The sequence below is a fragment of the Schistocerca serialis genome, chromosome 4 (assembly GCF_023864345.2).
Source record: "Schistocerca serialis cubense isolate TAMUIC-IGC-003099 chromosome 4, iqSchSeri2.2, whole genome shotgun sequence".
Classification (NCBI taxonomy): domain Eukaryota; kingdom Metazoa; phylum Arthropoda; class Insecta; order Orthoptera; family Acrididae; genus Schistocerca; species Schistocerca serialis.
The window spans coordinates 107,914,380-108,152,208 of NC_064641.1; the positions used below are offsets into that span (position 1 = coordinate 107,914,380).

The 237,829-nt window shown below is 41.7% G+C and overlaps 1 protein-coding gene across 1 annotated transcript; it reads right to left on the reverse strand.

The window, feature by feature from the left end:
* Nucleotides 1-26,010: 26,010 nt before the first annotated feature.
* On the reverse strand, nucleotides 26,011-180,748 carry LOC126473217 (uncharacterized). Its single transcript, XM_050100128.1, has 13 exons — nucleotides 180,718-180,748; nucleotides 178,819-178,986; nucleotides 178,605-178,745; nucleotides 142,615-142,763; nucleotides 121,101-121,333; nucleotides 117,672-117,839; nucleotides 113,836-114,031; nucleotides 100,286-100,514; nucleotides 96,161-96,300; nucleotides 78,201-78,413; nucleotides 41,798-41,910; nucleotides 30,020-30,246; nucleotides 26,011-27,273 (listed from the first exon to the last, which is right to left on the reverse strand). Exons 2-13 carry the CDS (start codon nucleotides 178,913-178,915, stop codon nucleotides 26,171-26,173), a joined length of 3,009 nt encoding a protein of 1,002 aa, XP_049956085.1. The 5' UTR covers nucleotides 178,916-178,986; nucleotides 180,718-180,748; the 3' UTR covers nucleotides 26,011-26,170.
* Nucleotides 180,749-237,829: the final 57,081 nt, after the last annotated feature.

The window sequence follows — 237,829 nt, forward strand, 5'->3', positions numbered from 1 at the left end:
GAGTCAAACATCACTTTTCTGCTTTAGTGATCATCCAGGTAAGTACCCTAGTAATGTGCTCCACCTAAGAAGGTATGTCTAATATAGCTCATATCACTATGTACCAGTTCTAGAACATTTGCGGTAGTAGTTTGGCTTGGCTTGAAAGGCAGTTATTTTTTTTTTTTGTGCACACAAATCTCACATTTTTCTTTATACTTAGTGATTCCACATATTTTTGGTAAAGCTTCTCTGTGTCCAAGTCTTTGGTACCACAAAATTTCTGCCCATCTGGCTGTTGCGATATTTTCCACTGTTTGATGTGTTTCGTCATTGTGGGGCATCACTATATTGTTATTCACAGTGAACTAAATAGCTATCACTGTCAGATGATATTCCTATCAACACTTCCTTCTCACCAATACACACATTAATATCACTGTTTTTCAGTCTAATGGAGATTCCTTTCTTGTCCCATATAGTTATTTCACCAGAAGCACTTCCATTAGTTGCATTGAATTACCCCCACATGACTTTTCTGCTTTCATGACAACATTTCCCTTACCAGTCATTTTAGTAACTTTCCCATCAGCCAGTTACACTTCACGAAAGTTGCCCATCTCTAAATCCTGTAGTGTCTCCTGATGACTAGTCATATGATGTGAATGCTCATGAATCCAGAACCCATACTTTTCCATCAGCACCTCCTCCACTTCTGATCACTGTCATAGCCACTATTTCATCATCTTCCTTCGCACTTGCACTTGTCTTCACTGTTTGGATAATTCTTGTAAGAGAAACCCACCATCACACACACCTCAGATTTATTGGTAAGATGGCTCAGCGGATAGCCCATCAAAAGCTGAACAGATCAAGCATGAAAATAGGAAGAAGATATACTGAACAGTGAAAAAAAGCAAAATAGAAACAGTGATCAGTTGAAGGACAAGAAGTGTGAGACAGAGCAGTCTAAAACAGCAGTGGTGTCCTGGTTAATTGGTCACGGTGTTGGACTGCCATGCGGGTGACCCGTGTTCAAATCTCTCTCGTATCCTTCATATTTTTATTTTTCCACAACATTGAGTAGTCTGTCCAGCCACTGAAATGTTTGTTATCTTTCTGTAGTCTTGAATTGTCATACTGTACACTGGTTATAGAGTATAAGTCATGTGGTAAGAATACGTTACCATCACAAGTAAATGAGATGAAGAGTGATAGCAGGCGAGCTACAACATAGAAGGCTCACAAAAATGAAAACAACAAATAGATGGGTATGAACAATGTTACAACAAAGGAATTTAAGAGTCAAAACTTCCAAAATGGAACGCAACTTCAAAAACATTAAAAACACGTGTTTTCACAGAGAAACTGTGTGATTGTGAAGCTGTTAGGTTCATCTGTTGCAGCTTATGTGACAAACTATTATGTTTTCATCGCTTCTTTGAGACTGATCATATTCACATGAACACCTAAATCAGACAAGGAGGCATATCTCACTCATTTACCAGGCATACGAATTAGGTGTGTTGTAAGGGATTCCTGTAATATGACACACGTACTGTCACTAATGCCATGTATGACGTATCAGATGTCCAGAATGATATTTTCACTTTGCAGCAGAGTGTGTGCTGATATGACATTTCCAGGCAGATTAAAACCGTGTGCCGGACTGAGACTCAAACTCGAGACCCTTGCCTTTCGCGGGCAAGTGCTCTACTGTCGGTAGAGGTCCCGAGTTCGAGTCTCAGTCCGGCACACAGTTTTAATCTGCCAGGAAGTTTCATGTCAGACGTGTTTTCCAGAGGAGGATTCGGTTGTCATCAACCGTTTGCAGTTTCCATTCGAAAGCCACTTTCTTTCAGCTGCTAATAGTGTAGTTGTGCAGAATCAACTGTCATTATAGGCTCCCTTCCCTACACCTAACTGTTGCAAATGGACGTTACACCACGATGCAGGCACAAAGTTGAATACAGTGGACAGAAGAAAAAAATCAGCGTGAGGGATGTGCATGTGGCAGTCCAACACCGTGATGTCACTGCTCTCTTGGGCTGCTCTATATTGCACTTCTTGTCCTTTGACCATTCACTGCTTTTTTTTTTTTCTTTCTCTTTCTTCACAGTCCAGTATACCTTCTTCGTGTTTTCATGCTTGATGTATGTCCAGGTATTGACAGGCTGTCCTCTTACCACTAAATGTGAGTGGGGAGTTTCCCTTGTTAGTACATCCACTTGCCCTGTAAGCTGATTTCTTGGGAGCATTCCGTGTGTTTGGTGCACCCACTCCCTGTCTTCCATGGAAAGGGCGGCACTCTTGGTAATGGAATCTGCTTCACTACAGGAGAAACAGTCTGGCTGCATTCTTATCATCTTGGTTTTGTTTATAATTTTTATAGTCGCCCAGGCCAAACTTGAGTTGTTTATGACCTCCACCTTGTGCAGCATATGTTTTGACTTGTTTTCGGCTCTTAGTGGACTTCGAATCTGATTCCAAGCGCTTCTCTTCTAATTCTAGTCCATTGATGACAAGGGTTGTGGTAAGTCTGTCCGTCTTTGTCTCTCTCTAATCTTCTAATGAGGCCTTCATACTTCTCCAGAGAGAGTCCTAGAAGCATGAAGCCTGCAACTATTTTGCCATCAAAGGTAAAGCCCTCTTGCTTCACTAATCTATTGGCAGCCAGTATCTTCGTTAAAGTCCCTCATCTTGGATATAGTGTTAATTAGCCCATTGTTGCATTGTATTTTTTCCAGTTTTTCCCCCAGTTCCTTCACTAATTTTAAAGTGCCAATCTTCTATAGTTAGCGGTCTTCAACCAGTATTAGAATCATGGACAAGGCCCTCTCATTTTCCTTCTTTTTTTTCCACATCCAGCTGATAGTAACGTGTTCCAAATCCATGCCTCAAAATGTTGTTTAAGTGAACAAACAAGGCATCTTCACACACGATTCAATCATTCTGAATTGTTTCCTTCATTGTCAGCTAAGGTAGAACGTCAGATACATTGTCATCGTAAAGTGAGAAGAGAAAGGGAGAGGGAGGAGGGGGTAGGGGAGGGGAAACGGCATTGGACTCAAATGATAGTCACAGCATTAAGTAAAACTAATTACAACAAAAACTAAATTAGATTAAATCATACATGTACATTTCAGTGATGGCTGCTGACCAATATGTGTATTTTAAGAATTTGTGTCTTCATTTTCGAACTTGAGCACAGTGGATTATTACTGAGAGTAGCCATGGAAAATTTCCTTCTGATGACTTCTGGCTGCTACAGCAAGTTTGGAGCATTCAAAAGATACCCAAATTCTTCTACAATTTGGGCTTTACAGATTCTGTGGTGCTAATCTGAGAAATATAAAATTTGTATTTGTTGAAAAATCAGACAAGCTTGAGGAGAACGGTTTGTATCGGCTTCCACGGTCTCTGGAACAATGGCCAATGTTCTGTTCATTCACACACAGTATTCAATGTAGCAGAGTTTAAGGGCCAGTTTTGAGAGTGCACCACAAGAAATGGCTTTGCATGTACAGCTAGGGCAGTATATTAATTGCATTATGCTGACAAATAGTGGGTTGGAAATGTGTGGATTGGCAGTCATATTCTACCTGCTGATCACTGAGATTCTGTTGGGTTTAAGAGCAACAGCTCTGGTAACTCTTCATGCCTCTGCCGCTGCCACCCCTACAAGAGTCGGCAGGCTTTCAGATGCTGTTGCCCAGAATATGGACAGCTAGTTTGTCGTAACAATAGATACATTTTTGCATTGTTGTCAGGCAAGCAATAAAATACCCACCAGATGCTTGAGATTCTCAGTTGAGACACCTTCTTCTGGCATGGGAATCTGACCAAAGCGTACCACCTGTGGCTGGACTTCCCTTACTATCAGGCATGGGATGCAAAGTTTAAAAACACAATGGTGCCAAAAGTCACCAGGACCACTCAAAGTTTATTTCCCATCCACAGGATGAAGAACGCATTTTGGTAGGCATTACGGACTATTCAACCTAGAATCCTGCAATTTGTAAACTGGTTAATACACTTGGCAGTTAGTGAAGCAGCAAGTTTTACAAGGAGACCATTTAACTATTATGTAATGTTTTGTCAAAATCGACAATATTATGAACGTTAAGCAATATTTTCGACAGCCCTCACATGAATGAAAGGAACACCTCAAGCACTGCATACCAAGAGCTAAAATTTTGTGGAATTTCATTTGGTGCTGTTGGAATCTATATATTTCAACTAAATCTGATATGCTAAGCTGGGAAAAGCAAGAACAGTGGGCAATTTATGACCCTATGGTTAGTTGGAGGAAGTGTTCCTCAAAGCTGGCAGTGTTTTAGGTGCTTAAAAGAACACTCTCACCAACAATATGTGTTTTTTAAATGTTGCAGGAAACATATTGCTTATATGAGAATAATCTGCGCATTTTTTTTTTCTCCTGATTTAAGGACAAAAAACTGGGGTGCGCAGATTAATTGCAATATGGTTGGTGTTGGTACTGCTCTGCCTCCAATAACAGAACCCGTTATACTAAAGCATTGTTGTGCCCTCAGTCTGTAACACGCCAGCAGTATGTTTTTAACCACACGTTAATTATAGCTACAAGTCCTTGTTATCACTCATATACAGTTAAAAACACTTAAAATTACTGAAGAAGCAGAAGACATTGGAAACTATGCAGTGGGAAGAAAATACCATATGAGCGAGGGCTGTATTAGGGAGGCAAAAAAACAAAACGTGGCTTCAAGAAATGACTGATAATCACCGGGCATTTCATGGCCAAAAAGTGAAGCAAGGCTCTGTGATTATGTAGATGAGAAGCAACAATATGGATGTATGGTGACTAATGAAACATGCCAACTCAAAGCTTTGGCTTTACCCAAAGAACTAGACAATACCGGTTTCAGAGTACCAGGTCTGGCTGCCAAGACATTTTCAATCGAAATGAATTGGGCTTCCAGAGAAAAACTACCATCTCTCAACTGCTTTCAGGTGATTACGAGCAAAAAGTAGCGAATTTTCATCAGTACAGCATAAATTTGTGTCACAAACATCCCTGTACATTATCGCAAACTGGTAAGGGGAATCCAGTGTCATGAACTTGTGGCAATGACAAGTAAAAAGGTGTACAGTGGTGTGTAATTGGCAATGGACAAAAACTACCACCTTTGATAGAGAAAAAACAGTCTTTGTTGCAACCAAAACTCTTTTCTGGATCTAAAGATCTATTACAGTTGCTGTACCAGTGCCACTGCTGTAGTTAAGGAGTGCAGTGATTTTAACTAGCACCTTATGTGATATTTAACAGGAAAACTATTCCAAAAATATCAGTGAAAGGCATATTAGTGAGGGTGAATCCAAATGGGTGGATGAACAATGGTTGACTGGGTTACATGTCTGGCAATGTCGCCCTGGTGTGTTACTGAATTTACGTAACATGTCAGACCTCGACAGCTTTCACGGACATTCAACTGAGGAAGTGCAAGACAAGTTACAAAAAGGGAAAACTGACGTGCTGATATCCCTGGAGACCTAACATCCTTCCCACAACCTCTACCTGTGTGTATAAATCAGCCATTCAGAGCTGCTCTTGAACAACGATAAATGCAATGGATGGTGTACACATACAAATACAAATTAAAGCCAATATTTCTTTTTTCCCCCCTCACTTAAAATAACAGTATGCAGATTATTCAATGGTGCAGACTATTTGTGCATATGTATGGTAATAGGACCTCAAATGTTCTCAATATAAATAAGCAATTTACCAGATAGTGTTAACAGCAACATTAGATTGTCACTGGTGATGCTGTTGGCTACAGTTGTCTACAGTTGGCGATTATAGCAAAATCTATAAAGACTTGAACTAAACTTATACTGGGAGTAATGAATTGCACTCTGTAAATGTGGATGTATTCAACATAGTGCAATTTCAATGGAAGGAATGGGGGGAAAAGGGGGGGGAGTCAGGGCAGTATTAATAGCCGACATCTGAAGCAAGTCACTGTTTAAATATTTAGGGATAATGTGAAGAGGCAATACTGACCCTATGAATTATCTTAGAAGATAGATTAAGGAACACATACATACATTTCTAGCATTTGTAGACTTAGAGAAAGCCTTTGACAATGTTGACTGGAATACTCTTTCAAATTCTGAATGGCAGGGGTAAAATACAGGGAGCAAAAGGCTTTTACAATTTGTACGGGAACCAGATGGCAGTTATAAGAGCCAGTGGGCATGAAAGGGAAGCAGTGGTTGGGAAGGGAGTGAAACAGGGTTGTAGCCTATCCCCGATGTTATTCAGTCTGTATATTGAGCAAGCAGTAAAGAAAACAAAAGAAAAATTTGGAGTATGAATTAAAATCCATGGAGAAGAAACAAAAAGCTTGAGGTCTGCCAATGACATTGTCATTCTGTCGGAGATAGCAAACGGCCTGGAAGAGCAGTTGAATGGAATGGACTGTGTCTTGAAAGGAGGATATAAGATGAACGTCAACAAAAGCAAAATGAGGATAATGGAAAGTAGTCTAATTAAATCACGTGATGATGAGGGAATTAAATTAGGAAATGACACACTTGAAGTTGTAGATGAGTATTGCTAATTGGGGAGCAAAATAATTGATGATGGACGAAGTAGAGATGATATAAAATGTTGGCTGGCTATGGCAAGGAAAGGGTTTCAGAGGATGAGAAATTTAACATTGAGTATAGATTTAAGTGTCAGGAAGTCTTTTTCTGATAGTATTTGTATGGAGTGTAGCCATGTATGGAAGTGAAACGATGATAAATAGTTTATACAAGAAGAGAATAGAAGCTTTCAAAATATGGTGCTACAGAAGAATGCTGAATATTAGATGGGTGGATCACGTAACTAATGAGGAGATACTGAACAGAATTGGGAATAAGAGGAAATTGTGGCCCAACTTGACTAGAAGAAGGGATTGGTTGGTAGGACATGTTCTGAGGCATCAAGGGATCACTTATTTAGTACTGGAGGGTAGTGTGGAGGGGAAAAATTGTAGAGGGAGACCAACAGCAGTGCTTCTGCAAAGGAAATTGCATCCAAGACACTAGTGCGACCAATCCTTTATTATTTCTTTAGTTTTTGGAGTCCTTACAAAGTAGGCAGGACAGCAGAAATTTAACTACTTCCTCCGAGCTGCTAGGACTACAAAAGATTGGTATGGCCCGTACAAAAATATTGGAGATGCTCAGGGAATTGAAATGGGGATCCTTATAAACCTGTTACGTAAATTTACAGATATGGTGTTATTGGTGGAAGAGTAACAATTTTGCTATCACCATAATATATCTTGTGCAGGATCACAAAAAAAGAAATTGGGGCAATTAAAAGTGGTATACAGACATTTTTCGCTCACTCAGTGGGACCATTTTCTGTGTGCTTTTTCTCAGCCCGCTACTGGTTTGGTGTGGCCCACCGTGTTTTCGTCTCCAGTGGGAATCTCCTCCACTCAGAATAGCACCCACAACAATGTCCTCAGTTACTTGCCATACATATTTAAGTCTCTGTCTTCCCTTACAATATTTGCCCACTACTGGTACCTTTAAAGCAGTGGAAGCAATTCCAGGTTGTGTTAGAATATGTCACAGCATCCTGCCCCTTGTTCCACAAAATGTTTTCCTCGACTATTCTGCAGAGAACCACATTTTTCATCTTATTGGTCCCTTATTGTTTGGCATCATCCTTGTCACACCGTGAATGTCCGTGGGACGTCCACCAGCCCGTATTACCCTCTGCCTCACAGTATTATGTGGATGCTGTATGGTCATCACTCTGCTCTCAGCAGTACCTGGAATCAAACCCTGGTCTCGGCTATGGAGGCCTTCCATAAATAGCACATCTGAAATACTTCAGTTCTCTTGTCTTCTGAATTTCCCAATGTCTATGATTTGCCATCATAGAATTATGACCATTTAAAACCAATGTTTGATACCAGAAGGCTTCTTTTGTGAAGACTGCTCTATATCCCTGCCCTAGTCTGATTCTTACACTTTTGTAGATAAGTATTGTTAATACTTCTGTAATAGCAGAATTCATTTACTTTGTGGAGTATTTTGTTATGTCACCCTATCAGTTTCTGCAACATCCTTTTCGGACCCTATGTCCCTCAAATTATATCTTTAATAAAGTACATACATACATACAATATGGTACACACATGAAGTACATACATACACCTTACCCCAATCTACGAGGGCATTCCATGTGGCAAACTATGGATATTGTTACAAAAACTCATCTACAATAAGCAGAAACATTGCTTTTTAATGTATTTATACAAATTACTGGAACTAAAAGTAGTCAAAAAGAAAATATGTAATTCAAATGAATCATTGTTGCGAACTTTAAATCTGCTTCGCTAAATGTCAATTTGGATTCTTTCAATGCCTGTGAACTTTGTAGTTGCCACATTCCTTCAAAGCATGTGCCTGGTTTACATCATATCACGCAGAAGTAGTTTAAAATAATATTGATCATGCACTGGATAAATATATACTGTAATGGGATAAACTATAAAATTAATGGGAGCAGTAGACAGAGTGCCATGACACCAGGCATTGGCCACTGCCTGTTGTCAATCTGCACGATTGGCCCCCAGTAGCAGCAAGACAATTCTGTGACAACATTATGTGTGACAGTACTCTGGGGCAGCCTTCGAGAAGGCAATTGCCACGTCCCGACATGGTTGTTGTGTTTCAGAACAATTTTGCGGTGACACAAACACACTGCACTTCCATAGAGTCAGCCTGCCTTTATCAAACAGCTGAACAGCAATGTGACATACTAGCGAATGACCTATCAATGACATGACTGTCTCTACTGTCACTGGGCTCCGAACTCTTGTGCAGGCACCTGCCACCTGGGGATCAGACAGTCCCCATCTGTACCCTTGTGCCCTGAGCCACGATGCAGTCTTCCGAATTGACAGTGGAGCAGCCACATTGGGTTGTGTATACTGTGGGCAGGAAACGCAAGCCTCCCGTTGACACAGCAGCCACAACAGAGGCACTCACTCAGCACTATCAGCTACTGACACTGGACAGGAGATGCCATGATGCATATTAACCTTGCTCACCATCAACTTTAGCAGCTTGAAAGTCCAAAGTTTGTAAATAAACAGTAATTACATCCTTGTACAAATGTAACTCAAATACAAACGGTTTTTTTCCCCTACATGGTTTCATCCTTTAGAAACACATTTTTTCTGGGTGAGAAGGAAGATTTTTTTTAATCCAGCCTCACAGAATGAAGCTGGTTCTATCTGGAAGATAGATGTTGTCATATAGGTTATGTGAATGGTAATTGCAGGGAACAACAGTGTTGGGCTTGTAAATGTTTTTGACATTCTGAACAGAATTGTACAAACAAAAGTTTGTAAAGTTAGTGAAGGTGGTCACAAGGTGAATCTCATACAATGCTATTAAATGGAGCAGATTGTGGTGTGTCCACTGCACAATGCTCCCAATGAGAATTAGCACAGGTCACCTCTGCGTGGAATCAATGGCAGATTTTTTTCCCTAACCTTTTATGTGAAAGGACAGATGGACAAATTTTTATTAGATACTGGTTCTCAAGTATCTTTAGGAAGTAGGAATATTCTTGGTGAAATATAACTGAATCCACCATACTGGAGAGTAAGAGGTGTAGTTGGGGATCATGCTAATTCACTCTGTTAGATAATGCTAGGTTTCCGAGTGGGGGAGGAAGTAACTTATGGGGTAATGTAGAAGTTCAACCTATGGTTGGCAATGGTTATGAAGTTATACTTTGTTTAGATTTCCTGGTTCAACATCACACCAAAGTTGACTTGGAATGGTGTATTGTAGAACTGGATGGCTAATCATTATGTGTTGTTTCAGATTCATTACAGTGCTTTACATATTTTCCTGACAGCGTTGGTTTAAGATTGCTACTAGAAAATATTGTGCTTTTTTAGTTTTCATTCACTTCATATCTTCTGCTATGTAAAACTTACATTCAGCAGATCCTGTGTGTTTTTTTTTTCATCCTCATGTTTTTCGTCAGCCTGCTACCCAGAAGTTAGGAGCACCACTCACCAAAAGATAAGTTTTTACTAATAATAGCAAAATTGTAATAATCAGTTGTGTCATGGTGCTTTTTACTTTACTATAATAGCGGTGTCATGCATCACAAATGTGGATGTTATCGTAGGTTAATTAGTATGGAAGAATCATGTCAGGACTGTAGGATGGTATTTTACTACTGTGAATGTAGCAGGAAAGCCAATAAAGTGCAAGATGATGTTCTTCCATGGAGTTGTAGATTATGTAGTCGAGACAAGAAAATCATGAAACAGGGAGAAAGATTTGTGCCCTTCAAGCGGAATTAGAAATGGCATATTTTGAATTAGATAGGTTGAAGAGGAAAGGAGACATTGGAGCTGGAAGGTGACAAGTAATGGAGAAAAAAACTAAGAAATCACATTTCAAATTCTGGTTAACAATCAGTTTGGTTGTTACCTGAAACAGGACATGAGCCTCAACCAGTTTTTGAGCTAATGTGGTAAACTCCTAGGAATAACTTTATGGTTAGGACACTAAAAAAGTCGTGTAGAAACAAGTGTCTTGCTACTAGGTAGCAGTTATGGAAGGGGTGCAGAGCAAATGCTATAGAAATCCTTGTGTAGAATATCAGGTTACAAGAATCATGATACCCAGTGCCACACTTAGCAAGGTGACAGAAAATGCCTTGTGCAGCAATGCTGATGTAGAGAATCAAGTACTTATACAGCAGTACGAAGCGCAGGAAACAGCCCAGCTAGCAACTTAGAATACAGCATTAAATGTGACCTGGAGGAAATAGAAGTGCACACTCATGTGGAGTATGTGGAGCATTTACAGTGCCATGACCAGCTCTGGGTCAACATGGTTGTTAGCCATGTTAACGAGCTGAGCATATTGCTTTTTATTAAAACAATGTCTCATATCTGTGCCACACATGTTGCTGAGATGGGGATACACAAATCACGGCGCACACACACCTGAATAGGAGGGGGAGGAAAGTTTACCTTAACATCTAGCAGAAAGTGTATTGGGGGGGGGGGGGGGGGGGGGGTACAAGCAGAAAAGACAAAAGTCCTGTGATTACTAGAGTCAAAAGGGGCACATTTTTAGGTTTAACTAGGAGTATACTATGGCATTAGCTCCTTGCCTATCCTGCATTTATTGTGAATCTCTTGCTGAGCACCAAGTCCCAAGCAACTGAAAAAAAACCACAGGTAACTAAAGTATATAAGAAGGGTAGAAGAACTGGCCTTGGACCAATATTCCTAAAGTCAGTTTGCTGCAGAACCCTTGAACATATTTTCAGTCCAAATGTAATAAATTTTCTTAACCCTGAGAAGCTTACGTCCACAAGACAGCATGGTTTTAGAAAGCACTGATTGTGTAAAACTCAGCTTGCACTTTTCTCACATGATATACTGTGAACCATGGATAAATGGCAACATGCAGATGCCACATTTCTAAATTTTCGAAGTCATTTGATGCAGTGTCCTACTGCAGGCTGTATGAGCATATGGAATGGGTGGGCAGCAGTCTGCAGTTGTTTGCTGATGATGCTGTGGTGTACAGTACACTGTCGAAGTTAAATGACTGTAGGGATACACAAGATGACTTGGACAGAATTTCTAGTTGGTGTGATAAATGGCAGATAGCTTTAAATATAGCTTAATGAGGATGAGTAGAAAGGACAAACTTGTAATATTCAGATACAGAATTACTGTTTCTGCTATTTAGTTGATATGTCATTGCCAGGAGATCCTATGGATAGTCTGGTGGCCTGTAATCACTGTTGCTCAATTAGCACCACCCAGGAGGCACGTGTAGGGTATTTTAAGGTTAAACCTATGGACGTGAGCAACGCTACGTGGGAAGCAGTGACAGATGTGCACCTGCATAACATCTTCTCAGGTGCTAAACTTCCAAGTGGATTCGACTTACCACGCGAGACGGGGTCTACTCTCAACAGAATCCGCACCAGCCATGGGCGATGCAGGGATGCTCTCTTTAAGTGGAAGAAGCTGCCTGATCCAGCTTGTGACTGCGGGGCTCCATACCAGACTGTTCACCACATTGTCAGTGAATGCAGGATTCGAGCCTATCACGGCGCCAAAGAGGACTTCCTGCTAGCAACTCCAGATGCAGTACGCTGGATATTCAGTTGTAAAGACAAACTTAAGTTTCTTGTGTGTCAATATGTATATGTAATTTCATGATATGTCTGTATTAGCCATACACTAAATAAATAAATAAATAACAGAATTACTAGTGTCCTGCTCAGTGCTGTTTTTCTCGGGGATGAGTACCTCTAAACTTTTTCGTCAACAAAGTAATTTTTTTACGATTTTGAGAACTTGGAAGAGTGCCAAAGATTTATTTCATGGACATAAATATTTTATATTTCATTTTTTCGTATTGGTAATTGCAATACGAACGATACCAGTACAGTTTTTGGTTGGAAAAGTGATGTAATTGACTGGAGGATTGATTGGACTCGCCTGTTTCATCTGAGGTGTATTATAGGGCAATTGAAGTGTAAGATACCATTTTCTTTTATTGTTCAGGAGTTGATGGGGATTGCATGCTTCATTTGAGGTGATGTAAACTGAAGTGTTCGATACCAGATTCTCTTGTATGTTTCTCAGTATCGCCTGCTTCATTTGAGCTGGAGTCAACTGAAAAGTCCGTTTTTTTGGCATGTTGATGTCATGGCTAAAAGCAGACAGGTGATACCCCATGCTTCAGTAATGAGTAATTTTTGCTGCATTATATCCAATGTCGGAGTACCCTCAAATTCCTTTGAGAGTTTATTGTAGTGCCTCTTTCCAGGAAATCCACAAAAATCACACCTTTTCTGTCCCAAAAGACAGTTGCCACATGGTTGAAGGCACAGGCGGCCAAATTTTATGACGAAGGAATTTCCAAGCTCGTCCATCGCTACGATAAGTGCCTTAATTTAATTGGCAACTATGTAGAAGAGTAGTATTTAAGTGTGGCTTTCATCTGTATATAATAAAAAAAATTTCCAATACTTTATTTTTAATTCCGAAACGTAATGTACTTTGTGGATAGCCCTCGTATCATTGTTATGCTCCATCCTGGATTTTCCATTGTTTAAGCACAAACAATTTACATATTGTTCTACCACAATTAACAATAATGCAAAAAAATTTCACCCAAAAATTCTTTCAACCTATCATCAAAAGTATGATTGTATGGTATATCAAGCAAATTTTGTAATGGAAACAATCATTTTTTGAAAATATAATGTAATTGGATAGATAAAAATCTACTCACCAAGTGGCAGCAAGAAAAAACACACATAAAAGGTATTACATATGCACACATTCGGAGCCAGTGTGCTCCTTCAGGCAGGACGGCTGAAGGAAATGGGTTGGTGATGTTTAGGGAACGGGGTAGAGTTCAGATTGGGAGGGCGACGAAAAGGTGTTCTAGGCATAATCTCAGACAGAATGGACCTCATTTCATGGCATGATTTTGGGACGTTATGGCCTTGTTGAAGTAGATTCCAGATCATGATAATACTAAGTGACAGGATGTTTCAGTGTGGGAAATCTGCTTTTGAACTAGGCCGGTAATTATGTCCAGTGAATGCAAAGGTGAGAATGGTGGTGCATTGCTGTAGAGGTCTGCATCACAACAGATACATTTGTCTTGAATGCCAAGACTGTATGGGAGGGAATGTTTGACTTGGAAAGAACACCAACTTTCAAAATGCAAGTATTGTTTTTTGTTAGAGGGTTTAATGTGAACAAAGTGTGTAGCTGGCCTTCGATGAGGATGAGATCAACATCAAGGAAAGTGGGAATTCAGCATACGGCCATGTGAAATTTAATTGGGAGAAGGTATTTAGAGATTACAGGAATTTTAATAAGTCAGCTTCACTGTGAGTCCATATGGCAAAGATGTCAACAACCTATCTAAACCAAACCTGGGGCTGAGGGCTTACAGAGCCCAAGAAAGCTCCCCCCCAAGCAACCCATGCAAAGGCTGGCATAGGAGGGAGCCATCCTGGTTCCCATGGTTGTAACCCTGATCTGTTTGCATGTCTGCCCACCACTGGCAAAGTAGCTTTTCAGGTTGGTGTTGATGCGTAGGATGTCGTTGGTAGGCGCTGACTGAGGAAATGTTCATAGAGAATGTTGGTATAGAGGGAGGTGGCATCAGTGGTGATAAGCATGGAGTGTGGCGGAAGTAAGATTGGCATGGATTTTGGACGATCTAGGAAACAGTTGGTGTTTTAATATAGGATGGAAATCTTTGTTTTAGTTTTCTACATCTTTCTTTTTCTGACATTGTATTTTTCACCATCTCATTCCCACCTCTATCACATAAAATGCACTTAGCTTTTGTTCTTATTTCTTGAACGAAGTTTTAGCAGTAATCTGTGTCATTTATATTACCCTAACTTCCACCTTTAAGCTCTCAGGTTTTCAATCTCATCCAGTGCAGTCTCCAACGATCAGTCTTTCCTTCTCATCCCATCCAAGTCTCCCCTGACCCGCAGTTCTGGCTGACTTTTCCGAAATCTACCCCTTCCATTGAACCTCACCAATCCTTTTTCTTCAGCCCTCTTCCTTCCCCTTCTATCTGGCAGGAGGAGGAGACACTGGCTCTGAAAGCTCATATATGTGATACCTTTTATAGGTGCATTCTCCTGCCACCACTTAGTAGATTTTTTTATCTGCTTAGTTACATTATATTTTCAAGGTTTGTAATTGGATTGAGGATTTGTGGCAGGGAGGATGCAATATGTTATCTTAGATGGAGTGTCATTGACAGATGTAAAAGTAGCTTCAGGTGTATGCTAGAACTCTTGTTGTTCATGTTGTGTATTAATTATCTTTCTGACAACCTCAGACTTTTCACATATGTGCGTTTATTATAATGTTCTATATAAATGCTCTGCTTTGATTATACTAACTTTTTGATGTACTGATTTGCAGCTGAGCTATAACAACTTCTTGACTGAATGTGTAAATCTTTATTTCTGCAGCAGCCTTTAACATAGTTGGAAGCAAATATTAAATCCTTATATTGTTTTAAGTTCATGAGCATTATCTGTTGTCAAGGTAGATGTAGGATTACACATCAGTCTACTGGAATGATATGACAGCACATTATCTATACTGAAACACTGTCTAAAAAAACTGCACAAATATTCAGTTGGATATTGATAAGATTTTGAAGTGGTTCAAACATTACCAATCTGTTTTAAATATTCAGGTGACAACATTCACAAGCCTATTTATGAAGTTTCAAGGAACCAGTATCAGTTGTGAATGGATCACAAAGATAATATTACACTAATTACAGCATATACAAAGCGTAAGCAACACAGTATCCTATGACTACAATATCAACAAGTCAAAACAGGAATCGATCAATTCATACGATTGAGTCTAACAATTTATATACAGGTACAAAATGACTTGGGATCAGTCATGGGTAAAGCAGGCAGCAGACTGGCTCACTGATGGAATACTAGGTAAATGCATACAAAACACTGATGCAGCTCATCTTTGAATTCTGCTGAAGTGTGTGGGAACCATACCAAATAGGACTAACAGGAGATTTGAACATTTACAGACATATTGCGTGTAAAACACTCACATGAGCAGTTCTCGAATTTTGTGTTGGATGCGCACTAAACAGGACTAGACTATCAGTGCATATTGAATGAATACAAAGAATGGCAACACAAATGGTCAGATTTATTTGGCCTAAGGAGGAGAGTCACAGAAATGGTGAAAAATCTAAAATGGCAGATTTATGAACATGGGTGCCAACACACACAAGCCTACTTACGAAGTTTCAGGAACAAGTATCAGTTGCAAATGGATCACGAAGATAATATTACACTAATTACAGCGCACGCACGCGCGCGCGCGCGCGCGCGCGCGCGCGCGCGCGCGCGCGCACACACACACACACACACACACACACACAGGCATTTAAGCACTCTTTCCTTCCCTCACTCCATGCACATGGAACCGGAAATTATATAATGGTAAGACAGATATTCTGAAACCTGGTTTAAAACATTTCCAGGAACTGATGTAAACTGATTTAAATATGCTACATCTCATGTTAGTAAATTGTCGAAGTGTCTGTAGCAAGATCCCCGAGTTACTCTCCAAAATAAACAGTAGCAATGCCAATATTGTATTAGGTGTTGAAACCAGACATAAATAGCAGTGAAATTTTGAACTCTGATTGGACAATGTTTAGGAAGGATAGGGCTGATGCCATGGGAGGTGGTGTGTTCATTGCAGTTAAAAGCTGTTTAAAAGCAGTTGAGATCGATACTGGGTTGGACTGTGAAATAGTCTGGATAAAGCTGTCAATCAGACAAGGATTGACCATTGTATTATGATGTTTTTATAGACCACCAGCATCAGCAACAAACATCACAGAACGTTTCAGGGAAAGTCTTGAGCACACAGGAAATAAATATCCAAATTATCCATTAGTTATAGGTGGAGACTTTAATCTAGCATCCATTGACTGGGAAAATTACACATTTATCACAGGGGGCAGAAACAAAAGACTTGAGTGAAGCTATTCTAGCAGCCCTCTCAACATACAACCTTGAGCAATTGGTTAGAAAACCAACTCGAGATGGGAACATATTAGATATCTTGGCGACAAACAGACCTAATCTTTTTGAGGAATTTAATCTAGAAGAAGGTATTAGCGATCATAATGTCGTCGTGGTTTCTATGTCAGTGGAACATGTAGGAAAAAAAACACAGCATAGAGTTCTCTTGTTTTGGGAAAGCAAATAAAAGTGTCATTAATGAATATCCTCATAGTCATGTCCAAGCATTCACCGTGGGACCCAAAGATATTGAGCATCTTTGGTCGGAATTTAAAGGTATTGTCCACCACGTGTTAGAAAAGTATGAGCCTAACAAAAATATAGGAGAGGGAACAGATCCACCTTGGTAAACAAACATATTAGGAAGTTGCTGAGAAAGCAGAGAATTTTGCACAGGCGTTTTAAATGTAGTCATTGTCCCGCTGACAAACAGAAATTATGTGAAATGAAAGCAGCTGTCAAAAGGTCAATGAGAGATTCTTTTAACGAATTTGAAAGCAATATTTTATCTGCCGATTCTAAAAACAACCCCCAAAAATTTTGGTCGTACGTATAATCTATGAACGCTACAAATAATTCAATACCTCCTCTTGCTGCCAGTATGGGTAATGTAACGGATGATGATAAACAGAAGGCCAAAATTCTAAACCTAGCTTTCAAAAAATCTTTTACGGTAGAGGACTGCAGCAACATTCCCCCTTTCATTTATTGAATAAACACAAAGATGGCAGACATAGTGTTTAGTGTATCTGGGATTGTAAAACAGTTAAGATCCTTAGACGCCAGGAAGGCATCTGGCCCAGACATTATACCCACAAGATTATATGTTGACTATGCTACAAATATAGCACCAATCTTATCTATCAGAGATCATTGGAACACTTTTTTTTCCACTTGCTGCTTTTGTTTACAGACCCACCCTCTAATTGCTTATGGTGGGTTGTATTATGCCACTTGGCCGCAGTAGCTGGGTTCAGGGCCCGGAGTGGCTAATATGTCACCTCCCGATCCCACTCACACCGTTTCCCGTGTCCCGCCACGTGGAGGCGGGCTTTTTGTGGTATATGCACATTTTTGTCTTTCGTTGTGCAGCTTTTATTTGAAAAATAATCTTATTTAGTATTTAAGAAGAGGTAAAAAGGAAGATTAGGAAAGTATATAGGTTGAGAATTTCCCACTACCTAATATGTGGGTGGCGGCCAGGGTCTTGGAATGACCTTCAAGACGCCGGCCACCACACACATTTCCTTGTCTATGCTAACACGCTTAAACTAATGTAGTACTAGTTGTTAAGTCTATCGCATAGGTTCGGGTCGCGTAAGACAGCAAACAGTTCATTTTGAGTGTTCTGATGGTGTAGTGTGCGTCTTGTGTATGTGCGTTGCTTGCAGAAAAGGACAGTCTGTTCTGAGGAACCTTCTTCCTCACATGTGCATCTAGTAGTCTGTTGCAGACTCACGCGGCTCAGGTGCGAGGGACAAGGGCCGTGGCCTGTCAGAAAGTGTACCATACCACAGCTAGGATCGATATGCTTTAATTTTAGTCGTTCTCTGATATCAGGGAAGAAGTTGTAGACTCGTCGGCCCTTATCGCTGTTGTCCACTCGCTCTGCCAGGTATCCACTGCCGAACCTGGTCTAGTCTCCCCATCTTAAGATAGTACATTGCCGCATGGTATCTTATGTCTATTTGGGAATATTCCATCACGATACACAGTGCATCGACTGATTTTGTGTTGAAGGCCCCCCGTTAGTCGAAGCAGGACACTTCTTTACCCACGACATACGGCTGTTCTGTTGGTGGAGAGACTTAGTCTATGGGCCTACGTGCTGCTGGCGAAGCATAGTACTGACTCGAAGAAAGCTTAATGATATGTCCATATGTCCGTGTAACTGACAGTGGTAGTCTGTACTGTTCAGAGTTTAGCCTTGCCAGTTTGTGTAGTATTTTTCTGCTTTGTCTGTACATATTCGTATGTGTGACTTTTGATCTTTGTGTCCCCGATTTTGACTATTGGGTTCCTGTGGAGGATACTCTTTAACAATGTGTATATTGTTTTGTTTTCAGCTACCTTGAGCTTGTTGTCTGTACACCATTGTGTTATTGTTCTAAGTGTTTCATTGGCTGTCTTCTAGCTGGGCACGGTTGTTCGCCGACACTGCCACAAGCAGGTCGTCAGCGTAAGCGACAACTCCATCTGTCATATTGTGCACCTTAAGTAATTGTAGGAGCAGTTTTATCATTATGTCCCAGAAGAAAGGGCCACAGATCAACCCTTGTGGGCAACCTTTTGTAATACGTTTGATTACTTTCCAGTCATCCACGTGCCAAGCGACCGTTCTGTCCCTGCAGTAGTCTACGAGACTGTTGTACAGAGATTCAGGCACCTGCAGGTGTCAGCCTCTTAAAAAGAGCCGGCCACCATAGATTATCAAATGCGCCTGAAATGTCTATCATGATGGCTAGTATATATTTTGCAGGTGTCTTGTGTACAAGTTGTAGTGCTCTATTAATTGTGTCATCAATTGACTTTCCTTCCTGAAAGCCGTATTGGTGTGGTGTGTCAGTCCCCGTAGTGTAGTTTTTCCTGTGTTTTGGCAGGTGTGTCAATGAGACGTAGGTCTGTATGATTTCGGTTCTGAGGGGTCTTTGTCTGGTGCTTTTTTGATGATGACCACCTTTGAGGCTTTCCACACTGCAGGCACTCGGCCCAGTCTTAATGCGTCGTTCAGCAGTGTTGTAAGGTAACGGGGTGATCTGCAGTGCAATTTGTTTTAGTACCTCAGTGGATGCCGTCTGGTCCAGGCGCTTTCTTATTTTTGAGTTCTGAGATCGCTATTGCCACCTCTTCCTGCGCAAACGGACAGGTGACGGTTGGTGTAGTGCAAACTGTGTTGAGTTCTCATTTCAGTGCAGCTTGTTCTGGTGTGTCTGTAGTGGTGATGTCTTCAGGAAGGAATTTGCCAAGCAGGTACTCTGCTGTGCTTCTCCAGCCTTTGGTCATCACACCATCCATCCTGTCGTAGCGGTCCCAGAACTAGTGGGCTCTTAATTTTTTCGTCACAATCTTGTATGGTGGCACTTTGGACTGCTCAGGGGTGGTCATATTGGTTTGCTGATTACGTATGCTACATTCATTGGCATAAGGGCAGCAGTATATGTCGTCATCGTCTTCTGAGGGTGTGTCAGTGTGACACATTTTCCTTTCGTTGCACAGTGTGTTGGATGTTGACAGTATCTTGGTCCTTCTTCTGTGTGCCAGTCTTGTTGCTTTGGGTGATTGGTATGTCCGTTGCTGTAGGGTTTAAGGTCTCTCCTTGTATGAATTTGATAGGCTTTATGCGCCCTTCGCATTTTTTGATGTCATAAGTGCGGCGTCGAGCTGGAGTAGATGTGTAATTTTCGCTCCTCGGCATTGCACTTATGTGCTGTTGCTGTGATTGGTCATGTTTGTCATGGTCGCCTTGGTTGTCGTTGCCGTGGTCTAAGGATGTAGTGTTTGTTGTCATTAATTAGTCTTCAAGTTCGTCAATTCTGTTCATGAGTGTCATGTGGAATGTTATCCAGTACAAGATTTGTCTCTTAATTTGGCTGCTTCTGGTGGCATTTGTCCTGTTAATGTAAGGTCGTCTAAAATTCGATAGTTGCGTAATGACTGTCTTCCAGGTTTGTATTGTGTGCCAAACCTGGGATGTGGCCGTCATTGGGGTAGTGGTCAGGTAGTAGCTTTTGCCTCTTACGCCAAGTTATAGCATGATGGTGGTTGCAGTTTATGGTCGAAGGTGACTTGTATGAGTGAGTCTGCAATGGAATTGGTGCCTGTATCTCGTCGATCGACCCTAAGAGATGATTAGTTGCCATAATCAGTGCTGTCAATTAGGTGGTCTAGAAATTGTTTGTACGTTTGGCAGGCACCACCCTTGCTTTTGTTAGACCTAGAGTTTCTGTTATGACAGGGGATGCAGTCAATGGGCTCTTTTGCTCAGCACTCAGCACGCTTATGGCCCTTTTTACCACACCTTGAGCATGTCATGCCTTGTTCAGTGCACCCTTTTGTTGTGTGCCCAATATCATAACAGTTGTAGCACTGGCTTCCAGCGGTGTAGTCCCTAACGGTTAGTGACTGATAAGTCTATGTAGACTTTGCCCTTTTTGGTCAGGTACAAGTATAGTTTAGGCGTGACTTCGAGGACCTGGTGATTGTAGCCCCTGCCCTTTGGACCTGTGCGAAATCGAATTTTGACCTCTGTGTCAAAATCGTCCTTCTAAAAGTCGTCACTTAGGTTTTGCTCGTACAGGCACTCCAGGAATTCTTTGTCCGAGATCGTGTCGGACACCCGGTAGACCGCGACTAAGGGCTTTAGCTTTCTAGGTCCTTCACAAGCAATGTTGTCTATGTCTTTCAATTATTTTGTGGCAGTCTTCTTGTGTAGCTGCCTCGACTATGACTGCTGTTTTCATGCTCCGGATTGATTTTATGCGCAGGTTGTCACACCTAGGATTGATGTGTTGCATCAATGTTTGTTTTACCGCTTTGGTATCTTTGTTACTTGTAAACTTGATGAATAGGGTGGTTGCCTGTTTTTCCTTGGCTACCTCTATTCGTCTGTGTTCTTTTGGGTCGGTGGATAAGGCCGCAGCGTAGGTTAGGGTTTTGGCTTGTTGTTGAGCCTGTTCTGTAACTGTGTCAGTTCCCTATCCTGACCTCTGAGCTCCTGATTTATGTCGGCAAGTCTAGAGTTTCCTCCTGAAGTTTACTAATTTGTTCACCGAGTGCCTCGATGTGTAAATCCTTGACCGGATTTGCTGAGCACTGTAATTCAAGCAGGTCTTTGTTTTGTTCCTTTAGCAGATCTACTTTTGCCTGAGCGTACGTTAATTGAAACGCGAGGGGAAATATTTTGTTTCTAACAGTTTGTAGTACACTTGCCGACATATGTTTAGCTTTAGTTCTGCACCGATCTCGTTCAGGATCTCATCAATCGCGGCGATTTTTTGGCTGGGGGACATGACCGCGTACTCATGGGCTCCAGACGCCATGCCTACCGGCGACACTTTGCAGCTGGTGTTTGCCCTTCCAGATGGCCCTCTTGTTGATGTCGGTGTGGTGCATGCACCACTAAGTTGCCACACTCAATCCAGGGTTGCTGTGTTTTGGTGGAGACTGCTCAGTTGCCGTTAGGGCATTGCGCCGTCACATGGCCAGTAGGGGAAACAAATGTCCTCAAAGCAATACGCGAGTGCGATGTGTGAGGAGTGATACGCCGCTAGTGCGCGGCTGATCGCGGGATAGGTGGTCATGCCCGCGAGGGCCGGTTGGTACTGCGCAATGCGGCCCGGCTTCGCACTGCAGTCGACCACACAGTATGCTTGCGCGCACACAGATGACGGCCGTGTTGTTCCCGTGTGCTGCTGCCTCCCGCAGTTGGGCGCGGAACTACGTGTTGTGCTTAGCAACACCGGTACGCGACGGACAACGCAATCTAGCCTACTTACGGCACGGCCAACGCAATCTAGCCTACTTACGGCACTTGCACACGACGCGCCCCGACCAGCGCCTGGCATCATCATTGGAACAGTGGAAAGTTCCACGGGACTGGAAGAAGGCCTACGTCATAGCAATCTATAAAAAGGGGATCAAATCGGATGCACATAATTATTGGCCAATTTCACTGATATAGATTTGTTGTAGAATAATGGAATATATTTTGTGTTCAGACATGACCTTTGTAGACTGAAAAGCTCATCTGCAGAAACCAGCACGGTTTCAGGAAACGGCGGTCATGTGAGACACAGCTGGGCTTCTTTGTGCATGATATACAATAGGTTCTAGATACCAGCTCCCAGGTTGATGCCATATTTCTCAGCTTGCGAAATGCATTCAACTCAGTTCCGCACTATTGCCTGCTACAAAAAGTGTGTGCTTTGGGTCTATCCGATGACATATATGGTTGGATAGAAAGTTTTCTAACAGACAGAGAGCAGTATCTCGTCCTGAATGGGGTGACTTCAACAGAAACAAGTGTAACTTCAGGTGTGCCCCAGGACAGCGTAATACTTTTTATGATTTACATAAACGATCTGGTTGATGGTATTGACAGCAGCATTAGACTATTTGCTGATGATGCAGTAGTCAACAGGAAAGTAGTATCACATGAAAGTTGTGAACAAATCTACAAGGATTTGCAGAAAATAAATGCTTGGTGTAATGACTGGCAGTTGTCTCTCAATATTAGTAAGTGTAACCTACTGCGTATAACAAGGAGAAAACCCCCATTAATGTATGAGTACAAAATGAATGCCCAGTCTTTGGGAGCGGTAATATCCGTTAAGTATCTGGGTGTGACTATTCAAAATGATCTCAAATGGAATGATCAGGCAAGGCGAACTCTAGATTGCAGTTCATTGGTAGAACCCTTAAGTGATACAGTCCTTCAACAAATGAAATTGCTTACAATATGTTAGTTCATCTGGTCTTAAGAGTATTGTTCATTTGTATGGGATCCTTATCAGTTGGGTCTGATTCAAGAGACTGAGGAGGTCCAAAGAAGAGCAGCAAGAATCGTGAGTGGTACATTTAACCATCGCAAGAGCACTACAAATCTCATGGAAAGTTTGACGTGGGACACACTTGCAGACAGACGATGCGCCAAATGGAAGGGGCTGCTCACTAAATTCCGAAACTCGATCTTCGCAGAGGATGTAGAGCATATATTATTACCACCAACTTTCATATCACGCAATGATCACCAGTCAAAGATAAGGGAAATTAGAGCTCATACTGAGGCGTTCAGACAGTCGTTTTTCCCTCGCACAATCCACGAGTGGAACAGAGGGGGGGATATTACTGGCGCGAATTGTGCCCTCCGCCACACACCGCTCAGTGGCTGGCGGAGTATATATGTAGATGTACCACCATAATTTATAATTTAAACAAGAAATTTTAAGGCTGTGGGAATTTAAGATGGGTCCTGGATAAACTGGAACGAACCAAGAATGCTGGGCTGGGTTTCAGAGTGAACATTAGGCGATGTGTAACTGAAACAGGGGAAAGAAATACAATAGAAGACTAACGAGTAGTTTTGGGGAGATGAAATAGTAAAGACAGCTGGAGATCACAGAGGTAAAAAGACAATGCATATGAAAAATCATTGGATAATACAACAGATACTGAATTTCATTCATAAAAGACAATAAACAAAGTCAGCATATGAGGCAGGTGAAAGAGCATATAGACTTCTAAAAAGTGAAGTTGATAGGAAATGCAAACTTGCTAAGCAGGAACGGCTAGAAGTCAATTGCAAGACTAAAAACATACATGACTAGGGGTAATACAGAAGCTACTATAAGTAAATTAAAGAGGCCTTTTGAGATAAGAAAAGCAGCTGTATCAATATCACGAGCGAGCTTAGTTGGTAAACCACTACAAAGCAAAGAATGGAAAGTGGATATGCAGAAGGAATATAAATATACAAACAAACAAAGATGATGTGACTTACCAAACGAAAGCGCTGGCATGTCTATAGACATAAAAACAAACACAAACACACACAAAATTCAAGCTTTCGCAACAAACGGTTGCTTCATCAGGAAAGAGGGAAGGAGAGGGAAAGACGAAAGGATGTGGGTTTTAAGGGAGAGGGTAAGGAGTCATTCCATTTTCATGTCTGCTTGTGCCTGTGTATGTGCGGATGGGTGTGTGTGTGTGTGTGTGTGTGTGTGTGTGTGTGTGTGTGTGTGTGTGTGGGCGCGCGCGCTCGAGCGCGAGTGTATACCTGTCCTTTTTCCCCCTAAGGTAAGTCTTTCCGCTCCCGGGATTGGAATGACTCCTTACCCTCTCCCTTAAAACCCACATCCTTTCGCCTTTCCCTCTCCTTCCCTCTTTCCTGATGAAGCAACCGTTTGTTGCGAAAGCTTGAATTTTGTGTGTATGTTCGTGTTTGTGTGTCTATCGACCTGCCAGTGCTTTTGTTTGGTAAGTCTCATGATCTTTGTTTATACACACACTGAAAAGGCGGAAAAACTTCAGGACAATATCAGAGAAACAGCAGAAACAGTAGGCAAAGATGTGAGAGAAGTTATGGTACTACAAGAAGAATTTGACAAAGCACTGAAAGACATAAGCTGAGGAGAGGCCTCTGGACTAGAACATATTCCCTTGTTATTACTGAGATTCTTGGGAGAGCCAGTCATGACAAAATTATTCCGCCCGGTGTGCAAGATGTATGACAGGGAAATACCTGACTTCAAGAAGAATGTAATGACTACAATACCAAATAAGGCTGGTGCTTACAGGTGTGAACAGTATCGTAAGTTTAATAAGGCATTGTTACAAAACACTGCCATAAATTATTTATGTAAGAATGGAAAAACTGGTAGAAGTTTACCTCAGGGAAGATCAGTTTGGGTTCCGGAGAAATATAGTTCATGTGGGGGCTATACTGACACTAAGTCTTATTTCACAGGGTGGGCTGAAGAAAAGCAAACCTACAATTGTACTAAGTCGTAAGTTCAGAGAAAGCTTTTGATAATGCCGATTGGTCTACACACACTAAAATTTTGAAGGCAGCATATATGTAATACAGAGAGTGAAAAGTTATTTCCAACTTTTACAGAAACCAGATTGCAGTTGTAAAAGTCAAAGGACATGAAAGGGAAGCAGCAGCTCGAAAGGGAGTTAGACAGGGGTTTGCCTAAGCTACGCGTTATACAATCTGTAGACTGAGCAACTAGCAAGGGAAATCTGGAGAAATTTGGAAATGGAATTATAGTTCAGGCAGAAGAAATAAAACATTCAGGTGTTCTGATGACAATGTAAATCCATCAGAGACAGGAAAAGACTTGCAAGATTAGTTGAACAGGATGGACTGTGTCTTGAAAAGAGATTATATGACAAACATTAACAAAACTGGAAATTGGTAACAGTGGAAAATTATGGGAGTAAAAATGTAAAGGAAGGCCTAGCAGCTAGTTATTCGAAGATGATGAGACATTAACAAGGTAGAATAGTGTGAAAAGCTGCTTCAAACCAGTCTTTGGACTGAAGACAACAACAAACAAAAGTGTTTACCTCTGTTTCCTGCTCCCATAACTGTTACAACAATTAATGTCAAATCAATCGTCAATTCTACGACAGCAACAGTATTTAACACAGCATATGTTAAGACACAGTAAATTTTTTTGATATATTAAGGTATTTGGTTCAGCATCATGAATACATATTTTTCCGTAGATAAACACACACTACCACTGCCATTCTATGCTTCAACTCTTCTGGATACAGATACAAATAAATAAACAAGCATGCACACCTTACTTTGGGGAAAGGGAAGAAGATGGAACATTAAGATTCAAACATCAGAATAAAAAAACAAGACAGTTTAATAGCCACTCTTATCTTCTTTTCCAAAGAAGTGATAACAAAAGCCACCCTGTCAGCAGGTGCAGCACTCCACAGTCTTCTCTACACACAAATAGCACCTTCTGTTCATCAGCAATAAAGGAGTCTATTCTTGTACACTGGTCACAGGCCAACTGAGGATTTTACCTTTTTCTTCTGCTTTTTTAATCTCTTGTTGGCAACTGACATCTTGAACGAGACATGTTTACCCACAAGTTTCTCCTTTATCTTCGAAGCTTTCACCTGTGGCTTATTTGCTTTGGAAAACTGCAATTCTTCACTTGTCACTAACTGACCTACGTCACCACTTTCCCATACTCTCTGTGGTACAGCATGCCCTGTCGATTCAGTTGGGCTGCCACTGGATAGTTTCTTCTTCTTCTTCTTCTTCTTTTTCTTCTTTTCTCCATGAACAGCTACTGGCCCTACAGAAGTATCTACTGGCTGTACTGAAGTATCACCACCAGGTTTCTCACCAACCATTTCTGCTTTTTTCTTTTGACGCCGTCTTGCCTTTTTTGACAACTGCATATCTGAAAATGTTGATATGTTTAGGTCCTTAGATAGCGAAACATTTTTCTCGTTGCTGTCTCGGTGATTTTCTTTCATCGTAAGGCTCTGTGGTTGTTTCTCCTGTGTCCCACCTGATGCCTTCCCATTAGCAGTTACTGTTACTTCCTGGCCACCAGATGCTAATTTCTGTTTCATTAGTTTCTTTCTGTGCCTTTTCTTCTGATTTTTACTCAGACCAGAGGGAATTCCATTCTTAGCAGCATCTGAACGTTTCTCTTTAGGGGTTGACGCTTCGTCCCCTGTGTGCGCCTGCTCTAGTTTTCTCTTGCTCGCTTTGCCTTTTGCCTGTGCTGAATTTGTATCTGAAGTACTTACACTATTTGGTGATGTCAAAACATGAGATGTTTCACTATTTTCAACCACCATAGCTTTTTTCTTTTTCTTGTGTCTTTTCTTCCTCTTTGTTGGACTTTTAACATCTTCTGTTACACTTTTCTCTGGACTTGTTTCCACTTGTGAACTTCCACTTCCTTCCTCTGTCACCTTCCTCTTCTTCGCTGGACTTTTAACATCTTCAGTTACACTTTTCTCTGGACTGGTTTCTGTTTGCGAACTTTCACTTTTCCTCTTTTTCTTCTTCCTCTTATTTGCTGGACTTTTAACATCCGGAGTTACACTTTCCTCTGGGCCTGTTTCCACTTGTAAACTTTTACCTGTAACAAAGCAATGTGGAATTATTCTGTTTGTTCTTATACCACTCCTGATGTAATTTTTTCCTCCGACCCCTTTTCATTAGTAGTACATATACAACTATTATATGAAATAACTTAATTCTTATTCAAGGAGTATTTCATCAAACTTTATTACTCACACTATAACAATTGCTGATGGCAATAGCACATTTAATTTGCACAAAAACATTTTATTCAAAGAAATGTTGTGATTTGCTATAACTGCAAACTACATGAATCTCAAAATTCAATACTGCTAAAAATGGTTTGTTGATTGACGTAGGTCATTTAAAAGCCCTTATTCTCTTCTCTTCACCCAACATTTTATTTTTCCAAAAAAACTTTATACTTCACAATTTGTGTTAAAAATTCTCATAGTCCAATGTTAATTATTCCAACTAGAAGAATTAACTTTCTAGAAACTTCTAGGCAGACTGATAATCCTCATGCACATTAAAACTGCTCTCCCATAAAACAGTGCCAATGCCTACTTACGAGGTGTGGCAATAAAGAAACCACTCATGCTGTAACTCTATTTAAAAACCTTACACAACAACTGTTTTCACCTACAATGTAGTCTCCTTCCCGATCCGTGTACCGCTCCATGTGAATTTTCTATGGTTGGAATCTGTTCTACAAGAATTTTTCTGTTATGCTGTTGAGGAGGCTTGTCACTTTCTCATCACGGCATCCACAGACTTGAACCTGGTTCCTTTCAGTCTTGGGATGAGAAAGAAGTCACACAATGCCAGGTCAAATGAATATGATGAATGTTCCTTCACTGGAATGTTGTTTTTGTGCCAAAAGAAGCTCTTCATAAACATCACATCCTAATGAAGAATGCATGAGAAATTCTTCCACGGATCTGATCTTCCCCGTTACGCACCTTCATGGAGGGTTCCAAGAACCATTACATAATATGCTTGATTGGCAGTATGACCTTAGGCACCCAATCAATGTAGATAACCCCTCAGACATCGAAAAAAACAATTGTCATTGCTCTGAATTTTGATTTGCTCACAAGTGCTTTCTTCTTCTTCTTCTTCTTCTTCTTCTTCTTCTTCTTAAGGGATTAAGGACTCTTCCAATGCACGGACTGTCAGTCTCTGGATTGTATTGGAATATTTATGTTTCATCACAAGTAATTACTTTGCTGAGGTAGTCATTTGCAATGTTTTCAAGAGTGTCAGTACAGCAGTCTACTCAATGTTGCTTTCGCTTGTTTGTGAGGATTCTTGGCACCACTTTAGCACAAACCTTTGTCATGCCCAGATCATCCAAAATCAGCTAAATGGTTTCCTTACTGATTGCGGGCTAGTTCTGAAATTGCTCAAATGCTCAGGCAGCTGTCTACTCTAACAATTCTGCTCACTTCCACCAATTCTCTACAGTTTCCAAGGTGGAAGGACTTCCCGATTTCAGATCATCTTCGACGTCTTCCCTACCATCCTTGAACCTCTTAACCCACTCGAAAACTTGCTTATGAGATAGACACTGATCACCATGAAATCAAATCACATGTTTCTGTGGTGGATTTTCCAAGTTTTGTAAGGAATTTGACATTAACACCTTGTTCCACTGTAGAGCATAGCATAATTCCGACGGAGCCCAGACACATGACCCGTTTCTAAGACGACTCACAGCCAGATTAAACCCCACAGCACTGTGAAATTCTGTACGCATGTCAGTGAGAGTTCCAAGGTTACTCCTACACTCTTCTCTTTGTCATTGACAAAGCTGGCAATGCGCACAGCAACCATTCGGGTTTCTTTATCAGCACACCTCGTATACAGCTGCTAGTGCCACTTACTTCAATGGCTATTGAATCTTCATCCTTTTTAATTTTACATTGGGAAATCCAGGATGGAACAATGACAATATTTTATGAAGGATAGACTGTTACTCACCATATAGTGGAGATATTAATTCACAGACAGGCACCACAAAAAGATTATTAACCATGTAAACTTATGGCCTGAAAGCCTTCTTCTGAAATAGACAACATACACACAAACATTCGTGCAAACTCAGCTCACACTGTGGTCTGGCATTGGCAGCCAGAGGCTACTCATGAGTGTGTGAGCTGTGTTTGCACAAATGTTTGTGTATATGCTGTCTATTTCAGACAAAGGCTTTCTAGCAGAAAGCTGAAGCGATTAGTAGTCTTTTGTTGTGCCAATCGGCAACTCAACATCTCCGCTCCTTGGCAAGTCGCAATCTATCTTTTCATAATACCGTCCTTTTTAATTTTTCTGTTTTTTATGTTAAAATCTAAAATGGAGTAGCTTAGTATTTACCAATTTGTAATTTTTATAATATGGGTGTCTATAAACAGGCATCACACACAAAGACTTAGTCAGCTGTGGCCACTACTCAAACGAAGAACAGCTGGGTAAAGTTTGTACTTAACATGTGTAGTTAATATGTCTCAGTCTGGTAGAGTTCGCAACGAGTCTCACAACACGTAGCAGTTATTCTGTTGAATAACATTAATTGTAATAATATTACTTGTCAACTGATCAAACATTCTCTGCATTTGTGTTGTTAACTGATTGACAAAACTGTTTGTTGATAAATGAGAAGAGGAATGAAAACCAAATTCTACAGTGTGAGTATGTCTTTTAGTAGCAGTTCATCATAGTTAATAACCTTAGGGAGAACATAAAATCAGAAATTCTACAGGACCTATGAGGCAGAGGCAATTGAATCAAGTCGGTAAGTTACACACCTTTCCTCTCTTTCCCTTGAATGTTCTCTACAGCAACTTTGTCGCTTTCTTCTACTGATTCCTCATTTGCAGGTTCATCATTCACTTGGTCACCATTAACACCTTCATCTTCATCCTTTGGTTTTGGAATTACATTAGAAAACTTCTTTAACTTTGCAACAAAAAAGCCATCCATATTGTGTGTGTGTGGATAAAACCTGCGTGTTAGCTTCAGTGATGGATGAAACCTGTAGGAAACTTTCCATGTTAACATCCTAAATAAAATATACAAATTTTTATATTTTATACTTGAGAAACTACACTTTTCTGCCAAAGCCATGCAACAAAAAAGATGTAATGTCATTGTAATTTCAGATGGTTCCTTTCTTTTAAAAACAAAATTTCACATAGAAATTAAGCAAAACAATCACTTACACTACTGTTGCTCCATATGTAATAAATTTTATTAACAGACAACTGGATTTAACAAATATACTCAGGATAGCATACATTCATACACTAATAATGTTTTTGTGTGTGTGCGCTGAGTACAGGTGTACTGTTGTGGAAGCAGGAATATTTTCACATACAAAGTGAATAGTTTCTTCAGGAGCTGGAAGAAATTCAGTGTCTTAAACCCTGTAGTGCATGAATTTCACTGCAGTGGTCAACTTTTAATGGTCAATTCTCTGGTGTTATCAATCAGTCATGAGGCTGCAAATGCATGAAGGACACAACACTGGTAGGGAGTACACACTGCAGTGAACTGGGTGCATTTGCATCCTCAGGACTGACTGAAAATGCCAAAGAAGTGTCCATTAACAGCTGTCCACTGTAGTGGACACTATAAGCCACAGGGTTAATTTTGCACTTCCCTGAATTTTGGTTAGTGTTTCACAAATATCTTGTGACATGGAAAACAGTTGGTATACAGATAGTGGTAATGACATTTAATCTGTACAAAGCAATAGCAACAGTGATGGTGACAAGGAACTGTTAAAAATACAATGCCTGAACTCAAATTGGAAGAGGGTAGAAATATATTTCAGGTGAAAGTAAAATCTTAGATACAATAGGGGTTAATTCTTAAAATTTCCTCTTTCGTTCACAGTTCCTGGAAGAGCAAACAAGATAAATCATGGACATGAATTACCAGCACACGTTAAGGCTTCTGAGGCAATATACAGCTTTAAGAGCTAACACGTGGCTGTGGTTGGCCTGTGGAGTGTGACAGTATTTCACTGTATGTAAATCACTGACAGAACTTAAAACTTACCTTTAGCTTTTCTACCATTTTTCACAATGTCAACATTTGTCATAAAATTATTATTTCGTTTGATGATGCTTGTTTGGAGTAGGAATTTCCGAGGCAACTAATATCCTCAAATTACATACATCTGAATATTTTAGGTTAAGCTTAACTAGAACTGATATCAAATGAAAATACACATTATTTTATTACTATTAGCCTATCTGTATTTTATACTAGAAACAGAGCATAATGCAAATATGTCTCGAAAAGCAGCCTCAGGCCAATAAATGGCAGTGCTATAGGTTGCCCACAAAGCTGAATATTCAAATCACCTATTACTAACTGGAATAAATCCACCTGATGGAGTAATGGTAATCAAAAACTCTTAAAAGAACCATGCATGTGACTAGTTACAGTAATTTGCATTTTCCATTCGTAGTTATAAGTATTTTAAAAGCGCAATAGGTAATTTAAAATCAACAACACTATTATTCTACTACTTCACAAGTATTTAACATGATGACATAATTATAAAAAAAATGGAATTAATATTATTTGAGTCACCCAAAACCCACCAAAGTCTATGCTTGACACTCATCGTATATTACTGTGGAACATATTCCTATTCGAACATAACAAAACCACAATTTTGCTGACACAAATTTTCTTTTTGGCCTTCAACACCTATTAACATGTGGAACTGATGTGGATTTTTTGGGCGGTATATCCTCATAACTTTGTCAAAATTACTATTCATTACAAATCAAATATTAACTTACTAAACTCATGACTGACTCAATAATACACATATGCTCAATACTGGAGACTTTTGTACATATGGTGAAGCTCAACTTACTAGGTTTATGGATATAAATATATGCTTCCACAGTCATTGTCACAATCAATAAAATTCTTCTGGGTTTGTAACCGCATTGTCAGTATGTAAAAACTACCAAAGTTTGGATCATAATGACAATACAGTCACAAACCCAGAGGAATTTTATTGACTAGTTTTGCTGTTGATGTGGTCTTCAGTCCAGAGACTGGTTTGATGCAGCTTTCCATAATACTCTATTCTGTGCAAGCTGCTTCATCTCCCAGTACCTACTGCAACCTAGTCCTTCCGAATCTGCTTAGCGTATTCATCTCTTGGTCTCCCTCTACGATTTTTACCCTCTGCACTGCCCTCCAAAGCTAAATTGGTGATCCCCTGACGCCCCAGAACATGTCCTAACAACTGATCCCTCCTTCTAGTCAAGTTGTGTCACAAATTTCCCTTCTCTCAATAGCATTTCAGTACCTCCTCATTAGTTACGTGATCTACCAATCTAATCGTCAGGATTCTTCTGTAGCACCACATTTCGAAAGCTTCTATTCTCCTCTTGTCTAAGCTATTTATCGTCCATGTTTCACTTCCATACATGGCTACACTCCACACAAATACTGTAAGAGAAGACTTCCTGACAAATCTATACTCAGCATTAACAAATTTCTCTTCTTCAGAAACGCTTTCCTTGCCATTGCCAGTCTGGGTCATTCGACATCAAATCAACAAATGAAACCATCGTTTTCAACCTTACCCTCTTGGATTTAAATGAAATTAAGTATGCCTATAGTACTCATAAATAGTGCCACAAATTAATTTTTTCACATTTTTCTAATGAAATGGACTTTCAAAAATTGAAAAACTGACAAATTTTTGACCCGCTGAACAATGTTGTTTTCTTTATAACTCATGTTCTAATTAAGCTAGAACAATAAAATTTACTTCACTGGAAAGCTCTTTAAAAGAGCTTTTATATGATACCAAACATCATTAGTTTAATATATATAAAAAACAAAGATGAAGTGACTTACCAAACGAAAGCGCTGGCATGTCAATAGACACACAAACAAATACAAACATACACACAAAATTCAAGCTTTCGCAACCAACGATTGCGTCGTCAGGAAAGAGGGAAGGAGAAGGAAAGACGAAAGGATGTGGGTTTTAAGAGAGAGGGTAAGGAGTCATTCCAATCCTGGGAGCGGAAAGACTTACCTTAGGGGGAAAAAAGGACAGGTATACACACACACACACACACACACACACACACACACACACACACACACACACATCCGCACATACACAGACAACACACACACACATCGTTTATAAAAACAACATTGTTGAATTTATCGAATTTTGAAAAACTGTATTTTTAAAATTCTCAAAAAAATATATGTGAAAGATAAACTTTACATCTACATATTCTCAAAGTTTCAACTTGGGATGAGCATGGGATCACTATCAAAAGCAATTTTACGTTTACCACGATTAACCAAAATCACAGTCAGATAGGTGAATTTCTCCAGAATGAGATTTTCACTCTGCAGCGGAGTGTGCGCTGATATGAAACTTCCTGGCAGATTAAAACTGTGTGCCCGACCGAGACTCGAACTCGGGACCTTTGCCTTTCGCGGGCAAGTGCTCTACCAACTGAGCTACCGAAGCACGACTCACGCCCGGTACTCACAGCTTTACTTCTGCCAGTACCTCGTCTCCTACCTTCCAAACTTTACAGAAGCTCTCCTGCGAACCTTGCAGAACTAGCACTCCTGAAAGAAAGGATATTGCGGAGACATGGCTTAGCCACAGCCTGGGGGATGTTTCCAGAATGAGATTTTCACTCTGCAGCGGAGTGTGCGCTGATATGAAACTTCCTGGCAGATTAAAACTGTGTGCCCGACCGAGACTCGAACTCGGGACCTTTGCCTTTCGCGGGCAAGTGCTCTACCAACTGAGCTACCGAAGCACGACTCACGCCCGGTACTCACAGCTTTACTTCTGCCAGTACCTCGTCTCCTACCTTCCAAACTTTACAGAAGCTCTCCTGCGAACCTTGCAGAACTAGCACTCCTGAAAGAAAGGATATTGCGGAGACATGGCTTAGCCACAGCCTGGGGGATGTTTCCAGAATGAGATTTTCACTCTGCAGCGGAGTGTGCGCTGATATGAAACTTCCTGGCAGATTAAAACTGTGTGCCCGACCGAGACTCGAACTCGGGACCTTTGCCTTTCGCGGGCAAGTGCTCTACCAACTGAGCTACCGAAGCACGACTCACGCCCGGTACTCACAGCTTTACTTCTGCCAGTACCTCGTCTCCTACCTTCCAAACTTTACAGAAGCTCTCCTGCGAACCTTGCAGAACTAGCACTCCTGAAAGAAAGGATATTGCGGAAGTTTCATATCAGCGCACACTCCGCTGCAGAGTGAAAATCTCATTCTGGAAACATCCCCCAGGCTGTGGCTAAGCCATGTCTCCGCAATATCCTTTCTTTCAGGAGTGCTAGTTCTGCAAGGTTCGCAGGAGAGCTTCTGTAAAGTTTGGAAGGTAGGAGACGAGGTACTGGCAGAAGTAAAGCTGTGAGTACCGGGCGTGAGTCGTGCTTCGGTAGCTCAGTTGGTAGAGCACTTGCCCGCGAAAGGCAAAGGTCCCGAGTTCGAGTCTCGGTCGGGCACACAGTTTTAATCTGCCAGGAAGTTTCATATCAGCGCACACTCCGCTGCAGAGTGAAAATCTCATTCTGGAAACATCCCCCAGGCTGTGGCTAAGCCATGTCTCCGCAATATCCTTTCTTTCAGGAGTGCTAGTTCTGCAAGGTTCGCAGGAGAGCTTCTGTAAAGTTTGGAAGGTAGGAGACGAGGTACTGGCAGAAGTAAAGCTGTGAGTACCGGGCGTGAGTCGTGCTTCGGTAGCTCAGTTGGTAGAGCACTTGCCCGCGAAAGGCAAAGGTCCCGAGTTCGAGTCTCGGTCGGGCACACAGTTTTAATCTGCCAGGAAGTTTCATATCAGCGCACACTCCGCTGCAGAGTGAAAATCTCATTCTGGAAACATCCCCCAGGCTGTGGCTAAGCCATGTCTCCGCAATATCCTTTCTTTCAGGAGTGCTAGTTCTGCAAGGTTCGCAGGAGAGCTTCTGTAAAGTTTGGAAGGTAGGAGACGAGGTACTGGCAGAAGTAAAGCTGTGAGTACCGGGCGTGAGTCGTGCTTCGGTAGCTCAGTTGGTAGAGCACTTGCCCGCGAAAGGCAAAGGTCCCGAGTTCGAGTCTCGGTCGGGCACACAGTTTTAATCTGCCAGGAAGTTTCAGGTGAATTTCTATTATTTTGCTAAACATGAAAATATTACAGTGTTAGATTTTGTTACATGGTCCACCAATTGTACTTTTGAAATGAATAACTGCTTATTAAACTTTGGTGCTAACTATTTATTAATAGCTGTAAAACCACGGGAAAAAAGAAGGAAAAAAAAGGAACTATCTCTCATTTTAAGGATTATATATAAAATGATTCTTTGGTGTTACTATCTGCATTCTATTCAGTATTTTATCTCTGGTTAATATTGTCTGCAATTTTCACCTATTGTTGAAAGTGACCCACACATTCTTTTGTTGCGAGGCAACTGTAGTGAAATTATGTGATTAACTCTGAAATATGTTTTGAATCCAGCTTAAAGGTACTTTTGTACAAACCTCACAAGAGTCTGTAAATTTGTATGCCTACAACCAGTTAATGTTTGCATACTATTAACATAACGAATTTTTTTTTTCAGGAAGTGAAAGAATAGAGAAGTAATATTGTGTAGTACTGAATATAGAAAGCTGGGGCAGTCAACTTCAAAAACTTTTTTTTTTAATTAGTTTGTTCACTTGAGAAATACAAAATGCCTAAAATTTCAGCTTTGTGCTGTAATCCATTTAATGAAAAGGGCCACAATAACCACAAGAAAAACTTATGGCCTGTTTCACAATGGATGATAGCAAGATAACCTTTCTTAACTTTAATTCAAAAAGTGTGTGACAACTGCTGTAAAAATATTGCACGAGTAGAAATTTGTGATACGTCTAGCACAGAAAATGATGATGATCTACTGCAGGGCTTCCCAACTTGTGGTCCGTGGACCCCTTAGGGGTGCGCTGGCTCTTTCTAGGGGGTCCGCGGCCACCTTTCACCAAATCGTGTGAAATAATGACAAATTATTGAATAAAAAATGTGAAAATCAAATTCATCACTATTTTCTTTTACGTGTGAAAAACGTGTACTTTTGCTTAAGGTCGTATCCCCAAGCATCCTTTGCAGTTCCCAAGTGAGAAAGTATACACAGTTTAGTGCCGGAGAATGCGGCTTCTCTGATCAACTGTATAGCAACAATACGGGGGTTGTTTGTGCGCCGGCTCACGGCGCTAGATGCGCTGAAACCATTTACGCTTGCGCGGAGTGAACTTTGTCAACCAGTCACAGCGCTCGCTGGCATGTATGTGGCCCCAGGCATCATTAAATGTTTAACTTGCTTTGGCAGTGCACTGCCTACTTCATAAGTCGATTTTTGACCAGTTTATTACTTCTAACATGGATTGGTGGCTGAAGTCAGGAACATTGAAGAAGGCTGCAGTTTCTCCATCGCCTTCACAACATTTTTCTTCGGATTTCACCCCCCCCCCCCCCCCACACACACGACTGTTACGAAATATGCATGCTCCTTACATAACAGTAGCCAAATAGTGGAAGTGAACAGACCATAAGCGACAGCTTGTCAACAGCGAACAGTTTGGACGTGACATTGATTGCTCTTAGCGGAAGACAGGTCCATCGTGTGAAATTTCAATTACCAAGTAATTTTAATCAGGCTATAGTGTGTTAGGGAGTAAATCCACTAGTAAGCGTCTGGATACAGTGAGAATTCCAATGGGATCGTTAATTTCAAGTTGTGTTCATTCATTTCTAAACCAAAGACTATTGATACTTCCGAGGGGGGGAATCATAGGGAACATGGCACCTGGACTGACTAGGGGTCCGCCATGGATTTTCAACTGAAGAAGGGGTCCGCCAGGTGAAAAGGTTGGGAAGCCCTGATATACTGTATTCTGTGGTGAAACAAGAAAGTGAAAAGGTTTTATGTGATAGTGACGTACAAGACATTGCAGCAAGTGAGGCCTTAGAAAGGTTGAATGCTTCTTTGCAGTCCGTTGGTGAATCGCCAATTAAGAAGAAATGACTCTGTGAAGCAAATTATCCTAAGGAAAAACTAATTAAATTAACTTCAACAATTCAAACAAAGGTATTACTGCTTCCTTCTGAAAAAGAAGCGGTGGTACATGATCATGCAGAATCTGAGATGATCAGTCAGCTATAAGATAAATTTCGTACATGTACATCTCGAAGTAAACAGATGGAAATTCTTACCATTTTACCTAAAAGCTGGAGTGTTAAGAAGCTTCAAGATGAATTTAACATAACACATTACATGGCTTGAAGAGTGAAAGATCTGGTGAAGGCCAAGGGAATTTTGTCTTCCCCAAACCCAAAACCTGACAAGACTCTTGATCAAACTGCTGATTTTGTTAGAAACTTTTATTGTTCTGATGAGATAAGCAGGGCAATGCCTGGGAAAAAAGATTTTGTGCTTGTGAGAGATAACGGAGAAAAACTGCAAGTACAAAAACAGCTAATTTTAAGTAATTTGAAAGAAATTTACGCGAACTTTAAAGACTACCATCCACAACTCGACATTGGATCTTCGAAGTTTGCAGACCTACATCCCAAAAATTGTGTTTTAGCTGGAAGCAGTGGTACACATTGTGTCTGTGTGTGTACTACCAATCAAAACTTCAAACTCATGCTGACCGGATGAAACATTCCTCAGCTGACAAAGGATGAAGATAATCCAATAAAAACTTACAAAGACTGCATTGCAAGAGTTGTATGTAATCAGTGAATGTAAATTCTGCCCTGGCCCAGAAACATTTAAGACATATTTACTAGATTTGTTGAATACTAATGATATTGATAATATAACTTATCAGCAATGGGTTTCCGTTGATCACACATCTCTAGAAGCAATCATAAAATCATCTGACAACTTTATTGATTGTTTTTTGGTAAATTTAAATCGCTTACACGACATTCATTTGTTGCTAATCAACAATCAACCTTCCAAAAGAGACTGAGAAATGAACTTAAAGAAGGCAAGGTCTTAGCGATCTGTGACTTTTCTGAGAATTACTCCTTTGTCATCCAGGACGAAGTTCAAGGCTGTCACCGGACAAACATGCAAGCAACGATTCATCCCATTGTCGCTTATTATAAGGATGGGAACAATCTCGAGCACACAAGTCTTGTAATCATATCAGAATGCCTAACACTTGACACTGTTGCTGTGCATTTGTTCCAATCGTACTTGATGGACTTCCTGACTGTTAAATTCGGTAGAAAACCAAGAAAAATGTAGTATTTCTCTGATGGAGCAGCAGCTCATTATAAAAATAGGAAGAACCTTATCAACCTGTGTCATCATGAAGATGATTTCCAAACTGAAGCTGGATGGCATTTTTCAGCCACCTCGCCTGAGAAGGGAGCTAGTGATGGTGTTGGTGGAACGTTTAAATGACTTGCAGCTCGAGCAAGTCTGCAACAGCCATACAGTGATCAAATAATGATACCAACACAACTTCATATGTTTGCCAAGGGTAGCATAGAAGGAAAGAACTTCAAGTACACTACTGAAGAAATGAAACTTATGGAGAGATTTGAGAAATGCTGCAAAATTTTAGGGACACAAAAACTTCACACTTTTATTCCTTTTAGCAAGGACAAAATAATAAGAAAAGTGTATTCAAACTCTGATGATAGTAAAACTGAACTAGTGACAGTTTCTGACAGTGATAAAATACCATTCAAAGACATAAAAAGGATATGTTGCTTATAATGGACACTGGTGGTTAACCTGTGTACTTGAAAAAAATCAGGAGAAGGATGAAATCACAGTTAGTTTCTTACATCCAGATGGACTGTCACCATCTTTTACATTTCCGAGTCATCCAGACATTCTTTCCATAAGCAGTAGGGGAGTAGTGACAATCGTGAGCCCTCAAACTGCTACAGGGCGAACATATAAGTTATCCAGTGCAGAAATGTTGATGTACAACAGACTGATTAGTTCTAAGTATGAAGAAGTGCACTAATAGGACACCTATTTGTAAATAATAGTCATTACTAACTGAATTTAGGTCTGATCTCAGGTATTCATCTTTCTGTGTTTTTTATTTATTTCTTGAAGTTTTCATTTTGTATTTATTAATTACAGAAGCATAAAACATATGTTCTTTTGTCAATTATACGTTATTTTTAATTTCTGCATTTTATAACAACATACAGCTGGTGAGAAGTAGGCGTAATATTTAAAATAAATTAGTTTTTACAAATTTTTAAAGCACCACCCTTAACATAAAATTGCTTTTAATAGTGAACCCTTGCTCATCCCAAGATGAAACTTTCAGAATATGTAGATGTAAAGTGTATCTTTCACATATATTTTTTTGAGAATTTTAAAAATACAGTTTTTCAAAATTCGGTACATTCAACAATTAACTCTTTAAAAGAGCTTTCCAATGAAGTAAATTTTATTGTTCTAGCTTAATTAGAACACGTGTTGTAAAGAAAACAACATTGTTCCACGAGTCAAAAATTTGTCATCTTTTCAATTTTTGAAGGTCCATTACACGGTAACTTTTCGTCAGAAAAATGTGAAAAAATTAATTTGTGTCATGATTTATGAGTAATATATGCATACTTAATTTCAAAAAAATCTGAGAGGGTCAGGTTGTAGCACTTGTTGATTTGACATGGAATTGCCCGTCTACAATTTATGTCCTCTCTACTACGACCATGATCAGTTATTTTGTTCCCCAATTAGCAAAACACATTTGCTACTTTAAGCGTCTCATTTCCTAATCTAATTCCCTCAGCATCACACAATTTTATTCGATTACATTCCATTATCTTCATTTTGCCTTAGTTGATGTTCATCTTACATCCTCCTTTCAAGAGGCAGTCCATTCCATTCAACTGCTCTTCCAGGTCCTTTGCTGTCTGACGGAATTACAATGTCATCAGCGAACTCCAATGTTTTAATTTTTTCTCTATGGATTTTATTTCCTACACCAAATTTTTCTTTTGTTTCCTTTGGTGCTAGCTCAATATAAAGACTGAATAACATTGGGGTTAGGCTAAAGCGGTCTCACTCCCTTCCCAATCACTGCTTCCCTTTCATGCCCTCGACTCTTTATAACTGACATCTGGTTCCTGTAAAAATTGTAAATAGCCTTTTGCTCCCTGTATTTGACCCAACACCTTCACAATTTGAAAGAGTATTCCAGTCAACATTGTCAAAGGCTTTCTCTAAGTCTACAAATGCTAGAAATATAGGTTTGCCTTTCTTAATCTATCTTCTAAGATAAGTCATAGGGTCAGTATTGTCTCATGTGTTCCAACATTTTTACATAATCCAAACTGATCTTCCCCGAAGTAGGCTTCTACTAGTTTTTCCATTTGTCTGTAGAGAATTCGTGTTACTATTTTGCAGCTGTGATTTATTAGACTGAGAATTATGTTATTTTAACACCTGTCAACATCTGCTTTCTTTGGGATTGGAATTATTATATTCTTCTTGAAGTCTGAGACTGTTTCGCCTGTCTCATACATCTTGCTCATCAGATGGTACAGTTTTGTTAGGACTGGCTCTCCTTAGGCTATCAGTAGTTCTAATGGAATGTTGTTTACTCCCGGGGCCTTGTTTCGACTTAGGTCTTTCAGTGCTCTGTCAAATTCTTCACGCAGTATCATATTTCCCATTTCATCTTCATCTACGTCCTCTTCCATTTCCATAATACTGTCCTTACCCTTGTATAGACCCTCTACATACTCCCTCCACCTTTCTGCTTAGAACTCATTTTCCATCTGAGCTCTTGATATTCATACAAGTTGTTCTCTTTTCTCCAAAGGTCTCTAATTTTCCTATAGGCAATATCTATGTTACCCCTGGTGATATATGCCTCTACATCCTTGCATTTGTCTCTTGCCATCCCAGCTTAGCCATTTCACACTTCCTGTCAATCTCATTTTTGAGACTTTGTATTCCTTTTGCCTGCTTGATTTTTATATTTTCTCCTTTCATCAATTAAATTCAATATTTCTTCTATTACCCAAGGATTTATGGAGTTTAATTTTGTGAAATATCTCCCAACACACCACTGAAAATTTGACGTGCCCTGTAGATATTGTTAATTAAGTCCTCCAGCTAGTGGTGGCAGGAACAGCTATGTGATGGCATGGAATGGTAGCCCCACACCCACACTGTAACGATTTTTTTTGGGGGGGGGGGGGGGGTGGGGGGGGGGGGGTGTAAACCTTGCCTGCCTCTCGCCGTGCAGGCAACGTAACCAAGCGAAAGCAGACATCACACAAGGAGTTAAAAGTCAAAAGTCGGATCAATGTTATAACATTTTTACTAAAGTTCCTAAATGAAAAAATTACGTCACCAGGAAAGGAAACAGTACAAAACAAAGTGAAGTACAATAGAAAACAATGGCTCTCACACAGCATTACCAATTCAGGAACATGGAACTGATCGGGAAACTTCAAAGTTACCATAATATACGTGTTCGCAAACTCACTGGTTTCGTCACAACACTTTTACTCCAGGTGATAAATAACAGTACGATACATACCTATGATGCCTGTATTTTGTGAATCCTTCACTTCCGAAGTCCAATCCTGTAGGTACAACCTTCACGTCACGTTTCTTAAGCGCATAGTCAATTATACATTCGTTTTCTTCAGGCTACAAAAGAGCAGAGATAGTTATAAGAGCATGTGGAAACATAATGCTTCTAAAGTACACGACAATACAACTGAAAATGGTTATACACAAGCATTCTCGACGAAATGTTGCGGGCCATACGGGATGCCAAAGTATGAGAAATTACCTCCCACATGCTACAATAACTTTTTGGTCATAAACACTTTCTCTGCATAGTAACATTACGGAAATACGTCTCCCACCTCAGGAGCAGGTAAATAAGTAAATGTGAACTACTGTATTTAATATAAATATTATACTGCGAGAAATCAAACAATTATTACATTTCCAAATTTTTCAAAAATCACAGCTTAACACAGTCGGCACTTATCGGGGAGAGGATATGAGTGTATATACGATAGGGAAACGGCATGAGGCATGAAGTGTTGGGTTATTGGAACTGTATCCATAAATTTACTTCCTTTCAAATAAAAAATAACTAGTTTTTCCTGATCAAAATGGTGTATATTTTCGAGTGTTCAGTCGTGTTAATGACATGTCTCAAAAAATAGCATCGTCAAACCCAGCTTGCCAAGCAAAACTCGCCATATATTTATAAGTTCACAATGACCACCAATACGGCGCAAAATATTTTGTATCAATCCTCAATTCCCGCGAAACTCTGCTACTTCCCAAATTACGACAGCTCTGTCCAACCACGATACTCACAGCATCGTCTCCCCAACAAGATCAAAAACCTACTTGGAGCGAGGCACTTGGAAGCCTTGCTGCTTGTCGCACGTTGACCACAGGCGTCTAGTGCCAACAACTCGCAATGGATCATGGTAGCGTGACCATAGCGACATCTATCGGTTTGGTCGGTAGTTGAAGATTCCTTCAACGACGTTAGCTCCCGACGCCTGAATCAGTTCTCCATAGAGATGGGCAAACTGAAACACGTAACTGTTTCGAAACAAATGAAACAGTACAATGTAATGTTTCGATGCACTGTTTCGAAACAGTTTGTGTTTTGTAATCTAATAAACCTAGACATTTTGTCATCTTGAATGTCTACTGTATAGGTATGTCCATATAAACACAAATGAGGTGCGAGAGCGCTAATCATATCGCAGGAAGTATGAAACTATCACTTATGCGTCTTGGCAGTTTCGTATTTCATGCAGCAAATGCGCTGCTTTCGTGTCGTGCGACTTTCATACTTTTCAATTGGCTGAGGACAGCCATAGCTGAAGACAGAAGAACCAACACGAACGGAACTGGAGGTGGGAGCGAACAGCAGAAACAACGGATATGGTACTGGGATTCCCACATTCCGTTAGTATGGGAATATACCCATCCTGCTAATTCCCATGCACACAAAGGGAATCATTGTGGATAATAGGCACAGTGACTATAGACTCACAAATAATGCCAAATAATTCGAATAAATAACAAAATATAACAGAAAAAATTTTGTCTTTCAAGGTGTTTCGAACCGTTACTGTAAATTCACCATGCTTCCCAGCCCTTCCCGTTCACCATTACACTATCAATGATATGTCAAACAGATTGCTTGCAATTATACCTACATTAAATTTATGCATATGTATAATAACTGTCACTCTACGCCTTTTTTTTATTCAAAATGTTCTAGGCTTAACGCGTTTCTTAATATGATTACTGTACTTGAACAGAGAAACGTATGTTATAAAAAAAAAAGTGTAATTTAACTGAATGATTTTCACATATTTATTATTTTGAATGTGAATAGTATGCGTTGTTTTATTGTTTGGTTAATGTTTATAAAGCAAATGTTACGCCATTTCGGAATAGGACAGTCATCTAGAAACGAAGCTTTATTTTCGGATATCTTAAGCTTCATGCTATTGCTTGTCAAAACGATTTGGCATTATTTGTGAGTCTATAGTCACTGTGCCTATTATCCACAATAATTCCCTTTGTGTGCATGGGAATTAGCAGGATGGGTATATTCCCATACTAGCGGAATGTGGGAATCCCAGTACCATATCTGTTGTTTCTGTAGTTCGCTCCCAACCTCCAGTTCCGTTCGTGGTGGTTCTTCTGTCTTCAGCTACGGCTGTCCTCAGCCAATTGAAAAGTATGAAAGTCACACGACACGAAAGCAGCGTATTTGCTGCATGAAATACGAAACTGCCAAGACGCCTAAGTGATAGTTTCATACTTCCTGCGATATGATTAGCGCTCTCGCACCTCATTTGTGTTTATATGGACATACCTATACAGTAGACATTCAAGATGATAAAATGTCTAGGTTTATTAGATTACAAAACACAAACTGTTTCACTGTTTCGAAACATTACATTGTAATGTTTAATTTGTTTCGAAACAGTTACGTGTTTCAGTTTGCCCATCTCTACTGTTTCGATGCAATCAGTCCGTTCCAAGCACAGGTGGACTGAAACAGCCTTATTTTGAAACAACGATACAGTTTCTGTGTCTGGCTCGAGATCGAATCTGGTCCGGATATCCGAGACAGGGGCAGAATGAAACACCACTGTTTCGAAACAGTGAACCACAGCCGTTCCGAAACACTGAAACAGTTCCACGTATCGATACACTGTATCGAAACATAGAAACAGTGGCCAAGTCTAGTTCTCCAGCTTGCCTCTTGAAAAACAAACACCGCGACAATGTTTCTCGTACATATTCTATTTATATTCACGGCAATCCAGAGTGGAATACTTCGACACGTTGTCTTACAATGTACATCATTCTACTCGACCCTGACTACGTCATTCCCACACGTCTGTTTAGATTGCCCCATAACGTTTTTTTCCCCCTCTGCGTAGCATATAACGCCATAAACAGTTTCATTTTTCTCCTTTAATAGAGCTGAGTTTTGCAGTTAATAAAATGTTACCGACTGAAAATTGCATTTTCGATTTACTTACTTATTTATAGACAGTATAGGGCGCCAGATCTGTCGTTATTGGAAAATCTGAACCATTTGTTGCTTTCAGATAGCTGGCCTCGCTCAAAGAAGGAACACTCAATGGAAAAAATATTCAAGTCGTCATTGAACATTTGCTATTTTCCACTAAAACAAAGCAAAATGATGAAATTAAGAATAAGAGGACCGAAACGCATCAAAACACTAATATAATAGCAGTGGGCTTGGGGAAAATATAAGGTTAGCTCCGGATGTTTGCAGACAACAACAAAATTCTCACCACCAACACGACCTCACAACATTCTTACTCAGGAACCTCGACGTCATGTGACGACCTATGTAAATACCGCTTAAGTCGCAAGAGGTGATTTTCCTGCAGTTTAGCAGCCTTTCGACGGAGAGATCATTTATTTCGGATACTAAAATTTTTACAAACAGCAGATTTATACAAAGTTATATCACTAGCGGAGTAACAGATTTCACACGCAAATATAACTAAAAAACCGCAAAGGGCACTTACAGTGCCTCTGGCTCTTCTGCGGATGATATGAAGTGATTACTTTCATATTACTACTTCAATTACAGTAATACCTTTTTAGGTAAATTTGTTGATAGTGACACTCATGATTTTTTCCAAATACAGTATGTTGCGATTATTGAGGTTGTGGTTCGGTTGGGACCAAATTTTTTCTGGAAATAATTTGTTCATAGGTAACTACATCATCTGTGAAAAGTATGAGATTGCCATTTATGTATCACAGAAACACCATTGCCCGAGGGTATACTAGATATCATTTCAGTGACTGTAGACAGCTCTCCATCCAGGATTGACAGCTCTCCATCCAGGATTACAAACTGTATCCTGTCAGTCAATAAATTTTTGATCCTGTTTTTTAGAAGATGTCAACTTGGCAATGAATCAGAAGCCTTTTGAAAGACTAGAAATACCCAATCAACCCATTTCATTTATCCATGGCATTCAGGATATTGTGTGTAAAAAGCACTAGTTGAGCACTGTGTAGTTGACTTTTATGAACTAATGCAGACTTCCATGGAGAAGGTCATTTTCTTCTAGGTAGGTCCTAACATTTGAGCACAATGTACACTCAAAATTGGTGTGGTTTTTGTCATTTGTTGACAAATTGCCTGTTTGGCTTTTGTGTTGCAATCTTCATTCAACATTGAACAACTTTCCTGATGTTTCGCCAGCACAAGTGGCTGGTATTGTCAAAGATTAAACCTCCACTATTGGTGGTAGACCAGAGACAACCATGTGGTCGGAGTTGTCTGTACCTTTTACGCCAACATGTGAGGGCTTTAACCCTAGTCATTACCACTGTCGATCTCCCCTTGATCCATTGCTACCTGCAATGATTTGTTTGCTGCAATTTGTTGAAACTACTGTCACATTCGTGAATTTCTATGGCTTCCTTGAACAAGCAGGCATGGTAGCTCTTCTGCGCAATAAGAACCTCTGTACTGGTGAATTTTTTTATGTGGTCAGTCTCATACAGCATTGCTCTGCCATGGCTGATTTCTCCACCTGTCTTAATCTGCAATGCTGTTTACATGTGGTGATCCTGGTAATGATGGACTGTACTTTTCCAAATATACAAAATAAATAGTATATTTACAATATCGTGGGTGGTCTTCTTTTGTTCTGTGCGGATCTGAGCAGAAGATACATGACCTACTAAATCTGATCTCTCTCAGCAGGCAAACTGAGGAATCCACAAAACACAAAAGCCCTACCAACTCGGCTGTATGGGTTACCAAAAATCTATACAGACGATGTCCCATTAAGACCGAATGAGAGTACTCCTGGATCACTGATGTATAAACTGTGAAATACTTGGTGTCTCTGCTTCAGCTGCACATGGGAAAGACCGACACAATCAATCGAGAAGCTGAAGATTGGTTGGATTAAAAGAGGGGAAAGGGACCAAACTACGAGGTCATCAGTCCCTTGTTCCAAATACAAAAGTATCAAAAGTGTAAGAATAAAACAAACAAGACTGACAACTCAAAACAGAATGAAAGGAAAAATCATAAGAACGATGAAGGGCAACAAACATTTAAATATTTAAATGGACAAAAGAGGACAAGAAAACCACAGAAACACAAGAAACGGGATGAAGAGATTAAAACAACAAAGCAGATTACCTTGGCAGGCTGACCATGAGAATAAAAAAGGAGAAGCCACCCACCCTGCAACACATTAAAACCTCCACCCTAGAAGCACTGGGGGGAGGACACAGAGGGACAAAGGACATGCACTAAAACTTAGATCAATTGATAAAACCCACCCTCAGAAATAAAATGTAAAACTAAATCAGCCAATGAGACATTGTCAGATAAAATTAGTGGCAACAAGTCCAGTAACCCAAGATTTCGTCGCTGGGCAGTGAAAGTGGGACAGTGCACCAGAATATGGGTCACTGTCAACTGGGTGCCACACCGACACTCAGGCGGGTCTTCACAGCGCAGGAGGTAACCGTGGGTCGCCCAAGCGTGGTCAATGCGGAGCTGGCAGAGGACAACCGATTCCCTGCGAGAGGCCCGCATGTAACACTTCCACACATTCGTAGTCTCCTTATGACACACAGTTGGTTGTTATGCCACTCCGTCTTTCAAAGCCGAAAAACCCTACAGCCTAAGTCAGAATGCAGGTCAGATTCAGAGATGCCCATCTCCAGAAGCAGTTTCCGTGTAGCCTGTTGGCAAGTTTGTTGCCTGGGATGCCGACGTGTCCTGGGATCCACACAAACACCACTGAATGATGGAACGGTCCAGGGCAGAGATGGACTCCAGGATGGATGCTACCAAGGGATGGTGAAGGTAGCACTGGTTGATAGCTTGTATGATGCTCAAGTACACAGAAGAAACGATTCCCCGGGGCATGAACGGATATACTGAAATGCACGAGAGATGGCCACCAGCTCTGTAGTGAATACACTGCAGCCATCGGGCAAGGAATGCTGTTCAAAATGGCCTCTGTGGACGTAGGCGAAGCCAACATGACCATCAGCCATTGAGCCATCAGTGTAAACCGCTTCAGAGCCCCAGAACGTCAAGAATAGAGAGTGAGTGACAGTGGAGAGCGGCAGGAGTAACTGAGTCCTTAAGGCCAATTGAAAGGTCCAGATGAATCTGCAGCCTAGGTGTACACCATGGAGGTGTATGCGGACGGACCTGGATGGGAGGTGGTAAAGGGAAGGACTCCAGTTCAGACAGGAGGGAAACCACGTGAACTGCAATCGTTAGCTCTGACCTGGGCTGCCGATGCAGGAGATGAACTGCCACGGGTGGAAAAAGGAGATGGTAATTTGGATGCTCAGGAGAACTATCAATGTGTGCAACATAACTGGCGAGCAGTTGGGCACCTCGGATCTGCAATGGAGGGACTCTGGCCTCCACCAGGACTCTGGTCACGGCACTGTTCTAATAGCTCCCATCGCTCGACAAACGCCACAGTGGTGCACTGGGTCGAGTGCACACAACGCTGAGGGTGCCGCCAAACCATAAATCAGACTCCCATAGTCAAGGCGGGATTGAACAAGGGCTTTGTAGAGCTGCAGCAGAGTAGAGCGATCTGCACCCCAGTTGGTGTTGCTCAGGCAGCGGAGGGCACTGAGGTGCTGCCAGCACTTCCACTTAAGCTGACGAAGGTGAGGTAGCCCAGTCAACTGGGTGTCGAAAACCAGTCCTAAGAATTGATATGTCTCCACTACAGTGAGTGGATCGTCATGAAGGTAAAGTTTTGGTTCCTGATGAACGGTACAATGCCGACAAAAGTGCATGACACATGACTTAGCGGCCAAAAACTGGAAGCCGTGGGTGAGAGCCCATGACTGCGCCTTATGGATGGCTCCCTGCAGGCACCACTAAGCAACACCAGTGCTGGATGAGCAGTATGAAATGCAGAAGTCGTCTGGATACAGAGAGGGTGAAACAGACGGCCCTAAAGCTGCTGCTAGACCTTTAACAGCCACTAAAAATAGTGATACACTCAATACAGAGCCCTGCAGGACCCAATTCTCCTGGATATGGGGGGAACTAAGGGAGGCACCAACTTGGACGTGGAAAGCATGGAGCGACAGGAAATTCTGGATAAAAATTGGGAGACCCCACCCGTATAATGTGGCAAGGATATGATGTCACCAGGTGGTGTCATACATTTTGCTTGGATAAAAAAAAAGACTGCAAAAAGGGGTTGGTGTCTACAAAAGGCTGTTCCGATGGCAGATTTGAGAGAGAGAAGATTATCATTGGTAGAGTGACCCTGGCAGAAGCCGCACTGACATGGAGCCAGTAGGCCACTTGACTCCAGAACCCAACCCAACCGCCGACACACCATACGTTCCAGCAGCTTGCAAACAATGTTGGTGAGGCTAATGGGCCGATAGTTATCCACATCAAGCGGATTTTTGCCGGGTCTGAGCACTAGAAAAATGATGCTCTCCCGCCACTGCAATGGAAAGACGCCATCGCACCAGATCCGGTTGAAGATGACAAGGAGAAGGCACTTGTAGTTAGACGAAAGATGTCTGTGGATCCGATCCGGCCCAGCAGCTGTGCTGGGGCAATGTGCAAGTGCGCTGACGAGCTTCCACTTTGTAAATGGGGCATTATGGGGTTCACTGTGGCGTGTAGTGAACGAGAGGACTTTCCTTTCCATCCGCCATTTGTAGGTGTGAAAGGCTGGGGGGTAGTTCTCCGATGCAGAGGCTCGAGCATAGTGCTCAGCACAGTGCTTGGCAATCGCATTTGCATCGGTACATAGCATGCCATTGATTGTAGCGCTAGGGACACCTGTTGGGGTCTGGTACCCAAAAAGATGTCTGATCTTCGTCCAGACTTGGGAAGGTGACGTATGGCACTCAATGTCGACACATGCCTCTCCCAACATTCTTGTGTCTGTCATTTTAGAAGCTGGCGCATACGGGCACGGAGCTGCTTAAGGGCTATCAGATGCTTTAGGGAAGGGTGTCGTTTATGTAGCTGTAGAGCTCGCCAACGCTCTGTAATTGCTTCATCAACTTACGGCGACCACCAAGGGACTGCCTTTCGCCACAGACACCCTAAAAAGTGGGGGATTGCGTTTTCTGCTGCAGAAACGATTGTGATAGTCACCTGCACAACCATTACATTGATATTACCATGCGGGGCCAGAGTCAATAATGACATCAGAGGTGAAAGTTTCCCCAGTCTGCCTCGTTTAAAGCCCATCTGGGAAAGTGTCCATGGCCTGAAGCCAGGGCAGTGACAGGAAGATGGGGAAGTGGTCACTACCACACAGGTCGTCATGTGCTCTCCAGTGGATACATGGGAGAAGTCCTGGGCTGCAAATTGATAAATCAATGGCCGAGAAACTACCTCAAGCCACAATGAAATGTGTGGCAGCCCCAGTATTTAAGAGGCAGAGGCGGACTGAGACAGTACAGTTTCGACATCTTTGGCTCAGCCAGTAAGCACGGTGTCACCCCACAAGGGGTTATGGGCGTTAAAATCTCCCTAAAGTAGGAAAGGTTTAGGGAGTTGATCAATCAGTGCAGCTAATACATTCAGGGGTACTGCACCATCTGGATGAAGATATACATTGTAGACAGTTATTTCCTGTGTCGTCCTTATTCTGACAACCATAGCTTCAAGAGGGGTTTGAAGGGGCACATGTTCACTACAGACTGAGTTTAGGACAAACGCAAACTCCACCTGACACTCCATTGTAGTCTCTATGGTTCCTGTTTTATCCCTCATAGCCACGGAGGGCAGGGGTCCGCATTGCCGGGAACCAGGTTTCCTGAAGGGCACTGCAAAAAGCAGGTGTAAAGCTTAACAGTTGCCATAGCTCAGCCAGGCGGTGGAAAAAACTGCCACAATTCCACTGGAGGATGATGTGATTGTGAGACTGGGAAGGCATGAAACACTCAATGAAGTAGCCTATGTCTCAGGTCACCTGTGGCCACCGACTTTTTGCCTGAGCAGTCTATATCGAATGTGTCTCAGAGTCCGGCCAGATCCAGGTCCTCAGCAGACGCCAGAATCTCCACCATATCCTCAGACACAGAGATTGTAGGCAGTGGTGGTGTGGGTGCCACTGCAAGTTCCTTGTTCTTAAGGGTTCTTCTTTTTCGATTTCTTGTGCTGTTCTTTGGGTTTCCCTCGCTGGGAGGACTTCACTATCAGTCTCCAGGACTGAGGATGAGTGTGAAGCCCTATGACCAGCTGCATTTGGGCTCCTCAGCCGTTGGCGGGTGTCATCTTTCCCACTAGCAGAAATCCTGAAGTAGGTGGTGCAGGAGCAACAGGGAGGGAAGTGCCCCCCCACCATCAATGTGGCAGGGTGTAGTCTCCCGGTTCTGAGAGGCGACACGAATTTGAGGAACTGATGGGGTGAGAACTGTTCTCGTGGCAGTGGCGTATGAGATCATAGCCACAGGATGTAGGCACTCAAATTTCCTCTTAGCCTAGGTGTAGGTCAGTCGGTCATACCATGATTTTCCTCCCTTTCTGTAAAATCCTGCAGTCTGGCGAGCAAGGTGAATGATGCCCTCCGCAGTTGACACAGATGGGAGGTGGGGCGCATGGAGTATTGGGATGCAATGGACACCCACAATCTCGACAGGTGGGGCTGGAAGTACAGCGGGAAGACATATGGCCGAACATCCAGCACTTAAAGCATCACATCGGGGGACGTCACAGTGGTAGACCATCACCTTGATCTTCTTGGGCAAGGTGTCACCCTTGAAGACCAAGATTAAGGCACTAGTTGCAACCTGGTTATCCCTCAGAGCCCAATGGATGCACCAGATGAAATGAACACCTTGCTGCTCTAAATTGGCATGCAGCTCGTCGTCACACTGCAAAAGAAGATTCCTGTGGAATATAATACACTGGTCCATATTTAAGTTCTTATGATGGTAACAGAAACATCCCCCAATTTGCCACAAGCGAGTAATGCCCATGACTGGGCAGAGGATGCTGTTTGTATCAAAACTAACACAGAGCGCATTTTGGCCAAGCCCTCCACCTCCCCAAACTTGTCCTCTAAATGCTCCACAAAAAACTGTGGCTTCATGGACATGAAAGATTCCCCCTCAACTATCATACATATGAGGTACCGGGGCGAATAAACTTCACTGCCATCCTTAGTGTGGCCATTAAGGTGAACGACTTGGGGTCATATTTCTTAGAATTAAAGCTAGACTTTGCCCGCTTAGGGACTGCTGGCAGCGGACCACCAGCAAGAGATGGCGTACTACACTTCATGGCATGTCATCCGCCCTGATACCACCCACTCCGACCAGGGGCCCTCCACATGGGCCCCACCCAGCCACAGCAAAGGCCACCTGGCAGGATGGCCATTGCCGGGAGTCCTGATGCCCCAGGGTGACGGGCATCTACTCCTTGGCATACATGGGGAGTTAGCAGTGCAGGCATCAGCAGAGCAATCCCTGTGTTGTCAGGGGGCTACAACCAACTGGGTACATGGCGATCCCACCACAACGTACTGGCTACTGTGCTGGATATGAGGTACAAAGAAGTCCATGGACATCGTCGGCACAGAAAGTGACACTACATAGTGCATGGTGGAAAACGCACCCAGGAAGGTGTCCTCACCCAAGAGATGGAGAATGGGCAACAGTGCAACACAACGACGAGAAAGTGGGCTAAAGATCTCAATGCACAATGGACACGATACACCATGTAAGGCGCCCTTCCCCAATTGGCTCGCTCTTTGTGAAAATTTTGAAAAATGGAGGTCAAACCCCATAGCGGACCATCACGTAAAGGCTGAAACGTGTGAGACTCCTTTTAGTCACCTCTTACGACAGGCAGGAAAACCTCTGTCCTATTATTACCCCTGGACCCGCAGGATGAGAGAAGCTGGAGAGCCTAAACTTGGATCAAATGACATTCTCGTCAGCTTTAAATTTTTTTTATTTTTATTTTTTTTTATCACTCAATGACTCTCTGAAGCACATCAGTTTCATTTTCCTGCAGGATATCACCAAGCTCTTTCTTGGCGACTCTTACCCCACAAGCTACTTTACATGGAATGGCAATTCTAAAAACAGCTGACAGGTGTTGCCCTGGGTGGTCCACTTAGTCCAGTGGTTGATAATTTTGAGAGACAGGGATTGGACTTGGCACCTTGGAAACCGGAAGTGTGGTACAGGTACGTCAATGGCACCTTCGTCATGTGGAGCCAAGGTGACGAACAGTTTGGCGACTCCCCCAGACATCTGAACAGCCTCCATGTCAACATGGAATTTACTATGGAAATAGACAAGGACCAACAATTACCCTTTCTATATGTGCTGGTCACAAGGAACGATGAGAACCTGGGCCACAGTGTGTATAAAAATACTGACACTCGTGGACTGATACCTGCATAAACTGTCAAATCGACTCCTAAGCAAGAAAAAAGGAATGAACAACAGTCTTGTAACACATGCAAGACGGATATGTGAGCTGCAGGGCCTCGGACACGAGATGTAACACTTGGAATCTGTTCTAAGGAGTACTGGGTACTCCATCAGCTGCATAAGAAGTGTCATGAAACCTAACACTTGACTAAGTGATACATCGGAACATGAAATGTTGGGTACTGCCTTTCTGCCATACATCCTCAGGATGACAGAAACAAATGCAATGTAAATACTATTTACAAACTGATCACGAAAATCAGAGAATCTTAGATTGGCAAATGACAAAAGGAACCAACCCTGATGTCAGGAATATACAATGTATCAAGGGGCTTGTTATAATTTTTTGAAAAACATACTGCCTATCTTTCTGGAGGATGTGCCATGTCAGGACAGACTACAGATGTGGTTCACACATGATGGAACACCAGCACATTTTCTCTGCATTGTGCGTTGGCACCTGATGAAGGCATTTAAAAACCAATGGACTGCTCCAGAAAGTCCCATACCTTGGCCTGCTCATTGCCTGGACCTAAATCCACTAGACTTCTGGTTATGGGGACACATGAAGCAATTGGTCTATGCCACTCCATTAAATGATGTGTAGGCACTAAACAATCAAGTCTTCCATATAATATAGGAAGGATATCAACAGGAATTATAAAGACAGCCACAAAAAGCAAAAGAAGAAAAGCACAAAAATAGTTTGACCATGTATGCTACAAGGAAAGGAGCTACAGGCATTACACATAGCACAAACATAGAGAGGACAGTCAGATATAACTGACTATGCAGGAAAAAGATGGAAATACAAACCTACAATTAAAAGGGAATGAGCAGAATATACTAAGAAGGAAGCAGGAAAATTAACAAAGGATGCAGAACCAGACCAATTCACAAGTATAGGGGAGAAAGTCTCACTCCCAACAGCAGAAATATACGTGGAAGAATGAGAAACACGTTTCTCAGAAATAGTGAATAAACATAAAAAAGACAAACATTGGTAAGTCCAGATAGTCTACTAGCTGAATAACATCTAGCAGTGGAAACTCCAGGTTGGAATATCAACAATTACAGATAGGATACCTTGCTACTCAACGTAAAGATGACACACTGAGTTACAGACAAGTACAATGAAAAGACTGTTACACACTTTGTTTTTGACTAGATCCTTCTTCAGAAAACAACCCCCCCCCCCCCTTCACACACACACACAAAAGCAGGCACACCTCAGGCACACACGACTGCTTTCTCTGGCTGCTTTGGAAATGGAAATGAAGTCCCATGGTTCTTGACAGAACATATAGGAGAATGATGCAGGAGACCTGCACCGCTGTACTAGGCAAGGTCCTAATGGTGGTGGTTTGCCATTGCCTTCCTCCAACCGTAATGGGGATGAATAATGATGATGAAGGCGACACAACAACACCCAGTCATCTCGGGGCAGCTGAAAATCCCTGACCCTACCGGGAATCGAACCCGAGACACTGCGCTCGGGAAGCGAGAATGCTACCGCGAGACCATGAGCTGCAGACCAGGCCACTTTAGCTGAACTTAAAAAAAGGCATATGAAATTGGGAAGCAACGGACACTGCACACAGCTTCGAATTAATAACAACTACTGAACTCAGACAAGCAATCCGTGGAGGAAGAAACAAAAAAGCAGCACATCCAGACAACATGTACATAGAACATCTCAAAGACATTGACAGCAAGGAGTAACTATGGAAGGATCTGATGAACAAGTGCCTACAGCCAGGAAAAATCCCTGAACTCGGAAATGGTGACAATAAAAATTCTGTACAGAGGGAAGGAAGACAGAGCATTCCTGGATTCATTCCAATGAGTCATGCTGGAAAACACTTCCTTCAAAATATTTATGTAAGTGCTCAATGCAGCTGAGGGAAAAATCCTGGAATGCCAATGTGGCTTTATGATCTAGGGTGGGGAGTGTTTGGTACAGGCAGTGAAATACTTTTCAGACCCAATAAAAAGACACATTGAGACACCAAAGGGGAAAGTACTATGTTGTCTGTGTGGATCTCAAGAAAGTGATCGACTCAGTAAATAGAGGAAAACTAATGGAGCAATTGAAAGGCATGACTGCAGAGAAAGATATGCTAGTGAGAACAACTGAGGCATGCCTTTAATGAAATCTGACCCACATATAGAACAACGTTGAAATTTCAGAAAATCTCAGTTCTAAGCAGACCCTATGACTAAAGCCTGGTTCAACATCCTTATAGCAGATGTGAAAAACACAATACGGGAAACTCAAAAGCAGAAATGATTGTGTACACAGATGACATGGTGATAGTATTGGCGATAAGAAAGGTCATACATAAGGCACTAAATCGACTAGAAACTCTGGCAAAAGTAAATGATCTAAAAGTAATTCAACAGAAGACAATTCAATTGACATTCAGGAAGAGGGGGAGGGGGGGGGGGGATCACCCAAGACTACAACTTTACACAATGAACACTAGAAATAGTAGAGAAATATGAATAAATATCTTGGAACTATATTATGGACAACAGCAACAACTTTTGGTTTTCCTACTTACAACAGAGCAACAGCAGCCATCAAAGCCTCATACAATATCCCGAACATATCTAATCTATTGACAAGCACAGCAATGACACTATTCAAAGCAGCAGTGGCACCAGTCATAATATATGAACTAGAGATTATAAGGGACAAACTTAAGATTGGTGATATGAAAAGAATGGAAAAAGTCAAGATGATGTTCATGAAATGCTTGCTGACGGGAGGGAAAACACTGCCCTCCCAATTAAAATAGGAACTCTCAATGAGACTTATTTCGAGAGGCCATCAGATTATATCACGGCCTACCATCCGCGCGACCATATCAGGAACTTATTAACAATATGGACCAGAAGAATGAGATAGATCCAAAGTTCTAAAACACACCAGCCGACTAAATGACAGCCGGACCACAGAAATATAACAACAATGCTCGCAATACACGAATTTCATCATAAAATATGTACCAACAATAAATCACATGAACCAACTGAAAAGTGTAAATGTGTGCCAGGCAAACAAGGACGTAAAAAACACATCATAACATGTAGAAAGTGAAATAAAAAAGTAATGGACTACAACTTGCATAAATCTGTACATTAATGACCACTCTGAGCACACTTTTCTTGTTAATAATGAGTAAGCAGTCATCTAGAATTATTGCTTATAACTTGCTGGAGACTTGATGAGAAGTTAGTTATGCCTTGTCAAGTATTTAAACCCATAATGATGATGATGATGATGATGATGATGATGATGAGGTCCCATAGTCCAAGGAGCGTAGGGAACAATGTGGGAGACCCGTACCGCTGACTAGGCGAAGTCCTAGCAGAGGTGGTATGCCATTGCCTTCCTCCGACTTTAATGGGGATGAATAATGATGATGATGATGATGATGATGATGAAGACAACACAAAAACACCCAGTCATCTCGAGGCAGGGAAACTCCCTGACCCCGCCAGGAATCGAACCTGGGAGCCCATGCGCGGGAAGCGAGAATGCTACCACAAGACCATGAGCTGTGGACTAAACCCATAAAGAATGGTATAAGTGAATAGGGGCCTTTACAGAAGCTACCAAAAAATGTAGAGCGACTTATCAGAGCACTGCAGTGAACTTTCGGTGATAAATGCAGAATGCAAATATTTCATTCATAACTTGTAGAAAGTTTTCAAGCAATAAAGTATGATGAAATCGTCATTTACAAATGATATGTCAGGGTTATGTAATCATAAATGTGTCACAGTCACATTTGTGAACATCTGTCACAGATGCTAGTACTAGTCTGGTAAACATTTTGTAATTAAGAATTCTGAGTAAGTTTCTGATCACGTGCTGTTAAGAGTCACCGAAAATAAATTCTGAAATTAAAATGAAAGATTTTACTTCCAAAAATAGACAAAAGTGAATATTTATTTCATCATCTCATTAAAAATTCCTTTTTTTAAAATTTAAAATCCATTGTAAAATTGCAGAATAGCACATGTAAGTTATGTTTGGTAATGTCATTATTAATTACTGATATGTCTTTGATTCCGTTCAGCTTACTTACTAAACTCATCAAACAATGGAAAATCCAGGATGGAACGTAACAATATCCACCCCCACTGCCCCCTAACACCCCCTGTAAACTTTCCACAATTTCTTAACCTAGAACCTTGCCTCACCATCATTCCCCAAATCCCTCAACATGCAAACTAACCTTACATCCACAGAAAGAACCATTTTCCACCATCTAAAAACTGATCCTGACCTTATAATCCTACCTGCAGACAAAGGCTCCACCACTGTTGTTTTGAACCACAAGGATTACCTCACCGAAGGACTCTGTCAGCTGTCAGATACTTCCACCTACAAACCTTGCCACAGTGACCCCATTCCAGTAATCCAGCAGGATCTCCAGTCACTACTCAAATCCTTAGGCCCATCCCAGAACCTCTCCCCAGACTCCATCTCTCTACTTACCCCTACCACTCCCCACACTCCTACCTTCTACATGCTTCCTAAAGTCCATAAGCCCAACCACCCAAGACATCCCATAGGGGGCAGTTACTGAGCCCCCACTGAGAGAATCTTTGCTCTTGTACACCAACACGTTCAACCTTTTACCCAGAATCTATTACCTTCCTATATAAAAGGTACCAACCATTTCCTCCATCGACTCTCCACTGTTTCTGTCTCTTTACCACACGGTGTCCTGTTCGTCACTATTGATGCCACCTCCCTGTACACTAGCATTCCTAATGCTTATGGTCTTACTGCTATTGAACACTACCTTCCCAAATGCCCTATGGATTCCAAACCAACAACCTCCTTCCTAGTAGCCATTACTAACTATATCCTCACCCACAATTATGTCTCCTTTGAAGGCTTTACCTACAAACAAATCTGGGGTATGGCTATGGGCACCCACATGGCACCATCCTATGCCAACCTATTCATTGGCCATCTAGAGGAATCCTTCCTAAAACCCAGAATCCTAAATCCCTCACCAGGTTCAGATTCAGTGATGACATCTTTACTATGTGGATCGAAGGTGAGGACACCATATCCATATTCCTCCAGAACCTCAACAACTTCTCCCCCATTTGCTTCACCTGGTCCTACTCAACCCAACAAGCCACCTTCCTAGATGTTGATCTCCGCCTCAGAGACAGCTACATCAGTACCTCCGCCCATATCAAACCTACTAACCACCAGCAATACCTCCCCTTCGGCAGCTGCCACCCGTGGTCTTCGCATCTGCAGTGATGAGCAGTCCCTTTTGGAATATACTGAGGGTCTCACTGAAGCCTTCACTGACCGTAATTATCCTCCCAACCTCGTACAAAAACAAATCTACCATGCCTTATCTTTCCAGTCTCCCACCACCTCCCAAAGTCATACTGTCCAGCCACATAACTCAGTACCATCCAGGACTGGAGCAACTGAATTACATTCTCCTCCAGGGTTTCGATTACCTCTCGTTGTGCCCTGAAATGAGGAATGTCCTGCCCACTATCCTTCCCTGTTTTCTGCCATCTACTGAACATACACAATATACTCATCCATCCTTACACAACTCCTGCTCCCAATCCCTTACCTCATGTCTCATGCCCCTGTAATATACACTCCTGGAAATTGAAATAAGAACACCGTGAATTCATTGTCCCAGGAAGGGGAAACTTTATTGACACATTCCTGGGGTCAGATACATCACATGATCACACTGACAGAACCACAGGCACATAGACACAGGCAACAGAGCATGCACAATGTCGGCACTAGTACAGTGTATATCCACCTTTCGCAGCAATGCAGGCTGCTATTCTCCCATGGAGACGATCGTAGAGATGCTGGATGTAGTCCTGTGGAACGGCTTGCCATGCCATTTCCACCTGGCGCCTCAGTTGGACCAGCGTTCGTGCTGGACGTGCAGACCGCGTGAGACGACGCTTCATCCAGTCCCAAACATGCTCAATGGGGGACAGATCCGGAGATCTTGCTGGCCAGGGTAGTTGACTTACACCTTCTAGAGCACGTTGGGTGGCACGGGATACATGCGGACGTGCATTGTCCTGTTGGAACAGCAAGTTCCCTTGCCGGTCTAGGAATGGTAGAATGATGGGTTCAATGACGGTTTGGATGTACCGTGCACTATTCAGTGTCCCCTCGACGATCACCAGTGGTGTACGGCCAGTGTAGGAGATCGCTCCCCACACCATGATGCCGGGTGTTGGCCCTGTGTGCCTCAGTCGTATGCAGTCCTGATTGTGGCGCTCACCTGCACGGCGCCAAACACGCATACGACCATCATTGGCACCAAGGCAGAAGTGACTCTCATCGCTGAAGACGACACGTCTCCATTCGTCCCTCCATTCACGCCTGTCGCGACACCACTGGGGGCGGGCTGCACGATGTTGGGGCGTGAGCGGAAGACGGCCTAACGGTGTGCGGGACCGTAGCCCAGCTTCATGGAGACGGTCGCGAATGGTCCTCGCCGATACCCCAGGAGCAACAGTGTCCCTAATTTGCTGGGAAGTGGCGGTGCGGTCCCCTACGGCACTGCGTAGGATCCTACGGTCTTGGCGTGCATCCGTGCGTCGCTGCGGTCCGGTCCCAGGTCGACGGGCACGTGCACCTTCCGCCGACCACTGGCGACAACATCGATGTACTGTGGAGACCTCACGCCCCACGTGTTGAGCAATTCGGCGATACGTCCACCCGGCCTCCCGCATGCCTACTATACGCCCTCGCTCAAAGTCCGTCAACTGCACATACGGTTCACGTCCACGCTGTCGCGGCATGCTACCAGTGTTAAAGACTGCGATGGAGCTCCGTACGCCACGGCAAACTGGCTGACACTGACGGCGGCGGTGCACAAATGCTGCGCAGCTAGCGCCATTCGACGGCCAACACCGCGGTTCCTGGTGTGTCCGCTGTGCAGTGCGTGTAATCATTGCTTGTACAGCCCTCTCGCAGTGTCTGGAGCAAGTATGGTGGGTCTGACACACCGGTGTCAATGTGTTCTTTTTTCCATTTCCAGGAGTGTACCTAGATGCAAGACCTGTCCCATACATCCTCCTACCACTACCTACTCCAGTCCGGTCAATAACATCACCTATCCCATCAAAGGCAGGGCTACCTGTGAAACCAGTCACGTGATTTACAAGCTAAGCTGCAACCACTGAGCTGCGTTCTATGTGGGCATGACACCCAACAAGTTGTCTGTCCACATGAATGGTCACCGACAAACTGTGGCCAAGAAACAAGTGGACTACCCTGTTGCTGAACATGCTGCCAAACATGATATCCCTCATTTCAATGACTGCGTCACAGCCTGTGCCTTATGGATGCTTCCCACCAACACCGGCTTTTCTGAATAGCGCAGGTGGGAACTTTCCCTGCAATACATCCTACGTTCCTGTAACCCTCCTGGCCTCAACCTTCGTTAGTCACTGTCCTCACCCATCCAGCCCCCTCCCTGTTCCCATTCCAGCACTAAACAGTCTTCAATTTCACCCCCATACCCAGTCTTTTAATTTCTTTTTATTTCTCTCCTTTCCACTACTCCCCCCTCCCCCTCCCCACCTTCTCTCCTGCCCTCCATCTAAACTGCAGCACTTCACTGTCTGCCACCCCCACCATACTATTCCTCCCCCTCCCCACCCCAGCCTCCTCTCACCCCCCCCCCCCCCCCCCACCGCAGTTGCCACTCCCATCATGCACTGGTGCTGCTGCTCGCAGTGTGGTTTCAGCTGCCTGAGACTGCAGACGTGTGTGCGAGTTGCATTTGCGAGTTGCGCGCGTGTGTGTGTGCCTGTTGTTGACAAAGGCCTTAATGGCCGAAAGCTGTAATTGTGTGAATCTTTTTGTTGTGCCTATCGCGACTCAGCATCTCCACTGTAAGGTGAGTAGCAACTTTCCTCTCTAATGTTGTTACTTAACTCATCTGTTGGTAAAATTAAGATTGTGTTAGGAGATAATTTTGGGGGAGGGGTCAGGTGATAGGCACACCTACTGCCAAAGGGCCTTCACAATGGCCACATCCAATGCAGTTTCTACCAGGAGAGCAGAACTAGCACACTGTATCAAGCAGCACTGTACAGGCTCCTGGCATCCGTGGCCTGCAGGGACCTCACACCTTTGGTGGTCGTCGAGGGAACACTGAGCAGAGTGGCCCACTCTGCTGCCATTCTACACTGCCGGCATTACGCGCTCCCCAGCAGGACAATGGCCACACACACAGTTTCCGGGTTACCTAATTTGCTTTCCAAGTAGTTTGTCAGCTCCTGTAGCCTGCAAGATGTGTGCATGTGGGAGTCTATGTGACTGTGTGTGTACTTTCTACTACAGAAAGAGCCAGAGATCAAAAGCTAGTAAATTCTGTATTCTGTTATGTGTGTGTATGTGCCACAGGTCAGTCTACGACAGGTGAGTGGTTATCTTTCCCTTATTTTACATATTGTTCCATTCAGGAATTTCCATTACTGCTATTAACGGTACATTATTTTTGTTAGTGTCGAAAATGCTCTAGGTATAATGGGAATGAGTGACACGCCTCTTGTTCATGAACCAAATGGTTCATAAATGTACATCATCATGTGACAATTTACTCATGCAGAAGAACCAGTCAAGTTACATCCACATGAAAACTGCATGAACAGAGACAAAGGATTGCAGGAAACATGTCAAAGTTGTTTAAACACACACAACAAACCCAATTGTAATATAGTGTTCACATGCTGCATCAGTGTCCTTGCAATCAAATGTCACTCCATGATTTTGATATTCTGGTGGGAAAATCAATAATGTATATTTCTAGGCAAGGTAAGATTGTATGAAGCAATTTATACAGAGTTAACGGTAACCAGTTATTCATATCCAAGGTTTGAGCAACTAATTACATAAGTAAATAAACAAAGCATTTCTTCCATTATTCCTGAAACTGTAAAATGCACGAATGAAGTTGTTAGTTACTATTACGGCTATTTCAATTTTATTGCACTTCTTGTCCACTGCAACTGCTTTGCGGCACTATTTTCCAAATTAGAATAATACAACTTTATCACTTATTAGCTTACATGTTGTTGTTAGAAGTTCTGCAGTAGTAGAAATTAAATGCCAGTAAACAATAAGGAGGCTCTCCACAGAATCATTAAGGAGAAAATATGGTAAACATTGACCAGAAGAAGGGATAGGATACTAGGACATGTGATAAGGCCTCAGGGAATATCTTTCCAAGGTACTAGAGGGAGCTGTAGAGGGTAAAAATTGTAAAGAAAGACAGTGATTGGAATATGCCCAACAAATACTTTAAGTTACTTTTCTATTTTGTTTCAAATTTTAATTAATGAAATTTTTTCAGTATATTAAGCTTCAAATTTATTAGCCTTTGTCAGGCTGAGAAAAGAGCCGAGTGTCAGAGCACATGTTTTCTGTAACTAGGGGAAAATCCACTTGTGAGCCAGATCTGGTGAGCAGTGTAGGTGTAAACTTGTTGTCAACTGAGAAAATTGTAAAACTGCAAGGAAACAGTGTGGTTAGCCAGTAGTTAGCTTCAGGCAGCTAAGTAGTAGTGACACAGATACACACATCTAAAAGTACAGAAGAGCTATTCTAATTTTCAAAACTGTTAGTTCCTTTGTCAGGGAGGAAAAAGAAATAGTTTGGGACCAAGCCACTATGAGCCCTGGTGCAGAAACAAAGCACAGGCACCATTTGTCTTCGTTAATTAGCACAAACACAGTGCCCAGATGCATGACTGGATATTTTTTGAAAATAGAGAATGGTGCTTTGGAAACCAAATAGTTCAATTAACCCCATTTCTTTAATATTTGAGAGGTGGTTTCTTTCTGCAGAAGTGACCCCACTATCTAATGCTGTCATACTTGCACCCTTTTCTTAATATTCTTATTGAACTCTGTTCTTAGTTTCTTTATCTTTGCCTATATTCTCCCCTCTCACTTTCTTTGTGATCATGGCAACTTTCATTATCAATTAAAAACAAAACAGTCCCCTTCTTTTCTCTTGATGCACCCAAACAGATTTTACTTCACTTTACACACTCCAATACTGAGATTTTTCCAGTCACCAGATAATAGTAGTAGTAGTAGTAGCAGTCGTTGTTGTTGTTGTTGTCTTTAGTCCACAGACTGGTTTGATACAGCTCTCCATGCTACTCTAACCTGTGCAAGCTTCTTCAACTCCAAGTAACTACTGCAACCTACATCCCTCTGAATCTGCTTAGTGTATTCATCTCTTCGTCTCCCTCTTCAATTTTTACCCTCCACGCTGCCCTCCAATACTAAATTGGTGATCCCTTGATGCCTAAGAATGTGTCCTACCAACCAATCTCTTCTTCTAATCAAGTTATGCCACAAATTCCTCTTCTCCCCAATCCTGTTCAGTACCTCCTCGTTAGTTACGTGATCTATCCATCTAATCTTCAGCATTTTTCTGTAGCACCACATCTTGAAAACTTCTATTCTCTTCTTGTCTTAACTATTTATTGTCCATGTTTTACTTCCATACATATCAGAAAGTAATAGCACTATTTTACAACTTTTTGCATGCAGATCATTACTCTGGTGAGAAACAAACAACCACCAGGAAAAATTACGATTATCTTAATTTTGACACATTTGAAGCTTGTTTTGGAAAACAGGGAATAGGAAGGCAGGTTAGAGTTTAACAATGCATGGACTTTTCATTGGAATTCATGAATGTATTGAATTAACATTTCCCCTTTTATGACATACAGAGTGCATGTCATAAAAAAAGATTGTGTAACAAAAGGAATTAGAGTGTTTATCACTAACAAGAGAAAACAATATATGGAAGCCAAAGTTAATTGAAACCCAGAATTTACTAACAAGGAAACCTCCCCATCGCACCCCCCTCAGATTTAGTTATAAGTTGGCACAGTGGATAGGCCTTGAAACACTGTGTGCTCCCTGCCGCCGTTGGATAAGCAGCTGCAGCAGCAAGTCGTATACTCCTAGCTCACTCATTTGTTACATAGTTTAATTCTTAATTTCTTTGCGTGTTTTTGGTACTTGCATTGTTTAATTCATAAATTTCGGGCGTATTATAGTATTTGAGAGTTGTAGCATCGCGTTTTAGTACCTGAATAGTGTAAAATCGCGTAGTCGTTTGTCTACTATTTTGTTTTGAACGGCCAGTGTCGGTTGGTCGCAGTCAGTGTGCTCCCTGCCGCCGTTGGATAAGCAGCTGAGCAGCAAGTCGTATACTCCTAGCTCACTCATTTGTTACATAGTTTAATTCTTAATTTCTTTGCGTGTTTTTGGTTCTTGCATTGTTTCCCTAATTCATAAATTTCGGGCGTATTATAGTATTTGAGAGTGTAGCATCGTGTTTTAGTACCTGAATAGTGTAATTTCGCTTAGTCTCCTTCCGCCGCCAAGCAGTGTCAGCAGTGCGCAAGTAGCAGCATTACTGCATTTACTAGGCAATCTTGTATTTTAATAACCGTTTAAATTTTGTCGATTTGTTTGCGCTCTCTGTAGATTAGTTCAGACGTTCTTTGCAAAACAGTTTTTAGCATGGATAGGGACTGCAACTGCTGTGTTCGGATGCAGGCTGAGTTGGCATCCCTTCGCTCCCAGCTTCAGGCAGTGTTGGCTTCGGTCACACAGCTTGAGGCTGTTGCCAATGGGCATCACTGTGGGGGTCGGGATGGGGGTTTGTCGGGGACGGCTAGCTCGTCCCACGCATCCCCTGATCGGACTACGACTGTGGTTGCCCGGGATACTGCCCGCATTGAGGCTGATCCCTCACCTGTGGTAGAGTGGGAGGTCGTTTCAAGGTGTGGCAGGGGGCGAAAGACATTCCGGAGGGCTGAACGGAAAGCCTCTCCAGTTTGTCTGACGAACCGGTTTCAGGCTCTGTCTCAGGCTAATACTGATCTTCGGCCTGACATGGCTGCTTGTCCTGTTCCAGAGGTTGCCCCTCAGTCTGCAAGATCCGGGCAGTCGCAGAGGGTGGGCTTACTGGTAGTTGGGAGCTCCAACGTCAGGCGCGTAATGGGGCCCCTTAGGGAAATGGCAGCGAGAGAGGGGAAGAAAACCAATGTGCACTCCGTGTGCATACCGGGGGGAGTCATTCCAGATGTGGAAAGGGTCCTTCCGGATGCCATGAAGGGTACAGGCCGCACCCATCTGCAGGTGGTCGCTCATGTCGGCACCAATGATGTGTGTCACTATGGATCGGAGGAAATCCTCTCTGGCTCCCGGCGGCTATCTGATTTGGTGAAGACTGCCAGTCTTGCTAGCGGGATGAAAGCAGAGCTCACCATCTGCAGCATCGTCGACAGGACTGACTGCGGACCTTTGGTACAGAGCCGAGTGGAGGGTCTGAATCAGAGGCTGAGACGGTTCTGCGACCGTGTGGGCTGCAGATTCCTCGATTTGCGCCATAGGGTGGTGGGGTTTCGGGTTCCGCTGGATAGGTCAGGAGTCCACTACACGCAACGAGCGGCTACACGGGTAGCAGGGGTTGTGTGGCGTGGGCTGGGCGGTTTTTTAGGTTAGATGGCCTTGGGCAAGTACAGAAAGGGCAACAGCCTCAACGGGTGCGGGGCAAAGTCAGGACATGCGGGGACCAAGCAGCAATCGGTATTGTAATTGTCAACTGTCGAAGCTGCGTTGGTAAAGTACCGGAACTTCAAGCACTGATAGAAAGCACCGAAGCTGAAATCGTTATAGGTACAGAAAGCTGGCTTAAGCCAGAGATAAATTCTGCCGAAATTTTTACAAAGGTACAGACGGTGTTTAGAAAGGATAGATTGCATGCAACCGGTGGTGGAGTGTTCATCGCTGTTAGTAGTAGTTTATCCTGTAGTGAAGTAGAAGTGGATAGTTCCTGTGAATTATTATGGGTGGAGGTTACACTAAACAACCGAACTAGGTTAATAATTGGCTCCTTTTACCGACCTCCCGACTCAGCAGCATTAGTGGCAGAACAACTGAGAGAAAATTTGGAATACATTTCACATAAATTTTCTCAGCATGTTATAGTCTTAGGTGGAGATTTCAATTTACCAGATATAGACTGGGACACTCAGATGTTTAGGACGGGTGGTAGGGACAGAGCATCGAGTGACATTATACTGAGTGCACTATCCGAAAATTACCTCGAGCAATTAAACAGAGAACCGACTCGTGGAGATAACATATTGGACCTACTGATAACAAACAGACCCGAACTTTTCGAATCTGTATGTACAGAACAGGGAATCAGTGATCATAAGGCCGTTGCAGCATCCCTGAATATGGAAGTTAATAGGAATATAAAAAAAGGGAGGAAGGTTTATCTGTTTAGCAAGAGTAATAGAAGGCAGATTTCAGACTACCTAACAGATCAAAACGAAAATTTCTGTTCCGACACTGACAATGTTGAGTGTTTATGGAAAAAGTTCAAGGCAATCGTAAAATGCGTTTTAGACAGGTACGTGCCGAGTAAAACTGTGAGGGACGGGAAAAACCCACCGTGGTACAACAACAAAGTTAGGAAACTACTGCGAAAGCAAAGAGAGCTCCACTCCAAGTTTAAACGCAGCCAAAACCTCTCAGACAAACAGAAGCTAAACGATGTCAAAGTTAGCGTAAGGAGGGCTATGCGTGAAGCGTTCATTGAATTCGAAAGTAAAATTCTATGTACCGACTTGACAGAAAATCCTAGGAAGTTCTGGTCTTACGTTAAATCAGTAAGTGGCTCGAAACAGCATATCCAGACACTACGGGATGATGATGGCATTGAAACAGAGGATGACACGCGTAAAGCTGAAATACTAAACACCTTTTTCCAAGGCTGTTTCACAGAGGAAGACCGCACTGCAGTTCCTTCTCTAAATCCTCGCACAAACGAAAAAATGGCTGACATCGAAATAAGTGTCCAAGGGATAGAAAAGCAACTGGAATCACTCAATAGAGGAAAGTCCACTGGACCTGACGGGATACCAATTCGATTCTACACAGAGTACGCGAAAGAACTTGCCCCCCTTCTAACAGCCGTGTACCGCAAGTCTCTAGAGGAACGGAGGGTTCCAAATGATTGGAAAAGAGCACAGATAGTCCCAGTCTTCAAGAAGGGTCGTCGAGCAGATGCGCAAAACTATAGACCTATATCTCTTACGTCGATCTCTTGTAGAATTTTAGAACATGTTTTTTGCTCGCGTATCATGTCATTTCTGGAAACCCAGAATCTACTATGTAGGAATCAACATGGATTCCGGAAACAGCGATCGTGTGAGACCCAACTCGCCTTATTTGTTCATGAGACCCAGAAAATATTAGATACAGGCTCCCAGGTAGATGCTATTTTTCTTGACTTCCGGAAGGCGTTCGATACAGTTCCGCACTGTCGCCTGATAAACAAAGTAAGAGCCTACGGAATATCAGACCAGCTGTGTGGCTGGATTGAAGAGTTTTTAGCAAACAGAACACAGCATGTTGTTATCAATGGAGAGACGTCTACAGACGTTAAAGTAACCTCTGGCGTGCCACAGGGGAGTGTTATGGGACCATTGCTTTTCACAATATATATAAATGACTTAGTAGATAGTGTCGGAAGTTCCATGCGGCTTTTCGCGGATGATGCTGTAGCATACAGAGAAGTTGCTGCATTAGAAAATTGTAGCGAAATACAGGAAGATCTGCAGCGGATAGGCACTTGGTGCAGGGAGTGGCAATTGACCCTTAACATAGACAAATGTAATGTATTGCGAATACATAGAAAGAAGGATCCTTTATTGTATGATTATATGATAGCGGAACAAACACTGGTAGCAGTTACTTCTGTAAAATATCTGGGAGTATGCGTACGGAACGATTTGAAGTGGAATGATCATATAAAATTAATTGTTGGTAAGGCGGGTACCAGGTTGAGATTCATTGGGAGAGTGCTTAGAAAATGTAGTCCATCAACAAAGGAGGTGGCTTACAAAACACTCGTTCGACCTATACTTGAGTATTGTTCATCAGTGTGGGATCCGTACCAGGTCGGGTTGACGGAGGAGATAGAGAAGATCCAAAGAAGAGCGGCGCGTTTCGTCACTGGGTTATTTGGTAACCGTGATAGCGTTACGGAGATGTTTAATAAACTCAAGTGGCAGACTCTGCAAGAGAGGCGCTCTGCATCGCGGTGTAGCTTGCTCGCCAGGTTTCGAGAGGGTGCGTTTCTGGATGAGGTATCGAATATATTGCTTCCCCCTACTTATACTTCCCGAGGAGATCACGAATGTAAAATTAGAGAGATTAGAGCGCGCACGGAGGCTTTCAGACAGTCGTTCTTCCCGCGAACCATACGCGACTGGAACAGGAAAGGGAGGTAATGACAGTGGCACGTAAAGTGCCCTCCGCCACACACCGTTGGGTGGCTTGCGGAGTATCAATGTAGATGTAGATGTAGATGAACACAGATCAATCGAGAAAACAGGAAGAAGTTGTGTGGAACTATGAAAAAAATAAGCAAAACATACAAATTGAGTAATCCATGTGTAGCATATGCAACATCAAGGAGAACGTGAGCTCAGGAGCGCAGTGGTCCTGTGGTTAGCGTGAGCAGCTGCGGAATGAAAGGTCCTTGGTTCAAGTCTTCCCTCGGGTAAAAATTTAATTTTTTATTTTCGCAAAGTTGTGATCTGTCCGTTCGTTCATTGACATCTCTGTTCACTGAAACAAGTTTAGTGTCTGTGGTTTGCGACCGCATCGCAAAACCGTGCAATTAGTAGATGAAAGGACGGGCCTCTCCAATGGGAACCGAAAACATTTAATCGCAAGGTCTTACGATTCCTCCACAGGAAAACTCGTCTGATATATTCTATAAGACACTGGTGACGGCATGTGCGTCACATGACGGGAATATGTTGTCGACCCACCTAACTTGTACACTTGGTGAATGGGTAAAAAGATTCTTCTACCTTGCCCGATTTAGGTTTTCTTGTGGATGTGATAATCACTCCAAAAAAAGTGATGAAAACATAAGAGTTTGTCACATAAACTGCAACAAATGACTGCAACAGTTTCACAGTCACACAGTTTTCACTGTGCTCTGTCAAAACATTTGTTTTTAACGTTTTCAAATTTTTCCGGGTGTAGACCGTCAAATCCTGTCTATGTCCAAGCAAATCGTTGTCGACCCACCTAACTTGGACACTTGGCGAATGGGTAATAAGATTCTTCTACATTGCCCGATTTAGGTTTTCTTGTGGATGTGATAATCACTCCCAAAAAGTGATGAAAACATAAGAGTTTGTCACATAAACTGCAACAGTTTCACAGTCACACAGTTTTCACTGTGCTCTGTCAAAACATATGTTTTTAACGTTTTCAAATTTTTCCGTGTGTAGACCACCAAATCCTGCATATGTCCAAGCAAATCTGAACATGTCCTGGAATTTTGGAGAGCGAAGTTGATTATGTGTAAGTGCCTGAACTTTCATAATTGTCTGAAAACAAAAAATTAAAATTTTCACTCGAGGAAAGACTTGAACCAAGGACCTTTCGTTCCGCAACTGCTCACGCTAACCACGGGACCACTGCACTCCTGAGCTCGCGTTGTCCTTGATGTTGCATATCCTACGCCTGGATTACTCAGTTTGTATATTTTGCTTATTTTTTTCATAGTTCCACACAACTTCTTCCTGGTTTCTCGATTTATCTGTGTTCAGTGTTTCAAGGCCTGTCCACTGTGCCAACTTATAACTAAATCTGAGGGGGGTGCGATGGGGAGGTTCCCTTGTAAGTATGTAAATACTTACAAAAAAATTTGACAAAGTGTAACACATAATTTCCTGGCCACACCCGTGTGCTCGTTCTGTTCATTATTCTGATTACTGGGGCCAGTTTCTGGTGGGTGGACTGGAGATTTGTTCGCTAATCCTCCGAAACGGGTATTGGTCTGGGCCAAGAAGGATGATTTCAAGGGCAACGAGTAATTTTCCAAGGATGGACGTGTTTCCCAACACTCAAAGGAGATAAACCTTTGAAAATCCAGGCACAAGTCAGAACCTTACAAGAAGCAGTACGGTGGTTGTTGTTGTTGTTGTTGTTGTGGTCTTCAGTCCTGAGACTGGTTTGATGCAGCTCTCCATGCTACTCTATCCTGTGCAAGCTTCTTCATCTCCCAGTACTTACTGCAACCTACATCCTTCTGAATCTGCTTAGTGTATTCATCTCTTGGTCTCCCTCTATGATTTTTACCCTCCACACTGCCCTCCAATGCTAAATTTGTGATCCCTTGATGCCTCAAAACATGTCCTACCAACCGATCCCTTCTTCTAGTCAAGTTGTGCCACAAACTTCTCTTCTCCCCAATCCTATTCAATACCTCCTCATTAGTTACGTGATCTACCCACCTTATCTTCGGCATTCTTCTGTAGCACCACATTTCGAAAGCTTCTATTCTCTTCTTGTCCAAACTAGTTATCGTCCATGTTTCACTTCCATACATGGCTACACTCCATACAAATACTTTCAGAAACGACTTCCTGACACTTAAATCGATACTCGATGTTAACAAATTTCTCTTCTTCAGAAACGATTTCCTTGCCATTGCCAGTCTACATTTTATATCCTCTCTACTTCGACCATCATCAGTTATTTTACTCCCTAAATAGCAAAACTCCTTTACTACTTTAAGTGTCTCATTTCCTAATCTAATTCCCTCAGGATCACCCGATTTAATTTGACTACATTCCATTATCCTCGTTTTGCTTTTGTTGATGTTCATCTTATATCCTCCTTTCAAGACACTGTCCATTCCGTTCAACTGCTCTTCCAAGTCCTTTGCTGTCTCTGACAGAATTACAATGTCATCGGCGAACCTCAAAGTTTTTACTTCTTCTCCATGAATTTTAATACCTACTCCGAATTTTTCTTTTGTTTCCTTTACTGCTTGCTCAATATACAGATTGAATAACATCGGGGAGAGGCTACAACCCTGTCTCACTCCTTTCCCAATCACTGCTTCCCTTTCATGCCCCTCAACTCTTATAACTGCCATCTGGTTTCTGTACAAATTGTAAATAGCCTTTCGCTCCCTGTATTTCACCCCTGCCACCTTCAGAATTTGAAAGAGAGTATTCCAGTTAACATTGTCAAAAGCTTTCTCTAAGTCTACAAATGCTAGAAACGTAGGTTTGCCTTTTCTTAATCTTTCTTCTAAGATAAGTCGTAAGGTTAGTATTGCCTCACGTGTTCCAACATTTCTACGGAATCCAAACTGATCTTCCCCCGAGGCCAGCTTCTACCAGTTTTTCTATTCGTCTGTAAAGAATTTGTGTTAGTATTTTGCAGCTGTGACTTATTAAACTGATAGTTTGGTAATTTTCACATCTGTCAACACCTGCTTTCTTTGGGATTGGAATTATTATATTCTTCTTGAAGTCTGAGGGTATTTCGCCTGTCTCATACATCTTGCTCACCAGATGGTAGAGTTTTGTCATGACTGGCTCTCCCAAGGCCATCAGTAGTTCTAATGGAATGTTGTCTACTCCCGGGGCCTTGTTTCGACTCAGGTCTTTCAGTGCTCTGTCAAACTCTTCACGCAGTATCTTATCTCCCATTTCATCTTCATCTACATCCTCTTCCATTTCCATAATATTGTCCTCAAGTACATCGCCCTTGTATAAACCCTCTATATACTCCTTCCACCTTTCTGCCTTCCCTTCTTTGCTTAGAACTGGGTTGCCATCTGAGCTCTTGATATTCATACAAGTGGTTCTCTTTTCTCCAAAGGTCTCTCTAAGTTTCCTGTAGGCAGTATCTATCTTACCCCTAGCGAGACAAGCCTCTACATCCTTACATTTGTCCTCCAGCCATCCCTGCTTAGCCATTTTGCACTTCCTGTCGATCTCATTTTTGAGACGTTTGTATTCCTTTTTGCCTGCTTCATTTACTGCATTTTTATATTTTCTCCTTTCATCAACTAAATTCAATATTTCTTCTGTTACCCAAGGATTTCTATTAGCCCTTGTCTTTTTACCTACTTGATCGTCTGCTGCCTTCACTACTTCATCCCTCAGAGCTACCCATTCTTCTTCTACTGTATTTCCTTCCCCCATTCCTGTCACTTGTTCCCTTATGCTCTCCCTGAAACTCTCTACAATCTCTGGTTCTGTCAGTTTATCCAGGTCCCATCTCCTTTAATTCCCACCTTTTTGCAGTTTCTTCAGTTTCAATCTGCAGTTCATAACGAATAGATTGTGGTCAGAATCCACATCTGCCCCTGGAAATGTCTTACAATTTAAAACCTGGTTCCTAAATCTCTGTCTTACCATTATATAATATATCTGATACCTTTTAGTATCTCCAGAATTCTTCCAGGTATACAACCTTCTTTTATGATTCTTGAACCAAGTGTTAGCTATGATTAAGTTATGCTCTGTGCAAAATTCTACAAGGCGGCTTCCTCTTTCATTTCTTCCCCCCAATCCATATTCACCTACTATGTTTCCTTCTCTCCCTTTTCCTACTGACGAATTCCAGTCACCCATGACTATTAAATTTTCGTCTCCCTTCACTACCTGAATAATTTCTTTTATCTCGTCATACATTTCATCAATTTCTTCATCATCTGCAGAGCTAGTTGGCATATAAACTTGTACTACAGTAGTAGGCATGGGCTTTGTGTCTATCTTCACCACAATAATGCGTTCACTATGCTGTTTGTAGTAGCTAACCCGCACTCCTATTTTTTTATTCATTATTAAACCTACTCCTGTATTACCCCTATTTGATTTTGTATTTATAACCCTGTAATCACCTGACCAAAAGTCTTGTTCCTCCTGCCACCGAACTTCACTAATTCCCACTATATCTAACTTTAACCTATCCATTTCCCTTTTTAAATTTTCTGACCTACCTGCCCGATTAAGGGATCTGACATTCCACACTCTGATCCGTAGAATGCCAGTTTTCTTTCTCCTGATAACGACGTCCTCTTGAGTAGTCCCCGTCCGGAGATCCGAATGGGGGACTATTTTACCTCCGGAATATTTTACCCAAGAGGACGCTATCATCATTTAATCATACAGTAAAGCAGCATGTCCTCGGGAAAAATTACGGCTGTAGTTTCCCCTTGCTTTCAGCCGTTCGCAGTACCAGCACAGCAAGGCCGTTTTGGTTAATGTTACAAGGCCAGATCAGTCAATCATCCAGACTGTTGCCCCTGCAACTACTGAAAAGGCTGCTGCCCCTCTTCAGGAACCACATGTTTGTGTGGCCTCTCAACAGATACCCCTCCGTTGTGGTTGCACCTACGGTACGGCTATCTGTATCGCTGAGGCACGCAAGCCTCCCCACCAACGGCAAGGTCCATGGTTCATGGGGGGGTAGGAGCAGGAAATCGTCAACCAAATGGGCTACATTCCACTGTCAATTCTGACAGGCTGAAAGCGTCTTGTCAAATTGTTCCGTACAGTGGGCCGAGTTCATCAAATTGGAGAGTCATCTGATGACCCTCAGGATAGGGGGTGTTTCCAGGTGGCAAGTCGTGAGCCTTGTAGGGTGAAGCTGGTGTTCCTGTGGTTCAACTGGAGTCAGGAGTTAGTGATCTATCACAAAGTTACTTTGTAAGTACAGAAAGACTCCAGATTCTGAAGTGTGTTCCCGTGAGCTGACACAGAATTCTCTTTGATGCATTTCTGGTTTTTCCAGGCCACTGCTGACTTTTGGTGGGTGCTGAGGCCACCTTCGGCTTCTTTCAGCAGATGACTGATATGGTAAGCACATAGAGAATCAACTTGTGACGGTAACGTTTTAGACCCTCTAGCAACAAACAGATCTAAACTTATTGACTCAATTCACATAGAGGAAGGTATCGGTGATCAGTGATAGCAACTATGACCATTGGTTTTACAAGGATTTTGAGATAGGTAGGAATATACTTTTGCTTAACAAGTGTGATAGGATACAAATTTCAGAATATCTGAGTAGTTGGGTGACTGAAATTCGACAGTAGGAAAAGGAAGAGAAGGAAACGTAGTAGGTGAATATGGATTGGGGCTAAGAAATGACAGAGGAATCCGCCTGGTAGAATTTTGCACAGAGCATAACTTAATCATAGCTAACATTTGGTTCAAGAATTATGAATGAAGGTTGTATACCTGGAAGAACCCTGGAGATTCTAAAAGGTTTCAGATAGATTATATAATGGTAAGACAGAGATTTAGGAACCAGATTTTAAATTGTAAGACATTTCCAGGGGCAGATGTGGACTCTGACCACAATCTATTGGTTATGAACTGTAGATTAAAACTGAAGAAACTGCAAAAAGGTGGGAATTAAAGGAGATGGGACCTGGATAAACTGACAGAACCAGATTGTAGAGAGTTTCAGGGAGAGCATAAGGGAACAATTGACAGGAATGGGGGAAAGAAATACAGTAAAAGAAGAATGGGTAGCTTTGAGGAATGAAATAGTGAAGGCAGCAGAGGATCAAGTAGGTAAAAAGACGAGGGCTAGTAGAAATCCTTGGGTAACAGGAGAGATACTGAATTTACTTGATGAAAGGAGAAAATACAAAAATGCAGTAAGTGAAGCAGGCAAAAAGGAATACAAACGTCTCAAAAATGAGATCGACAGGAAGTGCAAAATGGCTAAGCACGGATGGCTAGAAGACAAATGTAAGGATGTAGAGGCTTATCTCAAGAGGGGTAAGATAGATAATGCCTACAAGAAAATTAAAGAGACCTTTGGAGAAAAGAGAACCACTTGCATGAATATCAAGAGCTCAGATGGAAACCCAGTTCTAAGCAAAGAAGGGAAAGCAGAAAGGTGGAAGGAGTATATAGAGGGTCTATACAGGGACGATGTTCTTGAAGACAATATTATGGAAATGGAAGAGGAGGTAGATGAAGATGAAATGGGAGATATGATACTGCGTGAAGAGTTTGACAGAGCACTGAAAGACCAAAGTGGAAACAAGGCCCTGGGAGTAGACAACATTCCATTAGAACTACTGACAGCCTTGGGGGAGCCAGGCCTAACAAAACTCTACCATCTGGTGAGTAAGATGTATGAGACAGGCGAAATTCCCTCAGACTTCAGGAAGAATGTAGTAATTCCAATCCCAAAGAAAGCAGGTGTTGACAGATGTGAAAATTACCAAACTATCAATTTAATAAGTCACAGCTGCAAAATACTAACACAAATTCTTTACAGACAAATGGAAAAACTGGTAGAAGCTGGCCTCGGGGAAGATCAGTTTGGATTCCGTAGAAATGTTGGAACACGTGACGCAATACTGACCCTACGGCGTATCTTAGAAGCTAGATTAAGGAAAGGCAAACCTACATTTCTAGCATTTGTAGACTTAGAGAAAGAATTTGATAATGTTGACTGGAATACTCTCTTTCAGATTCTGAAGGTGGCAGGGGTAAAAATACAGGGAGCGAAAGGCTATTTACAATTTGTACAGAAACCAGATGGCAGTTATAAGAGTCGAGGGGCATGAAAGGGAAGCAGTGGTTGGGAAGGGAGTGAGACAGGGTTGTAGCCTCTCCCCGATGTTATTCAATCTGTATATTGAGCAAGCAGTATAGGAAACAAAAGAAAAGTTCGGAGTAGGTATTAAAATCCATGGAGAAGAAATAAAAACTTTGAGGTTTGCCGATGACATTGTAATTCTGTCAGAGACAGCAAAGAACTTGGAAGAGCAGTTGAACGGGGAATGAACAGTATCTTGAAAGGAGGGTATGAGATGAACATCAACAAAAGCAAAACGAGGATAATGGAATGTAGTCGAATTAAGTCGGGTGATCCTGAGGGAATTAGATTAGGAAATGAGACACTTAAAGTAGTAAAGGAGTTTTGCTATTTAGGGAGTAAAATAACTGATGATGGTCGAAGTAGAGAGGATATAAAATGTAGACTGGCAATGGCAAGGAAATCGTTTCTGAAGAAGAGAAATTTATTAACATCGAGTATAGATTTAAGTGTCAGGAAGTCGTTTCTGAAAGTATTTGTATGGAGTGTAGCCATGTATGGAAGTGAAGCATGGACGATAAATAGTTGAGACAAGAAGAGAATAGAAGCTTTTGAAATGTGGTGCTACAGAAGAATGCTGAAGATTAGATGGGTAGATCACATAACTAATGTGGAGGTATTGAACAGAATTGGGGAGAAGAGGAGTTTGTGACACAACTTGACTAGAAGAAGTGATCGGTTGGTAGGACATGTTCTGAGGTATCAAGGGATCACCAATTTGATACTGGAGGGCAGCGTGGAGGGTAAAAATCGTAGAGGGAGACCAAGAGATGAATACACTAAGCAGATTGAGAAGGATGTACACTGCAGTAGGTACTGGGAGATGAAGAAACTTGCACAGGATAGAGTAGCATGGAGAGCTGCATCAAACCAGTCTCAGGACTGAAGACCACAACAACAACAACTGAGTAGTTGGTACCAAAAATTGAGCAATGAGGATAAAGATGTGGAACACAAATGGAAAAAACTCAAAAGCATCGTTCAATATGCCTCACACAATTACGTTCCGAGCAAGGTCTTAAGGGATAGGAAAGACCCATTGGGCTTTAATAGCCGTGTTAGAAAACTGCTCCATAAACAGAGACAGCTTAGATTCAAGTCAAAACCAAGCTGGGGAAAAAGAAAAAGGCTGAACAGAGTGTAAATGAGTCTAAGGTGAGGAAGCACTCAATGATACTGACAGTAAAATTTTACAAACCAATCCTTCTACCAGCAGTTTATTGTGGAACACTTGAATAATGAAGGATACCTAGTGACTGGAAAAGAAAGTGCAGGACATTACCATTTCCAAGTCGGGTCACAAGACAGATGCACTCAATCATAGACCTACATTGTTGATGTCAGCCTGTTGTAGAACTATAGAACATATTTTATGCTCATGAATTATGGCTTTTTGGAGAACAAAAATCTCCTGTATAAAAATCAACATGAGTCCACAAGCAGAGATCCTGCAAAGCTCACCTCGCTCTCTTCTTCCACAAGATCCACAGCACTGTAGACAATGGCACTCAGGTCGATGTGGTGTTCCTTGAATCCAGGAAGGCATTTGACACCATCCTGCATTGCTGTTTAGTCGAAAAAATATGAGCTTACCAAGTATCAAACCAGATTTGTGACTGGATTCAAGATTTCCATGCAGACAGAACTCAACATGTCACTCTTTACAGAACAAAATCGACAGACGTAAAGGTAATTTCCAGAGTACCCCAAGGAAGAGTGACAGGACCATTACTTTTTACAATGTATGTAAATGATCCAGCAGAAAGCTTGGGATGCTCCTTAAGACAGTTTGTAGATGTTGCAGTTGTCTATAATAAAGTAGCAATGTCAGTAGACAGTATCGATTTGCAGAATGACCTGCAGAGGATTGTTGACTGGTACAGGCTCTGCCAGTTGATCCTGAATGCAAATAAATGTAGCACAATGCTTGTATACATGGGAACAGAAAACCACCACTGTACAACTACACAATTGGTGAGATTCTACTGGAAACAGTATCAACCATACAACATCTAGGAGTAACTTTTCAAAGCTACCTTAAGTGGAATGACCATATAAAACAAATAGCAGGAAAAGCTGATGCCACACATAGACTCACAGGAAGGAGGAGGATATTAGGTCATTAGAGACAGAGCAAAATCAGATGTTTTTAAGAGAGGGAAAGAGAGAGACATCAAACATAATTACGTACAAAACACTGTACTCATGAAAAAAAAAAAAAAACATTAATAAATCATTTAAATCATCAACATAGTGCCGTATTTCCACTTAGAATGATGTACTAGAATTGTAAAACTGCCTTGTTCCATATCATAGTGAAAAAGTGAAATTGTGATCCGGAGAACACGAAATTACCCAACTAACTAACGATAAAAATAATGTAACCTTGAGGCTATGTGCTGCAGCGCAGACACAAACACACAGCTGTACTAACTTACCAAGACAGAGCAAGTCGAGTACACAATGTAGCCACCAGTGGGGGAGCGAGCGTTGAGGCAGTCAATGGCAGCCAGTAGCAACTCCCTCTGCAGTGTGAAGCACCGTGTCAAATCCTGCTGGTCTTTGCTGGTCTTCACACTGGGGTCTTTCGCAACTACTCCTGTACCGGTGCAGGGAGCGTCAAGAAGAACCCTGTCAAAACCTGTCAGCACCTGCAATGGATAATGACAGGAATGCTGAGACTTCAATATATACTTGTCAAGTCTTCCAAGTTTCCTATACTACTTAAGTGTTTACTCTATGTTCTTTACAGGTATAATTTAACTCCAGATCATCCAATTCTGTACATTTCATGTTTCAAAAATCAACACGTCCATGATAAATATGATAGAAATTCTACTTAGAGACAAACATTGCTTTTATGGATTGCAAAAAAGCATTTGATGGTGCTGAAAGGGAGAAGTCATGCCAGATAATACATAAGAAATGTTAGGAATGACAATTTGACCCAAGTGATTCAGAGGTTTTATACCAACCCCTGGATAATCACAGACACTGGAAAGCATTATCATCAACAGGGAGTTTCGCAGGTATGCAGTATATTACTATCGGTATTTTAATATTTATGTACATGAGGGAGTTGGAAAATAAGTTTCCCCTGTCGACTGTGGTCAGAGTTGTGTGTGAAAGGAAAAAAAAGAGAATGACACATTAAAGATAAGACATATCTTTATTTTTCTACATATTTTCCAAGTACATTGAGTCATTTGTCATACTGCTTCATAAGTTTCAAAAAGCTTTCCAGGAAAAAACCAGGGCGCTGCATACGGAAGAAGCGTTGAACAGCTTGTTTGATGTCAGTATTGCTGTCAAAGCGCCTTCCGCCGAGAGTCTTATTCAAAGCAGGAAACAGATGGAAGTCACTTGGTGCGAGATCCGAACTGTAAGGCGGATGGTGTAGGCGCTCCCAACCAGGAGTTGCAACATGGTTTTGCGTTGCCGTCGCGTTGTGTGGTCTCGCATTGTCATCCAACAGCAGAACGCCAGAACTGAGAAGGCCAGGCCGCTTTTTCTGAATCACCTCTTTCAGTTTCGACAGAGTGGCACAGTACCGTGCAGCATTGATGGTTGCATCCTCCAGGAAGTCCAGCAGCAAAACTCCTTTGGCCTCCCAGAAAATGGTGAGTAGCACTTTACCTGCAGACGGGGTGGTTCTGAACTACTTTTGGACAGGTGATGACAGATGTTTCCGCTCCATGGATGGGGCCTTCGATTCAGGCATGTAATGGTGGACCCATGTTTCATCCCTTGTCACAATCCGAAACAGGTCATTGCCAGACTCATGGTAACGCACAAGCTGTTCCAGGTTGAATGCCATGCACTTTTCCATGTGTGTCGGGATCAGTTGGCGGGGCACCCATCGTGCTGACACCTTTCTGTATTGAAGAATGTCGTGGATGATCATGTGAGCTCTCTCATGTCTGATTCCAAGTTCTGCCTCTACTCCATCGATGGTGATACGCCGGTTTGCTTTAATCATGTCATCCACCTTCCTGACATTTGCATCTAGTGTCCATGAGCGCCCGTCCAGGTCTCGGTATGTCCTACACGAGCTGATGTCCATCACCGAATTGCTGGCACCATCTCCACACCATTTGTCTCGACATCACACCCGACTCATACACCCCAACAAGGCGATTATGAATTTCTGTGCCTGATACTCCACGTGCCCATTCATAGCGGATAACAGCTCTCACTTCCGCCTTCGACCACAACTCCAAAACGCACCTTCTCTCCAAGGCTCCAGGAAAAGACTAAGAAGCTGGCCTCCACTTTGCGCAGGCACTGCAACAGTGCCATCTGCTTGATTGCGGTCGACCTCTACCCAAGAGTGTATCAGTGTCTTGCACATGCACGTTCATCTGCCATGTCGTCTTTCGCCCGTATCACACACCTCTGCTTACAGTCGACAGGAAAACTTATTTTCCAACACCCCCTCATAGATGATTAAATTAGAACAGGAAACAACAACAATGCTCCTTTGGGAATCAAATTATGAAGCCAACCAGAGGAGGAGAAAAAGAAGAACTGTCACAAAATACATGGGACAACTGCAAGAATCCTCTATGGGGAAGAGCGGAAGGATACACAAATGAAATTTTATAAAGCAGTGAGATATACTAATCTTTTTGCGTGGTATACAATGTTGCAGTCCAAGAAAGGAATATCTTGGGGTACTGAAATAAACAGAAATTACATTCCTCAGCTATGTAAAATGTTGCAGCAGAGAAGATAAAATCAGAAACAGCTACATAAGGGCACAATTAGGTGCGAAATATCTAATACAGAAAGCTGTGGAGAGGAACAGAAGAAACATGTTCTGCGCTTGTCAGACAACGAAAGCCCGAAGTGATCATTAAGCTTGTGAGTTAACGAGCATTTTGCTCTCATTTAAGTATGAGGCCGGAAAAGAGCCTTCCAAGAATTGTGACATGAATCCTGTCGTCCAGGACTGTGCGCCACAAACAGCACAGATTCACCAGGAAATGGGGAAATTCACAGGCGTCTATTGTGCTGAATGAGGCCAGGCTGATCAGGCCTAAGCGCTGTAGTGTGCGAGTGAGACACACGAGAACCTACGTCATAGGGAAACCCCGTAAGAGCTGTTTGTGCCCAGGGAAGCGTAGCAGTGTTAAATATGGCGGACCTAAGATGGACCATAAAGGGAAACATTTATGAAAACTATTTAATTCTGTAGTAATTCTGGGAATTAAGCCACAGTAATTTTAATCTACCGTCTTTCTTAAATTTTCATGGTGACCCCAATAAAACTTGAATATCAACCATACCTATAAAATTTTAGGATTCACTGTTAAAGTGAAATTAACAAGTTTTGTAAAAAAGACCTGAATGCTAAATCTGAACACTTTGGTCGATCTTAACGACAGGCATTTCATACAAAAGCGCATCATTAAAATGACAAATGCTGTAAATATCAACTCTGTAACTTTATTTGTTTAAAAGATATAGTAAATTTAAATTATCAGTATTTTCAGTTAAGCATCAGATCATCATTTCCTCCACACAAAACACATTGAATGATGACAGAATGAGACCTTATTGAATCATTATGTAATAGAATATTTGTTGTAAAGTTTAGTGCGTAATAGTTACTTTTGTTCTTTATTTATTTATCAGAAAGCACACTGGTGTACGGCTACTGGCCATGACATTCAAAATTAAGAAGGAAATTGTATTCGTTTTATGTAAAAGAATTTAACGTTTATTATCTTTATTACTGTTACTTTATTTAGAATGTGAAACAGGTCAAGCTTTGATTATTTAAATATGTTAAAATGTAAAATAATGTAGAATAAGCTGTAGCCAATCACACGGACGGCTACAGGGAAGGGAGCTGCACTAGTCAGTTGAGCGACAATGTTCGGCACCCGGGAGACGTGGACGGAGACGGGCAAAGTGGACAGTTTGGCTGGAGACACCAAAGTGGACAATGCTGCTGTAGATGCGAAAGCGGACAGTCAGTCTTTAGGTAGCTAGGAAGTGAAACGACTTAGAAAATTTCACGTTGTGTGGCGTCACGGGACCTAGTCTCTGAGCGGTGAGCAGCCGCACACCTGGTGTGAACTCTAAGTTAACGTGTAGATAACAAGGTGGAGTACTGGACTTATATTTCGCAATGAATTTGTGAATGATCGAACTGTGTCAAATGGATATACGCTTGAGTGTAACAGTAACTCTAAATACGACCACTTTCATTATTAGTTTGCTTTCTGAATAAACATTATTCTAACCAAATCGCAACTGTATGGCCTACATCATTTATGGGTCATTAATTTAGTTACCAATATTATTATTACTGTTATTATATGTTATATTAACTTTATATGTTTCATACAATTTCGCAAACTTGCCATTAGCCAGACAATTTAACCAAAGCGTCACAAGTGTCTAATTTAGGGCATGTAATGTGACATATGCAGTTCAACCCCTAGACGAGTTTGAGCCAAGACATTTCAACAAAGAGGAGCCGCATGTGAGCCCGAACATCTTTGGGATGTTAGCTCGCAATTGGGGGCTCGTCCAGGATGGGAAGTGTTATTTGAGGGATAAGAAACTTGCAAAGCGTTGGAACAGTATTGGATTTTGGAAAGTGATAGTTGCGGAATATGAACTCTTGAAAGTTTTAGAATTGGATTTTAAGTCTGCAAAGTGTTTCCAAAAGTATTATCTGAAATTTGATAGGCAGGAACTCTCAGTTCAGGACTGAATATTAGATTTCTTTAATAGTTGTGAAATTACAATTGTAATTCTCACAGTTAACAACATTCGGTGAGCTAGGTCCCAAGTCTGTGGCAGTTAGGCAGTTTTTGTGGGGGCTCTGAGCTATGAATTTTGCAGCAGTTGTATGCGCCGAGTTCTAGCAACGGTTAGGATGATAAAAAAGTAGCGCAGACGAAGAGGCAACATTGAAAGCACATGGTTCCAACCAGTAGCGGCATCTTCAACGGCAATTCATCGCGCAGCAGTGGTTGCAGTATCACAGCAGAGGCTACGAGATCTTCAGCGTCGGCTTCAACTGCAACATCGACAGCAATACCATGGGAGAAGGATCCAGCACAACAAAGCTAAGTACCTGCACTGATTGCGAGATTATGTATGATTCTGTAGTTCAATCCCCAATAATAGACGTTGCTAATATTACGCAGTCTGCCAGTTTGTGTGGGTCCGAAAATACTAGTGAGCCGCTTATCCCGAAGTCAGAGAGGGAGCGCGTGATTGGCAGTGAATTTAGTAGGGTAAATAGTCTGAAATCAGGCAAGGGAGATGAATTTGGGGGAGACACAATGTCGCAATTAATGCAAATGACAAAGAGGATTGGGATCCGAATAAGGGAAATGTCCGATGAGGCGAAGATAAAATTCGTGAAAAGACATTTGGAAGGTGAGCCGCAATCATGGGCAAATATACACAGTGATATGTTCACTACATACGAAATATTTGAAAGTTTCCTGAACAAGTTCTGGAGTGAAGCGAAGCAAATGTGACTCCAAAATGAGTTCCTGAATGGGCCAACATTTAAATACGGGAATGGGTTGATGCGAGAATTTTGTAAACGTGAACTTGTGAGATTAATGCATGTGAAACGTTCAATGGGAATGCTGACTGAAATTATGATGTTGAAAAGGCGGTTACTGGAAAATTTGCAGTGGAATCTAGCGCACAGTCCTAGCAACTCAACAGACAAATTTTTGGACTTTGTAGAAAAATTAGAACGGGTATTGAAATTTAAACGCAAAGTAAGCAGACAAATAGTTTTCAGAGTGGAAATCATAACTACAGTCTTAGTAACTACAATGAAAGACATCCGGGAAGTAACCAAAGGAACACAAACAGCAATTTTGATAAGGAAAACAGTAACAGGAACACATCCAATGATAAATTTCAAAGGGGTAATGGGAACGGATATTTTTGCGACAGGGACCGACACCAAGAACGTAGATTTGTGGGACCAGCACCTGGTGAAATGAACCAGCGTAATGGGAGATCGGGAAACTAAGTTTCGCCGCATCTCAGGTCCGGAGATGGCAAAATAAACTGGCGATGAATAGGACGCAAGTAGATGGAAATGTGATAGGTGCATCAGAATTATGAAATGAAATTAGTGAGAGACGAGAATCAAATACGTAAATTTTGAAATCAGATCTTATGTAAAAGGTGTAATCCTAACATAATGAAGGATAACAATAAAGGTGATGACGATTTAGGGCTAAATGATTTGTTACGTAAAAGTGAGAGGAAAGAGTGCATGAATGTTAATACAATGAAAGATTCTATGTGCCAAAAGGAGGCTGAGGTGGAGCTGAATTTGGTGGAGATAGATGGTATAGAAAATTCTAATGAGGTAAGACCCAGCAGTAATGATTATAGTGATGAAGGTGATGATGTTTCAGATAATACTGTGATGGCGAAAGTTGTTAAGGAGGTTAATAAAGGTGGCATAGCATTAGTCTCATCAGTTGTTGATTAATTTGTGTGTGTATCATCGGATATTGGTGAATTATTTTTGAAGGAAGATAGTAATGATGTTTTATGTGCTGAAGTTACAAAAGTTGAAGCTTCTGGTACTGATACTTCAGAGGAAGAAATCTATGCGTATCTTTCTATTAATGGAGGTGAACCCAAAATTCTGGATGGATCTGTGGATTTTGAATGTTTGTTTGAGAATGAATGTGGATCTGAATTTGATTTACTGTATTATCTGGTAAATACTGTTGCATTTTGAAATGCTACTGGTTAAACAATTTGTGCGCTTATTTACTGTAATATATGGCAAATGCCTTCAGCATACCCTTGAACCAATTTTTGGTAAAGTGGAACAGTTGACAAATTACATCAATGACTTCTTCTGTTTGTACCACATGTACATCTTTCTCCATATCCTAGCATCTTGTACAGACCCATGCCACCAAGCACCAACACTGGTAAATATTTCACCGTAATCACATGTCACCTCTATGTTTATAGAAGGAAAGTACTTCCGATTTATGGTTACGTCTCCATGTGCAGAAGGTTTCTTTTTCAGTATGCACATGCAATCGAGGGACTCCACCGCACATGGAAACCGATATCTAGATTGCCACTCAACTTTTGATGTTTCATGTTTCTAGTTCATTTACATTTCTCGGAAATCGGATCCACAATGGTGCTTTTCTGTTAACCTGCCGCAAGACAAATGAAAATGTCAATGATACCACTGTCTACAGTCTTCTCCCATACCAGTCTGAAAGCCTGGCTCTGCTAAATAGCCCAAAAATGCTTTTATTCTACATTTGTTGGAAAGCGTGCTTCCTCTTCTTTCGTGATTTTCAGGAAGAAAGTGATTCGCCACCAAGTAATGTTTTCACTGTTAAATCTACATAAACTTCTACAACAACAATATTATGAAAAGGATAGTTACTACTCAGCATACAGCGGAGGCGCTGAGTTGCAGACAGGCACAACAAAAAGACTGTCACAAATAAGCTTTTGGCCAGTAACGCCACCAAAATTAGACAACTGACAGACAGACAGACAGACAGACACACACACACACACACACACACACACACACACACACACACACACACATACACAAAATGCATCTCACACACACAACTGTAATCTCTGAAAACTGAAGCCACACGCTGCTCTATGGTGAGTAGCAACTTTCCTTTTCATGATACTGTTACATTCCATCCCGGATTTTCCATTTTTTAAATTTCTACAGTTTCTTTTCTCTTGTCGTCCTTCATGCTACTTGTATCTTTTTTTGCCTTTCAAGAACTATAAATTCTCTCATTTTCACTAAACGTACTTGTTAACACTTAACCACAAGACAACTTACTCAGCCTGAAGTATGCTGCAGAGCTCACTTCAAAAAACAGAGAATGTTCACTGCTTGTGTGAAAATGATCTGGTTTCATTTGTATAAAATTGGAGAATTTTTTTGTTTTGAGCAATTTCCCCCACCCTTTTACTCACACTGAGAACTTTCGTGGGTGAAGTATATTCTAAGACTCGCTTTATTCATGTGAAACTGAGAATGTTCTCTGAAATTCTGAGTATAAAGTACACTACTGGCCATTAAAATTGCTACACCAAGAAAAAGTGCCAATGATAAACGGATATTCATTGGACAAATATATTATACTAGAACTGACATGTGATTACATTTTCACGCAATTTGGGTGCATAGAACCTGAGAAATCAGTACCCAGAACAACCACCTCTGACTGTAATAACGGGCTTGATGTTGTTGTTGTTGTGGTCTTCAGTCCTGAGACTGGTTTGATGCAGCTCTCCATGCTACTCTATCCTGTGCAAGCTTTTTCATCTCCCAGTACCTACTGCAACCTACATCCTTCTGAATCTGCTTAGTGTATTCATCTCTTGGTCTCCCTCTACGATTTTTACCCTCCACGCTGCCCTCCAATACTAAATTGGTGATCCCTTGATGCCTCAGAACATGTCCTACCAACCGATCCCTTCTTCTGGTCAAGTTGTGCCACAAACTTCTCTTCTCCCCAATCCTATTCAATACTTCCTCATTAGTTATGTGATCTACCCATCTAATCTTCAGCATTCTTCTGTAGCACCACATTTCGAAAGCTTCTATTCTCTTCTTGTCCAAACTATTTATCGTCCATGTTTCACTTCCATACATGGCTACACTCCATACGAATACTTTCAGAAATGACTTCCTGACACTTAAATCAATACTGGATGTTAACAAATTTCTCTTCTTCAGAAACGCTTTCCTTGCCATTGCCAGCCTACATTTTATATCCTCTCTACTTCGACCATCATCAGTTATTTTGCCCCCCAAATAGCAAAACTCCTTTACTGCTTTAAGTGCCTCATTTCCTAATCTAATTCCCTCAGCATCACCCGACTTAATTAAACTACATTCCATTATCCTTGTTTTGCTTTTGTTGATGTTCATCTTATATCCTCCTTTCAAGACACTGTCCATTCCATTCAACTGCTCTTCCAAGTCCTTTGCTGTCTCTGACAGAATTACAATGTCATCGGCGAACCTCAAAGTTTTTATTTCTTCTCCATGAATTTTAATACCTACTCCGAATTTTTCTTTTGTTTCCTTTACTGCTTGCTCAATATACAGATTGAATAACATCGGGGAGAGGCTACAACCCTGTCTTACTCCCTTCCCAACCACTGCTTCCCTTTCATGTCCCTCGACTCTTATAACTGCCATCTGGTTTCTGTACAAATTGTAAATAGCCTTTCGCTCCCTGTATTTTACCCCTGCCACCTTTAGAATTTGAAAGAGAGTATTCCAGTCAACATTGTCAAAAGCTTTCTCTAAGTCTACAAATGCTAGAAACGTAGGTTTGCCTTTCCTTAATCTTTCTTCTAAGATAAGTCGTAAGGTCAGTATTGCCTCACGTGTTCCAGTGTTTCTACGGAATCCAAACTGATCTTCCCCGAGGTTGGCTTCTACTAGTTTTTCCATTCGCCTGTAAAGAATTCGTGTTAGTATTTTGCAGCTGTGGCTTATTAAGCTGATAGTTCGGTAATTTTCACATCTGTCAACACCTGCTTTCTTTGGGATTGGAATTATTATATTCTTCTTGAAGTCTGAGGGTATTTCGCCTGTTTCATACATCTTGCTCACCAGATGGTAGAGTTTTGTCAGGACTGGCTCTCCCACGGCCGTCAGTAGTTCCAATGGAATATTGTCTACTCCGGGGGCCTTGTTTCGACTCAGGTCTTTCAGTGCTCTGTCAAACTCTTCACGCAGTATCATATCTCCCATTTCATCTTCATCTACATCCTCTTCCATTTCCATAATATTGTCCTCAAGTACATCGCCCTTGTATAGACCCTCTATATACTCCTTCCACCTTTCTGCTTTCCCTTCTTTGCTTAGAACTGGGTTTCCATCTGAGCTCTTGATATTCATACAAGTCGTTCTCTTATCTCCAAAGGTCTCTTTAATTTTCCTGTAGGCGGTATCTATCTTACCCCTAGTGAGATAGGCCTCTACATCCTTACATTTGTCCTCTAGCCATCCCTGCTTAGCCATTTTGCACTTCCTGTCGATCTCATTTTTGAGACGTTTGTATTCCTTTTTGCCTGTTTCACTTACTGCATTTTTATATTTTCTCCTTTCATCAATTAAATTCAATATTTCTTCTGTTACCCAAGGATTTCTACTAGCCCTAGTCTTTTTACCTACTTGATCCTCTGCTGCCTTCACTACTTCATCCCTCAAAGCTACCCATTCTTCTTCTACTGTATTTCTTTCCCCCATTCCTGTCAATTGCTCCCTTATGCTCTCCCTGAATCTCTGTACAACCTCTGGTTCTTTTAGTTTATCCAGGTCCCATCTCCTTAAATTCCCACCTTTTTGCAGTTTCTTCAGTTTTAATCTACAAGTCATAACCAATAGATTGTGGTCAGAGTCCACATCTGCCCCTGGAAATGTCTTACAATTTAAAACCTGGTTCCTAAATCTCTGTCTTACCATTATATAATCTATCTGATACCTTTTAGTATCTCCAGGGTTCTTCCATGTATACAATCTTCTTTCATGATTCTTAAACCAAGTGTTAGTTATGATTATGTTGTGCTCTGTGCAAAATTCGACCAGGCGGCTTCCTCTTTCATTTCTGTCCCCCAATCCATATTCACCTACTACGTTTCCTTCTCTCCCTTTTCCTACACTCGAATTCCAGTCACCCATGACTATTAAATTTTCGTCTCCCTTCACAATCTGAATAATTTCTTTTATTTCATCATACATTTCTTCAATTTCTTCGTCATCTGCAGAGCTAGTTGGCATATAAACTTGTACTGCTGTAGTAGGCGTGGGCTTCGTATCTATCTTGGCCACAATAATGCGTTCACTATGCTGTTTGTAGTAGCTTACCCGCATTCCTATTTTCCTATTCATTATTAAACCTACTCCTGCATTACCCCTATTTGATTTTGTGTTTATAACCCTGTAGTCACCTGACCAGAAGTCTTGTTCCTCCTGCCACCGAACTTCACTAATTCCCACTATATCTAACTTCAACCTATCCATTTCCCTTTTTAAATTTTCTAACCTACCTGCCCGATTAAGGGATCTGACATTCCACGCTCCGATCCGTAGAACGCCGTAGAACGGGCTTGATACGCTTGGGCATTGAGTCAAACAGAGCTTGGATGGCGTGTACAGGTGCAGCTGCCCATGCGGCTTCAACACGATACCACAGTTCATCAAGAGTAGTAACTGGCGTATAGTGAAGAGCCAGTTGCTCGGCCACCATTGGCCAGACGTTTTTCAATTGGTGAGAGATCTGGAGAATGTGCTGGCCAGGGCAGCAGTCGAACATTTTCTGTATCCAGAAAGGCCCGCACAGGACCTGCAACATGCGGTTGTGCATTATCCTGCTGAAATGTAGGGTTTCGCAGGCATCGAATGAAGGGTAGAGCCACGGGTCGTAACACATCTGAAATGTAACGTCCACTGTTCAAAGTGCCGTCAATGCGAACAAGAGGTGCGAGACGTGTAACCAATGGCACCCCATACCATCACACCGGGTGATAACGTCAGTATGGCGATGACCGAATACACGATTCCAATGTGCGTTCACCGCGATGTCGCAAAACACGGATTTGACCAACATGATGCTGTAAACAGAACCTGGATTCATCCGAAAAAAAAAATGACATTTTGCCATTCGTGCACCCAGGTTCGTCATTGAGTACACCATCGCAGCCGCTCTTGTCTGTGATGCAGAATCAAGGGTAACCGCAGCCACGGTCTCCGAGCTGATAGTCCATGCTGCTGCAAACGTCGTCGAACTGTTGGTGCAGATGGTTGTTGTCTTGCAAACGTCCCCATCTGTTGACTCAGGGATCGAGACGTGGCTGTACGATCCGTTACAGCCATGCGGGTAAGATGCCTGTCATCTCGACTGTTAGGGATTCGAGGCCGTTGGGATCCACACGGCGTTCCGTATTACCCTCCTGAACCCACCGATTCCATATTCTGCTAACAGTCATTGGATCTCGACCAACGCGAGCAGCAATGTCGCGATACGACAAACCGCAATCGCGATAGACTACGATCCGACCTTTATACAAGTCGGAAACGTGATGGTACGCATTTCTCCTCCTTACACGAGGCATCACAACAACATTTCACCAGGCAACGATAGTCAACTGCTGTTTGTGTATGAGAAATCGGTTGGAAACTTTCCTCATGTCAGCACGTTGTAGGTGTCGCCACCGGCTCCAGCCTTGTGTGAATGCTCTGAAAAGCCTATCATTTGCACATCAAAGCATCTTCTTCCTGTCGGTTAAATTTCGCGTCTGTAGCACGTCATCTTCGTGGTGTAGCAATTTTAATGGCCAACAGTGTATATTCTCCAATTTATTTGTACGTCCCCTTGTTCAAGAAATTGTATGGTTCCACCAATACTTCTCAGAGACTGGGTCATTTGAGAAGAGAGTTGGAGGCGGTGGGAGAGCACATGATGTACGAAGTCTTGAGCTTAAAGAATAGGCTATTTGTACTGTGGATGAAACTTCATTAACTCATACCAGGCAAATTGTGAGACAGGAATGCATTAATCACAAGGCAATTTGGAAATACTGCATGAAAATCTTCTGTACCTGTGTCTTCAACGGGAGCAAGGATTAAATGAGACACACTTTCAGCCAAGAATAACTTTCTGTCAACACATATTAGGGCAGTGTACTATATTTCCGCAGTTCTTAGCATGTACATTCTTCTCGCAATGTGATCTTCAACTACTGTAACAAACATGTATGGGCCTATGAAAAACTCTCACAAAGTACGACAGAAGCTCGGCCTTAAGGTGTGATATTGAATCATTCATTATTGTCTCATTGGCGCCTACTTCATTCCACACAGTGTTACTGGAAAAACATATCTACAGTTTCTCAGATATCAAACACTTAATTTACTTCATGTTGTACCTCTGGACACTTTACAACAAATACTATTTACGCACAAAAATGATTCACCTCGCTTTACATAAATAGTTTACCAGTAACTAAATAAGAAGTTTCTGAACAGGTGGATTGTTTAAGGGGGATCCATTTCATGGCCTGGCCAATCACCAGACTTGTATCCAAGTGATTTTTCCTGTTCCTTTACAGACATCTAAAAGCCTTGGTGCTTTTAACTCCCCTACTAAATATTAATGTTCTGAGGGAGTGTATCCAACATGGAAATGACCAAATACAGAACACCATTGGAACACAGGTTCGGGGGATGTATGGAAGCAGATGGTGGTCTCTTCTAGTAATTTTGGTAAATGTAAATATGTTTCGTAAATGTGCCATTTTTGTGGCAAAAATAATGTCTTTTCATACCCCCCTAAAGAAGGATTCTCAGACCCGTGTTCATATGAACTTTTTGTAATGTTTTGATGTCAAGAATAAATCCATAAAGTTTCTGACATGTGCTTTTATACACCTTTCATAAAACACAAACATAGAAAAGATAGGCTGCAACTCACCACATAGTGGAAAACACACACACACACACACACACACACACACACACACACACACACACAAAGGGCCTGTCGTCTCCAGGTACAAAAGTCCGACACAGGCCTTAGCGCCCGGAGATGACAGGCGCCATGTGTGTCTGAGATGTGCATGTGAGAATGTATGTAAGTTTCGTTTTGTCCACGTTAGATAAGGACTAAGTCTGATACCTCAATAATATCTCGCAGTGGAAACTTCAGGTTGGAATGTCAACAGTATTAGGAAAAGGAAAGATTACTACTCGTATCGCAGACGTGACCTGTTCCATTGCATACAGGTGCAACAAAAAGACTGTTACACATTATAGCTTTTGGCCAAAGCCTCCTTCAGCAAAGAAAATGAACACACATTCACACAAGCAAGCCCACCTTGTGCACAAATGACTGCTATCACTGGTAGCTCCGACCAGAATGCGACTGTCACGTGAATAGCAGGCTAGGATGGGATGGGGAAGAGCACTGTCTGGCAGAATGTGCAAAACTAGGTGGCGGCCCGATGTGAGTGTCAGGCGCAGTATCTAGAGGTGGGCTGTGGGGAGAAAAATAGGGAATGGAGAAGGTGTGGAGCAGGGAAGGAGAAATACAGGTGGGTGCATTGGCAGAGGACACCACATAATGAAGGTGGGGGACACAAATAGGAAGGAGGCAATGGGACAGAGAGGGTAAAAACTGTTCGGTAGAGGGTATGGAGTCAGTGCGTTATCAAGTGTTGAGACTGGGATAATTTCGTTAGTGGTGAATGTGTCATAAGGATAGCACCATCTGTGAAGTTCAGACAAGCTGGTGGTGGAGGGGAGAATCTGGATGGCCCAGGTGGTGAAGCAGTCACTGAAATGAAGAATGTCATGTTCAGCTGTATGTTGTTCCATAAGGTGTTCTACTTCGCCTTTGGCCACAGTTTGGCGGTGGCCGTTCATACTGGTGGACAGCTGGTTGGTAGTAGGCCTAATACCAATATAAAAAACAATGCAGTGGTTGCAGCAGAGGTAGTATATGACATGGTCGCTTTCACAAGTGGCCCGGGGTTTTAATGGTGTAAGATAAGCCAATGACAGCAATTTAATAGGAAGTATTGGGTGGTTGGATTGGACAGGTCTTTGAACTTGGTCTTCCATAGGGATACGATCCCTTAGGCAAGGTGGTGAGATTGGAAGTGGCATAGGATTGGAGTAGGATGTGGAAATTGGGTCGGTGACCGGAAACCACTTCAGGAGCGGTGGGAAGGGTCTTGGGTAGGATGTCCCTCATTTCAGGACATGATGATACATAAAGTGCTGGCGAAGGATGTGGTTCAGCTGTTTCAGTCCGAGATGGTACTGAGTGACAAATGGGGCACTCGTTTCGCAGCTAGCTCTTCAGGATGGTACGAGGATTTGGGGAGTGTGGAGAAATAGCACAAGAAATCTGTCTGAGGTGGTTTGGGTCATAGTGCCTGTCTGTGAAGGGTTTGGTAAGATATTCAGCAGACTGGGAAAGGAGTTCTTGTCACTGTAGACAAGCTGTCCCCAGGTGGCCAGGCTGTAAGGGAGATATCTTTTGGTGTGGAAGGGTCGACGCCTGTCGAAATGCAGGTACTGTTGGTGGTTAGTGGGTTTAATTTGGGAAGGGGTGTGGATGGAGCCATTACTGAGGAGGAGGTCAATGTCTAGGAAGGTGGCTTGAGGACAACCAGGTGACGTGGATGGGAGAGAAAGTGTTGAAGATGTGAAGGAATGAGGATAGGGTGTCTTAGCCCCATACGCAAATCATAAACTTATTGTCAAATAACCTGAACCAGACCAGGGCTTTCGGTTTTTGAGAGACTAGGAAAGTATCCTCCAGATGGCCTGTAAACAGATTGGCTTAGGAGGGCATCATGTGGGTGCCATGCAGGTGCACGTGGTTGTGCCGTGGATTTGTCTGTATACCTTCCCTTCAAACAAGTAGTAGTTATGTGTTAGGATAAAATTAGTTACGTAAACGAGTATTGAGGTAGTGGGCTTGGAGTCTGGAGGACATTGGGAAAGGTAGTGCTCAATTGTGGCACGACCATTAGCATGAGGGGTGTTGGTGTATAGGGAAGTGGCATCAACAGTGACCAGTAGGGAACCAGGGGGTAAAGCAGTGTGGATGATGGAGAGTCAACAAAGGAAGTGGTTGGTATCTTTGTTGTGGGAAGCTAGATTAAGGGCAATTGGTTGGGAATATTGGTCAATGAGGGGTGAAATCCTTTCAGTGGGGACATCATAACCAGCTACAATGAGCAGGGACAGGAAAAAATCGGTGTTATTTAATGGCCAAAATCAGTATTATTTTTGCACTTTTCGGTGTTATTTATCGGTGTTATTTCTGGCAAGCTTTTTCTATTATCAGTTATCTATTTTCGTCACATTTAACCATTTTTCAATGCTATGTTGAAATGTAACTATTCCTAAGATAGGGTGGGCCAAACATGAGAGAAATGTACAGAAAAATTGTTTTAACAAAAAACTTTGACACAAATAATTATTTAAAAACAAGTACCAAAGGTAAAAAATGAAAATAACAGCATGTTGCAGATATTACATTGATGACATGTTTCGCACTTCTTCATGTCGTTCTTGAGCTGTGGAGACTACAGAAACTGGTCTCAACAGCTCAAGAATGACCTGAAGATGCACTAGACGCGTGAAACGCATCATCAATAAAGTACCTGCAACAAAGACTATTATTTCAATTTTTAATATTTGTATACTGTTGCTGCGCTTGGCCAGAATGGTGTGAAGTGATACATATATTTTAAATAATGCGAAAAAAATTATTTATCAATGATGTATCCAGTTTGTGGAATGTAGTGTTGGCCTGCAAAAATGTTTCCGCAGTCCTTTGGGCCAGATTTTCACAATCACTCTTCTTCTTTTTTGCAGCTTTAAAGCTGCTGCTAATTGTAGACCACCGCTTTATTGGCAAACTGGTCTACTTACACTTGTTTTTTGGTCTGCGCATGTTTCACTGTTGAATCTTTACACTCCCATGAAACTCTGACATTGTAGAATTTACAAAACACTGTTAGCTTATCAGGAGCATATAAACCACCGATTTAAATTCTTGCACCCTTTTGTCAGCAGTTACTGTAGGCTTCATCATTGTGATGTGTGTGTGATAGATTTTCAATGCGAAATTGCTTTGAAACGGCATACTGTGGCACATACACTACAAAAGAAATAATTGAAATTAACACAGTGATCATTCGTATATGCTCGCAAAAGTCGATAGTCGAAAGGCCACTAGTGATTTAACAATTGCAAAAAGTAGTACGACGGTTGAACATGGAACATTTCAACATTAAATATGTTCCTGACATCATTAGATTTATGACACTTCTTACGAGGACACAGAAATATATTGTTGAAAAACGCTGATTTTGCGTTACTTCCTTAACTACTGCCGAATTCACATTACTTTCTTAAAAACTGCTGAATTTGCGTTATTCATTGTGTTATTGTTTAAACTAATTTTTCCTGTCCCTAATAATGAGGCATCAAGGATTGTTAAGTTTTTAAATTTTTGGGAAGCATGTAGAAGGTGAATGTGCAGGACGTCAAAGGGGTGAGGAGGGCAATGGATTCAGGGTGAAGGTTCTGGAAAGGGTCCATGGCTTTAAGCAAGGATTGGAGGTTATGTTAGCTGTCCACCAGAATGAATGTCCACCGCCAAACTGCGGCCAAGAGCAAATTAGACCAACCTGTAGCGCAACATGCAGCTGAACATAACGTGCTCAATTTCAATGGCTGCTTCACAACCCAGGCCATCTGGATCCTCCCCTCTGTCAGCTGCTTGTCTAAACTGTGCACTTTTCCACTCCTAGCCTCAACCTACAGTAACCTACTGTTCCTACACCCTCCAATGAACAGTTTCTGCCCCCTTCTGTCCTATCACCTCCTCCCTTTTACATCACCTCACCCTCATTGTGTGGCCTTTGCCAATGCACTTGTCCTCCTTCCCCCTTCACTGCTGCTTTCCTTTTCCACTCCCCATTTTTCCCCTACACCCCACCTCCTGACATTGCGCCTGGCAGTCTTGTCAGGCCAGCATCTAGTTCCTGCATGCCCCGTCAGACAGTGCTCTTCTCTCCCTCCACACATATCCTGCTATCCCTCCACCTCCCCTGCCCCATTCCAGATTGATATTCACATGACAGTTGCATTCTGGTCAGAGCTGCCATTGGTAGCGGTCATATGTGCAGAGGTGCACTTACTTGTGTGTATTTAATCATGTTTTCCTGGCTGAAGGAGGCTTTGGCCGAAAGCTATAATGTGTAACAGTCTTTTTGTTGTGCCTGTCTCCAACTCAGTGGATCATCTTTACGGTGAGTAATAAACTGTCCTCTGCTAATACTGTTAACATCTAGCAGTCTCTCTCAGTGTTTGTCTATGTCATGAGGAGCAATCTGTCCTTTTCACATTGTATTCCACTCCAGATTTTCCATTATATACATGTCACATATTGTTAACATTCCAAATATGTAAAGGAACGAATGTCCATTGGTGGAGGCACATCCACAACATGATCCGTCATGCATTGTTGATAGGAGGAGGAGGAAGATGAAATGGGTTAGAACTGTTGGCATTAAGGTAACTGAAGCTAAAGTTAACTCACTTGGACCAGTGAGTGGGAGGAGGAAATAACAGCCACTTGCTTCTTTGGAGACTCCCACATTCACCTACAATGATTTAGAGAAACCATGGAAAAACATTAATGATCATTTATGGATAAAGATTTGAGTGCTGCGTCCCTCAATACCAGTCCAGTGTGTTAGCTATTATGATGCCTCACTTAAAAAATTACAGATTGTGGGTACTACCAATGAGGAACACTGAAGGAATTATACAAAACAATAAAGTACTTACAGAGGGAAACTTGCGTCCATCATATGAGCAAATAACCGCATTTATAACACCCAGGCGATGAAAATTGCCCACAATAGCGTGTATCCGGTCCTTGTTGACATCATTGGCAAATAATACACCAGTATTCTTCATTACAGCAGCTACAAAACACAAAACAAACACCTACATTGGGCTACGAGAATAAAAATCAAAACCATCTTAAATGTATCATTTTCAGCAACAATCTGCAATCTGAGAGCAACACACTTCTTTTATTTATTCTGGAACCAATCACAAAATATGTTTTTAACTAGAGCAATATTTGTCATACACTGATCATCTTCAGAGACTACAATGGAAAAAACAAAGAAAGTCTACACCAAAATTTAAAAATGCCAGTTCAGTTGACAAGTGATGTAAAGTGCAATTATCTGCTTTGATGTATAGAGGACATACACAGGAGTGGACAAAGTAACACTGCATGTTGTGGAGATCTTGTTTACCATGTGTTGCCTAAGACTTGCAGGTATGAATCATATACATCTCTAATTCTATTTTAAATCACTCATGGACCATTTTCAAGTGCATCTCTGACATATGTGGACATATCATCCTCGTCTCATCATATAAAAATCAGAGAGAACAACATGTCCATATCCGTTACTGCACTTGAAAATGGGCCATACCTAAAACTAGTAGTGCTAAGTAAAGAACAGTTTTAAAATACAGCCTGGTGGCATCACGCCTTTCCTCAAATTTGTCAAGTCTGCCCACCTATAAGAAAATGATCATTCACTTTAATCATATTCATTTGGATACAGATTTGTTACATGATCACAGAGTAATCTTCAACACATTCTTCATTTCTCACAGTTATCCCAGCATCATGGTTTACAGGCAGATCCCCTAAACTATATCAGCAAAAGCCATATTTGCAAAATGAGAAGAGGTGTCCTCTCCTTCCAGGCCTGACGTGCATTAACTAATGTCTCCAACGTAAATCATGCCTCAAAATGAGATCATCTCACGCACTACTATTTTCGCATTTCATGACGATGATAGGATTTAGGTCTTTCAGATCCTGATTTTTTTGGCACATGTATTAAATAAGGCAGTGATGGGTGCACAGGAAATAAAATAACTAATTTTCTCTGTAATCAAGACAATTATCTCTCAGAACAAGCTTTCACACAATCATTTCATTTCAAGGAAGGTGGGGGGAGGCGAGGGAGAGGGTGAGGGTGGGGGAGAGGGGGGAGGGTGGCGGAGAGGGGGGAGAGGGGGAGGGGGGAGAGGGGGGAGGGTGGAGGGTGGTGGAGAGGGTGGTGGAGAGGGGGAGGGTGTGGAGAGGGGGAGGGTGGTGGAGAGGGGGAGAGGAGGGAGGGTGGTGGAGAGGGGGGAGAGGAGGGAGGGTGGTGGAGAGGGGGGAGAGGAGGGAGGGTGGTGGAGAGGGGGGAGAGGGTGGAGGGTGGTGGAGAGGGGGAAGAGGGGGGAGGGTGGGGGAGAGGGTGGAGGGTGGTGGGGAGGGTGGTGGAGAGGGTGGAGGGTGGTGGAGAGGGGGGGGGAGAGGGTGGAGGTTGGTGGAGAGGGGGGGGGGGAGAGGGGGGGGGGAGAGGGTGGTGGAGAGGGTGCTGGAGAGGGGAGAGGGTGGTGGATAGGGAGAGGGAGAGATGGCCAGAATTAACAGTTTTCGGTAACAGTAAGAGATGCAAAACTTCCTGGCAGGTTAAAACTGTGTGCTGGACCGAGACTCAAACTTGGGATCTTTGCCTTGAGCTACCCAAGCACGACTCACAACTTATCCTAACACCTTCAATTTTGCCAGTACCTCGTCTCCTACCTTCCTAACTTCACAGAAGCACTTCTGTGAACCTTGCAGAACTACTACTCCTGGAAGAAAGGTTCGCAGAAGAGCTTCTGTGAAGTTTGGAAGGTAGGAGACGAGGTACTGGCAGAATTGAAGCTGTCAGAATGGGTTGTGACTCGTGGTTGGGTAGCTCAGTTGGTAGATCACTTTCCCGTGAAAGGCAAAGGTTCCGAGTTCGAGTCTCGGTCCAGCACACAGTTTTAATCTGCCAGGAAGTTTCATATCAGTGTACACTCTGCTGCAGAGTGAAAATCTCATTCTAGTAAGAGATGCAGCAAAATTAAAAAGGCCGAGGATATCTTTGCATATCCCCCCCCCCCCCTCTCTCTCTCTCTCTCTCTCTCTCTCTCTCTCTCTCTCGCGCACACACACACACACACACACACACACACACACACACACACACACACACACACACAATTCTTGTGAACTGAGTTATATCTGTGAACAAAAGATTATCAACTGCTCAGTATTAGTAACATGCTAGAAATTTGAATTTTGACTGTTAGTCAACTTTCTATCTCTTTCTACTTGTGTGTGTCAGTCTTTGAAAGCTGATTTATTATGTTCAACTTCTCATTTTTGTACCACTCAAAGATCTGGCAAGTGGTTGCTACTTCTCATTCCACTCATTCCATTATCTCTTTACCCCTTCAGTGAATGAAAGAATTTCAAAAAATCCAAAAAGGTAGAAATTCAACAGTGTATTTAAATTTTTATCTGGCACTCTCAATACTGCTGTTTCTGTGACTGGTTCTGCAAGAATAAAACTGAAAAGTCAACTTATTGGTATGAATATTTACTTTTATTTTTGAGACAAACCATGTACATTATTTTATCTACAGACATTACGGTCACTTTACAATATAGTCTCTCTTTATTCCAACTTTTGCCACCATTCTCGAAGGATCACAATTCTCTTGTAGTAGAAGCCATTCCGACCGCTCAAAGACACTAATATACTGCTTTTTCAGCATCCTCCAGAGTCATGTAGTGTTAACCTCACACCTATTCTTTCGCAGTACATAAAACAGGGTAGTCAAACATGCAGATTCAGGACTGCAGGGATGGTGGGGGAGACTTTCCCACCCAAATGTCTTGAGTTTCTTCAGTGTGATACATTCAGTGCGAAGTCGTGCATTAGCTCACTGCACAATGATTCTCATCTGAGAATGTGTATTGTAAATGCACAATGGAGCTACAAGTGTACTGGACAGCATTTATCGGCTGCCCAGGTTCATGAAAATCAACCAAAAGGCAATTCTCTGCAAGCCAGAAGATACAATCCTTACCTGTTATAAATGGCGCCTTTTCATACTTTGGTGTTCTGTTTCACAGCAAAGATGAAATCTGGTTTCATTTTATGTCACAATACTCATCAAATGATCATCTCCTTCATTATGAAATCTCTAAGAACACTTTGTGTGACAGTTTTTTTCTGAGTTGTGCTGACTTTGATCAATAACTCCAGAAACCAAAAACTTTTCAACAATCATTTGAACGATTTGCTGCACCGTACCAAGTTTTGTCACGATTTCATTCACAGCGACAAACTTGTCTTCCCAGATGAGCTTGTCAATTCTTCCCTCACTGCATATTAAGGAGACAGTTTGAGGACGACCATTACAAAACTCATCTCGGCTTTTTGTTTTCCTGTATTTGAAGGATTTATCCTAACACTGCTAGCATCCACACCCGTATCTCCACATCAATACTGAAGCCTGCGATGAATTTCTGATGCAAATCTTTCCTCTATGAAAAGCAATTCAATGACACCACGCCGTCAAAGCTAAACTTCCATATTGGCCAGTTTGTAAATATGTACTGCTGCCACGTGATAAATGTTAATGGCGTTACAATGGGTCAACACATAGTGTCATGTCTGCAGATTACAATAATGTTGTTTATATTACATTGTTATATTTGCAATTGTAATGAAAGGTTGCTCGAAACATATAGTATGACCCTAGTCAGTTCGTGCTCTAATCTACACCAAATCCATGAAATGTATATTATTAAGTTCATAAAAGCAAATATTTTCTTGTCCTGATCTGGGCTTCATAATAAACAGAACAATAAAATGTGATTCAAGACAGTGTGCAACTTACAATGCAGAAAAAATTATAGAGTTAATACACTCGAGATTCCAAGACCATTAATGAAATATGCACATCATAACGGGATCTACAGCAAGAACTGCAAAAACTGTGGACAAACGTACGACAGCACAGGTGCACCACAGAGAACCCTCACAACATGCCCCCTGGCCCGCGACTCACCTATGTGTGAGGCCTTGCCGCCAGGTGCGGCACACATGTCGAGCACCCTCTCACCCTCCTGGGGAGCGAGTGCCATCACGGGTAGCAGGCTGGACGCACCTTGCACCATGTAGTGGCCCGCCAGGTACTCAGGCGTCGCTCCCAGTGCCACCGAGGATGAGTACACCACCAGCCCGACCTTGGTCCACTTCCCGACCGGGTCGAGGTTCGCGCCTCTATTGATGAGCGCCTGCGAGGGATGCATGTGAGACACAATTATCGTTTGCTGTAGTAACAGTACTGAAATCTTGGTTATGCCAAAATGTTAACTGCCAACACCTACTTATAAATTGATTTAAAGGTACTGGATTAACTTTGATATTAAATGCTACAGAGTTAACATATCATTTCAAATTATTTATGAATAAAGGAGACGACTCATCAAGGGGCAGAAGCACTGCATCGTCAGTAGGCACTTAAAACACAAGGTACAGAGCTCGGCTAGCTTACACACACACACACACACACACACACACACACTATTGTATGGGGAAGGGGGCAGCAACTTACCTTGGGTTTAGGCCAGGACGGTTATGGGAGCGAAGGATGTGTTGTAAGGATAGCTCCCATTAGTGTAGCTCAGAAAAGATGTTGGTGGTGGGGAGGATCCAAATGGCGTGGGCTGTGAAGCAGCTATTGAAATCTTACTTGTGCTCTGCTGCATGTTGTGCCACTGGGAGGCCCACCTTGCTTTTGGCAACAGTTTGGTGGTGGCCATTCATTCTAGTTGCCAGCTGGTTCATTGTCATTGCTGTGCAGCAGAGCTGGTATATAACATGGCCGCTTTCAAAGGTGGCCCAGCCTCTGATGAGGTAGGAGAAGCCTATGACAGGACTGGAGTAGGAGGTGCTGGGTGGGTAGATGGTCAGGTCTTGCATCTGGGTCTTGCACAGGGGTATGATCCATGTGGCAAGGGATTGGGGATGGAGTGGCATAGGGATGGACTAGGATGTTGTGGACTTTGGGAGGGGTTGGAAGTGTCTGGGATAGTACATCCCTCATTTCAGGGCATTATGATAGGTAATCAAAGCACTGACGGAAATGGTTCAGTCATTACAGTCCATGGTGGTATTGGATGACAAGCAGGGCACTTCTTTCTGGTTAGTTCTTAAGATGGATGTGAGGATCAGGTATGCGTGAGAATATGGCATGAGAAATCTGTTTGTGAATTATGTCTGGAGGGTATTGCCTGTCTGCAAAGGCTTTATGAGGCCTTCAGTATAATGGGTGAGGGAGTTCTCATCACTGCACATGTATCTACCGTGGGTGGCCAGGGAGTATGGGAGGGATTTTTGGGTGTGGAAAGGGTGGCAGCTGTCAAAGTGCATGTACTGTTTGTGATTGGTAGGTTTGATCGAGGAGAGGATGGAGCTATCTGAGAGGAGGAGATCGACATTTAGGAAGGTGGTTCAATGGGTGGCGGTGGACAAGGTGAAGTGGATAAGAGAGGAGGTGTTGAGGTTGTGGAGGAATGAGGATACGGTGTCCTTGTCTTGGGTCCAGATTATAAAGATGTCATCAATAAACTTGAATCAGACCAGGGGTTTGAGGTTTTGGAAGCTAGGAATGTTTCCTCTAGGTTGTCCATAAAAAGGTTGACATAGGAGGTTGGCATAGGAGGGTGCCATATGGGTACCCACAGCTGTGCCATGAATTGGTCTGTATACTTTCCCTTCAAAGGTGAAACAGTTACTGCTTAGGATGCAGTTGGTTAGGTGGAAGAGGACTTATGTGGTGGGACTGGAATCTGCTGGGTGTTGGGAGAAGTAATGTTCAATCGCAGCAAGGCGATGGGCATGAGGGATGTTGGTGTATAGGGAGGTTGCATCAACAGTGACAAGTAGGGATCCGGAAGATAAGGCTGTGGGGATGATGGAGAACCTGTGCAGGAACTGGTTGGTATCTTTAATGTGGGAGGCTAGGTTTTGGGCAATTTCGGTATATTGATAATTTTTACTTATGGACTGTCTGACAGCAACTGAATCAAACAATTTTAGTGCCATACGCGTTTCGCCTTTATTTTCTGAAAGGCATCATCAGTGGCAGGTTGCGTGGACGATTTCCTACATGCTCTGCATGGGAAAGGTGTTATTATGGAAATTCAAGTGTGGATGCAAGTGCTATAACTATGAAGTAATAAGATATGGAAGTGGGTTTTCAGTGAAAAGTGCATAAGGAAGTAATCGTAAATGACCAGTGCCGCCGATAACATATTTGAGTATCCACCTGTTTGTATGTTGTACATAAATCAATCATCCGCGCCTTGTTCGGCCTCCGAGAATGAACTAATGTGAATCAGTAATATAGTTAACCACAAAGAAAGCATTCAAGTGCTAGTGGTGAGCATGAGAAAGTGCATTCGGTCATCGTGTTTCCGCATCAGCAACAATCAGCAGCGCAGCGGCAGTTATGCACACGCTCGTACAAGAAAGAACAGAGAATTGTAAATTAACTTTTATGAACAGTGTTATATTATTACAAGTGTCAAGAAGGACTGGTACCAGATATCTGTGTGTATGTGATGAGCGTAAGAACTTTTGTTTGACCATTCGGCTTCTGCATCATCAACAATCACCTGCGTTGTGTCGGTTACGGGTACGCTCATCCAAGTGATAATATGGACAGGTAATCATCATCATTGTCTGTATATCTATTTGGCCAGTGTAAGACTGAAATACGTCTAACAGCATTAAGTACAACAGTGACAGACATTAACTTCGTCATGAATACTGTACATTAATAAGGGAATGATAATTATGACCTCACATCAAATCAGCAAGAATATTAACTGGCATCAACACAAAAGTTTTAGATTGTAATCAATGCAACCTGTGATTTCCTTATCGTCTCTGAATATAATTATTCATACCAAACATAGGACAGTGTTGTGTTTAGTGTTGAGTGGCTCCCCTAAACCCGCAAGCATATTTATATACATAATTTCAGGCAAGCCAGCAGCTGTGTGGAGCAGAAATTAAATAATCGTCACGGGAGTATCAGGTATGTGTTGTGCACAGGGTGCACGGTCAAAGGAAGAACAATTTAAGGGTCCCTCACCAATTGTACCCCCCGTGCGTGTTACATGGCAACCGTGACCATGAAATGCCTTTAAAGAGAGGATAAATGTCAAAGTACTAGTTAGAATGACTAAGATATGCTGTCATATTGATCTGCGACTAGCACCACAAGGAGATTCGCGAGCTCTGAGCAAGAAGCAGTGGAGATGGGAAGGCAAGACCAGCAAAGAAGACATTGAACTTGTTGTTGAACATAAACTCCAGTTACTAGAACATCAAGACTATGAGATCATAGAAGAATTTATGTGGGTTCTGCGAAGGTACAGGCAGGTTTTTTCAAGTGAACCTCTTATAATAAAGACAAGTGAAGGAGCGTGAACCATTTTTTGTACAGCCTTATGCAATACCTCAATCGCAACATGAAGCAGCGGAAGAAGAGCTTCAGAGTATGTTGCAGATGGGAAAAGAGTGTAATCAGTGCAACCTGTGATTTTCTTATCGACTCAAATATAATTATTCATACCAGACATAGGACAGTGTTGTGTTTAGTGTTGAGTGGCAACCCTAAACCCGCTCACATATTTGTATACTTCATTTCAGGCAAGCCAGCAGCAGTGTGGAGCAGAAATAATATGACCGCCGCAGGAGTAGAAGGTATGTGGTAAGGACAGGGCGCATGGCCAAAGTGAGAACAGCTTAAGGGTCCCCCACCAATTGTATCCCCCGGGCATGTTATAGGTACATCACAAGAGTAGTGGAACCTTTGCCTGTTGGGAGGATGATAAAGTCCGGATCTGCTTTTAGATTGTGTAGGGCAGTTTGTTCTTCTGTTGAAAGTTTGTTGGTCTTAAGGAGAGACTGGGGAAGGCTGGTGAGGTCAGGATGGGAGTTAGGAATTCCTGGGAGGTGACCTGGGCTGCTTAGGTGGGTGTGTGGGTGGGTCATGATTTGATGATGGTATGAATTGGGACAGGCACGGTTCGATGTAGGGACTGGAGTGCCTTTGGCTGGAGGGGATAGTGGCAAAGAAGTGTTTCCACGGCAGGGAACAGGATGAGGAAAGCAGGTCTTTCGTAAGTCCAACACAGTTAAACCTGGGAGTAAGGAACATCTAAAAATAGCCACAAATTTTACTACCTCGTTTAAAGCAGCAGATGACTATCAAATGTTAAGACTGGAATAAACAGCCCGATACTTCTTTCAAGCAAATAGGATCCTGGCATTCCCAGACTTTCACTGCAAAACGATAGTTCTGAAGTGACATATAAACAGAGAGAAAAAAATATTAGTTTGAGCTGAACAAACCTACATGAGTGATTTAGGCTGTTGGAACTGCATCACCAGCAGAAAGGGGTCTGTCGTGAATATTAACCCTGAGGTCATCCCACTAGGTAATCTCCACAAAGTGGCATCACTAAAACTGACAGATTTTGAAAACCTACTAAAAACACATGATGGAGAGCAAAGGAAACAATACAAAGAACTTCAAAAAGTGTTTTAAGAAAAGAACAATCATCATATGCAGTTTCTGTAGATGTTGATGATCCATTGAGTGAAAATATAGCAGATGATGACATAGCTTTTCACATTTAAAGGGGGCAGAATAAAAATGGGGTAAAATAAGGATTATTTATTTGGTTACTTGAATGTTCCCTTTATCTTTCATCATACATAGAAATAAAATCAATACTTCAGAATCTATGTGAACTGTGGAAGTTTTTGTACTATTTTTAACAATATAAATAAGACAGATTAAAATAACATCTTGGATTAAAACAGAATTTTTACTTCTCGTTACGTCAACATAGCAGTCTCCCTATCCTACTACATCAAAGTCAACAATCTCCAAGTACTGTTTTAAAGTCAGCAGTCTCCATATCTTAACCACATATTACATTATACAATCAGTGTTTACTTAAAAAGTAGATCAGAAAATGCGCTCTCATTGGTCCAAAGAATTGTTATAAACAGACAAATACCAACAAAACTGATGAGAAATACATGTAACTGTTTTTTGCATATGTGACAAAATCATGGAGAGTGGAGAATGCTGGGTTTGAAACCAGCCCTCATAATACATCCTGCAGGCCAAAGGGCAGTGTACAATAGAGGGACTTTTGTTCATCCTATTTCATCTCATCTCTTAGCATTAACCCTAAATAATTATTTTGGCATTCTGGTCTGAGCTGCCGGAGCTGGCTGTCGCATGGGTGTGAGGTGTGCTTTCTTGTATGAATAAATGGTGTGTGTGTGTGTGTGTGTGTGTGTGTGTGTGTGTGTGTGTGTGTGTGTGTGTTTGTTTTTCTGGCGAAGGCTGTGGCCGAAAGCTTACGTGTAAGTGTCTTTTAATTGTGCCTGTCTGCAACTTAACATGTCATCTTTACAGCAAGCAACAATTTATCCTTTCCTCACATTGTTTACAGTCTAACCTGTAGTTTCCATTGTTTGATTTTGTTTTATTTAAACTATGCTACATCCTCCACATGTCTACCACAAATTTTGAAATCTAATACTGTGAGATTGTCTCTCTTCCCTATTATTATCATTATCTTGCATTTATCCTCATTTACAAAGAGCTGCCTTTCATTGGACCAAGCAAAACTTTTGTCCAAGATTTTCTGCATTACATTACAGCCAGACAACTGGAATATCTTCCTGTATAAAACAGCACCATTAGCAAACAATCTGATAGCACCACTGACATTAACTGATATGTCGTTTATGCATACTGAGAACATCAGGCTTGCTATTATGCTTCATAGGGGCACTATAGTTTATGACAAACATTTTATGTCCAGTATGAAGCAGCAGGTTCTATTAGTCAAATAATGACTCAGTCAACTGAATATTTGTGAAGATATTCCACACAACTGCTACATGTCTTCACAGAAGGACTAGTGATATGTCATCAGTAAACATTAAACAGCTGCCCCTGAGCTGCTACGCTAGTAAGTCTACATCTACATGGATACTGTGTAAATCACATTTAAGTGCTTGGCACATGGTTTATCAAAGCACCTTCACAATAACTGTCTATTATTCCAATCTTGAGCAGTCCACGGAAAAACGAACACCAATATATCTTTCTGTGCGAGCTCTGATTTCCCTTATTTTATTATGATGATCATTTCTCCCTAGGCAGATCAGGGTCAACAAAATATTTTTGCACTCAGAGGAGAAAGTTGGTGATTGAAATTTCGTGAGAAGATTACACCACAACAAAAGACGCCTTTGTTTTCATGATGACTCTATGAATTTTTTTGATGTACCCTGTTAATCCTATTAGGTATCAACCCCACACCATGCAGCAGTACTCCAAAAGAGGACAGACAAGTGTAGTGTAGGCAGTTTCTTTAATAGATCTGTTACATGTTCTAAGTGTCTGCCAATAAAACAGTCTTTGGTTTGCCTTCTCCACAACATTTTCTACGCGTTCTTTCAAATTTAAGTTGTTTGTAATTGTAATTCCTAGGTATTCAGCTGAATTTACTGTCTTTAGGTTTGACTGATTTATCGTGTAACCAAAGTTTAATGGAATCATTTTAGCACCCTTGTGAATGACCGCAGACTTTTCATTATTTTGGGTCAATTGCCAATTTTTGCACCATACAGATATCTTTTCTAAATTGTTTGGCAATTTGTTTTCGTCTTCTGATGACTTTACTAGATGATAAACAACAACATCATCTGCAAACAACCTAAGACAGCTGTTCAGATTGTCTCCTAAATCGTTTAAATATGCAAGGAACAGCAGAGGGGCCTACAACACTATCTTGGGGAAACAAAAATCATTCTGTTTTACTTGATGACTTTTCATCAATTACTGCGAACTGTGACCTCTCTGACAGGAAATCACAAATCCAGTCACATAACTGAGGTGATATTCGCAGTTTCACTACAAGCCACTTGGGTGGTACAGTGTCAAAAGTCTTCTGGAAACCTAGAAATACGGAATCAATTTGAAATTCCTTGTCAATAACACTCAACACTTCATGTGAGTTAAGAGCTAGTTGTGTTTCACAAGAAGGATGTTTTCTAAATCCGTGTTGATTGTGTGTCAATAGACTGTTCTCTTCGAGGTAATTCATAATGTTTGAACAATATATATGTTCCAAAAATCCAACTGCATATCAACGTTAATGATATGGGCCTGTTATTTAGTGGATTACTCCTACAACCTTTCTTGAATATTGATGTGACCTGTGCAACTTTCCAGTCTTTGGGTACGGATCTTTCTTCGAGCGAGCGGTTGTATACGATTGTTAAGTAGGGAGCTATTGCATCAGCATACTCTGAAAGGTAGATAGGAACAGAAGACTTACTTTTATTAAATGATTTAAGTTGCTTCACTACTGTGAGGATATCTACTTCTAAGTTACGCCTATTGGCAGCTGTTCTTGATTTGAGTTCTGGCATATTTACTTTGTCTTCTTTAGTGAAGGTATTTTGGAAGGCTGTATTTAGTAACTCTGCTTTGACAGCAATGTTGTCAATAGTAATTCCATTGCTGTCATGTAGAGAAGGCATTGATTGTGTCTTGTCGCTAGCATACTTTACATACGACCAGAATCTCTTTGGATTTTCTGCCAGGTTTTGCAACAAAGTTTTGATGTGGAAACTATTATATGCATCTAGCATTGAAGTCCACACTAAATCATGAGCTTCTGTAAAAGAACACCAATCATGGAGATTTTGCATTCATTTAAATTCGGCATGCTTTTTTCATTGTTTCTGCAACAATGTTCTGAACCATTTTGTGTACAAGGAGGATCAGCTAAAACATTTGTTAATTCATTTGGTATAAATCTCTCCATTGCTATCAACAGTATTTCTTTGAATTCAAGCCACACCTGGTCGACACTTACACCGTTCATTTGGAAGGAGTGGAGACTGTCTGTCTCTCAGAAAGACGTCAAGAGAATTAATATCTGCTTTTTTAAATAGGTATATTTTTTGTTTATTTTTGGAGGATTACAATATTCAATCTGGCCGTGACAACCTTGTGTCCACTAATACCTGCAACCGCTTTGATGCTCATTGTTACAGACACCCAGACAGCATATGGAGCAGTGCACTTCCCTGGTTTAGTTCGAAGTTCTAAGCCATCGGGAAGGTTTTTTCAGTTTCCCTACAAGAACAGTGAAAAGAAAGGAAAATATCAGCAAGGACTAAAACTCCACACTGAAAGCCAGGGATGCAGGTACAGACAGAGCTCAACTGCCTGTCTCAGCAGGACATGCTCCTATTTACGGATAACACAGAATGTTCTGGCAAATTAAAATATTATGTGAACCAGTAACAGGCTGAACCTTCAAAAACCGCAATTTTTAAATGATTAATAACTGAGAGAGGCAGGAACCAAACACGTGAATAACATGCTGCCAATCAATTACTATAACCCTCATGCCACGGCAGATGACTTACAACACACAGCAAGATGCATTATGAGTACATTACATAAACTGATTTCCTTTATGCAACTACTTGTTTACATTTTAATCAGTTGTCAGAAATTACCTTTTCCATTTCTTTGGCTTGCCACAACACATCTACATTTATATACATACTCTAAAAGCCACCACATGTTGAATGGTGGAGGGTACCACTGCTAGTCAATTACTTTCCTATTCCACTCACAAATGGAGTGAGGCAAAAATGACTGTCTAAATGTCTCTGTAAGAGCCCTCATTTCTCTTATCTCAATTCTGAATTGCAATACATCCCACATTCCCACAACTCTCCAGGCCTCAACCTCCGTCATTCCTGTCCTTTACATTCCTGTCCCTTTTCCTGTTCCCAATCCAGCACTATACAGCCTTCTATTCCACCAACACACACAGTCTTTTTACTTCTCCCCTTTTCTGACCCCACCCCCCCCCCCCCCCCTCATCTAACCTCCCTAAACTCAGGGGAAAAAACACGTTCTGGAAAGATGTCTGATGTGCAGCAACATGTACACTGCATATTTTCGTATTACGAAAGTATAAATACAAATTCCACCAAACACTGCATGTTACTTTCCGAAGGATTGAAATCGAGATTGCAATGCGCTTTTGTAAGCCAGTCGTAGCTCTTGCCAAGCCATCTCGCCAGCCGATGGCAGCGGATATTCAGAGCATAGGACACGTGATGTAGTCAGCCAATAGCGACATCACTGTTAAGCAGCGCGAACACACAAATAGGAAAAGGTAATGGTTTAAATTAATATACATAGCGTTGCTACAAGAAAAGAAAAGCTTTCACGTATAATGTTGGATTAATAAGCTGCAAGAGAAGCTAAGCTTTCACACATAATGTTGATCTTTTTTGCGCGTGTTACAGCTTAAGATACATCAGACAAATGTTCCGGTAAAACTTTTAACAAAAACATTAATGTCTGATATGGGCGCGAAAATATTCTAAATGGTAGTCCTCAAAGATTTGATTTTTGAATGAGAGTAAAATGCTCTGTGATTTAACAAATTCATCGGACATTCGCGCACAGAGTTCATCAAGTGTAAAAGGAAATTTACTTTGCTTGAAAATAACGCTTTTTGAACATCCATTTGGAATATTTTCCCCAAGACCTGTTAGATTTGTTTCAGCAGTTGCACCAGATGACAGGCGTCGCCGCGCTTGCACAGCTACGATGATGCAAGAAGTCCATATGTTCGTATGTGTAAAACATTAAAAAATCTTACATTATGTCATAAAAGAAACAAGACATACTCCAAGAGCATGGGAAATTTGTGAACCATACTAAAATGCATAATTCGGCTTAAAGTGCACATTTGTATGTCCAGATTCAAATGAAAATTTTCTTGGAGTATCAGTACCGTATTATCACGTTTGGTTCTTTATTATAGTATAATACCATAAGTGCTAGAAGATGAAAACGTGAACTTGAAATGCAGCAAACAGTTGAAACTAGCCAATAGTGTGAAATTAAACACTTCGTTTGAAATAATTGGCCTCAGCAGAAAAGATTAATAAAAGTTGTTTTCTTTAACAAACCGACAAAAAAAAAGCTTCATTGTTCTGCAAGGCGATTAACGCCTGACTGTCAGAAAGGTGGAAACAAAACCTAAAACTAATGACATAATTTAGCCTTCCGTAATTATGTGAATGAATTTTAATTCACTTGATAGCTGCCGGCTACAGAAATCCGTTTTGTTTTCACTTGACGTGAGAGCAATAAACGAAGAGGAAACAACAAAATCACTTAAACATGGGTCACATGGAGACTACCACCTCCCCACAACAACTCAAGGCTCTCCGTGCATCAGGTCAGGATCTACGATATTTCCGAACCGGGACAATATTAGATAGTGGTGCTCTCCCTCCCTCAAGCGTTTGAGGCAGGATGCCAAAAACTTAAAAAATCGACTTTTCAAAAAACCTTCATTTTGTAGCGCACATCTTTTTGAAGACTCTGATACATAAAACATATATGTTTCAGGGAACGTAAAACATGTTATTTGGTCTTAAGTGTGCCAAAGTGCAGTGCCACGCCTCTTCACACAGCATTCTTCCATCGCACGTCTCTGTATTTCGCTCTGTAAAATTCAAACGTGTAATATTTTGTAATGAGTGCCATCAAACTATATTCAGGCCAATGGAAATTAAAATGTCCTGTGGTGCCTCTCCTGCCCCAGTCAGCCGGTTTGACATCCTTCCCCTCTTAATATAATAAACTCACAATTAATAGCGGATGGGATTATTTGTAACCGGAAGAACAAGAACGCTTCAGAAAATTTGCGCTCTTTATTGCCTATTAGCTAACAACTTGCTGTTTTGTGTGACATAAAATTAAATATAGGATACATAAAACCAGTAAAGACAGGAAACAAGCAAGACAGTATACATTTCTTCAATTCATAATGTCCTATCATTTTTTTCTCTCTAATCTTGCTACAACTTTACATGGCGTGCTTTCTTTCTTAGAAAGGAATCTATTACCCCATCAAAGTTCGTCAACGTTTTGCTACATGAAAAACCGAAATGTCGTAGTCTAATACTAGAAAAGCTGTTAATACAAATAGTACCCAAGACTGGTGTGGCTTCTCGATTTAATTACGTGTATTTTGTCGCTGTCTGTTAGATAAAACGAAATAGGCCTGTCTAATATTTCAGCAATTGTTACACACACCAAATAAACGAGACTGTTTTGGCACAAATGGTCATTTTTATAACACGACGGAATATAATTCACAAAGTATCAATATCAAATGCCAATTAGGCATACTACAAGCAAAAAGTTTTATGTTAGGAAATAGTTTCACATTTCATTCATACTCTCTAGCTTCTGAAGCATGAGATCGAAAAGTAGTAGTACGAAATTTTTATATAAATTTGAAATCGTCATATTCTTCTGCAATTTGTGGGAGTCCCCGTTTCTTCTCCTTCCTCGTTCTAACAAACAATCTTGTCATCTCTAATTCTGTAACTACTCCTGCCAGTGTCAAAATTTATTCTCTGGTCAACTTCACAAAACCTGCCACAATCACCGGTTTAGTTATCCTGCATTTATTCTCCGGTTAGGTGTTATTACATGTTCGTACAACGCGTTTTCCTTGCTACCTCCAGAATAGAACTTTAGCAGCTGCTAGCCGGAGACGGTATAACTGGCCCTTAGTAGTGTAGCGGTCTAGCCAAAAATTTTCTGTCAAAATTTCATTTTCTTGGATCACTGAGAAGACAATATGTAATCTTTGTTGCCTGTTATTCCTGTTAGTCATTTATTTACACTCTGGTAGTATGAAACTATGGAATTCGCTAGTAATTATAACAACGCTGATCATTTGCAAACCCAGTCAACCACATAAACAGCGATTGCCATTTACCTTTACGCATGTACGAAATTGCACTGCAATGTCAAAGAAGTCGACAGCATGTATTGCACGTAGACCCGTCCCCTTTTGTTTGCAGGAAAGCTTATTTCTAGATGCGACAGGGATTCCCATGGCAGAGACATCACGTACACTATGCACGCATTCAAAAATCAACTTACGATTCATTCAGCAATCAATATAGAATTTGATAAAAAATGTTCAAAAACCAACAGGGATGCATTCAAAATCTTATGAGCAATTGATAGACCAACGTGCCCTGGATGTTAGGCGCTTTGTGAAACAAGGTCTTTTTACTCAATAATATGAACCCCCCCGAAACTGCCACCCGGGGCAGATACCCCGGTTTTCCCCCGGCCCCTAGTTCCACGCCTGTTGGGCACACGTGAATGTGGCAGCTTAGGCGCACCGGTAAAATTTTTTCGGATAGCATCTGGCTGCTTGCTGAGATTGCTTATACAGCTAACTGCCACACTTCTGTAACCAGAAGCGGGAGAAGATACTACTCATATGTGGCTTAACTGCATATGCACATAAGCTCGCTCGCAACCGCTCGAAAGAATCTAATGTAAACAGTTGCGACGTCACGTTCATCGGAGGCAATCTGTTGTTATGAAACACTGCATAGTCTTCCTAAAGCCTTTGACACATTTTGCTGTTGGGAGACTCTTGTATGAGCACTGTGTTTTGTTCTTGTATATGGTGCATTTCCTTTGCAACTTAAGTTTTACTTGCGTTCGTGTTTAATTGCTGCAGTATTATTCAGCAGTAGCGAGATACAGTAATATTCTTTGTTAGAGTATTCGTTCTTACCAGTCAAAGTTACAAAAATTTAACTTAAAACTAAAACAATGAAAAATTCCCGGAATTCTGGAAAATTCCCGGGTTTTTCCCGGTTTTCTCCCGGATGAAAAAATTCCCGGGTTTTTCCCGGATCTCCCAGGTCGTATACACCCTGTCATTTAACAATCTTTCTGTTGAGCCTGCCTGGGACTCAATGTCTCCAATATACGGTCAGTATCAATCTATCCTTTTCATATCATTGTCAGATTACTTATGTGTATAGAGAACAAGAACATTCCTATCACATAACCCTGGAGCACTCCTGAAAATAGCTGTGTGTCTGATGGACACTTGCCGCCCAGGACAACATACTGGGTCCTATTACTTAAAATGTTTTCACGTTGCTCACATTTCTGGGAACCTACTCCATATGCTCGGAAATTTATTAAAAAACTGCAGTTGGCCACTGTGTTAAATGCTTTCTGGAAATCTGAGAATATGGCATCTGCCTGTTGCCCTCCAACAATGGTTTTCAGGATATTATGCAAGAAAAGAGCAAGCTGAGTTTTGCACAACCAACACTTTCTAAACTCATGTTGATAAGTGGGCACAAGCTCTTCTGTGTAATGGAAATTAATTATATTCAAACTAAGAATAAGTTAAAGAATTATGCAGCAAACCCATGATGTTAAGGGCCAGCCCTGAAATTTTCTGGGTCCATTCTTTTACCCTTTTTAAGTACAATAGTCTTTTGCACTTTTTTCCATTCACTTGCGACATTGCACTGGACAAGACATTCACAATAAATGCAAGCCAAGTATAGATACAAACAGTGGCAATTCAAAACATTTATCACAAGGAACAAATACTGAAGGCCCCTTACCTGTGCCAGATCTCTACGTCGTGTTTTCAGGCTGTTGGTACGGAGTGTAACGGGACGCTTAACCTCACTCGCCTCCAGGAACTCGAGCAGCTCCGACAGTGGAAAAAGCTGCATTAAGTGCTCCATCAGAAACTCGTTATAGCTGTAGTACGTACACAAGTCCTTACGGAGCAGATCAACATACTCACAACGAGACCTGCAAGGTAAGAAACATGTAATCACAATGAAACAATTTCTTGAAATGCTAAAGTGTTTCAACAACAACACTGTGGCAAACAAAAACTATGCACAATTTAAAAAAAAAAAAAAAAAAAAAAAAAAAAAAAAAAAAAAAAAAAAAAAAAGGTGTGGTGTTTACTTCCTGTCCTATGTTTCTTGACTGTTTGTCTGCTGTGTCATTATGAGTCGCAGCTTCCAGTTAAATGTAATACATAGTTTTAAATGTGGTCAGAGATGTATTCTGCATAACACTCATGTAATGAACACACTCTCCGTAAGTAGTGGGCATAACATCGGGCAGTGGGCAAGGGAAGGGGCTCTGAGAACAAAGCCGTTAGGGCAATATGTTTGGATAATATGGTATGAGCCAATGTGGTGCAATAAATGTTCCCTCTACAAGTCGAACCTTTATTTAACCTATCATGATAGATACACTATTATTTCAAAATATTTAACAGTTGTTATTTTAAAAAGTGTACTAGAACTTTATTATGCATTAAAATCATTTAAAAGAAAACGAAAAATGTTAACACATTTATATATCTACTCCTTGTCAAAAACATGATGTGATGTTAATTCCTGACATAACGAGACTAGCAATCTATAACTTTTAAGTAAAGTTAAAAATAAATAATATTTTTTTAACAGTCAAGATGGCTAATGAATAACATTAAGTAATGACTAGTTTCAGTTGATTATACATCCATCTCCCAACCTGAAGTAATAATATGTATTACATACCAATGGGCAAAACATGTTTAATGTATTCACCTTGTTCGCATATATTTTTGCATACATTTTTCTTAACTTCTGTATTGTGTTATGATGTTAAGTAGATATTATTTAATTAATTTCTTTATCCCCTATTTACTTATTGTATTCTGTTACATGTATTACATGTATATATGTGGGGTCTGTTCTTTCGGACATGTCCAAAACAACAGACATCATTTTGATCCAGCAGGCATTATGAATTAATTAACCATCAGATGTTTATTTGTCCCATTAGTGATCTACCAGTTTTGGTTAAAAACTAATGGGACAAATAAAGAGCTGATGGTTAAAATGCATTTTATAAAATACTTTACCATTATTGAACCTCACCAGATGGAAACACTATGAATTAACACACAAAGGAATTACAGACATTTGCTGCAAGTGGACACTGGTTGACATCAACTCTTGCAGGAATTGGCAAAATGCTGCAAGTAATTAGGGCAATGGGCAAGGGGCACTACATTAGTAGTTTGTGGATAAGTTGAGAATTTGGGTCTGGCGGGAGAAGTGCTAGGGTAGTCCATCCAGTTGCAATGACCACTATGTCCAGATGGCTCAGCAGTCAGAGCATCTGCCAAGTAAGCAGAAGACCCAGGTTCGAATCCTAGTATGGCAGATACTTCCAACTTTTCCCACTGATTTCAATGAATGACTGCTTGTAGTCAATGTCTGTAACTCCTCTGTGTCTAGATTACATGTTCTTATTTATCGTAACTATGTGTACTAATGTGCCACCTATCAGCATGTTACCTTTTCCTCACAGACCTGTGCAAGCATGAATAGCCGATTAGACTGGTTACAATTCTGATTGGGCCACTAGCATTTATTTACACAATATTGTTTGGTTGACAAGTTACTAGTGTAATAATACTGTGTATCAATGCAAACTGTTAAGATGACTTTGTACTGTGCATAATATGGCTTGGTTTTACTGCTGTATTGTTTTTTATTTTGTACTGTCATTTCTCTTTATTTCTTAGGTTTCAAATATCTAATATTTTATCTCAGTGAATTACGCCGTTATTTTATTGACATGCATCCCCCACATGGGCATCCACTGCAATGCAGATGTCTCTTAGTCTCATTTTATGAGCAGATACTACACATGGTTTTATAATCAGTATGTAATTGACCTTTTGATTGTATTATTACAGTTTTTTTGTAATCCCTCCTGGTACTCTACCTGAGTACAATTTTCTGTTATTATGCAAGTTCTTCAGATGACTGTATATTCAGCTAAAACTAATCATTTAATGTTAAAATGACTGAATATTAATTCCTGAAACAAGACCAAAAGTTCCCTTTTTAAGAAAATTTGGAAAAGGAAAAGCCATGACAGGGGAAAACAAGATTCGGGTTAGAAAACTTGAAAACTTTACCCTATAGTGAGTAAGTGGATTTGTCCAAAAGCTAGCAAGATTCTCAGTTATTAGTGTGCTGATTCCATGTGAAAATCTCTCCAGTTGCTGTTCAGAACTTTACCAAGTCCACTACTGGTGTCAACCTTTATATTAGGCCATTTTTAAGGGTCTCACAAGAGGTTATTGTGCATTCTTTATTCTGGTTTTATGTGAAGAAACAGTTTGTGTAAACTTCTGCACAATGAGGGAGGCATAATACCTTTTCAGAACCACTTGAACATAGTCTAATGTACAGGCTGAAACTGATAAGTGTCTGAATAAAGTTCTCTACTGAAACTGGAGCACTTTCCATTAATTAATTAATAAAAATATCTAAGTCTTGTTTATGTGTCTTTCAATTGTTCAACATTTATACTATTCAGTGTATTGCTACCTGTACACCTTAAATCATCTAAGAAAATACAACTTTTCCAAGAAAGAAGTGCCATACAAAACTGTTGTTCAAGTAATTCTTAAGTACTGCCTGCCACTCTGGTAACATTATCAGGTAGGATTAATAGGAGAAATAGATAAGATCCAAAGAAGAATTGTGTATTTCACCAAAGTTTACTTAATTTTCACAATCTTATATTAGACCAGGAAAGAAATGAAACTGAACTTAAGTTTGCTCACAACTCTTTAAAGGTTGAAATATACACATATTATGTGTGAAATATACACATATTATGAAACAAAATCGTAAACAATTTTATTCCAATATTTATTTAGCACTAAATTATATTACATACAACATTTTTAGTTCTTCCTCTACCTGCACAACTAAATTATATAACATGTAATGTTTTTAATTGTTCCTCTACATGCACAAATAAATAAATTCAATGAAATTTGTATACAGTGCAAAAAGGATTTCACACACACACACACACACACACACAATGTGTGTGTGTGTGTGTGTGTGTGTGTGTGTGTGTGTGTGTGTGTTTTTTCATCTGTCAAATAAAGGAGGCAGATGGCCAAAACAAATACCACACTGGAGCCCAATTTACCAAAAAAGACTTAGGGGAAGACCCAAATGGGACACAGACTAAGAAAGGCAGTTGGACTCAACTGGCAACACAATACTCAAGAACGGCAGAATGAAAGAACCTGCTGGGATCCTTCTTTCTATGTTGCATGACAACTCAAAGAGGCCACATCACCAAGTGACGGGATGGGCTGATGATATATGTGTTTAATGTGTTGATACAAGATAGGCATTTTCCTTAATAGACTGGTTTACTGTTAAAATTTCAAGTTTGTACGTTTTAAGAGGAGTCGAGAAACTCCATATGCACAAACCTTACAAAATGACCACAACAAGAAAATCAGAGCTCATACGAAGCCTTCACCAAAAGTTGTTCTTCCCACCACAAATGTTAACAGGGAAGGAGAGAACTGGTAGTGATACAGGAAAAATATCCAGTTAGATAAACTCACCTTCCTTCTTCACGAAGTTTATTAAAATCTGAAAGCACCAGCACTATGTCTTTTATACGCTGCTGAACTTCAGGAAGGCCCTGGGGCTCGTTTAATTCAGCTTCTGATGGGAAGGTAAAAACATCTTGACTGGCAATGTTCATCTTCATTTCCTCTTCTGCCAGCTTTCTGAGTCATAGAAAGATAATCATTAATAAAATTCAAGTACACCCACCAATAATAACAAATCTACTGACAGTGTTTTGAAAGTGGCAGTTACTGCTTCATGCCAATATAGTATAGATACATCACCAAAATAAAGAAAATCAACTCACACAGAAGGACTACAGGAATTTAAAATATCCAAAATAAGGAATTATAGCAAGTGAAATTTTGCTAAATGCAGATTCTACTTTATTAAGTTTCTTAAATGCACAATGCAGATTTGATAACACTATAACACTACCAATAAGACTGCACACAGTATACATGTGCGACCAATTCTCGATTGCTGCTTCAGAGTTTGAGATCTCCACAACATTGGTTTAAAGGGTGACAGCAGAGTAATTCAAAAGCACACTGCTATATTTGTTGCTAATTGGCTTGATCACTACAAGAGTGTCACAAATTTTCCATGAGCTTAAATAGGAATAGTTGGGGGGAAAAGCATGTTTTGCAAAACACTACTGGTTCTGAGAAAACCAGTATTTGTGCCAGACAGCAGAAAGAATCTGCAAGCCCCTATCACTCATCTCATGTAAGGCCCGTAGGAACAAAATCAGACAGATCAGGGCTCTTACAGGGGCATGAAGGTAAACATTTTTCCCCTCTCATTCCATCTGAAAGGGAAACGGGAAAGGAAATTACCAGAAATTGTAGAAAATACCCTCCACCGTGCATTGTACAGTCACTCACTGAGTATGTACATAGATATATGTGAAAGAGAACTTGGACAGCAGCCAAGCAAATTCATTTCTCATGGCTATTAAGCAGAAAATTTCTGCCAAACGTTATAGGCAAACCACAAGTAAACTGCATGGGGAACTGTGTTAATGAGGTGTGGAAGTACATCTGCTAACCACAGTGTCATATCTTGAAATTCATTTCAGGAAAATCGTAGGAGTATACTGATCCTAGAACACTACAGACAGAAAGAAAATGTCACATGGAGGAAATGTTAACAAATAACTGCATATTGTCTACACACAGAATTTGACCATGTCACTGGACCAGTGATTCATTCATATTATTCAGGGATTGTGTTCCATGTCACTGGTCCAGTGACATGGAACACAATCCCTGAATAATATTCTCGAATCACCAGATGTTGTAACCAATTAAAATAATTCTTGGAGCAAGAAATAAATAAGGGATCTTCTGTCACACAGAGTTCGCACAATATAAAAATTCACGAACTTCACACATAGACTCTCTTTGTGAAATAATGGGACATCCATTAAGCGCACTTTTTGAAAAATGAGAAGTAGTAGTTGTTTCGGCAATCGACCTTAGAGTCAGTTTGAGACAGTTCTCCATTTATTTCACTTGCCGGGTACCCTCTCCATTTTAGCACAGCTACACACCATACATTTAGGAAATATTTTGTGTTGTTTCGAATTTTTGTTAGATGCAACTTTGGTCTAACAGTTTTTTCTTAATGCGCGTGTCTGACATTACTGATCTCACTCATAATATTATCGTAAAGGTACATACTTTTATCATGCAATAAATGTAACACTTGTTTGAATATTCTTTTTATATTATGTAAGATGGTCTTTTTCCTTTGTTAAAGTTATTTTGTTTGATCAAATGGGACTATGGAAGTTGCCATAGGTAAGTGAATAGTGGGATACATTGTGGTAACTGTAACAAATGGTTTCACTGGGCAGAATATAGGGGAGAGAGCTCTATTATGTGCACATTGGCTATACTGTACTGTACTGTACTGTACCCTGCCCCATTTTTCTGTCTGTTTGTGAAGGCTTGTCTCATGAACTATTGTACAGATTTACATACCCAGGGCGGACTGGTGTGACCACTCTGTCGACAAACAAACAGCCACAGAAGTGCAATGCCTTTCATGCGTGGCTAGAATTGTTGCCAGGTTGCGCTTGGGCAGTCTGCTCTTGCGTTTAGGTACTGCAGTACACTAGCAAGTGCCATGTGACACATGGTTCTTAAATCATGAAAGCGATGATATTTAGCTACCTAAAATCATTATCAAATTTTTTAATCATAACTATAAGCAGTGCCCCAAAAGCAAAATTATCACTAGAGCATACAAGTCGTCTGGTTGTAGATACATAGTGCTACTCATGTGAAGCTGGGGTGGGTTGCTAGTGGTTGCATAAGTAGCAGTACTCTTTGCCTAGGAATTCATTTCTATTCTGGCAGTATGTTGGTGTCCATGTGCTTTCAGTGCTAAGTTTTGTACTTCATTGACTAACTGATCTGGATTTGGACTATCTTCAGATTACAACATGACACTATATCACATATACTGAAACTCCACGAAAACAGTCATCAAAAACATGCGAGTTGCAGGGCAAAAATTACTAACTTATAAAATATTGCGCCCTCTCATTAGCTATAATTTTATTTTAGTAAATTAGATTACTAATTTGCGACATATCTCCAACATCATCCAATCTTTAACAACTGTAAGTTGTGGAATCAACCCACCCTGATAGTCGAGCAAATTAAAATGCCCACTTCCAGGACACAGGGAGGCATGTCAGTCCCAGACTGAATGTGCCTCACAAATCAACAAGGTGGGCGAGGGGGGGGGGGGGGGGGGGCAGGCAACCTGCATGTGGTTTTCCCACATCCCACTAGGTGAATACCAGGCTGGTTCCCATGTCCCGCTTCAGATACATGATGCACAAACAGTTCAAAATATGATGTCACATTTGACCACTTGATTACAGATGGAATGAGTACAAGGATTTTTCTGCACATGGGAACTACCAGTAGCTTTAAAATGTTTTTGGGCATGAGGATGGTGACACCATCATAATAGTAGCCTATACACAGGTACGGTTGGTTCACCACGAAATTGGAGAAGTACCATACCAATTCTGGCATGGAAACGGCTGGATTAAGGTTACAACCAGGAAGGAAAGATATTCTCAGAAGAATAAATCACTGTTCACAATTCTTTAAAGGGAAAAGCTATTTGAAAAAAACTATTTTTGAAACACAACAGCATTTCTGAGCATTAAATAATGTATATGGTTGGGAAGAGAGCAGGTAAGATGGAACTCAGTCACCTGAGTGTTACACTGAACTAGAATTGAAAAGAGACCACATGATCAAAGCAAACTGACATTACAATGTGTGACTGAAGTGCTGAGGCGAGTGAATGAGTATGGACAAGTAGCCAACCTAACAGACATGGAGGGGACGGCTACAATGACAGTACAAAATTATGTGTACAACAACAAAACATACTGCTCTTCCTCTTGCTGCTTCTTCAACTTCTTGGCAGCCTTTTCAACAGGCAAAAGATCATCCTCACTCTCTTCCTTTCCTTCACCCTCTTCGTTGCTTTCATCCTCAGCTGCAGCAGAGTCGTCATCCTCAGATTCTGGTACATCACTTCCAGCACCGTAATCGTCATCTGTCTCTGTGTACTCATCATCGTCACTGCCACTAACTCCGTCGATATCATTTAAGCTTTCCACCTGAAATGAGAAACCACAAACTGTCTAGAGAAAATTGCAGGTCAACTGTAATACTACGATTTGTAAATGAAGAAGAACCATCACTTTACACAAAACGCAAGAATATTAGTTAAATATAAACATGTGATTAGTCTCTCAAATTAATAGGAATTTATCTGTCCTAACATTAATAACTTCACATATTTACGAACTTTGTACCTTTGGATGCGGCAAAAAACTCCACGTAACATCTTTGTACAAAAGCTTTCGTTTTTGATTAGTCAACACACAACATTTACACGATACAGCAGGGGTGCCTACAACAAAACTCACGAGACATGTGTGGCTCTCGCTTCAATGTAGTGCAGCTCTTGAAATCAAGTACATAAACAAATAATAAACATTTAAAATTTAAAAACTTAAAACTGATACACACTTATGTAATACAAATGAAAGTCCTTGTTCAAACTGACAACCTTCTTGTCAGTCTTGCAATGATGAGCCGTGCTGACCTCGTAACAACACAGATCGAGTGCGGCAGTCAGTAGCCAGTCACATTCATAGTTACTACGTGAAAACATTTCTACATGAAGTAACACTGTTTAAGTAAACTTGTGATTATTGCTGGTGTCATAACAGCTACAATATTGTCTACAAAGAATAAAAACAAAAAAGAGAACAGAGTGCTTAATGAAGAGTGGAAGGAGCAATTCGTTTTTGAAGGGAGGAACTGAAAACCAGTGTCTCTCTTGTTTTAAATGACATTTTCACAATACAAAGACAGTAATCTTACATGCCATCATGACACTAACTTACCAGGAAAGGAGAAAGGCTTTACCGTTTGTCTTCTGTTTAGAAAAACTAAACTGTCGCCTGTTTTTAAAAAAAGAAAGGAACTTCAGATGAAGAGTGGGGTTATGACCACATTTACCAAGGAAGCAGATTTAACAACTGAAGTTGGCTGTGTGTTGGCTTTCAATATCACAAAATCAAAGAAATCTTACACAGTTTACAAAGAACAGCACTGCACAAGTTGTTTCTATTTTAGACCCCAAAAAGAAGCACTACAAAAATTATTTAACTGAATAGATAAAAAATCTACTCACCAAGCAGTGGCAGAACACACACACAAAAGACTGTTGAGATTGGCAAGCTTAAAGAGACAGTGGCTCCTTCTTCAGGCAGAAGGGTTGAAGGGGAAGGAAGAAGGGTGAAGGAATAGGACTGGAGAGGTCTAGGAAAAGGTTTTGTGGAGGGAGCAGCTTCGGAGCACACCATTGGTGACTCAGTATTATCCGGGTCTGGAATGTGTTGATCAGCTACTTTGACAGGGCCATGGTTTCCTAAAATCATGAACTGAAATGAGATCCATTCTGTCTGAAATTTTGCCCACCATACCTAGAATAGCTTTCCATTGCCCTCCCAATCTCCGCAATATTCTTGTCAGATCGTATGCTCCTGCACCCATCTCCCTACCCTATGGCTCCTACCCCTGTAACTGTCCCTGCTGCAAGACTTGCCCTATGCAACCTCCTACCACCACCTACAATAGTCATGTAACTGGCAAAACATATACTATCAAAGGGAGAGCCACTTGCGAAACGACACGTCATATACCATCTATTATGCACTGTTCAGTCTTCTACATTGGCATGACTACCACCGAAGTATCAATTAGGATGAATGGGCATAGGCAGAGGGTATATACCGGCAACTGCAGTATCCTGTTGCAAGACATTTGTGACCTTGGGGGCTGTTTCACCACACGCGCCATCTTGATTCTTCCCACAGACGCCAGTTTCTCAGAATTCCACAGGTGGGAATTAGCACTACAACATGTCCTTGGTTCTCCCCACCCACCTGACATTAATTTACGTTACCTTCTTCCGTCTCAGCTTTTCTTCAGTGTAACTACTCTTTGCTTCACTCTCTTTTAGTTTTCTACATCTTTCATTGTCTTTCCTGTCTATTTTACACTGCCCCCTCCCACCTCTGTTACGTACAATGCACTTAGCTTTTCACTCTTATTAACTCATGCATGATGTTTAAGCAGTAATATCTGTCTAAATATTACCCTGTCTTCCACCTTTAAGCTCCCAAGTTTTCAAATCTCGTCTGATGCAGTCCCCATCAGTCTCTCCTTCTCATCCCGTACGGCAAATCTACCCCTTTTCCTAGACCTCTCCAGTCCTTTTCCTTCACCCTTCTTCTTCCCCTTTGACCCCTCTGCCTGAAGAAGGAGCCACTGGCTCTGGAAGCTTACCAATCACAACAGTCTTTTATGTGTGTGCTCTACCGCCGCTTGGTGAGTAGATTTTATTATCTGTCAAATTAAATAATTTTGTCAGTAATTGACTGTTTTCATTGTCACACTACAAAAATTGGTTCACAAAATGCCTGTTTCTAAACATACAATAGAGATGTGAGTTTCTGCTATTAGTAGTGACACTGAAAGTGACCTATAAAAATATATATACAAGGTGAGTTCAAAAAGAAACAAAACTTTTCCTGTCTCAGCTTTATTGCTTACTGTATAACATTTTAAGCACTGTCCCCTTCAGAATAGTCCCCTCTACTGACAATGCATCATTCCCATCATTTCTTCCAGTTTTGGTACGCCTCCTGGAACACATTTTATGTGATGGCATGCAGATTTCTTGTCGAATTGTACTGTAGCTCCCCTATGGTTTGGAAATGACATCCTTGCAACGTGTTTTTCAGTTTGGGAAAAAGTCTGCTGGTGTTAGGTCTGGAGAATATGGTGGATGGGGCACAATGGGAATGTGGTGTTTTGCTGGATAGCTGCAGACAAGGAGTGACGCGTGAGCTGGTGCATTGTCATGATGCAACATCTAACTCTTGCTTTCCCACAGTTCAGGCCTCTCCCTGCGCACAGCATCTCTCATGCGCAGCACAATACCCTAGTAGACTTCCTTGTTTACCATCTGGCCACACGGCACAAATTCATGACAGATAATCAGATAGTCAAAAAACACAACTAACATCACCTTGATCTTTGAGTAACTGATGCATGCTTTTTATGGGCAAGGTGACCCTTGGCCCAACCACTGTGATCACTCCATCTTCGCTTCAGCATCATAGCCATACACCCACATCTCATGGCCTGTTAGGATGTTGTTAAGAAATTTCTCACTGTCAGCAGCAAGCAGTTCCTCGCACATTTCAACACGGGTCTCTTTTTAAACTTCAGCCAACAAACGCGGAATGAATTATGTCTCGCCAGTGTAAAATCCTACAGAGGGCAGTGCTCAATTCGGAGGCAAGTCAGGGCCACTTCATCCCTACAGAGTGACAGGCCAGAGAAATGTCACAGCCGGATAGCCGACATCACCTGTCACTGCCAGCCACTCCTCCTGCAAGGATCTGCGACTCACTGGTGAAATCACACCTTGCAAGGGAAAGGCAAAATGTGTCATCATGTGTTCCATGCAGCCTTCTTGTTGGCAGTTGGTCACAGACTACATGAGCCATTTTCTCCTCTGGGTACATGTGTTGCCACATTTGTAGGGCACTAAGGGAATCAGTGCAGATGAGAAATTATTTGTCTTGAAGTCTCCTCATTTGTTCCAGAGTCTTAAGAATCAGACGGAGCTCTGCAGAAAACATAGTATAGTCACCACGAAGGCAAATGCTGAAGACATAGTTGGGGAATATTGCTGAACAGCCAAAGGAGTCTCCTTGTTTGGATCAATCAGTGCATATAAACTTTAAAACCATGATGCCTATCTACAATGTTAAAAAAAACAAGACAGGTACATAAAATCTGAAGTGCAATCTTTCTTAAAATCTGTCAAGTCTAAAGTAATTCAGGGCCTTTGTGGGAGCCAAGGTGGAGATCTGTTCCAACCATGGTTTAGAAAAGAAATCAGTCACACTCATTGTGGCATTTGATAGATACAGAGGCGAGCAAGTGTGCCGGGACTTACCCCAGCTCACTGCTAGTAGCGCCACGTCACCATAACGCATCTGTGCGTAGCACAAAAGTATTGCACCATAATTTAAGAATGAAATGAAAAGTTAAAGTTGTTTTTCCAAACTATGTCAGCATTTGCTTTAGTGTACTAATGTTTGAACTGTCAAATCTCAGATTGATCAGATGAATATCTTTCCCTAAATAGATCGTTTTAAGAAAAAAAAAGTGGCATTAAATAATAACACCGTTGTTGTTGTTGTTGTTGTTGTTGTTGTTGTTGTCTTCAGTCCTGAGACTGATTTGATGCAGCTCTCCATGCTACTCTATCCTGTGCAAGCTTCTTCATCTCCCAGTACATACTGCAGCCTACATCCTTCTGAATCTGCTTAGTGTATTCATCTCTTGGTCTCCCTCTACGATTTTTACCCTCCACGCTGCCCTCCAATACTAAATTGGTGATCCCTCGATGTCTCAGAACATGTCCTACCAACCGATCCCTTCTTATAGTCAAGTTGTGCCACAAGCTCCTCTTCTCCCCATTTCTATTCAATACCTCCTCATTAGTTATGTGATCTACCCATCTAATCTTCAGCATTCTTCTGTAGCACCACATTTCGAAAGCTTCTATTCTCTTCTTGTCTAAACTATTTATCGTCCACGTTTCACTTCAATACATCGCTACACTCCGTACAAATACTTTCAGAAATGACTTCCTGACATTTAAATCTATACTCTATGTTAAAAAATTCTTCTTCTTCAGAAACGCTTTCCTTGCCATTGCCAGTCTACATTTTATATCCTCTCTACTTCGACCATCATCAGTTATTTTGCTCCCCAAATAGCAAGTCTCCTTTACTACTTTAAGTGTCTCATTTCCTAATCTAACTCCCTCAGCATCACCTGACTTAATTCGACTACATTCCATTATCCTCGTTTTGCTTTTGTTGATGTTCATCTTGTACCCTCCTTTCAATACACTGTCCATTCCGTTCAACTGCTCTTCCAAGTCCTTTGCTGTCTCAGACAGAATTACAATGTCATCGGCGAACCTCAAAGTTTTTATTTCTTCTCCGTGGATTTTAATACCTACTCCGAACTTTTCTTTTGTTTCCTTTATTGCTTGCTCAATATACAGATTGAATAATATCGGGGATAGGCTACAACCCTGTCTCACTCCCTTCCCAACCACTGCTTTCCTTTCATACCCCTCGACTCTTATAACTGCTATCTGCTTTCTGTACAAATTGTAAATAGCCTTTCGCTCCCGGTATTTTACCCCTGTCACCTTCAGAATTTGAAAGAGAGTATTCCAGTCAACACTGTCAAATCCTTTCTCCAAGTCTACAAATGCTAGAAACGTAGGTTTGCCTTTCCTTAATCTATTTTCTAAGATAAGTCGTAGGGTCAGTATGGCCTCACGTGTTCCAACATTTCTACGGAATCCAAACTGATCTTCCCCGAGGTCGGCTTCTATCAGTTTTTCCATTCGTCTGTAAAGAATTCGCGTTAGTATTTTGTAGCTGTGACTTATTAAACTGATAGTTCGGTAATTTTCACATCTGTCAACACCTGCTTTCTTTGGGATTGGAATTATTATATTCTTCTTGAAGTCTGAGGGTATTTTCATCTGTCTCATACATCTCATACATAACACTAGGAACCCAAAAATTGGTATGCCGAAATTAATTGGTATGTCAGAATTAACTGTTACAAGCTTCAGTTTGATTAGAGCAATATTCTGGTCAGAATCCACATTTTTAAGAAAAGTTGAAGGCTTAAAAATTTGTATGAAGCTTCAGTTCAGCATAAAAATAGTAATTACGTGACCCCACAAGCTACCTCTAATAGTTTTCAAGTAATTTTATGAAAACTAAATTTGGAACAAAAACGTCCTTATTTGTAGTAGATTAGTATCTTGTTATATTAATACTAGAAATAGAAAGTTATGATTACAGCACATGATGAAAAATATTAGATAATAGAGCTATAACAAATTTCAAGACCTGGATGTAAATAATGACAAATACAATGTCTCAAAGTTGTGGTTCAGAGGTCATGTTCTACTGTCAGTTCCATTCTAAAAATTCTAGATGGCATTGTTTAAATGCAGGCGAGCTAAAAGTTTTTCTGTGATTTTAACCAACTTAGCTACAGTCATATAAAAATTACAAAGATTCTAAATTGATTCATGACATTGTTATAAAACACTGTGTCCAGGAAAGCAGCCGTTTAGAGGCTACTACTGTGGGCATAGAATGGATAACAGCAGATGTTCCCTTGGCCGTCCGTACTGTGCCCGTATATAAATACGGCCCAAGAGGCAACACTTCACTTCACTTCACTACTGTACGATCCCCGTCAGTCAAATGCTGGAATAAGCACTGCCTCAGACGACGTCACAGACAGTTCCATTCTAAAAATTCTAGATGGCATATTTAAATGCAGGCGAGCTAAAAAAAATTCTGTGATTTTAACCAACTTAGCTAGTCATAAAAATTACAAAGATTCTAAATTGATTCATGACATAGTTATAAAACATTTTGTGTCCAGGAAAGTGGCCGTTTAAAGGCTACTACTGTGGGCATAGAGCGGATAACAGCAGATGTTCCCTTGCCCGTCCGCTGTTCCCGTATATAAATACAGCCTGAGAGGCAACACTTCACTTCACTTCACTTCACTTCACTTCACTTCGCACCCAACTTCTATATGATCTCCATCAGTCAAATGCTGGAGTACGCACTGTCTCAGATGACATCACAGACAGGCCGTTACTAAACGTATATTTTCAGTAATAACAGAAAGTGAGCTCGCAAGGACTGTACAGTGTTCTGGGTCGTTTAGATTTGTGAAAAGACTTCACTTTGCACCCAGCTACCTTACGGTCCATGTCAGTCAAACGCCAGAGTATGCGCTGCCTCAGAGGACGTCACAGACAGGCTGCAACTAAACGCATATTTTCAGTAATAAGCGGAATTGAACTCGTGAGGACTGTACACCATCCTGTTAGTGTGCTGCTTGTAATGATAACAAATCTGCATGGCAAGTGGTGAAATTATTTTCCACTTTTGTGGCGATCAATTATTTCAATTATCAGAAGTCAGGGCGAAAGACAATTTAATGGAAACTTACAATACAGGTCGTCTCTGAACTGCTCATAGTGCTGTTTAGGATAGAGACATTTATTATTATTATTATTATTATTATTATTATTATCATCATCATCATCATCATCATCATCATCAGGAATATTACTATGTTGTGCATGTGAAAGTTGATCAAATATATCTATCAATTAAAACTCAAAATCTTCATTCATATCATAGTTCCTGACCCCACTGAGTAAACAAACAGGGAATAGGTACATTTCTTTCAGTGGGCTGGACAAAAATGTAGACTTGCAGACTGGAAACAATGGTCAGTATGTCCTCCATCGCTTTCTGGCTGAACAGAAAAATAGTTTCCAGGCTCCCGTAAAAGACGGTGAACAATATCCTAATATTTCGTATTACTAATGTTGTTGTTGTTGTTGTTGTTGTTGTTATTATCATCAAAATTCAAATGGTTCAAATGGCTCTGAGCACTATGGGACTTAACATCTGTGGTCATCAGTCCCCTAGAACTTAGAACTACTTAAACCTAACTAACCTAAGGACATCACACACATCCATGCCCGAGGCAGGATTCGAACCTGCGACCGTAGCAGTCACGCGGTTCCGGACTGAGCGCCTAGAACCGCTAGACCACCGCGGCCGGCGTTATTATCATCTCTAAAAAGGCAGTCCTTCATGTGAATGCCATAAGGCCTCACTGCTTAGTGTTGAGTACGAAAAAGCCTTTCCATTGGTGGCCAAGAACAATATGTTACAGTATGGACAGTGTATTATAGGCCTGAAATGAAGCAGCGACTCTCTAGCCTCAGAGCAAAGGCTCAGAATGGTGTTGGTTCTAAAGACCCCAGTGGCCAGTGTAAAGGGACATCATCATCTAGTATTGCTTTTCCTCAACAGCAGTAGTCAATATCAGTCATATTTTTCGAATTTTGGATAAGTCAATATTGTCTCAGCTGTTTTTCTTGATAATTTCATATAAATTTATACACAATATGTTATATTTCAAGCTAAAATTTATGAAAAGAAATTACTTTATTTTCGTTGTTACAATTGATATGTACTAGTTCTGAATGCACAGTTTAATTCTTTTTTTTAAAGAAACATTCGAAATTACAAAATATGTGGCACACTTAAGATTTTTATTACTAATTATGCAATCTAGAACTGTTTGTTATGTTTATTCCTGGATTCATTTATGAAATAATAGAAATTCATTTGTCAAGAAAAACTGTAAACCCTTTGGAATATTGTTATTACCGCAGAGTGGAGTAGTAATAAGCATGTCTCTGATGTGATTGGATGTATTTTTGTATTTTGGATGAACAATGTAATTTTGGCTTTGTTAATGTGAAAATTCAAAAGATAGTGTGATATAGTAAAATGTGAGGCAATTAATTATCATAAAAAATTCTGCAATGACTTTCTTCAAAATTATTTAGATCAACTGAAGCATGAGAACCTAAAATGTGAGAATTTCAGCTTCCTGAATCAGATCCCTAGACATGAAGAACTGGAGCCAACTGTGCACGAAAAGATAAGTAAAAATCAACAAAGAAGGGAGGGGTAGATTACACCAACTAAATCCCTTCATTGTGCACCATGTCCAATGTCTTTAAATAAGAGGGTCATGCACACCCATACATCGTACACTCGTAATCAACTGAGCTCGCATTAAGGCCCTGTAAAACTGGAGCAGACAATAACTGCTCAGTTATGTGTGGTCCTTCCTGGGTTTCAAATATGGAATTATAGCCACTCCTTGACACAAGTTGGGAAAATGACCTGACACCCAAATGAGGTTAAAGAGGGTGACAAGACTGACTGTTGCACCCCGTGAGGTGCTGTAACATACTATAAGGAGCCCTATCATGACCAGGTAACATGTCACAAGCTGATAATATAGAATCCAGCTACCACATGGAGAAGGGGCAGTTGTATTTATCATCAGTGGTGGAACCGAAGTGCGAATTGCTCCTCTCAGTAGAGACTCTGCAGTGCCAGATAGATGAATCCTGACTGGCAGAAACCTCCATAATTTGGGCAATGCCTCGCAGTTTGGTCTGGAGACAGATTGCCTGCCCCCATTACAGCAGTCATAGGGCATCTCCCTCCTCTATCAAAAATCCTCCTGATGGTCTCCATTACGAATGTACTCTTAATGGAATGGTTTATGGTGGCCAGTAACTGTTACCACGATTTGGCAACACTTTGCCCCAACTACCCGAAAGGCTGCGAGGTTCTCTACAGTTGGCTGTTACTTGAACCTACGTAGTGACACAAGCACCAGTCTCACTGCAGAGCAGCATTTGCCATTCCACCAAGGGACAGGCTATCTTTCCAACTGGCCTGAAGGATGCAGAATTAATACTTATGTGGCACAGTGGATTATTTGGGTAAAATGACCCACCCATTCCTGAACTCTGTGATGGTGTTAAAATGCAGCATGTCAGCTGTAAAGCATCTAGTCTGTCCTATGGTACACCCACCGCAGTGGCTTTCTTTTGCACACTACTCGGGTTGGCAGGTGAATCCACACCGGGGGAGAGATTACTTGGGCACAAGTCACCGACCACTTCCCACCAAGTGGTGTGTGCAAGGGCTGGAGAACATAATGACAGATCAGTAGCAGGGAATGACTCTGTGACAGCACTGAAGTGTGTGCTCCACCCTGTACTGAGCAAAATTGCACATGAGAGCATAAGAAGGCTCTCAATTGGTCTACCCCTGGGGCAGGTGGTTGCAGAGCCTCAAATTACACTGTGTGCGTTAAAACCACCACAGAGAATAAAGATGTAGCTCGACAGCTCAAGGGTGTCAGAGGATTAAAAATGTGTTGTTGAAAATAACATTAGTCTATCCTTAGCTAACAGACATAGTTTCGCCGCAGTCTTGAGCGAATTCCAAGTTTCACTGAAGTATGGAAGCCATCTTAAGAGAGGAGAGAGGTTCTCCTCTGGCTTTCCCCATCGTTCCTCTGTGGAGGGGTGGTTACTCGGAGGACTCGCTGGTTCCTCAGGCTGACATCAGCATCCACACCATCAACAGAATGGTCATTGTCGGTTCCATCAGACAGGACCAAGGTCGCACAGTCTGATGGGTTTGGATGTTCTGTGAAATTCTGTGACACATTCACTTTCTCATTCCTGCTGGAGTTCTTTGGTATCTACACCCATGCTCATAAATTAAGGATGATGCTGATACATGGTGAAACAACACTCTGGTGCGTGGTTTGCGGGTTTAAACCACCTCGGGGTATGACCATGTGGTGCATTTGACCTGCAGTCATCACAAGGTGGTGGTGGCAGGAGTCCACATATGCAGAGGTGTGTTGGAAGATGTCAGAGTAAGGTGCAGCAAGTAAGTGTGCAGATGTTTTCAGATGTGCTAATGGTGACTGTGTGTTGAAAATGGTTCAAAGAACACATACCGATAACATTATGAGGGGTAGAATACTAGGGCGACTGGAGGCTTGTCAAACACAGCAGGTCGTAGCACGGGCCCTCCGTGTGCCACAAAGTGTGATCTCAAGACTACGGCAACAATTCCAGCAGACAGGAAACATGTCCAGGCGCTACAGTACAGGATGTCCACAGTGTACAACACTGCAAGAAGACCGATATCTCACCATCAGTGCCCGCAGACGACCACGGAGTACTGCAGGTAGCCTTGCTCGGGACCTTACCGCAGCCAGTGGAACAGTTGTCTCGAGACACACAGTCTACAGACGACTGAACAGACATGGTTTATTCGCCCGGAGACCTGCAAGGTGCATTCCACTGACCCCTGGTCACAGGAGAGCCTGTAAAGTCTGGTGTCAAGAACACAGTACATGGTCATTGGAATAGTGGTCCCATGTTATATTCACGGACGAGTCCAGGTATAGTCTGAACAGTGATTCTTGCCGGGTTTTCATCTGGCGTGAACCAGGAACCAGATACCAACTCCTTAATGTCCTTGAAAGGGACCTGTGTGGAGGTCGTGGTTTGATGGTGTGGGGTGGGATTACGATCGGTGCACTACACCCCTGCATGTCTTTGACAAGGAACTGTAACAGGTCAGGTGTATCGGGACATCATTTTGCACCAGTACGTCCGCCTTTTCAGGGGTGCATTTGGTCCCACCTTCCTCCTGATGGACGATAACGCACAGCCCCACCGAGCTGCCATCGTGTAGGAGTACCTCGAAACAGAAGATATCAGGCAAACGGAGTGGCCTGCCCGTTCTCCAGACCTAAACCTCATCGAGCATGTCTGGGACGCTCTCAGTCGACGTATCACTGCAAGTCTTCAAACCCCTACGACTCTTCAGGAGCTCCGACAGGCACCGGTGCAAGAATGGGAGGCTATACTCCAGCAGCTGCTCGACCACCTGATCCAGAGTATGCTAACCCGTTGTGCTACCTGTGTACGTGTGCACGGTGATCATCTCCCACGTTGATGTCGGGGTACATGCATAGGAAACAGTGGCGTTTTGTAGCACTTGTGTTTCGAGACAGTTTTCTCAACTTATCACCAATACCGTGGACTTGCAGTACTGTGTTGTGTGTGTTCCCTATGTGTCTATGCTATTAGGGCCAGTTTTGTGTAGTGCCGCGTTGTGTGGCACCACATTCTGCAATTATCCTTAATTTATGAGCATGAGTGTGGAGCCATAATGTCATGGCACACCACAACTCTTTTACAACAATTTAGCCCAATGAACAGCCCACTGTCGACAGCATATTCTCCAAGTAGTTTAACATTTAACAACCTGTTCACTCAGGTAGCTCACAGTGCCTTGATCACAAGTTTACCACTGTGCAGCCTACTGAAAGGTTTTACTTATCCTGCACGGACCTCTAGAGTTTTGTGGATGTAGAAAGGCGACAATCTCTAATGGGAACCTTCTACACATGTAGCAACAATAAATACATTATGTATTACACGATGTGGTCCACTACTATTATTGCTTTCTCTTACATCCACAAGCGCATCAGGTGGACTAGTCAAATGAGATCTCTCTGGAGGTTGGGTGCTAATACTGCCCAATGCACCACCTAAACCACTTTGAATAGAAGAAAGAAATTTAGGCCTCATGGTGTTCCCACAAGCAGCTAAGGAAGTAAATGTCCACCCAGACAGAGCCCCATTTGCCTGCATAAATCTTATACAACTGAGGTGCAACAGGTTCACTAGTCCTCAGCTCAGAAAACCCAAGTAGTTTAACATTTAACAACCTGTTCACTCAGGTAGCTCACAGTGCCTTGATCACAAGTTTACCACTGTGCAGCCTACTGAAAGGTTTTACTTATCCTGCACGGACCTCTAGAGTTTTGTGGATGTAGAAAGGCGACAAGCAGCTAAGGAAGTAAATGTCCACCCAGACAGAGCCCCATTTGCCTGCATAAATCTTATACAACTGAGGTGCAACAGGTTCACTAGTCCTCAGCTCAGAAAAACCAAAAGCTGAGCTCCCTGATGCGATCATCATTTAGAATGACTCAGGGAGCACATGTTACTTTATCAAAAATACAAATCAAACAATGGAAAATCCAGGATGGAATGTAACAATGTTAGAGAAGGAAAGTTGCTATTCACCATATAGCGGAGATGCTGAGTCGCGATAGGCACAACAAAAAGATTCACACAATTATAGGTTTCGGTCATTAAGGCCTTTGTCAGCGATAGACACACATACACACACGCGTCTGCGCGCACGCAAAGTGGTTTCAGTTGTCTGACACTGCAGACATGTGTGCAAGTTGCGTTTGCGTGTGTGTGTGTGTGTGTGTGTGTGTGTGTGTGTGTGTGTGAATCTTTTTGTTGTGCCTATCGTGACTTAGTATCTCCGCTATATGGTGAGGAGCAACTTTCTTTATCAAAAATACCACAGATGCAGCATTTAACATCCCTTTCATTAATATTAGGACAAGGATAGATTGCTACTCACCACAAACATTACATGTTGAGTTGCAGATAGGCACAACAAAAAGACTGACACACATTTAGCTTTCAGCCAAAGTCTTCCTCAGAAAAGAAAACACACACACACACACACACACACACACACACACACAAACTAGCACTCCGCATGACTTCCGCAATCTCTGGCAGCTCAGACCAGAATGTAACTGTCGTAGTGAATGAAAGCAGTCATCTGGGATAGGGCAAGGAAAAGGAAGGGAAAGGATAGTACAGTATGGGTGAGTGGAGAAAGAGAGCACTGTCTGGTGGAGCATGCGGGGATTAGATGGAGCCATGACAAGACTGTTGGGCACAGCATTGGAAGGCTGTGAGGCAGAGAGGGGAGGGTAACCAGGAACGGAAAGGAGAAGTAGGAAAAAGAAAATATGTGCGGCTCACAATGAGTGTGGGGAGAAGGGCGGGGGGGGGAGTGTTAATGAGGGAGGAGGAGATAAGCAGAGGAGTTGGACACTGCTTGTGTAGGGTGTGGGCATAATAGGTTACCTGAGTGATTATAATTTTTTTTTTAGGTCATTGGCACCCAGTCACAAATGTTAGTGCACTAAGAGCATAGAAAAACGCAAGAGGGCAACACCAGAAAGTGCTTACAAAGATGCAGATAAACAAAATAAAAGAGTTAAATCTCTTTGGACAAGTCCGTCAATGTAATAAAACTAAGGATACGAGCAGCTGCTAGAGCGTCATCAGCTAAAAGTTCCTGTAAGGTAGACGGCAGACACAGGACAACACGAGAGTGAATAAAACGGGGACAGGACAATAAAACATGGCGCACTGTCAATGGATGACCACAGGGGCACTGCGGGGTGGGGTCACCAGACAACAGGTAGCGGTGGCTAAATCAGCAATGCCCAATCCGCAACCTAGCCAAAATGACCTCCTCTCGCCGGGAAGGGCGCGAGGTCATCCAAGGCGTCGGGATCGGTTTGATGGCCCTAAGCTTATTTTCATGGAGAGAGGACCAAGCCTCATGCCACAATGATGAAACACGCCGACAAAGAACCCCAGTAACATCAGTTGATGGGACACAAAAGGAAGCTGTCCGAGGCAGGAGGACAGCAGCCTTGGCCGCAGCATCAGCAGCATCGTTCCCAGGCACACAAACATGGCCAGGAATCCACAAAAAAAGGACACGAGTGCTGGTATCAGCTAGCGACCAAAGGGACCGTTGAATTCGTTGCACGAGAGGGTGGTCTGAATATGGGTCATGGAGACTCTGAATGGCGCTCAAAAAATCAGAGCAGATGGCATAGGGAGAATGACGATGGCGACGGATGTACTCTCTATCAGAGAGCAAAATGCTCAGCTGTAAAGCTTGAACACTGGTCAAGGAGCCGGTAGTGAAAGGTATCATCCCCAATGACAAAGGTACATCTGACACCAGCAGTAGTCTTGGAGCCATCTGTGTAAATAATGACATTATTAGCGAGCCTTGAACGAAGTTCGACAAACCTCGAGCAGTATGTCGAATCCGCGGTCCTCTCCTTTGGGAGCGAGCTGAGTTCAAGGTGAAAGCGAACCTGAGCCTGGAGCCAAGGTGACGTCGGGCTCTCACCCACTCGAAACGTCGTAGGGAGGGTAAAATCAAGCTGTTAAAGCAGGCGACGAAAGCGAACTCTAGGAGGTAACAGGGCAGAGACATACAGCCCATATTTGCGGTCGAGAGAGTTGTCAAAGGAGGAGAAATATGATGGGTGGTCAGGCATTGACATCAGTCGGCAGGCGTACCGACAAAGCAATATATCGCGCCGGCAGTTTAGCAGTAATGCGGCAGCTTCGGCATACAGACTCTCAACAGGGCTGGTGTAGAATGCTCCAGTCACCAGACGTAACCCCCGATGGTGGATAGAGTTTAGACAGTGTAAGATGCATGGCCGGGCAGAAGAGTAGACAAAGCTCCCATAATCCAGCTTCGATCGGACAATGGACCGATATAAGCGAAGCAGGACCATTCAATCTGCTCCCCATGACGCACCGCTGAGAACACGGAGGACATTTAAGGAATGGGTACAACGAGCAGCCAAGTAAGACGCATGTGGAGACCAGCAAAGTTTGCTGTCAAATTTACGACTTAAAAATTTTGTTGTCTCCACGAATGGGAGAGCAATGGGACCGAGATGTAAGGATGGTGGCAGAAACTGTTTGTAACACCAGAAGTTCATACAGACTGTTTTCGCACCAGAAAAACAGAAACCGTTAGCGACACTCCAGGAATATAGACGATCTAGACAACGCTGAAGACAGCGCTCCAAGAGACATGTTCTCTGAGCGCTGCAGTAGATCGTAAAGTTGTCCACGAAAAGGGAGCCTTAAACGTCAGCTGGAAGGCAATCCATTATTGGATTGATAGCTATGGCAAAAAGGGCCACACACAAAACAGAGCCCTGGGGCACCCCATTCTCCTGGCAAAAGGCATCTGACAAAACAGGACCCACACGTACCCTGAACATTCAATCCATTAAAAATGCATTAATAAAAAGAGGGAGGCGACTGCGAATGCCCCAAGTGTGCATGGTGCGGAGAATACCCGCCCTCCAACAGGTGTTGTAAGCCTTCTCCAAATTGAAGAACACAGCCACCGTCTGGCGCTTACGCGAAAAGTTGTTCATAATGAAGGTCGACACGGTAACTAGGTGGTCAACAGCAGAGCGGCACCTACGAAAGCCACATTGGACATTGGTAAGGAGGCGTTGAGATTCAAGGAGCCAAACCAATCGAGAATTTACCATGCGCTCTATCACCTTGCAGATCCAGCTGGCAAGGGAGATGGGGCGATAACTGGAAGGAAGGTGTTTGTTCTTTCCTGGTTTGGGTACGGGAACAACAATTGCTTCACGCCAGCGTGTGGGAACATGACCTTCAGCCCAGGTGCGATTATAGGCACGAAGAAGAAAGCCTTTACCTGCAGGAGAAAGGTTCTTCAGCATCTGAATATGGATACCATCGGGCCCCGCAACAGAGGATCGGGACCGGGCGAGTGCACTTTCAAGTTCCCGCACGGTGAAGGTGGCATTGTAACTTTCATGATTCAAAGACTTGAAAGAAGGTGGTTGTGCCTCCTCAGTTTGTTTTTGGGGGAGGAAGGCAGGGTGTTAATTGGCAGAGCTCGAAACCTCCGCAAAAAAGCGGCCGAAGGCATTTCAGACATCCTCAGGATCCACAAGGACTTCATTCGCTACAGTCAGGCCAGAAATTGGGGAGTGGACCTTGGTGCCAGAAGCCGGCGCAGGCCATCCCAGACAACCGAAGAAGGAGTAAAACTGTTGAATGAGCTGGTGAAAGCCACCCAGCAAGCTTTTTTGCTTTCTTTGATAACACAATGACATTGTGCACGGAGTCGTTTGTAACTGATACAGTTCGCAATCATAGGGTGGCGTTGGAAGGTGTGTAAAGCATGTTGCCGAGCACGAATACCGTCGCTGCATGCTGTAGTCCACCAGGGGACTGGGACTCGACATGGAGAAGAGGAAGTACGAGGGATGGAATATTCAGCAGCAGTGAGAATAACGCCCGTGATGTACGCGACCTGTCTATCGCAGCTGGAGAAGTTTTGATCATGGAAGGTTGCCAGGGAGGTGAAAAGCCCCTAGTCGGCTTTGGAGATGCTCCAGCTAGTGGAATGTGTAGGAGGGGTGTAATGTAGGAGATGGATTACGCAGGGGAAATGGTCGCTCGAGTATGTGTCAGACAGAGCATATCACCCGAACTGATGTGCAAGTTAGATAGTGGATATTGAGAGGTCCAAGTGGGAATAGGTAGGCATTGCGTCCGAAAGGAAGGTAGGTGCACTGGTATTTAAGCAGACTAGATTGAGGTGGTTGAAAAGGTCTGCCAAGAGGGAGCCTCTCAGGTAGGATGCTGGAGAGCCCCAAAGGGGATGGTGCGCATTAAAGTCTCCAATCAACAAAAATGGTGTAGGAAGGTGAGCAATCAATTGTATCATGTCTGCCCTAGTAAAGGCAGACGATGATGGAGTTTAAATAGTACAAATGGAAAATGTGAAATTGGGGAGAATAATTCGAACGGCAACTGCTTGCAGATCTGTGTGCAATGTGATTGGATCATAGTAGACATCATCCCAAACCAGCAACATGACCCCACCATGAGTCGGAATACCTGCCACAGGGGGTAGGTCAAAATGCACGGAGGTAAAGTGTGCCAGGTCAATACAATTACATGGGCGTAACTTCTTTTTTTTTGGAGACCAACGAAAAGTGGGAAGTGCATTCGAAGGAGCAATTTTAGTTCCTCTCGGTTGGGCCGAATTCCGCAAATATTCCATTGAAGAAGTGCCATTATGAAAATGAAAAGAAAAAGAAGAAACAAGAAAGGGTCACCTCGATGGCCGCTGAGGGCCTGGCTTTGAGGGAGCACTGCTGCTGCAATCGATAGGTGGTGAGTCATGGTCCATCAACTCAACAGTTGCATCTGCCACCTTCATGAGCTGGTCAGGAGGGGCAGCTTCCTCCGCCGGTGAAAGGCCAGATGATCGGCTACCAGCAGTGCGGCCTGGCGAAACTGAAGATGCCCAGGGACGGCAACCGCTGGGTGGCGCAAGAGAAGAAACATGCCTCGGCGGAGATGGAGAACTCTTTTTTCTATGAGCCTTCTTTGAAGAATTACGTTTTGTCAAAAGAACAGTTGATGGCTGTGAAGTTTGTGTATGCAAGAAATCTTCGCGTGTCGGTTCGTTTTTGAAGGTCTAAGCATCTGATTTAGAGGTCCTCCGTCTTAGCAGTAGCAGATGATGATGTCTGAGCCTTAGGGTTGGTGGGAGGAAGAGGAAACATTGATCAGGCGATCTTAGCACTGGCCGATCTGATGACCAAATCGCTAAATGTTAGATCGCATGTCTGTGTAGCTACCTCCCTGGTAGGCCGAGGAGAGGCGAGAACGGTACTGTATTTGCCTGCCGGAAGCACAGTGGGCTTTCTGCTATTGAATAACTTGCGAGCAGCTGAGGTCGACACCTTCCCTTTCAGAATGAGATTTTCACTCTGCAGCGGTGTGTGCGCTGATATGAAACTTTCTGGCAGATTAAAACTGTGTGCCGGACGAGACTGGAACTCAGGACGGGGCGTGAGTCGTGCTTGGGTAGCTCAGTTGGTAGAGCACTTGCTCGCGAAAGGCAAAGGTCCCGAGTTCGAGTCTCGTCCGGCACACAGTTTTAATCTTCCAGGAAGTTTCACCTTCTCTTTCACTTGAATTTCCTATATACTTATCTCATCTTTGTAGACGGGGCAGTCGCAAGAGGAGGCAGCATGGTCGCCCATACAGTTGATGCAACGAGGGGACGGAGGTGGACAGTCACCCTCATGGGCATCCCTGCCACAGGTAATGCATTTAGCCGCACTTGAAAACAAGACTGCTGTGTATGGTTAAACCACTGACATTGGTAACACCTTGTAGGGCTGGATACATATGGCTGAACAGAAATCTCATAACCCGCTTTAATTCGTGAAGGCAATTGCACATTGTCGATTGTCAGGAATATGGTTCGGGTTGGTATGAGGTCCTTGTCGACCCTTTTCATGACCCGATGGACGTCCGTCACTCCCTGATCAGAGAGGAAAGACAGAATCTCCTCATCAGTTAGTCCGTCGAGTGACCTGGTATACACCATGCCATGCAACAAATTAAAGGTGGGGTGGGCCTCCACCTGTACAGGAAATGTGTGTAAGAGAGTGGCTCGAAGTAATTTTTGGGCCTGGAAGGCGCTTTCTGTCTCCAACAGCAAGGTACCGTTGCGCAACCGAGTACAAGATTTCACTGGTCCTGCAATCGCGTGTACACTCTTCTGAATGATGAAAGGGTTGACTGCTGAGAAATCGAGACCGTCAGATCTTGTGACAACAAGAAACTTCAGTGTTTGTGGTAGAATTTTCAGAACAGGAGTTATCTAGCTTTCGTTTTTGGGCAGAAGACAGGGAAGAAGAAGAATAAGAAGAAGAAGAAGAAGAGAAATCCATTGCGGACGAATCCCCCATGATTGCCAGTGTTTCCTATGGCGCGCTCCTTCCTTGTGGGGGGCCCTCGCAGAGGGCACTCCCGCCTTAGGTGATTGTTCACACCTCAGGTCACACCTCCCGAGAAACGGACGGAGGGACCAATTGGCACATTCGGAAGGTAACAGCTCAGGCAATCACCCCTCCCAGGGCCTGGCCTTTACCAGGGGGTATGTGCATGCCTTACTTGTCTACCCAGGGTGGGGAATTACGCGTTACCCCGTTACCGGCTACGCGTGCGAATGCGTGGGTCGGCTTTCAGACACACACAAGGAGGAAAGAAGAGAGGAACGAGAGAGAGGGATAAAGAAAGAATCTCAAAACGCCGAAGCGGAGAATAAGACGTGGAAAAAAAGACAAGGAGAATGAGGCAGAGATAGAAATAAGGGCATGAAAGCAAGGAGAAGAGTGAACTTAAGGAAAGACCAATAGAGGAAGAAAGCATGAGGATGGAGAAAAACAAAGGAAACAGGATCCTGGAGTTTTTAACTGTCCGTCTCCGGATGAAGGCTCGATACATGACTCCCAAAAAGAGGGAAGGTGAAGGGGAGGTGGGGGTGGGGGAGAGGATTGGGGATGAGGAGGGATGGGGAAGGGGGGTAGGGCAACCCGGAAAGGAAGGAGAACTGCACTAGCTCGGGGCCCTGTGCTCGCCACGCACGTATCCACAAAAGAGTTGTGGACCCCCTGGGGGGGTGCCTGAGTGAGGCTGGGATAATTTTGTGAGTGGAGAATGTATTGTAACTGTAACTCCCATCAGTGCAGTTCAGAAAAGGTCGTGGTGGAGGGGAGAATCCATGGCCTGGGTTGTGAAGCAGACACTGAACTCTAGTGTTTTATGTTCAGCTGCATGCTGTGTCACAGGGTGGCCTACCACGCTCTTGGCTACAGTTTGGTGGTGGCCGTACATCCTGGTTGGTGTTTTTACGGCTTTAAGCTGGCATCACTGGGATGAGCCCTTATCAGATGATGTATCAACATTGTTTATTTATAACCTCAAAAATACATTTCAAGATGGCGAGTCCACTTGAAGTGCTCACATTAATTGAACAATGTTCTGTCATTTGTTTTTTTACTTGCTGAAGGGGAGAAACCAGTGAATATATACTGTAGAATGTCTTAAGTTTATGGTGAAGGTTGTATGAATTGTGCAAATTTTTACAAGTGGGTAGAGCAGTTCAAAAATGGTCATGACTCAGTGACTGATGAACACCGTTCTGGCCGACCAGTTGCAGTTTGAACTCTCTCACTTGAAAGTCGAATTGATGACATTATTTTTGCCGATTGCCGTGTGACTTTGCAAATGATAGTTGATAAGGTGCAAGTTAGTACTGGTACAGTTCATAACATTATCAATAACAAGCTGAAGTACCACAAAACATGTGCAAGATGGGTCCCAAAGGAGTTGACATGGTACACAAAAAAGCAAGTTTGAGAGTGTGTACAGAGCTAAAGCAACATTATGAAAGCTAAGATGAGCACTTTCTCAACAAAATTTTAACTTGTGGAGAAACTTGGGTTCACTATTATGAGCCATCAAAATGACTAAGCATGGAGTGGAAGCACACCAGCTTACCTGCCAAGAAAGAATTCAAAATCCAAGCATCAGCAGGAAAAGTCATGTTGATGGGGTTTTGGGATGATGAAGGCCCAGTTTTTTGTGATTATCTCGAAGAGCAGTATACAATGAACAGCCATTACTACTTTGGATTTGCTTTTAAACAAGGTGAAACCAGCCGTGAGAGAGAGAGACATTGTGGATCTCAGAGGAGAGGTGTGACTCTCCAGCAACACAACACACTTCCTCAAATTGCTCAACTAACCCGTGAAACCATCGACAAAATGGGCTGGGAAGTACTGCCTCATCTCGCTTACAGTCCTGATTTCGCATCTAGTGATTTCCATTTGTTTGGTGCACTGAGGGATGCGTTACGTGGGAAGAGGATCCAGGACAACGAGGATGTAAAAAAGTTTGTGGGAAATTGGTTCAAATGTCAAGATAAAGCATTCTTTAAAGCTGGAATAAAAAAGCTTGTAGCCAAGTGGATAAATGTTCAAGAGGATTATGTTGAAAAGTAGAAACAGTATTGTTTTGTAAAAATAAATGCTTTTTTTCCAGACCAATTGTGAATGATCCTCGTACGTTTTGTAATTACACATACACCCACATACAATCTATAGAAATGTCATAAATTTTATGATGTTGTAGAAATACAGAAACAAAGGCTGCAAAGAAGAAAATGTAGTTTAATTATATAGATTTAGATAGTGCATTTTAAGTTGAACAATATACCTTCAAATCACCCTCTCCATCATCAGAATCATCTTCATCAGATTCTAACAATTGTTTCCTTTTCTTATTTTTATCTGCTTTCTGTTGGGCATGGCCTGATGACACTGCTGAAGACACAGAGGATATTTTCTTTGTATTGTTTGATTTTCCTGTAAAAATGGCCAACACATGGATAAATATTAAATTATTGTTACTTGGACTTATGTATATTTATCTTAAAAATGTATTAATGTTCAAAATAGTGTTGAACATATTTTATGAAGAAACATTTGAAATAAAAAAAAACCATCATCTCGAATGCTAAGCTTCATCATTTTTATGAATTATACTGTCTAGCTTCTTTAACTACCTTTTTATTAGTTACACTACTTCACGGCATTTTTTAACTACTGCTATCATCAGATCCAAACTTGGAACTTCTGGAAGAAAGTTAAATTATCTAGTCAGTATGAGTCACCAAAGTTCATAATGACAACATACTCATTCTACACACTTATTTTCTTTAGTTATAAGCTACTTCTTGGTCAAGCCAAACATGCTTGCATAAAACATGGTTAACATTGTCTCCCTTCTCAACAACTATCAACAAACTAACTATACACAATTTACCAACACCCACAGAATGCTAAAAACCAAAAGTTACACTAAGGCATATTGAAAGGCCAAATAATCTGTCTTGCAAGGCTCAAAGCAGGCCTACTAAAATAACAGTAATTGTCAGAGTTAACATAAGTCAATGTTTCTTTTTGCAATATATGCTTTTTCCCTCCTCCTCCTCCTCCTACAATTCAAACACAGTTCTCTGATAAAAGTATTGTCTGAGCATTCCTGTGTAGTGTTTGGCTTTTTGTATTTATAACAGATTTGAGGCAGAATTGACGCAGTTACAGAAAACACACAATATAAAGCCAGGTTGGTTGGTTGGTTGGTTTGGGGAAAGAGACCAAACAGCGAGGTCATCGGTCTCATCGGATTAGGGAAGGATGGAGAAGGAAGTCGGCCGTGCCCTTTCAAAGGAACCATCCCGGCATTTGCCTGGAGTGATTTAGGGAAATCATGGAAAACCTAAATCAGGATGGCCGGACGCGGGATTGAACCGTCGTCCTCCCGAATGCGAGTCCAGTGTGCTAGCCACTGCGCCACCTCGCTCGGTATAAAGCCAGGAGAAAATAGAGTAAACAGTAGTAAAACTTAGTGTCCCCAAATTCCAGTTTACAGAATTTTTACCATTATAAATAAATGTTCACCAATTGTCTCCAAGGCATTACTCAACATGCTAGAACCATAAGATGATACAAAGATAGGTGAATACCGAACAGGCTTCAGAAAAGGAAGGTCCTTTATTGAACAGATCTGGGACCTGCAAACACTCCTGAAGGTCAAACAGATGAACAACACAGTAATCACATTCATGGATTTTAAGATGACCTACTACTCTATAGAACAGCAGACTCTCTTTGACACTCTAGAAGAATATGGAATAGACAGAAGAACTAGGTCACTCATGCAATAGACACTTACAGACACCACATCCAAAATAAAATTTATGGGGGAAATCTCAGGCCCTTTCAGGATACATACATGAGTCAGACAAGAAGATGGTCTCTCACCTCTTATAATCAACATGGTCTTGAACAAAATTATCAGACAATGGGAACAAAAAGTAAAACAAATTCAGTTAGGAAGAACATGGGCAAACAAGACAATCATAGAATGCCAAGCATTTGCAGATGACCTGGCAATACTCAGCTACAACAGACAAGAAGCACTGGAATACTTACCTGAAGTCTCTGTTAGAACAGGCCTACAGACATCAAATGAGAAAACACAATACATGTAAAGAAAGAACACAACAACCAAGCCATGTACACAAAATACAGAGAGGTTAACAGAATAGAAAAATTCAAACATCTTGAGGAATATATACAAATAGGAGGATCAAACACGGCATCCAACAAAGAAAGAATAGAAAAACTTTAGAAAATGTACAAACTGATGTAGACACACTATAAAAAAAAGAAATATTTTAAGACAGGCCAAACTCAGGCATTACAATACATTTGTATTACCAGAAGCCCTACACGCATCAGAAATGATAACAATTGGAGCATCACGCATCGCAGAGATAGAAAAAATAGAGCCCAAAATCCTCAGAACAATTTTTGGTTCAATAACCATAAAGATGGTATATGGCTGAAGAAACTAACCAAAGAAGTGTATGAATACAAAGACAGGCTCACAGATATGATTAGAAAATGTGAACCAAGGTTCTATGTATACACAGAATGAACAACAGACTCACAAAGAGGATTTTTGAAGTAATAAACACTGCAAAAAAAAAAAAAAAAAAATTGGTTTCAAGAAATAGAAGAAGATCTAAAACAAGCAGGGTTCAGTATTGAAATGATAAATGAAACAGACAAATTCAGAAACAAAATTACGAACATGAAATATGAAGTAAAAGAAAGGAAGAAAACAAACAACATATGGACAGAACAATGAAAACAAGAGCATAGCCAAAGAATGAAGAGGTTTTGAGAAGAGAAAAAAAGAAGGAAACAAGATAAAAATGAATAATCATGTAACATTCAAGTTAACCACTGCCTAATGAATAATCATGTAACTTTCAACTTAACCACTGTAATAATATCATAAATGTCCACTGATGTTGCCACGACTGTGATGGAACTTATTTGGGTAAAGACAAAACATGTAACTTGGAAGAAGGCACACCTTGTTAATCATAAAATAGAAATGTGTGTTAACATTAAAAGCAATCTGATTTGAAAGAGTGAAGAACAGTCCTTCTGAATTCAATATAATCATATGTGGCAAGAAGTCACACACACACACACACACACACACACACACACACACACACACACACAAATGCGCGCAAAGTGTATCATCATATCTTACATAGGTGGGAATGATAATGTATTTGTTTGCATTGTTTCAACTGTAGATGTCATTCACATATTTTGTACACAAAATGTCACAGTAAGTGATGGCTACTTAGCTAGTTAGTTTTATGTTCCACAGATCTTTTTGCATGATAAATCTTAATGATGTGGAACAAGTCATCTTACATTCACATCACAAATTAATCTGCAAATCTGGCAACATCTTCAACATTTATCATTTATAAGACTTTTCTTAAATACAGATGTGAGTTAGTAATTTCTATTCACCACCTTTTACACATTACGATAGCAGAAATTCATCTACAGAATAGAAAGAGTTGTCAAGAGAAAAATGGTTCCGTTTGTTTTCAAATTTTACTTTGCTTTTATATCACGGGGTAAGTGATCAAAAAAGTTTTGTAGCAGCACTGTTCACCCCTTTTTCGGCTAAAGACAATATTAATGTGGAGTAATTAATGTTATTTTTCCTCCTGGTATTGAATTACATATACATAATTGTTCCTTTTGAACAGTAGAAAAAAATCTACTCACCAAGCAGTGGCAGGAAATAAACATATAAAGATATTAAAATATGTAAGCCTTCAGAGCCAATAGTTTCTTCTTCTGGCAGAACAACTAAAGAGAACGGAAGAGAAATGAAGGAAAACAAGGTCTGGTCAGGTTTAGGAAAAGTAGCCAAAGCCCCGAGTCAGGGGAGGCTTATCGGATGGGATGAAAAGGAAAGATTGAATGTTGGGAGCTAAACCGGACAAGTCAGCTAGTTCAGTGCAGCCCCAACAATCAGCTTCCCCCGACTCAAAGTTCTGGGTGACTTTTCCGAACTCTCCTCGTTTCCTACACCTGACCAGTCCTTGTTTACCTTCCTTTCCCTTCTTTCTCCTTCAACTCTTCTGCCAGAAGGAGGAGTCACTAGCTCCAAAAGCTCACAAATTTTAATACCTTTATATGTGTGTTGTCCTCCTGGCACTTGGTGAGCAGACTTTTTATCTCTCCAGTTACATTACAATTCCTTAGACAGTTGTCTACAAGATGATCATTGGTGAGCACCACATATTATTCTTACAGCACATGTTTCAGCAATGAAGACTTTTTTCCTTAAAAATGAGTTACCTCAGAACATTCTTCCATGACATTATTGAATGAAAATATGTCAACTTACTAATCTGACTCCCCCCAAGATTTGCAATGATTTTATGTGTAAATGTGGCTAAACTAAGTTGTTTTAGGAGCTCAAAATGTGCTTTTTCCAATTAAAATTTTCATCGATATGGACGCCTAAGAATTTTGAAGCTACCACCACACTTATTTTTTTTTTTTTTTTTTTTTTTTTTTTTTGCGCAAAACTGCTATGGTCATTAGCACCCGGTCTGTGACTTAGGAAACGGTAAAAAACGAAAATGGAAACCAGCAGCAATGGGAACGAAACTCAAAAAATTGAAGAAACTAAAAGCAGAAGGAAAGCTTAAAAATCCACTACAGAAAGGGGTTGGTTGTCCCCAAAAAGAGCTTCAAATGACTGACGTCATCTCACTGGCACTAATAAACTCGAGAACGCGATCGGCCGAGCACGGGTATCTGCTAAAATGGACGACAAATCAGGCGACAGCTGTAGACGGGCGCGTAACGGAGTAAAATAGGGGCACTCAATTAAAAGGTGTCTTACCGTCCACAGCTGAGAGAAGTGCGCACAGAGTGGGGGAGGATCGGCGCTTAAAAGATGTCGATGGCTAAAAAGACAGTGCCCTATCCGGAGTCTAGTTAAAATTACCTCCTCCCGATGATGCGTTCGGGAGGAAGAGGTCCAAGCACAGGGAAGAGCTTTCATGTCCCGCAATTTATTATGGGGAAGTGTCGACCAATGTGTGTGCCATAAAAGAACAACACGACGACATAAAACGCTCCGTAGATCGGCGAAGGGAATTGTTCGAATAGCTGGCTGAAGAAGAGAGACTGCAGCCTTGGCCGCTATATCGGCCGCCTCATTTCCACAGATACCAATGTGTCCTGGGAGCCAGAGGAACGCCACCGAGACGCCCCCCAAGTGGAGCAAGCGCAGGCAGTCCTGAATCCGGTGGACCAGAGGGTGGACAGGGTAGAGAGCTTGGAGACTGAGGAGAGAGCTGAGAGAATCTGAACAGATAACATACTATACCCACTGATGGCGGCGGATGTATTGGACAGCCTGGAGAACAGCGTAAAGCTCCGCAGTATAAACCGAACACTGGTCGGGAAGCCGAAATCGATTTGGGGTGTCGCCAACAGTATAGGCACTCCCTACACCTAATGATGTTTTCAAGCCATCAGTGTAAATAAATGTGGCTTCCTTCATTTGTGCACATAGAGCAGCAAATGCCCGATGATAAACAAGTGAAGGGGTACCATCCTTGCGAAATTGACAAAGGTCATGGAGCAGGCAAATCCGGGGATGGAGCCACAGCGATGCTGTGCCCCAAGTTGTCAAGAAGGTTTTAGGAAAGCGGAAGGAAAGACAATGGAGCAGTTGACGGAAGCGGACTCCCGGTGGTAGTAGGGAGGAAGGGCAGCCTGCATACCCTACATCCAAGGAGGCGTCGAAAAAAATGTCATGGGCCGGATTAGCAGGCATGGAAGACAGATGGCTAGCATAACGACTCAGGACTGCTCGCCGATTGGACAGTGGAGGTTTAGCAGTCTCAGCATAAAGGCTTTCCACAGGGCTCGTGTAAAAAGCTCCAGACACTAAACGTAAACCACGGTGGTGGATAGAGTCGAGACGCCGAAGAATAGACGGCCGAGCAGAGGAGTAAACTATGCTTCCATAATCCAATTTCGAGCGCACTAAGGCGCGATAGAGGCGGAGAAGGACCACTCGGTCCGCTCCCCAGGAGGTACCATTCAGGACACGGAGGGTGTTGAGGGATCGCAGACAGCGAGCCGAAAGATAGGAAACGTGGGAGGACCAGCACAGTTTTCTGTCACACATAAGACCCAAGAATTTAGCGACGTCCGAAAACGGAAGGTTGACAGGTCCTAGATGTAAGGAGGGTGGAAGAAACTCCTGACGACACCAAAAATGAACACAAACGGTCTTACTGGGACAAAAGCGGAAGCCGGTTTCGATGCTCCAAGAGTGGAGGCGATCGAGACATCCTTGAAGACATCGTTCAAGAAGGCTGGTCCGTTGAGAGCTGTAGTAGATCGCAAAATCGTCCACAAAGAGGGAGCCCGAGACATCGGGAAGGAGACAGTCCATAATTGGATTTATGGCAATGGCAAACAGTACAACACTTAACACGGAGCCCTGGGGTACCCCGTTTTCTTGGGAGAAAGTACGGGAGAGAGTAGTGTTCATCCGCACTCTAAATGTGCGCTCTGCCATAAATTCGCGAAGAAAAAGTGGCAGCCGACCTCGACAGCCCCAAGAGAACAGTGTGCGGAGGATGCCTGTCCTCCAACAGGTATCGTATGCTCTCTCCAGATCAAAAAATATTGCTACTGTTTGGCATTTCCGGAGAAAATTGTTCATGATATAAGTGGAGAGAGCAACAAGATGGTCAACTGCAGAACGATGCTTTCGGAAACCGCATTAGGCAGGCGTTAAAAGACTGCGCGACTCCAGCCACCAAGCTAAACGGCAATTCACCATACGCTCCAAAACCTTACATACACTACTCATGAGAGAAATGGGGCGAGAGCTAGAGGGGAGATGTTTGTCCTTTCCAGGTTTCGGAACAGGAACGACGATAGCTTTGCGCCATCGTCTGGGAAAAGTACTGTCGGTCCAAATTCGATATTAAAGGCGAAGGAGGTAGCGCAGACTATGGTTTGATAAATGTAGCAACATTTGGATGTGGATACCATCTGGTCCTGGGGCGGAGGAGCGAGAAAAAGAGAGTGCATGTTGGAGTTCCCGCATGGAGGAAACAGTATTATAGCTTTCGCGATTCTGAGAGGAGACAGCAAGAGGTTGCACTTCCGCTGCACGTTTCTTCGAGAGAAACGCTGGCGGGTAATTTGAAGAGCTCGAAATCTCAGCAAAGTTTTGACCCAATGAGTTAGAAATTGTGACGGGGTCCACTAACATATCATGCGCAACAGTGAGCCCAGAGACCGGGGAGAAACTAGACGCACCAGATAACCGTTGAATCCGACTCCAAACTTCCGAGGAGGGAGTGAAGGTGTTAAATGAGCTAGTAAAGAATTTCCAGCTTGCCTTCTTGCTATCGCGGATGACGCGACGGCATCGTGCACGGGACTGCTTACAGCGGATACAGTTGGCCAAAGTATGACGGTGGCGGAAAACGCGAAGAGCACGTCGCCGCTCACGTATTGCGTCACAGCATGCCTCGTTCCACCAAGGGACTGGGAAGCGCTGGGGCAATTCGGAGGTGTGTGGTATTGAACGTTCCGCAGCTGTAAGAATAATGTCCGTAATATGAGTGACCTCATCGTCGACGCTAGGAAAGTGACAGTCATCGAATGTCGCTAGAGACGAAAAAAGTGTCCAATTGGCTTGGGCAAACTTCCAGCGTCTCGGGTGCATATATGGCAGTTGTGGCTGCAATCGAAGGACACATGGAAAGTGGTCACTCCAGTGTGTATCAGCAAGGGCGAACCATTCGAAGCGCCGACCTAGCGGAACAGTACCGACCGAAAGGTCCAAATGAGAGAAATTTGTCTTGGAGGCAGACAAAAATGTAGGGTCCCCAGTGTTGAGGCAAACAAGATCCGCTTGGTGGAAGACGTCTAGCAATAGTGAGCCACGTGGACATGGATGTGGAGATCCCCAAAGCGGGTGGTGGGCATTGAAGTCCCCAACCAGCAAATAGGGGGGTGGAAGCTGACCAAGAAGATGAAGGAGATCAGCTTGTGCCATTGATGTGGAAGATGGAATGTATACAGTACAAAGAGAGAAGGTGTACCCAGAAAGGGAAAGACGGACAGCGACTGCTTGGAAGGAAGTGTTTAAGGGGATTGGGTGATAATGGAGAGTATTATGGAGAAGAATCATGAGTCCTCCATGTGCTGGAGTGCCTTCAACAGAGGGGAGATAAAATCGGACTGACTGAAAATGGGGGAAGACAAAGCGGTCATGAGGATGCAGCTTTGTTTCCTGAAGACAGAAGATGACCGGCAAGTAGGATCATAGGAGGATCGTCAATTCATCCCGATTGGCTCGAATGCCACGGATATTCCAAAGGACAATGGACATAGGGTGGACAGAAAATGGAAGAATGTGACCAAGGTTGCCGTCAACTCAACAACTGCTCAGAGCTTGTGACTGACAGCGTGGAACGGCACTCAGCCGAAGGCAAAAGATCCTGATCCATAGGTTGTTCAGGAGCAGCTCCTGCCACCAGCGATCGGTCGGTTGATCGGCCGCCAGCAGTGCGCCTCGGCGACACAGAAGACGGCCGAGGACGGTTACCGCCAGGTGGTGCTGTAGATGAGACACGCCGTGGCGGAGAAGGAGAGGAACCGGGTTTCTTATTAGCTTTCTTGGAAACATTATGTTTAGATGAAGGAGGAACCGATGGTTGTGAAGTTGGGGTACATAAAAAATCTTCATGAGTATGCACTTTTTTGGAAGTCCGGGTGTCTGACTTTTGGGATCGAGATTTAGCAGAACCTGATGAAGGGTGAGCCATAGATTGAGCAGGCGAAAGTGGGGAGGTTGAACAGGCGATCTTTGCGCTGGTCGATCTGACGACCGTGGCACTAAAGGTGAGATCACAAGTCTGCGTGGCCGCCTCCTTTGTTGGCCGAGGAGAGGCAAGGACAGTGCTATATTTTCCTGTCTGAGGCACAGTGGGCTTTCGACTAGCGAATAATTTTCGAACAGCAAAGGTCGACACCTTTTCCTTCACTCTGATTTCCTGAATGAGCTTTTCCTCTTTAAAAATGGGGCAATCTCGAAAGGAAGCAGCGTGGTCACCCATACAATTGATGCAACGAGGGGATGGAGGTGGACAAGCACCCTCATGGGCATCCTTGCCACACGCAACACATTTGGCCGGGTTGGAACAGGACTCGCTGGTGTGATTGAACCGCTGGCACAGATAGCAACGTGTAGGGTTTGGGACGTAGGGGCGAACGGAAATTATCTCATAGCCCGCTTTTATTTTCGATGGGAGTTGAACTCTGTCAAATGTCAAGAAGACAGTACGGGTTGGAACGATGTTCGTGTCAACCCTTTTCATAACTCTATGAACAGCCGTTACGCCCTGGTCAGGCAGGTAGTGCTGAATTTCTTCGTCAGACAATCCGTCGAGGGAGCGTGTATAAACGACTCCACGTGAGGAATTTAAAGTGCGGTGCGCTTCAACCCGGACAGGGAAGGTGTGGAGCAGTGAAGTACGCAACAATTTTTGTGCCTGGAGGGCACTGACTGTTTCTAACAACAAGGTGCCATTCCGTAATCTGGAACAAGACTTTACAGGACCTGCAATTGCGTCGACACCTTTCTGAATAATGAAAGGGTTGACCGTGGAGAAGTTGTGACCTTCGTCAGACCGAGAAACAACAAGGAACTGTGGCAACGATGGAAGAACTGTCTGTGGCTGAGACTCAGTGAACTTACGCTTGTGAGCAGACATAGTGGAAGATGAGGAAACCATTGGGGAAGAATCCCCCATGATTACCGGCATCTCCGATGGCGCCCTCCTCCCTTATGGGGGCCCTCTCTGAGGTCACTCCCGCCTTAGGTAATTGTTCACACCTCAGGTCACACCTCCCAACAAACGGACGGAGGGACCAATCGGCACTTTCGGAAGGTATCAGCTCGGGTAATCACCCCTCCCTGGGCCTGGCCGTTACCAGGGGGTTCGTACGTGTCCTACCTGTCTACCCGGGGCGGGGAATTACGCGTTACCCCGTCACCGGCTACGCACGAAAATGTGTGGGTCGGCCTTCAGACATGCACAGGGAGGAAGAAAGAGAAAGGGAAAAACAAAGAAAGGGAAAGGAAAGAAGAGAAGTCTCAAACGCCGCAGCGGAGAAAAGGGTAAAGAGAAGAGATAAGGAGAAGAGAAGGACAAAGGAAGGATAAAGACATACAAGCAGAGAAGGCGAAGAATGCGTTACATTTACGAGCGTCTGTCTCCGTACGTAGGCACAAACCATACTCCCAGAGGGGGAGAAAGGGAAGGAAAGAGCCAGAGGTGGGGGGAGGGGGGGGGGGGGCGAAGATGGGGGATAGGGAAGGATGCGGAAAAGGAAGGTATGCAGCCCGGAAAGGAAGGAGGGCCACATTAGCTCGGAGTTCTGTGCTCGCTACGCACGTATCCACAAAAGAGTTGTGGACCCCTTGGGGGGGGGGGGGGGGGCCGTGATGTAGTATACCTAGATGGGCAGAACTGGATATGTTGTGTCTTTTTAAAACGAGGGTGAAACCATACATAGAAAACCAGTTAATGAACTTCTAAGAACACAGTTACCTTTTTTTTGTATGCTTGGATTGATTACAATGCTAGGGTCATCTGCTAAAAGAACTAATTCTGATTGTTGTATATTAGATGAACAATTGTACCAATTTTATGTAATGTGGAATGGAAATCAATTTCCTTCATTTTGATGCAGAAAAAGTGCACATTTACATATATGAGGAACAACGGTGGACCCAAGAATGATCCTCAGGGAACCCCACACATAATTTCTTCCAAATCAAAATTATGTTCCTGGACTATATTGGTTGAATTACTAAATACAACTTTCTGCATTCTTTTGATTAGATACGACACTGTCCAATGGTCAGCTTTACCATCAATCCCTTAGAACTTTAATTTATCTAGGAGAGTACTGTATTCACACAGTGAAATGCCTGTCACAGAAAAAACCAACCAGTGCTATTTTATTACTTAATGCTTGTAAAATTTAGTGAGTGAATATGTAAATGGCATTCTCAGTGGGGCAATTATTCTGAAACCCAACTGTAACTTGCTCAGGATAATACAGGGTGATTCAAAAAGAATACCACAACTTTAAAAATGTGTATTTAATGAAAGAAACATAATATAACCTTCTGTTATACTTCATTACAAAGAGTATTTAAAAAGGTTTTTTTTCACTCAAAAACAAGTTCAGAGATGTTCAATATGGCCCCCTCCAGACACTCGAGCAATATCAACCCGATACTCCAATTCGTTCCACACTCTCTCTAGCATATCAGGTGTAACAGTTTGGATAGCTGCTGTTATTTCTCGTTTCAAATCATCAATGGTGGCTGGGAGAGGTGGCCGAAACACCATATCCTTAACATACCCCCATAAGAAAAAAATCGCAGGGGGTAAGATCAGGGCTTCTTGGAGGCCAGTGATGAAGTGCTCTGTCACGGGCTGCCTGGCGGCCTTTGCACAAACACCCATTCTCTGTAAACTGTTTATACCAACGTTTAATACACCACCTATCAGGAGGTTTAACACCATACTTCGTTCGAAATGCACACTGAACAACTGTCGTCGATTCACTTCTGCCGTACTCAATAACACAAAAAGCTTTCTGTTGAGCGGTCGCCATCTTAGCATCAACTGACGCTGACGCCTAGTCAACAGCACCTCAAGCGAACAAATGTACAACTAAATGAAACTTTATAGCTCCCTTAATTCGCCGACAGATAGTGCTTAGCTCTGCCTTTTGTCGTTGCAGAGTTTTAAATTCCTAAAGTTGTGGTATTCTTTTTGAATCACCCTGTATAGTTGCTAAGGTACTATTCCATAATACATCACCTTCTCAAATATTTTTAACATACTGCCGTAATTTTTCTCCTGAACAGTTTGTCCCTATACTTTCCTGTATACGAGATGCATTCAAGTCCTAAGGCCTCCGATTTTTTTTCTCCGGACTGGAAAGAGATAGAAACATGCGCATTGTTTTAAAATGAGGCCGCGTTCATTGTCAATACGTCCCAGAGATGGCAGCACCGTATGGCAGATGGAATTTTACCGCCAGCAGCGAGAATGAGAACTGTTTTAAATACTTGAAATGGCGATTTTTTCCTTACTTGAACAGCGTGTAATCATTCGTTTTCTGAATTTGCGTGGTGTGAAACCACTTGAAATTCATCGACAGTTGAAGGAGACATGTGGTGATGGAATTATGGATGTGTCGAAAGTGCGTCCGTGGGTGCGACAGTTTAATGAAGGCAGAACATCGTGTGACAACAAACCGAAACAACCTCGGGCTCGCACAAGCCGGTCTGACGACATGATCGAGAAAGTGGAGAGAATTGTTTTGGGGGATCGCTGAATGACTGCTGAACAGATCGCCTCCAGAGTTGGCATTTCCGTGGGTTCTGTGCACACAATCCTGCATGACGACCTGAAAATGTGAAAAGTGTCATCCAGGTGGGTGCCACGAATGCTGGCAGACGACCACACGGCTGCCCGTGTGGCATGTTGCCAAGCAATGTTGACGCGCAACGACAGCATGAATGGGACTTTCTTTTCGTAGGTTTTGACAATGGATGAGACGTGGATGCCATTTTTCAATCCAGAAACAAAGCGCCAGTCAGTTCAATGGAAGCACACAGATTCACCGCCACCAAAAAAATTTCGGGTAACCGCCAGTGCTGAAAAAATGATGGTGTCCATGTTCTGGGACAGCGAGGGCATAATCCTTACCCATTGCGTTCCAAAGGGCACTACGGTAACAGGTGCATCCTACGAAAATGTTTTGAAGAACAAATTCCTTCACGCACTGCAACAAAAACGTCTGGGAAGGGCTGCACGTGTGCTGCTTCACCAAGACAACGCACCCGCACATCGAGCTAACGTTACGCAACAGTTTCTTCGTGATAACAACTTTGAAGTGATTCCTCATGCTCCCTACTCACCTGACCTGGCTCCTAGTGATTTTGGCTTTTTCCAACAATGAAAGACACACTCCGTGGCCGCACATTCACCAGCCGTGCTGCTATTGCCTCAGCGATTTCCCAGTGGTCAAAACAGACTCCTAAAGAAGCCTTCGCCGCTGCCATGGAATCATGGCGTCAGTGTTGTGAAAAATGTGTACGTCTGCAGGGCGATTACGTCGAGAAGTAACGCCATTTTCATCGATTTCGGGTGAGTAGTTAATTAGAAAAAAAATCGGAGGCCTTAGAACTTGAATGCACCTCGCATTTAACAAAAGAATATTAAATATATTTGTGACCTGTGGCTCATCATTTATAGCCCTTTCATTCAGTTCAGTAGTGATGTTATTCTGTTCTGTGATCAACTGACCTGTCGTTTCATTACATTCTATACAGCCTCAAGTCTGTCATCGGGATTACGGATTTCAGACGCGCATGTTCCTTGATTTTTTAATAACCTTTCTTAGTAATTCTGAGTGCTTTATGTCATTTCCAACTACTTGTTCTTACCAAAAGATGTGTGTCTCATTTCCTTTCACAACATACTTTAATCCCTCTAGTGATCCACGGGTTTTTACATCGCTGTTTACTGACTTTTCTGATTAGCTTATACAGAAAACTATTTTCAAATAATAATTTAATATATCATGGAACAGATTAAATATTATGTTAGCATTATAAACTTCATAGTAGGTCATCTCTTGTAAACTATTCTTAGAAACATTTGTCCTGCAGCCATTAATCATTCTAACTGAATTCCACTGAGGAATATCTACAATCCTACATTATAAGGTACTATGTTATTTATCCTAATCAACTTTGCATCATAACCAGAGAGAGCATTTGTTACTGGGTGAACAGTTATTTTCTTACTCTGAGCTTCACCAAAGAAAACATTATTAGTTAGGGTCCTACTGTCTTTATTCACCAGTGTTCTTAAGTTAATTACTAAGATCAAATTGTAGGATCCAAATAATATTTCCAGATCATTTTTCCTATCAGAATACATTAGAAAATCTACATTCAACTCACCACATACGTACTATTAACTACTTGCTGCTGTCTGACACATAGCACAGTAAGGTATCCAGATTCCTCATGGACATCCAAAATTTCCCAATGGGGATCTATATACATTATATTTAAATTGAAGGTAGGGATGAGGAGAAAGGGAAGGAAAGGGATTAATGATGTCAACTGCATCGGGACATCGGTAATCCCTTTCCTTTCCTTTCTCCCCACATCCACTTTCAATTTACATATAATGTATCACAGCTGCGGATTCTGCATGGTATCTATTCTTTTGCACATATCCGAATGAACAGACAACACACATTCAAATAATTGATTCACCTAGATGAACAATGGATCCACTGTCAGTGCGAATGCACAAGTACACCCAACACAGATGTGACAACACTGTGCCCCAGATGGCGCAGTGATTGAATTAATCTGCCTAGTAAGCAGGAGATCTCGGGTATAAATCCTGGTCCGGTGCAAGTTTTCACTCATCGCTGCTGATTCCGTGTATTGTACCGATGCAGCTGACATCAGTACTTCCTTCCCTTTCCTTTCTCCCCACCTCCACCTTCAATTCACATATAATGTATCACACCTGCAGTGTTTTCTTTTGGACATGTCCGAAAGAACAGATCCCACACATTCATATGATCTATATACAGCTGCAATTAAAAATGAACTAATTTCCAGTATTAATTCACAAGCACACACTTACGTGTGCTGATCACTACAGAATCTACTGTCTCAATGTTTTTGAACCTGTGTTTTGTCTCGATGTATGTAACAATTCCTCCTTTTCCCATATTATTTCTGCATGAGGAAGCTGCTATATAGTAATCCTTTATATGCAACTTATCTAACCCTGTGGTTATGTGGTGCTCGGACAGGCGCAAAAGTCAACATTTTTCAGAGCTGTTTAAATTTTCCAAACAAACAAGCAGCTCTTCTATCTGATTACTCACACCTTTAATAATCTGAGAATCCTGATTCTAACCAAAAAACAGTACCTCTCTTACACCAGTAACCATATCGATCATGCTTTGAGTGATTATCTGCAAGAAGTTCAGCCCACCTATCTTTCCCTCTCCTATTGAGGTGTAGGCCATGCCTAGTATATCCCCATTTCCCACCTGAAGTAACAGGCACTGCACTCATATGAGCATTCATTTCAGTCAGCACCAGCCAGCTCAGCTCAACTCAGTGTTCACAATGCTCACAGCAATGTTAACCCAGGCCTGGCCATAGCACTCTAGGACCTGCACAAAACTCTTGTTTGTGTGTGTAATTGCTACTCCTATTTCACGCACTTCAGTCCTAATGCTGTAATTACAGTGCCATGGGTATATTTTCCGCTTTCCTTAGAGAATGTTATGACAAGTAAGGTTGCTCCTGCAGATCAGAACTGCAAGAAGAGTTAATCTTCCTGGTCCCCACCAACACTGCTTCTCCCCTGGTGCCTTCAGTGATTTGGACTGCTTCTTGGTGTTCCCTTTCAACACTGTCCAGCTAATATTCACAGAACACAGGTGTTATTTATAACAAAGACCAATTAAACATATGTGGTTGAATGAGACAAAAAACAACAAAACTATCAGAGCATGGAAGTCTTCTCCATTACATTTTAATAAAGGAGCAAGTTCTCTATTAATGTTAGCAAAATTAGAATACTGTTCCAGTGTTTGAAGCCCTTACTATGCATGCATGTTACCAGAAATTGAATAAATCTGGGAGTGTGCTGTTAGGATCATATCAGTTTAGTACAGTGTCAAAAGTATAATATAGATGCTCAGGGAACTTAAAACGGGATTTTCTGGAAGAAAAGTGATTATGATGTCATGAGACTATGCTGGGTAAATTTAAAGAAACTATACTGTATATCGCATGTAGGGACCACGATAAATCAGAAACGGGAGATTACGGCACATGAACAGATATACAAATAGTCATTTTTCCCTAGCTCAATACACAAATGGAATGACACAGAAATTTGGTAATATTGGTAAAAAGTACACACTGCCACACCTTGTGCAGCTGCTTACAAATATATATGTAGATGCAGTTTGAAATGTATAAAATTATAACAAGGAAATGTGGCTGTTCCTCGGAAGATTAATAATTTTATCTGACAACACAGTTGTTGCAAAAAGTTTAAGATTTTGTGTTCAGTCGAACCTTCTACTCGTATGTAAGCTGTTAGGAGTGCATCAACATTTTAACAGGGATTCAAGTCAATCACATTAATATGCAGTGCTATTTCATCTTTACCATTTTTTGCGCGCGCACACACACACACGCACTTATCCAAGAAACTTTTGGAAGCAAATTCTTTTCCCATTGTATTTCATTTGATGTGGTACCAGCTACATCTGTGTATAGCAGCACAAAGTAAGTCACAATGCTGCACTCTTATACCAATGGGAAAACAGAGCTCTGAGGTTCCTGAATGAACTCTGCAATCTACAATGAAGTGTACGCTGATCGAATTTTCGTTTTGAGAAGATACAAGGAGCAATCTGTTTAACTTGCAAAAACATTTTTAAGATAAGATCGTGTGGATATTTCTTTATTTAAAACAACTGGTTTTGACAGATTTTGCTGTCACCTTCCAAGTTTTAAAAATCTTTTTGTTATGAAATGTGTTCATTTTATGTTGTACCTCACACCAAGCTGTCATGAGGGGGGGAGGGGGGGGGGGGGACATTATAAAAGGTTTTTCATAAACATACAGCATCTGGTGCAAATGGAGATGGCCATATACATACCATTCAAAGACGACTGTTGTGTCAAAAAAAAACACAGTAGCACACATACACCATTTAAGGTGGATTTTCAATGTTTAGAGCAGTGTTTTTCAACCTTTTTGAATATGTGACCCCATTCCAAGTAAAAATATTCCAGCACCCACCAGAACCATAACAACAGTATGTCAGCAATTTCAAAGGCTATGTATTTAATTTTCTTTCCACTGAATGAGGGTTGACTGAAAAGTAATGCCTCCACCTTCGTAGCTCTTCAACAGTTGGCAAAATTGGTACGTGGCACATACTGGCTTGTTCTGTAGCCTCTTCTCTACAGCTTCATTTCGCAGGAAGCATTAGTAATGAACGGTTGTGTTGTTACAGTGTAAAGTATGGAACCCTGCACAGATGGTCAGTCAATGTGATTTAAGCAACATGCAGTCATGGAATTATTGATAGCAGAAAGTGTCTCACCAAAGGAGATTCATCAGAGAATGAAAGTAGTTTATCATGATTGCGTTTATGTGAGTACTGTGCATCGTTGGGTGAGTAAGTTTAAAAATGTTGAGGCGGGAACATCTGACCTGCGTGACAAACAAAGAGTTGGACGGCCAGTGACAGCAACCACTGAGTTTCGCAAGCAAAATGTCGCCACACTGGTTCAGGGCGATTGTCGTATCACTCAGAGAGAAAGTGCAAGCACAATTGGCATTTCACAAGAATGTGTGGGTCACATTATTGCTTTGCTTGGCTATCAGAAGATCTGTGCACGATGGGTACCACGGGTGCTGACTCTTGAAATGAAAGTGCAGACTTGAAATTTGCTAGGAACTTGTCTCGTGTTACGAGAATGAATGTGTTGCCTTTCTCCATTCAATTGTGACAGGAGACAAAATGTGGGTGACAAAACTGTGAAACTGTGGTTGCAGAAACAGTGTGTCGACTTCTTCCGTGACCGCTTCAGAAAACTTGTTCATCGTTAGCAGAAATGTATCCAATTGGCTGGTGATTATGTGGAAAAAAGAATATTGGTAATTAAAGATCACACTCTAAGGATTATTTCTGAGTTTGATTAATTAAAATATTCCCTATCCAAACCCAATTAACGAAGGTGGAGGTATTACTTTTCATTCAACCCTCGTACTATACTGATTGAGAAATCGAGTGCAATGTGAAAAGAGGTCGCAGTGCTCTGCGGACAGAGATATAATTATATTCTTTGCCACAGTAGAGGCGTAGGGGTGAGAAGAGGTCAGTGGGGGCACAGTTACGCGTTTTCAATCACAACAATCAGTTGTCCGAGTACTGCAGCAAGTATGGATGTGATTACTGTCTTCGCACTTCGCCCTGAGCGAGCACAAAATGGACAAGGTTTTTTTTATTTACCCCCCCCCCCCCCCGCAGCCATGCCGCAACTGTTTTCTCCAACAACCACAGCCCCCCCCCCCCCCAGGGGGTCGCGACCCACAGGTTGGAAAACACTGGTTTACAGAATGTACAGCTTATGTAAAACAGATGTGTGATTGTGTACTGTGTTTTTTGTGAGAAAACACTTCTCTGTGAGCAGGATATACATAGACCTGGCCATTTGCATAAGGTTCTCTATATTTTTAAATATTTTGTTATGACAAACCTCTCTTAATGTGATGTTTTTTATCCACACGACAACTTGGCATGAGATTCAACTTAAAATGAACACATTTCATAACAAAAATATTTTTAAGACCTGGAGATGATAGCAAAAGTCTGTTGAAACCAGTTGTTTTAAATAAAGAAATATTAATGGGATCACGGCTTTAGAATGTTTTTAGAAGTGTGCTCTATCATGGAAGACAGAACAAAAAACTGGTAAGCAATTCTCGTCAGTATCCCTTCTACTAGGAATGAAAATAAGCATGTGACCTCTAATTATGGACAAAACTGCCTCCTTCCAGTGCACTCAAACTTTTAAATACTTCTTGACAAAGAAAGCAATGCACAACCTCAATTCAGGAAGAAATAAACATGAAAGTTGTCCTGTCGCTATTTTCTGTCGTCTTCAAAAGGCTTTGTTGTTTGTGCAGATCCCATATTTCAACTATATAAACTGGATTCATATCTTAATGACAAAAAACAAAATGTCACAAACAAATAATGGAGGTCACAAACAAATAATGGCACAGGACTGAAACTAAATTCAGGATGGAGAAACATTAAATATTACATTTCACAAGGGTCAATACTTGTGCACTCCTTTTCTTGACCTACATAAATGATTTCTCAAAGAGACAGAATGACTCTTAAAGAACTGTAATGTTTGCTCATGATACAAATGGCCCAGACATAGCCAAGAGAACGTGGGAATAAGGTTACAATTGGTTCACAATAAAGTAAACCTTCTCATAAAGGCTCATATTATCAATTCCAAATAAATAAAAATGACATACTGGTAGCAGACAGGCACAAAAAAGTGCACACACAAGCTTTTTGCCAGTGGTGCAGGGACTGCAGTTCAACAAGAGAAGTGGCGTGAGGGGTTGTGGGGTGGGTTACGGGACAAAGAGGCAGGAAGGGCTGGGGAAGGGTAGTTGGCAGCTTGGAGGGGGGTGGCCAGCAGTGATGGGATAGGAATCCAGGAAGGAGAGCCAACAAATGCACAGGCACCGGAGCAAGAGAGTTCAGATGGTGCAAAATGATGAAGAAGAAGATGAAGATGATGATGATGATGATGATGATGATATGGAGGCAACAGATCGATAGAGGGTGTCAGGACAGAGGACTGTTGAGTTGAGGGTCTGGACCCAGTGGGTAAGCAGAGATTGAGACTGATAGGATAGCTCTCATCCATGTAGTTTAGAAAAGCTGGTGCTCAGAGGTATGATCTAGACGGCATGGCTGTAAAGCAGCTACCGAACTCGAGCTCGTTGTGCTGAGCAGCGTGCTCCACCACTGGGCAATCACCTCTGCTCTTGGTCACAGCTTGAGGTCAAAGTTTTCGTTCTTTTCTGTGGGGCAATGACTCTACGCTTTTACTATACTCCCAAATTATGTACATTCTGCCAGAACTCTCCTCATCATATTTACTAGTAGCAGGAATAGAGCTCAATGGGCACAGAACTGGAAATTTGATATAGCGAACTGAGGTAGTGCATCTGTTAAGAGACAGGCCACAGTTTCTGGAGGCTTATGCTCCATCCAACCATTCTGCTTGAGGTTTACCTACATCACTTTAGGCAAATTCTGGGTCGGTTCCTTCAACAAGGCCATGGCCAACAACCTATACTGTCCTCTCTTCAACAAATTTGTTTATACACATATGCCTGTATATACAACTTTGTGACCTGCCCCAGCTTTGTACGGGCTGCATTAACTATCTACAGCCACATGACTCGTGGCAAAGTGTATTTTGTTCGCGGGCCACTGCAGACTTTATGATTAAATTGCAGGGAACAACGTTAAGTAACTGAATATCATCACTTCCATGTAACTTATGAATGCAAACTAAGCAATGCACAGCAGGAATGTTGTCTGGATGCATGAATGCATCTCGATAATGATGGGAGTACATCGTGATGTAAGTAACCAATGTAAATACCATTTGAAAATCATGCTTGTGTGTGGCACAAGTGATTCAATACATATCTAGGCTGGCTGATGTGGCACAAATATAGAAAAAAGAATAAAAAACATGCATGGAGTAGATATTTAGCTCATGTTACAGCACTCCTCTTGTGATGCTTAGCACACACTGTGATGGAGTGTTGAGATCCACTGCTGCAATACTTTGTCATGGACTCTCTGTGGCAGACTTCTTTGTGATACCATGTAAAGAATCATGTCCACATCTAGGTATGATTCAAGGAAAGGTGGAAAACTGAAAGTTGAGTCATCTATTGCAATGCTGAAAGAATGCAAAGCATGTAAATGAAGCAAAGTTGCTCAAGTAGTTTTCTGAAAACTTATACAGTGTAGCATAAAAAATAAAAACAGCACATATTTTGAAATCACAAGGTTTTTTTTTACTACATAACTGTTCTCAAACAACTACAGGGAAACTATTGGTTTAAAACATTTCAAATTTTAATGCTCACATCACAGCCTGATGAGGACTTTGTTATCTTTTTGTTAGTGGTCATTAGGGGTAAGATAGATACTGCCTACAGGAAAATTAAATAGACCTATGGAGAAAAGAGAACCACCTGCATGAATATCAAGAGCTCAGATGGAAACCCAGTTCTAAGCAAAGAATGAAAAGCACAAAGGTGGAAGGAGTATATAGAGGGTCTATACAAGGGCGATGTTCTTGAGAACTATATTATGGAAATGGAAGAGCATGTAGATGAAGATGAAATGGGAGATACGATACTGCGTTAAGAGTTTGACAGAGCACTGAAAGACTTAAGTCGAAACAAGGCCCCGGGAGTAGACAACATTCCATTAGAACTACTGACAGCCTTGGGAGAGCCAGCCCTGACAAAACTCTACCATCTGGTGAGCAAAATGTACGAGACAGGCGAAATACCCTCAGACTTCAAGAAGAATATAATAACTCCAATCCCCAAAAAAAGCAGGTGTTGACAGATGTGAAAATTACAAAACTATCAGTTTAATAAGCCATGGCTGCAAAATACAAACAAAACATTCTCTACAGACGAATGGAAAAACTAGTATAAGCCGACTTCGGGGAAAATCAGTTTGGATTCTGTAGAAATGTTGGAACACGTGAGGCAATGCTGATCCTACAACTTACCTTAGAAAATAGATTAAGGAAAGGCAAACCTACATTTCTAGCATTTGTAGACTTAGAGAAAGCTTTTGACAATGTTGACTGGAACACTCTCTTTCAAATTCTGAAGGTGGCAAAGGCAAAATACAGGGAGCGAAAGGCTATTTACAATTTGTACAGAAAACAGATGGCAGTTATAAGAGTCGAGGGGCATGAAAGGGAAGCAGTGATTGGGAACAGAGTGAGACAGAGTTGTAGTCTATCCCCAATGTTATTCAATCTGTATATTGAGCAAGCAGTAAAGGAAACAAAATAAAAATTCGGAGTATGAATTAAAATCCAAGGAGAAGAAATAAAAACTTTGAGGTTCACCGATGACATTGTAATTCTGTCAGAGACAGCAAAGGACCTGGAAGAGCAGCTGAATGGAATGGACAGTGTCTTGAAAGGAGGATATAAGATGGACATCAACAAAAGCAAAATGAGGATACTGGAATGTAGATAAATTAAATCAGGTGATGCTGAGGGAATTAGATTACAAAATGAGACACTAAAAGTAGTTAAGGAGTTTTGCTATTTGGGCAGCAAAATAACTGATGATGGTTGAAGTAGAGAGGATATAAAATGTAGACTGGCAATGGCAAGGAAAGCGTTTCTGAAGAAGAGAAATTTGTTAACATCGAGTATAGATTTAAGTGTCAGGAAGTCATTTTTGAAAGCATTTGTATGGAGTGTAGCCATGTATGGAAGTGAAACATGGACGATAAATAGTTTGGACAAGAAGAGAATAGAAGCTTTTGAAATGTGGTGCTATAGAAGAATGCTGAAGATTAGATGGGTAGATCACATAACTAATGAGGAGGAATTGAATAGAATTGCGGAGAAGAGAAACTTGTGGTACAACTTGACTAGAAGAAGGGATCGGTTGGGAGGCAATATTCTGAGGCATCAAGGGATCACCAATTTAGTATTGGAGGACAGCGTGGAGGGTAAAAATCATAGAGGGAGACCAAGAGATGAATGCACTAAACAGATTCAGAAGGATGTAGGTTGCAGCAGGTGCTGGGAGATGAAGAAGCTTGCACAGGATAGAGTAGCATGGAGAGCTGCATCAAACCAGTCTCTGCACTGAAGACCACCACCACCACAACAACAACAACAACAACAACAACAACAACAACATATTTATTATGACACTTCTATGTTAAGTAACTCACTGCCTATTGTTCACAGAATTTGCGGTGAATTAAGAGTGCAAACTGTGATTGTTAACATGAGGGAAGCAGAAACTGGCAGTCTGAAATTGTTGCCATATTTCAAAATGTCTATCCCTACATCACACAGGTGAATGCTAAGTTAAAAAGCACAGTGAAAAAAATCGACCCAGCCTTGATTCGATCCCACAACCTTTCTGGTTCGAGCCACACATTCTAGCACTAGAACGACACAACAGATGCGAATTAGATCACACTCGCTACATTCCTGAGGCACCGCTGGTCTCTCAAGTTGTTGTGGCTGTTCGCAATGGTATCATTTTCACATCGTAACTTCAGTTCATCATAATTCAGAAAATTTGTATGAAATATTTATAAATCACATACAAAAGTCCTCCTTGTGAATCAGTGTATCTATTAGTCGAAACAGGATAAAAATCTGTACAGCAGTTCCTGACAGACTGCACATAGAGATGGACATCAGCAAGCAACTTCAAGTCGTATATTGGGAGATCTCTTTCTTTCTTTTAAAGTTCACAAATCCTAACTGTATCATGAAACTTAGATGAATAAATTACTAATATTAACTCATACAAAATGAAACACCATATCTGAAATTCCAAGGCATCTACACAGATAACAAACTAAGACTGATATGTACACCAAAAAGCACAGTTCTGCCTGCTTCACACTTAGAAAACTCTCCCACTGTGTTGACCTGCAGATGAGGTTGCTACCATAATTCCATATAGAATAATCTGGGGCAATGCACATAAGGTCAATTATTTATTCAACCAAACACAAGGTCAAGTTGATAGGTGAATGTCTTGTGGAAGTCTCTTCAGGGATTCCGGATTTCTTGCACTCACATGCCATTACATTTACTCACTCATCTACATCTACATTTATACTCTGCAAGCCACCCAACGGTGTGTGGCAGAGGGAACTTTACATGCCACTGTCATTACCTCCCTTTCCTGTTCCACTCGCGTATGGTTCGCGGGAAGAACGACTGCCGGAAAGCATCTGTGCGCGCTCGAATCTCTCTAATTTTACATTCGTGATCTCCTCGGGAGGTATAAGTAGGGGGAAGCAATATATTCGACACCTCATCCAGAAACGCATCCTCTCGAAACTAGGACAGCAAGCTATACCGCGATGCAGAGCGGCTCTCTTCAAGAGACTGCCACTTGAGTGTGCTAAACATCTCCGTAACGCTATCACGCTTACCAAATAACCCTGTGATGAAACACGCCGCTCTTCTTTGGATCTTCTCTATCTCCTCTGCCAACCCGACCTGGTACGGATCCCACACTGACGAGCAATACTCAAGTATAGGTCGAACGAGTGGTTTGTAAGCCACCTCCTTTGTTGATGGACTACATTTTCTAAGGACTCTCCCAATGAATCTCAACCTGCCACCCGCCTTACCAACAATTAATTTTATATGATCATTCCACTTCAAATCGTTCCGTACGCATACTCCCAGATACTTTACAGAAGTAACTGCCACCAGTGTGTGTTCCGCTATCATATAATTATACAATAAAGGATCCTTCTTTCTATGTATTCGCAATACATTACATTTGTCTAAGTTAAGGGTCAGTTGTTACTCCCCGCACCAAGTGCCTATCCGCTGCAGATCTTCCGGCATTTCGCTGCAATTTTCTAATGCTGCAACTTCTCTGTATACTACAGCATCATCCGCGATAAGTCGCATGGAACTTCCGACACTATCTACTAGGTCATTTATACATATCGTGAAAAGCAGTGGTCCCATAATACTCCCATGTGGTACGCCAGAGGCTACTTTAACGTTTGTAGACGTCTCTCCATTGAGAACAATATGCTGTGTTCTGTTTGCTAGAATCTCTTCAAGCCAGCCAGCTGGTCTGATATTCCATAGGCTCTTACTTTGTTTATCAGGCGACAGTGTGCAACTGTATCGAACACCTTCCGGTAGTCAAGGAAAATGGCATCTACCTGGGAGCCTGTATCTAATATTTTCTGGGTCTCATGACAAATAAAGCAAGTTGGGTCTCACACGATCGCTGTTTCTGGAATCCATGTTGATTCCTACAGAGTAGATTATGGGTTTCCAGAAATAACATGATACGCGAGCAAAAAACATGTTCTAAAATTCTACAACAGATCTATGTCAGAGATATAGGCCTATAGTTTTGCGTATCTGCTCGACGACCCTTCTGGAAAACTGGGACTACCTGTGCTCTTTTCCAATCATTTGGAACCTTCCATTTCTCTAGAGACTTGCGGTACAACAGGTGTTAGAAGGGGGGGGGGGGGGGGGGGGGGCAAGTTCTGTCGCGTACTCAGTGTAGAATTGAATTGGTATCCCATCAGGTCCAGTGGACTATCCTCTGTTGAGTGATTTCCGTTGCTTTTCTATTCCTTTGACACTTATTTCGATGTCAGCCATCTTTTTGTTTGGGCGAGGATTTAGAGAAGGAATTGCAGTGCGGTCTTCCTCCATGAAACAGCTTTGGAAAAACAGTGAAATTCACGTATGTAACACTAGAAATGAAAATAAATTCCATATTGCTATCAAAGGTAAAGAACGAAATTTTATATTCTGGTGCAAAAGTTTACAAAAAGTTGTAAGTTCAGACATCAGGCTGGAAGTTCAGGGACATTCAAAAGGAATGTAAAAGAGTAGCTTGTTAGTCAACCACTTAATTTACAAGATCAACTGGATGGAAATTGCAGATAGCAACAATTTTCATATTAATCAGGTTCATAACTTTCCTCATGTAGTATAGTGTTCCAATAGCGAGAAAACAGAAAGGCTGGCTACTAATTATCTTCAGGAGACAGAATTCAGAGTACTACTGATAGCCACATTTAAAAGTAGAAAAGAAAGCTATTCTTGCTCCTGGTAGGATCTACTGTTACTCCCTTCCTCAGGGAAGAAAGATGGATGTGTTGGGAATATCAGAAATGAGGGCCAGGTCACATAACCCCACGTCGAGAGAGGCTCACCTGTTGTATACGATGTGCGGCTAGAAAAAAACCGGACTGATGCTGGAAAAAACATTTATTTACAATTTCATGTTATCTCCTTCAATGTACTCTCCTCCTCGGTCCCTACACCGCTCCATACGAATTTTCCACTGTTCATAGCAATGCTGCAGATCATTTTCGGTAAGTCCATACATTACGTCCGTCGCTTTTTCTTTTACTGCTTCAAACAGTCTCAATCTAGTTCCTTTCAAAGCTGACTTGACTTTAGGGAAAAGAAAAAAGTCACAGGGGGCCAAATCAGGTGAGTAGGGTGGATGATCTAAGATGGGAATGTTGTGTTTTGCCAAAAACGTCTTCACTGACAACGCACTGTGAGCTGGGGCATTGTCTTGGTGAAGGATCCATGACTTTTTTCTCCACAAATCGTTCCGTTTTCTCCGTACTCGCTCACGTAGGGTAGCCAGGACGCTAATGTAGTAATGCTGATTCACTGTTTGTCCCTCTGGTACCCAATCAATGTGCACAATCCCTTTGATGCCAAAAAAACAATCACCATTGCTTTGAATTTCGATTTTGACATTCGTGCTTTTTTTTGTCGTGGAGAACCAGGAGTTTTCCAATGCATCGATTGGCGTTTAGTTTCGGGATCGTAAGTAAAAAAACCACGATTCATCGCAAGTAATAACATTTTGTAAGAAGGTGGGGTCACTTTCAATGTTTTCCAGGATGTCAGAACAAATCATTCTTCGGCGTTCCTTCTGTTCAATTGTGAGACACTTTGGAACCATTTTTGAACACACTTTGTTCATGTTGAAACTTTCATGAAGAATCTGCCTAACACTTTCCTTGTCAACTCCTGTTAACTCAGACACTGCTCTGATTGTTAAACGGCGATCTTGTCGAACAAGTTTACCGATTTTTTCAATGTTTGCATCAGTTTTTGCTGACAATGGTCTGCCAGTGCGAGTGTCATCACTGGTGTCTTCGCGGCCATCTTTAAATCGTTTAAACCACTCAAACACTTGTGTTCGCGATAAACAATCATCGCCGTACACTTGTTGTAACATTACAAACGTTTCACTTGCATATTTTCCTAGTTTGAAACAAAATTTGATGTTAACACGCTGTTCTTTCTGTACACTCAACATTTTCCGACGCACAGGCAAAACGTCAACTACTTAAAACAGACGCCACGGGCAGATTGAGTGCAGGAGGCAGATGAAACTCGAGCAGTAGGCGGAGCGAGAGTCACGTGACAGGCCACGCGACTTTCAGCCTTATTGCATTCGTTTTATTGTTTCACCAGTACTAGTCCGGTTTTTTTCTAGCCGCACCTCGTAGATGAAGGGAGAAGGTGTCATCTAGCAGTCAATTCCCAGTATTTTCAGTACGAGTAGATTAATATTTTCCACAGCTTGTTGTCGGTATACTTTACAGAAGTTCCCTCTAGTGGCTCCTTCTGCCTGTTAATATTTCAACTGCCTCATTGTAAATACCTGAGGGTTCTCCTTGCTGAGGGGTATGCAGAACATGATACACGACTAAATGAATGAATGAATGTGCTATCCCATCAATGTACAGAGAACAGCTCCTGCGAAGGGCTAAAGTCTAGATAAGGACCAGCAGCAGTCATGGCGGTGCTTGCTTATCTACTGCTCAGCGGTCGGCAATGTGTCACTTTTGAGTAGCCAGTGGTATGATTCTTTGACATAATCAATGAGAGGCGAGAAAAGAGGCAACATATTTCTAATCCCGAAATTGAAACAATTGTCTTGTTTGCTGTTTTTCGGTGTATTAGTCAATATTTTGTGATTATGCCAGTGAGTGCAACAAAGTGGACTGATTTAACTGATTCAGTTTTGCATGGCAACATAATCCATTGGTACCTGTCTCATGCATTAACTGCACACACGTAAACGTATGAAATGTGGCGGTGGAATGACTCTTATAAAAGAGTCAAAGGTTTGTGCAGGTGGAATCATCAGAAAGTGCAGCAAAAGCCATCACTTAGAGCAGGTGGATCAATGTTTTTTAATTCAATCATGGGAGAAGGTAAGTGGGTCAACGTTCATTAATAAGAGCTGTACATTCAATACACTGATCCACCTCCCTCCCCCATAATTTAATTAAAAAACACTGATAAACTTACTCAAGTGTGCTTGAGCAGATCAATTGCATAGCAACACAGAGCAGATAAATATTTGATTGATTTTTCAAGTAAATCATAGGTTGTGATACTGTCCTTGGTTTGCATATACTAGCACAGTTTATACAACTGCAACTCAAACCAGGACTGATTAAATTTATAATAATCATTTACAGCAATACCTCACCCTTTCTTTCGAATGTATTAGTTCAAAACAAGTTGTCTGCCTGCTGCTCTGTCACAGGCTGCATAACACAAACAGATGTCACATTTTCTGTTCCAATTATACCTCACGGCAAGTGCTAACAACATTCCTGCACGAAACACACAAGTACGGCACTGACCCTATTCTAGACTTTTAGCCCTGAGGAGTTTGAAAGGGAAGATGAGTTACTGGCAGAGTGACACTACAAAGAAGTGCATGAAGCCTGCAAGGATAGCTCAATCAGTAAGAGAAGTGCCCCTGAAGGACCAGGGCAAGAGTTTGAACCACAGTTCAACAGGGCACACAGTTTTTTATATGCCAGAAAGTTTCATATTTGAAGTACACGTATAGTCATAAGATTACAATCACAAAACGTTACTTGCTGCTCTGTCGAGTAGTATCAGAAACATTGTGGACAGCAAACAATAATTCCTCAGTGAGCTGAATTTCCCTCAAATGATCTGCCTCAGTGAATGCAAAACATAAGGATTACAGTATAGGGGCAAATGAAAGGGGAAGCATCTGTCTATTTGCAATGGTGGTGATGCTGACTTCCATGTCTGACTAGGTTTCTATAAAGATCATACCAAAAGGTAATTTCGCCCCCCCCCCCCCCCCCCCCCTATTAGCTTGGTTTACTGTCAAGTCTAAAGTCTGACGTGACATGACCTAAGTGGGCAAATATTGCAATAATAGGTCTCTTTAAATTACCATTACATATGTTTTCCATATTTTGCGTGGCTGCACTCAAGGTGTGACAGTAAATGATTTGGCACATTATTTTGCTTCCAGAATCCTTCAGTTGAATCGCCAATTTATAAATTGCATACAGAACATACGTTGGGAATAAGCAATATTTTGCTTCCAGAATCCTTCAGTTGAATTGCCAATTTATAAACTGCATACAGAACATATGTTGGGAATATGCAAACAACCTGTTTTAACTGTGTCTCCTCCAAATTTTCATCAGGCATCTCTCCAGTGTGCACCGAACAGCCCTCAGATATGGGGTGGTTTTCAAAGTTTATGTCCATGTGTCACTGCCATGAATCAAAACTGGTAATACACAACGCTTGTAAAAATTACTTTTCAGACAGACTGGAAATTTAGTTTTGAAAGCCTTATAGTTTACCTAAAGCCCTCCATAACTCTTCTAATTTTCAGTCCATCCGGGTAATGGTTTCAACTGCTATAAACAAAATAATTCATCAACTGGTTCCAAGAGTTCACAGTTAATTTATATTACTTCATTTCAGTACATAACTTATTCGTTATATTACAATATAATGAGAAGGTAAGTTGCCACTCACCATATAGCGGAGATGCTAGAATTGCAGATAGGCACAACAAAAAGATTTTCACACTTAAAACTTTTGGCCAATGGCCTTTGTCAACAATAGACACACACATGCACACACACACATGCACACAGACATGCGCGCATGCGCACGCACACACGACTGCACCCGTGTGTGTGAGAGTTGCATTTGTGTGAATGCGTGTGTGCACATGTGTGTGTATCTTGTTGACAAAGGCCAATGGCCAAAAGCTTTAAGTGTGAAAATCTTTTTGTTGTGCCTATCTGCGACTCAACATCTCCGCTATATGGTGAGTGGCAACTTCTCATAATATTGTTACATTCCATCCTGGATTTTCCATTTTTTTTACTGATTTGCTGTGGAAACTTATCTGCACTAGAGGAGGAGGAGGAGGAGGAGGAGGAAATCAGTGAGACCTGAGTTTCTCCTGGTGTATACAACTTTCAAATAACTTTCGGGAATTCAGCCAGGTGACACTTTCAGCGGTCACTGAAAGTGTCACCTGACTGAATTCCCAGAAGTTATTTTAGAGGAAATTAGTGTTTCACAGCCCTTTGACAATGAGGTCATTAGAGACAACGTACAAGCTGGGATTAGGGAAGGATGGGGAAGGAAATCGGCCATGCCCTTTCAAATAATCCATCCGGGCATTTGTCCGAAGCGATTTAGGGAAATCACGGAAAACCTAAATAAGGATGACCAGACATGGATTTGAACCGTCATTCTCCCGAATGCAAGTCCCGAGTGCTTACCACTGCGCCACCTTGCTTGATATCTGCACTAGAGGCAAACAGTACTGAAATGTCTGGTAAAATGAACATGGTTCACATACATTCTTTTGCCACAAATTCTTCATTTCTTAAGTTTAAAAAACAAAAATCTCCCTCTAGGACTGATAGAGATAGTTTTTGTGGTATCTAATCTCTCTACCTAATTCCTCTTTCAATTCTCAATTTTTCTCTATCCTGTAAAGGAATCTACAGCATTAATAGGAAATACGGAAGCGTCCGATCCCGCCCATCTGCTTTGACCCATGACGTCACAAATATTGCGGAAACGAACATAAACCACGATTCCAATATGGCGCATATAAAGTCGTTACGTACACATTATGAGGACGAAAATACATCGAAAAACAAACACACACACGTTCCACAAAAAGCCTAATGACACTAATGGGCCAAGCATGGGAAATAGGGGTTTTTCGGGTGGGGACAAACTAAATATAAAGAAATTTAGACACCCACCCCCACACAAAAACACGCAAAACGACGAAAAAAACCGACATCACAAAACTCCCCAAATACCACTAAACACAATATCATCTGGAATCAGACACTTCCCTTGACCTATACAGCTCAACAGCAGCTCCCAATCCCATAAATTAGGGCCTAACACTTCCCTTGACCTATATAGCTCAAAAACATCTCCCGGTACCAATACCAACATTCACATTGGGATCTACATCTAGATTTATACTCCGCAAGCCACCCAACGGTGTGTGGCGGAGGGCACTTTACGTGCCACTGTCATTACCTCCCTTTCCTGTTCCAGTCGTGTATGGTTCGCGGGAAGAACGACTGTCTGAAAGCCTCCGTGCGCGCTCTAATCTCTCTAATTTTACATTCGTGATCTCCTCGGGAGGTATAAGTAGGGGAAGCAATATATTCGATACCTCATCCAGAAACGCACCCTACTGAAACCTGGCGAGCAAGCTACACCGCGATGCAGAGCGCCTCTCTTGCAGAGTCTGCCACTTGAGTCTGTTAAACATCTCCTTAACGCTATTACGGTTACCAAATAACCCTGTGACGAAACGCGCCGCTCTTTTTTGGATCTTCTCTATCTCCTCTGCCAACCCGACCTGGTACGGATCCCACACTGACGAGCAATACTCAAGTATAGGTCGAACGAGTGTTTTGTAAGCCACCTCCTTTGTTGATGGACTACATTTTCTAAGGACTCTCCCAATGAATCTCAACCTGGTACCCGCCTTACCAACAAATAATTTTATATGATCATTCCACTTCAAATCGTTCCGCACGCATACTCCCAGATATTTTACAGACGTAACTGCTACCAGTGTTTGTTCCGCTATCATATAATCATACAATAAAGGATCCTTCTTTCTATGTATTCACAATACATTACATTTGTCTTTGTTAACGGTCAGTTGCCACTCCCTGCACCAAGTGCCTATCCACTGCAGATCTTCCTGCATTTCGCTACAATTTTCTAATGCTGCAATTTCTCTGTATACTACAGCATCATCCGCGAAAACCCGCATGGGACTTCCGACACTATCTACTAGGTCATTTATATATATTGTGAAAAGCAATGGTCCCATAACACTCCCCTGTGGCACGCCAGAGGTTACTTTAACGTCTGTAGACGTCTCTCCATTGATAACAACATGCTGTGTTCTGTTTGCTAAAAACTCTTCAATCCAGCCACACAGCTGGTCTGATATTCCGTAGGCTCTTACTTTGTTTATCAGGAGACAGTGCGGAACTGTATCGAACGCCTTCCGGAAGTTAAGAAAAATAGCTTCTACCTGTGAGCCTGTATCTAATATTTTCTGGGTCTCATGAACAAATAAAGTGAGTTGGGTCTCACACGATCGCTGTTTCCGGAATGCATGTTGATTCCTACATAGTAGATTCTGGGTTTCCAAAAACGACATGATACTCGAGCAAAAAACTTGTTCTAAAATTCTACAACAGATCGACATCAGAGATATAGGTCTACAGTTTTGCGCATCTGCTCAGAGACCCTTCTTGAAGACTGGGACTACCTGTGCTCTTTTCCAATCATTTGGAACCTTCCGTTCCTCTAGAGACTTGCGGTACACGGCTGTTAGAAGGGGGGCAAGTTCTTTCGCGTACTCTGTGTAGAATCGAATTGGTATCCCGTCAGGTCCAGTGGTCTTTCCTCTGTTGAGTGATTCCAGTTGCTTTTCTATTCCTTGGACACTTATTTCGATGTCAGCCATTTTTTCGTTTGTGCGAGGATTTTGAGAAGGAACTGCAGTGCGGTCTTCCTCTGTGAAACAGGTTTAAGAAAAGGTGTTTAGTATTTCAGCTTTACGCGTGTCATCCTCTGTTTCAATGCCATCATCATCCCGGAGTGTCTGGATATGCCGTTTCGAGCCACTTACTGATTTAACGTAAGACCAGAACTTCCTAGGATTTTCTGTCAAGTCGGTACATAGAATTTTACTTTCGAATTCACTGAACGCTTCACGCATAGCCCTCCTTACGCTAACTTTGACATAATTTAGCTTCTGTTTGTCTGAGAGGTTTTGGCTGCGTTTAAACTCAGAGTGAAGCTCTCTTTGCTTTCGCAGTAGTTTCCGAACTTTGTTGTTGTACCACGGTGGGTTTTTCCCGTCCCTCACAGTTTTACTCGGCACGTACCTGTCTAAAATGCATTTTATGATTGCCTTGAACTTTTTCCATAAACACTCAACATTATCAGTGTCGGAACAGAAATTTTCGCTTTGATCTGTTAGGTAGTCTGAAATCTGCCTTCTATTACTCTTGCTAAACAGATAAACCTTCCTCCCTTTTTTTATATTCCCACTAACTTCCATATTCAGGGAAGCTGCAACGGCCTTATGATCACTGATTCCCTGTTCTGTACATACAGAGTCGAAAAGTTCGGGTCTGTTTGTTATCAGTAGGTCCAAGATGTTATCTCCACGAGTCGGTTCTCTGTTTAATTGCTCGAGGTAATTTTCGGATAGTGCACTCAGTATAATGTCACTCGACGCTCTGTCCCTACCACCTGTCCTAAACATCTGAGTGTCCCAGTCTATATCTGGTAAATTGAAATCTCCACCTAAGACTATAACATGCTGAGAAAATTTATGTGAAATGTATTCCAAATTTTCTCTCAGTTGTTCTGCCACTAATGCTGCTGAGTCGGGAGGTCGGTAAAAGGAGCCAATTATTAACCTAGCTCGGTTGTTGAGTGTAACCTCCACCCATAATAATTCACAGGAACTATCCACTTCTATTTCACTACAGGATAAACTACTACTAACAGCGACAAACGCTCCACCACCGGTTGCATGCAATCTATCCTTTCTAAACACCGTCTGTACCTTTGTAAAAATTTTGGCAGAATTTATCTCTGGCTTCAACCAGCTTTCTATACCTATAACGATTTCGGCTTCGGTGCTTTCTACCAGCGCTTGAAGTTCCGGTACTTTACCAACGCAGCTTCGACAGTTTACAATTACAACACCGATTGCTGCTTGGTCCCCGCATGTCCTGACTTTGCCCTGCACCCGTTGAGGCTGTTGCCCTTTCTGTACTTGCCCAAGACCATCTAACCTAAAAAACCGCCCAGCCCACGCCACACAACCCCTGCTACCCGTGTAGCCGCTTGTTGCGTGTAGTGGACTCCTGACCTATCCAGCGGAACCCGAAACCCCACCACCCTATGGCGCAAGTCGAGGAATCTGCAGCCCACACGGTCGCAGAACCGTCTCAGCCTCTGATTCAAACCCTCCACTCGGCTCTGTACCAAAGGTCCGCAGTCAGTCCTGTCGACGATGCTGCAGATGGTGAGCTCTGCTTTCATCCCGCTAGCGAGACTGGCAGTCTTCACCAAATCAGATAGCCGCCGGAAGCCAGAGAGGATTTCCTCGGATCCATAGCGACACACATCATTGGTGCCGACATGAGCGACCACCTGCAGATGGGTGCACCCTGTACCCTTCACGGCATCCGGAAGGACCCTTTCCACATCTGGAATGACTCCCCCCAGTATGCACACGGAGTGCACATTGGTTTTCTTCCCCCCTCTTGCTGCCATATCCCTAAGGGGCCCCATTACGCGCCTGACGTTGGAGCTCACAACTACCAGTAAGCCCACCCTCTGCGACCGCCCGGATCTTGCAGACTGAGGGGCAACCTCTGGAACAGGACAAGCAGCCATGTCAGGCCGAAGATCAGTATCAGCCTGAGACAGAGCCTGAAACACTTCCCTTGACCTGTTATCCTTACATCATCTCCATACAGCCGTCCATGGTCCGAGATGCTGGAACTTTAAGTAAGCCTTCACGACTTCATCCAAAAATCCGAATAGTTGAAGAAATTTTTTGGAGACAATGCACTGTCCCCATCATAGCCGACAACCGAAAACTGTTGATCCTGTCAGTCATATGCATACCTACCAAAGACATAAAAAAAGCAATTTACCAAAATTCACACACAACGCCACACTCGCAAACTAAACCACCACCAGAGAGCACCACCGATCACATCAAAATGACACCTACAAACACGCCACTCTCACAAACTAAATTCCACGCCGTCGTGACATCACACACCACAACAGCCTTACGTCATGGGTCAAAGCCGACGGGTGGGATCGGACACTTCGGTCGCCCCCATTAAAAATGTATGTTCTTCAGTCACTAACACCAATGCCTTGTTTCTGAAGGACTGTCAGTAGAGATCTCACTATTACTGAGTCGACAGCTTTCTTAGAATCAATGTCTTCTAAAACATTTCATAATTTATACTCTATAATTTCTTTCACGACTTGCAAATGGTTCACTGCAGCATATCCATTTCTAGTCACCTTTTTCCATTGTCTGATTAAAATCCAATTTTATTTCTATCCAATCTAAGTTAATTTTAGTGTACACTTTGTACATTACAGATGGGAAGGCTGATAGGTTTTATGATGTATCGTTGCCTCCTCATTGTGAAAAAGAGTAATTCACCTACAGCATTGTGCTGGATAAAAAAACTGAGGAGCCTACAGTTATTGTCAAAAGTTTAATCATATTGTGTATAAAATGAAATTTGTGACTGTATTAAAGACTTTTTGTTAGGGAGTGCACCACACTTAATGTTGGATTAAGAGTCATCGCTAACTGTAGAAGTAACTTCGGGAGTCCCCCAGAGACGTGTGTTGGGACCCTATCTGTTCATGTTGTACATTAATGATGTTGTGGACAATATTAATAGCCACCTCAGACTTTTCTTCAAATGCTGCAGTTATCCATAACAAAGTACAGTTTGAAAGAAGAAGCGTAAGTATTCAGTCGGATCTTAATACGATTTCAAAGTGGTGCACAGATTGGCAACTGGCTTTAAATGTTCAGAAATATAAAACTACATCTCACACAACAAAAAAAGTTGTATCCTATGATGGTAATATCAATGAGTCATAGTTGGAATCAGCCAAATTGTAAAAATACCTGAGTGTAACTTCTGTAGGGATATGAAATGGAATGACCACATAGGCTCAGTTGTTCGTAAAGAAGTTCGAACACTTCAGTATATGGTACAATACTGGCGAAGCGCAATCATCTACAAAGGAGACTGCTTACAAATCACTCATGCGACACTTTCTTGAATATTGCACAAGTGTCTGGGACCCAAGCGAAACAGGACTAACAGGGGTTATTTAACGTATATAGAGAAGGGCAGCATTCTTGGATGGTTACAGGTTTGTTTGACCTGTTTGAGAGTGTTACAGTGATGCTGAAGAAACTGAACTAGCAGATTCTTGGAGATTCGCGTAAACTATCGCGAAAAAATTTATTAACAAAGTTTCAAGATACTGGTATAAATGTCTCTATCAATATACTACAATCCGCTACATTTCACTCACATTGGGATCGCGTGGGCGAGTTTAAAGTAATATAAGAACGTACAGAGGCATTTAAACAATCATTCGTCCCGCGCGCCATACGTAAATGGCATGGAATGAAACCATAACAACTGGTACAAAGACATATACCCTCTGCCATGCACTTCACGATGGTATGTAGAGTATGTACGTACTATGTAGACGCGAAGAATTTGAAGCATTTAGGAGAAATGAGGAAGGGGGGGGGGGGGTGAGAACTACAGACAACAATTAAGCGTTAATGCCGGAAGTGGAGGACTCACCATCTTTAACTTTCGTGGCGGCGTTCTTCTGTTTAACGTCGGCTGTTTTGCGCTTCTCAGCCAAATCGGAGAGTTTATGAGCTCTTTTTACGGCCCGTTGCTTTTGTCTGTGGCTGAGTGGCTTATAGATACCGTCGTTTCCTAGCAAAATACGTAAATATCAACAACACAATTTTAATATTATCAATATTCTAACTTTGCATTAATAACTTACTTAACCCCGGTATCACAGGATCCTTTTGTTTCCTTGCCTTCCGCCCCGGGCCTTTCTTTTGTCGGCCATCCCCAACAAAGTGGGCTTTCCTTCCCATATTTTGTTACTAAAAGATACTATGGTTTGTGGGCACACGCGTAAAACACGTCATAACCTCAACTACACAACAAAAGGTTCGTTTGAGCAGTTACCAGAAAGCGCCAGACAACAGGCTGTAGTGCGCATGCGCAGCTACGATGACGTAGGCAGCCCGTGCTTGGTGCTTGCTCTGCTCATACGCTTTTCGTCGCATTTCTGGTGGGGCATCACGTGACCATGTGTAGCCGTGCCGCCCGTGTGGCATGTTGTTGAGAGGACAACTGAGTTGTACTTAGAGCAATTGTTTTATCATATCTCACACAGATAAAGGGTGCAAATAAGGAAGCAGTTATTGGCAAAATATCATTTCAAAATTAGACTCCACAGCTCGAAGCACCATAAAATTTTGCTAAGGGGTGACTGACAGATATTTTTTTTTTTTAATTCGTACTCTCCAATATTGTTATGCAGCATTTCCAACAGGTTTACATCTACACAGCACTGCAAAAAGCTACTAGTATGGAATACAAGTTACTTGCAACAAAAAAAGAGACAGTTTCTTGTGTAGCTTATACCGGAATAAAGGACAATAAATTTCATGACTATTTCAAAATGTGAAAAAATTAACATGGTTGTCTGTGAGGCAAAGAAACTGTACAACTGACAGTTTATATTCTACCCTAGGAATAAATATGAAGCCATGTGGGGAGTTAGAACGATAAAACATGGTATGCTGCCAGTCTAAAATTTAGCATAGAATGGCATTCTACCAATTTAAGACGTAAACACAAATTAAGAAATAACTTCAGGCCCAGAGGAAGTACTAGACAAGTGCCTTGTGATCGAAAAACACTTTCACAGAAGGCAGATCTATAAAATTCTGCTACAGCTGTCGTTATATTTGAAACAAAATATTTAGTTCAAAAATACTGACCAAATTTGCCTACTTAGCTTCAAGTCAATGTTTACGTATGTTCGTACGTATATAGCATTAAGAGATCTTACAGTGTCATAAAAGGAACAGGACATCAGAGACTACTCCAGTAGCATCGGAATTTCATAAACCATTCTAAAATACTTCATTCCGCTCTAATTGCACGTTTCTATGTCCAGATGGACTCTGAAGTACCTGATATTCAGCTTTTCATGTGGTTCTCGTGATACCAATTTTCTTGGAGGTCCCGTACTGTATTCTCATGTTTGGTTCTTTATTATGGTATAACGTCATTCGTCCCAGAAAACGAAAATTTGCACTTTAAACTGAACGAGGTTGAAAGTAGCCAATAGCGCGGAATGAAACACTTCGTTTCAAATAAACTAACTGCCTCAGCGCAAAAAAAATTAACTGAAGCAAATTTCTCTATAAAACAGACAGAAATAGCTTCATTAAGACATTAATGGTTGATTGCTAATAACGTGGAAATAATATAAAATCAGAAAATTGAAACTTCTAATTTATTTTGGTCTTTCATGGTTATGAGAATGTATATTAATTCACTTGATGGCTACCGGCCACAGAAATCTGTTTTGTTTTCATTTGACGTGGGAGCTGTAAACGAAGACACGAAACATATACACGGGTACGGGTCACGTGGGGAAGGACCCCCCACTATAACTCAGCTTGCTCTGCGCATGCGCGAATCTGGCAGCTTGGGCGCGCCAGGAAAATTTTTCCGGGTAGCTTCTGGCTACTTGCTGCTACTGCTCATACACCAAACAGCCACGCTCCAAGTAGCCAGAAGCGGGAGGAAGGCACTGCTCATACACGAATTCGGCTCTGCGCATGCGCACGAGCCCGCTGGCAACTGCTCATACGAAGCTAAACACAGCCACCACGAGCACAACACTTTCTACCAAGTACCAATGATCTTCCGCATGTCTGCAGACATCACTCTCGTCAGAGCGTAAACAAACCAAGGAGGTTATTTTAACCACCTTGTAAACAAACCATGCTATGATTAAACAAACATGTCACTATGCGAAGATACTGCACCCATTATTTATAAATAAACACATAAACCAAAGGACTAGACATTAAATCCCGTATCCATAGGGAACGGACATTCATGCATCACTCCACCATCACATCGACAACCCAACTGGCCTGTAGAGACACTCTACTAATTCGATGCCATACTGGCAAGCATAACATTCAGAGATAGTTAAAAACCGTTTAATATATTAGCGTCATGCACTCTCTCCCACCATCGCCCAGCACTTAGACCCGCTGTTGCCAGAGAATCTGCTCTATATTTTTACACACTTTTCACTCACATTATAGCATCTGAATCAGTCCATAAACATTCTGTAATTTTTCAAGTGTATATTTGGTTTTTCAGCTTCCTCTTCTGCTACTAAAACTTTTACATTCTTGAGACCTAGCTGCAGTTTCTTCGTCAGTTCTGGTGCACGGTTTCTATTGAAATGTTTTAGTTACTTTTAGTTTACATCTTACGCCTCTGTTCTCAATGTCGTCTTTTTTCTCCGTTTTCAATTTGTTGCAATGCTAGTCTTAACTCTTCTGAATCATCATGGACATTTCTGAACCTTTTATTTTTGGTTTTATATTTGCAAAAGTAGTTGAACAGGTGTTAACAATAACCTAGTTTCTGGTTATCTTGATATAGGGCAGCAAAGGCAATCCTTTGTTGCATTGTAGGCCTATCTCTTACTAATTCACTTTCCTGATCTCCATTGTCCATTTGGTTGGTGAGTCTTGTTGATTATTGTTCTTATTCCTCTACATGCACATCCAGATCTACATCTATTCTCTGCAAACCACTGTAAAATGCATGGCAGAGGGTGCGTCCCACTGTATTGGTTGTTAGGATTTTTCCCCATTCCATTCATGTATGGAGCAGGCCAAAAGTGATTGTTTAAATGCCTCTGTGCATGCTGTAATTTATCTGGTCTTATCCTCACGATCCCTATAGGAGGTATATGTAGTGTGTTGTAGTATATTCCAAGATTCCTCACTTAAAGCCAGTTCTTGAAACACTGCCATTAAAGTTTCTTGGTATACTTTTTGTCTATCTTAGAGAGTCTGCCAGTTCAGTTCTTCCAACATGTCAGTGAACTATTCCGCATGTCAAACAAAGCTGTGACCACTTGTGCTGCACTTCTCTATATATATTCAATATCCCCAGGTAGTCTTATTCAGTATTGGTCCCTCACACTTGAGCAATATTCTAGGATAGGGCACATGAGAGATATGTAAGCGTTCTCCTTTGTAGACTGATTGCATTTCCCTAGTATTCTACCAATAAACCGATGTCTGCTACTTGCTTTACCCACAGATGAGCTGATGTGATCTTTCGACATCATTTCCTTATGTATGAGTTTACAGATTCTAGCTGTGACCCACTAATTATTAATAAGATATTATATTTTTGTGAAGTTCACAATTTTACATTTTTGAAAATTTGCGAAAAGCCTGTAGTTACTATCAATACTGTCTGTAAGATCATTAATGTACAACATGAACCGCAATGGATCAAAGTTGCTTCCCTGGGGTACTCCCAAAGTTTCTTTTACATCTGTCAATGACTCTCCATGCAAGATAACATACCACGTCGTCCGTACTAAGTAATCTTCAATCCCATCACATACTTCGCCTCATACTCTGTATGATCATACTTTTGGTAACAATTGTAGGTCGAGAAAACTGAACCTACCTAACTGCCTTGATGTATGGGTTTAAAGATGTCAACTGAAAAATGTGCGAGCTGTGTTTCACATGATCTACGTTTTCAAAATCCATTCTGATTGGCATGGAGGAGGTCGTTCTGTTCGAGATACTTACTGAAATGTCAAGGACATTGGACGATAGTTTTGTGGATCACTTCTCCTACCATTCTTGTACACATCTGTGACTTATGCTTTCTTCCAGCTACTGGGCTCAGTTTTTTATTTGAGGGATCTACAATGATTATAGCTAACAGAGGGGCTAACTCAGCTTTAAACTGGGTATAGAATTTGATAGGGATTCCATCGGCCACTGGGGCTTAGTTTAGTTTTCAGCTGTTTCTCAACCCCACTGACATTAATACCTATCTGACACACTTTTTCAGTGATTTGGGAATTAATTTGTGGCAATACTTCTGGGTCTTTTGTTGTTAAGTAACACTCGAAAAGCCTTTCTGCTTTTGCTTTGTTACTCTCAACTTCATTTCCATTCTCGTCCATGAAAGACTGGACACTAGTTTTGGTGCCTCTAACAGTCTTTACATATGACCAGAATTTCTTTGGCTTTTTGGAAAGATCATTTGGCAATATTCTGCTATTGTAGCCACACAAGGCTTGACACATTGGTCTCGAGACTACTAAATGCCCTTCATTCAGCACCTATCTATTTATAAACCTATACTTTATTTTATACCTATTATGTAATAGTCTCTGTTTCTTTGGAAGTTTCTTAACAATGACTGTATACCATGATGGATCTTTCCCATTATGAAATGTTCTACTGGGTAAACATCACTTCAGTGCTTGGTCAACTATTTTTTTAAACTTGAGACATAGTTCCTCTACATACTCCTGTCCTGAGTTTGTTTGAAGTTTCTCACTGAGGTATGACACTGTAGTTTCTTGTCTAGTTTGCCTAATCTAAAAAAAACTCTTGTGTGCACCTCACACACACTGTCAGCTACTTGGATAGCTGCCTCTGCTGTGCAGTGCAGACCCTCAACCCTATGGAGGAAGTGCGGAAGTCACAGCTTAGCTTGTCACAGAAGCCTTGGAGTTCGTCTGCCTTCTTTTATGTAACTCTCGTTGTTTTGGTCTTCAACTTGAATAGTGTTTCGCTTGTCTATGTTGTTTCAGGTTGAACAACGAAGCAGCAGTGCTAGAATTTGGTGTTAGCTTTGAGAGATGTCTTCTTGTAAGTTTGTCAAATGTTTTGTTGTGCTACCTTCAATTTCGTTGTTCAGATTTCTATCGAAGCTTTCTCATTTGAGTTCCATGACATCATTCAACTAGGATATCTGAACCTGTAGTGCTACACTAGGTGGATGGCACGTGGGATGTATAATAATACTACCCAAATCCGATATAGCATAGTTTTTATTTCCACAAGAGCTTTACAAGCGAGATACAACTCCACACTCTGAGCCCATTAAGTGAACTGCTGGCCATATATCGCGCATGCGGCGTTGGTCGGCCACCAAAAAGGTTCTTTGTTGTCACAGAGTTCCCACAGAAATCCTCCCTCCCCTCGCCGCCATAGCAAGGAGCACTGTGGGCGAAGATGCACAGAGTGCAGAAGCGTTGAGGCAACTTGGAGATGGAGTGGTCATCCATGTGCCGTGTGGATGCGGAGGATGTGTTGTCATCAGTTGCAAGGTCAATACTGGAAAAGATGTACACTGCATCTTGTACAGGTGATAATCATGGAAGCACACTAGCACATGGTGGGTGTTGCCAAAGTGTGACTGATTGCTGCTGTCACAGGTTGGAAGTGCGGTGGGACGTCACCGGAGCAGATGGTGGTGACGAAGTTTGGTCACGAGACAGCATGCATGGGGCTATGACAGAGGGGATACAGTCAGTGTAAAATCGGAAGGTGAGAGCGGCAGTATAAGTGTCACGTGGTAACTTCATTGTTTTGTGAAAGTGATGGACAATTGAGCTGTTTGTGATCTGCTAACCTGAGTGCTGCCCCTCACTGAGGAGGTCGTTGTCAATCAACTTGATGTTGCGGTCTTTGGGGAGGAAGTCATGGACGTCAACTCACAACTCGAAAGCTGGATGTATGTCAACAGTCATGGGAGAGTTGTCGGAAGAAGAAGTATGGGGAGTACAGTCCGGTAAAGCTTCTTTCAGTGTCCACGCTGACTTGGGATGGTTAACGGACAATGTCATAGGTTTCCCATTTAATAATATATTTAAGGTACGATCGTCCCTCCTAAGTATCTTGTGAGGAGCAAATATGGGGGCTATAAAGCTGGACGTACTGTGTCATCACGTAAAACCAAAGATAAAAAATTCACATTCTTTCAGTGCCTTGTTTAGAAAAATTGTCAACACCAATTGTGGAAGAGGGAGATGTACACAGACGTGAACGATATGTCACTTACTTGTCAGTCCAGGTGTGGCAGGTCTGAAGTCATAATTGAAGATTCTTGCAGCATAAAGTCTGCCAGCAGGGATAGCACTTCACCATGTAGAATTTCAGGAAGTGAGACTCCAAGATAGAGTTTGTGGTCCATACCGACTCCCAGAAGCACCCATGGCAATTCCTCTGTCCAGAGTCCACAGACGCATATGAGAACAATCTTTTTGGTGCATTGCCACCACTTGATGAGCCCTTTGTTCCATGGGTGATAAGCTGTCGTTCTGAATTTGCAAGTGCCAACCATATTCTACAGCTCAAGGTAGAGAGGACTGATTCGAACTGATGACCTTGGTTGGTTGCGATGGACTTGGAATAGCCAAAGCACGAAATCCATATTTCGAAGACTATAATGGCGGACTCTACCGTTATATTTTTAAGTAGTACAGCTTCTACCCATGAGTGACATGGTCCATCACTGATAGCACCGATAGCTATTAGAAATGGGGAGTGGTCCCCTGAGACTGAGGTGCATGAGGCTGAGCATGTCGTGAAACGTTGCCGTATGGCATGGGACATATGCACAAGTCCAAAATTTGCAGTCCTTCTTCATGTTAAGCCATACTAAATGGCCCATCACGAGGCGGTTAGTTGCATGTACACCAGGATGTACCAAGTTATGTAACTGGTTGAAAATGGCATGGCAGAATGCTTGAGGAACAAGAGGATGTGACCATTTTTGCAAAAATCACAGAGGATTGGATGGATCACATCAGGGGTAGGCCAAAGTTTGATCTGTAACTTCGTGGTGGGGTCATGGAGAAGAGCCTGTAACCGCTCATCTTGCTATTGCACTTCAGAGAACTGTTTGTAGTCAAAGTAGGATGACAGGGCGTTGATGCATGAGGAGTAAACTGCCATGACGTTTCCTGCACTGTTCAGATAACATATGTTGGTGATGAACTGTGCAACATAATCCAAGCGCCGAAACCATATGGGGAGAGGGTCCATTGGCGAGTTTTATCCAAAACTCTATCAAGAGTGGTCTGTGGTGCATGTAAATGATCAGAGGTGGTCGTTTAATGTCTTGCCAGAAGTAACTAATTCTTCATAAACTGCTAATAGCTTTCAGTCGTACACTGACCACTTGCATGACGAAGGCGAGAGCTTGTGCTGTTGGTCATCTGCACCCCTTGTTGCAAGACAGTGCCAATAGTGAAATCGCTCACATCAGCAGTTATGATGAGCTGGGAATTAACTAGCCAGTGTACCAAAGTAGTGGCTCAGTCGAGGCAATCTTTAATGCACTCAAAAGAGGATTGCGCCTCTTACATGCATGTGAGTGTACATTTCCCCGTAACGTTCTTGCTGGTGAGGGCTTGAGTGAATGGCGCCTGAAAGCTAGCTGCCTGTGGAAGGTGCCTTCCATAAAAATTTACCATGCTTAAAAACCGGTGTATTTCTTGGTAGTCCAGCAGTGCCGGTAGTTGTTGAATGGTCTTTGTATGCTGTGATGTAGGCCAAGTGCTAGAGGCGTTTATTACATGACTGAGGTAAATGACTTCCTTTTATCGAAGTTGGCAGTTCTCTTATTTGATCATGGGAATCATGGGAGTTATGGGAGTCATCACCTAGTGAGAAAATTAGGATGTCATCGAGTTACGTGTATCAGAGCGGAAACTTGAAAAATACGATATCAATAAAGTGTTTGAACAGCGTTCTCAACAAACCGAAAGGTGTAATAGCCGCTCTTTTAATACTGTGTAGGCACATAGAGATTTACAGGTATAATATCTTGCACATTAAACACAGGTTCGTTAGCCAGATAATGAGTGAAATCCTGAATGTTTGGAACTGGATTGTTGTTCAGTATAGTGCAAGTATTGAGAACTCTATAGTCAGCACACAACTTGATAGATCCACCTTTTCCGGCATCCAGTTTGATGGATGAGGTCCAGGAACAGCCGTACAATGGCAGATGAAGGAGTGAGTCTATTGCTGCCTTAGTGACCCAGAGTAAACCCAGCCATAACTGATGCCGTCTGTGATGTACCAGGGAACTGGGCATAGTGAAAATCTTATGAAGCATTCCGTTTTTAATGGCACATTGCACAGATATGTTTTGCAGGAAAGGGCACATTAGAGGAGGTATGCTGGAGAGCACAGTACTGGCCTTTGTGTCAGTTGATGAAGATGGCGCTGTAAGGGTATCTACAGATCGTAGAAGAGCTTCAGGGTCGATTCGGTGCAGAGGGGCAGAGGGGATATCGGAACTGACCCGAAGTGGTCGACATAACAAGTAGAAATGACGCCATGTGATGTGGAACTCTTCCTTCGTGTATTCTATGAACGATAGCATCGTTTTCATGTTGGAGACGATGTTCGTCATGTGCATGCTGTACTCTCTGAAAACGGTCGATGATGCGAAGGCAGTCCAGAAGATACTGATGGCTTCAGGGTGTTATCGTGGATGGCGGAAGCTGGTGCGTAAATTGGGCGGTGCCGTTGTGCCAGGCCATCGAGCGAGTGTGGCTGACAGGTTCTGTGGCAGAGCAGCCATGAGCCTTGAGAGTCAACACGCTGCCAGACAGATCGGAAACCAAACTGCACTCAGTACTGACGACTATAGATGTCCAGATGAAAACATCGTCAAAATAGAGGTCCAGTGTGCAGGGCTATCCATAGACTCTGATTATCGAGTTGTCAGCTGTACGAAGCTGTATGGGCGAGCAGGCAGCCCTCAGGAAGAATAAAAAAAAGGCTATGAAATACTGATTTCCAATCAGGAGTCGACAGGAAGTATTGGCCAGCGATGTGGTGGAGTGTGAAGAGTTTGTTTTCATGAAGAGAGCGAAGTGGGTGAGAGCTGTCGTCATCACTGTGAGTGACTAGGAGCTTAGTTAGCTGGCACAGTTCAGTAGACATGCGAACTGTGCATTGAGTTTGGGAAATCACATTGCGGACGACAGTTGCCAGAAAATTCACTGAACTGTGCATGGCACCAGCAGAAGCACTTCTGCACAGGTGCAGGTGCAATGTGGTTGGTGAGTGGGTGAGGCGTCTTGTGACTTCATGCAGGTCATCACCCCAGTCAGACGCAGTGACGTCAGGGTCGATTAGGGTCAGGCGAGATGAGATCAACTCATGGTAGGTGGAAGCTCGGTTTTGCTCCCACTGTAGTTGCAAGTCAGATTCCACGCCATTGATGTCTTATTAATATATTGTCGATGGTGAATGATGGAAAATATTCTATCTGCAAGTTTAAGGCAAGCATCCAATGGTTCTTTTTTATGGGTGGTAGTTCCCAGTTGGACTTGCAGAGGAAGTTTGATGATCCATAATGTCCATGGTGTGTGGTCAGGCATGAGGTGAAGATCAATTTGAGTGTGTAGGCGACGCTACAGTTCTATGAAGAGTTGTCCTTTAAATATTTTTCATAGATGACATGATGTAACTTTTCTTCTAGGGAACAGGTGATGCTACTTTCACAATGTTATATTTTTTGTCTGAGAGAGTGGTGAAGATGACATCACTTATTGTATCGATGTATTCCATCAAATAACTAAGTAGTATGACGAATTTCGTTCCGTCACTGAAGATGTCACTCATAGCTAAAATGCTGTCAGCAACGGCTAACCACAGGCTTGGTTGATATGGCTGAAAATGTGGTAGCTTAAGAAGTGACCTCTGTCCAGTCAGTTGCCAGCTTGACATTCGTAGGGGAGAATAGCAATGCAAGTAGAGTTCCTAAACAATGTGATTTGATGTGCTGTAGGTGGGACCTGTAACCGAACCAGCCGATTCCACACATGACCGATTCACTGCTCTACTTTAAATATCCGAATCGCGTGTAATCGAACCGTTTTTAACGTTACATAAAGGGGAAAGAAATCCTTTTTTTTTTTTTTTTTTTAGCCGGCCGAAGTGACCGTGCGGTTAAAGGCGCTGCAGTCTGGAACCGCAAGACCACTACGGTCGCAGGTTCGAATCCTGCCTCGGGCATGGATGTTTGTGATGTCCTTAGGTTAGTTAGGTTTAACTAGTTCTAAGTTCTAGGGGACTAATGACCTTAGCAGTTGAGTCCCATAGTGCTCAGAGCCATTTGAAATCCTTTTTCATTGCTAACGCGACAATATTTAGCTTTATGACTTGCTAATGTTGCTTAATACGGAAGTAATAATGTGCAGAACAACTTCTGTATCGTTCTGTAGCGTTGGCCACGCTATGGATAGTGAATCCGTCTAGCAGTCAGGTTTACGGCACTCCGCGCATGTACCACTACCTGCCGGGACTGCCTTACAAAAAAAAAGAACTTTCGTTCCTCCCGCGCTGACAACATATCGCTTCTCAGAAATATGCACCTTTTAGTTAGCCCAGTAGAGAAGATTCATTGAAACTACACAATATTACACTGTTACAATTAACATTAACAACAACCTCGAACACAAATTTTGACATGTGTTACCGAACAGAATACTATTATTAGCAAGGCACCTATTTATGTTTTAAACTTCTCTCCGATGCGAGATGTGGACAATGGGGTTCGATTTTTAGGATTGGTTCGCCACACAAAATATTATGTACACACGCAACACTTTATATGACCTACCTGGATTTTGTTTTATCCACGCCCCTGTAGCAAACAGCTTGCAGCTATGTACGACAGGTCCACCGAAAGAAAAGTACATCTACAACGATGGTTTTGTCGCCAGCTCTGAAGGAGCAGTTTCGATTCTTTTTTCAGTTTATATTATTTTAATGTGCCAGAAGTAAATTTACTTTAATGACTTTTGTGGCATCAATTTTACTTGGAAACAGGATGGAGGCAGATTGAGATGTGACTTAATGACTGCCATCTTTACTTTGAATAGTTATGTAAAGTTAATATTTTGTTGAACAAATTTAAAGGCAAGAAATCTCATTAAACTGAACTTTAGAAAGACATATGAAAGCGACTGACCATACGGAATGATACAAAATTTAGATTTAACAGAACTGACAAGATATTTTGGATCCGTATATCACTTTGGGACAATGATACTAACAAATACTTTTAAGAAAACTGTATTAGAACTTTGGCAAACCATGGGTTGACTGTAATATTCTGATACACTGCTGCAGACTATTAATACTAAAATATCTTGCCTGATTTGTTGCAATTGTATTGGTGTTGAAGTTGGTGCTTGCTGTGCGAAATTTTAGATAGGCTCTTCATGTCTCCAGTGATGGAATTAATTAATAACTACCACCCACTTTCGATAGCTATGTTAACTTGCTGTATCATCGGCTCCATATTCCATCATATAAAACCAGCTGAATATTCTTGCTTTCCGCCACAAAATAACCTGGAGATAGCTTCAGGAACCATAAACCACTGCCACACCAAAAATTAAGCACTTTTATTCAGAATTGTTCTCGTTTAAGGCTCACATCGACACATTCACTGTCAAGGTTCGACTGCAACTGCTCTGGTTTTTCGTTCTTTCCTCCATTACGGTGCTCGCTCCAGAGTCATCCAAAAGACTGACAGTCGAAAATCCATAGCAGAATCCATACCTACTAGATTTCATTTAGTTTAAATGAATTACACGTTCTAATACCCTTAGCATGTTACATTCAGTACATTTATAACTTACATAAGACCACAACAAAAACAACAACAACAATTAATTTTTCACAAAATACTCTCCCCTTCCAACGAACCTTTATCACAAAAATTACACTTGTGCTTATTGACATTGTTACAGTGATTTCCTTAATACTAACCTTTTGTATACAGTCGATCATTTTACTTGGTCGATTTTAACTCGATGCTGTTTACATAAAATAAATTTTTTTTAGACATTTAACTGTATTGTCACATATGGAAACAATGCAACTGGCTGCACGGCGCCCAGAGCGAATGAATTTGCTTGTAGCGTGGATGACACCTGATCGAAAGTGAGTGAATGCAGATTCAACCAATTACAATGAGTGACTTGGATGCAACCCACTTTGTGAGCAGAATGGAGTTCATTGCAAAATCACAGAGTATGTTGTCTGACACACTCCATTGTGCAGCACCATTATTCACTCACAGAACAGTGTGTTGAAGAGTGTCCCTATTAGTTTTAATAAGTTGAGTTGCGTGGAGGATGTTATCAATAGCACCAGGTACTGTGGCTGGAGAACTGTTGTCCGAATGCGTGAGTTGTGCAGCACAATGAGGAGCACAACCGCAGCAATGTAGTTATGCAATAGGCACAAATGTCCAAATTAAGCGCGAACATGGTGGTAAGGGTCAGCAATTTGGTGTTTCACTACGTGGATGATATAGGGGACGTATAATAATACAATCTGAGTCTGACATAGCAGACTTTTTATTTCCATTTGAGCTGTGCACGTGAGATACAATCACACACTCTGAAACCATTAAGCGAACTGCTGTTCGGAGATCATGCACATGGTCTCAGTCGATGTTCTTTGTTCCTATGGAGTTTCCACAAATACATGCCCTCACTCAACCAATGCTCGCTAGCTACTTCTCGCAGTTCAGTCTGTCTAGTATACTTTGTGCCACAAAAAAAGGCGTTTGCGAAACAGAAACGACAAGGCACACCTGCCAACACTATCTCGATGCTGTCCACTGGAACAGCTTATGTGGCGAAACAAGCACTGTATCATTTGTGAGATACAGTGTGTGCCGGGACTTACCCCGGTTCACTGCTAGCAGCGCCACATCACCAAAATGCGTCTGTGTGTAGCACACAAGTATTGCACCACAATTTAAAAACGAAATTAAAAGTTCAAGTTGTTTTTCCAAACTTTTTCAGCATTTTCTTTAGTATTTTAATGTTTAAACTATCAAGTCTCAGATTGATCAGATGAATATCTTTCTCTAAATAAATGTTTTTAAGAAAAAAATAAGTGGCGCTAAATAATAAAACTACGAAGCCGTAATTCGGTCATATTGTGCAGATGTATGTCAAAATTAACTGGTACAAGTCCTAATGTGATTAAAGCAATATTTTGGTCAGAATTCACGTTTTTAAGAAAAATTGAAGGTGCTGAATATTAAAGACTTAGCAATATAAAAATTTATATGAAGCTTCAGTTCAGTGTAAAAACATTAACTACGACACCCCACTGAGCTACCTCTAATAGTTTTCGAGTAATTCACTGAAAACTAAATTTGGAACAAAAAGTCCTTATTTGTAGTGGATTAAGTATCTATTATATTAATACTAGAAAGTTCTGACTACAGCACGTGATGAAACCTATTAAATAATAGACTTATAACAAGTTTCAACACTTTGATGTTAATAACAACCAAAACAAGGTCTCTTAAAGTTGTAGTTCAGAGGCCATGTTCTACTATCAATTCCATTCTAAAAATCCTAGATGGCAATGTTTAAATACAGGCGAGCTAAAACTTTTTCTGTGATTTTAACCAACTACATACATACAAAAATCACGAAGCTGACGGGTGTGGCCAAGCAGTTCTAGGTGCTTTTGTCTGGAACTGCGCGACCGCTACGGTCGCAGGTTCGCATCTTGCCTCAGGTATGGATGTGTGTGACGCCCTCACGTTAGTTAGGTTTAAGTAATTTTGAGTTCTAGGGGGCTGATGATCTCAGATGTTAAGTCCCATAGTGCTCTGAGCCATTTGAACCATTTGAAAAATTACGAAAATTCAAAATAAATACACTTAAGCGTTATAAAATATTGCGTGTCTGAGAAAGCGGCCGTTTAGAGGCTTCCACCATGGGCATAGAGTGGATAACAGCAGATGATCCCTTGCCCATCCGCTGCACCCGTATATAAATATGGCCTGAGAGACAACACTGGACATCACTTCGCACCCAGCTACCGTACGATCCGCGTCGGTCAAATGCTGGAGTACGTGCTGCCTCATATGACGACGCAGACGGGCTGTTACTAAACGCATATTTTCAGCAATAATAGAAAGTGAACTCACAAGGACTGTACACCATCCTGGATCGTTTAGATTTTTGAAAAGACGTCACTTCACACCCAGCAACCGTATGGTCCGTGTCAGTCAAACGCTGGTATATGCGATGCCTCGGATGACGTCACTGTCAGACCGCATTTAAACTCATGTTTGCGGTACAAATAGGACGTGAAATCGCGAGGACTGTACACCGTCCTGGAAAGCTTAGATTTTGCGGCAGTAACTGTTAGTGTGCTACCCATAATGTCAACAAATCCGTGCGACAAGTGGTGATAGTTATTTTCCACTTCTGTGGCGAGCAATAATTTTGATTGTCAGAAGTCAGGGTGAAAGACCATTTAATGGGAAGACACATTAGAGGTCGCCTCTGAACTGCTTCTGGTGCTGTTTAGGATATAGATATTTATTATTTGTGTTAACACCATGAATATTAGATGTTGCACATGTGGAAATTTATCAACTATATCTATCAATTAGAACTCAAAATCTTCATTTATAATCATAGTTCCTGACCCAGCTGTCTGAACAGAGAATAGAAAAAATTTCTTTCAGTGGGCAGGACAAGAATGTGTACTGGCAGATTGGAAACTATGGTCAGTATATTCTTCATTGCTTCCTGGCTGACCACAAAAATAGTTTACAGGCTCTCGTAAAAGATGGCCAACAATATGTTAATATTTTATGCTACTGATAATTTATTATTATTATTGTTAACCTGTTGCCCCACACCTACTGGACATTTTCCCTCATAGGATGGGTATTCGCTTAACTAAATAGAAGGGAAAAAGCTTGGTCATCATGAGGCCTAGTGGCTTTCTCATTTCATTGGCCAAATAGTACTCTTTTTGCTATAGTAAATTATAGATTCTCACGAGGAACTTAGACTACACAAATATAATTGTTCTAAATTCTTAAGCAAGTAATACTGAAATAAATGTGCAGTTACTACTCAAGAACTACTTTTCCAATGATTTGATAATATCTCTTTCCTCATAAAAACCATTACTAAATCATGTCAGATATCAGCAATTGTATAGATGTAAAAATAAAGCTGTCCCAATGCAGGATCCTGGCTTATTCTTGCCTTTATATAAATTTCTTCCCTCTATGGGGCAGTGTGTTATGTAAGATTATATTTGTCGCCGTTTTTACTAGAGCCTGGAAACTATTTTTGCAGTCAGCCAGAATGTGATGGAGAACATACTGACCATAATTTGCAGTCTGCAGATCCACGTTTTTCTAGTGCTCACTGAAAGGAAATGCTTCTACTTCCTACTTCCTCAGCGGTATGATGAGGAATTATGATTATAAATAAAAGTTTTGAGCTCCAACTGGTTAATACGTTCAGTAAAAGCTCACATGCAGAAACATAATAACATTCCTGATAATAATAACAATATCCCTATCACCAACAGCGCTAGTAGCAGTCCAGAGGCGACTTCTATGGCAAGTTCCAAGTAGACTGGTCTACCCCCCTGATTTCTAATCATCAAAGAACTGCTCGCAACAAAAGTGGAAAATAATCGCACCATTTGCCACATGGTTTTGTCAACACTATGAGCGACACACACACAGTTACTTTCATGAAATCATAGCGATCCAGGATGATGTACAGTCTTCGTGAGTTCACTTCCTACTTTTAACAAACACGTTTGGCAGTAACCTGGTTGTGGCGTCCTCCGAGGCTGGGTGTGAGCTCGCATTTGACTGACACGGAAAGATTGGTAGCTGGGTGCGACGTGTCTCTCTTCTTTTTTTAACAAGAGGTGGAGCCCCTACACGCCCACACCGGCATGATGGCCAACACAATAGGTCTACTGCCATCTCTGCATAAGGGTTAGTATTCACCAAAGTGAGGTGTCGCAGGATGTGGGTACTGCGATGTTTGCGTACGTCTGGTTAAGGTTAACCATTAATACGCGCTCATCTGGAGATAGATTGGGTCTAAATCGAACGTAGGGTAGCGGTTTGAAGGGCAGAGGAAAAAAAGTGCCAAGGCAAGAGCCAAGGGAAAAAAACCTCTGCGATAGCTAGGTCGGGTGGTAAGAGCAGTAGCGGTTGTCTTACTGCCTGGGATAGGTTGTGCAAGGGTAGGCTTTGTTAGTAGTGGGTATCATGCATGTCGATACCTTTACATTGAGTGGTTGTGCTGTTCGGAGGCTGGCGCTGGGTGCTGGAGCAGAGTCCTCGTTCAGCGTCAGCAACCTGCAGTAGTTAGTTTTATTATCGTTCTTGTGTCCGATAGGTCATATACGGGAAGCGCAGTCTGAGGGAATGTTGGCGGATTGTTCGTGCATCTGTGGGAGAGCTCGTCGGTGTCCCTGCTGTGGCCTGTTGGTCGGCTCTAATAGCAGCTGGTAGTTACCAGTCAAAAAAATGGTTCAAATGGCTCTGAGCACTATGGGACTCAACTGCTGTGGCCATCAGTCCCCTAGAACTTAGAACTACTTAAACCTAACTAACCTAAGGACACCACACACATCCATGCCCGAGGCAGGATTCGAACCTGCGACCGTAGCAGTCGCACGGTTCCGGACTGCGCGCCTAGAACCGCGAGACCACCGCGGCCGGCTAGTTACCAGTTAGTGTTGCTGATATGCAGGGGCTTGCCGACGTTTGTCGCTTGTTTGCGTGTGTTAGTTTACCATAGGTGGCTATGCCCTAGCTAGCAGTGTCTTTGGCCGCTTGTGCTTCTACCTGTGGTTGTGATCGTACTTTCCCAGAGTGAGGATGAAAGGATTGTTCGAGTGTCTCGAGTTCCTGTATTGTCGTGTGGCGTGTTTTTTGAACACTTCCTTGAGGGCAAGATCCACGGTGCGTGTGTAGCGTGGAGCGTTGCTAATGGTTCGTAGCACCTTGTTCTGTATTATCTGCAGGCGGCGCAGTCGTGTATGAGCTGCATATCCCCAGATGGGAGCTGCGTACGTCATCAGAGGTCTAATCAGTGTCATGTATATGGACCTCGACACCCTCCTATTCAGTGTGCTTTCCCTGTTGAGCATTGGGTAGAGCTGTTTGAGCCTCGCGTGCGCTCGGTTGGCAACGTACTCGATGTGGTCCCCCCATGTAAGTTTCCGGTCCAGCCAGACACCAAAGTATCTGACTTTCTTCCAGAAACGTATTGGGCGTGTATGTAGTGTTATTGGTCTACAGTGTTGATGTTTGCGCAGTAGTTTCGGTCTACGTGTGAACAGAACTGCTTCGCACTTGTCGACGTTTACTTTAATACGCCATCGCTCCAACCAAGGATCGGCTGTTCTGAGTGCTGTCTATATTAGTGAATTGATGTTCGACGGTTTCCAATCTTGCGCAAGGATGGCGGTGTCATCCGCGTAGATGGCTAACGTCGTGTTTTCTGTTGCTGGGAAGTCGTTAATGTACAGGTTAAACAAGATGGGCCCTAGGATGCTTCCTTGGGGTACTCCAGCTTGGATACGGTGTTGTGTTGATTGTTTATCCTGCACGTTAGTCTTGAAACGCCTGTTCGTAAGATATGAGTGTATGAGGCGTACGAGTCCGTCCGGGAAACCAGTTTCGCTTAGTTTGGGTATGAGTCCGTTGTGCCAGATGCGGTCGAAAGCCTTTTCGATGTCCAGGAACACGGCCCCTGTGGCTTTGTTCATGTTGTAGCCGTGTGTTATATGTTCGACTACGCGGAGGAGTTGTTGTGTTGTCGAGTGGCGATTCCTAAAGCCGAATTGCTCCGGTCTTAGGGTGTCATTGGCGATGCAATGGCTAGTGATAGGTTTTAGTATTACCTTCTCAACAATCTTGCTGAGCGAACACAGACTGATGGGTCGGTAGTTTTGTGGGAGGGAGTGGTCTTTTCCTGGCTTCCTGAACATCAGGACTTTGGCCGCCTTCCAAAAGTCAGGGAAGTGTTGGTGTTTCAGGATGGCATTCGTTAAGTGTGTCAGGTATTCTACGGCTTTATCCGTGAACTCCTGCAGGACACGGTTTTGAATGCCATCAGGCCGAGGGGCTTTTCTAGCGTTAGTGTCCTTGATAGCCCATGTGATTTCATTTGTGCTAGTACGTCTAATTTCGTTGCGCGAGGGCTGGGCTACCAATCATGTAACCTCCTGGTCCGTTTCAAGTGTGAATACTGGGTCTGAGGGAACCAGATTCGCCATGAAAGACGCTGCAAGTGTTGTGGCCATAAGCTCTGCCTTCTCCATCGCGGAGTAGGCTGGGCCGTCTGGTCCTTGTAACGTGGGAATGTAATGTTTCTCCCTGGTGAAGTATCTGGCCAGCTACCACACGCCAGGACGTGCAGTATCTAGCCCAGCGAGTTTCTGTCCCCATTGCTCGTTTCTGAATGTTTGTATTTTATCCCGCATTATGCCCTGGAGTCTGTTGACGTGCAGTTTATAGAACGGGCGCCTGGTGCGCTGCCAGTATCTCCTGAGGCGGTTCCTCATTGAGATAAGGCCCAGGATCTCCTGGGGCAGGGCCGTCGAGTGTTGTCTTGGTGTTGTAAATGGAATGGCGTCAGTCATTGCGACTTGGATGGCAGTTGTGAGAGCCTCCACAGCCTCATCGATTTGCTGTGTGTTGTTAATTTCGTGGGTGTTAGGAATGCGACTATCAAGCGTTTCCTTGAACAGTGTCCAATTCGCGCGCTTGTAGTTAAGCATCCTGCGTGGTTCGATGTCCTGCAGTGTTTTTTTCCATGCGCAGTATTACAGGCATGTGGTCTGAGTCCAGATCGTTTTCAACCGTAAGGTTGAGTGTGCATGTGATGCCCTTTATGAGGGCTATGTCTAACACGTCTGGCCTATGTCGAGCCTGTGTAGGCACGAACGTGGGAACATCCGGCCCAAGTACACTCCTGGAAATTGAAATAAGAACACCGTGAATTCATTGTCCCAGGAAGGGGAAACTTTATTGACACATTCCTGGGGTCAGATACATCACATGATCACACTGACAGAACCACAGGCACATAGACACAGGCAACAGAGCATGCACAATGTCGGCACTAGTACAGTGTATATCCACCTTTCGCAGCAATGCAGGCTGCTATTCTCCCATGGAGACGATCGTAGAGATGCTGGATGTAGTCCTGTGGAACGGCTTGCCATGCCATTTCCACCTGGCGCCTCAGTTGGACCAGCGTTCGTGCTGGACGTGCAGACCGCGTGAGACGACGCTTCATCCAGTCCCAAACATGCTCAATGGGGGACAGATCCGGAGATCTTGCTGGCCAGGGTAGTTGACTTACATCTTCTAGAGCACGTTGGGTGGCACGGGATACATGCGGACGTGCATTGTCCTGTTGGAACAGCAAGTTCCCTTGCCGGTCTAGGAATGGTAGAACGATGGGTTCGATGACGGTTTGGATGTACTGTGCACTATTCAGTGTCCCCTCGACGATCACCAGTGGTGTACGGCCAGTGTAGGAGATCGCTCCCCACACCATGATGCCGGGTGTTGGCCCTGTGTGCCTCGGTCGTATGCAGTCCTGATTGTGGCGCTCACCTGCACGGCGCCAAACACGCATACGACCATCATTGGCACCAAGGCAGAAGCGACTCTCATCGCTGAAGACGACACGTCTCCATTCGTCCCTCCATTCACGCCTGTCGCGACACCACTGGAGGCGGGCTGCACGATGTTGGGGCGTGAGCGGAAGACGGCCTAACGGTGTGCGGGACCGTAGCCCAGCTTCATGGAGACGGTTGCGAATGGTCCTCGCCGATATCCCAGGAGCAACAGTGTCCCTAATTTGCTGGGAAGTGGCGGTGCGGTCCCCTACGGCACTGCGTAGGATCCTACGGTCTTGGCGTGCATCCGTGCGTCGCTGCGGTCCGGTCCCAGGTCGACGGGCACGTGCACCTTCCGCCGACCACTGGCGACAACATCGATGTACTGTGGAGACCTCACGCCCCACGTGTTGAGCAATTCGGCAGTACGTCCACCCGGCCTCCCGCATGCCCACTATACGCCCTCGCTCAAAGTCCGTCAACTGCACATACGGTTCACGTCCACACTGTCGCGGCATGCTACCAGTGTTAAAGACTGCGATGGAGCTCCGTATGCCACGGCAAACTGGCTGACACTGACGGCGGCGGTGCACAAATGCTGCGCAGCTAGCGCCATTCGACGGCCAACACCGCGGTTCCTGGTGTGTCCGCTGTGCCGTGCGTGTGATCATTGCTTGTACAGCCCTCTCGCAGTGTCCGGAGCAAGTATGGTGGGTCTGACACACCGGTGTCAATGTGTTCTTTTTTTCATTTCCAGGAGTGTATAATGTAGTTTCGGCCTAATGCGTGTTCGTACAGTTTCTTGCCGTTGGAGGTTCGTATTCGTGAGTTCCAATCAGGGTGTTTTGCGTTTAGGTCTCCAACGGCGATTACCCGCGGTGCTATGTTGAGTAATGTGCTGATATCGCGTGTTACTATGCTTTTAGGAGGATTGTACATCGATACCAGTGTGGTGTTGGCTCCGTTGAACTTGACCCTGACGGCCGTGGCCTCTAGTCTTTCAAGCGCAGGGAGCTCGATGTTCGTGTGGTCTATCTCTCTGTGTATGATGATTGCCGTGCCGCCTCCCCTCCTGCCATCCGCTCGGTCGGTACCATAGACGCAATACCCAGGGATGTTTAGTTGTTTGCGTGGCGTAAGCAGTTTTTCGTTCGCAAGAGCGATTCGGATACCCTTTCGCTCCATGAACGCGGCCATTTCGGCTTTTTTGCTTGCGATCCCGTTGGCATTCCAAAACAGGATCTGTGAATTTGTGTTAGCGTCTGCGTTTCGGGGCTGGTGTGGCGTATTATCCATGTAGTAGTGTAAAAACTGGTGTGATAGTGGCTTGGAAGCTAGTCCAGTTGAGCATACTCGACATGAACTGCATGAAGAGTTGTGAGACACACCCCATAATCTTCGTGACTATTTCGGTTGTCGTGCGTCCGTGGGATAATGTTTCCATTATTCTCTGGAATGTTGACTTAATGTTGGGCATGTCGGCCTGCTTGTTGTTGGTCGTGTTAGCGGCCGCTGTCTCTCTTCTGTGTCTGTGGCCATATTTATATATGGGCGTAGCGGATGGCCGAACGGGACATCTGCTGTCAGCCAGTCTGGGCATGATCAGCAGCATCTAAATGGCCACTTTCTTGATCATGTATTATATAATAACTCTGTTGTGTATCAATTTTCAATCTTCATAATGTTTATATGAATGGAGTTAAGTTGGCTTTAGTTACTGAAAAAGTTTCAGCTCATCTGCTTTTCAACTTTGCCTGCTAGAATTTTTAGATTGGAACCAACAGTAGAACATGACATCTGAACTACTTCTTTAAGAGTCCTTGTACTGCTTGTTATTTACACTTAAGTCTTGAAACTTGGTACAGCTACATTATTTAATGAATGTAATCAAGTGCTGTAATCAGAACTTTCTATCATAAATGCAAATGATAACTTAATCTATTATGAATAAGGACATATCTGTTCCAAATTTAGTTTTTAGTAAATTACATGAAAACTAATTAATGTAGCTTAATGGAGTCACTGACGTTACATACCAACTTATCTTTCTGAGCCTAACATTTAGCGCCTTCAATTTTTGGTAAAAACGCCGATTTTGACCAAAATATTGTACAGATCAAGTTGATACTCGTAACTTTTGATTGTGACATACATTTGATTGCATTTTGGAACTTCTAAAACAACTTATTTCAGCCACTTTTGCACTTAGAATCATCGCAAATTTGGGAAGAGACACTTTAGTAAGTAGACATATTTTGTAGATTTTCGTTCAATAATATCATGTGTAATAATATTTTGAGTTAATTCATCTTTAAGAAAGGAAGTATTCATTGCTCAAAAATGTTTTGTAAGAATAATAAGTGGTGCTCAGCTACAATCATCTTGTTGAAACCTGTTTAAGGAGTATTGCTTTCTGACCACTGCTTCACAGTATATTTATACCCTCACGAAGTTTGTTGTAAACAATCCACCACAGGTCAAAAGGAGCAATGATATACCTAATTACAATATTAGAAAGAAAAATGACACTCATTACTAGACATTAAGGGTGTGTTTACTCCAAAATGGGTGCACAATGCTGAAAGAATAAATTTTTATCACTTGCCCAGTTATATAAAATGTCTGACAATCACTATAACAAAATTTGAAAACAAACTGAGAAAGTTCCTCCTTGACAACCTACCTCTATTCAGTAGAAGAATTTGTGCTACTGAACTTTAAAAAAAATGGTGGGTAGTAATTACTAACTCATAATATAATACCTGTATAGTTTTTCTTTTTTTTTAATGTTCAGATTAATTTGCGATATGAAGTACAATGGCTCATTCCACATCATTATGATCTATTGTGTAAAATGATCTATGGAACATGAAACTAACTAATTAACTAACTATCTGACTAACGTTTAATTGAGTGGGCACAGTTTAAACCAGTCAGTTGTATACTGGCTAGTGACAAGAATGTGTTTATGAAATTTACCAAGATTAGAAACAAGCTGAAGATTTCATTTGTAATTTGTGCTGATAAAGAATGCATGTTAGAACCAGTTGCTACTGACTCTGACTTATATTCTGGTTTGGTGCATCTTACAATGAAACCTCCCCAATCTTGTGATGTTTCAGTTTGTACTTCTATGTGGTGACAAACTGCATACTACCCTACAGTATCAAAATTTAATCACTAAAATATGGATTCTTTGTGACCAGTTGGTCCTCATTTTTTTGTTTCATTGGTTAATTAATTTATTTATTTATTGATTTATTTAACCTGGCAAGATTAGGGCCATCAGGCCCTTTCTTACATCCAACCAGGCATTCTACTTATTTTACATTCATATGTTTTAGTAGGCATGTTAAACTACATCTAGTACAAAAAGTGAAATAAACAATTAGAAAGGTACACCTGGAAAAATACATACATATAGAGTTTATATTCGTAGATCATAAGTACTGTTATAATTAGACATTATTGAAGAGACAGATTTTAGATAGGAGTGCTGGCAGCAGGGAGTATGAGGGAGACTCATGGTGAAGGGAGGAGAAGAATAGAGAGACATGATGAAACATAATTAAGGAAATATAAAGGAAAAGAAGATTGCATGGCTAATAGAGATAGATGAAGAGGAAGGCATCTCAGGAGCAAGATAGGAGACGCTAGCTTTGCTATTTGACACATGAGAGGATTGGCCTTGTACATTAATTTGGTGGAGAACTTTATGAGAATGATAGTAGGAAATGCTTCAACTTCTTCTTAAAAGCAGCAGGAGATTGAATTTTGCGCAAGGTAAGGGGCAGTTTGTTCCAGAGGCGGACAGCGGCAACTGGGAAGGAGTTTGCAAAAGTTTTTGTTATGTGAGTGGGCACAGTTAGGATACCAAATGAGAGTGACCTCGTGTTTCGATTATGACGGCATGACAGGTTTTTAATCTCTGAAGCAAGGTACTGGGGTGCTTGCGCGACGAGGAGTCGGTGAAGTAGACATAAGAGTGTGGTAGTCACGCAATTTGTCCGGCCGCAGCCACCCTAGCTCGGAGTATGAAGCACTAACATGATCATATCGGCGAATGTTGCAGGTGTAACGCGCACAGGCATTCATGGTTAGCTCCAGCCGTCTTTTGTTTTCATTACTCATGCCTTGTTGAATCTTATCACAATAGTGGAGGTTCGGTAGAACGAGTGCATGCACGAGCTGGCATTTCAAGTACTGTGGAAATATGTTCCGAAGCTTTTTGAGAGCATAGAGACAAGTAGACGTCTTTCGGCACACTGCGACTGTATTCTCCGCCCAGTTGAGATGCTCATCCAAAGTTACACCCAAGTTCTTCACTGTTTTCTGGCATGGTATTGGAGTACCGTCGAGCAGAATAGGATGTAGCCGTTCGCGGAAATCTGAACTTATTAATTTCTGATGGGCTATTAAGAGTACTTGCGTCTTTTTTCGAATTAGTTTAAGCCCCAGGTTTTTCGCCCATGTCACTACCGAAGACAGATCATCATTCATCTGAGCGATTGCAGTGTTTACATCTTCAGGTCTGACGCTTAGGTAGAGCTGGAGGTCGTCAGCATAGAAATGATATTTACAGGAGGACAGAACCGACGAAATATCGTTGACATATAAAGAAAACAAAAGTGGACTTAAGACTGATCCTTGTGGCACTCCCGAGGAAACATGTTTCCAGGAAGATTTTTCATTTACGCAGACAACACGTTGCTGTCTGTCTTTTAAGTAGCTTTCAAACCATTTCATTGCACTATCAGAGGAATTAAGCTGTTGCATTTTTCTGAGCAATATGTCAAAGTTAACAGTGTCAAAAGCTTTGCTGAAGTCCAGTAACGTCAATATTGTTGCCTTTCGATTGTCGATGGCATATTTCAGGTCATCAGTTACTTTAATTAGAGCAGTGTTTGTGCTGTGATGTTTACAGAAACCGGATTGAAATTTGTCATATAGGCTGAATTCATGCAAGTGTTCAGTGATTTGGTCATGAACAATATATTTAAGTGCTTTGGAAACAGCAGGCAGTATGCTAATTGGTCGGTAATCACTAGGTAGTTGCGGGTTTTCGATCTTAGGGATGGGTCGAATTATGCTTCTTTTCCATGCAGTGGGATATATTCCGTTCATGAGGGAAAAATTAAATATGTCAGTTAAGACAGGTACTAAGATATCGGCAACATTCTTAATCATGGTTATACCGATACTGTCGGTGCCTATTGCATCAGAAGAGATTCTCATTATTGCTTTTCTTACCGTATTTGTTGTTACATGTTTTAGATGGAAGGTATCGTTGTTAGTTATCTTGTTTGGGGATTCTTGTGGACGGTAATTGTCAGCCGTGCGGGTATTCAGAGGTGCAGAGAAGAATTCATTTAATTCGTTAGCTGACACATGAAAAGTAGTTTCCGATTTTGCCTTTCCGACCCCCAAGCTACGGAGATTCTTCCATAGAGTCGTGGGCGTCAGATCGCTGCATACAAGGGAGCGAGCGTGCCTGATTTTAGCATTGCGAATGCATTGTTTCACTCTGTTCCGTAGCTTTCTATATTCTTCGAAACGCTCGGGTTTCGGATCTGCCTTGAAACGCCTGTGGGCAGCATCCCTATTAGTCATCATTTGACGTAATTCAGCTGTCAACCATGGAGCAGGAGATTTTCTTACACAGATTGTGCGCACAGGTGCATGTTTGTCATAGAGGGCAGTGAGTTTATCACCAAGTTCATTAATTTTGCCGTCGATTGTAGGTTCTCTGAATATTTGATGCCATGAGATTTCTGAGCAATCGGCTGTTAGAGCGTCAAGGTCAATACGTTTCATGTTCCTACAAGTTATGTAACGCGATTTGATCCTTGGGGGCTGCACAGAGTAGGCCAGGAATATTACATCATGTGCTGAGAGGCCAGGAGCCGATGTTTGACCAACATCCCTTACTTTGTCAGTCTGTTTCGTTGCGATTACGTCTATAAGAGTATGACTGTGCGCCGTATCGTGTGTAGGTTGTAATGGAAGAATGTTCATGCTATTGCAACTAAACAGTCTTCTTAGGTTTATTGCGGTGGGAGTGTCTCTTAGCAGGTCTATGTTCAAGTCACCCATTACGATGACATGTTCGTATTGACACTGAAGTTAATGTAATTCCGACTGGAAGGAACTCATTGAGCTTATTTTTGGCGGCTTGTACACGACGCCAGTCAAGAATTTCCGACTTTGTATATTTATTTCAATGAACATGAATTCAGCCTCTTTTTCTTCAGCAGGGTTTGACGTACATATGACTTTCGCTTTCAGATCTGTTCGTATATACGGGCCGACCCCGCCACCTCGCTTTTTTGATCTGTCTGCCCTAAGAAATGTGTACCCTGGGAGATGAATAGATGCAGAGGATATGTGTGGTTTCAACCACGTTTCGGATAAGAGGATTATGTGGTAGTTTAGTTGGTTGAAGAGGAGGCTAAGTTCTTCGTAAAGTCATTTAAATAGGTGAAATGTGGCCAGAACGTTCATACTGACTACAGAAGTCTCTATTCTACATCTTTGGCCACTACGTGTAAAGTCAGATGCTACACTGGTTATGCACACATGTGACACACAACTTTTAATGTGAAAAAATCATATTGTTTACCTCTTTACTAGTTTTCAGCAAACATGAAACCACTCAATGGAGTATTTACATTGTTATTACTTAGTCAAATAATGTTATTAACGTCACTGATTAATTTGAACCAAATGTCCTCTAACTGGATTGTTGTTACACAGAAAAGGTGATCTACTACTGATCGATAAAGGGGCTCAACCATATATTTCACCCAGTATTACTGAGGCACTTCCTTAATTTTAACGTTTCCCACCAAGCATTCAGTACTGTTTTTCAGGCCACAGATGCCATGCTTAGGCAGCTAAATTTAAAACTTTTATGGAAGCAACTACTGAAACTTGTTTATCAGACTCTGAACTTCCACTTAGTAAAAATTACATCAGCAAATGGAAAAACAAAGATGATGAATGCATAGACTTTAGGTTTAGTTCAGTTTAAATGAACTGTGAATTAATTTCATCATAGTTTGAATTAGCAAAGTTTCAGGTAATGCAAATACGTTTACTGAAATCGTAATTTTGCTACAAGTTATTATTTGCAAATATGACCCAGTATGATAGTAGTGGTTTGCCTGTATTTTAAAGTAAAGTCAATTTCATGTGAATAATGAGTTGTAATATGCAGACTAATCACATCAGCACTTTTATTCCTAACAATTTTATTCCACTAGACAATATAATACTTTTTGTCATGGTTGTGTCATCAAAAACTTGGTGGCTAATCATCTCACACAGCTTCTTCATGTCTCTGGCAAATATTGAAACATTGACCAGTGTGATGCTTTCCATGGTTATTGTTCCACAGGCAACCATGACTCATACAACACATCAATATGAATATGGGCATTCATGAACCTGCAGCTCTAGAATTTCGGAGACAACTTCAGAGCTTCCAGATGAATGCTACACCACTTTAAGAATGTTTCAACGCACAGTTTACCACAATCCTAACTTTACATCTGCAGCCATTGAAAATGTATCCACACACTTTAAAGGCCTCTATGTGCTCATTTGTGCTCTTATTGTGCATATCACTACAGAGTGCACCAAGCCATTGATCCAATGAAAATCCTTGATTTTCACAGAAACATAATTAATTTTAAGTGTTCCACTATTTAAAGCCTTGGAGTAGTGCGGTCGTTTAGAGGTATAGATATAACTGCTACAGCATTTTATCTTTTCAAATCAATACACATGTAACACAATTCATTTCAGAAGTTGTAAAGGTAACTACATTTCCAACATATACATAACGATATTAATCAGTCAAAAGTTGCTTCAAAAATTGTTTTGAAATTTCTATTCTTTCTGGCGTTATACACTATGTGATCAAAAGTATCCGGACACCTGGCTGAAAATGAATTTCAAGTTCGTGGCTCCCTCCACCGGTATTGCTGGAATTCAATATGGTGTTAGCCCACCCTTAGGCTTGATAATAGCTTCTACTCTCGCAGGCATACGTTAAATCACGTGCTGAAAGCTTTCTTGGGGTATGGTAGCCCATTCTTCACGGTGTGCTGCACTGAGGAGCAGTGCGATGTCAGTAGATGATGCCCGACACGAAGTCGGCATTCCAAACCATTCCAAACGTATTCTATAAGATTCAGGTCAGCACTCTGTGCAGGCCAGTCCATTACAGAGATGTTATTGTCATGTAACCACTCCACCACAGGCTGTGCATTATGACCAGGCACTCTATCGAGTTGAAAGATGCAGTCGCCATCCTCGAATTGCTCTTCAACAGTGGGAAGCAAGAAGGTGATTAAAACATCAGTGTAGGCCTGTGCTGTGATAGTCCCAGCCAAAACAACGGTGGGCACAAGGCCCCTCCATGTAAAACACGCCCACACCATAACACCGCCATCTCCGAATTTTACTGTTGGCACTACACACGCTGGCAGATGACGTTCACCGGGCATTCGCCATACCCACACCCTGCCATCGGATCGCCACACTGTGTACCGTGATTCGTCACTTCACTCAACGTTATTCCACTGTTCAATCATCCACTCCTTACACCAAGTGAAGCGTTGTTTGGCATTTACCAGTGTGATGTGTGGCTTATGAGCAACCGCTTGACCATGAAATCCAAGTTTTCTTACCTCTCGCCTAACTGTCATAGTACTTGCAGTGGATTCTGATTGGAATTCCTGTGTGATGGTTCGGATAGATGTCTGCCTATTATACACTACGACCCTCTTCAAGTGTCGATGGTCTCTGTCAGTCAACAGATGAGGTAGGCTGTACGCTTTTGTGCTGTATGTGTCCCTTCACGTTTCCACTTCACTATCACAGCGGAAACAGTGGGCCTAGGGAAGTTTAGGAGTGTGGAAATCTCGTGTACAGACGTATGACACAAGTGACACCCAATCAACTGCCCACATTCGAAGTTCGTGAGTTCTGTGGTGCGCCCCATTCTGCTCTCTCTCGATGTCCAATGACTACCGATGTCGTTGATATGGAGTGCCTGGCAGTAGGTGTCAGCAAAATGCACATAATATGAAAAACGTAAGTTTTTGGGGGTGTCTGGATGCTTTTGATCACATAGTGTACATGCCCCAAATTTTCTTGAGTTATCCTGAAAAGGATAATTGCAAGAGAAAGTATTCTCACAACTATATTTCTATGTCTTAGTTAATATTAGCAAAAGTATTACACACTAAACAAAATAAATAAAGATAGTCACAAAATATTTACAGTGTACATGTAATTTAACAATCTTTCTGTTAGTTTTCATCAGAACATTTGTCATAGTATATGTAATTCCCAGGTAAGTTTCCAAATAATTTACTTGGTTGACAAACACTGTGTAAATGTTTCATTTGTTTTATGTGTAAACGCCTTATCCTTTTTCATTTACAAATTAAGTTTTCTTCAGAGATTTCTAAAATTTCTCATTTTTACTTACTACAAACATACATACCAATTAATCAGTCTCTACTTACACAAATAATTCAAAATTCATAACACATTATATCTATATTTTCCACTAGGACACATGCAGTCTAGAGCATCCATTGTTCCTAATTAATTTTTTCGCCTTTCTCACACTTTTGGTTGCTTTTCAAAGTCCTTTCTAGCAGTTTTTAAAGGAGGGAGGGTTTAATGTCCCATTGTCATCGAGGTTATTAGAAATGGATTGTGTCAAGGAATCAATTTTTAAACATTACTTTTTATTCAGTACTCAGTTGTGAAATAACTGTTTGCTCAAAGACATATTGGTCTTATAAACAGGTTTTATCTTTATATTTCATGCTTGGTTTTTAGCATAGTCGAAACTTACTAGGTGTATTTTAGATATTTTTGCTATAAAAACAATAATTTTATGCATACATTTATATGTTCAAAAAATTTTCTTTTTAAAATTCAGTCTTGATTGCACCACGTATGCTACAAGAACATAAGTGACCTGTTTCAGTCATATCACATGACCATCATCAGACCCATGGCATCCTTTGAAGATGGTAGGTGGAGCACTCTTCTCAGCTGCTGAATTCTTCCAAAAACTAATCTTTAAATTCCACAGATGTTAGGTTAGTTTCTTAGTTGTGTCTGAATTAAAAAAATCACAGTTTTTTTACATTACTTGTTAGGGCATTAATCACTGCATCTTTATTGATATTCTCCCTAGTACTCATATCGTTCAGTAATACTCATTCACAATTGTTTATGAAAGAAGAAGGGTGCCAACCTTCCTGCTTCATTGATGCATCATATATTTCTTTTTTTTAAATTAGTAATTCAGATTTCTGTACTACTAATGGAAAACTACGCGGCCTATTCTGTAACTGCTGATGCAACGATTCCACTTCATTGAAAATTTCAGTTTCAGTATTACCTATCGTTTCTTGCACTACAAAAGTATTTTGAATGGTCGAAACTGTGTTAGTAACGCTAAAATATCTGCATTTGTTCATGCAGAAATTTCGATTTTTAATAGTGGAACTAATGCCCCTGTCTTTCCATCTGCCATTGATTCAACACTCTCTTCGTTTCGCTGTGTTTCGAATTCGAATCTGGTATTGGTGTCAGTAAGCTACATTTGTCCTTCTGATAACTCCTTTTCCACAGAACCCATACATTTTCTAAGCTCTGTTATTCTATCGCTTTGTTAAGTCAAAATACATAAGTTTACATCTAATTTCTTACTATTCTCTTCCATTATTGGATTATTTTCTTTTAACTAGCTAGTGAACTGAATATGTGGGAAACCCACATTTTTCCATGCAGAATGTTAAGATTCATTTTCCTTAGCATTTACCTTATTGTGGTTATGAAAGATCGTTGTATCTCTACTATGCTCTGATCTAGTAGCTCACCCTCTGGTTCATAAGTTACAGATTCCATTTTCACATCCACTGGATGTGTAGTGACTGGCTATGATTTTATTTGAACTTGAAACAGACTGTCTTCAAATCCTGACTCATCTACTCTATTCACACCTATGCACATCGCTGCAGATGTCATCTGTTAGTAATAAACATGTACGTTGTTCCCATCTGCTGCATCCCTGTTTGGCTCCATTTCAGATTCTGTAAACACTTCTTTACCACAGTTTAAATTCCAGTTTCGACATTCTCTTTACTGTCTTAGTCTCACGTAAATGTACGTCAATAATTTTTTTGCAGTGTTTTGGAGTATTTTTCTTTTGCTGTTTTGCTCATTCGTGTCCTTAGCCTTTACCAAAATCTGGCACAACAACTAAAGTCACCCCACACACACACACACACACACACACACACACACACACACACACACACACACACACACACAAACGAATTTTTGGCGAATCTTATCTTTATAAGTTTACGATTTGTCAGACTTGCCAAAATAGCCGCATCTGTGCAATAGGATTTCAGGGAAATTCTGTCACATCACACATGTGTTACCAACATTTATGTATAATGGAGGTATACATATCTGTGTAAATTTTTCTGTCGCAGAAGCGCCTTGAAAACCTAGTACTTTCGTGTTGCAGCAGTTGTGCATCACATCTGCCACAGAGTTGCTGCGCACCTGGGCTGCTAACCTAATTTTCATTTTGTTATATACAAAATTTATATGGCTGCTTGTAATACTGTTGCCTATGTGAAGCATTTCTTTTACTTGTCTGTTATGGAGTAGTTCATGTAGATACCATGAAATGACATTACCTTGCCCGTCCCAACAATGTTTCTTATCTCGTAATGCATTCCCCACAAGTCTTAGTACGTGTGGTGGATCTAGCAAAAATAAAACTTCAAAATTGTTACCTTGAACAACAAAGGTGGTCTTTATTACATCGCTGTAAAAATTTCACGCAAATAATTTGGTCAAGGGACAAGCAGGCACCACACCCATTACATGAGACAGCGCCATTTCAACACCACTTGCACTGACAAGGCTGGTACACTCTTCAACCAACTGCTCCCCAGTTATTCCACATGTCAAAAAGTACCCCACTGGTAGCTTCCACAAGTCATTAATATGAACTAACATTAATATGAATCCCTCTTTAGCTGCAGGTAAACTATCCATAACAACAGAAGACCCTATACCGACATAGCCATAATATTGTGCACCATCGAATTCTGTGTGTTGGCTGACTGAAGTTTCACCTACCAACAAACTGCATAGAATTTGGTTACTTTGTCTCTGATGGAACACTTTTGCTTTGATAATGACAAAGGGTTCCAAGGTAAATCCAGGTTCTCCATCTATACACTGGTACTACCTAGCTGAAGTTCTTGGGTGTGGGAGGCATGTGTTAAAGCAGTGTACTTATATGTGCTTGGGGAATAAAAGTTCAGAGTAAGAGCAAATGAATGTAGCTTAGGGCTGTAAGTTCTAGGCACACCCTGGCAGTTTGCCTTTGCTGCTTGTCTTTGGAACAGCTCCTTGTGCATCCCAGGTACTCTTGCAAGAACGCACTTTTTTCCTGAGTTATTCTATTACCTTACTCAAATAAGCCACGTTTTGTTAAACAATCCTTTGATTGCTGAAGAACTTTAACTTTTTTACTATATTCTTCGTTTTTTGATAAGAGAACAGTCACATTCATCTTAAGATTTCTCACTGTTAGTGTTGCTTCACGACTTCCATTCAGAAACAATGAGGAGGTGTTAGCAGAATCAGAAGAAGGTTCATCTTGAGTTCCACCGGTAGTAGCTTTGTATTTGAGGTCCACTGGTGGCAGTTAAATCAACTGTACACTTTGATGTCGTGTTGGTGGCTCAGAAAACAAATATTTAAAACAAATTGAAAACTGTTTCATTATACTTTGCAGTCTACTTACAGTTATTCTCATTCCATCATGCAGAGTCAAATATTTGCAATACTTATAGATTGTGATTAAACTTGTTAATATTTATTTGCACTAGAGTTACATTACAGAAACATTTATGATCATGAGGGGATAAGAAGATGAAACCAACTCATTGTATGGAAACTTCTATTTAACATAGGGGAGGGGGGGGGGGGGAGCAGAGGTCTGTGTAATAACAAGGTTCTAAAGTGGTGCAGTTCTGGATCCACTTTGTTTTGAAATAAATGAGTTAACGCTTTAACATATTATCCATTAGACAAACTATACTCTTTCAACTCTTACACAATAAAACTATTTTTTCCCAATATAACAGCATGTCACTGCTCAAAACAGAATGCAGTGTTGTTACTGGAGCATTTATGTAATGTTCTTCGACTACTGCCAGAAGTGCTTGCAGGTGTGAAAAATATTGTCAAACAATACTGATTCAGTTCGCTGAATTTTCCAAAATGAATTATTAAGTAATTAAAGACCAGAAAGAATTAAATAACAAAATATGACAGAAGAAGAGGAAGAGCAAGAACATGACAGTTATAACGTAACTCTGAATTTAACATAAAAACCTTGCATATTACAGAGCAATAATATTAAATAGTATATAATAAAAACATATTTACAGTTTTATGTACAAGGGCAGTTTCAAACATAAGAGCATTATTATAAATGAGGTTCCCTCCAATTACAGTAAAAATAGAAATCTACTCTCCTAAATGTGGTATTGTACTTTTATTTCCTAGTTTTACAGGAATTCAGAAAGAAAGTTCTGATTTTACATAGTCTACCTATTGTGATATGAAAAGGCAGGAAACATCGATGGCACAGTATTTTCCTTGATGCAAACACTCAACTAATGTTTGGTGCAGATCTTCTTGCCAAAAATGTGGCGAACATATTCTGCTCTGTTTGTTCGGTTTCCAGTCTTTCCTTCTTACAGCATGAACCCAGAGAGTTCTACAAGTTTGACAGATTGGAAGTCTGAAATAAAATGACAAGAAAAAACTGCTACATAGAAAGTAAACAAGGCCACAAATTTCCGGAATATAAACGATAATATTGCATAAACAGGGCCACTTATGAATGGAAAGTGATTCCTTTTACATTAGTAACACTATATCAACGGTTAGAGCAAACGTAAACTACGCAAGTCGGCATTATCAAGTAAAAAACTTCCGCAACTCTACAATTCTACACAGTAGCAAAAGCGAAACCGAGTCGTCTGACCACACTGTCATGGCGGAGCTCGGTGTCAGTTGGCTTTCGGCTTCAAGTTTGTGACGTCATGTCATCTCCCGTCCTTTATACCTCTATGTGTTGACTACTGGACAGTTCTGCCACAGGAAAGCCACGTGTGACCGATCCCTCAAGATGATATGGTATTTCAGTTTTTACTTTTATGTGGTGATGAATTGCCTACAACTACACAGTTCAAGTTTCTTATGTATCAATTACTAAAATAGTGATACTTCACGACCTATTGATCTTAATTTCGTATATTTAGTTTGTTAAAATCGTTTAAATAAATCAAGTGTGGCCAAAACTTTTGTACTCACTAGGAAAGTCATTGTCCCACGTGTCTCTGAATGTTCGTGGCGTGCAACTGTTGTGAAATAAATCGTAACTTCTGTCTCTGTACTATTTTACAGCAAAAATTAAAGCTTTTATCACTCAGTGGAGTATTTACATTGTTATTACTAGGGCAAATAATTATACTAATGTCACTGATTATCTAATTTGAACCATGTGTGCTCTAACTGGATTATTTTCACAGAAAAGGCGATCGACTACTAATTCCAAACCAAGTGGCGGACATAGGGCACTCCGTCTTCAGGCCACGAGTGGCCTACCGGGACCATCCGACCTCCGTGTCATCCTCAGTTGAGGATGCGGATAGGAGGGGTGTGGGGTCAGCACACTGCTCTCCCAGTCGTTATGATGGTATTCTTGACCGAAGCCGCTACTATTCGGTCGAGTAACTCCTCCATTGGCATCACGAGGCTGAGTGCACCCCGAAAAATGGCAACAGTGCATGGCGGCCTGGATGGTCACCCATCCAAATGCCTACCATGCCCGACAGTGCTTAATTTCAGTGTCCTCACGGGAACCGGTGTATCCACTGTGGCAAGGCCGTTGGGCGAACATAGGGGCTCAGTCATATATTTCACCCACTATTACCAAAGCACTTCCTTAAATTTAACACTGCCGACCTTCGATGTGTTTTTGACACTGATTATATCCAGTGGCGTAGCTTCCATTGGGCTAAATCAGGCAGTGGCCTGCGGACCCCAGGCTCAAGGGGCCCCTCAGCCTCAATGAACGACATTCGAAAAAATTATGTAATATCTTAAATGAATAGAGAATTTTCGACTTTTAACTTTTTGGACCCTGACCAACAAATCTCGAACGATACGACCTGAATCACAAAAATTTCTCCCATCTGCAGAACATAAACATAATAGGGTGTATTTATTGTCCACTAAGACATGAACCCAGCTGGCGTTCAGGTGTTGTCGTTTGAACTCTGAGTTTCCATGGCTGCCAATCTCTGTGAGCTAGCAGTGAGTAGCACTGAATTACTAGCTGTGTGTTTGACAATACGCTTACCAACAATTACCATTCGGAAATCATAGCTCTAAACTAAATCAGGCTGTTATATTTTGACTAAAGTTCAGTCTTGATCACGTCATGTATGTTTTAATGATACAGGTGACCGGTTTCGGTTCTTTTTACAAAACCATCATCAGACCTGCGGATAAATTTTAAGAAATACTAGATACCAATCTTTAAATAAGATGAAAGTGTCTAATGATGTCAAACTTTAACAAGATAAAATAAAATTAATTCTACCCTGGCTCCTTTAGGATGGTAGGCGGAGCTCTCCTCGCTGCTACGCAGTCAACTGATGGTTATGAGTGCTGAGCACGAGCTTAAATATGCAGAGGCTCCGCCTACTTCCTGTCACACTACTTCACAACTGCCAATCAGCGTTCATAATATGACGCCATCGTCAAAGTATAAAAGTAGGAAATACACTAATAACATAAAATTGATTCATTTAAATATCTGATTAACAGGTAGTTAGTATGTCTACAGCTTATTTATATTTTGGATAAAAACAGGGAACTACGATGTGTAACAGTTGTGCCCTCTATGGGCAACCTTAATACTACTACAGTGCCAGTTACATCAAAGATGTGAAAGTCCTTGGCGTTGTGGTATATATCGATTATACCGAGTCGCCTACATCACAATTGCATCTTTGTTGGATGCTGCAGAATCGTCTTATTTTAGCTGTAGTTTTTATAGCAATATTCTTTATAGCAGTAGGGTAGCAGCCAAGAGTAAGTTCCACATTATGTATATCTGAACTACTAATTAAATTTTTTTTAAATCATCGATCTAATAGTTTTTATAATAATCAATGTCAATTTCATATATTTTTTTTTGTATTGTGCAGCATATTTACATACGTTTCTTTTGCCATGGATATAACTAGTCTTATATTTTTAAAAAACAAAAGAGTAGATGCTTTTATTATAAAATTTCGGCAAAAAGGTCGTAATAATATTTTTCGCGAAAATCTAATTGTTCATTGAGCAGCATTGATGATTTGGTTTTCAAATGAGCATATATCTCGATTTCTTCTAGGATATTCATAAGTAAGCCTTTATTTGCATAATGAAGAACTTGTAAATTCTGTTGTACTGTCCCCTCAGCATGATTATTGAATGCTATATGATGACCAAATACGGACTTTGTTCGTGAGGTACCCGACGTATGTTCTTTGTACCTTACTGCAAAATTTCGACCTGTTTGGCCGATATATATTTTCTCACAGTCTCTACATTGGATCTTGTACACTCCTGATCCTGTTACACACCGTAGTTCCCTGTTTTTATCCAAAATATGAATAAGCTGTAGACATACTAACTATCTGTTAATCACATATTTAAATGAATCAATTTTATGTTATTAGTGTATTTCCTACTTTTATACTTTGACGATGGCGTCATATTATGAACGCTGATTGGCAGTTGTGAAGTAGTGTGACAGGAAGTAGACGGAGCCTCTGCATATTTAAGCTCGTGCTCAGCACTCATAACCATCAGTTGACTGCGTAGCAGCGAGGAGAGCTCCGCCTACCATCCTAAAGGAGCCAGGGTAGAATTAATTTTATTTTATCTTGTTAAAGTTTGACATCATTAGACACTTTCATCTTATTTAAAGATTGGTATCTAGTATTTCTTAAAATTTATCACAGGTCTGATGATGGTTTTGTAAAAAGAACCGAAACCGGTCACCTGTATCATTAAAACATACATGACGTGATCAAGACTGAACTTTAGTCAAAATATAACAATTTATTGATCACTGCTTTCCAAAAATGTTTACCAAAATTGTACTAAATCAGGCTGATCGGCAGGCCCACTTAGCTCTCAGCACACTTGCTTAGCGAGAGTGAATTGCTGGCACTGACAATACCCCGCATCTCTGCACCACCACGGCCGAGCAAGTCCTGACTTGACTGTTCTCAGTTGTGGCTGAGATAGAGTTCTTCATTGTTTATTTCTTTACTAGCTTCTGCTTGCGCCTTCATTCGCCTAATATGAACCAACACTGAAAATTATCCCACGGAATCCTTCTATTGCTATGAAAGTACCCTATGCACTACACAGGCTGAATCGAATCTGCTTGCGAAATTTCATCCAAATCCTGCCAGTAGTTTTTGCATGAAAGAGTAACAAATAAACAAACTTTCACATTTATAATATTATTAGAAAGTATGATTAAGTACTGTGTTAATTTACTTAGTAGTAAGCAGGTTGGCCTTTTTACGCCCTGCAGAGAGCAGTAAGGAGCACATGATGAAGTGCATCTCTAAAGTATTTAGTGTAGCTTAAATAGGACACCAACTTCATTTTTGCGCCGAGGCACTTGGTTGCATAGCTACAGCACTGATTATATCCGCCATTCCAACAGTTGCTCATTGCACACGCAAGGAAAGAGATATATGTAAGTCAACTTTTTTGTTTGTTTAATTTGGCTTCAGAGATTGTACTTTATTTAGCCATCGAGAACCATGGAGGTAAAAAAAAGGGAAGTGGCACTACAGAGTGGCGGAGCCTGCCACCATTGTAAGTACCCGAAAACATTAGCTGACGACTGTTCACGATTGCTTCTTGTTTATGATTTCTGTTGTGTGCGCGCAATAGATGTTTTAAATACTAAAAATTATAAAGCATAAATGAATAACATAGTGCGTGGAAGACAATTCAAACGTTTTTCTGGTTTTGAATGCGCATTTCCTCTAGTCATACAACACATTCGGCCTTGTTAATGTGACATATTTTTGGTACTATATTATGGGAAACTAGAAACAGAAGGAAGTTATGTTAAAAGCATGCTTTCGTAATCCATTTAATTTCACTTTGGCTGTATTTGTATCGATAGCAAATGAAACTGGAACTCAGAAACCAATGCTTGTTTGCTTCATGGTACCGCTACTGCTTCTTGTTCCTTACATTTTCAGCTTTCAACTCATACGCACAACATTTTCAGTGCTCACGTTTGAATAAAAACTTACATATCTATTATTTGCTAGCCCATAAACATGTGCAGTGAGGAAAGAAGCAAGGCATGCGATTTTATCTTATAGATGTAAACATCTTCCAGCATTGTGAAATGCTATACACGTGATGAAGGGAATGGCCTCAAACGCTTAAGACCCCTTAAAATGGACATTTTTATTTAACGTGTATGTGAGTAACATTTAGTGACAATAGTTTAACTTGTGTGAGATGTATGCCTACTTTTACAATAGTAGCCTATTTGCTTCTTTTCCAGGAATATTTCTCACCAGTAGCTCTGACAGTTTTTCAGAAATAGCCAGTTGGAATGTACGTCCACACTGATCATCTGCTTGATTCCACTTTTGAAGTTTTCAAATTATGTAAGTCCATACCATGATTTGTGATATACCAGTAGTTGGTTACTTAGTTTCATGTTACATTTAACGTTTGCATGATAAATCATAGTGATATGGAACAAGTCATTTCATATTGACATCAGTTTTATTTGTAAATATGTCTCCCTGCTGATCATTTATTAATTTTTACGTTTTTTAATTAAAGACAGACAGTGTTAGCCAGTAATCACCATGTCCACATTACAGTAATAGATGATCTTCTGTGGAATAGGTGGACTTATCAAAGCGATAGTTTTAAGCTTAGTTTCAAATTTTGTGTTGCTGTGTGTCAGGCAACCTTAATGTGGCATAATAAATGTTATTTTTTCTTCTGGTATTGTAAATATGTACATCATTGTTCCTGTTGAAGTGCATACGAATAGGTATGTGGAAATAGAAATGAATTAATAATTACTTGAATAATTGGAAAAATTGACTGGAAAGAATAGTTGAAAAGATTTTGAATCTGAGCACAATCTTGGTTGAACTTCAACTGATAGCAATATCAACAGACCTTTAGTATCATTACATTCACAGTCAATAAACATAATTTGCTTTCAGTAGTGTGCAGTACCAAATAAAACTCTCGATCTCTCACACGAATCACAATATTTTAGTATAATTAAACCAAGTTCAATAGGTGCCTATCAAGTCCGAGTCCTTACCTTCACATTCATTACAATGTGTTTGGTCTTGATTGTGACAGTGTCAATGCAGGAACACTCCTCCGGATACCACGTAAATTATTCTTGTCTGTACCAAACCTCTTGGCGCAGGATCTCGACAGTGAGTGAAATGATGAACAGATAGGAGTTGACCTTATAACTGTGCAATGATAACTTTTTATAATACTTTTAATGAACAGTTAAAATACACATTTTATCAATGCTGGTACGACAGATCGAAGCATTCATCCATATGCTACCACTTCCTAAACAAATGGGTGAACATACATGAATTAACAAACTGAAGGGCGTATTTCTTACTTTGTTTCATACAGATATTTAACGATATGTCAAAACATTATCCTCGCCACAAAACAACTTGTAATTTACTTTTGGCGGTGTCTATAACTCATTCAGTTTACATATAGCTTACGCATAAAAAAGAAAAGAATGAAAAAATAATATGATTCAATACAATTGCCTCCCACTGTGCACTGACGTCCTACCAAGGTGCACAGTGTCTGAGCTTATTTCCCTTTTTGGGTGCGAACTCTCATTCAGATGCCACTTATACTGTATTAAATTTCTACCTCCACAAGACTTTTCTCGTCTATCAAGCATAATTAGTGCGTGACTTTCTTCTACATATATACTCCACTAGCCACTTAGCGGTGTGTGCCGGAGGGCACTATTCGCGCCAGAGTCATATTTCCCCGTATCTATTCCGCTCGCAGATCGTGCGAGGGAAAAACGACTGTCTGAACGCGTCAGTACGAGCTCTAATTTCCCTTATCTTTGAATGGTGATCATTGCGCTATATGAAAGTTAGTGGTAATAATATATGCTCTACATCCTCGGCGAAGATCAGATTTTGGAATTTAGTGAGCAGTTCCTTCCGTTTAGCGCGTCGTCTATCTGCAAGTGTGTCCCACTTCAAACTGTATGAGATATGTAACGATCTCGTGATGGCTAAATGTGCCGGTCACAAATCTTGCCGCTCTTCTTTGTACCTTCTCTATCTCTTGAATGAGACCCAATTGGTAAGGGTCCCACGCAGATGAACAATACTCTAAGACTGGACGAAATAAAGTATTGTAAGCAATTTCCTTTTTTGAAGGACTGTGTCGCTTCAGGATTCTACCAATAAACTGCAGTCTAGAGATCGTCTTACTCGTTACTTGTGTAATCTGATCGTTCCGTTTGAGATCATTTGGCTGTGATACTTGACAGATGTTATTACTTCCAAAGACTGGGCATTTATTTTGTACTCGTACATTAATGGGGATTTTCGCTTTGTTATACGCATTAGGTTACACTTACTAATATTGAGAGATAACTACTAGTCATTACACCATGCATTTATTTTCTGCAAATCCTCATTGATTTGTTCACAACTGTCGTGTGATACTACTTTCCTGTAGACTACAGCTTCATCGACAAACAGTCTAATGTCGTTTTCAGTACCATTAACCAGATCGTTTATGTAACTCGTAAAAAGCAGCGGACCTATTACGCTGCCCTGGGCACGCCTGATGTTACGCTTGTTTCTGTTGAACTCTCCCCATTCAGGACGACATACTGCTCTCTGTCTGTTAGAAAACTTCCTATCCAACCGCATATGTCATCGGAGAGGCCGTAAGTGCCCACTTTTGGAGCAAGCGACAGTGTGGAACTGAGTCGAATGCCTTTCGAAAATCGAGCAATATGGCATCAACCTGGGAGCCGTTATCTAGAGCCTGTTTCATGCAAAAAGAGGGTCAGCTGTGTCTGGCATGACTACTGTTTCCTAAAACCGTGCTGATTTCTGCAGATGAGCTTCTCAGAGTCTAGAAAGGTCATTACGTTCGAACATAAAATATGTTCCATGATTCTACAACAAATCGATGTCAGTGGAATTGGACGTGCATCCAATTTTCTACCCTTTTTATGGATAGCTATCACCTTTGCCTTTTCCCACTCTCGTGGAACTTTAAACCTTTCCAATGACCTCTGATAGATGATGGATAAGAATTGTGTTATATTTGTAGCATAGTCAGCATAAAATCTTATGGGGATACCGTCTGGGCCAGATGCCTTCCTGGCGTCTAAGGATCTGAACTGTTTTACAATAGCAGATACATTAAACACTATGTCAGCCATCCTTGCGTTTGTGCAATAACTGAAAGGGTGGTGCTGCAGTCCCCTGCTGTAAACGAGTTTCTGAAAGCTAGGTTTATCGTCATCCGTTACATTACCCATACTGTCAGCAAGAAAAGGTATTGAATTATTTGTACCGCTCATAGATTTTAGGTACGACCAAAATTTGTTGGGATTATTTTTCGAATCTGCAGATAAAATATTGCTTTCAGATTCGCTAAAAGAATGTGTCGTTGACCTTTCGACAGCTGCTTTCATTTCGCATAATTCCTGTTTGTGAGCAGGGCAGTCTTCATCTATAACTAATGGTTAAATTGTAAATAAAGAATAATTGTAAATATTGTACATATATATAGAATTAGGTGTATAGTAGCATAGATTAAGTAAATATCTCGTAGTTTAGCGTCCCTTTCCGGTGTATATAATCCCTTACCTTATCTTTGTGTGTGTGTATTGTGTAGATACTCGTAGTTAATTTTCTATGTCTCTTTTTATTCGACAGGTTTACAACAAATGCTAGTATGGGCTGTGGGTCATCAGGTTTGTTTGTTTTGAGTGCTCCAACACTTCCAACTGTGTCTGTCTGGCACACACATACTTGCAGTTTATTGACCAGCTTATGTCGCTCTGATACCAGTTGCGTCGTGGCGAGCTATGTATTGCATTGCACGCTATTGTGTGTTTCACAAGTTAATTTATTTATTTACAAAAGGGCTATGCACAAAGCAAAGTGCTGTATTTAGAGTATCATCGTCTCTAGAGACATGAAAGTAAAAGTCTTCCTTGTCACAACCACTCATCTTATCGTTTACACATTTGATGTATATGAAAAAAAATAAAAACAAAGATTTTCCTTAACAAGTAACGACATAAATTCTGGAATGTAACTTTCCAGCAGCCTAAATTTAATATTACTATATGTATATACAACTTTGCGGGTATACAGCCCTTCTTCAATATATAAACGTTCTCAAGTCTTTGTGTGGGTAAAAGCCCTTGTATGGTCTGATGTGTAGTAGTTGCCTTTTACGGTTGTTTTCCCATTTTTGTGGATTTGGGATGTGTTCTAAGTAAAAACCCTTCGTCCTATATAAAATTGTGTTGTATGTTTCAGCTTCCTGTCATAAATTCCTTTCCTGTGTATCCTCATTACTTTGATACACATCATCTTTCACATCACTATCTTGATCGTATCTGATGAAGCAAGTTTCGATCAAGCTCATGCCTCAGTCTCCTCCCAAGTCACAGAACAGGGGCCTACCATGACTGATTCAAGCTTTCCGGCGTCGCAGTAGTATCTGTCTCTGGGTTAGGCATAGCTTCTACTAAATGGACTGTTGGTGTTTGATGACGCCAGTTAGTTGAGACTCTCAACTGAAATTCTCTTGCTGGCCGAATTCCTCTGTTTGTGGATTATTCGGCTGTCTAGCGTTGTTTTGAATTGGCCAAGCGATCAGCTGGTTATTGCCAGTAGCTTGTGTCTGTAGATATGGCACAGGCTGGTCATACGCTGCTTGCCCATTGCAATTGCTTTTGTTAAATTTTTGCTCATTTCTTTTATATCCACCCTTGAAATTACAGCTTTTCCCATTGCCATGGCCTTTGTGGTTACGGTTACCATTGCCACAGGTCTGTGTGGCATTAGGTTGCAATCCGTGTTGTACTACAAATACATTGTTCACTTCTTGGTCCGTAAATCTCTGTGGCACTGTCTGTATATTAACAGGCTTGGGTTGTACTGGTCTCTGTTGATACGTCAAATCTATTGAGTCCAGAACATGTAACCTCCCCCTCACTTATCGACCTTAATGACAGTGAAAAATTAAACCACGTGTACCTAATGGAAATTTGGGAAAAAGCAATCGTCACCGAAGTTAATCTGTCGGTAAAGAGGGAGGAAAGGGTTACATCTAAATGAAAGGAAAAATGGAAATGAAACTGGTGGAAATTAATTTTGAAAAGGGGTAAAGTTAATGAAGAAAGTAAATGTGCGGCCGTTATGTTAACAATTAACTAGCGGTAATTAGATATTTGAGATTTGGGGGAAATTACGGTCGCCAGTCCTAAGGATAATTACTATAGTAACTGAAAAAGAAAGGTAATTACACATATAATTAGCACTAGAATCGTGGCAACTGAAGGTTGACACGTGTAGTGTGAAAACTGAAAGTTTGTCAGAAGTAATAACTTTTGCTGCACTCTGACTTAATTTAGCAAAAGAATTAATAAAACCGGAAAACTGAAAGTTAATTTAGTGACTGAAATTAATAAGAAGCTTTCTTTCTTAAGCACATCGAAATTCAGTAAAATACGGTTAGTCTTGGACTACCTCAACAATCATTTCAAAAGCTACTTGAATCTACGCAATTTAGAAATAAGAGATTTAGCTTTGAACTTGAATTAAATGATTCTGAACAATTAACAATAGTGAGATTTAGTACGTACCAAGCTGAGCTGCAGTCACAGGTAAGCTAAAATACGGTAACAAAACTCACACTCTTAATTTGTGCTTGCGTAATCTAAATATTGTAGCCAGCTATGAATACTTAAACTGAACTTTGAAATTAAAGCAGTGAAATGGAATGATTGTACTTTAATGCTGGCATCTGAATTTCAACGACACTCGGGTTGATTTCGGAAAAGGAAGGAACCCTGCTTGGTAATGCAATTGGGACAATGAGCAACAAAGGTTCATGCTAAGTTGCTGTAATTTTGCGAGGCAAATGGAACAATTTGAAAAGCTGAGGTCTGCCATACAGTTCTAAAACTTTACGTGCTTCCAGTCTTCCTTGTTGGTTGATTGAAGGTTTGAAGCCGTCGATCGAGGAGGTGGCGACAGTCACTCATTGTCGGCCGTCGCTGTTGCAGAAGCTGGATGTTGGCGCGCCTTCTTCTCAACACGGTCACCAGACGAAACGGGCTCTTGATGTGCGCCAGCTAATGCTTCCCGTCCGCGACACCATGTCAGAAACTATTATCGCAAGTCGAGCGCAATTACATGCTGCCAAACCCCGAAAGCGCGGCAACTCGCGGGAGCTACACACAACACACCTGCTCCACTCGCTACTCCAGCCAGACTCCTTCTCGCTGCCCGCGCTCCACGCGGCAGAGTTAACACTACCAAAGATCCTACACACTTTCGTTCTTCACACGCCCTATCGATGTATTCGTTCGATAGCATAGTTTTCCCTAGGCAAGACCCAGCGTAAAATACAAATAATATTTACAAAACAAACCAATTATACATCGACATAAATGCGTATATATATATATATATATATATATATATATATATATATATATATAAATATTAAAACAAATACAATATATGAAGACACAGAAATGTTATATCTTCAGGTAACAAAATAAGGAAAAAATTATGGTACAATAGATGGTAATAGGAGGATATGCATTTCCGGCGTTACACACAGATAGAAAGTATTCGGTGTGGCGTTCTGGAATGCCAATAAGTTTTTCCCTAATGTGGGCAGGTAGATGGCTGGTTCGTCCAGTGTCTAGTTTTATTCAAATATTTTTCAAAATAGGTCCTTAAGCTTCCATGTTTATTACTGAATGGAGCTGGGTTGAATACTTCATGTCTGAGCCTCTCTTGTACTCTCTCAGACCAATATTTATCCAGAAAGGCTCTCTCTAACTGTTCACAGTTGTGGCAACATTCCTCCATGTCCGTAGCCCATAGCAGAACATCATCCTGCGTGTATCCAACAACAAATCTAATTTTCTGAGCCTCGGTCCAGGTACGAGGCAAAACATTTCGAAATGCTCTGATATGGACCATGGCGTTTATTCTTCTCCCTTAAAAGGTAAATACCGGAAATTGTCGATGCCTAGGTAATCCTTCATCTGTAAGTAATGTTGACAAACGCACTGCGATGTCAGTGCCAGACGTGTTTATGTTCGCTTGTGGCGTAGTGCATGGCAACTGCGCTTGCTCGACAGGTACAGCTGCCTACAAGTCTTGTTGCATTCTGCAACCTGCGCTATTTTCCTTCGATGGGCTAGCCACGTATTGTGGGTAACTACTGAAAGTGTCTAATTCCTCTAAAGGCATGGTTTGTTTTCTGTCAAATCTTTCTTTGGGATGTCAGTAGTTTTAGCAATACTGCCTCGTAACTTTTCCTCTGCTTCCTTTAAACCTGAATCTGTTTTAGCTAGAAATTGACTTTCTTTTTTTTCTATAGCTTCTTCTACTGTATCTACATAAATTTTGCCCTCTGATACTACCTGTTCAGCAAGGGTGTTGCCCTTCCAGCATCCCAGCTTTCGCTTTTTCAGTTATTTCCTTTACATCTGCACGTATCTTATTTCTCTGTTTATTGGCAAATTGTGACTCTAAACTTAACTGGTCCAATCTTACACTTAACGTTTGTTCTTCTGTTGATAAGTTTTTCCAGACATCTTACAGCTCGCTGATTGCGTTAGTCAACTCGCATTCGGGAGGACGAGGGTTCAATCCCGCGTCCGGCCATCCTGATTTAGGTTTTCCGTGATTTCCCTAAATCGCTCCAGGCAAATGCCGGGATGGTTCCTTTCAAAGGGCACGGCCGACTTCCTTCCCCGTCCTTCCCTAATCCGATGAGACCGATGACCTCGCTGTCTGGTCTCCTTCCCCAAAACAGCCAGCCAACTAATTCAACTTGAAGACTTTTATCAGCATATCTGAAACATATGGTTAACTGTTCCTTCACTGATATGTCGGAAGTCTCAGCTAGAATAAGAGGAAAATATAGTGCCTCCGTAATAGATTTCACAATGTTTTGTTGCACATCGCTGGATAATAGCGGGACAGTTTCATTCAATATATCGTGAGAAACCCATTTATATGAAGTTCGCCGCAGCCAATATTTCAAGTCAGGAGCACCTTCTGCTCTAAGCAGCAGTAACTGATGGATATTTGATGCTTTATGGATGTGACCACGTACTGCTATTCCTTGCTAGCTTCAACTGGAGGGACATTTTTATCTTCAAAATCGCCTTGCGTGAAATTCTCGTATCTTCTAATCGATGTGGTGAGATAAGCTATGACACACTGGTACCTTGTTTCGTTGTTGCTAGAGCAGTTACGGACTAACGGTGAAGTGTACGTTTTTCATGAACTCTGAAACGTTCAGTTGCCTTATGCCACTGGGAAAATCCATTTAGAACAAATGCATTACACGAATCCCTGTCTGCAGAAGTATCAGTTGCCGACGGAAACACTATACTAGGATCAAAAGCGTTTTCATTCTCTCTCTCTCTCTCTCTCTCTCTCTCTCTCTCTCTCTCACACACACACACACACACACACACACACACACACACACACACACACACTACAGAATACTTTGTCGTAATAAATCCAAGGAAATGTGTTTTTTCATCCTTCGTGGTATGACCTGCCTGACGGTTTCTTGACACTCCTTGCTGATGTACTACAGGAACTGGCAGAAGTCAGAGGTTCCTGATTTTTTTCGCTGAACGTGCCTTTCACTATTGTCGGTGGTAGTAATATCGACCTGCGACGACGACGACAAATGAGTTTATCTGTGGTGACCAGGAAACTGTTCGGATTCGAAGCAATACTCGATATTGCGGTTCAGCTTTCCACACACTTCCACCAATCGCGCATCGTTTGAAAACTGAAAATTTTTGGTCAGCTGAGATCTTTTGCTCCACGCATCCCGTCAATAGGCCCTCTCCTTTGTACTAGCTATTAAAGCGGTAACATTCCTTCAATCTACAAAATATTTCCTTCAAAGTCATTGTCTGAACTAACAAAATGACAATAATCCGTATTACGTGAAGACAATTTTACTGAAATTTTGATCCACACTGCAGCTGCCTTTTATCACGGATTATTCTTCATTCTTGCTCAAAGTGGCAAGCAGATATTTTCAAACAATTGTCGGCGAATGGAGTGGGTGTAATGTAGGTTCACGTTTAAGGAAACATGCAAGTAAGCCATAAACAGAGGATTCGATTCACTGTATAGTGCAATCGTTATGCTGCATATGTGTTTAAGAGGTCAGAAATTTTAACTTCAAGCTCAGTGTTTTAATAATTCACTAGTTTTTCAAACGGCAAGTGAGAAATGTTTATTTTATTTTGTTTCCACCAAACTAAAACTACCACATCCAAAATATAACGGTTGGTAGTTTTATTCCATCTTAGGAGTTGAATACTTTTAAGAACAGTCTGGGAGGCGAACACAACTAATTTCTTTAAGAAGGAAGTTGAAGAAACAAACTTAATTGTTTAAAAAATTGCCAGTCTCCACCGTAAAAACTGAAGCACTTTCCGGTAGTTTGTAGGCTCTAGTTATTTGGATTTGAGGGCATAGAAAAGCACATCCTGAACACCACTCTTGTGGAATTTTAAACCCATCAGTGTATATACAGATATAACCAGGCCACTGTGCTTCAATGAGACATTTAAATCTGCAATTATTAAACACTCTGGAATAAATAATATAACTAGGTTCTTGTGGTTGCCAAGATCTGGAGAAGCTAATTAACTTTATTCTGAAATTTGATGTGAACCAATGATTAATTCTGTTAATGTGATTTGTACTTAAAATTTAAGATAGAAGCAAGTAGTACCGATTCTGATGCCACGCTTAGACAAATATCTTTAACACTTTTATGTTAGCAATTATTGAAACGTGTTTATTAGATTGTGAATGTTCACCTAGAAAATGGAAAAACAAGGATGCCCAATGCATAGACTTTAGGTTTATTTCAGTTTAAATGTATGGTAAATGAAGTTTATCATACTTTGAATCGGCAAAGCTTAAGGTATAACGGATGCAGTTTTTTGAGATTGTAATTTTAGCATAAGCGTTTATTTGTAATATATGACACGGGAATGATCATCATGATTTGATTGTAAGAAAAATTAAAGGCAGTTTAATGCGAGTAATGAACTGTTATATGCAAACTAGAGATGGGTCGTTCGCGAACTAACGGGTCCAAAGGAACGGTTCACCAAGATGAACGGAACGAGCGAGGAACGAATTCTAAGGAACGGTCTTTCATAGTTCACTTCGGTCGCGGCTTTCTACTTACAGTTCCCGGGAACAGGAAACGGTCGATGTCGTTCCCGCAACGGCACGTCGGCCGGTCTCGTTCCAGCCTCGGTCCCGTTCCCTTCAGTCTCGGTCTCGGCTTTCTACTTTTAGTTCCCGGGAACGAGAAACGGTTAAGGCTGGTCCACACGCAACGATCTGTCTGCGCACATCACATGTGTGCGTGTGGACAGAAGATTTGCACCAACCTGAGGTGTGTGCAAACCTGGAAGTTGGAGTTGGAGGTTTGAGCGAAACCTCTCAAATCTGTGGGTTCAAACCAGATCTGCGCAGACAACTTGGAAGTTGGAGTTGGAGGTTTGAGCGAAACCTCTCAAATCTGTGGGTTCAAACCACATCTGCGCAGACAAGTTGGAGCGTGTGGACAGGAGATCGCCGCAAATCTGGTGCGAAACAGCTGTTTGCTCAGTCTAGTGTTTGTATTTGTGCGCACAGAGCATTAAAATGGCTGATACTCGTCAATGTTCTCGAGAGTTTGTAAGTGAATTCATTGAAATATACAGAAACTACCCATGTTTGTGGAAGATTAAAAGTAAAGAATATAGTGACCGAGACAAAAAGACAGCAGCATACAACGTTCTAATTGAAAAATTGCGGGCAGTTGACGCCTTGGCAAGCAGAGAAACGGTAATGAAAAATAATTTCGTTGCGAACTGGCGAAATTATTTGCGGATGGATGTCGAAACTTATAATTATCTCTTAAAGCTTATAACCCCTCATATTATGAGAAAAAAATACTTGTATGAGAAGGGCAATTTCTCCTCATGAACGGCTGGCGGTTAACATTAAGATTCCTAGCAACAGGAAGGAGCTACAAGAATTTGGAATTTTCATCTGCAATATCGAAACAAGCATTGAGTGAAATAATACCCAACAGATGTGAAGCTATTTACGCTTTCCTGAAGGATGAGTTCATGAAGGCAAGTCAAGTAAATTAAGTCTGTCAACGAATTCTTTACCGAAAAGAGTTATCCAAAGTTCAGAAATCTAGAAGATCTGGTGTAGGAGTAGATCATGTATACCAGCCAACGTTATGGTATTTTGATCTGCTTGTCTTTCTTAGTGATCAAGAAACGCCAAGACCAAGCAGGAGTACAATTGAAGATGAAATTGGAGTGCCAATGTGCGAGGAAATGGAACACGAGGTAATGTAAAACAAAACTGGTTCGCCCTGCAACTCTCGCAGAAAATTTACGTGAGAAAACTGCTTTCGCTTTAGCAGCCACTGTCTAAACCATTTTGACCGCTTTCTCTGTTTCCTGCGGTTGGTCTGAATGTTTTTTGTAACACAAGTTGCGACCACAGACCACAACAGAACTTCCTCCATTTCTATATTTCAAAATAACTGAATTAAATTTTGACGTTTACAGGGAGCGTAGTCGCTTGCCACTGATATTTCATTTCTACACCGACAGATGGCGGGCGAGTAGTAGACTGGGGTTTGTGTCGTGTGAACACACCACATTTGCAGCGATCTCTTGCATGTACAGACATCTGCGCCGATGTCTGCGCAGACAGATCGTTGCGTGTGGGCCGGGCTTTAGTCTCGTTTCCGAACGACACGTCGGTCGGTCTCGTTCTAGCCACTGTCCCGTTCCCGTCTGTCTGTCTGTCTGTCTCAGTCTCGCTCGGCCGGACTCGTCCTCCTCCGTGTGGCCACTCGTCGCAGTACCACTGCCGACTACTCATACCATAGTTAGTTCAGTATTGAGTTGTTGTTCGTTTCGTTCGATTAGCACGCCCAGTATAGATGTTTCAAACCTTTTCTGAACGCTGAATTTCTGGTTCTTTTCGTATTTTATTCAGGTCCACGACCGTCAATTAAAATGTATTTTATAATTACGTAAATTACATAAAAATTACGTGATATTTTTCATATTTTCAGGTAACAAAACGGCGTATCATCTTACTTCAATATTTCGATAAACAGCAGAAGAAATACTTGTATAAAGGCAAGATTTTATGTTATTACACATACAAAGGACATCGGCACGGCACACACGAGTGGCCATTTTCCGTCTGTTATTGATCTAAGGTAAAAGAACATGTTCATTGTTACGGAAGGCAGACCGACTTACAACCGAATGAAGCCCGCGCTGCCTAATCGAGTGTATGGTGTCACATTTTGTAAAGAGAATACAACTCCTTCAATATTATTTCAGTGGTTCAGGGTGGCACAGGAAAAATCGGACTCGAGTACCAGACTGCTCATTGTCGCTTACCAATCGTCATCTGTTGTTTCTGAGTTGTTTGCATTAGCTTATTTGTTATTTCTTCACTGCCTGATTATTACATGTTTATCTGTTCTGCTCGTAGCGGTCAACAAATCGTGCGTAATTGGCGAGCAGTCTGTACTCGGGGCGGGTTTTTCGTGCGCTTCACTGCGATCAGCCACATAACGCTACAGTGGGCTAACGACAAGTTTTGCAGAATCACGAAAATTACAAGTGTGTGAGAATTCTGTTATGAATAAGAACTCTGTACCCCAGGGGGGAGGCATGTGCCCCCTCTTGGTGCCTTCCATCTTCAGTCATCTGTGCTACTAATTTTCAGTTTTTCTAAAAAACCATATATCAAGCACAACGAATGGTGAACGATTAAAAATAAACGGTTCCCAAAAAAGAGCGATCACCAGTGAACTAGTTCCCAAGCATGAACGACTTTGCCCATCTCTATGCAAACTGATTTCAATTCAACACTTACTCCTTATGGTTTTAGTTCTGTCAAACGATATAAAAGTCTAGTCTTGTCATTGCTGTCATTGAAAAATATCACACAGCTTCTACATGTCTCTGACAATTATTGAACAGCCGACCAACATGACATTGAAACTGCTGACAGTATTCGTGATTTTCATTTAGGTTTGCCCTTATAGCCAGGAAAAAATGTTACCAACACCCTATAGCAAGAACCCAAATAAATTAATTTTGACACTATATGATAAGAAAGACTCTGTTATTGATTACAGAAATCTGAAAGAGTGTTAACAACAGAAATTGGTTGTAAGATAGATTTGAGAACTTAGGTAATTGTTAGGCGACTTGAGAGCATTACAGAAGTGCTTAACGAAGTCTAGTGGGAAATGCTGCAAGAGAGGAATTGTGCATCAAGGAGAAGTTTACTTTTGAAATTTTGAGAGAGAACTTTCTGGGAACAGTTGGTCAACATAATACCCCACATACATCTTGTGAAATGGCTATGACAGGAAAATTCAAGAAATCATGACTAATAAAGAGGCTTACTGACAATGATTGTTCCCAAGTGCCATTCGTGAGTGTAACACCGAAGGGGAGATCAGTTAGTGTCAAGCAAAGTACCCTCTGCCACACACTTCAAAGGTGGCTTACGGAGTAGGATGTAGACATAGATGTAGAATTCTGTCATTTTAACAAGCTCCGTGGGTGAAGACATACACTGACATCAATGGGGAAAAAACCACAAGTGCAATCAATGATTTCAAGAAAAATTGTTTCCAACTGATGAATGTTAGTGTGTTTGGAAAAACCAAGCAAAACTTATGAAAGATGCGGGACATAAGACTAGACACATCCTGGTAAGGTCGATATGGAGCAGCTACATTAATTGACACCATCAAATTTTCATAGAAATGCTTTGTTACAGAAAATTTAGTTAACACTGGAGAAAAAAGAAATACAACAACTTGAACTAGCTTTCGATAAAGTCTTTTGCAGTAAAAGTAGCTATTTGGGATATTTCAGAAACCCTTCTTATTTACTTTCATTATGAATATATTTTAAATGAGTAACTTATATAAAATTACATTACACACACAGTAACAGCTTAAATTATCATATTAAATCTCCAAATATTTATGAGGATATCAGGAATGAAGTCCACAGAAGGTTTGCATCGTTGGGTTTCCCAGTAAATGACAGACACAACAGTCAGCTGATAAATGAGAATTACTGAAATATGAATTGAATGATGAACCTACTGCAGAAATTGTTGGTCCAGTATCTAAAATTTATGCATTCAACACAAGAGCCTTGATTCATAATGTGAAGAGCAAAGGGTGTAAAAGTCTTCTGTGCTCAGTATGCCCACTGGGGGGCCTCATCCAAGATGTGGAGGTGACCTTGCCAGCAGTTATTGAGTGTGTGGTGTGCAGTTGCCTGCAACTTATGGCTCAAGTGGGCACCAACCATAAATGTCACATGGGTTTGATATGGAAACCACACAAAGGAGGCAGCTACTCGGGCAGCAGAGTATTTGTGGAATGCACATGATGTGTTCTTTTTAGGCTAAGGCAGTAGTTTGAGGTATTCTGTTGAACACTTGCTACTCGATTTGCAGATGGTGCAGTCAGGCTGATTTGAGAGTAAGGACGCTTCAACTGTCGAAATTTTATCAGTAAATTGTCAAAATATTCATAACATAGTTCCCGAATTTAATGGCCTCCGGGAAAGTTTTCGCACTCGAATTATTCTTGGGACTGAGAGTTGGCTAAAACCTGATGTAGAAAGCTCCGAGACATTTAGGAGGTCAATGGACAGATTAGATGCTATAGGAGATGGATTGTTCATTGCAGTTGACAAAAATATTGTCTCTATTTAGTCAAAATTGAGTGACAATGAAGTTATCCAGTTGCGTGTGACAGATCTAGGTGAAATCAAGTTATTTGTTGGATGGTTTTAATGATCACCGGATTCCATTGACAGTTCTAGAGTCATTCAAAGAAAGTCTATGGTCAGTAGCTTGTAAATACCCAGATGAATCAATACTACTTTGAAGGCGACTTTAATTTGCCGAGTACAGACTGGGACATCTATGGATTCATTGCATGTAGTACACAGTCTTGTGAAGTACTTTTTAACACTTTTCCGAAAACTGCCTTGAGCAACTAATTTGGCAGTCGATGTGCAATGCAAATATCTTAGATCTTGTAGTTTGAAACGGGCCGGACCTTACCAATTGCATCAGTATAGAGATGGGATTTAGTGATCGTTATATCATAGGAACTGTGGTTATAAAAGACAATAAATCAATCAAGAAGGCAAAGTGTGTTTTGCTGCTTGAAAGAGCAGATACACAGTTTTTAGCATATCACCTAGACAATGAATTGACATCATTTAGTTCCAGTGTGATGGACCTAGAGGAATTGTTGGAAAGTTTAAACAGACTGTAAATTGTGCTCTACAGCAATATCTGCCTAGTACTTGGACAGAGAAGACCCACTGTGGTTTAAAAAATAAATTTGGAAACTGTTGAGGAAGCAAAGGCTGTTGCACTCTCAGTTCAAAAGAGAATGTGCAATTAACGATACACAAAAGTTAGTAGAGATTCGTGTGTGTGTGTCTGTGTGTGTGGAAAGATCTATGCACAAAGAATACAATTACCATCATCGCACCTAAGCAAAATATCTGACAGAGAAAAATCCAGTCCTGAGTAAAATATGGTTTCACAAAGAGTAGTCTATGGCATTGGTCTCTCACATTTATCGTGAATCTCTTGTCCAAGGCAGGCCAAGTCCCAATTGCCTGGAAGAAAGTGCATGTGACTCCTATATATAAGAAGGATAAAACAACAGAACCACAAAATTGCAGACCAATATCCTTAATGTTGGTTTGCTGTAGAATTCTTGAGTGTATTCTCAGTTCGAATATATTAAACTATCTTGTGACTGAGAAGGTTATGTCCACAACCCAACATGGTTTTAGAAAGTATTGCTCGTGTGAAACTCAGCTTGCCCTTTTCTCCTGATTTACTCCAAACTATGGATGAAGGGCAACAGGTAGATTCCATATTTGTAGATTTCCAAAAACATTGACACAGTGCCCCGTTGCGTACTGTTAACAAAGGTACAAGCCTATGGCATAGGTTCACTGACACAGTGCCCCATTGCATACTGTTAACAAAGGCACGAGCCTATGGCATAGGTTCACATATATGTGACTTGAAGACTTCTTAACTAATAGAGAATGCTGTCCTCGATGGCAAGGTCCATCAGAGTAGGGATATCAACAGCAATGCCCCAGGGAAGAGTGATAGGGCTGCTATTATTATCTATACACACACAAAGGGCCTGGTGAGAGGGTGGGCAGCAATTTGTGGTGAGTTTCTGATGATGCTGTGGTGTACGTCGAGGTATTGGAAGTTGAGTGACTGTAGGGGATACAAGATGACTTACAAAAATTTCTAGTTTGTGTGATGAGTGATAGGGCAAAACAAACCCATAATGTTTGGATGCAGCATTAGCAGTGTTCTGCTGAACACATACACAGCTTTCAAATATCTGGGAATAATGTTGGAAAGCAATATGAAATGTGAGAATTGTGGTAGGGAAGATAAATGGTTGAATTTGGTGTACTGCGAGAAGTTTCGGAAAGTGTGGTTCATCTGTAAAGGATGCAAAGGGAACTTCACAGCAAACATAAACATAGCCAAAGCCTTGCAGACAAACAAAAATTACGCGAAGCGAAATGTAGTGTGAGGAGGGCTATGCGAGAGGCGTTCAATGAATTCGAAAGTAAAGTTCTATGTACTGACTTGGCAGAAAATCCTAAGAAATTTTGGTCTTATGTCAAAGCGGTAGGTGGATCAAAACAAAATTTCCAGACGCTCTGTGACCAAAATGGTACTGAAACAGAGGATGACAGACTAAAGGCCGAAATACTAAATGTCTTTTTCCAAAGCTGTTTCACAGAGGAAGACTGCACTGTAGTTCCTTCTCTAGATTGTCGCACAGATGACAAAATGGTTGATATTGAAATAGAGGACAGAGGGATAGAGAAACAATTAAAATCGCTCAAAAGAAGAAAGGCCGCTGGACCTGATGGGATACCAGTTCGATTTTACACAGAGTACGCGAAGGAACTTGCCCCCCTTCTTGCAGCAGTGTACCGTAGGTCTCTAGAAGAGCGTAGCATTCCAAAGGATTGGAAAAGGGCACAGGTCATCCCCGTTTTCAAGAGGGGACGTCGAACAGATGTGCAGAACTATAGACCTATATCTCTAACGTCAATCAGTTGTAGAGTTTTGGAACATGTATTATGTTCGAGTATAAGGACTTTTCTGGAGACTAGAAATCTACTCTGTAGGAATCAGCATGGGTTTCGAAAAAGACGGTCGTGTGAAACCCAGCTCGCGCTATTCGTCCACGAGACTCTCAGAGGGCCATAGACACGGGTTCACAGATAGATGCCGTGTTTCTTGACTTCCGTAAGGCGTTCGATACAGTTCCCCACAGTCGTTTAATGAACAAAGTAAGAGCATATGGACTATCAGTTCCTAGATAACAGAACGCAGCATGTCATTCTCAATGGAGAGAAGTCTTCCGACGTAAGAGTGATTTCAGGTGTGCCGCAGGGGAGTGTCATAGGACCGTTGCTATTCACAATATACATAAATGACCTTGTGGATGACATCGGAAGTTCACTGAGGCTTTTTGCAGATGATGCTGTGGTGTATCGAGAGGTTGTAACAATGGAAAATTGTACTGAAATGCAGGAGGATCTGCAGCGAATTGACGCATGGTGCAGGGAATGGCAATTGAATCTCAATGTAGACAAGTGTAATGTGCTGCGAATACACAGAAAGATAGATCCTTTATCATTTAGCTACAAAATAGCAGGTCAGCAACTGGAAGCAGTTAATTCCATTAATTATCTGGGAGTACGCATTAGGAGTGATTTAAAATGGAATGATCATATAAAGTTGATCGTCGGTAAAGCAGATGCCAGACTGAGATTCATTGGAAGAATCCTAAGGAAATGCAATCCGAAAACAAAGGAAGTAGGTTACAGTACGCTTGTTCGCCCACTACTTGAATGCTGCTCAGCAGTGTGAGATCCGTGCCAGATAGGGTTGATAGAAGAGATAGAGAAGATCCAACGGAGAGCAGCGCCCTTCGTTACAGGATCATTTAGTAATCGCGAAAGCGTTACGGAGATGATTGATAAACTCCAGTGGAAGACTCTGCAGGAGAGATGCTCAGTAGCTCGGTACGGGCTTTTGTTAAAGTTTCGAGAATGTACCTTCACCGAAGAGTCAAGCAGTATATTGCTCCCTCCTACATATATCCCACGAAGAGACCATGAGGATAAAATCAGAGAGATTAGTGCCCACACAGAAGCATACCGACAATCCTTCTTTCCACGAACAATACGAGGCTGGAATAGAAGGGAGAACCGATAAAGGTACTCAGGGTACCCTCCGCCACACACCGTCAGGTGGCTTGCGGAGTATGGATGTAAATGTAGATACCATGTATCGGATCCTAGTATGATCCATTCTTGAGTACTGCTTGAGAGTTTGGGATCCATAACATGCTGAATTGAAGGAAGGCATCAGAGCAATTCAGAGGCAGGCTGCTAGATTTGTTCCTCGTAGGTCTGAACAACATGCAGGTATTATGTAGATGTTTCAGTAACTGAAACAGGGATCCATGGAAGGAAGACGACATCCTTTTCGAGGAGCACTATTGAAAAAATTTAGAGAACCTGTATTTGAAGCTGACAGCAGAATGAGTCTACTACTGCAACCATATGTTTTGCGTAATGACCACAAAAGATATGAGAAAGTAGGGCTCATAAGGAGGCATATAAACAGTCATTTTTGCCTTGCTCTATTTGCGAGTGGAACAGGAAAGGAAATGACAAGCAGTGGTACAGAGTACCTTCTGCTAAAAACCATATGGCAGCTTTGAGAGTGCTTATGTAGATGTAGATGATGGAAGTTGAGATGCTTTGTCTCTTAGCAGCTAGCTGTTAAGCAAATTTGCATCCCTGTCTCCAAATATTAAGTTAAATTATAGAAGGAGAGACTGATAAGGTAGTCATCGTCTTTGAATGTCTGGCGATTTCTAATATACTGCCTGGTGTCTACAAGGAAAGTGTTAAAGACTTTTAAAGCAGAAAATAAAATTCCATTCTGAACACTAAGCAGAGATCAACAGTCTACATGCATTCTTACTTCCTGCATTGTGGTTGTAAACTGCACAGTTCATCCTAAATATACTCTCATTATTAACTATAGATAGCTTTATGAATTGCATGCATTGGCATGCAAGGTTAAAAAGCCCAAGTCCCTTGAAGACACTTCTGCAAGAGGGTACTAACTTAACATAAATTTCTTACTATATACTTCTGTAGAAAGAATACTTTTTTGCATTAGCAGGACTGCCCAGACGACCATGCTACAGGACAGTATGCTAGCAATCCAGTCTGCAGGTCAATACAAAAAGAGATTTCGCTAATGCCACCTTAGTTTGTGATTCATGTGTGCATTTCTTATGCACTTGACATGTTCCACATCATCATAGTTTTCGTGAGATTGATCGATGGTACACATAACTAGCTAACCGAAGGAATTTCACATAAAGAGTGTCATTTAGGGTGCGCCTGAGGATCTCCACTACTTTCTGTGATACGTATTACTTGGCGAAGCTAAGCGTAATGCCATCTGCAGCCATAACTAATATGATGATGTGGCTAGATACAGCCGCATTTCAGTTCAAAGAAGCACAAACTGTTATCTCAGAGCGGATGTATGGAAAGTGATCAATGACAATGTCTTCATTGACAGTCATGGAGACACATGTGACAGCTAGCTGTTAATGTCATTAAATGTATTGGCAATGAGAACGAAAGGAAGAAAAAAAAATTAGGATCGCAACTGAATATTCCGTTGACGATGACGACATTAGAGATGGAGCAAAAGCTCACACTGGGGAAAGATGGAGAAGGAAGCTGGATGCGCCCTTTCACAGGAGCAATCCTGACAGTCATCTTCAGTGGTTTAGGGAAATTGTGCGAAACCCAAATCTGGATATTTAGCTGGTTAACTGAAACACTGTCCTCTCGAAACTGAACCCAGCGCCTTACCTCCCTCGCTCTTGACAAGGAGGAGCAAGTAAGCTGGCAGTGCGCATATTATGGTAGGAGGGACATAATGCTTAGGGGAGTGGGGTTTGAGTATCCAGCGCAAGGAAGAAGATGGAAAATACACACAATAAATATCTGGTTGATTATATGTACGAATGTGTTATTACCCAGCCATTTCTGGAGAATTATCGACAATACAAGTAATTACCAATTTTGTGAAAACTTCACAGCTTTAGTGGCACAGAACTAGACTTCAAGACTATCAAGAAAACTCTGCAAAAATGGTTATGTCTATGGGATGTGGTTTAAAAAAAAAAAGGCCATTATACTTTGTGAATGACACAACCTAGTTTTAAGTGGCAAACTGTGCTGAATTTCTATGACAATATGGAGCCTCAAAATTAAAGTGGCCAGGGAGCACTGTCAAACAAAGTACCAGCCAACAATTAATTGTTGCACTATGCAAGGCACTGTCATATAGATGTGTGACAGTGCTACACTTATAAGAATACTGTAATGCTCTTGTCACAGCAGATACACTGTCCATGGGTGGTAAGGCTGTATGTGAGGGATTTTTTGATATGAAAGGATGGCAGCTGTTGAAATGCAGGTACTGTTGGTGGTTGATGGGTTTAATGTGGACACAGGTGCAGATGGAGCCATCAGAGAGGAGGTCATCAACATCTAGGAAGGTGGCATGCTGGTTTGAACAGGACCAGGTGAAGTGGATGGGAAGAAGGTGTTGAGGTTGTGAAGGAGTGGAGATAGAGTGTCTTGGCCTTGAGTCCAGATCATCAATGAACCTGAACCAGACTAAGGGATTTGGCATTTTGGGAGGCTAGGATGGTCTCTTTTATATGACT

Coding starts and splice junctions, on each gene's coding strand:
- LOC126473217 (XM_050100128.1), bottom strand. CDS start 178,915: ATGGGAAGGAAAGCCCACTTTGTTGGGGATGGCCGACAAAAGAAAGGC. Junction 114,032..117,671: donor AAACTTCGTGAAGAAGGAAG/GTGAGTTTATCT, acceptor CTTACCTTGCAG/GTCTCGTTGTGAGTATGTTG. Junction 96,301..100,285: donor CGGCAAGGCCTCACACATAG/GTGAGTCGCGGG, acceptor TGTGTTTTGTAG/CTGCTGTAATGAAGAATACT.